The 288358-nt window shown below is 44.4% G+C and overlaps 1 protein-coding gene across 3 annotated transcripts; it reads left to right on the top strand.

Moving 5' to 3' along the window:
* The first annotated feature begins 118458 nt into the window (after positions 1 to 118458).
* Positions 118459 to 251106, top strand: LOC121541621 (splicing factor, suppressor of white-apricot homolog). Of its 3 annotated transcripts, none has more exons than XM_041850780.2 (18): positions 118459 to 118835; positions 120431 to 120594; positions 127656 to 127787; positions 131187 to 131260; positions 133096 to 133315; positions 133539 to 133642; positions 140760 to 140928; positions 170013 to 170349; positions 170514 to 170681; positions 170799 to 170892; positions 209260 to 209368; positions 209879 to 210112; positions 221534 to 221727; positions 238689 to 239029; positions 242374 to 242520; positions 243041 to 243187; positions 244537 to 244609; positions 250246 to 251106. In XM_041850780.2, the coding sequence occupies exons 1-18, from the start codon at positions 118636 to 118638 to the stop codon at positions 250309 to 250311; spliced, it is 2973 nt and encodes a 990-aa protein (XP_041706714.2). In that variant the 5' UTR covers positions 118459 to 118635; the 3' UTR covers positions 250312 to 251106. The 3 variants fall into 3 exon arrangements, with proteins under 3 accessions (XP_041706714.2, XP_041706713.2, XP_041706715.2); XM_041850779.2 differs by having other exon boundaries at positions 131184 to 131260; XM_041850781.2 differs by having other exon boundaries at positions 118744 to 119988; positions 131184 to 131260.
* The last annotated feature ends 37252 nt before the right edge of the window (positions 251107 to 288358 follow it).

Raw genomic sequence — 288358 nt, 5'->3', positions numbered from 1 at the left:
TTCTCTAGCCTTATAATTAGTTTTGTGTTCTTATCCAGACTGAATGTTATTACCCTCGAATATATGAAATGTTAATATTTAGTCGAACTTACTGATATTGAATATTATGTTTTTATCTTGAGGTGATTTGTACCGCTGTGTATTCAATTCAATCTTGTATACCTGCCCTCTACCGGAAGTTCCTCCCAACGGGGGGATACTTTGAAGAATCTGAAATATAAAATATATTTTGATTTGTTTATCACTTTTTTGGTTACTACATGATTCCATATGTGTTATTTCATAGTTTTGATGTCTTCACTATTATTCTACAATGTAGAAAATAGTAAAAATAAAGAAAAACCCTAGAATGAGTAGGTGTGTCCAAACCTTTGACTGGTACTAACTTGGATGTATGTATTGTTAGATATAGGCCTATTGTAAATGTTTATTATTATTGCGTCATCATCTTTATTGCAAAAATAAATAAAAGTACAAACATAACTTTAAGCTAAACATTACTTTGAAAGAGGTCAAATCAAATCAAACTTTATTGGTCACATACATGTGTTTAGCAGATGTTATTGCAGGTGTAGCGAAGTACTTGTGCTTCTAGCTCCGACAGTGCAGTAATATCTAACAAGTAATATCTAACAATTTCACAACATATACCCAACACAAATCTAAGTAAGGAATGAATAAAAAATATATACTGTATATACTAGGCGGTGTCAGAGGATGGCCCAAAAGATTGTCAAAGACTCCAGTCACCCAAGTCATAGACTGTTCTCTCTGCTACCGCACGGCAACAGGTACCGGAGCGCCAAGTCTAGGTCCAAAAGGCTCCTTAACAGCTTCTACCAACCAAGCTATAAGACTGCTGAACAATTAATAAAATGGCCACTCAGACTATTTACATTGACCCCCCCCTTTGTTTTTACACTGCTCCTACTCGCTGTTTATTATCGATGCATAGTCACTTCACCCCAACCTACATGTACAAACTAACTCAACTAACCTAACGCACATTGACTCGGTACCAGTACCCCCTGTATATAGCCTCGTTATTGTTATGTAATTTTATTGTGTTACTTTTAGTTATAATGTCTAATCTTGAGGCATGCAATGTGATTTCAGAGGTGATATACTGTAATTAAGATCATGTCGGCATAGAAATTATGTTTACTTAACACATTTGGTATTCTTCAGATAAATATCTTATCAAACAAAAATGCTATCAGACAAGGATTTCATACGCAGTAGCGGTTGGAATAGCCGAGCCACACTGGGACTGTGCTTTGTATTTCTCTCTTGTTGTAATTCAAACATGACACCCTATCTCTACAAACGTATAATATTTGTTTTGGTTCTCTTTGGAGTCCTTCAGAAAGCATTGGGGTAGCTCATTAGGACTAATTAACTTATGGAGGGATGATCACACAGCTACACAAAAGAGACTAAGCCCCTCTCCATAAAGCATTCAGTTCTCCCTTATATTATTTAGAGCCTATGAATACACACAACTGACTGGGCTTTGTATTTGTATTTATTAGGGATCCCCATTCTCTACTCTATACTCTTCCTGGGGTCCAAACACATTAAGGCACATCCATCACACATAAAACAAAAGATAAAACAGTACATCATATAACATTACTACACCACTACATATCTACAATACAAAATGTATAATACCACCATACAACAATATTACAATGTACGTGTGTAGACTGAGTGTGCTAGCATTTATATGCGTGTGTCTGTACCTGTATGTGTGTGTCTGTTCACAGTACCCGCTGTTCCATAAGGTATATTTTGATCTGTTTTTAAATCTGATTCTACTGCTTGGATCAGTCACCTGATGTGGAATAGAGTTCCATGTAGTAAAGGCTTTATGTAGTACTGTGCACCACCCATACTCTGTTCTGGACTTTGGGATTGTAAAGAGACCTCTGGTGGCATGTCTTGTGGGGTATGCATGGGTGTCCAAGCTGTGTGCTAGTAGTTAAACAGACAGCTCGGTGCATTCAGCTTGTCAACTCTTCTTACAAAAACAAGTAGTGATGAAGTCAATCTCTCCTCCACTTTGAGCCATGAGAGATTGACATGCATATTATTAATGCTAGATCTCTGTGTACATTTAAGGGCCTGCCGTGCTTCCCTGTTCTGTGTCAATTGTAATTGTACTAAGTCCCTCTTTGTGGTCCTGACCACACAACTGAACAGTAGTCCAGGTGCGACAAAACTAGGGCCTGTAGGACCTTCTTTGTTAATAGTGTTGTTAAGAAGGCAGAGTAGCGCTTTATTATGGACAGACTTCTCCCCATCTTAGCTACTGTTGTATCAACATGTTTTGACCATGACAGTTTACAATCCAGGGTAACTCCAAGCAGTTTAGTCACCTCAATTTGCTCAATTTCCACATTATTTATAAACAAGATTTAGTTGAGGTTTAGGGTTTAGTGAATGATTTGTCCCAAATACAATGCTTTTAGTTGTTCAAATATTTAGGACTAACTTATTCCTTGACACCCATTCTGAAACTAACTGCAGCTCTTTGTTAAGTGTTTCAATCATTTCAGTTGCTGTAGTAGCTGACGTGTATAGTGTTGAGTCATCCACATACATAGACACACTGGCTTTACTCAAAGCCAGTGCATGTCATTAGTAAAGATTGGAAAAAGTAAGGGGCATAGACAGCTGCCCTGGGGAATTCCTGATTCTACCTGGATTATGTTGGAGATGCTTCCATTAAAGAACACCCTCTGTGTTCTGTTAGACAGGTAACTCTTTATCCATAATATAGCTGGGGGTGTAAAGCCATAATACATACGTATTTTCAGCAGCAAACTATGATCGATAATGTCAAAAGCCGCACTGAAGTCTAACAAAACACCCTCACAATCTTTTTCTCAGCAATTTCTCTCAGCCAATTGTCAGTCATTTGTGTAAGTGCTGTGCTTGTTGAATGTTCTTCCCTATAAGCGTGCTCAAAGTATGTTGTCAATTTGTTTACTGTAAAATAGCATTGCATCTGGTCAAACGCCATTTTTTCCAAAGGTTTACTAAGGGTTAGTAACAGGATGATTGGTCAGCTATTTGAACCAGTTAAGGGGGCTTTACTATTATTGGGTAGCGGAATTACTTTTGCTTCCCTCCAGGCCTGAGGGCACACACTTTCTAGTTGGCTTAGATTGAAGATATGGCAAATAGGAGTGCCAATATCATCCGGTATTATCCACAGTAATTTTCCATCCAAGTTGTCAGACCCCGGTGACTTGTCATTGTTGATAGACAACAATACTTTATTCACCTCTTCCACACTCACTTTACGGAACTCTAACTTACAATGCTTGTCTTTCATAATTTGGTCAGTTATATGTGGATGTGTAGTGTTGTCACGGTTTCGGCCGAGGCTGCTCCTCCTCCTGGTTCGGGCAGGCTTCGGCGTTCGCCGTCCCCGGAGTACTAGCTGCCACCGCTCTATGTTTCTGTGTTCCATTGCTTTTGTCTGTCTGTCACACCTGTGTTTGTTTTAGAGTTGATTACGTGTCTTATAAGTTCCATGTTGTAATCTAGGGTATTTGTGTGTTGTTGTCCGTTGCCACGTTGTTATGATACGTGTTTATTTTTCCGTGTCATTTTTCCTTGTTGAAGTGTTTTACGCGTGTGCGTAATGTTCCTCGCCTCTTCGTGTTTTCGAGGTCGGGGCTTGTACACTTGCTTTGGACACTATTAAAAGTCTTGTTGGACTAACCTCTGCTTCCTGCGCTTGACTCCTCCACCACATCCACGACGGTTTATGACAAGTGTTGACATTTGTTGCTGGCATGTCATGCCTAAGTTTGCTACATTTGCCAATAAAAAAATGTGACTGACCACCTTGATTCGGTCTTATGTAGCAAAATTAGAATTTTTGTTTTTTACATTGGATGAAAGTAGCGACTCAGAGCTACAAAATAGTATTTCATACACTGCATTTGAGGAACAATGGGAAAGTAATTCTGCTTTGAAAGTTGATAAACTTGTAACCCCTTGAATGGCCTTTGAATGTTTTGGTACACCTACTGGATAGCTCTTTTGTCTACACCCATTCAGCATTATTCACACCCTCTGCAAATAGCTTTCTGGGATAATATTACTACTCAGATCATACAGTTAATGCTAATGTTAGCTAGCGAGCCAGCCACCTAACGTCAGCTAGCTAGCTAACAGTAAGCTTTAACTTGCAATGGAAACAACTTTCTGACAAAATTAGAAACGTATAATATCTGAAACTGTAGTTAGACTCGTACCCATATACATGGATGAACTCTTTATGGCAGACTGCAACCCCTTTCATTAAATAAGAAGTTATGTGTCGTTTCCGTTTTGTTTGAAGAGCTTGCTTGGCCCGTTGTGTCAATTAACTCTGGTTCACAGTGACCGTGTGCAATGCCATAAGAATCATCGGATGCCATTGTTGCCGTTAGTTTGAAGATGTAATCCGGGGACAGGTTGTCTTTCTGTGTTCTCTTTTCGACTCCCTCTGCATTTGCAATCAAACGCCAGAATTGTATTCATCTCCTTATCATACTCTGCTTCTACCAGACATTCCACTGATTTAAAAACTCGGTCAACTTCTTCCGTGACAACAGCACGCTTGATCTCCGTTTCTTCCCTATCACTGTCATCAGAAGACGCTACAATGTCTTCTTCAATTAAAATGTTTTAACCTAAATCAGGGATTTCCTCATCGTCTGATTCATTTTCAGAGTCAGAGAGAGTCAGCATGGTATGATCGTCCTCCTGAAAGTAGTCCATCACAACTTTTTCCAACTGACCTTTGTTGATAGTGCCTGATAAATTCAGGGCAGCAATGTTATTGAGAGCATTAGCAACATTTGCAGTTCTCCATGGCTAACTCTATATATTTCGAAAAAAAACTGCAATAGAAAGGATTGTCTATACATAACGAGCAGCTCATTTTACAGACAGAAGATGCTACGAATCCAAAACTGTCAGACAGGTGTGTGTGTGGATGAGTGTCGGAATCAAGCGCAGGCACCAGGATGACTTCAACCGTCTTTAGTAACGTAACCAAGCACGTACACAATATAATAACCAACCCAACCGGGTGGCGCAAAACAATTACGCACCAAACACAGTGCGCAAATAACAACGAAAAGCGCACGCAGTGCGAACTCTCGGGCACAAGCCAACAACGAGAGAAACTAGACACGATACAGAGGCAGTCTGACATAAACAATCACGCATAACACCTGCCCCAAACCAAGAAACTAAATAGGAGAACAATCAAGACACAAACAAGGGACAGGTGTTATGCACAGACAAAACCAAACGAAACAAGAAACATAGAACGGTGGCAGCTAGTACTCCGGAGACGACGACCGCCGAAGTCCGCCCGAACAAGGAAGAGGAGCAGCCTCGGCCGAAACCGTGACAGTACCCCCCCCTTGACGCGCGGCTCCAGCCGTGCGCCGACCCGGAGCTCGGGGACGACCCGGACGACGCGGAGCAGGGCGCGCAGGATGACCCCGATGGAACTCGGTCAGTAGGGACTGGTCCAATATGTCCCTCCTGGGCACCCAGCACCGCTCCTCCGGACCGTACCCTCCCACTCCACGAGATATTGAAGACCCCCATCCGGCGTCTAGAATCCAGGATGGACCTCACGGTGTACGCCGGAGCCCCTCGATGTCCAACGGGGGCGGAGGAGTCTCCTCAATCTCAAAGTCCTGGAGTGGACCAGCTACCACCGGCCTGAGGAGAGACACATGGAACGAGGGGTTAATATTCTTGTAGTCAATTGGTAATTCTAACCTATAACTCACCTCGTTCAATCTCCTCAGGACTTTAAAGGGCCCTACAAACCGCCGACCCAGCTTCCGGCAGGGCAGGCGGAGGGGCAGGTTTCTGGTTGAGAGCCAGACTCGATCTCCCGGTGCGTACACTGGCCCCTCACTGCGGTGTAGGTCGGCGCTCGTCTTCTGTCGACGTATGGCACGCTGCAGATGGACGTGTGCAGCGTCCCACGTCTCCTCCGAGCGCCGCACCCACTCATCCACAGCGGGGGCCTCGATCTGGCTCTCGTGCCATGGTGCCAGAACCGGCTGGTACCCTAACACACACTGAAAAGGGGTTAGTTGGGTGGAGGAGTGGCGAAGAGAGTTCTGTGCCATCTCGGCCCAGGGCACATATCTCGCCCACTCCTCCGGCCGGTCCTGACAGTATGACCTCAGAAACCTACCCACATCCTGGTTGACACGTTCAACCTGCCCATTACTCTCCGGGTGATAACCCGAGGTAAGGCTTACCGAAACCCCCAACCGTTCCATAAAAGCTCTCCACACTCTGGACGTGAACTGGGGGCCTCGGTCAGACACTATATCCTCGGGTACCCCGTAATGCCGGAAGACATGGGTGAACAGAGCCTCAGCGGTCTGTAGGGCAGTGGGTAGACCCGGCATGGGAAGGAGACGACAGGCCTTCGAGAACCTATCCACAACGACCAGGATGGCCGTATTCCCCTGTGAGGGTGGAAGGTCGGTAACAAAATCCACCGAGAGGTGGGACCAGGGTCGCTGTGGAATAGGCAGGGGTTGTAACTTACCCCTGGGCAAATGTCTGGGTGCCTTACACTGGGCACACACCGAACAGGAGGAGACATAAATCCTCACATCCCTAGCTAACGTTGGCCACCAGTACTTCGTGCTAAGGCAGTGCACTGTCCGGCCGATACCCGGATGGCCAGAGGAGGGGGACGTATGAGCCCAACAAATGAGGCGATCGCGTATCTCGAGCGGAACGTACGTCCGACCCACAGGACACTGAGGAGGACTCGGGTCGGTGCGTAACGCCCGCTCGATCTCACCATCAACCTCCCACACCACCGGAGCAACCAGACAAGACTCCGGTAGTATGGGCGTGGACTCAACTGACCTCTCCTCTGCGTCATACCGCCGGGACAGAGCATCTGCCTTCCCGTTCTGGGACCCAGGGATGTATGTGATCTTGAACACAAACCGGGCCAGGAACATAGTCCAACGAGCCTGGCGAGGATTCAGTCTCCTAGCTGCCCGGATGTACTCCAGGTTACGATGGTCAGTTTGAATGAGGAAAGGGTGTTGAGCCCCCTCGAGCCAATGCCGCCACACCTTTAGGGCCTGTACTACGGCTAACAGCTCCCTGTCTCCTACGTCATAATTCCGCTCCGCCGGACTGAGCTTCTTTGAGTAGAACGCACAGGGGCGGAGTTTAGGTGGAGTGCCAGAACGCTGGGAAAGAACGGCCCCTATCCCGGCCTCTGACGCGTCCACCTCTACTTGGAACGGTAAGGAGGGGATCCGGATGCGCCAACACCGGCGCCGAGGTAAACAGGTCCTTCAGTCTCCCAAATGCCCTGTCCGCCTCAGCTGACCACCGCAAGCGCACCGGACCCCCCTTTAACAGAGACGTGATGGGAGCTGCCACCTGTCCAAAACCCCGGATAAACCTCCGGTAGTAATTCGCAAAACCCAAGAACCGTTGCACCTCCTTCACAGTGGTTGGGGTCTGCCAATTACGCACAGCCGAGACCCGGTCTACCTCCATCCTCACCCCTGACGCAGACAACTGGTAACCCAGAAAGGAGACCGACTTCTGAAAAAACAGACATTTCTCTGCCTTGACATATAGGTCATGCTCCAACAGCCTCCTCAATACTCGGCGCACCAGGGCTACATGCTCAGCACGGGTAGGGCTATACACCAGAATGTCGTCGATGTACACAACCACTCCCTGTCCCTGCATGTCCCGGAAAATCTCATCAACGAAGGATTGGAAGACTGAGGGAGCATTCATCAACCCATATGGCATGACTAGATACTCGTAGTGCCCAGAAGTCGTGCTAAACGCTGTCTTCCATTCATCGCCCTTACGAATGCGCACCAAGTTGTATGCGCTCCTAAGATCCAATTTTGTAAAGAACTGCGCACCGTGCAGTGACTCCGTCATAGTCGCAATCAGAGGAAGTGGATAGCTGTACTTCACTGTGATCTGATTGAGACCGCGGTAATCAATACACGGCCGCAGACCTCCATCCTTCTTCTTCACAAAAAAGAAACTTGAGGAAACGGGTGAAACGGAGGACCGTATGTATCCCTGTCTAAGAGACTCAGAGATGTAAGTCTCCATAGATCTTTTCTCCTCTTGAGACAAGGGATACACATGGCTCCGCGGGAGAGCTGCGCCTGACTGGAGATCTATCGCACAATCCCCCCGTCTATGAGGCGGCAGCTGAGCAGCCCTAGTCTTACTGAACGCCAGTGCCAAATCCTCATACTCGGGGGGAATCTGCAATGCTGGCATTAGATTCGGACTCTCCACCGAGGTCGCCCCTATGGAAACACCCAGACATCGCCCCTCACATTGAGCAGACCACCCTTTAAGAGCTTTCTCTCGCCACCCAATAATAGGGTCATGAGTTATCAACCAGGGAAGACCCAACACCACCGGATACGCAGGAGAGTCAATCAAATAAAGCTGAATTCTCTCCTCATGACCCTCCTGCGCCATCATCTGAAGTGGTGCTGTGACTTCCCCTAATCAAACCAGACCCTAACGGACGGCTATCTAGGGCATGGACGGGGAAAGGCTTATCCACTGGGAGGAGGGGAATCCCTAACTCTAAACAGAACTGGCGATCTATAAAATTCCCAGCTGCGCCTGAATCTACCAGCGCCTTATGCTGGGAACGAGGTGCAACCTGTGGGAAACAAACAGGCAAGGTTAGGTGCACGACAGAAAGCTCTGGGTAAGCGGGGCGCCTACTCACCTGGGGTGACCCCCCAATGCCTGTCCTGCCATCTCCTCCTCTGGAGGACCCGCCCCAGCACCTAGCCGCAGTGTGCCCTCCACGACCACAGTTGGTGCAAGGGCCGGGTCCCCGTGGGCTCCTCCTCCTCCGTTCCCTAGCGCCAGCACCCCGAGCTCCATAGGACTCGGCTCGGAGGCGCTGGAGAGTGGAATGGGCGAACCCCCTCCTCCGGGACGCCCACGGGTGGCGAGCAGGGTATCCAGCCGGATGGCCATGTCGACCAGTTGGTCGAAAGTCAACGACGTGTCCCTGCACGCCAACTCTCGCTGGACGTCCTCTCGGAGGCTGCAGCGGAAATGGTCAGTCAGGGCCCGCTCATTCCACCCTGCATCAGCCGCTAGGGTCCGGAACTCTAATGCAAAGTCCTGGGCGCTCCTCATCCCCTGTCGGAGGTAGAACAGACGTTCCCCCGCCGCCTTCCCTTCTGGTGGATGGTCGAATACCGCACGGAAGCGGCGGGAGAACTCCGCGTAGTTCGTCGTTGCGGCGTCCATTCTCCTCCACTCGGCGTTGGCCCACTCCAACGCCTTGCCGGTGAGACAGGAGATGAGGGCTGAGACGTCTCGTGTCCCGAGGGCGCCGGGTGGACGGTGGCGAGGTAGAGCTCCACCTGCAGCAGGAACCCTTGACACCCGGCGGTGGAGCCGTCGTACGCCCTCGGGAGCGAGAGCCGAATTCCACTGGGTTCCGAAGAGGACACTGGAGGGCTGACCGCTGGATCTGGGTCGGTGTGTGGAGGTGTGGGAACCCCGCTGGTCTCCCAACGGTGCAGCGTGGTCATCACCCTATCCAGAGCGTGGCAGACCTGGTTCATCCGGTCCTCCTGACCTCGAAGACGTTCCGCCAAATCAGCTGGTGGCGCGGTCGCTCCTGCTGATTCCATCTTGATGCGTGATTCTGTCAGACAGGTGTGTGTGTGGATGAGTGTCGGAATCAAGCGCAGGCACCAGGATGACTTCAACCGTCTTTAGTAACGTAACCAAGCACGTACACAATATAATAACCAACCCAACCGGGTGGCGCAAAACAATTACGCACCAAACACAGTGCGCAAATAACAACGAAAAGCGCACGCAGTGCGAACTCTCGGGCACAAGCCAACAACGAGAGAAACTAGACACGATACAGAGGCAGTCTGACATAAACAATCACGCATAACACCTGCCCCAAACCAAGAAACTAAATAGGAGAACAATCAAGACACAAACAAGGGACAGGTGTTATGCACAGACAAAACCAAACGAAACAAGAAACATAGAACGGTGGCAGCTAGTACTCCGGAGACGACGACCGCCGAAGTCCGCCCGAACAAGGAAGAGGAGCAGCCTCGGCCGAAACCGTGACAAAAACTCATCTCTCGGAATGTCCAGCCCATTCATTATCTCAACCAATCATGGCTAGCGGGAAAGTTCCTGTCTTTTTCTGTGGCTAAACCAACTAGGCTCTTAATTTAACAACTTTATTTGTATTTACAGATGGCTTACAAGTTTGTTATTAAGGCACATGAAAGTTCAAATGTTAAAGAAGGCATTTCTGCCAAAAAAAGCATTTAGATTTTTTTTTTTTAAAGAAAAAAGCCTCTCCAGTGAAGTCGGGACTTGGGACATACACCTAGTTTCCTGAAACAAGTCACAAATCAAGTGTTTGGCAATATCAGTGGGTTTTGCGATGAATGAGCCATCTGATTCAATGAATGAGTTTGGCTTTTTGCCCAACATCTCATTTAAGGTGCTCCAAAGCTTCTTACTATCATTCTTTATTTCATTTATCGTTGTTTCTTAGTATAGTTTCTTCTTCTTTTTATTCAGTTTAGTCACATGATTTCTCAATTTACAGTACGTTTGCCAATCGGTTGTGCTGCCAGACTTATTTGCCATACCTTTTGCCTCATCCCTCTCAACCATACATTTTTTAAAATCCTCATCAATCCAAGGGGATTTAACCGTTTTTACAGTCATTTTCTTAATGGTACATGCTTATAAGTAACTGGAATAAGCAATTTCATAAATGTGTCAAGTGCAGTGTCTGGTTGCTCCTCATTACACACCACAGACCAGCAACTATTCTTTACATCATCAAAATAAGAATCACAACAAAACTTATTGTATGACCTCTTATACACTGTATTAGGCCCAGCCTTTGGAACTTAGGATTTCCTAGATCAAATCAAAATCACATTTTATTTGTCACATGCGGTGAATGCAAGAGATGTAGACCTTATTGTGAAATGCTTACTTACAAGCTCTTAAGCAACAATGCAGATCAAGAAAGAGTTAAGTAAATATTTACTAAATAAAATTAAGTTACAAATAATTTTTTTTTTTAAAGTAACAGTAAAATAACAATAACGAGGCTATATACAGGGAGTAACGGTACCGAGTCAATGTTAGTCGAGGTAATTTGTACATGTAGGTAGAGGTAAAGTGACTATACAGTGGGGAGAACAAGTATTTGATCCACTGGCGATTTTGCAGGTTTTCCTACCTACAAAGCATGTAGAGGTCTGTAATTTTTATCATAGGTACACTTCAACTGTGAGAGACGGAATCTAAAACAAAAATCCAGAAAATCACATTGTATGATTTTTAAGTAATTAATTTGCATAACTATTTGATCACCTACCAACCAGTAAGAATTCCGGCTCTCAAGGACCTGTTAGTTTTTCTTTAAGAAGCCCTCCTGTTCTCCACTCATTACCTGTATTAACTGCACCTGTTTGAACTCGATGGCCAAGACCAGAGAGCTGTGTAAGGACATCAGGGATAAATTGTAGACCTGCACAAGGCTGGGATAGGCTACAGGACAATAGGCAAGCAGCTTGGTGAGAAGGCAACAACTGTTGGCGCAATTATTAGAAAATGGAAGAAGTTCAAGATGACGGTCAATCACCCTCGGTCTGGGGCTCCATGCAAGATCTCACCTCGTGGGGCATTAATGATCATGAGGAAGGTAAGGGATCAGCCCAGAACTACACGGCAGGACCTGGTCAATGACCTGAAGAGAGCTGAGACCACAGTCTCAAAGAAAACCATTAGTAACACACTACGCCGTCATGGATTAAAATCCTGCAGCGCACGCAAGGCCCCCCTGCTCAAGCCAGCGCATGTCCAGGCCCATCTGAAGTTTGCCAATGACCATCTGGATGATCCAGAGGAGGGATGGGAGAAGGTCATGTGGTCTGATGAGACAAAAATAGAGCTTTTTGGTCTACACTCCACTCGCCGTGTTTGGAGGAAGAAGAAGGATGAGTACAACCCCAAGAACACCATCCCAACCGTGAAGCATGGAGGTGGAAACATCATTCTTTGGGGATGCTTTTCTGCAAAAGGGACAGAACGACTGCACCGTATTGAGGGGAGGATGGATGGGCCATGTATCGCGAGATCTTGGCCAACAACCTCCTTCCCTCAGTAAGAGCATTGAAGATGGGTCGTGGCTGGGTCTTCCAGCATGACAACGACCCGAAACACACAGCCAGGGCAACTAAGCAGTGGCTCCGTAAGAAGCATCTCAAGGTCCTGGAGTGGCCTAGCCAGTCTCCAGACCTGAATCCAATAGAAAATCTTTGAAGGGAGCTGAAAGTCCGTTTTGCCCAGCGACAGCCCCGAAACCTGAAGGATCTGGAGAAGGTCTGTATGGAGGAGTGGGCCAAAATCCCTGCTGCAGTGTGTAAAAACCTAGTCAAGTCCTACAGGAAATGTATGATCTCTGTAATTGCAAACAAAGGTTTCTGTACCAAATATTAAGTTCTGCTTTTCTGATGTATCAAATACTTATGTCATGCAATAAAATGCAAATTAATTACTTAAAAATCATACAATGTGATTTTCTGGATTTTTGTTTTAGATTCCGTCTCTCACAGTTGAAGTGTACCTATGATAAAAATTACAGACCTCTACATGCTTTGTAAGTAGGACAACCTGCAAAATCGGCAGTGTATCAAATACTTGTTCTCCCCACTGTATATTGATAATAAACAGCGACTAGCATCAGTGTAAATACATAGGGAGGGGGGAGGTATCAATGTAAATAGTCCGGGTGGCCATTTGATTAATTGTTCAGCAGTCTTATGGCTTTGGGGTAGAAGCTGTTAAGGAGCCTTTTGGCTCTAGACTTGGCGCTCCTTTACCGCTTGCCATGCGGTAGCAAAGAGAAGAGTCTATGACTTGGGTGACTTGAGTATATAGTTGAAGTAGGAAGTTTACATATACCTTAGCCAAATACATTTAAACTCAGTTTTTCACAATTCCTGACATTTAATCCTAGTAAAAAGTCCCTGTATTAGGTCAGTTGGGATAAAAAAATTATTTTAAGAAAGTAAAGAGAATGACATATTTCAAGATATTCCCAATGGGTCAGAAGTTTACATACACTAAATTAGTATTGGGTAGCATTGCGAATTGTTTAACTTGGGTCAAATGTTTCGGGTAGCCTTCCACAAGCTTCCCACAATAAGTTGGGTGAATTTTGGCCCATTCCTCCTGACAGAGCTGGTGTAACTGAGTCAAGATTGTAGGCCTCCTTGCTCGCACACGCTTTTTCAGTTCTGCCCACACATTTTCTATAGGATTGAGGTCAGGGCTTTGTGATGGCCACTTTTATACCTTGACTTTGTTGTCCTTAAGCCATTTTACCACAACATTGGAAGTATGCTTGGGTCATTGTCCATTTGGAAGACCCATTTGCGACCAAGCTTTAACTTCCTGACTGATGTCTTGAGATGTTGCTCCAATATATCCACATCATTGTCCTTCCTCATGATGGCATCTAATTTGTGAAGTGCCCCAGTCCCTCCTGCAGCAAAGCACCCCCACAGCATGATGCTGACACCCCCATGCTTCACGGTTGGGATGGTATTCTTCGGCTTGCAGGAACCCCCTTTTTCCTCCAAACATAACGATGGTCATTATGGCCAAACAGTTCTATTTCTGTTTCATCAGACCTGAGGACATTTCTCCAAAAAGTACGATCTTTGTCCCCATGTGCAATTGCAAACCTAGTCTGGCTTATTTATGGCGGTTTTGGAGCAGTGGCTTCTTCTTTGCTGAGCGGCCTATCAGGTTATGTCGATATAGGACTAATTTTACTGTAGATATAGATCCTTTTGTACCTGTTTCCTCCAGCATCTTCACAAGGTCCTTTGCTGTTGTTCTTGGATTGATTTGCACTTTTCACACCAAAGTACGTTCATATCTAGGAGACAGAACGCGTCTCCTTCCTGAGCGGTATGACGGCTGCGTGGTCCCATGGTGTTTATAGTTGCGCACTATTGTTTGTACAGATGAACGTGGTACCTTTAGGCGTTTGGAAATTGATCCCAAGGATGAACCAGACTTGTGGAGGTCTACAATTTTTTTTCTGAGGTCTTGGCTGATTTCTTTTGATTTTCCCATGATGTCAAGCAAATAGGCACTGAGTTTGAAGGTAGGCCTTGAAATACATCCACAGGTACACCTCCAATTGACTCAAATGATGTCAATTAGCCTATCAGAAGCTTCTAAAGCCATGACAGTATTTCCTGGAATTTTCCAAGCTGTTTAAAGGCACAGTCCACTTAGTGTATGTAAACTTCTGACCCACTGGAATTGTGATACAGTGAATTATAAGTGAAATAATCTGTCTGTAAACAATTGTTGGAAGAATTACTTGTGTCATGCACAAAGTAGATGTCCTAAACGACTTGCCAAAACTATAGTTTGTTAACAAGAAATTTGTGGAGTGGTTGAAAAACGAGTTTTAATGACTCCAACCTAAGGGAATGTACAGTCGTGGTCAAAAGTTATGAGAATGACACAAATACTAATTTTCACAAAGTCTGCTGCCTCAGATTTGATGATGGAAATGTGCATATACTCCAGAATATGCACCTTACCATAAGGCAAAAGTGATCACTAAGTGGCTCGAGGAACAAAACATCGAAATTTTGGGTCCATGGCCAGGAAACTCCCCAGACCTTAATCCCATTGAGAACTTGTGGTTGATCCTCAAGAGGCAGGTGGACAAGCAAAAACCCACAAATTCTGACAAACTCCAAGCATTGATTATGCAAGAATGGGCTGCCATCAGTCAGGATGTGGCCCAGAAGTTCATTGAGAGCATGCCAGGGCAGATTGCAGAGGTCTTGAAAAAGAAGGGTCAACAATGCAAATATTGACTCTTTGCATAAATTTAATGTAATTGTCATTAAAAGCCTTTGACACTTATGGAATGCTTGTAATTATACTTCAGTATACCATAGTAACATCTGACAAAAATATCTCATAACACTGAAGCAGCGAACTTTGTGAAGACCAAAACTTGTGTCATTCTCAAAACTTTTGACCACGACTGTAAACTTCCGACTTCAACTGTAGGTCCTGGATGGCAGGAAGCTTGGCCCCAGTGATGTATTGGGCCATACACACTACCCTCTGTAGCGCCGTACGGTCAGATGCCGAGCAGTTGCCATACCAGGCGGTGATGCAACCGATCAGGGGTCTCTCGATGGTGCAGCTGTAGAACTTTTTGAGGATCTGGGAACCCATGCCAAATCTTTACAGTCTCCTGAGGGGAAAAGGTGTTGGTTTGCCCTCTTCACGACTGTCTTGGTGTGTTTGGACCATGATAGTTTGTTGGTGATGTGGACACCAATGAATTTGAAACTCTCGACACGCTCCACTACAGCCCCGTCGATGTTAAATAGGGGCCTGTTCGGACCGCCTTTTCCTGTAGTCCACGATCAGATTCTTTGTCTGGCACACATTGAGGGAGAGGTTGTTGTCCTGGCACCCCACTGCCAGGTCTCTGACCTCCTCTCTATAGGTTGTCTCATCATTGGTCAGTGTTCAGGCCTACCACTGTTGTGTCGTCAGAAAGCTTAATGATGGTGTTGGAGTCGTGTTTGGCCACGCAGTCGTGGGTGAACAGGGAGTACAGGAGGGGACTAAGCACGCACCCCTGAGGGGCCCCAGTGTTGAGGATCAACGTAGCAGATGTGTTGTTGCCTACCCTTACCACCTGGGAGCAGCCCGTCAGGAAGTCCAGGATCCAGTTACAGAGGGAGGTGTTTAGTTCCAGGGTCCTTAGGTTAGTGATGAGCTTTGTGGGCACTATGGAGTTGAACACTGAGCTATAGTCAATGAACAGGATTCTCACGTGTTCCTTTTGTCCAGGTGGGAGAGGGCAGTGTGGAGTCCAGCATTTCAAAGCACTTCATGTGTGAAGGTGAACGGAAAGGCTGGAGCAACGAACAGCCCTTGCTGTCTCTGCCGGGCCGGTTCCCCTCTCCACTGGGGTTCTCTGGTGGGAGAGGGCAGTGTGGAGTGCAATTGAGATTACGTCATCTGTGGATCTGTTGGGGCGGTATGCGAATTGGAGTGAGTCTAGGGTTTCAGGGATGATGGTGTTGATGTGAGCCATGTCCAGCATTTCAAAGCACTTCATGTGTGAAGGTGAACGGAAAGGCTGGAGCAACGAACAGCCCTTGCTGTCTCTGCCGGGCCGGTTCCCCTCTCCACTGGGGTTCTCTGCCTCTAACCCTGTTGCAGGGGCTGAGTCACTGGCTTGCTGGTGCTCTTTCATGCCGTCCCTGGGAGGGGTGCGTCACTTGAGTGGGTTGAGTTACTGACGTGATCTTCCTGTCTGGGTTGGCGCCCCCCTTGGTTTGTGCTGTGGTGGAGACCTCTGTGGGCTATACTCGGCCTTGTCTCAGGATTGTAAGTTGGTGGTTGGGGATATCCCTCTAGTGGTGCGGGGCTGTGCTTTGGCGGAGTGGGTGGGGTTATATCCTTCCTGTTTGGCCCTGTCCGGGGTTTCTTCGGATGGGGCCACAGTGTCTCCGGACCGCTCCTGTCTCAGCCTCCAGTATTTATGCTGCAGTAGTTTATGTGTCGGGGGCTGGGGTTAGTTGGTTATACCTGGAGTACTTCTCCTGTCTTATCCAGTGTCCTGTGTGAATTTAAGTATGCTCTCTCTAATTCTCTCGTTCTCTCTTTCTCTCTGAGAACCTGAGCCCTAGGACCATACGTCAGGACTACCGGGCATGATGACACCTTGCTGTCCCCAGTCCGCCTGGCCTTGCTGCTATTCCAGTTTCAACTGTTCTGCCTGCGGCTACGAAACCCCTACCTGTCCCAGACCTGCTGTTTTCAACTCTTTAATGATCGGCTATGAAAAGCCAACTGAGAGACCTGAGCCCTAGGACCATACGTCGGGACTACCGGCCGTGGTGACTCCTTGCTGTCCCCAGTCCGCCTGGCCTTGCTGCTATTCCAGTTTCAACTGTTCTGCCTGCGGTTATGGAACCCCTACCTGTCCCAGACCTGCTGTTTTCAACTCTTAATGATCGGCTATGAAAAGCCAACTGAGATTTATTCCTGATTATTATTTGACCATGCTTGTCACTTATGAACATTTTTGAACATCTTGGCATGGTTCTGTTATAATCTCCACCCGGCACAGCCAGAAGAGGACTGGCCACCCCTCATAGCCTGGTTCCTCTCTAGGTTTCTTCCTAGGCTTTCGCCTTTCTAGGGAGTTTTTCCTAGCCACCGTGCTTCTACACCTGCATTACTAGCTGTTTGGGGTTTTAGGCTGGGTTTCTGTACAGCACTTCGAGATATTAGCTGATGTAAGAAGGGCTATATAAAATAAAATTGATTGATGATTGATTCATGGCTACCGACATGAGTGCTACGGGGCGGTAATCATTTAGGCAGGTTACCTTCGCTTCCTTGGGCACAGGAACTATGGTGGTCTGCTTGAAACATGAAGGTATTACAGACTCGGTCAGGGAGAGGTTAAAAATGCCTGTAATACATGGCTTCTGGTTGGGATATGTACGAACGGTCACTGTGGGGACGACGTCGTCAATGCACTTATTGATGAAGCCGGTGACTGAGGTGGTATACTCCTCAATGCCATTGGATGAATCACGGAACATATTCCAGTGTGTGCTAGCAAAACAGTCCTGTAGCGTAGCATCCGTGTTATCTGACCACTTCCATATTGAGTGGGTCACTGGTACCTACTTCTTTAGTTTTTGCTTGTAAGCAGGAATCATGGTCAGATTTGCCGAATGGAGGGTGAGGGAGAGCTTTGTATGCACATGTTATTAAGGCACATGAAAGTTCAAATGTTAAAGAAGGCATTTCTGCCCCCAAAATTATTTTGATCTTTTTTTTTAAGCCTCTCCTGTTAAGTCGGGACTTGCGACATACGCCTAGTTTCCTGAAACTAGTCACAAATCATTAAAGTGATTGGCAATATCAGTGGGTTTTGCAATGAATGAGCCATCTGATTCAATGAGTTTGCCTTTTTGCCTAAAATTTCATTTAAGGTGCTCCAAAGCGTTTTACTATCATTCTTTATATAATTTGTATTTGTTTCTTAGTATAGTTTCTTCTTCTTTTTATTCAGTTTAGTCACATGATTTCTCAATTTACAGTACGTTTGCCAATCGGTTGTGCTGCCAGACTTATTTGTCATACCTTTTGCCTCATCCCTCTCAACCATACATTTTTTTTTATCCTCATCAATCCAAGGGGATTTAACCGTTTTTTACAGTCATTTTCTTAATGGTGCATGCTTATAAGTAACTAGAATGAGCAATTTCATAAATGTGTCAAGTGCAGCGTCTGGTTGCTCCTCATTACACACCACAGACCAGCAACTATTCTTTACATCATCAAAATAAGAATCACTACAAAACTTATTGTATAACCTCTTATACACTATATTAGGCCCAGCCTTTGAAACTTTGGATTTCCTAGATCAAATCAAATAACTTTGTATGCGTCTCTGTGTGTGGAGTAAAGGTGGTCTGTAGTTTTTTTCCCCCTCTGGTTGCACATGCTGGTAGAAATGAGGTAAAACTGATTTAAGTTTACCTGCATTAAAGTCCCCGGCCACTAGGAGCGCCACTTCTGGATGAGCATTTTCTTGTTTGCTTATGGCCTTATATAGCAAGTTGAGTGCGGTCTTAGTGCCAGCATCAGTTTGTGGTGGTACATAGACAGCTACGAATAATATAGATGAGAACTATCTTGGTAGATAGTGTGGTCTACAGCTTATCATGAGAACCTCTACCTCAGGTGAGCAATACCTCGAGACTTCTTTAACATTAGACATTGCGCACCAGTTGTTATTGACAAATAGACTAACACCCCTGCCCCTCGTCATACCAGACGTAGCTTCTCTGTCCTGCCGATGCATGGAAAACCCAGCCAGCTCTATATTATCTGTGTCGTCGTTCAGACAGGACTATGTGAAACATAAGATATTACCGTTTTTAATGTCTTGTTGGTAGGATAGTCTTAATTGTAGATCATCCATTTTATTTTCCATTGATTGCAAGTTGGCCAATAGTACGGATGGTAGGGGAGGTTTACTCACTCGCCTACGAATTCTCAGAAGGCAGCCCGACCTCCACCCCCTTTTTCTCAGTCTTTTCTAAACGCAAATGACAGGGATTTGGGCCTGGTCTCGAGAAAGCAGTATATCCTTCGCGTCGGACTCGTTAAAGAAAAAATCTTTGTCCAGTTCGAAGTGAGTAATCGCTGTTCTGATGTCCAGAAGCTCTTTTCGGTCATAAGAGATGGTAGCAGAACATTATGTACAAAATAAGTTACAAAATAAGTTACAAACAACGCAAAAAACTAACAAAAAAGCACAGTTGGTTATGAGCCCATAAAACGGCAGCCATCCCCTCCGGCGCCATTATATCATAGATATCATATATATGACTACTATATTGTGATCACTACAACCGATGGATTTGGATACTACTTTAAAGAACATTTCGGCAGAATTAGTAAAGATATGATCAATACATGTTGATGATTTCATTCTTGTGCTGTTTGTAACTACCCTGGTAAGTTGACGGATAACCTGAACTAGGTTGCAGGCACTAGTTATAGTTTGAAGTTTTTTCTGGAGTGGGCAGCTTGATGAAAGCCAGTCCATTTTTAAATCACCCAGCAAATATACTTCTCTGTTAATATCATATACATTATCAAGCATTTCACACATACAGTGGGGGGAAAAAGTATTTAGTCAGCCACCAATTGTGCAAGTTCTCCCACTTAAAAAGATGAGAGAGGCCTGTAATTTTCATCATAGGTACACGTCAACTATGACAGACAAATTGAGGAAAAAAATCCAGAAAATCACATTGTAGGATATTTAATGAATTTAATTGCAAATTTTGGTGGAAAATAAGTATTTGGTCAATAACAAAGTAACAAAGCCTACCATCAGTAACACACTACGCCGCCAGGGACTCAAATCCTGCAGTGCGAGACGTGTCCCCCTGCTTAAGCCAGTACATGTCCAGGCCCGTCTGAAGTTTGCTAGAGTGCATTTGGATGATCCAGAAGAGGATTGGGAGAATGTCATATGGTCAGATGAAACCAAAATATAATTTTTTGGCATAAACTCAACTCGTCGTGTTTGGAGGACAAAGAATGCTGAGTTGCATCCAAAGAACACCATACCTACTGTGAAGCATGGGGGTGGAAACATCATGCTTTGGGGCTGTTTTTCTGCAAAGGAACCAGGACGACTGATCCGTGTAAAGGAAAGAATGAATGGGGCCATGTATCGTGAGATTTTGAGTGAAAACCTCCTTCCATCAGCAAGGGCATTGAAGATGAAACGTGGCTGGGTCTTTCAGCATGACAATGATCCCAAACACACCGCCCGGGCAACGAAGGAGTGGCTTCGTAAGAAGCATTTCAAGGTCCTGGAGTGACTTAGCCAGTCTCCAGATCTCAACCCCATAGAAAATCTTTGGAGGGAGTTGAAAGTCTGTGTTGCCCAGCGACAGCCCCAAAACATCACTGCTCTAGAGGAGATCTGCATGGAGGAATGGGCCAAAATACCAGCAACAGTGTGTGAAAACCTTGTGAAGACTTACAGAAAACGTTTGACCTGTGTCATTGCCAACAAAGGGTATATAACAAAGTATTGAGAAACTTTTGTTATTGACCAAATACTTATTTTCCACCATAGTTCGCTAATAAATTCATTAAAAATCCTACAATGTGATTTTCTGGATTTTTTTTCTAAATTTGTCTGTCATAGTTGACGTGTACCTATGATGAAAATTACAGGCCTCTCTCATCTTTTTAAGTGGGAGAACTTGCACAATTGGTGGCTGACTAAATACTTTTTTCCCCCACTGTATTATCCAAATACTGACTGTTAGCACTTGGTGGTCTATAGCAGTTTTCCACAAGAATGGGCTTTAGGTGAGGCAGATGAACCTGTACCCATATTACTTCAACAGTAATTAACATGAGATCCTCTCTAAGCTTTAGAGGAATGTGGTTCTAAATATAGACCGCAACACCGCCCCCATTGGCATTTCTGTATTTTCTGTAGATGTTATAACCATGTATTGCTACCACTGTATCATCAAAGGTATTATCTAAGTGAGTTTCAGAGATAGACAGAATATTAATGTAATCTGTTACTAGCAAGTTATTGATTTCATTACCTTGTTTCTTAGCATACATATGTTAATGTGTGCTATTTATAGCACTTTTCTGAGAAGCTTGATTGTTTTTATTCCTTTACTGGGAAGCTTATCGGAAGTAGACATGCTTATGTTATTTATATTTGAGCTGAAAGTGCAGGGTGAGCTGCACAGAGTGGACTTCCTACTAGGGCACATCACCTCAGTGCTAACAGTATAACTCTGGTTCATAGGCACATACATTAAATTACTTACAGTTGAAGTCGGAAGTTTACATACACTTAGGTTGGAGTCTAATTTACATAATTTGAGTCAATTGGAGGTGTACCTGTGGATGTATTTCAAGGCCTCCCTTCAAACTCAGTGCCTCTTTGCTTGACATCATGGGAAAATCAAAAGAAATCATCCAAAACCTCAGAAAAAACATTGTAGACCTCCACAAGTCTGGTTCATCCTTGGGAGCAATTTCCAAACGCCTGAAGGTACCACGTTCATCTGTACAAAAAATGGCATGCAACTATAAACACCATGGGACCACGCAGCCGTCATACCGCTCAGGAAGGAGACGCGTTCTGCCTCCTAGAGATGAACGTACTTCAGTGCAAAAAGTGCAAATCAATCCCAGAACAACAGCAAAGGACCTTGTGAAGATTCTGGAGGAAACAGGTACAAAAGTACATCCACAGTAAAATGAGTTCTATATCGACATAACCTGAAAGGCCGCTCAGCAAGGAAGAAGCCACTGCTCCAAAACCTCCATAAAAAAAGCAAGACTATGGTTTGCAACTGCACATGGTGACAAAGATTGTACTTTTTGGAGAAATGTCCTCTGGTCTGATGAAACAGAAATAGAACTGTTTGGCCATAATGACCATTGTTATGTTTGGAGAAAAAAGGGGGTTCTTGCAAGCCGAAGAATACCATCCCAACCGTGAAGCATGGGGGTGTCAGCATCATGCTGTGGGGGTGCTTTGCTGCAGGAGGGACTGGGGCACTTCACAAATTAGATGGCATCATGAGGAAGGACAATGATGTGGATATATTGGAGCAACATCTCAAGACATCAGTCAGGAAGTTAAAGCTTGGTCGCAAGTGGGTCTTCCAAATGGACAATGACCCAAGCATACTTCCAATGTTGTGGCAAAATGGCTTAAGGACAACAAAGTCAAGGTATTGGAGTGGCCATCACAAAGCCCTGACCTCAATCCTATAGAAAATGTGTGGGCAGAACTGAAAAAGCGTGTGCGAGCAAGGAGGCCTACAAACCTGACTCAGTTACACCAGCTCTGTCAGGAGGAATGGGCCAAAATTCACCCAATTTAAAGCCCATTCTTGTGGGAAGCTTGTGGGAGGCTACCCGAAACGTTTGACCCAAGTTAAACAATTTAAAGGCAATGCTACCAAATACTAATTGAGTGTAGGTAAACGTCTGACCCACTGGGAATGTGATGAAAGAAAGAAAAGCTGAAATAAATCATTCTCTACTATTATTCTGACATTTCACATTCTTAAAATAAAGTGGTGATCCTAACTGACCTAGGACAGGGATTTTTTTCTAGGATTAAATGTCAGGAATTGTGGAAAAACTGATTTTAAATGTATTTTGCTAAGGTGTATGTAAACTTCCGACTTCAACTGTACATTGTGTCTGCCAATGCCCCTGGGATAATGTACATTTTCTGCAGCATTATGACAACTCAGTGACACAATGGTAGGGATTAACTGAGCTGGTCTTAGGTCATTGAGAAGTCATTGTCTCAACGCAGCCTTGAAATGTGTAGACAGAGTCCAGGAGCAAAGATTATTTAGATGGACTCATTCCAGTAGAGCATCTTCTGTTTCCATAAGGTGTCGAAGGAAAGCAAGTTATGCATGCAGAATTTAAATCATGTGCAATTTCATGGCTGAAGCATGGGGGTGCTCCTTTGCATTGTTTACTCCAATGGGCAAACCATTAGCTAGATCACAGACTCTAAATATGATCTTGTTGCTTGTTTAATGTCCTAAAAAAATTCCCACTGGCACTAATAAAATAATGTGATTTCTACAGTGGTTATAAATACAGTGTAATTGTGTGAATTCTACAGTGACTATAGGCCTACCATTTATGCATTTGAATGGCCGACGCACTTCCCTGGGTTACTTTTTTTATTGTAATGCCAGACACTCAACATTGTAAAACACTGGCATTTGTGCAGAAATTGGAGTGGAGAAATACACTACCGGTCCAAAGTTTTAGAACACCTACTCATTGTAACGATCCCGGCAGTCTGAGTCGGGTCCTGTCTGGTGACTAGTGTTTTTGTTCGTAGTCTCCAGTTTCCCGAGGGTTCGGGAACGCTCCGGGGAGCTCTCTGGTTTTCCGCACCTGCATCCCATCAGCAATCTGCACACCTGGTCCTCATCATCACCCTTCTTAGGCTCTGGCCAAACATCCAGTTCCTGCCGGATCGTTAGCCATGAACATCACACGTCCGGAACCTTCACCCCACCTCTGCCTGATGGTCGGCGGCTGCCGAGCCATCACTGGACCTAGAACTGCACCCCCAACAACTCATCCACGCCGCCCGCTCTGTCCCTGGATTATTCTGCACCTTTTTGTATCTAAATAAACCCTCACCTTCGTTCAACTCTCCTTGTCCTGGTCTGCTTCTGGGTTCTGGCTGAGGGAACTGTGACAGAACGATCCGGCCAATAATGAACCCAGCGGACCTGGACTCTGTTCGCCATGCCATTACCCAGCAGGAGAAGATGTTGGGCCAGCATAGCATGGTACTACAGGAGATCGCGTTGTCAGTTCGGAACCTTTCTACCGGCCTGACGGAGGTCCAGAACCAACGCCAGTGTCCGGTGGAGGACCCACTACCGGTTTCACCCATCTCGCCTGCCGCTTCTGAAGTTGTGTCCCTCCGTGAGCCCAAGGTTCCGACGCCGGAGAAATATGAGGGGGAGCTGGGAAGATGCCGTTCCTTCCTTATGCAGTGTGGATTAGTGTTCGATCTACAGCCCTACTCTTATGCCACAGACAAGGCTAGGATAGCCTTTGTGATTGAGTTGCTGCGTGGTCGAGCGCTGGAGTGGGCTTCAGCCGTTTGGGAACGACAGGATCCCTGCATGGCTTCATACCAGGGGTTCACGGCCGAGATGAGGAAGCTCTTCGACCATTCCGTCCGAGGGAGGGACGCAGCTAGGCGCCTGTTTTCGCTTCGCCAAGGAACTCGCAGCGTGGCCGACTTCGTGATCGAGTTCAAGACGTTGGCTGTGGAGAGTGGGTGGAACGAGGAGTCTCTGCAAGCGGCCTTTTACCAGGGTCTGTCGGAGCAGCTCAAGGATGAGTTGATCTCCTATCCGGAGCCTAGTGACCTGGACAGCTTGGTAGCTTTGTCTATTCGGGTGGATAATCGAGTCCGAGAGCGAAGGAGGGAGAAGCAATGGGTTCCGTCCAACCGATCAGCTTCTCAGTTCCCAGTCGGGTCGGGTGGTGGACCAGAACACGTCGATCATTCTCCTCCACAATGGATTAGTGGAGAGGTCCTCTCTCCCGATTCTGAACCCATGCAAGTGGGGGCGGCACGGGTTAACCAAGGAGGAGCGTCAACATAGACGTCAGACCAACTGCTGCCTCTACTGTGGTAGCTCGGGACATTACATCTCCACCTGTTCCCGGCGGTCGTCAAACTGCCCGGCTCGCTAAAGTTGGGAGGACTTTTAGCGAGCCAGTTTCAACCTCTCAGTACCTCTGTCAGACCCCGTTTCCCGGCTACCCTTGTGAACAGGAATCAGAGCTTAGCGCTTAACGCTTTTATCGATTCAGGTGCCGATGGAAGCTTTCTTGATGCCGAGTTGGTGGAACAGCTGGGGCTTTCCAAGGAGCAATTGCCGGAAGCCATTGAAGCGACCACTCTGAACGGCAGTAGTCTGGCACGTATCACGATGAGGACTGAACCGGTTAAGATGCGGTTGTCGGGGAATCATTCTGAGATGATTTCATTCTTCATTCTGCCGTCTTCCCATGTTCCTCTGGTCCTTGGATACCCCTGGCTGAAGGAACACAATCCCACGTTCGATTGGGTGACGGGCAAGGTAACGAGTTGGAGCCTTGATTGTCATGCTAACTGTCTCAAGACTGCCTGCCCCCATTCGGTTCCCAGTCAGGTGATTGAGGCTAAACCCCCAGATTTGTCCCTGGTTCCCGAGACATATCACGATTTGGGGGAAGTTTTCAGTAAGCAGAAGGCTCTGTCACTTCCTCCCCACCGACCTTATGATTGTGCCATCAACCTGGTCCCTGGAGCTGTCTACCCCAAGGGAAGGTTATACAGTATCTCCCGACCTGAACGTGAGGCGTTGGAGACCTACATCAAGGAGTCCCTAGCTGCGGGTCTCGTTCGTCCCTCGTCATCACCCCCTGGGGGCAGGATTCTTCTTTGTGGGTAAGAAGGATGGCTCTCTTCGACCGTGTATTGATTATCGGGGGTTGAATGACATCACGGTCAAGAACAAGTATCCCCTGCCCTTGATGAGTTCTGCCTTCGACTCCTTACAGGGTGCTACGGTGTTCACCAAGCTAGACCTACGCAATGCGTATCACCTGGTCCGGATCAGAGAGGGGGACGAGTGGTTGACGGGTTTCAATACACCGATGGGTCACTTCGAGTATCAGGTGATGCCGTTTGGACTGACCAATGCTCCAGCGGTATTCCAGAGTATGGTGAACGACGTCCTGAGAGATATGATCGGTCTCTTCGTGTTTGTTTACCTGGATGACATTCTGATCTTCTCGAAGGAACCTTCCGACCACGTCCAGCATGTCCGGCAGGTTCTGCAGCGATTGTTGGAGAATCGCCTGTTTGTGAAGGCCGAGAAGTGCGAGTTTCACGCCCACACGACATCCTTTCTCGGGTACATCATCTCCAGGGGAGAGATTAGGATGGACCAGGAGAAGGTTAGAGCGGTTCTGGAATGGGCCCAGCCCGGTACGAGATTGCAGCTCCAGAGATTTTTGGGGTTTGCGAATTTCTACCGCAGATTCATCCGGGATTACAGCCGTGTGGCCGCTCCGTTAACTGCCTTGACTTCCAGCATCAGGACCTTCAAGTGGAATCCGGAGGCGGATCGAGCGTTTCTGGATTTGAAGAGGCGATTCACCAACGCACCGATTCTCTCTCAGCCGGACACGGCCCGTCAGTTCTGCCGTTGAAGTGGACGCGTCTGATGTGGGAGTTGGCGCCATCCTGTCGCAGCGATGCTCCACGGACAGTAAACTCCATCCCTGCGCCTACTACTCGTCGCCTTTCGCCTGCGGAGAGGAATTACGATGTGGGTAACCGGGAGCTTCTCGCGGTGAAACTTGCCTTGGAGGAGTGGCGCCACTGGTTGGAGGGGGCGGAGCAACCGTTTATGGTCTGGACGGACCACAAGAATCTTGCTTACGTGCAATCGGCTAAACGTCTCAACTCCCGTCAGGCCAGGTGGGCGTTGTTTTTCGGACGATTCAAGTTTGCCCTGACGTTCCGACCTGGATCTAAGAACGGCAAGGCGGACGCCTTGTCCCGGATGTTCTCCAAGACGGAGGAGAGTGGGTCCAAGACCGAGACAATCCTCCCCCGGAACTGCGTCGTGGGAGCAGTTATGTGGAAGATTGAGGAGGAGGTGCTGGCGGCCCTTCGGACTCAGCCCGGTCCCGGTAACGGTCCACCCGGTCGGTTGTTTGTGCCTGAGTCGGTTCGTCCTGCTGTCCTCAAATGGTCCCACGCCAGCAAGATGGCTTGTCACCCTGGCGTGGCTCGGACTATGGCGTTTCTTCGCAGACGTTTTTGGTGGCCTGCCATGGCCGAGGATACTCGGGGTTTTGTTGCTGCCTGTCCAGTGTGTGCGCAGAATAAGAGTACCAATCGGCCCAGCTCTGGACTACTTCACCCCCTTCCTATTCCCCGGCGACCATGGTCGCATCTGGCCCTGGACTTCGTCACGGGGTTGCCCGCTTCTGAGGGGAACACGGTCGTTCTGACTATCGTGGACAGATTCAGCAAGTTCGCCCACTTTGTGCCTATTGCCAAGCTTCCCTCTGCCTCGGAGACGTCCGAGATCCTGGTTAGGGGAGGTTTTCAGGGTCCACGGGTTGCCCAGTGATATCGTTTCCGACCGTGGCCCTCAGTTTACCTCTGCTGTCTGGAAGTCCTTCTGTTTGGCCATTGGAGCTACAGTCAGTCTCACATCTGGTTTTCACCCCCAATCCAATGGTCAGGCGGAGAGAGCCAACCAGAAGATGGAATCCACGCTACGCTGTCTGGTCTCTTCCAACCCCACCTCCTGGGCCTCTCAGTTGCCTTGGGTTGAGTATGCCCACAATACTCTCCCTACATCTGCCACTGGGATGTCTCCCTTCCAGTGCCTGTATGGCTACCAACCTCCCCTGTTCCCTTCTCAGGAGAAGGAGCTCTCAGTGCCTTCTGTTCAGGCCCATATTCGTCGTTGCCACCGGACCTGGCATCGGGCCAGAAAGGCACTCCTTAGAGGTTCGGACCGGTATCAGCTCCAGGCGAATCGTCGCCGGATCCCCGCTCCCACCTATACCATCGGAGATAGGGTTTGGTTGGCCACACGGGATCTTCCGTTACGGACTGAGTCTAGGAAGTTGTTACCGAAGTTCATTGGTCCGTTTGTGGTGGAGAAGGTGATCAATCCGGTGGCAGTTCGACTCAAACTACCGAGGACGCTCAGAGTCCATCCCACTTTTCATGTCTCCTGCCTCAAGCCTGTCTTCCTCAGTCCTCTGTTGCCTCCTCCGCCTCCTCCTCCTCCTCCTCGGATGATCGGAGGTGGTCCTGCCTACACGGTGCGTCGCATCATGGATTCCAGACGGCGGGGCCGGGGTTTCCAGTACCTCGTGGACTGGGAGGGGTATGGTCCTGAAGAGAGGAGTTGGATTCCGCGGCGACAGGTCCTAGATGCTGACCTCATCAGCGACTTCTACCGTCTCCATCCTGGCGCTCCGGGAGTCCGCCCGGTGGCGTTTGGCCGGAGGGGGGGGTACTGTAACGATCCCGGCAGTCTGAGTCGGGTCCTGTCTGGTGACTAGTGTTTTTGTTCGTAGTCTCCAGTTTCCCGAGGGTTCGGGAACGCTCCGGGGAGCTCTCTGGTTTTCCGCACCTGCATCCCATCAGCAATCTGCACACCTGGTCCTCATCATCACCCTTCTTAGGCTCTGGCCAAACATCCAGTTCCTGCCGGATCGTTAGCCATGAACATCACACGTCCGGAACCTTCACCCCACCTCTGCCTGATGGTCGGCGGCTGCCGAGCCATCACTGGACCTAGAACTGCACCCCCAACAACTCATCCACGCCGCCCGCTCTGTCCCTGGATTATTCTGCACCTTTTTGTATCTAAATAAACCCTCACCTTCGTTCAACTCTCCTTGTCCTGGTCTGCTTCTGGGTTCTGGCTGAGGGAACTGTGACACTCATTCAAGGGTTTTTCTTTATTTTTACTATTTTCTACGTGGTAGAATAATAGTGAAGACATCAAAACTATGAAATAACACATGTGGAATCATGTAGTAACCAAAAAAGTGTTAAACAAATCAAAATATATTTTATATTTGAGATTCTTCAAATAGCCACCCTTTGCCTTGATGACCTCTTGGCATTCTCTCAACCAGCTTCATGAGTTAGTCACCTGGAATGCATTTCAATTAACAGGTGTGCCTTATTAAAAGTCAATTTGTGGAATTTCTGTCCTTCTTAATGCGTTTGAGCCAATCAGTTGTGTTTTGACCAGGTAGGGGGGTATACAGAAGATAGCCCTATTTGGGAAAAGACCAAGTCCATATTATGGCAAGAACAGCTCAAATAAGCGAAGAGAAACGACAGTCCATCATTATTTTAAGACTTAAAAGTCAGTCAATACGGAACATTTCAAGAACATTTAAAGTTTCTTCAAGTGCAGTCACAAAAACCATCAAGCACTATGATGAAACTGGCTCTCATGAGGACCGCCACAGGAATGGAAGACCCAGAGTTACCTCTGCTGCAGAGGATAACTTCACTAGAGTTACCAGCCTCAGAAATTGCAGCCCAAATAAATTATTCACAGAGTTCAATTAACGGACACATCTCAACATCAACTGTTCAGAGGAGACTGTGTGAATCAGGCCTTCATGGTCGAATTGCTGCAAAGAAACCACTACTAAAAGACACCAATAAGAAGAAGAAATAGACTTGCTTGGGCCAAGAAACACAAGCAATGGACATTAGACTGGGGGAAATGTGTCCTTTGGTCTGGAGTACATATTTGAGATTTTTGGTTCCAACCGCAGTGTCTTTGTGAGACGCGGTGTGGGTGAACGGATGATCTCCGCATGTGTATTTCCCACCGTAAAGCGTGGAGGAGGATATGGTATGGTGTGTGGGTGCTTTGCTGGTGACACTGTCTGTGATTTATTTAGGCACACTTAACCAGCATGGCTACCACAGAATTTTGCAGCGATACGCCATCCCATCTGGTTTTGGCTTAGCTGGACTATCATTTGTTTTTCAACAGGACAATGACCCAACACACCTCCATGCTGTGTAAGGGCTATTTTACCAAGAAGGAGAGTGATGGAGTGCTGCATCAGATGACCTGGCCTCCACAATCCCCAGACCTCAACCAAATTGAGATGGTTTGCGATGAGTCGGACGGCAGAGTGAAGAAAAAGCAGCCAACAAGTGCTCAGCATATGTGGGAACTCCTTCAAGACTGTTGGAAAAGCATTCCAGGTGAAGCTGGATGAGAGAATGCCAAGAGTGTGCAAAGCTGTCATCAAAGCAAAGGTTGGCTACTTTGAAGAATCTCACTTTTTTGGTTACTACATGATTCCATAGGTGTTATTGCATAGTTATGATGACTTCACTATTATTCTACAATGTAGAATAAAGAATAAGAAAAATTAAGAAAACCCCTTGAAGGAGTAGGTGTTCTAAAACTTACTTAATAAATACCTTCTGGAGCATGTGAACTTTCATGTGCCTTAATAATAAACTTGTATGCCATCTGTATATACGAATAAAATTGTTAAATTACGACTTTAGTTGGTTTAGCCACGGAAAAAGACAGGAACCTTCCCGCTAGCCATGATAGACTGAGATAATGGATGGGCTGGACATGCCGAGAGATGTTCGGATTGGTCTGCCATGTAACATGCTTCTGTCTATAACGAGCTGCTCAGAATGTGTCGCAGCTTTTTTGAAAGATATAACGTTAGCCATGGAGAACTGCAAAAGTGTTGCTACTCCCCTCAACAACATTGCTGCCCTGAATTTAGCAGGCGCTATCGACAAAGATCAGTGGGAAAAGGTTGTGATGGACTACTTTCTGCACACAGTCTGTGTGAACCGGAGTGACTTGACATAACGGGCCAAACAAGCATTCATCCATGTATACAGGTATGAATCTAGCTACATTTTCAGATATTACACGTTTCTAATTTTGTCAGAAAGTCATTTTCATTGCAAGTTAAAGCATACTGTTCGCTAGCTAGCGAACATTAGCTTGCTGACTCGCTAGCTAATGTTACTTGTATGATCTGTGTAGTAATACTATTTGTATCTCAGAAATCTATTTTCATTTATGTTATAGCCTAATGTTAGCTAGCTAGCTAACATTTAACCTAATTGGTTAGCTTTAGCTACCTGCAGATTCACACTACAGCATTTCATGCATGGTGGCTAGCTATGACAATCTGTTTGTGCTGTATTTTTGGGGAATGTGGTTAATTATTTATCTAGCTAGCTACATGTCTAAACAAAAGACTCCACTTCGCCAGATGATTATATGACCAATCAAGTTAGCCAGGTGTGTCTGGGGGTGATTACGGCCATCTATTGTATTTCATGAACATGTGTACATGTCTAGACAATAGTGAACCATCCACTTAGCATTTATTTCACATGACCCATCAATTTAGACAAGTGTGTCTGTGTAAGCATCATCTAATAATTATAAAATATTATACAATATTTTTATCTGGACACTTTCTATTTTTGATATTGCTACCTTGGAAATATGCAAGTAACCATTTCACTGTACTGTTTACAACTTCTGTATCCTGTGCATGTGACAAATAAACATTGATTTTATTTGATATAGTGTGTGTTTACCAGAGATGGTAATGTGAATAACAACATGACCTGCACCAAAGTCAGATTAGGATATAGACCAAGGACTAGACCAAGTGTATTTTTACTACTACTTTTTCTAATACTTTCACCACTTTTAGTCTTGCAATCTTTGGTTGTTTACTACACTACCTTACTCACTCTGATTAGCACATGGCCTCACATGTGAATCCTTAAATAGATGGGTGGGGCTTAAGAGGGTGTAAATGATGCTGAATGGGTGTAGACAAAGAAGAGCTCTCCAGTAGGTGTACCAAAACATTCAAGGCTCATTTGCTCAAAAATGGGGTTACAAGTTTAACAACTTTCAAAGCAGAATTCCTTTCCCATTATTCCTCAACTCCAGCGTATGATATACCATTTTGTAGCTCTGAGTCTATAATTTTATCCAATGTAAAAAACACCATTTAAAATGTTGCTACATAAGACCGAATTGAGGTGGTGGGTCATATTTATCCAACAAGGGATTTGTGTAAATAATGTTCATGTCTTGACAAGCAAGCAGCTCCATAGTGTAGGACTATGTAAACCTTTCTTTGCTAATAATGACATCGCTATATCTGATATGATATGAAAAAAGACTGAAAAGCAGGTGGAGGACTTATGAATGCGTGTTCAACTCTGAATTGATGAGCTTCCCGCCTCTGCTGAGATGGGTCTGATGCGCGTATTCTTACCTCCGCTTGGAAACCGAATGCTGGTTGATAACAAGTGTGAAGTGTCAGACGTCGGGAAAATTGTGATGGATTAAATACAAATATTACTATGTTTTTTTTGTTTGGAGTTTGAAAATGTACTGGCCCATGCAGGCCATAGGAAAGCTTGATTAATTGGCCCGCTGAGCTCGGCAGATGTTGCTGGGCCAGCGGGCAGCCCTGAATGTGGAGCCCTGCAGTCTCTTTAGCTAATCCACTTCCTGTACTCCATGTCATGTGCCAAAGACAAAAAACGCCACCTGCTGGAGAAGACAGATTTCGGGCCCAGTTATCCCTCTCGCTTTGCCTCTTCCTCTCTGGTGTGACTCACACATTTCAGTTGACTCTGGTGTTGAATGCTGAGCTGTAGTCATTGAACAGCATTCTTACATAGGTATTCCATTTGTCCAGGTGGGTGAGGGCAGTGTGGAGTTCAATAGAGATTGCATCATCTGTAGATTTGTTGGTGCCATACTCAAATTGTAGTGGGTCCAACGTGTCTGGGATGATGGTGTTGATGTGAGCCATGACCAGCCTTTCAAAGCATTTCATGGCTAAAGATGTGAGCGCTACGGGGCGATAGTCATTTAGACAGGTTACCTTGGCGTGGGGACTGGGACTATGGTGGTCTGCTTGAAAGAAGTTGGTATTACAGACCGGTTTAGGGATAGGTTGAAAATGTCAGTGAATACATTTTCCAGCTGGTCAGAAGGAATTATACAGTAAAACCTGCAAAATGGGGAATGTAAACCACCGAAAAAATGCACTACCTTCCCCTCTGCCCAATAAAAAAATCACACAACCCTCCACAAGGCAAAAAGGTTACAGAACCCTCCCCTATGTTCAACCCTTACAATGATTATCAAGGCAAGTTACCAAAATGAAGCGACTCAGGTATACGGGTACATGTAAAATGTTTAAATATGTCTGAAAGTAATCTCATGCTCTAGTGGATCAGTGGTGTGAAGGAAAATGTGGCTTAACAACAACCTTGATACCATCACACACAGTATCATCCAGCAGAGCACTGCAGTGCTTTCTGAATGCAGGTCAATCCCAATAGCATCCCATAATCCCTCAGTGTCAATGAAGCCCACTTACCAGTGTTTGAACAGTAGTGTATTCCTATGGTAGACAAACTTCTGTATTTACGATAAAAGTCAGCAATCAACTCCAACCATAAGTGCTATTGATCAAACCGCAGTACTGGGGTGACATGAGAGAGACAGAGCATTTCCTGGGTGTTTGGTCTCAGTCAGTCACCTCCACAGCCTCTTCCCATGTCCCCTCTCATAGGCCGTGTAACAGTTCAATACGGCCCTCACTATGGGAGGACTCACACTGCTTCACAATCAGCCTCTGTTACATTTTACATTTTAGTCATTTAGCAGACGCTCTTATCCAGAGCAACTTACAGTTAGTGAGTGCATACATTTTCATACTGCCCCCCCGTGGGAAACGAACCCACAACCCTGGCGTTGCAAGCGCCATGCTCTACCAACTTTGACTCTGCAATGAGGCAGGAATCAAAGGCCTTTTAAAGGAATACATGAGAGGTTTTGTGGGCCCAAAATCCTCTGACTGGAGCCTAGAGCTGTGCATCCCCTCTGGTATGTGTCCCTTTCTTAATTTTTTAAATCTTTTTTTTATTTTTATTTTTTTATTATAATGTTGTTTTTTTTGTGTGTTTTTTTTTGGGGGGGGGGGATGGATCAGCTTAATATTGCAGATAGATTGTATCTTCTATCAATGTAATTGTCTGCATCACTTCCAATCCCCCATGTTTATTTTTATTTTTTATATATATATTCCCCTTTATTACTTTTCAACCCCACCATCCTTTCCCTACTTGGAGTAAATTAGTGAACAACAACGCCCAGGCCTCTACTTCCGGTCTATACTTACTATCTACACCTTATGGACAGAGTTAATTTTACAATAATTCTATATCTATATATATATATATATATATATATATATATATATTTATTTATTTATTTATTTTTTTGCTCCTGAACTTCTTCTACTCTCAACCTCTCCGATCATTTTCATGATGTCCATCCGGTTTGCTTCTAAATGCCATATCTTTCTAACTGTGCTCTTTCCCAAAAGCTCCCAACATACAACCTATATACTTATTATGGACACAGTATGCTTACATTATTAGCTATCTTTGTTATTATTTGTTGTTATTTGTTATTAGTCCCATCCTTCAACTCTATTCAATACCTCCCATCTATCTCTTAACACCATCCATATAGGATTTCTATTTGCCATATATATTTCAACCGTACTGTGATGTTTTACAAAAGTTCTGAACCTTTCTATTCTCATTGCTTCTACAGATTGTGAATTAAAAATAAACATTTTTGCTAAAAGTATTATTATATTATTGATTGATTGACTATGACTTTTCAGATCACCCAGTAATGCTATCTGCAAGGTTAGTTCCAGGTAAATATTGCAATCCTTTAGCCATTCCTGGACCTGTGTCCAAAAACAAGCTACAAATGGACAGAACCAAAACAAATGATCTAATGATTCTATCTCTTCACAGCAAAATCTGCAGAGCTGGGAAGATTGTATCCCCCATATAAATAACATTCTATTGGTAGCAAGAATTTTATATAATAATTTAAATTGAAAGATTCTAATTTTTGAATCCGGTGTCGTTTTGCGTGTCAGTTCATAAACACTATGCCATGGGATCGGTACGTCAAAGATCTCTTCCCAACTATTTTGCAATCTATATGGGACGGCTGTCAATCCTTTGGTCCTTAAGTGAAACTGATATACTTTTTTATTTATCACAGTTTTCCTTAACCAATTATGTTCTTTAATGCAAGGCCGACAGACAAGTTCCTTACTTTCTCCCCCTTCAACTTTCCTCTTCCACTTTTGCGGTAAGGCTGCAATTATTTGGTTGTAATTTTGGGTAGAGCAGACATTTCCATATGTTTTTGTTAGCTGCATGTGCGACATAACTCCACCAGTCCTACCGATGATATCATTTACGAAGATTATACATTTTTTAAACATTCTGTCAAAAATAAAGTTTTTTTGTCAATTAGTATATTTGAATTTAACCACAATATTTGTTGCATTATTTGTTCTGTCGTTTCTGGAGGATTAAATTGAAATTGCAACCAACTTTCTATGGCTTGTTTTAGAAATAGTGACATTTGGGAGATTATTTCCTTTTCAAATAACTGAAAGTGAGAGGTTGTAATCTGAATAAAGGGAAAAAGGCCTTTCTTGAACAGTGGGTGAGACAATCTTACTAATTTGCTTGAGAACCAGTTCGGATTTAAGTATAACTTTTGGATGACTGAAGATTTTAGTGATAGGTCTAATTCTTTAATATTTAATAATTTATGTCCTCCGAATTCATATTCATTATATAAATATGCTCTTTTAATTTTGTCTGGCTTGCCGTTCCAAATAAAATTGAATATTTTTTTCTCATATAATTTAAAAAACTGTTTGCTAGGCGTAGGCAAGACCATAAGCAAATGGGTAAACTGGGATAATACTAAAGAGTTAATCAGGGTGATTTTTCCACAAATTGACAGGTATTTTCCTTTCCATGGTAGTAAGATCTTATCTATTTTTGCTAACTTTCTATTAAAATTTATTGAAGTGAGATCATTTATTTCCTTTGGGATATGTATTCCGAGTATATCCACATCACCATCAGACCATTTTATTGGTAAACTACATGGTAATGTAAAAATTGTATTTTTTTGTGATCCAATACGTAATATAGTACATTTGTCATAATTTGGTTTTAATCCAGAGAGGTTAGAAAATGTATCTAGATCCTCTATGAGGCTGTGGAGGGATTCTAGTTGTGGATCTAAAAGAAAACATGAATCATCTGCGTACAATGACACCTTTGTTTTTAAGCCCTGTATTTCTAATCCTCTGATATTATTATTGGATCTGATTTTAATAGCTAACATCTCGATGGCCACAATAAATAGATATGCCGATAGTGGACAACCTTGTTTCACTCCTCTTGACAGTTTGAAACTTTCTGAGAAATAGCCATTATTTACTATTTTACACCTAGGGTTACTATACATGATTTTGACCCATTTTATAAGAGATTCTCCAAAATTTAAATGCTCCAGGCATTTATATATAAATTCCAGTCGAACTTTATCAAATGCTTTTTCGAAGTCTGCTATGAATAGCAGGCCTGGTTTCCCATATTTTCCATAGTGTTCTATTGTTTCCAATACTTGCCTTATATTATCTCCAATGTATCTTCCATGTAAAAAACCTGTCTGATTAGAATGAATAATATCCGACAATACCTTTTTAATTCTATGCGCTATACATTTTGCTAGGATTTTTGCATCACAACACTGAAGTGTAAGGGGCCTCCAATTTTGTAAATGGACTGGATCTTTATATTTTCCACTTGTATCCTGTTTCAGTAATAATGAGATCAGACCTTCTTCTTGAGTGTCAGATAATCTACCATTTACATAGGAGTGGTTAAAACATGCTAATAACGGTCCTCTTAGTATATCAAAAAAGGTTTGGTATACCTCGATTGATATGCCATCCAACCCTGGAGTTTTCCCGGACTTAAAGTCTTTAATTGCATCCAGAAGTTCCTCCTCTGTAATTTCACCTTCACATGAGTCTTTCTGTGTGGCTGTTAATTTGACATTATCAATAGAAAAAAATCTCTACAATTAGCTTCAGTTAGAGGAGATGGAGGCGACTGAAAAGAAAACATATGCTTAAAATACTTTGTTTCTTCCTTCAAAATATCATTAGGTGAATTATGGGTGACTCCGTCAATTGTAACCAGTTTCATTAAGTTCTTTTTGGTAGCATTCCTATGTTGAAGATTAAAAAGAATTTTGTGCATTTTTCCCCATATTCCATCCAGTTTGCTTTATTTTTATAATATATTACACTTGATCTTTCTTGAATAAGTTTTTCCATTTCTTTTTGTTTTTCCTCTAATTTATTCTGAGCCTCTATGTTACAGTTTTTATTGCCATCTATCTGTTCTGTTAGACTTTCTATTTCCTTTCTTAGTATAAACTCTTTTGACCTAAATTGCTTTTGTTTCGAGATGAGTACTGAATTGCATGGCCTCTAAAGGCACATTTAAAGGTGTCCCATACAATAAGGGGATTCGCTGTACCTATGTTATGTTGGAAAAAGTCGGGTTATAAATTCCTTTGTTCTAATTATAAATAAATTATCATCTAATAGGCTTTGATTAAATTTCCAATATCCTCGCCCACGTGGAAATTCAGTCAGAGTAATGTATATGCCTATTATATGATGGTCCGACCGCATTCTGTCCCCTATCAACACTTTTTTTTACTTTTGGTGCCAACGAGAATGAGATAAGAAAGAAGTCAAGACGACTAGCTTGATTCAGTCTCCGCCATGTATATCTCACTAGATCAGCATATTTAAGCCTCCATATATCTACTAGTTCTAATGTATCCATGACATTCACAATTTCCTTAAGAGCATGTGGGTGATTGTTTGTGGTGTGATTTCCTTTTCGGTCCATTGAGCTATTTAAAACAGTATTATAATCCCCCACCATAATAATATTGTCTTGAGTTGCTTGCAGGCTTGATAATTTATTATATATATTGTCAAAGAATTGTGGATCATCATTATTTGGTCCGTAAAGGTTAATGAGCCATATCTGTTTATTGTCCAATACCATATTTAAAATAATCCATCTACCTTGCGTATGTGTCCCTTTCTTTCTCTCACAATTATAAAGACAAAATGTGTTCAGCGTTCACTGTGGAGATAGTATGCCAGAGATAAACTTCTGCAACGGGTCAATTAGGTCCACCCCCATTTGGCACATGGGAATTCTTACCATTTAGATAGTCATGTTAGGCACATTTTATTGATGGGCTGCCTCCTCAAATATGTGTTAACTGTAAAATCATACATAGATATCTAAACAATTGTTACTACTGCCCATTTAGTTACATTTTCTACAGTAAATAAGAATAGTGTCTCTCTAATCAGGTAGTGGCATTATCTATTATAATATAGCATTTCCTGTTTAAAATTTAAGCGCTGGACCGTTGAGGGTACATGAGGGAACTGAACTTATTTTTCTGTCTTCTTTTTCACCTCATGGTGAATAGTTTTCTGAGAGGATTAGACTGTCTTTTTAGATATATTTGCCTCCAGATGGAATTATAGCAATCCTAGGAGTCCTAGATGTGCTATCTTTAACCTTTACTTGTATCCTGCTGATTTGACTTCTACACAGCAACTTGAGTGAAAATGCAAATCTCTACCATTTATCCTGTTTGTTTATGCTTGTCATGGATGGGACAACATGCTAGATTTCATTTCTTATAACACAGGAGAGTGATTGCCAGCGGTGGCTTTGTTGCAGTGCATTAATAAAAAAATAAAAAATGTTTGTCTTTAGGCGGATACGTAAGATGCATGTATTCGTCCTTTGAATATTTTACTTATGTACCACATCTATATTCATGCACCTAGACAGCTTGACTCAGGTCTATCTATTGTCACGAACCGGCTCAAGTTCGTAACAAAAGGGAGACACGTGGAGACAAGGAGTACTCAAAGTATATATTTATTAATTAAAGTAAACTAAATCAAATAACAATGGTGTGTGTAATCAGTAATCAGTAGTGTACGTGAGTGTTTGCATGCATAAATGTAATATGGAAAAGTGTTGAAAAGTGCCAAAGCAAACAACCCAAAAAGGCCTCAAAAATATCACAACCAAGATCAAAGTAACTGCCTGGAGAGAGTCTCCCCAATGAATGTGGAAGAGGCCCATTTATCCTGGGACACACCCGGCCCAGGTGTTTCCCATGTAACTGACGACCCCCCAACTCCGCCCACCGGCATCCTAATAAGGAAACAAGAGCAAAGAGAGAATACGGCAGACAGAGTGGGAGGGTCGTCACACCCCCCCATAAGACCGGGGACCAACAAGGACCCCCGCCCAACGTACTCAGCCCCTGCGTCCCAAACCGACAAGTTGTACATGTTCACCCCTCCACTTGCCCCACCCATCATCCTCCTCTCCAGACCTCAGCAACCTTTACCCAGGAAGCAACCTTTAAGAGGAAAGAAAAACACAAGACTAGGAGGGGACAAACAGGAAAGATAGAACATGACAAAATCAAACACTGGTCGGTCACATCAATATTCATGAACAGGGCGCACGAGAGAGCGCATCAGCAATCACGTTATCAGTCCCCCGGATGTGCCGCACATCTAGATGGAAAGATTGTAAAAATAAACACCATCTCATTATCCTCTGATTAGGACACCTCATGGACCTCAAAAATGTGAGAGGGTTATGGTCGGTGTAAACCACAATAGGTACTACACCCGACCCAACATACACTTCAAAGTGTTGTAGCGCCCATATAAGTGCTAATGCTTCTTTTTCAATGACAGAATAGTTCAACTGATAATGGTTAAACTTTTTGGAAAAGAAACTAACAGGCCTCTCAACCCCAGCCACATCTGCTTGCAGCAACACTGCACCCGCCCCCACATGACTAGCATCCACCTGCAAGGTAAATGACAAACCACACGAGGAGCAGCCAGTACCGGAGTTGAAGTAAGCAACCTCTTTGCATCTTCGAAAGCCTGTTGACAATGAGAAGACCATACGTACACAGCCTTAGCTTTCAGCAAATCTGTCAAGGGAGCGACCACAGTAGAGAAGTTCCTACAAAAACCACGATAATACCCAATCATTCCCAAGAAACGCATCAGTTCCTTTTTAGTAGTTGGTAGTGGAAAAGCATCAATAGCTACCACTTTAGCCCGAACAGGACGCACTTCACCCTGCCCAACCACCTTTCCAAGGTATGTCACAGTCGCCTGAGCAAACTCACATTTAGCCAAATTTATCGTGGAGACGACCCGCAGCCAGACGTTCGAACAAGGCTTGAATACGGGACAGATGTTCCTCCCAAGTATCTGCATATATCACTACATCGTCCAGATAAACAGCGCACCCGGCCAGACCAGAGACAACCCTGTTCATAAGTCGCTGAAAAGTTGCAGGCGCATTACGCAGCCCGAAACTCATAACCGAATACGAGTACAGACCAAAAGGTGTAATAAAGGCAGAGATTTCACGTGCCCTACTCGTCAGTGGCACCTGCCAATAGCCCTTTAACAGGTCAAATTTGCTCACAAACTTAGCTGCGCCCGACTTGATCAACGCAGTCCTCCATCCGAGGAAGAGGAAATGAATCCGGCTTAGTGACATCGTTTACCTTACGGTAGTCCGTACAAAATCTGTTTGTTCCATCCGATTTACTGACCAAGATACAGGGAGAAGCCCAACTGGAGAAAGAAGGCTCTGCTATTTTACTCTCCAGCATGTACCTGACCTCAGCATCCAGACAACGCAGTTTCTCTGAAGAAACTCTATAGAACCGTTGACGAATGGGGTCAGCATCTCCAATGTCAATATCATGTTCTATTAAGTTTGTACGTGTTGGTGTATCAGAAAACAACCCTGGAAATCTCCGAATCAGACCCACCATCTCTTTCCGCCCATCAACAGGTAGATGAGTAAGAAGACTATCTAAAATCTCCAGTGTCTCTGAATTCTTCAATCTACCCTGCAGTATGCAATCGTCGGGACCAGAAACATCTTCCTGCTCCTGCACAGACCTAGCATGACCAGAATCCAGGAAATAAACAGTATCAGCCAAAAGAACAGCCTTACCGTCCTCTGTAGACTCCCCTGTTCAGTCTCAGAGGAACGTGCATAATAGGGTTTTAACAAATTTATATGGCACAGTTGATGTGCTTTCCTCCGTTCTGGAGTGGCAACTAGATAATTTTGCTCAGTGTCCTGGCGCACCACTGTATATGGACCTTGAAACTTGGCTTGAAAAGGAGAACCAACAATTGGCAGCAGAGCCAGAACCTGATCACCTGGACTAAAGTGACGAGGCTCAGCTCGCCGATCATATATGCTCTTCATCCTGTCCTGTGAAGATGATAGCTTCTCTTTAGCCATTTCACCAGCGGCATACAAGCGTCGCCGAAAATCACACACATATGATAACAGGGACTGAGGAGGCTCGGGAGACTTCCAGTCATCCTGGAGAACAGATAAAAGCCCACGCACCTTATGTCCAAACACTAGGTCATTTGGGCTAAAACCTGTGCTCTCCTGTGAAACCTCCCTAGCAGCTAACAGTAACCAAGGCAACCCCTCCTCCCAATCCTTATCCATCTCAGTACAATAAGATCTCAACAAAGACTTAAGCGTTTGATGGAAACGTTCCAGTGCTCCTTGACTTTGGGCATGATAAGCGCTAGCCAAGTTGTTTTTAATATGGAGTTGTTGGAGAACCTGTCCAAAGAGATTAGAGGTGAAATTAGATCCTTGATCACTTTGAATGACCTTAGGGATTCCAAACAGTGAGAAAAACTGAGTCAAAGCTTTTAACACAGACTTAGTCGTGATAGACCTGAGAGGATAGGCAGCAGGAAACCTAGTGGTCTGACACATCACAGTCAACAAATAATTACTACCCTTTCTGGAACGAGGCAGAGGACCAACACAGTCAATAATCAGATACTCAAAAGGGTTACTGAGTACAGGAATAGGGAACAGTGGTACCGGCTTAATAGCTTGATTAGGTTTACCAGTTAATTGACAGGTGTGACAAGTTTTGATGAAATCAGAAACATCCCTCTTTAATCTTGGCCAAAAAATTTTTCGTAATATGCGATTGTAGGTTTTTCTCACACCCATATGCCCAGCAACGTCGTTGTGAGAAGTTGTCAACACTAACTCACGAAGCTTAACTGGTACCACAACCTGACTAATCGCCTCCCCCAGAAAACAACTACCATGAGACATCCACTTTCTCATCAGGACCTCCTCTTGGAGAAAATAGCCCTGTGCGACATCTCCCAACTGTTCCACAGACACAATTTGGTCCCGCAACTCTTCTAATGTAGGGTCAGTCCGTTGCGCCTCGATTAAATCGGAGCGGGATACAGATAACGGGATAACAGGAAAAACAGTAACAGACTTCTTTATGGTATTCTCGTTAGCCAGCTCCGTGACCAGATCGTCATGGATCATAGAACGCGTCACTGCACACGCAGAAAACACCTCTGGGAAATCCTGCGCACTCTCATCAGGAATCCCTACAATTGACGGCTTAGTGGAAACCACTAAAGATGGAGACACGATAGGCCACACACGCTCCCCAGCCAAGTTATTTCCAAGGATCACGTCAATACCCTCAATAGGCAATGAAGGACGCACCCCCACAACAACCTCACCTTTCACCAGTCCACAATCCAACATCAGTTTATGCAATGGAACTGACAGAGTGTTCAAACCTATTCCCCGAATCAGTCTCCGCAGAGAAGGGTAACACAGACTCCAACACAAATGATTCAGAGGCACCTGTGTCTCTTAGGATCTTTACTGGCACTAGGTTCTTACTTCCTACCATAGACACAAAACCCTCCGTAACGAAAGGTAAATAGTCGGGATCAATATAACCCTTCACCTGGCTCCGGGCAGGAGACAATGCGTCATGAGTGAACTGATGTGGAACAGGCGCGGCTAACGCTGCAGGCCTCGATTTACCATAAGCACCTGTACTGAATTTACCCCTAGATCTAAGAATCGGACATTCATTTTTCCAATGACCTAATTCTTGACAGTAGTGACACTCTTGACCAACGTCAGTTTTACCACGGGTATCAGGCTCAACCCTATTTGAATGAAACTCTGCCCGGGAACCGAAGTATCTCGGCGAGCGAGGCCCAAATCTCTGCGAACGCCCCCACTCACTCCGAATACGGGGTTCGGCAAAAACATTTTTGTGAGTCAACACATATTCATCTGCCAAAACCGCAGCTTCAGCAACAGTCTTTATTTTTCGTTCGTTAATGTACGTCGCTATACGATCAGGGATTGTGTCCTTAAATTGTTCTAACATAATCAGATCACACAGCCCTTGGAAAGTCATAACTGCAGAGGCAGAACACCAGCGATTGAACTGTGAAGATAATATTCGCGCAAACTCAACATGAGTCTGCTGATCATCCCTTTTTAAAGTTCTAAATCGTTGGCGGTAAGCCTCAGGGACCAATTCGTAACTCTGTAACACAGCCGTTTTAACCTTCTCATAACTAACACTGTCTGCTACGCTAAGAGCTGAATATGCTTCTTGCGCTTTACCAGTCAGCACACACTGCAACATCAAAGTGCGATCAGAATCAGGCCAACTCCTAGCGTCAGCAACACGCTCAAACAACGAAAAGAATGTCTCCGGGTCCTTTTCATTAAACTGGGGCACCAACCGTAAATTCCCTACAACATCAAATGTCTCTGGATTACGACCAAAAAAGGAACGACCCCTAGGTAACTCTGGGTCACCTTCCCAGAGCAAACTCTCCCCTGAGAGCTTTCCTTCCCTAACCAACTCTAGTCGCTCTTGTTGCAGCTTGATTTTAGCACGCTCCATATCCTGTTTAAATTCCAATTCCCTTTCATATTTTACACGATCATGCTCCATTTTAGCTTGTTCATGCTCCATTTTAGCTTGTTCATGCTCTAGCTGTAACAGAAGCAGTTCCTTCTGCTGTTCAAAAAGAAGACTACTATGACTAACCGATGGAGCGGTCATTGTAACATATCGGGGAGACAACGTGTCCTCAGCAGAGGCTGCCCCAGTGGTAACATCCAGAATACCCCTCTCCATCAAATTGGCCTTCAATATTAACCTAATAGAATTTTTTAGACGTTTATCACTAATTTCAACCTTGTAGTGTTCAGCAACCTTCAACAGCTGTTCTTTAGTACATAATTCTAACAGTTCTTCTGATGGAAAGCGAATGAACTCGTCTACATTAGACGCCATAATCAGGGAAAAAATTTTTTTTTAAATATATATATATCATAATAATCTTGCTCAACCCCTCTGCTGAGCACACCAGACACAAGAGAAAATACAATCACACCGAGCACCACAGAAAAGAGCTGGGATATGGAGCTTCCCCAAAACCTACAATAACTCAACCCTAGTCTTCGTGCAGATTTGCGGTGGGTAATTACGCACTGTAGCCCGCTGGCAAGGAATTAAACCCCCAGCACGCTGGTATATTTCCCCAAGCCACGGATGTGCCCCCGAGACAACTGCTCAGTCCACTGACACCACACAAAAAATAACAAACATTTAACCATGCCCAACGTATCCCAAAACAAAACACGTCACTAAGCCTATCAGGGGAAAAAAGCTATAGCTCCGGGTAGCAAATGTCACTACCCTACCCAATCTCCCACTGAGGTACACAGCCGATTGTACTCACCTCAGACCGATGTCCCAACAGCGAGTAGAGCAAGAGTTTCCAGGCTGGGCAGGGACTGGAAACTAACCAATGTACTCTCTCCAACGCAGTACAAAACCCAAAGGCAACCAATACTGGCCTATCAAACTCAAACAAACTAACAAAATTTACAAAGAAAAACCCTACAGAATTGGACATTAACTCCACGTTCTCCCAAACACAACCAGTTCAAAATCCCGGACGAGCCCCCACTTGTCACGAACCGGCTCAAGTTCGTAACAAAAGGGAGACACGTGGAGACAAGGAGTACTCAAAGTATATATTTATTAATTAAAGTAAACTAAATCAAATAACAATGGTGTGTGTAATCAGTAATCAGTAGTGTACGTGAGTGTTTGCATGCATAAATGTAATATGGAAAAGTGTTGAAAAGTGCCAAAGCAAACAACCCAAAAAGGCCTCAAAAATATCACAACCAAGATCAAAGTAACTGCCTGGAGAGAGTCTCCCCAATGAATGTGGAAGAGGCCCATTTATCCTGGGACACACCCGGCCCAGGTGTTTCCCATGTAACTGACGACCCCCCCAACTCCGCCCACCGGCATCCTAATAAGGAAACAAGAGCAAAGAGAGAATACGGCAGACAGAGTGGGAGGGTCGTCACACTATCTGGCTGTCAGATTCCTGCCATCCAACCTGCCATCCAACCTGCACCATTACACACACAAGTGCGGCGGGCTCCTCTCTCCCTTTCTGAGCCTGAGAAAAAACAGACATGGTCCATCCACTCCCAGTCACAGGAGCCTTGTCCACACATTAGATTATCTTGGATGAGTGACAGTTTGGGTAGGATAGGAGGGGAGGGGAAAAAGGACAAACGCTTTAGAGCTCCGGCTGTCATCGATGTTTGAAGATGAGACGTGTCGGTTTGAATGTGCCGGTGAGGCAAGTGGATTTACCCGAATTAGTCATCGGCTTAATGGGCTTCCTGGGCACATCTGGTGTTTGGGTTAAAGATAAAATGTGCCCTGCTTAGAGAAAGCAATTGTAAGCAAAGCCTCAGTAGAGTAAGGACTTTGGTCGTGCTCCATATGATGATGGTTTAAGAGATTCAAGATTGCTGAGGTGAAAACTATAGTTGAAGCTTTAGCTGGAGGAAACTCTGAACTATGGGACCCTGTTCATTTTATAAATGTCTCCACCCCGGTGTGACTCTGTAAATTTTTATGAACTATTTCAGCAAGTTACACTTCCCCTTAAAGATAACCCACTGTGGAGGTGACTGTAACATATTTTGGCTAATTCTATATGAGCTGGGGGTGAACGACTTTTGGTGAAACCCCATCCGATCAATTGTTCTGTTCATTTGTGACTAGTTTCAGGAAACTAGGCGTATGTCGCGTGTCACTACCTCACAGGAGAGGCATTTGAAAGTAAACATGTATTTTTTTATCAAAATGTGTTTTTTGGCTGAAATGCCTTCTGGAACATGTGATCTTTCATGTGCCTTAATAACAAACTTGTATGCCATCTGTAAATACGAATACAATTGTTAAATTACGAGCCTAGTTGGGTTAGCCACGGAAAAAGACAGGAACCTTCCCGCTAGCCATGATTGGCTGAGATAATGCATGGGCTGGACATGCCGAGAGATTAGTTCGGATAGGTCTGCCATATAGCACGCCTCTGTCTATAACATGAGCTGCTCAGTATGTGTAGGTAATCCTTTCTAACGTGGCTTTTTTGAAAGATATCACAAATAACTGCAAAAGTGTTGCTAATGCTCTCCACTTTCTGGAGGACCTAGTGTTGAAATCAGTAGAATGTCCGGTGGAAGCAGAGTATGGTGTTTGATTGCAAATATGAGGAGGGAGTCGAAAAGAGAACACACAGAAGGCTGTTGTATAAACACCTGTCTCTGGATTACATCTTCAAACTAAGGGCAACCATGGCATCCGTGACAGAGAGGGAGAAGCGTTCATCCATGAATACGGGTAAGAGAGTCTAGCTAGCTACATTTTCAGATATTTTACATTTCAAATTTTGTCAGAAAGTCGTTTTCATTGCAAGTTAAAGCGTACTGTTAGCTGGCTCTCTAGCTAATGTTACGTGTATGATCTGTGTAGTAATATTATTTGTATCGCAGAGCCATTTGCATTGCTAGTTATAGCCTAATGTTAGCTAGCTAGCTAACATTGAACCTAGTTGGTTAGCATTAGCTACCTGCAGATTCATGCAGGGTAGTAACGTTATGAGTTGAGATTATGGTCAATTGTTTAGCTAGCTACATGTCTAAACAAAATAATCTAAAACACTATGCAAGTAACCATTTCACTGTGCCATTTACACATTCTGTATCCTGTGCATGTGACAAATAAACGTTGATTTTATTTGATATAGTGTGTGTTTAACAGAGACGTTAATGTGAAGAACAACATGACCTGCACCAAAGTCAAATTAGGATATAACGTTAGGCCAATGAGACAGTTTCCAAGTTCTAAAATTCTCCGGTAGAATGCCCAAAACACTCAAGGTCCATTTTCTCAAAAGTTGGGTTACAAGTTTATCAACTTCCAAAGCAGAATTACTTTCCCATTGTTCCTCAACTGCAGTGTATGATATACCATGTTCTAGCTCTGAGTCTCTATTTTTATCCAATGTAAAAAACATAATTTCAAATTTTACTACATAAGACCGAATCGAACCAGTCGATCAATCACATTTGAACTGAACGGGAACAAAGGATGTTACGTTAAGCTCCATCCGATTAATTGTTCTGTTCATTTTATGAACTGAACAGGAGTGAAGGACCTTAAAGCAGGATAGGGAAAGTGTCTGAAAGTTTTGGCTAATTCTATATGAGCTGTGGGTGAAGGATTTGGTTAAGCCTCATCCGATGAATTGTTCTGCTCATTTATGATCTGAACGGGAGCAAAGAACCTTGGTAAAGCTCAGTCTGATGCACTTTTTTGTTTATTTCATATAAGCAGGATAGTGAAAGCAATGGTTGGAACCGGTTCAGGGAACAGAACCGAAAACCGGAAAATATTGAAATTATTTGAGGAGCAGAACCCAAACCGTTATTTTAAAAGCATGGGAACAGGTTAATAATGTTATTTTACGTTCCGGGCATTTTTTTCCAGTCCCTCAAAAATCCTAACAAAGCGCCTATGCAAAGCCTTCACTCTGTCATTCAGAAACGTATTCCAGCGTCTGCCTGCCAGCTGGAAATCTTTGCCAGTGGGTGTAGATGTGTGTGTAGGCTACCTGCCCCTCCCCTCTGAAGCACAGGTTACTGTAGCCTACTGACGACGTTACAAGCATGATTCAGAAATTAGGGAGAGATGTTTAAAAGAACGAACAAAGGGATAGATAGAAATGTACAGAGTGGGTACCTGGAGGAAAATGGGGGAGGGTCATGCTTTTTCAATTTCAGTCAAGGGGAGGGTTTAGTATTTTTTTTGGTCTAGTCCAGGGGAAGGTCATTTAATTAGTAATTTAGTTTTAGAATTAGTTGCTTATTAGGCTATATATTGATGTGTGCCCCTTATCTCTGATTCTCTGCTAGGCTCGCAATATCAAGTGCACCCATAGGCTATTTAGTGTGGTCTCAATCAAATGATCCATAGCCTATAATCGCTCAAACTCAACTCTGGACCTCTTCTTGTTTATTGTTCCACTCTAAATTAGACCTGCGACATCAGGTGGGGGCAATTCATTATCAGGTAGAACAGAAAACCAGCAGGCTCCAGACCTCGTAGGGTAAGAGTTGAATATCCCTGCTATAGGCTATAGGCTACAAAGTGCATGCTCAGAGAAGCGCAGAGCAAAGTTATATTTCTAAGATAGCTGCTGGGATGGTGTAAATAAAACTAGGCTGCATTACACACTGCAATGGATATTCCAACCCTGAGCCTCGGCCTGCTCTGCTCTTGCTGATCAAACAATTATTTTTGCTGCCTAACCAATGTCTGTGCTGTGTAGGCCTGCAGTGGCAGTTCAGGAGGAGAGTCAAAGGATTCTTCAGAAAATATTTTATTATTAGGCCTAGTCCAAAAAATGCAATATCTTGTGTGCGGACTAGCCTGTAGCCTATGTTCTGTTCAGTTTGAGAAGAAGAGTGTGAAGATGAGAAGGAGGACCGGAGGTCAATGATTTTAATAAAAACAATATGTTTCTTGCCCATAATGTATTATCAGAGTTCATGACCTCACAATAAGCCAGATTCGAGTAACTTACATTGTGGTGCTGAACTATGAGACTCTTCAAATAGCCACCCTTTGCCTTGATGACTGCTTTGCACACTCTTGGCATTCACTCAACCAGCTTCACCTGGAATGCTTTTCCAACAGTCTTGAAGGAGTTCCCACATATGCTGAGCACTTGTTGGCTGCTTTTCCTTCACTCTGCGGTCCGACTCATCCCAAACCATCTCAATTGGGTTGAGGTCGGGGGATTGTGGAGGCCAGGTCATCTGATGCAGCACTCTGTCACTCTCCTTCTTGGTAAAATAGCCCTTACACAGCATGGAGGTGTGTTGGGTCATTGTCCTGTTGAAAATCAAATGATAGTCCCACTAAGCCCAAACCAGATGGGTTGGCATATCGCTGCAGAATGCTGTGGTAGCCATGCTGGTTAAGTGTGCCTTGAATTCTAAATAAATCACAGACAGTGTCACCAGCAAAGCACCCCCACACCATGACACCTTCTCCTCCATGCTTTACGGTGGGAACTACACATGCGGGGATCATCTGTTCACCCACACCACGTCTCACAAAGACATGGCGGTTTGAACCAAAAATCTCCAATTTGGACTCATCAGACCAAAGGACACATTTCCACTGGTCTAATGTCCATTGCTCATGTTTCTTGGCCCAAGCAGGTCTCTTCTTCTTATTGGTGTCTTTTAGTAGTGGTTTCTTTGCAGCAATTCGACCATGAAGGCCTGATTCACACAGTCCCCTCTTAACAGTTGCTGTTGAGATGTGTCTGTGACTTTAACTCTGTGAAGCATTTATTTGGGCTGCAATTTCTGAGGCTGGTAACTCTAATGAACCTATCCTCTGCAGCAGAGGTAACTCTGGGTCATCCTTTCCTGTGGTGGTCCTCATGAGAGCCAGTTTCATCATAGCGCTTGATGGTTTTTGCGACTGCACTTGAAGAAACTTTCAATGTTCTTGAAATGTTCTGGATTGAATGACCTTCATGTCTTAAAGTAATGATGGACTGTCGTTTCTCTTTGCTTATTTGAGCTGTTCTTGCCATAATATGGACTTGGTCTTTTACCAAATAGGGCTATCTTCTGTATACCCCCCTACCTTGTCACAACACAACTGATTGGCTCAAACACATTAAGAAGGAAAGAAATTACACAAATTAACTTTTAATAAGGCACACCTGTTAATTGAAATGCATTCCTTGTGACTACCTCATGAAGCTGGTTGAGAGAATACCAAGAGTGCAAAAAGCTGTCTTCAAATATAACATATATTTTGATTTGTTTAACACTTGTTTGGTTACTACATGATTCTATGTGTGTTATTTCATAGTTTTGATGTCTTTGTAAAGCAGTTAGTGCCAATATAGCCTGACCAAGAGTTATCTCTGGGAGGAAATAAACTTCTAACAAATGCACGGACTGTGAGGAAACTACCTCCCTATGGGGGCCTTGCTAAAAGCTCTATATCCCAAATAATGTGTTTAGAATAGGTTTCAGGGCCCATTATGTGACAAAAACGTGTGAGTCTGGCTCCTATCAAACTTCAAAGTTGTCTCAGAGCCTCATCAATGGCTAATTATTCAGAACAAATTTGATATTATAGAGACGCCTTAGCCAGGTAGATCGGCTGAAGAAGGTAAATGATACAAGCAAACAGTTTCAGGAAAATGTACTCAAACCTCTTTTATTTTGGCACAGCTTTCACATCAATCTAAAAGGTGACAATTTTAATAATCAATACAAGTAAATTGACCTTTCCCTGTGGCTTTTTCCAGGAAGGGCAGAGCATTGTGAGAAGCCCAGCTCTTAGCAGGATTAAATTACTGCAGATGAAACCCTGTGTCATCCGGACCGCCTCCTCTCAATATGCAGGCCTTGCCATGGACCCAAGACATGACATTTCACTCTCTGAGTCGCGACTCCAATATATCTAATTACATGAGATTTGTGGCCACATCAGACGTATGTGGGGGAACCAACCTGGGCGCCTGCAGCTGATACACATCACAGATGGAGATGAAGCTACAGCACCAGAATATATTTAGGACTTTCTAAATAAAACATGACTCTTATATAATGAACAAAAATATAAACGCAACATGTAAAGTGTTCGTCCCATGTTTCATGAGCTGAAATAAAAGATTGCATACATTTTCCATTAACACAAAAAGCTTATTTCTCTCAAATGTTGTGCACAAATTTGTTTACATCCCTGCTAGTGAGCATTTTTTCCTTTGCTAAAATAGTCCATCCACCTGAAGCTGATTAAACAGCATGATCATTACACAGGTGCACCTTGTGCTAGGGACAATGAAAGGCCACTTTAAAATGGGCAGTTTTGTCACACAACACAAAGCCAAAGATGTCTCAAGTTTTGAGGGAGCTTGCAATTGGCATGTTAATGTTAATTTCTCTACCATAAGCCGCCTCCAACGTCGTTTTAGCGAATTTGGCAGTACGTTCAACAGGCCTCACAACCGCAGACCACGTGTAACCACACCAGTCCAGGACTTCCACATTTGGCTTCTTCACCTGCGGGATCATCTGAGACCAGCCACCCAGACAGCTGATGAAACTGTGGGTTTGCACAACCGAAATTCTGCATAAACTGTCAGAGACCATCTCAGGGAAGTTCATCTCCGTGCTCATCATCCTCGCCAGGGTCTTGACCTGACTGTAGTTCGACGTCATAACTGACTTCAGTGGGCAAATGCGCACCTTCTGGAGAAGTGTGCTCTTCACGGATGAATCACGTTTTCAACTGTAATGGGCAGATGGCAGACAGCGTGTTTGGCGTCGTGTGGGTGAGCGGTTTGAACAGAGTGCCCCATGGTGGCGGTTGGGTTATGGTATGGGCAGGCATAAGCTACGGACAACGAACACAATTGCATTTTATCGATGGCAATTTGAATGCACAGAGATACCATGACGAGATCCTGATGCCCATTGTCGTGCTATTCATCCTCCTGTTTCAGCAGGATAATGAATCGTGGCCACATGTCACAAATATCTGTACACAATTCCTGGAAGCTGAAAATTTCCCAGTTCTTCCATGGCCTGCATACTCAGACATGTCACCAATTGAGCACGTTTGGGATGCTCTGGGTCGACATGTACGACAGCGTGTTCAAGTTCGCACCAATATCCAGCAACTTGGCTCGTTGAAGAGGAGTGGGACAACATTCCACAGGCCACAGCCTGATCAACTCTATGCAAAGGAGATGTGTCACGCTGCATGAGGCAAATGGTGGTCACACCAGATACTGACTGGTTTTCTGATTCACGCCCCTACAATTTTTTAGGGTATCTGTGACCAACAGATGCATACAGTGCCTTGCAGAAGTATTCATCCCTCTTGGTGTTTTTCCTATTTTGTTGCATTACAACCTGTAATTTAAATTGATTTTTAGTTGGATTTCATGTAATGGACATACACAAATAGTCCAAATTGGTGAAGTGAAATGAAAACAATAACTTGTTTCAAATTTTTTTACAAATTAAATAATGGAATATTGTTGCGTGCATATGTATTCACCCCCTTTGCTATGAAGACCCTAAATAAGATCTGGTGCAACCAATTACCTTCAGAAGTCACATAATTAGTTAAATAAATTCCTCCTGTGTGCAATCTAAGTGCCACATGATCTCAGTATATATACATCTGTTCTGAAAGGCCCCAGAGTCTGCAACACCACTAAGCAAGGGGCACCACCAAGCAAGCGGCACCATGAAGACCAAGGAGCTCTCCGAACAGGTCAGGGACAAAGTTGTGGAGAAGTACAGATCAGGGTTGGGTTATAAAAAAATATCAGAAACGTTGAACATCCCACGGAGCACCATTAAAACCATTATAATAAAATGGAAAGAATATGGCACCACAACAAACCTGCCAAGAGAGGGCCGCCCACCAAAACCCACGGACCAGGCAAGGAGGGCATTAATCAGAGAGGCAACAAAGAGACCAAAGATAACCCTGAAGGAGCTGCAAAGCTCCACAGCAGAGATTGGAGTATCTGTCCATAGGACAACTTTAAGCCATACACTCCACAGAGTAGGGCTTTACGGAAGAGTGGCCAGACAAAAAGCCATTGCTTAAAGAAAAAAATAAGCAAACACGTTAAAATGGCATGTGGGAGACTCCCCAAACATATGGAAGAAGGTACTCTGGTCAGATAAGACTAAAATTGAGCTTTTTGGCCATCAAGGAAAACGCTATATCTGGAGCAAACCCAACACCTCTCATCACCCCGAGAACACCATCCAGTGAAGCATGGTAGTGGCACCATCATGCTGTGGGGATGTTTTTCATCGGCAGGGACTGGGAAACTGGTCAGAATTGAAGGAACGATGTATGGCACTGAATACATTTTTACATTTACATTTTAGTCATTTAGCAGACGCTCTTATCCAGAGTGACTTACAGTTAGTGAGTGCATCATTTCTTTTTTCATACAAATACAGGGAAATTCTTGAGGGAAACCTGTTTCAGTCTTCCAGAGATTTGAGACTGGGACGGAGGTTCACCTTCCAGCAGGACAATGACCCTAAGCATACTGCTAAAGCAACACTCAAGTTTTTTAAGGGGAAACATTTAAATGTCTTGGAATGGCCTAGTCAAAGCCCAGACCTCAATCCAATTGAGAATCTGTGGTATGACTTAAAGACTTAACGAGGGGGAGCCTCATTTAGGAGAGGGTTAAAAAAAACGTCCAATAATTCCAGTTATTGAGAGAGAGATCAAAAGAAAGAAGACGAACAAGAACAAGAACAAGAAACATCATGAGGCACTTTCCGGCTTCCTTACCTAAAATATGCTACTGGCTTTTTCAGGGGAAAGGCAGTGATTGCGGTTCTCTGTGCAGATGATAGATGGGGCAATTTGGTGCCGTTGGCTGGACCGCAGTCAGTGTGCAGCTAAAGGCTCATTCTTTATGCGGCTGCAGCAGAACGTTGATGAAAAGCTGGCCTAAAGCTCGCCGACAGAGAGAAAGCCTGACGGCACTGAGAGGAGCCCTGTGTAATGTGGAGGAGAGGATTAGAAGCTGCAGGACAAGGCCTTCACCTGTGAAGACCAGTGGATTAGTGGATCTAACAGATACATCACCTCACACAGACATTAAAACAATGATTAGGTGGCCTTTCATTTGTGTAATCGCCTTGTGTAATAGCTAACCCAGTGAAACAGATTTATATACAGTGAGGGAAAAAAGAATTTGATCCCCTACTGATTTTGTACATTTGCCCACTGACAAAGACATGATCAGTCTATAATTTTAATGGTCGGTTTATTTGAACAGTGAGAGACAGAATAACAACAAAAAAATCAAGAAAAATGCATGTCAAAAATGTTATAAATGTATTTGCATTTTAATGAGGGAAATAAGTATTTGACCCCTCTGCAAAACATGACTTATTACTTGATGCCAAAACCCTTGTTGGCAATCACAGAGGTCAGACGTTTCTTGTAGTTGGCCACCAGGTTTGCACACATCTCAGGAGGGATTTTGTTCCACTCCTCTTTGCAGAACTTCTCCAAGTCATTAAGGTTTCAAGGCTGACGTTTGGCAACTCGAACTTTCAGCTCCCTCCACAGATTTTCTATGGGATTAAGGTCTGGAGACTGGATAGGCCACTCCAGGACCTTAATGTGCTTCTTCTTGAGCCACTCCTTTGTTGCCTTGGCCGTGTGTTTTGGGTCATTGTCATGCTGGAATACCCATCACGACCCATTTTCAATGCCCTGGCTAAGGGAAGGAGGTTCTCACCCAAGATTTGACAGTACATGGCCCCGTCCATCTTCCCTTTGATGCGGTGAAGTTGTCCTGTCCCCTTAGCAGAAAAACACCCCCAAAGCATAATGTTTCCACCTCCATGTTTGACGGTGGGGATGGTGTTCTTGGGGTCATAGGCAGCATTCCTCCTCCTCCAAACAAGGCGAGTTGAGTTGATGCCAAAGAGCTCGATTTTGGTCTCATCTGACCACAACACTTTCACCCAGTTCTCCTCTGAATCATTCAGATGTTCATTGGCAAACTTCAGACGGGCCTGTATATGTGCTTTCTTGAGCAGGGGGACCTTGCGGGCGCTGCAGGATTTCAGTCCTTCATGCCGTAGTGTGTTACCAATTGTTTTCTTGGTGACTATGGTCCCAGCTGCCTTGAGATCATTGACAAGATCCTCCCGTGTAGTTCTGGGCTGATTCCTCACCGTTCTCATGATCATTGCAACTCCACGAGGTGAGATCTTGCATGGAGCCCCAGGCCGAGGGAGATTGACAGTACTTTTGTGTTTCTTCCATTTGCAAATAATCGCACCAACTGTTGTCACCTTCTCACCAAGCTGCTTGGCGATGGTCTTGTAGCCCATTCCAGCCTTGTTAGGTCTACAATCTTGTCCCTGACATCCTTGGAGAGCTCTTTGGTCTTGGCCATGGTCAAGAGTTTGGAATCTGATTGATTGATTGCTTCTGTGGACAGGTGTCTTTTATACAGGTAACAAGCTGAGATTAGGAGCACTCCCTTTAAGAGTGTGCTCCTAATCTCAGCTCATTACCTGTATAAAAGACACCTGGGAGCCAGAAATCTTTCTGATTGAGAGGGGGTCAAATACTTATTTCCCTCATTAAAATGCAAATCAATTTAGAACATTTTTTAAATGTGTTTTTCTGGATTTTTTTGTTGTCATTCTCTCTCACTGTTCAAATAAACCTACCATTAAAATTATAGACTGATAATTTATTTGTCAGTAGGCAAACGTACAAAATCAGCAGGGGATCAAATACTTTTTTCCCTCACTGTATAATGTGCCAGGAAGGTTTTTAACTGCTGTAAGTGCAAAAACATCTGTCACTACTTGACATCAACACCAATCCTCCCCACTCCACTGCTCAGCCCCCCAACAGAGAATGACATTATTCTCACTCCAGCCGGCCCTTACATTTGTTTCCATCAGAGTAAATGTGTACTTATTATATTTCAAAGTCAAAATTCAATCAGTTGGAATATGGAGTATGGCCCCTGAGAAAAGCTGGGCTCCACTAGAACAACAGAGGTGAGAGATTTCCAATCATACAGCAACCCAAGCATGAGACTTGTACCCCTCAGGGGATGAACGTAGCATATGCTTACTGTTCCCTTAAATACAAATCATTTGGAATTAATCTAATGACATTTTACAAAGATGAGGATCATTACTGATAGTGGTATTACTGGCACATGCACTTATTCACACCTAAATGTACTCACACATTCCTCATGCTGCATGTTGTCTGTCTTATCTTGCCCAAATTATACTATCCACTATCTACATAGCTTTTTAGGCGTCATTACATAAAAAACTATATAACTGTCAACCCCCTTCTCTCTCTCTCTACAGCTCTAACATGTGTTTCTAATGCTCTATGCATAAAGGAGTGTCACAGTAATAGGGTTGTGTCTGTATCAGTGTCTAGTGGGGAGGTCTGTACCTGTGCGACTAGAACCTGACAGGTTTTGGAATTGTTACGGTATGAACAATTAGTGTGCCTTACCTCTGCAAGCAAAAGCTTACAGAAAGGCGTTCCTGAGATCGCACAAATTGCCAGTGATGGAAAAAGTACCCAATTGTCATACTTGAGTAAAAGTATAGATACCTTAATAGAAAGTTACTCAAATAAAAGTGAAAGTCAGCCAGTAAAATTCTACTTGAGTAAAAGTCTATAAGTATTTGGTTTTAAATATACATAAGTATCAAAAGTAAATGTAATTGCTAAAATATACTTAAGTATCAAAAGTAAAAGTATAAATCATTTAAAATTCCTTATATTAATCCAATTAAATCAAATTGTATTTGTAACATGCGCCGAATAAAACAGGTGCAGACCTTACACTGAAATGCATACTTATAAACCCTTCACCAACAATGCAGTTTTAAGAAAAATAGAGTTAAGAAAATATTGACTAAATAAACTAAAGTAAAAAAAAAGTAACACAATAAAAGAACAATAACAAGGCTACAGTATATACATTGGGTACAGGTACCAAGTCAATGTGCTGGGGTACAGGTTAGTTGAGGTAATATTTACATGTAGGTAGGGGTAAAGGGGCAAAGCAGACGGCACCATTTTCTTGTTTTAAAAATGTGTGGATAGCCAGGGGCACACTCCAAACACTCAGACAATATTTACAAAAGATGCATTTGTGTTTAGTGAGTCCACCAGAGGCAGTAGGGATGACCACGTGTTCTCTTGATAAGTGCATGAATTTGACAATTTTCCTGTCCTGCTAAGAATTCAAAATGTAACGAGTACTTTTGGCTGTCAGGGAAAATGTATGGAGTAAAAAGTACAATATTTTCTTTAGGAATGTAGTGAAGTAAAAGTAGTCAAAAATATGAATAGTAAAGTAAAGTTCAGATACCCCAAAAAACTACTTAAGTAGTACTTTAAAGTATTTTTACTTAAGTACATTACACCACTGCAAATTACCTACCTTTTGAAAAGCGTTGACCTTTATTTAACCTTTATTTAAGCAGGGAATCATGCTGAGACCATGGTCTCTTTCGAAGATGAGCCCTGCATGTACACATCAATAAACAAAAATTACACTATGCATGAAAAGCAAACACAAAACACAAAAAGCAAAACACAATCATATGAAACATACAGAATCATCAATAAAAAGGTCCTCTACCATCTGTCTGTAGTGCCCTAGAGGCACAAACTCCACCAACTGTAAGGTCTTTTGGAGATCATTCCACATGAGAAGCGTAAAATCCGGGTCTGGTAACTTACACGTCTGAAGGTTAACAATAAGGTAAGGTATAGAGGAAGTTTATGCAAGAGGGCTTCATAGGCAAAATAGTGCAATGCATTTATCTATGGGACTCCAAGGAGGGTCAGCTTGCTTTCTGATACAACATGCAATGATGTGTACGGAACCTATCGCCGTTAATAAACTGCAATGCGCTATGATGAACTGCGTCCAATGGCTTCAATACAGTGGCAGATACATTCATATAGACGATATTGCCATAGTCAATAACCGGAGTTAATGTTGACTAATTAAATAGCAGAAAATAAATAATTCAAACACAGGACCTTGTTCCAAGAGAAGAAGACTATTTTAATTCTTAATTTCTTAACTAACTCATCAACCTCATGGAAAATGATTTATCTCTGAGCCATTTTCACACTATTGGTGTGGCTTGGATCGTTTATACAAAGCAGTCGGTGCAGTACAAGGCGACTCCAACATCTGCTACAGCTGAAAGGGATATTTAGCGTCAGAATTTGTTCATCTACCTCCCTTTGGCTCTATCTGACAGGCATAAACACTTGTTTCCCACCAGACTGTATATGAAAAAAACTCACAGCAGAGTTAAACTGCTATACGTTCTAAGTTTGATTGCATACAGTACCGTGTATTCATGGATGCCAACGGAAGCCAGGCTTCCCAAAAAAATGGACAAAGAATAACATTAAAAAAACATAAAATAAGGTATCTTTCGTCACTGTGTTTCATAATTTCCCTTAAATTCTCAAGAGGCTGAATGTTCTCACCAGAGACAGCATCCAAGCAAACGAAACAGCGCCCTGCTGTCTCTGTATGTGTAGCCCATCTATCTGATGTTGTAAGGGTTGGTGTGAGGTGTGACCCAGGTGCGGTGCAGGATAGACAGTAGGCAGTAGGCAGAGATGGTGAAACAAGGATCTTTACTGGTGGTCCCAAAACCAGAATACAAAATAACGGACTTGTCACAAAAAAATAAAGGAGGAGCAAATTGGTCTCCAAAAACAGGCAGACAGCAAACATACAAAATACTAACTATGACTGAAAACAACAATGAAACAGGGAGAACACTTCTCAAGTACCTGTACATACGTCTCGCGATCAGACACTGATTAGTACTGTTTGGCATCGAGAACTAGCAGAGAGAACAGAGCAAGGGAACACAGGGAAGTGAGGGCATAAATACACAGGTGAACAGGTAGACACACGTGATACCAATAAAATAATGATTAGTCCAGACTGTGAGTGAGGAGGTGCCTAAGGTTGTCGGAGGATGACCCCTAGTGGGTCGCTCCGGAACTGCGACCCCCTCCTGTAACATGATGCTGTCTGGTCAAAAAGAGTATGACATTGTTATCGAGCATTTGGCGTTGAGCTAAACTGTGTGAGCTCAACTGTGAATGGTCCTGGCTCACCAAAATAAAAGGTTCAAGGGAAGCCAGATTGGATTCGGCTTCACACCAATCACATCATATCAAAAGCAACGTCATTGACAGAAAAAAATTGAATTGCTGCTTCACGTTGTGTCATTGTCCTTCGGTGGCTACCTAGATAGCAAAAATTGGCCCTTTTCTAAATTAGCCATGGATGGAGATAGGGATTGGGACTTGTTGTTTTACTTAATTCTCTGTACTGGCAATGACTATAACAGCAATTCCAATCCAACCATAAATTCATACATTGTAACCCTGGCCTGAGAGGATGGAAGTTCAATATGTAGCTAGATGTAGGCTAATGTTAATTAGCTGGCTCATCATTGCCCATGAAAGGAAGTTAGGCTAGCGAGCAAGCATTTTAGCCAGGTAGCCTAGGACAACAAAAACGAAAAGTGTGTACTGTATGACAGTCATAGACCATTTAGGCAACATCAAAGAGAGGAGAATGGCATTGGCGTTTCTCTACAGGTAGGGTGAATCAACATGTTGTTTCTACTTGCACACACACACACACACACACACACAGAAATCAGTACCATGGACAGCCACATCATATTTAGCTTACGTTGATTGGACTAAATCGTTTATGGTATCTTTTAGTTTATCACTGTATTAGACTAAGCAGAGGTGATTTGAAGATTTTGAAATGTTGAAGTTGAAATGGTGCTGGAGTAGTGGAGGCAGCTCCTGTTTTCTTTGGGACTTGCGGTAACTCTCAGTGGTTCTAAATCAATAGTTGTTTTGTAGTACAAAAATATCGGAAACATGAACTTGCTTGACCATGCTTATGTCATGTAACTGTTTGTTACATGCAATATGCTTTGTGACTTCACTGGACAGATGTTGCTCTCCAGTTTTGTGATGAGACAAAGATGTGGTTGAATTTATTCAATTATTCTGGTTTGAAAGGTGAGCATTCAGCCACTGTGGCTGTTAAGATGGATTGACAAATGTCAACGAGTCAGAGACTTCCAATAGACCTTGAGCTGAGCATCTCTGGCAATAATGGTGAGTGGACACCCAACTCCTGCCCTCAGGGCAGATAACACTTGAGTCTAAACGATAACACTTGAGTATAAACAGAGGGAGAAAATTGCAGTAGTGTAAGGGTAAGGAAAAAACTTGTGACATTGTCTTGGTCCACATAAAGTTAGTGAGAAGCGAGAAGATTTTCCTCCCACTGATATCTCTTCTCTCTGTTCTCCTTCTGCTTAGCAGATTGTAGCCTGGCCTCTCTGGATAATTTGTTATTTGACAGAAGCTTCTTTCCACATTGCTTTGAGTTACCCAATCTGTTGAGCAAACACGCGTTGTCATACAAAATAATGTAGCCAACTGCTTTCTGTAATTTGTTTGTTTCTCCTCCCGTTTTTCGGAATGCATTATGCACATTAACTCCCCCTCGTCTCCTACTCCTGACAAGGACAGTTGTGAGATATATGCAAGGGTTTTGTTTTAACCCCCCTCCTTTCTGTTCACAAGGTTGGTAAGAATAATGACTTGTGTGAATTGTTGTGGCGTATGGAGGTCGAAGCAGCCAATAAAGAGCATACAGTATGTTGTGGGCCCCCAGGGCCACAGAAAGGAGAGCAGGAGATGATGGAGCGGATTGTGTGGAGCTCCACTCTCCCAGCCTCCCAAGGCCCTGTCTGGATCCACAGGCAGAAGGTGGAGCATCTGCCCTGAGCTGAGTGAGGGATAGAGAGAGAGAGAGAGAGAGAGAGAGAGAGAGAGAGAGAGAGAGAGAGAGAGAGAGAGAGAGAGAGAGAGAGAGAGAGAGAGAGAGAGAGAGAGAGAGAGAGAGAGAGAGAGAGAATTGGTGAAAGGGAGAAAGGGAGATAGATATAAAAGCAACATGCAACAATTTCTAAGATTTTACTGTTACAGTTCATATAAGGAAATCAGTCAATTGAATTAAATTAATTAGGCCTTAATTAGGCCTTAATCTGACTAATTTACCCTCTAAATACACCTCCGCTGTCTTCAACCAGGATCTCAGCGATCACTGCCTTATTGCCTACGTCCGAAACGGGTCCGCGGTCAAACGACCACCCCTCAACACTGTCAAACGCTCCCTAAAACACTTTAGCGAGCAGGCCTTCCTAATTGACCTGGCCCAGGTATCCTCGATGGATATAGATCTCATTCCGTCAGTAGAGGATGCCTGGTTGTTCTTTAAAATTAATTTCCTCTCAATCTTAAATAAACATGCCCCATTCAAAAAATACAGAATTAAGAACAGATATAGCCCCTGGTTCTCCTCAGACTTGACTGCCCTTGACCAGCACAAAAACATCCTGTGGCGTACTGCATTAGCATCAAATAGCCCCCGCGATATGCAACTTTTCAGGGAAGTTAGGAACCAATATACACAAGCAGTTAGGAAAGCAAAGGCTACATTTTTCAAACAGAAATTTGCATCCTGTAGCAATAACTCCAAAAAGTTTTGGGACACTGTAAAGTCCATGGAGAATAAGAGCACTTCCTCCCAGCTGCCCACTGCACTGAGGCTAGGAAACACTATCACCACCGATAAATCTACAATAATCGAGAATTTCAACAAGCATTTTGCTACGGCTGGCCATGCGTTCCACCTGGCTATCACTACCCCGGCCACCAGCTCTGCACCCTACGCTGCAACTTGCCCATGCCCCCCCACTTCTCCTTCACACAAATTCAGACAGCTTATGTTCTGAAACAGCTGCACAATCTGGACCCCTACAAATCAGCTGGGCTAGACAATCTGGACCCTTTCTTTCTAAAACTAGCCGCCGAAATTGTCGCAACCCCTATTACTAGCCTGTTCAACCTCTCTTTCGTAACGTCTGAGATCCCCAGAGATTGGAAAGCTGCCGCGGTCATCCCCCTCTTCAAAGGGGGTGACACTCTAGAACCAAACTGTTACAGACCTATATCCATCCTTCCCTGCCTTTCGGAAGTTTTTGAAAGCCAAGTTAACAAACAGATCACCGACCATTTCGAATCCCACCGTACCTTCTCCGCTATGCAATCCGGTTTCCGAGCTGGTCATGGGTGCACTTCAGCCACGCTCAAGGTCCTAAACGATATTATAACCGCGATCGATAATAGACAGTACTGTGCAGCCGTCTTCATCGACCTGGCCAAGGCTTTCTACTCTGTCAACCACCGCATTCTTATTGGCAGACAAAATAGCCTTGGTTTCTCAAATGACTGCCTTGCCTGGTTCACCAACTACTTCTCAGATAGAGTTCAATGTGTCAAATCGGAGGGCCTGTTGTCTGGACCTATGGCAGTCTCTATGGGGGTGCCACAGGGTTCAATTCTTGGGCCGACTCTTTTCTCTGTGTATATTAATGATGTCGCTCTTGCTGCTGGTGACTCTCAGATCCACCTCTATGCAGACGACACCATTTTGTATACACCTGGCCCTTCATTGGACACTGTGTTAACAAACCTACAAACGAGCTTCAATGCCATACAACACTCCTTCAGTAGCCTCCAACTGCTCTTAAACACTAGTAAAACTAAATGCATGCTCTTCAATCGAACGCTGCTGGCTCCCGCCCACCTGACTAGAATCACTACTCTCGACGGGTCTGACCTAGAGTATGTGGACAACTACAAATACCTAGGTGTCTGGTTAGACTGTAAACTCCCCTTCCAGACTCACATTAAGAATCTCCAATCCAAAGTTAAATCCAGAATCGGCTTCCTATTTCGAAACAAAGCCTCCTTCACTCATGCTGCCAAACATGCCCTCGTAAAACTGACTATCCTACCGATCCTTGACTTTGGCGATGTCATTTACAAAATAGCCTCCAACACTCTACTCAGCAAATTGGATGTAGTCTATCACAGTGCCATCCGTTTTGTCTCCAAAGCCCCATACACTACCCACCACTGTGACCTGTACGCTCTTGTTGGCTGGTCCTCATTACATGTTTGTCGTCAAACCCACTGGCTCCAGGTCATCTATAAATCACAGCTAGGCAAATCCCCGCCTTAACTTAGCTCATTGGTCACCATAGCAACACCCACCCATAGTATGCACTCCAGCAGGTATATCTCACTGGTCATCCCCAAAGCCAACACCTCCTTTGGCCGCCATTCCTTCCAGTTCTCTGCTGCCAATGACTGGAACGAATTGCAAAAATCTCTGAAGCTGGAGACTCTTATCTCCCTCACTAACTTTAAGCATCAGTTGTCAGAGCACCTTACCGATCACTGCACCTGTACACAGCCCATCTGAAATTAGCCCACCCAACTACCTCATCCCTATATTGTTATTTATTTTGCTCATTTGCACCCCAGTATCTCTATTTGCACATAATCTCTTGCACATCTATCATTCCAGTGTTAATACTAATTGTAATTATTTTGCACTATAGCCTATTTATTGCCTTACCTCCATAACTTGCTACATTTGCACACACTGTATATGTATTTTCTGTTGTATTTTTTGACTTTATGTTTTGTTTTACCCCATATGTAACTCTGTGTTGTTGTTTTATCGCACTGCTTTGCTTTATATTGGCCAGGTCGCAGTTGTAAATAAGAACTTGTTCTCAACTGGCTTACCTGGTTAAATAAAGGTGAAATAAAATAAAATAAAAACATCTATGGATTTCACATGACTGGGCAAGGATGCAGCCATAAGAGCCAGGCCCAGCTAATCAGAATGAGTTTTTCCCCACAAAAGGCCTTTATTAGACAGAAATACTCCTCAGTACCCCCCTCAAACAATCCCGCAGGTGAAGAAGCCTGATGTGGAGGTTCTGGGCTGGCGAGGTTACACGTGGTCTGCGGTTGTGAGGCCGGTTGGACGTACTGCCAAATTCTCTAAAATGACGTTGGAGGCAGCTTCTGGTAAATAAAATAACATTCAATTCTCTGGAAACAGCTCTGGTGCAGTCAGTATGCCAATTGCACGCTCCCTCAAAGCTTGAGACATCTGTGGCATTGTGTTGTGTGACAAAACGGCATATTTTAGAGTGGCCTTTTATTATCCCCAGCACAAGGTGCACCTGTTTAATGACCATGCTGTTTAATCAGCTTCTTGATATGCCACATCTGTCAGGTGGATGGATTATCTTGGCAAATGAGAAATGCTCACTAACAGGGATGTAAACACATTTGTGCACAGCATTTTAGAGAAATAATCTATTTGTGCGTATGGAAAATTTCTTGGATCTTATAATTCAGCTCATGAAACATCGGACCAACACTTTACATGTTGTCACGACTTCCGCCGAGGCTGCCTCCCCTCCTTGTTCGGGCAGGTTTCGGCGTTCGTCGTCACCGGCTTCCTAGCTGCTTCCGGTTTTCATCACTCCACTTGTCTTGTCTAATTAATCACACACACCTGGTCCTTATCCCCAATTAGTCATTGTATAAGTGTTCCCTCTGCTTCCTTGTCTGTGTGGGTGATAGTTTGTTGTGAGCTGTGTGTAACTCGGTTGAGCTACCCTTACCTTGTTGTTTGCCAGGGTAGATATTTCCCCTGTGCCTGAGTTTTGTTGTCGCATGCTTGCGCAACTGTTTATCGACTGAATAATCTTTTTGGATGCGTATTACTCTCCTGCGCGTGACTCCTTCTATCACACATGTTGCTTTTATATATTTGTTCAGTATAAATATATATGTATGTGAATGGTTTGTATAGACAGTAGGGACAGTATGTTAATAGAAAAGGTGTGTATAGCAGTAGTTATATAGGATGAGCCATGACTAGAATACAGTAAATACAGTGGCTTGCGAAAGTATTCACTCCCCTTGGCATTTTTCCTATTTTGTTGCCTTACAACCTGGAATTAAAATATATTTTTTGGGGATTTGTATCATTTGATTTACACAACATGCCTACCAATTTCAAGATGCAAAATATTTTTTGGTGTGAAACAAACAAGAAATAAGACAAAAAAACAGAATTTGAGCTTGCATAACTAGTCACCCACCCAAAGTCAATACCTTGTTATGCCACCTTTTGCAGCAATTACAGCTGCAAGTCTCTTGGGGTATGTCGCTAAAAGCTTGGCACATCTAGCCACTGGGATTTTTTCCCATTCTTCAAGGCAAAACTGCTCCAGCTCCTTCAAGTTGGATGGGTTCCGCTGGTGTACAGCAATCTTTAAGTCATACCACAAATTCTCAATTGGATTGAGGTCTGGGCTTTGACTAGGCCATTGCAAGACATTTAAATGTTTCCCCTTAAAACACTCGAGTGTTGCTTTAGCAGTATGCTTAGGGTCATTGTCCTGCTGAAGGTGAACCTCCGTCCCAGTCTCAAATCTCTGGACTGACTGAAACAGGTTTCCCTCAAGAATTTCCCTGTATTTAGCGCCATCCATCATTCCTTCAATTCTGACCAGTTTCCCTGTCCCTGCAGATGAAAACTATCCCCACAGCTTGATTCTGCCACCACTATGCTTCACTGTGGGGGCATAGGGTTTTCCTTGATGTCCAAAACGCTCAATTTTAGTCTCATCTGACCAGAGTACCTTCTTCCATATGTTTGGGGAGTCTCCCACATGCCTTTATGACAGATGCTCAAATCTCCGCTGTGGAGCTTTGCAGCTCCTTCAGGGTTATCTTCGGTCTCTTTGTTGCCTCTCTGATTAATGCCCTCCTTGCCTCGTCCGTGAGTTTTGGTGGGCGGCCCTCTCTTGGCAGGTTTGTTGTGGTGCCATATTCTTTCAATTTTTTATTAATGGATTTAATGGTGCTCCGTGGGATGTTCAAAGTTTCAGATATTTTTTAAAAACCCAACCCTGATCTGTACTTCTCCACAACTTTGTCCCTGACCTGTTTGGAGAGCTCCTTGGTCTTCATGGTGCCACTTACTTGGTGGTGCCCCTTGCCTAGTGGTGTTGCAGACTCTGGAGCCTTTCAGAACAGGTGTCTATTACATTTAACATTTTAGTCATTTAGCAGACGCTCTTATCCAGACCGACTTACAGTCAATGAGTGCATACATTTTCAAACTGGCCCCGCATGGGAATCGAACCCACAACCCTGGCGTTGCAAATGCCATGCTCTCCCAACTGAGCTACACTGGACTACATACAGTGAGGGAAAAAAGTATTTGATCCCCTGCTAATTTTGTACATTTGCCCACTGACAAAGAAATGATCAGTCTATACAGTGGGGAAAAAAGGATTGTCAGCCACCAATTGTGCAAGTTCTCCCACTTAAAAAGATGAGAGTGGCCTGTAATTTTCATCATAGGTACACGTCAACTATGACAGACAAATTGAGAGAAAAAAATCCAGAAAATCACATTGTAGGATTTTTAATGAATTTATTTGCAAATTATGGTGGAAAATAAGTATTTGGTCACCTACAAACAAGCAAGATTTCTGGCTCTCACAGACCTGTAACTTCTTTAAGAGGCTCCTCTTTCCTCCACTCGTTACCTGTTTTAATGGCACCTGTTTGAACTTGTTATCAGTATAAAAGACACCTGTCCACAACCTCAAACAGTCACACTACAAACTCCACTATGGCCAAGACCAAAGAGCTGTCAAAGGACACCAGAAACAAAATTGTAGACCTGCACCATGCTGGGAAGACTGAATCTGCAATAGGTAAGCAGCTTGGTTTGAAGAAATCAACTGTGGGAGCAATTATTAGGAAATGGAAGACATACAAGACCACTGATAATCTCCCTCGATCTGGGGCTCCACGCAAGATCTCACCCCGTGGGGTCAAAATGATCACAAGAACGGTGAGCAAAAATCCCAGAACCACACGGGGGGACCTAGTGAATGACCTGCAGAGAGCTGGGACCAAAGTAACAAAGCCTACCATCGGGGGGACCTAGTGAATGACCTGCAGAGAGCTGGGACCAAAGTAACAAAGAAGTTACACTACGCCGCCAGGGACTCAAATCCTGCAGTGCCAGACGTGTCCCCCTGCTTAAGCCAGTACATGTCCAGGCCCGTCTGAAGTTTGCTAGAGTGCATTTGGATGATCCAGAAGAGGATTGGGAGAATGTCATATGGTCAGATGAAACCAAAATATAACTTTTTGGTAAAAACTCAACTTGTCGTGTTTGGAGGACAAAGAATGCTGAGTTGCATCCAAAGAACACCATACCTACTCTGAAGCATGGGGGTGGAAACATCATGCTTTGTTTGGGGCTGTTTTTCTGCAAAGGGACCAGGACGACTGATCCGTGTAAAGGAAAGAATGAATGGGGCCATGTATCGTGAGATTTTGAGTGAAAACCTACTTCCATCAGCAAGGGCATTGAAGATGAAACGTGGCTGGGTCTTTCAGCATGACAATGATCCCAAACACACCGCCCGGGCAACGAAGGAGTGGCTTCGTAAGAAGCATTTCAAGGTCCTGGAGTGGCCTAGCCAGTCTCCAGATCTCAACCCCATAGAAAATCTTTGGAGGGAGTTGAAAGTCCGTGTTGCCCAGTGACAGCCCCAAAACATCACTGCTCTAGAGGAGATCTGCATGGAGGAATGGGCCAAAATACCAGCAACAGTGTGTGAAAACCTTGTGAAGACTTACAGAAAACGTTTGACCTGTGTCATTGCCAACAAAGGGTATATAACAAAGTATTGAGAAACTTTTGTTATTGACCAAATACTTATTTTCCACCATAATTAGCAAATAAACTCATTAAAAATCCTACAATGTGATTTTCTGGATTTGTTTTCCTCATTTTGTCTGCCATAGTTGACGTGTACCTATGATGAAAATTACAGGCCTCTCTCATCTTTTTAAGTGGGAGTGTCACGATCGTCGGGAACAGATGAGGAGCAAGGCGCAGCGTTGCAGACGAACATACTCTTTATTAGTGATACACGACCAAAACAACAAAAACGATAATGTGACAGTCAACGGTCTAACACAAACCAACTAGAACAAGATCCCACCACTATTGTGGGAAAACAGCCTGTTTAAATGTGGTTCCCAATCAGAGACAACCAGCCACAGCTGACACTCGTTGCCTCTGATTGAGAACCACACTGGCAACATAGAAAAGAAACAACTAGACCTACAACACAGAAATCTACACACCCTGGCTCAACATAAGTGTCCCCAGAGCCAGGGCGTGACAGTACCCCCCCCTAAAGGCGCGGACTCCGACCGCGCCAACCAAATACCACAGGGGAGGGACCGGGTGGGCACTCCGCCTAGGCGGCGGATCCGGCTCTGTTCCCCGCTCCCTCTCCAACCCCCCAAAGTACCCCTGGTCCGGTCTGGCCCCGCTGGCCGGAGCTGGACTGCACGACGCACACCACTGGCTTGGTGTGGGGAACAGGCACGGGCCGTGCCGGGCTGACGACGCACACCACTGGCTTGGTGTGGGGAACAGGCACGGGCCGTGCCGGGCTGACGACGCACACCACTGGCTTGGTGTGGGGAGCAGGAGCGGGCCGGACCGGGCTGGCGATGCGCACCACTGGCTTGGTGTGGGGAACAGGCACGGGCCGTGCCGGGCTGACGACGCACACCACTGGCTTGGTGTGGGGAACAGGCACGGGCCGTGCCGGGCTGTCGACGCACACCACTGGCTTGGTGTGGGGGGCAGGAGCGGGCCGGACCGGGCTGGCGATGCGCACCACTGGCTTGGTGTGGGGAACAGGCACGGGCCGTGCCGGGCTGACGACGCACACCACTGGCTTGGTGTGGGGAGCAGGAGCGGGCCGGACCCGGCTGGCGATGCGCACCACTGGCTTGGTGTGGGGAACAGGAGCGGGCCGGACCGGGCTGGAGACTCGCACCATTGGCCTGGTGCGGGGAGCAGGAACAGGCCGGACCGTACTGGGGACACACACCACTGGCCCTATGCAGGGATCTGGAACGGGCCGGACCGGACTGGTAACACACCCCAGTACCCTTCGCCGTGCCTCTACACCTTCCATCCCCTCTTCGACCAGTGGCCCCCGTAACCTGGCGGCCTCCTCTGCCAACCCGCTGGGCCGCTCTGTCGCGGTCTCCTGCTGGCCCGTCGTCCACGGCGTTAGCCCCCCCCTAAAAATGTTATGGGCTTCACTCCTACCCGTGGACCAGGTCTCCATACTTTTTGCCAGCCTTTCGCCCTTCTGCTTCCACGTCAAGCCCCTCTCTTCCTCACATGGCTTGACCCAGTCAAGGAGGCGAAGGAGATCCGCTAGAGATCTCCCAGGCGATGGCTCCTGGACTTGCTGCTTGGTCCAGTCTTCTGTCACGATCGTCGGGAACAGATGAGGACCAAGGCGCAGCGTTGCAGACGAACATACTCTTTATTAGTGATACACGACCAAAACAACAAAAACAATAACGTGACAGTCAACGGTCTAACACAAACCAACTAGAACAAGATCCCACCACTATTGTGGGAAAACAGCCTGTTTAAATGTGGTTCCCAATCAGAGACAACCAGCCACAGCTGACACTCGTTGCCTCTGATTGAGAACCACACTGGCAACATAGAAAAGAAACAACTAGACCTACAACACAGAAATCTACACACCCTGGCTCAACATAAGTGTCCCCAGAGCCAGGGCGTGACAGGGAGAACTTGCACAATTGGTGGCTGACCAAATACTTTTTTTCCCCACTGTAATTTTAATGGTAGGTTTATTTGAACAGTGAGAGACAGAAAAACAACAAAAGAATCCAGAAAAACGCATGTCAAAAATGTTATAAATTGATTTGCATTTTAATGAGGGAAGTAAGTATTTGACCCCCTCTCAATCAGAAAGATTTCTGGCTCCCAGGTGTCTTTTATACAGGTAACGAGCTGAGATTAGGAGCACACTCTTAAATGGAGTGCTCCTAATCTCAGCTTGTTACCTGTATAAAAGACACCTGTCCACAGAATCAATAATCAATCAGATTCCAAACTCTCCACCATGGCCAAGACCAAAGAGCTCTCCAAGGATGTCAGGGACAAGATTGTAGACCTACACAAGGCTGGAATGGGCTACAAGACCATCGCCAAGCAGCTTGGTGAGAAGGTGACAACAGTTGGTGCGATTATTCGCAAATGGAAGAAACACAAAAGAACTGTCAATCTCCCTCGGCCTGGGGCTCCATGCAAGATCTCACCTCGTGGAGTTGCAATGATCATGAGAACGGTGAGGAATCAGCCCAGAACTACATGGAAGGATCTTGTCAATGATCTCAAGGCAGTTGGGTCCATAGTCACCAAGAAAACAATTGGTAACACACTATGCCGTGAAGGACTGAAATCCTGCAGCGCCCGCAAGGTCCCCCTGCTCAAGAAAGCACATATACAGGCCCGTCTGAAGTTTGCCAATGAACATCTGAATGATTCAGAGGAGAACTGGGTGAAAGTGTTGTGGTCAGATGAGACCACAATGGAGCTCTTTGGCATCAACTCAACTCGCCGTGTTTGGAGAAGGAGGAATTCTGCCTATGACCCCAAGAACACCATCCCCACCGTCAAAGATGGAGGTGGAAATATTATGCTTTGGGGGTGTTTTTCTGCTAAGGGGACAGGACAACTTCACCGCATCAAAGGGACGATGGACGGGGCCATGTACCATCACATCTTGTGTGAGAACCTCCTTCCCTCAGCCAGGGCATTGAAAATGGGTCGTGGATGGGTATTCCAGCATGACAATGACCCAAAACACACAGCCAAGGCAACAAAGGAGTGGCTCAAGAAGAAGCACATTAAGGTCCTGGAGTGGCCTAGCCAGTCTCCAGACCTTAATCCCATAGAAAATCTGTGGAGGGAGCTGAAGGTTCGAGATGCCAAACATCAGCCTCGAAACCTTAATGACTTGGAGAAGATCTGCAAAGAGGAGTGGGACAAAATCCCTCCTGAGATGTGTGCAAACCTGGTGGCCAACTACAAGAAACGTCTGACCTCTGTGATTGCCAACAAGGGTTTTGCCACCATGTACTAAGTCATGTTTTGCAGAGGGGTCAAATACTTATTTCCCTCATTCAAATGTAAATCAATTTATAACATTTTTGACTTGCGTTTTTCTGGATTTTTTTGTTGTTATTCTGTCTCTCACTGTTCAAATAAACCTACCATTAAAATTATAGACTGATCATTTCTTTGTCAGTGGGCAAACGTACAAAATCAGCAGGGGATCAAATACTTTTTTCCCTCACTGTATGTACTGAGATCATGTGACAGACACTTAGATTGCACACAGGTGGACTTTATTTAACTAATTATGTGACTTCTTAAGGTAATTGGTGGCACCAGATCTTTTTTAGGGGCTTCATAGCAAAGGGGGTGAATACATATGCACGCACCACTTTTCCGTTATTTATCAAAATAAAAAATGAAATGAAACAAGTTATCGTTTTCATTTCACTTCACCAATTTGGAGCATTTTGTGTATGTCCATTACATGACATCCAAATAAAAATCCATTTAAATTACAGGTTGTAATGCAACAAAATAGGAAAAATCTTAAGGGGGATGAATACTTTTGCAAGTGGGTAAAACAGTATGTAAACATTATTAACCCTTTGACATGTAAAACACGGGTGTGATCATTCTACAGTGGTCCCTGCAGCGCACAACATTTGAGAGAAATAAGCTTTTCGTACATATGGAATATATCTGGTATCTTTTATTTCAGCTCATGAAACATGGGACCAACACTTTACATGTTGAGTTTATATTTTTGTTCAGTGTAGTTCGTCAGGAGCTTCATGAAATGGGTTTCCATGGCCGAGCAGTCTGGGGCTGTTTTCCATGGTTCGGGCTAGGCCCCTTAGTTCCAGTGAAGAGAAAGCTCAACGCTACAGCATACAATGACATTCTAGACGATTCTGCGCTTCCAACTTTGTGGCAACAGTTTGGGGAAGGCCCTTTCCTGTTTCAGCATGACAATGCCCCCGTGCACAAAGCGAGGTCCATACAGAAATGCTTTGTCGAGATCGGTGTGGAAGGACTTGACTGGCCTGCACAGAGCCCTGACCTCAACCCCATTGAACACCTTTGGGATGAATTGGAACGCCGACTGTGAGCCAGGCCTAATCGCCCAACATCAGTGCCCGCAGCAATGTTCCAACATCTAGTGGAAAGCCTTCCCAGAAGAGTGGAGGCTGTTATAGCAGCAAAGGGGGGACCAACTCCATATTAATGCCCATGATTTTGGAATGAGATGTTCAACAGCAGGTGTCCACATACTTTTGGTTGTGTAGATAGATAGATAGATAGATAGATAGATAGATAGATAGATAGATAGATAGATAGATAGATAGATAGATAGATAGATAGATAGATAGATAGATAGATAGATAGATAGATAGATAGATAGATAGATAGATAGAAAGAATGAAAGAGGTGTGCGTGTGGTATGGTTTTGTGTGAGAGAAAGGTAAAGAGAGAGCGATAAGAGTGATAGATAGGAAGTGTGTGAGAGAAGGTGAAAGAGAAGGAAGAAAGTGAATGGTGAGAATGACTGTCCAATATGTTCTCATGTCCAGTACCCTGTCCCAATAAGTGATTTTAAATCCCTGGACCCTATAAATGTCTGTAACAGATCTACAGTATATAGACAAAGAGAATTCCATGCACACCCATCTACATTTTTTGTAAATTAAACACCCATCTGACTTTCTACCTACACCATACATCTTCTTTGTCTGTGTAAAACCTGGCAGCGTGCACTTGTAATTCCATTCCATTCCTAGCCACCATAATGAACTGGACTGATATGGTATGCATCACATGATGGAGTGAACAAATAGAATAGCAGAAATACTTCAGATTGCTTCCGCCCACAATGAGTCAATCAGTCAGCATGTCCAGAATACAAATAAACAGCAGCAGCGGCTGAATTAATCACCTGGAGTAAACTAGAGGCTGCATTTCTGCCTCCATTGCTCAAGATGACGTCCAGGAAAACAGCCTGACTCTGATGATAAAGCACACTTGATTTGACACTTAATAAGTCTGTTGGATCGATGGCATGGTGAGAGGGTAGACTGGTCACAAAGAGAAACTACTGTTTTCAGTTCCTTTAATAACCGTTTCCTGCTGGCGGATTCCAACCCAATGAGCCCTCTCTCTGATCACAGGAAGCAGGAGAAAGGATGGCATGGCTGTATGAGGCTCGTCTCTTTCACAGTTCACAAAAGATTTGCAAACAAAGCTTTTTCGACTGCTTGTACTTGTCTGTGTTGTCTCTGCTATTGTCTAATTTCCGCTGTGTACATATGTAACTTATTATCTGGCCTCTCAGTAGATATGGCTGCCCCGTCGGGCCTTGATTTTTTGAATTAATTCAGCCCCTGTTATCGCTGACACATTCTTCAAAAGCTCACCTCTCATTATGTGGGGCTGGGAGACTGAATTTTAATTACATTTGATAGTGGATGGTGCAATTAAGTCACTGATTGGTTTGCAAATTGCAAAATGTTAATATGCACGAAGGAATGTGATACGAAGCCGAACTCGGACCAATTAGTGTCCATCGCTGTATAGCTAGCCTATCTCGCTTTCTCCTGGCCATGGAGCATTATTTTCAAACTTTTATTATAAAACTCTCTCTCTCTCTCTCTCTCTCGCACAAACACAAAACCTCTACTTAAATTAAATCTGAGCTGAAATATAGGAAGTTTAGCTAAAGGGCAGCAAATCGATTGAGACTGAGACACAAAACAGAGCATTCAAAATGTAATCAGACACCCACCCACTCACTTCTTTATTTATCTCTTAAGGTTCATGTCACAGTACTTAATGTAGCAACTGTGATCAAAATTGTTAAAAGGTTAAAAAAATAATTATATGCAACAGCTGGACAATGGATGAAGATACTCCAAACATTTAGTCGAAAGCGTTCCACAGGGATGCTGGCCCATGTTGACTCCAATGCTTCCCAAAGTTTTGTCAAGTTGGCTGGATGTCCTTTGGGTGGTGGACCATTCTTGATGTACACGGGAAATTGTTGAGCGTGAAAAACCCAGCAGCTGTCAGGATGTGGTAGGACGAAGTCATGCGCAGGACACAGAGCTAATCAAAAACGTACTTTACTCGTAGGTAACGTAAAATACATAACCTCCACGCAGTGAGGAAACAAACCCGCTCACCAGACGACAACCAAACATGAACAAACACGCACAACATACAGTGGGAGCCAGAGGGTTAAATAGGGAAGTAATCAATACCTAATGGGAACCAGGTTTGAACAATAAAGACAAGACAAGTAGAACACGGAAACATAGATCGGTAGCAGCTAGTACTCCGGTGACGACGAACGCCGAAACCTGCCCGAGCAAGGAGGAGGAGCAGCCTCGGCTGAATCCGTGACAGTACCCCCCCACTTGACGCGCGGCTCCAGCCGTGCGCCGACACCGGCCTCGGGGACGGCCAGGAGGACGCAGCGCAGGGCGAGTCGGATGACGACGGTGGAAATCCCTCAACATGGATGGACCCAGCACCGTTCCTCCGGATCCGTACCCCTCCCACTCCACGAGATACTGCAGGCCCCCCACCCGACGCCTCGAATCCAGGATGGAACGGACCGAGTACACCGGTGCCCCCTCGATGTCCAGCGGAGGAACCTCCCGTACCTCAGACTCCTGGAGTGGACCAGCTACCACCGGCCTGAGGAGAGACTCATGGAACGAGGGGTTAATATGGTAATTCAGAGGAAGCTGTAACCTATAACAAACCTCATTCAATCTCCTCAGGACTTTAAATGGCCCCACAAACCGCCGACCCAGCTTCCGGCAGGGTAGGCGAAGGGGCATGTTTCGGGTCGAGAGCCAGACCCGGTCCCCCGGTGCATACACCGGGGCCTCACTGCGGTGGCGGTCGGCGCTCGCCTTTTGTCGCCTGATGGCCCACTGCAGGCGTACATGGGCAGCGTTCCAGGTCTCTTCCGAGCACCAAAACCACTCATCCACCGCAGGAGCCTCGATCTGGCTCTGATGCCAAGGTGCCAGGACCAGCTGATAACCTAACACACACTGAAAGGGAGAAAGGTTAGTGGAGGAGTGGCGGAGTGAGTTTTGGGCCATCTCTGCCCAGGGGATAAAACCTGACCACTCCCCCGGCCGGTCCTGGCAATAGGACCGCAGACACCTACCCACATCCTGGTTAACTCTCTCCACCTGCCCATTACTCCCGGGGTGAAAACCTGAGGTCAGGCTGATCGAGACCCCCAGACATTCCATGAACGCCCTCCAGACCCTTGAGATGAACTGGGGACCCCGATCCGATACAATATCCTCAGGCACCCCGTAGTGCCGGAAGACGTGTGTAAATAGGGCCTCAGCAGTTTGTAGGGCTGTAGGGAGACCTGGCATAGGAATGAGACGGCAGGACTTAGAAAACCGATCCACAACGACCAGGATCGTAGTGTTCTCTTGTGAGGGGGGAAGGTCCGTAACAAAATCCACCGATAGATGGGACCACGGCCATTGTGGAACGGGTAGGGGTTATAATTTCCCTCTGGGCAGGTGTCTAGGTGCCTTACACTGGGTGCACACCGAGCAGGAGGAAACGTAAACCCTCACGTCCTTGGCTAAAGTGGGCCACCAGTACTTCCCACTAAGACAGTGCACTGTCCGACCGATGCCAGGATGACCAGAGGAGGGTGACGTGTGAGCCCAAGAGATCAATCGATCGCGAACCTCGAGTGGCACGTAAATACGACCCTCTGGACACTGGGGGGGAGTGGACTCGGTACGTAACGCCCGCTTGATGTCCGCGTCAACCTCCCACACCACCGGTGCCACCAGACACGACACCGGAAGTATGGGAGTGGGCTCAATGGACCTCTCCTCTGTGTCATACAGTCGGGACAGGGCGTCTGCCTTAGCGTTCTGGGAACCTGGCCTGTAAGTAAGAGTAAACACAAAACGAGTGAAGAACATGGCCCACCTTGCCTGGCAAGGGTTCAATATCCTCGCCGCCCGGATGTACTCCAGATTGCGATGGTCAGTCAAAATGAGGAAAAGGTGTTGAGCCCCCTCAAGCCAATGCCTCCACACTTTCAGAGCCTTAACCACAGCTAACAGCTCCCGGTCCCCCACATCATAGTTGCGCTCCGCCGGACTGAGCTTCTTAGAAAAGAAAGCACAGGGGCGGAGCTTTGGTGGCGTACCTGAGCGCTGAGACAGTACAGCTCCTATCCCAGCCTCAGATGCGTCCACCTCAACCTGGAATGCTAAGGAGGGATCCGGATGAGCCAGCACTGGAGCCGAGGTAAACAGGTCCTTCAGATGACCAAAAGCCCTGTCCGCCTCAGCTGACCACTGCAGTCGCACCGGTCCCCTCTTCAGCAAGGAGGTAATGGGAGCCGCTACCTGACCAAAGCCCCGGATAAACCTCCGGTAGTATTTGGCAAAACCCCAAAATCTCTGCACCTCCTTCACCGTGGTTTGAGTCGGCCAATTTCGCACGGCCGAAATGCGGTCAATCTCCATCTCCACCCCTGACGCGGACAGGCGGTGCCCTAGGAAGGAGATGGATTCTTGGATGAACAGGGTAGGGGTGGTCCTCTGTAGCTCAATTGGTAGAGCATGGCGCTTGTAACGCCAGGGTAGTGGGTTCGATCCCCGGGACCACCCATACGTAAAAATGTATGCACACATGACTGTAAGTTGCTTTGGATAAAAGCGTCTGCTAAATGGCATATTATTATTATTGACATTTCTCCGCCTTCACATACAGGTCATGCTCCAACAGTCGACCAAGCACTTGACGCACCAGGGACACATGCTCAGCCCGTGTAGCGGAGTATATGAGAATGTCAACAATATATACCACTACACCCTGTCCGTGCAGGTCCCTGAAAATCTCATCAACAAAGGATTGGAAGACTGATGGAGCATTCATCAACCCGTATGGCATGACGAGGTACTCATAGTGCCCAGAGGTGGTACTGAATGCTGTCTTCCGCTCATCTCCCTCCCGGATACGCACCAGGTTGTACGCGCTCCTGAGATCCAATTTTGTGAAGAAGCGCGCCCTGTGCATTGACTCCGTCATACTAGCAATGAGCGGTAGTGGATAACTGTACTTGATAGTGATCTGATTGAGCCCCCGTTAGTCAATGCACGGGCGTAAACCTCCATCCTTCTTCTTCACAAAAAAGAAACTTGAGGAGACAGGTGAAGTGGATGGCCGAATGTATCCCTGCCCCAGAGATTCGGAGACACATGTCTCCATAGCCACCGTCTCTTCCTGTGACAGGTGATACACGTGACTCCGGGGAAGTGCAGCGCCTACCTGGAGATTTATCGCACAATCCCCGTCGATGGGGTGGTAATTGAGTCGCTTCTTTTTACAGAAGGCGAGAGACAAATTGGAATATTCGGGGGGAATGTGCATGGTGGAGACCTGGTTTGGACTTACCGTAGTTGCCCCTATGGAAACACCTACACACCTTCCCGAGCACTGACTTGACCATCCCTTGAGAGCCCTCTGTTGCCATGAAATCGTGGGGTCATGAGAAGTTAACCAGGGAAGCCCCAACACCACTGGAAATGCAGGAGAATCAATCAGATAGAGACTAATTTTCTCCTCATGACCCCCCTGCGTTTTCATCCAGAGTGGAGCTGTGACCTCCCTAATCAGGCCTGACCCTAAAGGACGACTATCTAAGGTGTGTACAGGGAAGGGCACATCAATAGGAACAATAGGAATCCCTAACCTATGGGAAAACTGACGATCAATAAAGTTCCCAGCTGCGCCTGAATCTACGAGCGCTTTATGCTGGGATTGAGGGGAAAACTCTGGAAATACAATATCAATACACATATGCGCAACAGGGAGCTCTGGGTGAGTCGGGTGCCTACTCACCTGAGACGGTCCACCAGTGCTCTGCCTACCGCCTCGACTCCTGAAAGACCCTCCCCAGCACCGACCAGCAGTGTGTCCTCCGCGGCCACAGTTGGTGCAGGAGATGGCCCTCCTTCCGGTCTCCCTAAGTGCAGCACCTCCGAGCTCCATAGGAGTAGGGTCGGAGGTGCTGGGGATGGAATGGACGGCCCCTGAACCGGACGTCCGCGGGTTGCCAACAGGTTATCCAGCCTTATTGACATGTCCACCAGTTGGTCCAGGTTATAGACGCCGCTCTCCCCTCCGGTGGATTATCGAATACCGCCCGAAAGCGGCGGGGGAAATCCTCATAGCGTACTGACGCTGTGTCTATTCCTCCCCACTCGGCTTTGGCCCACTCTATGCGCTCTTCCAGACAGACAGCAGGTGAGGGCGGACACGCTCTCGTATCCCGAGAGAGCCGGGTGGATGGTGGCCAGGTAGAGCTCTACCTGGAGCAGAAAACCCTGGCACCCGGCAGCTGTTCCATCGTATGTCCTTGGGAGCGAGAGCCGAATCCCACTGGACCCAGGTGACGAAGGGGTGGACAGCGGTGTGGGTGGTTGTGTAGTTGGAGGAGGTGTAGGACCACCACCTCTCTCCCATCGCTCCATAGTGTTCAACACACGCTCCATTGCGGTGCCGAGAGTCTGGATCATGGTCGCCTGCTGTTGGACACGTTCCTCCATTGATCCAGACGAAATGAATGTACCTGCTGACTCCATATTTTGGTGCGTGTTTCTGTCAGGATGTCAGTGTGATGCGGTAGGACGAAGTCAGGCGCAGGACACAGAGCTAATCGAAAACGTACTTTACTCGTAGGTAACGTAAAATACATAACCTCCACGCAGGGAGGAAACAAACCCGCTCACCAGACGACAACCAAACATGAACAAACACGCACAACATACAGTGGGAGCCAGAGGGTTAAATAGGGAAGTAATCAATACCTAATGGGAACCAGGTGTGAACAATAAAGACAAGACAAGTAGAACACAGAAACATAGATCGGTAGCAGCTAGTACTCCGGTGACGACGAATGCCGAAGCCTGCCCGAGCAAGGAGGAGGAGCAGCCTCGGCTGAATCTGTGACAGCAGCGTTGCAGTTCTTGACACAAACCGGTGTGCCTGGCTAGGGAGGTTGCAGTGACGTTATTACCGCCACACTGGCGGTCATGGGTCACGAGTCATGAAGGAAGTCAAATTCCATGTGACCGTTTAGTCACGGTAATTAGGCTTCTCCAAGCTCTGATTCTGCTGATGGTCATTAGTAGCCTACCAAAATTGCTAACTGCCTGGTACTCAGCACTCTATTGTCCCTCTAAATCTAATCAAACCCTTCATGAGAACCCATGAGCTCATGTTGCGCAACATTTCTATAGGCTATATAATTGCGTGAGAAAACAGAGTGATGGCCTCTATTAAAAAGAGGAGGATCCCATCAGCTTTCTATAGGCTAGGCCTACTATATTTATTTCTCAACTTTCCAAATATTAAGCACATTGCTTATCTTTACAACAGGAGCATAGCCTACCTGACTGGCATGAAAATGAATCACGGGAAAAAGCATCCTCCATTCGCTATTTAAGTGCATAGATGACATGTATTTTTTTCCGCTGCATGATAATGGTCCATTCTAAATCAAAACAAATTTCACACAAATATTTTTTGATGGGTGACAATATTAGCCTATCACTTGTGAATTATATATTATCCAGGGGCGCAACTTTCATTGGGGAAGGGGAGAAATGTCCCCCCCACATTCAGAAATTGCGTTTTTGTCCTCCCCAGTTTTATCATTGGAATGTGATACAAAACGAGGCAACGGTGTGCTTTTGGACCAATGCGGGTGCCTCCGAGCTGTCGGGTAGGCTGTTTGGAGTGTTTATCCGACTGGATAAAAAAAATATATGTCCCCCCCACTTCTAAAACCAAAGTTGCGCCCAATATTATCACCTGTGAATGATGCCCAGCATAAGGCAAGAAACATTGCCTTTTTTTTGCAACTTTTTCTAATCATAGTCGCACACCTCATGTAGCCTAGCCCATAGGCCTATCTGGGGTTTTTTGGATTTTCTTGTGTACTTTTTCTCACCAATTTCGTGATATCCAATTGGTAGTTACAGTCTTGTCTCATCGCTGCAACTCCCGTGCGGACTCGGGAGAGGCGAAGGTTGAGAGCCATGCGTCCTCCGAAACACAACCCCGCCAAGCCACACTGCTTCTTGACACACTGCTCGCTTAACCCGGAAGCCAGTCGCACCAATGTGTCGGAGGAAACACCGTACAGCTGGCGACCGAAACCATAGTGCATGCGCCTGGCCGCCACAAGGAGTCGCTAGAGCGCGATAGGACAAGGACATCCCAGCTGGCCAAACCCTCCCCAAACTCGGACGACGCTGGGCCAATTGTGCGCCGCCTCATGGGTCTCCCAGTTGAGGCCTCTAGCACTGATCAGTGCCTTAGACTGCAGTGCCACTCGGGAGGCCCAGGCCTATATGTTTTGATAAGGTTTGTATCACAACTACAGTGGCCAAATAACTTCTTAAAAGTAAGCACATTCATCCGCTTTACAACTGGTATACATAAGCAGCTGGTGAGTTTCAAGTTTGGGGAACATAATTTTCCCCTTAAAAATGCACCTTTATAATAAAAGCATTACATGCATAATCGCATTTGCGGTCACTTTTGATAATGGTGTTTTCCCGCTAATGGAACATTCGTTCTCATAGCCTACCGCCATGTGCACATTGCTGCGCTTACAATGTGAAGAAATAGCCTAATAGTTTATCAACATTTAAAGCAAAACGTTCTGATCTGTTGCGTCAGCCACATTGCGTAAAAAAGGTTTTTGGATGCTAGTGGTTGCATTAATTTGGGATCTATCGCATCCCACAACTGTCCCAGACTATGTTTGGAATATTTATTTCTCACACAGAATAGAATAGGTCAACTTTTGTACTATGGGGGATAGTAGATTGACATAGGGTAGTGCTTTTGCTGTTCGTTAGGCCTTCTCATCTTGTTGGCTGATGAAAAGTAAATGTTCTTCCAATATCTTCAATATGCACCTCGGAATTGGACAAGGACGCACCCAGTTGCGTCCCCGATGTGTCTGTCTTCACGTGTAGCCTGTGAGAAAGACCCAATCACGTGATGGAGAGCCATGTGAGTGAGAGGTGCTTCAGAGCAAGCAGCACTCAGGGAGAAGGGCACAATGCAGCAATCCGGGCCAAGGGCACAACGGCCACTGGCCGCAAAAGTCATGGATTTTTTTAGGGTGCATTACGGCCACACAAAGGGGATGCTGCCGTGAAATGCGAGGCATTATCAAGTGCTTGTCAAATTGTGAATGAGAGACTGATAAAGTGTGTAAAGCCTGCGCAAAAAACAAAGCAGAGCTCATGCCTTTCAAGATACTTTTTTCAAATCATTATTAGAGTTGCATCATGCAGCCTTACAATGTATTAAAAATCAAAACATATAGCCCAACGTTTGTAGAACAACTAAAGTTACATTAATAACTCTAAATTAAGCATATTGGAGTACCTATTTATTTGTTAACTGCTCATCACAGAATAGCCGCATGTGCGCACTCCCTCAAATCCCTCAAAGAAAATATCCTTTCTATTTTATTCAGCTTTGTTCAATTGTATTCTTCATGCTATAAAATGCTATAAAATAATGCCACGAAATTCTAAGCAAATCTTGTCTGCTAAATTAACTAGTGTAGCCAACAGCCATTTGGCATAGCCAGATCAGGACATAACATAAGGACAACTCAGATTATGCTGTTCTGTTTTTCTGAAATAGACTACATTTTCTCCACATCATGCTTCTTTAGACCTGTCTAAAATAAATAATGGATTTATTGTGAAGGTGTATGCTATATTACATGGATTTATTAGACTTTTTTAAATGTAGATGTTCCAAAGGTCTGCATCATTGGCTTCTAGGCTATGTGTGGAAGCCAGGAGATACTAAATGTGTTTATGTTAATTCACGTCAATTACCGTGAGACTGACAGTTATTTGCTTGACAATCACCGGCTGATGAAATGTTGTGACCGCCACAGCCCTACGCCTGGCACCTACTACCATACCCAGTTCAAAGGCACGTAAATATTTTGTCTTGCCCATTAACCCTCTCAATGGCACACATACACAATCCATTTCTCAATTGTCTCAAGGCTTAAAAATCCTTCTTTAACCTGTCTCCTCCCCTTCATCTACACTGATTGAATTAGATTTAACAAGTGTTATCAATAAGGGAACATAGCTTTCACCTGGATTTACCTGGTCAGTCTATGTCATGGAAAGAGCAGGTGTTCTTAATGTTTTATATACTCAGTGTATACACTGGGTGTATTCGCATACTTGAATACATTTATATAAAGGGGTGGAACATGCTGCAACCACCAAAAACTTGCTCTGTCTAGGCCTACCTGTGCTCACCTGTGCTGTCTAGACTACTGCCTCATTAATTATTCATTACTGTTGTTATCATGTTCTCATGCATAATTCAACAAGTGTGTCTAGAGAAAGATACCCACGCGATTTAAAATCAAAATGCTTGGCTCTAGATTATACCTATCAGTAGACAGGTTAGCTGACAATGTCACATTTTACATTTACATTTTAGTCATTTAGCAGACGCTCTTATCCAGAGCGACTTACAGTTAGTGCATACATTATTTTCTATCGAACCCACAACCCTGGCGTCGCAAACGCCATGCTCTACCAACTGAGCTACATCCATGCTTTAATGGGGCAGAAGTCTTTGTGTTGTTGTGATTCTGGATGGCCAGATAGCTAGCAACAATGACAAGAAGCTGCCATGTGGGGAATCGTAGGTGACTCGTTTCAGCTAGTTCTATCTTGTTGTTGGTACCATGTCTTGTTTTGAGGTGTTTTGACTGATGTCACTACTATGCTAATATGGCAAAAATTCGCTAGCTAGCTACCAACAACTGTAATTATGTATTTGAGAGACCACAAGTGCACATTGTGCAAATGTATTTATGTATTCAAACATTGGAGGAAATATAGTTTACATGTTGTCAACAATCTACGCCAACTCTGTCTGTTTTGCCCCTTAGTTGGGCACTTGTCAGTTTTGTTGCTAAACAACCAACCCATCTATAAATACTTTATATTGTTTGCGAGATCATACATAATATCACTATTATTCGAGTGTCCCTTTTCGGAAGTTGCTTTAAGTTCAGTGCATATAATATTTTACAATTTCAACTGTATTAAAGGGTAGATAGCAAAAATGTAACCACATGTAACATGGATTTGCATTAGTATACGCATCAAAAGTCCCAATGCAAAGTTAAACCTCACTTTCCTATTTTTCCAGTTATTACATAAAAACCGATCAGATTCCCGAAGTTATGCCGGATTTTCTTTTAAGGGCAATGCGTCATAAAGAGGACCTGGCCAGCCAGACTATTCTCTACAAAGTGCACTGAGTATACCAAACATTAGGAACACCTTCCTAATATTGAGTTGCACCCTAGACATTTCCACTTCACAATAATAGCACCTACAGATGACCGGGGCAGCTCTAGCAGGACAGAAATTTGACGAACTGACTCTTTGAAAAGGTGACATCCTATGACGGTGCCACGTTGAAAGTCACTGAACTCTTCAGTAAGGCCATTCTACTGCCAATGTTTGTCTATGGATATTGCATGGCTGTGTGCTCGATTTTATACAACTGTCAGCAACGGGTGTGGCTGAAATAGCCGAATCCACTAATTTGAAGGGGTGTGTATAATGAAAGAAGAGAAGCTGCATGTATCTAATTATAGACAAGTTGACTAACAAATAGCCGTCTACAGCGCATTTTCTATATTAGCAGGTTATGGTCAGGTGCGGGCCTCAGATTTTCACTTTCACAAGTCAGGCGGTTGCTGATGGGTTATTAGCAATTGGGCAGATGTGGGTGAACAAACAGCTCACCGTGCACCACTAATAGGTAACCAGGTCATGACTAAGTCTTAGACAACACTGTGTTGTTACTTTGGTGAGTTGAAACTCCTGCTTCCTACCCTTTAAATCATTACTTTTTAAATTACATAAACAATCTACACCCACCAAAACAATGTTTTCTTTCTTGTGATCGAGACTACTAATGTGCAGTTCGCAAACAATTCTTTATTTTTGAACAACTCGTTTACTGACTCGAGAGTCATGATTACTTTTACAGAGTGACTCATTTATTTTAGTCGTTTGTTTGACCTGCTGGCCGCAATGAATACATCAGGATGAATATGCGCTCCTCTGGCTCAGCGGCTCCACAGACGTGCTCCGACCACCAACTGTCTATTATACTGTATGTACGCACAGGAAAATAGATAGTGCTCAAGCAGCATAGAAAAGAATAAGACATGTTTAGAACTGATAATTGTTTGCATGGTGCAAGAATTAATACAAATTATTATTGAATTATCAATGGACACAGCTTTGTAGAAACAAAACATACAGCCTGCCTCTGGTCAACAAGCTCGAACTCGAGAACGAATCGTTTGGGAGGCTGCTGCAGTTCACGAATGATATTGCATTCGGCCATGAGTCATTCACAATCTAGTCTGGTTGCTGCCGCAACTATCAAATCAAATCAAATGTTATTTGCCACATGCACCGAATACAACAGGTGTACACATTAACGTGAAAAGCTTACTTACAGCCCTTAACCAACAATGCATTTATTTTTTTATAAAAAAAGTAAAATAAATCAACAACAACAACAAAAAAGTGCTGAGAAAAAAAAGAGCAGAAGTAAAATAAAATAACAGTAGGGAGGCTATATACAGGGGGGTACCGGTGCAGAGTCAATGTGCGGGGGCACCTGCTAGTTGAGGTAGTTGAGGTAATATGTACATGTGGGTAGAGTTAAAGTGACTACGCATAAATAATTAACAGAGTAGCAGCAGCGTAAAAATATGGGGTGGGGGGGGGGGGGGGCAGTGCAAATAGTCCGGGTAGCCATGATTAGCTGTTCAGGAGTCTTATGGCTTGGGGGTAGAAGCTGTTGAGAAGCCTTTTGGACCTAGACTTGGCATTCCGGTACCGCTTTCCGTGCGGTAGCAGAGAGAACAGTCTATGACTAGGGTGGCTGGAGTCTTTGACAATTTTTAGGGCCTTCCTCTGACACCGCCTGGTATAGAGGTCCTGGATGGCAGGAAGCTTGGCCCCAGTGATGTACTGGGCTGTACACACTACCCTCTGTAGTGCCTTGCGGTCGGAGGCCGAGCAGTTGCCCTACCAGGCAGTGATGCAACCAGTCAGGATGCTCTCGATGGTGCAGCTGTAGAACTTTTTGAGGATCTGAGGACCCATGCCAAATCTTTTCAGTCTCCTGAGGGGGAATAGGCTTTGTCGTGCCCTCTTCACGACTGTCTTGGTGTGTTTGGACCATGATAGTTCGTTGGTGATGTGTACACCAAGGAACTTGAAGCTCTCAACCTGTTCCACCACAGCCCCGTCGATGAGAATGGGGGCGTGCTCAGTCCTCTTTTTTTTCCTGTAGTCCACAATCATCTCCTTTGTCTTGGTCACGTTGAGGGAGAGGTTGTTATCCTGGCATCACACGGCCAGGTCTCTGACTGTCACGAATTCAGCCAAGGCTGCCCCTCCTCCTTGCTCGGGCAGGTTTCGAAGTTCGTCGTCACCGGCTTACTAGCCACTAACGCTCCATTTATCATCACTCCATTTGTCTTGTCTTGTCTTGTCAATCACACACACCTGGTACTCATTCCCTCATTAGTCTGTGTATAAGTGTTCCCTCTGCCCCCTTGTCCTTTGTGAGTGATTGTTCATTGTGAGAGTGAGTAGCTCGGTCCTTAATATGTAGCCAAGGTGGATTTTTCATTTTGACGCTTGCTGCGCTTTATTCATGTACACAGAATAAACTCTGGATTTCGGTGTTTTACCTCCTGCGCCTGACTCCATCATTCACACCTCATCACAGAATCACTCACCTCTATGGAGTCAGCAGGAGAGGAGCGCATGCCTGGAATAGTGGCAAGGGTCCAGGAACATTCCACTATGCTGGCCAGCTTGGGGGAAGCGATGGATCGTGTTCTTCAGGTCGTCCAACGCCTGGAGAGAAGAGGAACCGATCCGTCGAGACCAGCTGGCCAACCGGATCCAGCCACCTACATCACAGCACCCAGAGGGATCCAGATATCTCGACCACGGGCGTTCGATGGGACGCCGGCTCTATGTCAGGGATTCCTTCTCCAACTGGAGCTGTACTTCTTCAGTGTCAGGCCGGCGCCATCAGATCGAGAGCAGGTGTCCGTCCTCATTTCCTGCCTCTCGGGGAAAGCCCTGGAGTGTGCCAACGCGGTTTGGAGAGAAGGAGGAGCCGCGTTGGAGGACTACAGGGAGTTTGCCCGCCTATTTCGAGTGGTTTTCGATCACCCGCCCAGCAGGATCCGGGTGGAACGAGCGGGCCCTGATCAACCAATTCCGGTGCCATCTACGGGAGGACGCCCGATGGGAGCTAGCCTGCCGTGACACCAGTTTCCATTCCACCACACGTTGTCGACAGCGCTCTTTTGGGTCAGGAGGCGGCCGGCAGGGCACTCTCGCATCACCCCAGGTATTGAGCACCCACACTTGTTCAGAGCCCTCTGCTGCGCACTGTACCATACCCATATACTTCCCTGATTACATGAGAGTTCCCAAGTGTAAGGCGCTAGTAGATTCAGGCGCAGCTGGGAACTTTATGGATAAAACTTTTGCACGCTGCCAGGGCATTTCATTAGTTCCCCTATCCATTCCACGCCCCATCAGAGTACTTGATAGTTGACCATTAGGGTCCGGGTTGATAAAGGAAGTCACGGTACCAGTCAGCATGATCACACAGGAGACGCATTGTGAGCAGGTCACTTTTTCCATCATTGAGTCTCCTGCTTTCCTTGTGGTGTTAGGTATTCCGTGGCTAGCACTCCACAACCCCACTTTCTCATGGCCGCAGAGGGTTCTCATGGGGTGGTCGCGAGAGTGTCAGGGTAGGTGTCTGGGTGTTTCCGTTGGTGCAACCACAGTGGAAAGTCCTGACGGTGCCTCCACCGTGCGCATTCCCCCCGAATACCATGATCTGGCACAAGTTTTCCCCAAGAATAAAGCAACTAAATTGCCACCTCATCGGGGGGGGATTGCGCAATAAACCTTTGGGTAGATGCTGTACCTCCCAGGAGTCATGTGTATCCCCTGTCGCAGGCGGAGACGGAGGCTATGGAGACATACGTCACCGAGTCCCTGCGCCAGGGGTACATACATCCCTCCACTACACCCGCCTCCTCTAGTTTCTTTTTTGTGAAGAAGAAAGACGGCGGTCTGCGCCCATGCATTGACTATCGACCACTGAACAAGGAGACGATTAGATTTAGTTATCCTCTCCCCCTCATTCCGTCAGTGGTTGAGTTATTGCATGGAGAGCGCTTCTTCACTAAATTAGATCTCAGGAGTGCGTACAACCTGGTGCGTGTCCGAGAGGGAGATGAGTGGAAGACAGCATTCAGCACAACCACGGGGCATGTGAATATTATGAATACCTGGTGATGCCCTATGGTTTGATGAATGCTCCCTCAGTCTTCCAGTCCTTTGTGAACGAGGTGTTTCGGGACATGCTTGGTCGCGGTGTAGTGGTCTACATTGATGACATCTTGGTGTATTCCGCTACGCGCGCCGAGCATGTGTCCCTGGTTTGCAAAGTACTGGCCCGACTATTGGAAAATTACCTTTATGCTAAGGCAGAAAAGTGTATGTTTTTCCAGCAGTCCGTCTCCTTCCTCGGATACCACATTTCTACCACAGGTGTGGAGATGGAGGGCGACCGCATTGCAGCCGTGCGTAATTGGCCGACTCCAACCACGGTAAAGGAGGTGCAGCGCTTCCTTGGCTTCGCCAACTATTATCGGAGGTTTATCCGGGGCTTTGGCAAGGTCGCAGCTCCCATTACATCTCTGTTGAAGGGTGGTCCATCCCGGCTCCGCTGGTCTGCTGAGGCTGACAGGGCCTTCAGTAACCTGAGGGAACTGTTCACCTCGGCCCCGGTACTGGCCCACCCCAATCCATCACTACCGTTCGTAGTGGAGGTGGATGCATCCAAGGTTGGGATGGGAGCAGTCCTGTCTCAATGCTCGGGCACGCCACCCAAGCTCTGCCCCTGTGCGTTCTTCTCAAAGCAGCTCAGCCCGGCGGAGCAGAACTACGGCATTGGTGATCGGGAGCTGTTGGCTGTTGTCCGAGCTCTGACCGTGTGGAGACATTGGCTCAAGTGGGCGAAACACCCATTCCTCGTCTGGATGGACCACCGTAACCTGGAGTACATCCGGGCAGCGAGGAGGTTGAACAGTGAGGCCCCCGTCTTTATACCGGGGGATCGGGTCTGGCTCTCGACCCGGAATCTGCCCCTCCGCCTGCCCTACCGGAAGCTGAGCCCGTGGTTTGTAGGGCCATTCAAAGTCCTGAGGAGAATCAACGTGGTCACATATAGGTTATTACTCCCCCCTGATTACCGTATTAACCCCTCATTTCATGTGTCTCTCCTCAGGCCGGTGGTGGCTGGTCCACTCCAGGAGTCTGAGGTGTGGGAGGTCCCTACACCTCCTTTGGACATCGAGGGGGCGCCGGCGTTCTCTGTACGTTCCATACTGGATTCGAGGCGTCGGGTGGGGGGCCTTCAGTACTTCGTGGAGTGGGAAGGGTACGGTCCGGAGGAACGGTGCTGGGTCCCGCTGAGGGATATCCTCGATCCGTCTCTGTTGAGGGACTTCCATCGTCGCCATCTGACTCGCCCTGCTCCGCGTCCTCCTGGCCATCCCTGAGGCCGGTGTCGGCGCGCTGCTGCAGCTGCGCGTTAAGGGGGGGGTACTGTCACAAATTCAGCCAAGGCTGCCCCTCCTCCTTGCTCGGGCAGGTTTCGGCGTTCGTCGTCACCGGCTTACTAGCCACTACCGCTCCATTTATCATCACTCCATTTGTCTTGTCAATCACACACACCTGGTACTCATTCCCTCATTAGTCTGTGTATAAGTGTTCCCTCTGCCCCTTGTCCTTTGTGAGTGATTGTTCATTGTGAGAGTGAGTAGCTCGGTACACTGAAAAAACTCTGGATTTTGGTGTTTTACCTCCTGCTCCTGACTCCGTGATCAGGCCTACCACTGTTGTGTCGTCGGCAAACTTAATGATGGTGTTGGAGTCGTGCCTGGCCATGCAGTCATGGGTGAACAGGGAGTAAAGGAGGGGACTGAGCACGCACCCCTGAGGGGACCCCGTGTTGAGGATCAGCGTGGCAGATGTGTTGTTACCTACCCTTACCACCTGGGGGCGGCCCGTCAGGAAGTCCAGGATCCAGTTGCAGAGGGAGGTGTTTAGTCCCAGGATCCTTAGCTTAGTGATGAGCTTTGAGGGCACTATGGTGTTGAACGCTGAGCTGTAGTCAGTGAATAGCATTCTCACGTAGGTGTTCCTCTTGTCCAGGTGGGAAAGGGCAGTGTGGAGTGCAATAGAGATTGCATCATCTGTGGATCTGTTGGGGCGGTATGCAAATTGGAGTGGGGGTCTAGGGTTTCTGGGATAATGGTGTTGATGTGAGCCATGACCAGCCTTTCAAAGCACTTCATGGCTACAGACGTCAGTGCTACGGGTCGGTAGTCTTTTAGGCGGGTTATCTTAGTGTCCTTGGGCACGGGGACTATGGTGGTCTGCTTGAAACATGTTGGTATTACAGACTCAGTCAGGGATATGTTGAAAATGTCAGTGAATACATTTGCCAGTTGGTCAGCACATGCTCGGAGTACACGTCCTGGTAATCCGTCTGGCCCTGCGGCCTTGTGAATGTTGACCTGCTTAAAAGTCTTACTCACATTGGCTACGGTGAGCGTGATCACATAGTCATCTGGGAACAGCTGGTGCTCTCATGCATGCTTCAGTGTTGCTTGCCTCGAAGCGAGCATAGAAGTGGTTTAGCTCGTCTGGTAGGCTTGTGTCACTGGGCAGCTCGCAGCTGTGCTTCCCTTTGTAGTCTGTATTAGTTTTCAAGCCCTGCCACATCCGACGAGCGTCAGAGCCGGTGTAGTACGATTAAATCTTAGTCCTTATTGATTCTTTGCCTGTTTGATGGTTCGTCGGAGGGCATAGCGGGATTTCTTATAAGCGTCCAGGTTAGAATCCCGCTCCTTGAAAGCGGCAGCTCTACCCTTTAGCTCAGTGCGGATGTTGCCTGTAATCCATGGCTTCTGGTTGGGGTATGTACGTACGGTCACTGTGGGGACGACGTCATCGATGCACTTATTGATGAAGCCAGTGACTGATGTGGTGTACTCCTCAATGCTATCTGAAGAATCCCGGAACATGTTCCAGTCTGTGCTAGCAAAACAGTCCTGTAGCTTAGCATCTGCGTCATCTGACCACTTTTTTATTAACTAAGTCACTGGTGCTTCCTGCTTTAATTTTTGTTTATAAGCAGGAATCAGGAGGATAGAGTTATGGTCAGATTTGCCAAATGGTGGGCGAGGGAGAGCTTTGTATGTGGAGTAAAGGTGGTCTAGAGTTTTTTTCCCTCTGGTTGCACATTTAACATGCTGGTAGAAATTAGGTAAAACGGATGTAAGTTTCCCTGCATTAAAGTCCCCGGCCACTAGGAGCGCTGCCTCTGGATGAGCGTTTTCCTGTTTACTTAAGGCCTTATACAGCTCATTGAGTGCAATCTTAATGCCAGCATTGGTTTGTGGTGGTAAATAGAAAGCTACGAAAAATATAGATGAAAACTCTCTTGGTAAATAGTGTGGTCTACAGCTTATCATTAGATACTCTACCTCAGGCGAGCAAAACCTCGAGACTTCCTTAGTATTTGATTTTGTGCACTAGCTGTTGTTTACAAATATACACAGACCGCCACCCCTTGTCTTACCGGAGTCAGCCGTTCTATCCTGCCGATGTAGCGTATATCCCGTCAGCTGTATGTTGTCCATGTCGTCGTTCAACCACGACTCGGTGAAACATAAGATATTACAGTTTTTAATGTCTTATGTTTCACAGCAAGGCTGTGGTGAAGGTAGGATAACCGTAATCTTAGGTCATCTAATTTATTTTAAAATGATTGATCATTGGTTAATAGGATTGATGGAAGTGGCAGTTTACTCGCTCGCCGTCGGATCCTTACAAGGCACCCCGACCTACGTCCACGATATCTCCGTCTCTTTCTCCTGCGAATGATGGGGATTTGGGCCTTGTCGGGTGTCTGTAGGATATCTTTCACGTCCGACTCGTTGAAGAAAAAATCTTTGTCCAATACGAGGTGAGTAATCACTGTGCTGATATCCAGAAGCTCTTTTTGGTTATAAGAGACGATGGCAGAAACATTATGTACAGAATAAATTAAAAATAACACGAAAAAACACACATAATAGTACAATTGGTTAGAGGGCTGTAAAACGGCAGCCATCCTCTCTGGTATCAAAGGTATCAATAAATAATGTTATTTGTATGCCTAGCCATCACAAATGTACATTGTTTGAAGGACACTTTTAGAAGTCTCAGTCACAAATGACAGCTCCAATAAGCCCCCTGTGGTGAACAAGATGGTTGTAGAATCATGATTCTTTCCAGTTTTTAGTTCATCGTTCGGCGGTAGGGTGTCCCTGCATGCTCTGGGCTTCACTGAATCAAATGAATGAAATGAGTCTAAAGATTAGTTATTTTGACTGAATGAGTTAAAAAGATCAGAGTCAGTAAAAAGAGCCAAACTTCCTATCACTAGTCGAGACCGTGCGTTAAATCACCGTCCAAGCGTTAGCGTTCTTATAGATGCAAACGGAAAGCCAATGTATAAAAAAATGAATGGTACAAGCAAGAATGGAAAAGAGTCACCAGCGTAAAATGAAAGCTATCAATCCAGCGAGATTTGAGTAACAAGTGAATTTTGCACCCATCAAACATTGGAAATCGATGACTGAAAAGGAGAGATGCTCAGGTGGGCAGGGTTTGCGCATTGCTAGCATAATGGAGTTTATTTAAGCACACCTGAATAACAAATGAATCTATAAAACATTATCTTGTTGTTTGTTTCATTCAGACTTTTATATGATTCAAAGTTACTGCGCTGAAATTGTCCTGCATGCATCTGTAGTGGTGTGTTGTTGAACATAAGTGTTTGAGGGCTGGATCCACATAGAAATTTTTGTCCCAAAACCAAACTGCTGCTTAGGTTTCTCTCAAGCTGGGTTCTCACTATGACAGAACTCTGGTCACATTAGCTAAGAGTGTAGGTATCCTTCCACACAACCAGTCCGAAGGCTCACACACACACACATGCAAACATACACATGCACACACACACAGCATGGCACTGCACGGCATGACACACACACACACACACACACACACACACACACACACACACACACACACGCAAAAATACACATGCACACACACACAGCACGGCACTGCACGGCATGACACACACACACACACACTCACAAACATACACACAGTCGTAATCACCAGCCTAGCCCATGCATACACCACCTGTGGCCCTTAGCTCTACAGACACAGCCCTGCCACAGACACACATATCCCAAATCCGATCCAGAAGAAGGCAATACAAACCAAAGAGCTCAAGGGGTGACAGATCCCCACTGCTCCTGTGGCGTGACGAGTCGTGAGCAGGCTGCTGCTTTCATGGAGAATCAGATTGGCCATCATCCTCTCTCCCTGCTGGCAGGAAGATGGCCGCCCTATCTCACTAGATCCACCCTCCAGAGGGTGTTATGGTGAGCTGTGTAATGTCCATTCCACACGCATGTGGCAGAGATGAGAGAGAGGCTAAAAAAATCTTCCTGCCCAATAAGCATGCTTCAGACAACACAACAACACATAATTCAAAAATTCTCAATCTTATCCTCATTCTCGTGTGTTTCTCCTGTGAGGGAGGAGGCTTTCTCTCCCATGCCCAGCCTATTTAGTCATGGGTGAATAAAAATGCATTGTTTAGTTTACAGTGCTCATGGGTGTTAGAAACAATTCACAATCCTTTGACTTTGAAATCCTCCCCATCTGAATGTGTGTGTCTCTTGACCTGTCAGTGTAAAATGATGCTACTGTAATGGTTTATTTCATGCTCACTGTTGAGGTTAGACAGGTGTGTGTGTGTGTGTGTGTGTGTGTGCGTGTGTGGAGGAAAAGAAAACAACATCATGCTTAAGGCAGAGCCATCTTCAAGAAGAACCAGCCCTTCTTTCTTCAGGGTTAGCATGCTGAGGGAGAGTGTTGCATCCCCGGTTAAAGGAAGCGGGTTCTTTTTAGTTATTGTAAAGAGAAACTCGACAGTATAAAGCATTAACGTCACGAAGATGGTTTATTTCCAACATGACAGCGGATACAACATAGCCGGTTCCAAGCTGAGTCCATCTGCACCCGCTCAAAGGTAGCACACTTCCAATCAGATACATATTTCCAAAATCACACACTGAACACGTGTATACCATTTTAACCAGTTGTGCATAATAACATGCTGCTTATCTCGCGAACACTACAGAGAGGGTTAGGGCTCAATGCACTTCTATGGCATTGTTCTGCAGGTATCGCTGATTGTGTCTTTACAGCCTATGTGTTCTTTTTTTTAAACATTTTAGTCATTTAGCAGACGCTCTTATCCAGAGCGACTTACAGTTAGTGAATGCATACATGTTTTTTTGTTAGTTTTTTGTTTTTTTTCATACTTTTTTACATCCCACATCCCTGCCGGCCAAACCCTCCCCTACCTTGGACGACGCTGGACCAATTGTGCACCGCCCATGGGTCTCCAGGTCGCGGCCAGCTGCGACAGAGCCTGGACTCGAACCAGGATCTCTAGTGGCACAGCTAGCACTGCGATGCAGTGCCTTAGACCACTGCGCCACTCGGGAGACCATGTTATGAGTCACCTCGCAAGTGCAGCTGAGAAGCTATATACAGATCAATTAACAGTAGAGAGGTCTGGGTGGTCTCTGATGAAAGGGTATTGGATGGAGGATGGTCCTCTAGGGGAAAGCCTTTCAGAGGAAATGGTTGTACATAACCGTAGGGTTGCTCACCCCCGGCATGACAGACTCCCTGTGCATGGAGAACATGTCTGGCAATATTGAGCAAGGCTGTGGTGAAAGTGATCCATCTCTAATTATGCATACACTGTAGGTTAGAGATGTGTCAGATTTTGAGTGGCTTAACTCTGAATCATGGTTCCACTGCTGTGTGTGTGTTTGTTTGTTGAATGGTAATCTGTTTCCATAGTAACAGAGCTGGTTTATGACATTTAATTACTGCCACTCTCTATGTTGTAGTTGCTTGGACTTGGTTTTATTTATGTAACACCAATATTCACATTGACATTCACTGACATTCCACTGCCTGATACAGCTAATTCTGATTAGCTTGCGGAAACGCATCTTGCCCTGCAAAAATTAAGCTAATATTGCCAGACTATGTGATTTTAGCAAATACTCTCATGGGAAGTTATCTTCGGTATTTCATTTCATGTATGAGCATGGAAGCAGCATATTTGCATTATAATCCTCAACCATAAAGATGCACTAAAGCAATGTGTCATTACACCATGGATGATATTAAAGCTGTTTATCAATGTTTTTCAGCTGTGAAAAACTAAAGTGTTCACAGGCTCTCTACGTGCCACCCTGAACCCCTGATGTGATGTGATTCTCTATGGGACTGAGCTGGTGCCAGACTAAGCGTGCATCCCAGGTACCAAAGGAGATCCCAGCCCTGCTCCTCTGAAGCTCCTTCGATTCCTCCATGCTCCCTCTTTACCAGGGAGCACAAAAACACAGGGAGCCAGCATGAGCAGATGCCTCAGTGTTATGGCTGCTGCTGGTGAAAAGTACAAAGTCCCTCCACTCTCCTCTGTGTGTGATCTCAGAGCTGTCTGAGAGCCCGGTGAGCTCATTAGCACTGCTGGATCTTCCCTATGTCAACCCCCACACAACCACCACTGACAAAAAGACTAGGGACCCCATTCCAGAGGTCCCAGAGGAGGGTAAGTCACAGTCATGCACAGACATGGGATAAAGCAAACACACACACAGGCCACAAAAAAACACGATGAAGAGATTCCATAGTGGCGGGCTCTTGACAGCAACTTTCCCCAAAGACTCCACTGTGTGTTCTGCCCTGTTTCTATAACATCTGGGGCTGTCCAGGTAAAACAGGTTCCTAGAATAAATTTATCTTCCACTCCCTGTAGGATCCATCACTGTGTTTCCTAATGCTCCTTATACATACAGCAGGAGAAAGTCAGCCTGCCCTTTCCTTGCCTTGACAGGGGGAACATCCCATTGCATTAATGTACAGGATTGTCAAAGCATGCTAATGACCGCTAACAAGTATAATAAGGCCATGACTTCGACTGATCAGAGGGTTTGATGTTCTATACAGCACCTGCTTTGCATAGCAATCTTCCAATTGTCCATTGTTGCACAGAAATGTGTCGTAACCAACTAGGTATTGAACCTGAGGTGTTGACATAACTCAAGACCATGTTAGCCTGCTGAGCTAAAGCCAAGATGCTTTCTCTGGGAGAAATCACACGACTTCAGGTGTCAGGCGAGGCCTGGTTTTCACTTGCTTTAATGTGTGATCAGATAGCAGGTGGTTAAAGGTCTATTCACTGGGGGGTTAATAGAATGAAAGATAGAGTGTAATGCAGTTTGGAGGTAAGACATGAATGGTTTAATGGTTTGTTCAGGGGCTTGGGTAGCCCTGTTACTGTTAAGTCTAATTTAAGAGCACAGGTCTAGTGCTCAATTTTGGAAGAAACACTAAAAGCCTTGCACCAAAGAAAGGAGTGATAGAAAATGGAACTTAAAGTGATGACACATAATACAGGGGATTCAGCTTTCATTTAGAAAGAAATTAAAGCTAGGCTCACAGTACATGGATTCAAAGAGTGAAAAGAAGAGGAGTCTGTCAAAAAGTTACCATTCACTCCATACAAGCAAAGTCTTTGGAGATATATAGCTCCTTCTTACATTATAGGTGAGCCAGCTTCTTCTCTCCTAAATTTAAACAGAATTTCTAAAGAACCTCTGACTTGTTCCGTCTCGGATTAAAAATCCCTGCAGATCAGGGTGCAGCTCCACCCACCGATGCCTCTCCAACTGGGTGCTCACAGACATGCCGATAAAATATTAATATCTCCGGCATCAAGATTCTACCACCACTCCCCTCTCATCCAACCCCCTAACCCCCTGCCAATTTACACCCGGCAGATTTGTTCAAGTGAAGGCAGCCCCCTACACAGACAAGGCAAGGGGGGATCTAGAGAACGGGTTGAGAGACACAGCTGGGGCACTGGACCTGAAAAGTTCGACATCCCAGAAAGCCCTGAAAACAAATGAAACAACCATTTAATATAAAATTATATTGGGACAAAGTCCACTCTGAGTCAAGCATGGTAACAACAGCCCCCAGTGAGAAAGCTCAGTGAGCCATAAGCCCACATCAGAATAGAGTAATTACAGTTAGGGCTTGAATAAAACAAAAGGATGAAGTAGCAGGAGCACATGTGTACAATGCCGCAAATGACACTTTATGTAGGAACTGTGCATAATTTGTTGCAACATAATTTTACTGGATAAACAATGCATTATGCCACGAGAGTTGTCATCACTCTTTTCTTCCCTTTTACTTTCCAGTAAACATGAGAGATGATGGACAAATAATGAACTGAGATGTCATTAAAGTAAGCCATGTCTTCAAGTGTCTTTTTATGTTGATGTCATGTGTATTATGTAATAATAACTGAAAAGGACATTATTCAGTTCAATGTGAACCCCCATCAAAATTCACTCTGTCTCAGCTAGAGTAATTGACAGATGTTCTTGAAAACAACCCTTAAAAAAATTCATGAATATGTAGAGTACCAGTCAAAAGTTTGGACACACCAACTCATTCAAGGGTTCTTCTTTAATTTTACTATTTTCTACATTGTAGAATAATAGTGAAGACATCAAAACTATGAAATAACACATATGGAATCATGTAGTAACCATAAAAGCCACCCTTTGCCTTGATGACAGCTTTGCACACTCTTGGCATTCGCTCAACCAGCTTCACCTGGAAGGCTTTTCCAACAGTCTTGAAGGAGTTCCCACATATGCTGAGCACTTGTTGGCTGCTTTTCCTTCACTCTGCCGTCCGAGTCATCCCAAACCATCTCAATTGGGTTGAGGTCGGGGGATTGTGGAGGCCAGGTCATCTGATGCAGCATTCCATCACTCTCCTTCTTGGTAAAATAGCCCTTACACAGCATGGAGGTGTGTTGGGTCATTGTCCTGTTGAAAAACAAATGATAGTCCCACTAAGCCCAAACCAGATGGGATGGTGTATCGCTGCAGAATGCTTTGGTGGCCATGCTGGTTAAGTGTGCCTTGAATTCTAAATAAATCACAGACAGCGTCACCAGCAAAGCACCAGCAAAGCACCCCCACACCATAACACCGCCTCCTCCATGCTTTACGGTGGGAACTACACATGTGGAGATCATCCGTTCACCCACCCATTTTTGGAACCAAAAATCTCCAATTTGGACTCCAGACCAAAGGACAAATTTCCACCGGTCTAATGTCCATTGCTCATGATTCTTGGCCCAAGCAGGTCTCTTCTTATTATTGGTGTCCTTTAAATCAAATCAAATCAAATTGTATTTGTCACATGTGCCGAATACAACAGGTGTAGACCTTACAGTGAATTGCTTACTAACAAGCCCTTAACCAACAACGCAGTTTTAAGAAAGACTACCAAAGAAAATCTATGCAAATAGTCTGGGTAGCCATTTGATTAGATGTTCAGGAGTCTTATGGCTTGGGGGTCGAAGCTGTTTCGAAGCCTCTTGGACCTAGACTTGGCGCTCCGGTACCGCTTGCCGTGAGGTAGCAGAGAGAACAGTCTAAGACTAGGGTGGCTGGAGTCTTTGACCATTTTTAGGGCCTTCCTCTGACACCGCCTTGTATAGAGGTCCTGGATGTCAGGAAGCTTGGCCCCAGTGATGTACTGGGCCGTACGCATTACCCTCTGTAGTGCCTTAGGGTCGGTGGCCGAGCAGTTGCCATGCCAGGCAGTGATGCAACCAGTCAGGATGCTCTCGATGGTGCAGCTGTAGAACCTTTTGAGGATCTGAGGACCAATGCCAAGTCTTTTCAGTCTCCTTAGGGGGAATAGATTTAGTCGTGCACTCTTCATGACTGTCTTGGTGTGCTTGGACCATGTTAGTTTGTTGGTGATGTGGACACCATGGAACTTGAAGCTTTCAACCTGCTCCAAAACAGCTGCGTCGAAGAGAATGGGGGCGTGCTTGGTCCACTTCTTTTTCCTGTAGTCCACAATTATCTCCTTTGTCTTGATCATGTTGAGGGAGAGGTTGTTATCCTGGCACCACACGGCCAGGTCTCTGACCTCCTCCCTATAGGCTGTCTCGTCATTGTATGTGATCAGGCCTACCACTGTTGTGTCATCGGCAATCTTAATGATCCAGGATCTAGTTGCAGAGGGAGGTGTTTAGTCCCAGGGTCCTTAGCTTAGTGATGAGCTTTGAGGGCACTATGGTGTTGAACGCTGAGCTGTAGTCAATGAATAGCATTCTCACATAGGTGTTCCTTTTGTCCAGGTGGGAAAGGGCAGTGTTGAGCGCAATAGAGATTGCATCATCTGTGGATCTGTTGGGGCAGTATGCAAATTGGAGTGGGTCTAGAGTTTCTGGGATAATGGTGTTGATGTGAGCCATGACCAGCCTTTCAAAGCACTTCATGGCTACAGACATGAGTGCTACGGGTCGGTAGTCGCTTAGGCAGGTTATCTTAGTGTTCTTGGGCACAGGGACTATGGTGGTCTAATTGAAACATGTTGGTATTACAGACTCAGACAGGGAGAGGTTGAAAATGTCAGTGAAGACACTTGCCAGTTGGTCAGCGCATGCTCGGAGTACACGTCCTGGTAATCCGTCTGGCCCTGTGGCCTTGTGAATGTTGACCTGTTTTAAGGTCTTACTCACATTGACTACGGAGAGCGTGATCACACAGTCGTCCGGAACAGCTGATGCTCTCATGCATGCTTCAGATTTGCTTGCCTCGAAGCGAGCATAGAAGTAATTTAGCTCGTCTGGTAGGCTCGTGTCACAAGGCAGCTTGGGCTGTGCTTCCCTTTGTAGTCTGTAATAGTTTTCAAGCCCTGCCACATCCGACGAGCGTCGGAGACGGTGTAGTACGATTCAATCTTAGTCCTGTATTGATGCTTTGCCTGTTTGATGGTTCGTCAGAGAGCATAGCAGGATTTCTTATAAGCTTCCGGGTTAGAGTCCCGCTCCTTGAAGCGGCGGCTCTACCCTTTAGCTCAGTGCGGATGTTGCCTGTAATCCATGGCTTCTGGTTGGGGTATGTACGTACAGTCACTGTGGGGACGACGTCATCTATGCACTTATTGATGAAGCCAGTGACTGATGTATGAAAAAAAATGTATGCACTCACTAAACTGTAAGTCACTCTGGATAAGAGCGTCTGCTAAATGACTACAATGTGTTCTCCTCAATGCCATCAGAAGAATCCCGGGAACATATTCCAGTCTGTGCTAGCAAAACAGCCCTGTAGATTAGCATCTGCTTCATCTGACCACTTTTTTTATTGACCAAGTCACAGGTGCTTCCTGCTTTAGTTTTTGCTTGTCAGCAGGAATCAGGAGGATAGAATTTTGGTCAGATTTGCCAAATGGAGGGTGAGGGAGAGCTTTGTACACGTCTCTGTGTGTGGAGAAAAGGTGGTCTAGAGTTTTTTCCCTCTGGTTGCACATTTAACATGCTGGTAGAAATTAGGTAAAACGGATTAAGTTTCCCTGCATTAAAGTCCCCGGCCACTAGGAGCGCTGCCTCTGGATGAGCGTTTTCCTGTTTGCTTATGGCCGTATACAGTTCATTGAGTGCGGTCTTAGTGCCAGCATCGGTTTGTGGTGGTAAATAGACATCTACGAAGAATATAGATGAAAACTCTCTTGGTAGATAGTGTGGTCTCTACCTCAGACCACCAAAACCTTTAGTAGTGGTTTCTTTGCAGCAATTCGACCACGAAGGCCTGATTCACTCAGTCCCCTCTGAACAGTTGATGTTGAGATGTGTCTGTTACTTTTATTTGGGCTGAAATCTCTGAGGCTGGTAACTCTAATGAACTTATCCTCTGCAGCAGAGGTGACTCTGGGTCTTCCATTCCTGTGGCGGTCCTCATAAGAGCCACTTTCATCATAGCGCTTGATGGTTTTTGCAACTGCACTTAAAGAAACTTTCAAAGTTCTTGAAATGTTCCGTATTGACTGACCTTCATGTCTTAATGTAATGGTGGACTGTCGTTTCTCTTTGCTTAATATAGACTTGGTCTTTTACCAAATAGGGCTATCTTCTGTATACCCCCCTTACCTTTTCACAACACAACTGATTGGCTGAAACGCATTAAGAAGGAAAGACATTCCACAAATTAACTTTTAAGAAGGCACATCTGTTAATTGAAATGCATTCCAGGTGACTACCTCATGAAGCTGGTTGAGAGAATGCCAAGAGTGTGCAAAGCTGTCATCAAGGCAAAGGGTGGCTATTTGAAGAATCTCAAAAATAAAATATATTTTGATTTGTTTAACACTTTTTTGGTTACTACATGATTCCATGTGTATTATTTCATAGTTTTGATGTCTTCACTATTATTCTACAATGTAAAAAATAGTAAAAATTAAGAAAAACCCTTGAATGAGTAGATGCGTCCAAACGTATGACTGGTAGTGTATATCCGTGAAGTCTCAAGGCTCAAACAAACCAGCCATTGCATTATTCTCAAGGGAAGAATAATTTTACGTTGTCAAGTTAGACATCCATCCTAATCCACATAGAGATTCAGGCACTGACAAATATAATAACCTTACAAAATGAGCAATGCCCTCCAAGATTCTAAACAAACAGCCAACTCAGAAACGTCTCACCTAGAGACGACAAGTAGGTCGCTGCATTGTTTACTTTTCAGAGTTTTCTCCAACACAAATAAAGAACACCTCCTTGGAAGCTATAACAACGTATTACAATGGCCATTATTCTCATTTCATAAAACTCTCCTAAATTGCACAATTACTGAGTGTACGCCTACTACGCCCCCGGTCCACCTGCTGTCAGTCAGAGAGGTGCATCTTGGGGCCTCTGAACTCCCACGGTATCGCAACGCTCACAACAACATCGACACGTCTTCCTCCCGGCTGTCACAGCTGCCAGGCGACAGCAAGGAGATGACCACAATGACGTCTGGAGGAGGGCCATCAAACAGATGATTGGCACAAGCTTTGACTCCTTAAAGTACAGAGGAACTGGAAGAAGCTGTGCACCAGGAGTTTTATAGACTCAATACACTACATGTAGGTGAAATAGGTGATAGGGGACATATGAGGGTTTTGAAAGCAGAAATGTGTTGATGGCACTGGTCAATATGTAATCATGCACCGACCAGAAGGATGCTTTGTCGTACTTTCACATTTTATTGCACTGCTAAATCGATACGGTTTATAGAAGTTATATACATAGATATAATTTAGAGACAGTTTAAAAGCATACCTCACATTGTGATGTACTGTGTAGTGTTTGTTCTTGTTGGAATATAGGATGTGTAGCTATGATTTCCTTACAGAAAAAAATGACTCTCATTGCCATCTGTCAGTGGTCAGTGAGTTGTTTGTGTGTTTGATCCAGACTATTGATCTACTCTCTCTCCCAGTGGGGGTGTAAGTGCCTTAGGATGAAAACTGCGACTGTATCAGCATTCAAACCCTGTCTGACTGCTATTTGTGGACTATTTCAAAGAAGACTCTTCTCCAAAGCATTGCGGGCCATTCTGCAAGGCATGAAAGTCAATAGTTCTTTAAGAACTAAACAAAAAATGTGATATTTAACATTTAACTTTCTAGTTTAAAAAATATCAACTTTATCAAAAATACATGGCAGGTATTTGGCTTAAATCATTGCTGTGAATCTTACTGCTTGAACTCATTCAACTCTCAAATGATTAAATAATTGCTGTGAATCTTACTGCTTGAACTCATTCAACTCTCAAATTATTCCTGTGGAAAGTTGAGAGTAACTAACACCTAGTAGGGAGTAACTAAAAACACCTAATTCCCTTCCTATGGTCATATTCTTGTAGCATTAACTGGGGAAGTCTTGGTCTGGCGCTGACTTGTCTGATAATGGGATGTTCATTTTCCTCTCTACTGCTTCCTCATTCTCCCCTGATACCGTAGCTCTCCTTATATGGTCATACAGACAGACCTTTGTTTCCAGGATAGACTCTTGGAATGCCAACAGCATCAACCACAACAACACCAGCAGCAGAAAAAACAACACATGGCCACAATAATCAGCAGGAATTTTTCTATCACACCTACTTACAGTATGTCATTATCTGTGCTATAATGTATTTATTTTCTGATAACCTGGAGAGTATAGGAATAAAATATTTATGTACAATCTATTATGGAAACTATATCAAAGGAGTCCATCAAACATGGTCAATAGCATGCCTACGTGTTATACAATAAAACATTTGCACAATACAGAAGATTGTCATGGTAACACAAGATGACATTCTTCAGCTTTTCTCTCTCTCCATCTCCATCTCTCTCTCTCTCTCTCTCTCTCTCTCTCTCTGGGATATTAACTAACATCATAGAGAAGAAGTGCTGGGGGCTAATTAACTGTAACTCATATGGTAGCTGAGTCTAACCTGTTGCATCAGTCCAGCGCCTCCACGGCCATGATTCATCTGTGGCTCACTACTGGATCTGGGTAAACATTGAGCAATGACATTAAAGCTAGAATCCTTGGTTGCTACATACATTTTAGATTTTAATGATTACAGTTTTTCTCGATTGCTGAGACACATTTCTTGAAAGCTGCTCTCCTTTTCTCTTAACTGTGAACACAAAACCCAATTTTCAAGCTACATTCACAAAACCGCAGACTCTTCTTGCAAAACCAAACTTTCACCTCAAAACAGTTCAATCTGTGCTCAAAACTGAACTATGTTGTCAAATCGTGCCCCGAGTCAATCAAAATAAAAAACATTACTGAACAGTCACTAAACACTACGTAGAAAAATAGAAAACACAATGCTCAGGACATGAAGCTGGAGAAATAAATGTTTATTGTTCACTGTAGGCTAAATGCATGTTGCAAAACAAAAAAAACCTGTGCATTTAGCACTTGTACAAAAAGACAAAACAGAAATCTTGTGCATTTACATGTAGCACTTGTAAAAACAAACAGAAATCTTATGCGTTTGCCACTTGTGTACAGTAAGCCCATGTAAAAATAAAGTACAAAAATATACAAATAAGTGCATTACTCAGCCACAGCATCATGTCTTCGTACTGGGTCAGGCCACAGGACTTCATCCACATCACAGGCCACATTTTGTCTGGCCAGGCAACGGGGAAAAAACCCCTGGCATGCCGTATCCAGGCTTGGCATGCCTCCACACCTATGTCACCACAGGCAAGTCCCATGGCTTGCAGGAGATTTACCCTGGTGTAAGGTTGGCGTTCATATACCTTCCACCGCCATGAGGAGAAGAATTCCTCAATGGGGTTTAGGAAAGGGGAGTACGGTGGAAGGCAAAGATTGATAAAACCTTGGTTCATATTGTACCACTCTCTAACCTGGAGGGCTCTGTGAAAACTCACATTGTCCCAAACAACAACATAGATGGGATGCTCATCCTGCTGCCCTAACAAAGCATCTCGCATGTGATTGAGGAAAATGAGGAGCTGGTGAGTGTTGTAGGGCCCCAGGTTGGCATGATGGTGGACAACCCCATGATTGCTGATGGCAGCACATAATGTGACATTGCCACCACGCTGCCCAGGAACACCAACAATGGCCCGATGGCCAATCACATTACGGCCTCTCCTTCTCCTTTTGGTGAGATTAAACCCAGCTTCATCCATGTAGATGTATTGATGGGGTCTTTCCATTGCATCCAGTTGAAAAACCCTCTGTAGAAATATATATGGTTTTGTGAGTGATACGGAAAAAGTGATTTAGGCCACTACAGTAAATCACTACTTAGAGTAATCAACATTGAATGTGTCTGGATATATGCCAACCTGTACATACTGGAATCTTTGCTCTTTGACTCTGTCTGAGTTGCGATCAAAGGGCACTCTGTATAGCTGTTTCATGCGCAGTCTGTTGCGCTTGAGGACACGATCAACAGTAGAGAGGCTGACACTGTTGATACCCTCAAAATGTAAATGGTCCACAATGATCTTCTGCTGAATTTCGCTCAGTTTAATGGCATTGTTCTCACGGACCATATCAACAATTAGGGTCTCTTGGTGTGGGGAGAACATACCTGTCCTCCCACCCCCATGTGGCAGTCTTTCAATTCTACAAAAAGAGAACATGGAGTTACAAAAAATATACATGGAATAATAGGCCTACAAACAGTTAGACCAACCCTCCATTACAATACTACAGTACATTGGTACAGTGATGTACTGAAACATATATTTACTTACAGTATACTGTGGTACAGTATATAGTATGTCATACAGTAATTGCTGTCAACATTTACATACTGTACTATAATGTCAAAAAAAGGTAATTACCTGTTCTCTTCTCTAAATCTTCAGATTATGGTGGACACAGTGAATCTACTGATGTTTGGTTGTACCCTTTGTCCAGCCTCCCTCATGCTCATACCATGGACAAGAACATGGTCAATCACAGTAGCTCTGATTTCATCAGATATTACTGTTCTTTGTCTTCGCTGACCACCTCGACCTCCTCTCACACGAACTCTTCCTCTCAGATTTCTATCCATTGTAGGGCCTCATAAACCAGTGCTCTCTGAACTGGCTAACTGTATATGTTCCCTCACATCATTAGCCACAAGTGTGATCAATTTTGAGTTGTTGTGTTCAAGTGGTGACACCTGTGCTCTAATTGTGTTTGACTTTTGTCACCTGTGCTCACCATTATGCAGCACGGGTGCAGCACGGGTGCATCACAATGAAAATGTGTTGGCAAGTTATGTCTAAACAGGTGAAAAGTGCTTATGGTTTTGCCAAAAGAGTGATTGATTCAATCAGTGGGTTCAGGCAACTGAGCATTTGGTTCAGACAATAGGGTTTAGTGTTTTAGCAATTGAGAAAAACTGTAATGATATATACCGATTGATTCTTGATGAATATAACATATAAATGCCTCTTGAGCTTAGTTCAACTGTTCTACCTCATCAGCACACAACATATAAGCTTGTTTTACTCCAATGTTTGTAAACAATGTCAAAGTTAACAAACACTGTACAGCCTCAAAACACTATAATTTTGATATCATGGATGGTCAGTCCTTTCATCCATAGCTCTGTCTATGAATTTGAGAGTAGTTACATTTCACTAGGCCCATCGCTCAGCTTTTTACTAAAACTGTGCCAGGCGACCGCTGTGTTATTGTTTAAATTAAGGATTCTAGCTTTAAGACGAGAGCATCCTCTACCTGCCTTCTCATGGGAACATGACGTCAAAGGGGATACAGGCACACAGCAGAGAACACATTGTACAGCCGCTCATGCAGCCGGCAGCCCCGGCGGGATCAGAATCCATCATCATCATCACATTGTATAAAAGTGCTTTGACATATTTTTTTAATTTCCTTTTCCACGGCACCATTTTGAATTGCAGGTAACATTTCAAAAGGCTATTCGAAAGGTTTACTTGGCAAGACTGCCAAATGAAAGTAAAGTGCAATTTCAGAGATTGTATGATTTCCCCCTCCCAGCTTTCTGATTGTTGCTCTCCACTCTGACGAGCCTTTGGAACAGGGTTTAGAAAGAGCCTCTTATGAAACATATTTTACGCCAACTGGGGCCCCTGCTCCTTTCTCGTCTTTGGTTTTTCTTTCTCAGTTTTTTCCCATTGCTCAATTTTTGGTGTCTGGTAAAAGCCTCTCTACTTTCTTTTATGTAATTCAACAAGAAGACTTCCTGAGCTTTGAAAGCTTGAAAGGCCACACAGTTTAGTTTCACTTCTGACTTGATCATGGACTGTGTTTTTTCACATAAAGGCCTTACGCTTCAAGCACTCCTTTAATAAACACTTGAAAAGAAAGACATTCTAATGAGCCAATGGAAGGGATGAAAGAGTGCAGAGTGAGGGATTGTTGAAGGGACTGGGAGGAAGAAGAGGAGAGGCATAGTCCAGAAGTGAGTACTTGGAGAAGTGGAGGAGAAGAGGAGTATCCGAGGCTATCTGTTTCCATGTGAGAATCAGAAGGCGGCACTTGAAGTCTTGAATTCTGCTCTGTCTCTGAATGTAAATGTCTTCTCATCAAAGGCACCATGCACAACCATGGCACTGTCTGTCTGTCTGTGGCATTATCCTGTCTTACATTAGAAGATACATATCTTTATGGAGGAGCCTGCATTCTGCATTCTTCACCTTTGAACTCTGTGATGGAAGAGAAAGGCTGAGTCACACATATGGAACACTGATTTCTAAAGAGAACGAGGGGGTGATTGGGTTTGTGTGTCTACTTGTGTGGGGAGAGGGGGAGTTAGTTTCCGGCATCCGTGTATTTATGCCGTAACGGTATTTTATGAGCTGTTCAGACAAAAACATCTTAATAATAACAGAAACCATTGTATTATTTGGTGACTTTACAACAAAAATGTAAATTAATGCCCAAATTCTGAGCAGTGATGGCAGTAGCAGGCATGGTGGCATAATCAGTTTCACTGTGCAGCCACAGGGGAAGGAGAGAGAGAGAGTGAGAGAAAGAAAGGGTGAGAAAGAGATAGAGGGTGGGTGTATGTGTCTGTGTGCATGTTTGTGTTTGTGTGTGAGTTAGTGAGGATGTGTAGAGTATGTGTGCGAGTATGCCTTTGCGTATTTATATGTTTTAGCCGAGGGATAGCGGGCCCTGCCTGCTTCTAGAACATCCCAGGCATTGGTTTCAGTGAGCGGTTCCAGAGAGCGGCTGAAGTGAGGGGTTATTTATCATCCCAGCACCCAGGCCTTATCGTTCGTCTCTCGAAATGAGATGCTATCTTGGACGGCTTAATCTGGTTTCCAGTCGCAGCGTTTAACGCCCTTGGGAGTAGAGAGCGTGTCGCCTGTCAGGACTCATTGTTCCAGCAACCAAGAGGAAGAGAGGCCAGACTCACAGAGGTGCAGAGGGGTGAGGGTAGGAGGGGAAGAGAGAGAGAGAGACAGGGAGAGAGAGAGAGAGAATAGGAGATAAATAGAAAGGAGTGTGCGTGCATGTGATATGGGTTTGTGTGAGAGGAAGGTAAAGAGAGAGAGTTGAGAGTGATAGATAGGAAGTGTGTGGGAGAACGTGAAAGAGAAGGAGGAAGAAAGTGAATGGTGAGAATGACTGTACAATATGTTGTCCTTGTGCGTGTGTATGTGTGTGTGTGTTTGTATGCATGCATAAACCTGTGTGTGTGCTTGTACTGTATGCATGCATATGTGGGTGTGCTTGTACAGTACCAGTCAAAAGTTTGGACACACCTACTTAACAAGGGTTCTTCTTTATTTTTACTATTTTTTACATGGTAGAATAATAGTGAAGACATCAAAACAATGAAATAACACATATGGAATCATGTAGTAACCAAAAAAAGTGTTAAACATATTATATTTGAAAGTCTACAATAGCCACCCTTTGCCTTGATGACAGCTTTGCACACTCTTGGCATTCACTCAACCAGCTTCACCTGGAATGCTTTTCCAACAGTCTTGAAGGAGTTCCCACATATGCTTAGCACTTGTTGGCCGCTTTCCCTTCACTCTGTCGTCCGAGTCATCCCAAACCATCTCAATTGGGTTGAGGTCGTGGGATTGTGGAGGCCAGGTCATCTGATGCAGCACTCTCCTTCTTGGTAAAATAGCCCTTACACAGCCTGGTGTCAGAGGAAGGCCCTCAAAATTGTCAAAAACTCCAGCCACCCTAGTCATAGACTGTTCTCTCTGCTACCGCACGGCAAGCGGTTCCGGAGCGCCAAGTCTAGGTCCAAAAGGCTTCTCAACAGCTTCTACCCCCAAGCCATAAGACTCCTGAACAGCTAATCATGGCTACCCGGATTCTACCCCCCCACCCCACCCCACCCCATATTTTTACGCTGCTGCTACTCTGTTAATTATTTATGCAAAGTCACTTTAACTCTACCCACATGTACATATTACCTCAACTACCTCAACTAGCCTGTGCCCCTGCACATTGACTCTGCACCAGTACCCCCCTGTATATCGCCTCCCTACTGTTACTTTATTTTACTTCTGCTCTTTTTTTCTCAACACTTTTTTGTTGTTGTTGTTTTATTTTACTTTTTTATTTAAAAAATAAATGCATTGTTGGTTAAGGGCTGTAAGTAAGCATTTCACGGTAATGTCTACAGCTGTTGTATTCGGCGCATGTGGCAAATAACATTTGGTTTGATTTGATTTGATTTGGAGGTGTGTTCGGTCATTGTCCGTTTGAAAAACAAATGATAGTCCCCCTAAGCCCAAACCAGATGGGATGGCGCATCGCTGCAGAATGCTGTGGTAGCCATGCTGGTTAAGTGTGCCTTGAATTCTAAATAAATCACAGACAGTGTCACCAGCAAAGCACCCCCACACCATAACACCTCCTCCTCTATGCTTTACGGTGGGAACTACACATGCGGAGATCATCCGTTCATCCACACCGCGTCTCACAAAGACACAGCGGTTGGAACCAAAAATCTCCAATTTGGACTCCAGACTAAAGAACACATTTCCACCGGTCTAATGTCCATTGCTCGTGTTTCTAGGCCCAAGCAGGGCTCTTATTATTATTGGTGTCCTTTAGTAGTGTTTTTTTTTGCAGCAAATCGAACATGAAGGCCTGATTCACTCAGTCCCCTCTGAACAGATGTGTCTGTGACTTAAACTCTGTGAAGCATTTATTTGGGCTGCAATTTCTGAGGCTGGTAACTCTAATTAACTTATCCTCTGCAGCAGAGTAACTCTGGGTCTTCCATTCCTGTGGCGGTCCTCATAAGAGCCACTTTCATCATAGCGCTTGATGGTTTTTGCGACTGCACTTGAAGAAACTTTCAAAGTTCTTGAAATGTTCCCTATTGACTGACCTTCATGTCTTAACGTAATGATGGACTGTAATTTCTCTTTGCTTATTTGAGCTGTTCTTGCCATAATAGGGACTTGGTCTTTTACCAAATAGGGCTATCTTCTGTATACCCCCCTTACCTTTTCACAACACAACTGATTGGCTCAAATGCATTAAGAAGGAAAGAAATTCCACAAATTAAGTTTTAAGAAGGCACACCTGTTAATTGAAATGCATTCCAGGTGAATACCTCATGAAGCTGGTTGAGAGAATGTCAAGAGTGTGCAAAGCTGTCATCAAGGCAAAGGGTGGCTATTTGAAGAATCTCAAATATAAAATATATTTTGATTTGTTTAATACTTTTTTGGTTACTACATGATTCATTTACATTACATTTACATTTCCACATGATTCCACATGTGTTATTTCATAGTTTTGATGTCATCACTATTATTCTACAATGTAAAAAATAGTAAAAATAAAGAAAAACCCTTGAATGAGTAGGTATGTCCAAGTTTCTGACTGGTAGTGTATGTGCATGTATGCTTTTATAAAATGGGTGTCTGTGTGTGTGTGTGTGCACTTGTATGCATGCATGCATACACGAGAGAGAGAGAGAGAGAGAGAGAGAGAGAGAGAGAGAGAGAGAGAGAGAGAGAGAGAGAGAGAGAGAGAGAGAGAGAGAGAGAGAGAGAGAGAGAGAGAGAGAGAGAGAGAGAGAGAGAGAGAGAGAGAGAGAGAGAGAGAGAGAGAGAGAGAGAGAGAGAGAGAGAGAGAGAGAGAGAGAGAGAGAGAGAGAGAGAGAGAGAGAGAGAGAGAGAGAGAGAGGACAATGAGAAAGACTAAGAAGAAAGGGGGAATGATGAAGATGAAGATATGATTGGGCAGGGATCAATTGAGATAGAACATCAATAGAAAAGGGGAATAACAACAAGACAAAAAGTAAGGGGGTGTTAATAGGTGTTGACAATGATGAGCTGAATGGGAAAGAAACGTGTACCCTGGAAATAAAGCTGGATCTGACAGGCCCCTGAGGGCTGATTGTAGGCTCACTGTGATCTGACGCCATTTCAAAAGCCCACAGCAGCCGCATGCTACACCCTAGCCAATGTGACGCTAACTTCCATCACTAACCTCTGATTGATTAGCATTTGCTGTATTTCTGCCATTAACCTGCATGTCCAGCTGACAACGTCGTTGTAAATCGGAGGAAATCAAGCCCTACAAGGTAGTAATGTTTCACTGGCTTTTGTCGGGTGAGGTTTATCATCTGCCCAACTCTCTCGGTTCCCTCAAGGGGATCATTATTGTATTTTCCTTGATGAACACCATTAGGTAAATTGGCCTGCCGGAGAGAAAGAGCGATCCCGGTGGCCCACTCTCTCTCTCCCTACTGTTGATTACTTTGTTCAAAATTCCAAATTGAGCCTCCTGCCCTTTAAGGACTTGGCAATGTTGGGTTAATTTGCAGAACATGCTGTAATCATTATTAAATATACTTCCTTCTCTTAGTGGGACATGAATGTGGCAGCCAGAGAGGCAGCCATAGTGTTTTGTTGCTGCTCGTGTCTTTTATGTTTTGTTTGTTTACTCATGGATTTGTGACAAAATGCGGATTTTATCAATTCTGTGTCTATATATCTTGTCTGTATATTCTGTGTCACGCCCTGGCTTATAGAACTCTAGCTAGTTTGGTCAGGGTGTGAATATATTCTAGGTTTGTATTTCTACGTTTGGCCCGGTGTGGTTCCCAATCAGAGGCAGCTGTCGCTCGTTGTCTCTGATTGGGGATCATACTTAGGCAGACAGTTTTCCTGCCTGCGTTGTGGGATTTTGTTATGTTCATGTTTAGGCTTGTGTGTTAGCGTTTGGACCGTCACGGTTAAGTTTGTTGTTTTGGTTACTGTTTCATGTGTTTATTAGTTAATAAACATGTTCGCCGTTCACGCTGCACCTTGGTCCGTCCCGTTCCTTAACGTACGTGACAGAAACTCCCACCAGACCTGGATCAAGCAGTGTGCCGAGGAGGAGCAGAGAGGATGGACTTGGCGGGAGATAAGAGAGGATCTGGCAAGAAAGATGGAGGCCCTGAAAGGGATCAGGGTGGAGAGACAGCCCCAATAAAAAAAATTTTGGGGGCTAAAAGGGTGGTCGGGGAGCGACAGAGAGGAGCCCCGACCACTGCACTCGTGGGGGCTCAAGGAGGAGTCCTCACTGGAGGAGGACGGGGCGCGGAGTGTAAAGGACGGAGACAGTCATAGACCTCCAGCGCCGGTTCCCAGTCCGGTACGCCCCGTACGGTACTGTCACGCCCTGGCCTATAGAACTCTAGCTAGTTTGGTCAGGGTGTGAATATATTCTAGGTTTGTATTTCTATGTTTGGCCGGGTGTGGTTCCCAATCAGAGGCAGCTGTCGCTCGTTGTCTCTGATTGGGGATCATACTTAGGCAGACAGTTTTCCTGCCTGCGTTGTGAGATTTTGTTATGTTCATGTTTAGGCTTGTGTGTTAGCCTTTGGACCGTCACGGTTAAGTTTGTTGTTTTGGTTACTGTTTCGTGTGTCTATTAGTTAATAAACATGATCGCCGTTCCCGCTGCACCTTGGTCCGTCCCGTTCCTTAACGTACGTGACATTCTGTTTATTGTCTGTCTGTATATTCTGTTTATTGTGGCAGTACCATTTCACCACGTCAAATTCCTGTACATGCAAATGTATTTGGCGAATAAAGGTGATTCTGATTTAACACAAAGTCAGAGCCAACACAGGGGGATAACTGTCATAAATGGTAATGTCATGTAGATCTGGAATTCTTACAGGTTACATGACTGATGTCACGCCTACTCCAGCTCTTTCTCTCCAGTGCTCGACGTCGCCGGTCTACTAACCACCGGCCCTGGCAACAATCATTACGCACACCTGCTCCCCATCATTACGCACACCTGCTCCACATCATTATCTCCTTGATTACTCCCCCTTTATTTAGCCCTCAGTAGACAGCAGTCACTAGGTAGTATTGTTTTCTCTCATGTTATGTACGCTTCTCATGTTATGTTCTTCTGCATTTATTCTTTATTCAACTCATTTATTCAACTTCTACACCTGCTTCCCAACTCCTGGCGTATTAAGTTATAGAATACTACGCAATATGGAAGCAGAAGAGGACAAAACCATCTTCCAGGCGGTCAACGAACAGGGTCATCTACTCCACCAACACCACGACCAGCTGGCGCAACTGGGTACGGCCATGGAGGTCCTCCGCGTTCTCCACCACAAGCGAGACTCTCCATACCCCTATCCGAGGGCCTCCTACCACGGGTCGTCACAGTGAGCCAGTTCCCCAGCCTACCCAGCCTGTCCACCCATGTCAGCTATGCCGATTGTCCCTTTCGGATAAATATGACAGTACTTCATCGAAATGCCGCGGCTTCCTACTCCAGTGCTCCTTCTATTATGCCCATCAGACGGGAACTCCTACCACCGAGAGGTCCAAGGTTGCCACGGTCATTTCCTTCCTGACCGGGCGGGCGGGCGTTGGAGTGGGCTATGGCTGTCTGGGAGAAAGGAGGAGCTGGGTTCCTATGAGATGTTCATGGCTCTGTTCAGCGATCCCGGTGGCCCACTCTCTCTCCCTACTGTTGCTTACTTTGTTCCATTTTGAGCCTCCTGCCCTTTAAGGACTTGGCAATGTCGGGTTAATTTGCACCTGCTATCAACCTGCTAGAAGGCTCTGCGCCGCCGTGTCTACCCTCTGTCGGTGGCTGAGACCGAGGCCATGGAGGAGTACATCCTGGAGGCTCTCCAGCAGGGTTTTGTCCAGGGTTTTGCCCTCTCCAGCATCGGCAGGCCTCTTCTTCGTGACCAAGAAAGATGGGGGTCTGCGTCACTGCAACGATTACAAAGGTCTCAATTCCATTACGTCTAAGTACCGTTACCCCCTTTCGTTGGTACCGGCTGCCATCGAACAGCTCCGCGGGGTCCGGTTTTTTACGAAGCTGGACCTGCGGAGTGCCTACAATCTTATCCGCATAAGAGAGGGGGATGAGTGGAAAACGGCATTCAACACCATGTGTGGGTACTACGAGTACTTGGTGATGCCTTATGGACTAGCCAATTCTCCGTCAGAGTTTCAGGCGTTCGTGATCGGGCGCCAAGTGGTCATGTATATTGACGACATCCTTGTCTACTCGGCCACATTGGAAGATCACATCGCTCACGTCCGAGTAGTCCTGAGACGCCTCCTGGAGAACTGCCTTTATGTTAAAGCGGAGAAGTGCCAGTTCCATCAGATCGAGATCTCCTTCTTGGGATACCGGATCAGCCAGCAGGGAGTGAGCATGGATGAAAGGAAGGTCAACGCAGTCATAAAGGGGCTCCAACGTTTCTGGGGTTTGCCAACTTCTACCGCCACTTCATTAAGAACTTGAGCTCCATCGCCTCTCCCCTCACCTCTCTCCTCAAGGGTGGTCCTCGTAAGTTGGTGTGGAGTCCTGCAGCGGATGAAGCTTTCCGCCTACTGAAGGGGCGTTTCACCTCCGCCCCGTTGCTGAGACACCCATATCCTACGCTACCCTTTGAGGTGGACGCATCGGAAGTGGGCGTGGTGCCATCCTGTCCCAATGCCAAAGTAACCCACAGAAATTGTCCATGTACATACTTAAAAAATTAAATAAAAATGTCCCCTACAGAGTGGAACTATGCCGTCGGCGACCGGGAGCTCCTGGCGGTGAAGTTGGCATTAGAGGAGTGGAGACATTGGCTGGAGGGTGACCATCGGAACCTGGAGTACATACGGACGGCGAGGTGACTGAACCCGCGCCAAGCAAGGTGGGCCTTTTTTCTTCACTAGATTCCACTTCACCCTTTCATATCGTCCAGGTTCTAAGAACATCAAAGCCAATGCCCTGTCCCGTCTCCACGATTTGAGAGAGGTTCCGATCCCTAGTGCGCCCATCATTCCACCCTCTCGAATCATTGCTCCCGTGCTCTGGGATGTATACGTGGACATCCGCCAGGCTCTGGAGAGGGAACCTGCGCCTACTACCTGCCCTCTGGAGCGCATCTACGTTCCCACTGGGGTATCACCCGCACTATCCACACCCTCTCCGTTAAGTACTGGTGGCCCACATTGGCGCAGGACGTCACCCGCTATATCAACTCCTGCTCCGTATGTGCCCAAACCAAATCTCCCCGGCACGCTCCAGCAGGGAAACTCCTTTCTCTTCTGGTGCCTCAGCAGCCTTGGTCACATCTGGCTATAGACTACGTAACTGATCTCCCTCTTTCTGATGGTTTTATCACTATTATGGTTGTTGTTGACAGATTCTCTAAATCCTGCTGTGTGATCCCTCTCTCTGGTCTACCTACCACTCTCCAGTTCGCTGAGGCACTATTCCAGCAGGTCTTCTAGCACGATGGCCTTCCAGAGGACATCGTTTCCGACCGTGGTCTCCAATTCACATAGCGGTTATGGAAAACCTTTATGGAAAAGTTGGGGGCCACGGTGAGCCTCACATCCGGGTACCGGCCTCAGTCCGATGGGCAGATGGAGAGGATCAACCAGGAGCTGGGGAGGTTCCTAAAGACTCACTGCCAGGACCGACAGGGGGAGTGGGCCCGGTTCCTTCCTTGGGCAGAGTACGCCCAGAACTCACTTCGGCACTCCTCCACTGGGCTGACTCCCTTCCAGTGCGTCCTGGGATACCAGCCGGCCCCGGCTCCATGGACTTCGAGCCAGATGGAGGCCCCTGTAGTGGACGAGTGGTTCAGGCGCACAGATGTGTGGAACGCCACCCACGTGAGGCTCCAGCGTGCCGTCCACCTTCAGAATGATCAGATGGACCACCACCGCAGTGAGGCTCCCGTGTTCCATCCTGGTGATCGCGTCTGGATCACCACCAGGAATCTCCCGCTCCGCCTGCCCTGCCGGAATCTGAGTCCCCGGTTTGTGGGGCCCTTCAAGGTCCCTGGAGGATCAATGAGGTAACATAATCTACAACTCCCATCCAACTACCGGATCTCACCATCCTTTCATGTCTACTTCCTCAGGCCGGTGGTTCCTGGTCCCCTGGCGGATGCTGTTCCCTGTGACACCTTTCCGCCTATCCTTCATGTTGAGGGGACCCCCGCCTATGCTGTATGGTCCCTCCTGGATTCCTGATGTCATGGGGGTCGGCTCCAGTACCTGGTGGACTGGTAGGGGTACGGTCCTGAGAAGCGCTTTTGGGTCCCGGTGGGGGTACTGTCACGTCTACTCCCGCTCCCTCTCTCCAGTACTCGACGTCGCCGGTCTACTAACCACCGGCCCTGGCAACAATCGTTACGCACACCTGGTCATCATTATCTCCTTGATTACTCCCCCTTTATTTAGCCCTCAGTAGACAGCAGTCACTAGGTAGTTTTGTTTTCGCTCACGTTACGTACGCTTCTCATGTTATGTTCTTCTGCATTTAGTCTTTATTGAACTCATCTTCTACACCTGCTTCCCGACTCCCGGCGTATTACGTTACAACTGATGTGTCCAAGAGCATCGACGTAAATTATTCATCCAATCAGGGCCCATAGTTTTTCATGGTTGGGTCAGGAAAAAACACTGGCCCTAATCATTATTTTATCGTAACCACTCATTCCAAGAGAAAAGTCATGAATGAGTTCAAGGATACAGTCAGGGGCGCAACTTTCACATTGCATTTTTGTCCCCTCCAGTTTTATCATTGGAATGTGAAACAAAACGAGGCAACAGTGTGCTTCAGAACCATGCGGACGCCTCCGAGCGGTTTATGCGACTGGATAAAAAAATCTAATGTCCCCCCCCTTCTAAAACCAAAGTTGCGCCCCTGGATACGGTTATTGGTTGACCTTTACAGGAAGCAACACATTACTGGTAGTCTTATCTATACTAAAATAGAGAACCCTGAAAGAAAAAGTACCTGCAGCTTTGACCTCCATGCAGGGTAGCTCTGACTGAGTGCAGCAAATGTATTTTTCCCTCTTGCTGAAATATAAATACACAAACATTTACTGAACCTCAAGAGAAAAATAATCATTGAATAACCCAACTCAAAATCACGCAAACAAATATTATCGCTGCTGAAACACTAGTGGTCACAAAGACGACACACAATTGCATATTTAGGCACACTCACTCAGATTTACATGGTGACACTAAAGAGGCCAATTGGGGCCCTTTACGCAGTCTTTCTTACTGTCATGTGCACCGGGTGTAAATGCTGATAAGTTATAAGTCATCGTGGTAGCATTTACAATATACCGCGGGAAGTGGATCTACACCTTTGCAAGTGTGACAGTTCTCCATGTCCCTTTAGAGGTGCAGTTTGTGTGTGTGTGCTTGGTGGCGACTTCATGTGAGATTACTCTCCTTCTATTACAATATCTTGTCTACCTCTGTTTTAGAATAACCAGACCTACAGCAGGTTGCTGAGTGAGTGGGAGAAAAACGACATTAAGTATAACACAGATGACAAGATGCTGAGCTTGCGTAATGAAATCAATTTGCCCAATGCTGGGGCAAGGAGGAGTGTGTACATTTCATTTCCTTTCTAAGCAAGAAACAAAATGCACTTGACATTTCCTATGGTATCCTCAGCAGTCTGTCATTTTGACCTTTCTGTCCGATTGTCACGTATGATTCTAATCCGACGAGTGGGACGACAGCAAAATTACTACGTCAGAAATACCAAGCGGTTGTATTTTTTTTGTTTAAGCTGGGCTGAAGTGCATTTGGGTGTACCATTTTAACAGTTGTATTAATAATTTTACATGCCGGCAGATTCCTATGAAAATGTACTATAGCAGAACCAAGCTAAGCGTGGACAGAATACCAACAGTTTCATGGGGGAACATCTCAAACTGACTAGCCAAAAATGGATGTAGCCCACAGGAGGTTGGTGGCACCTTAATTGGGGAGGACTGGCTTGTGGTATTGGCTGGAGCGGAATAGGTGGAAAGGTATGGATGTGTCTGATGCCATTCCATTTGCTCCGTTCCAGACATTATTATGAGCCGTCCTCACCTCAGCATCCTCCACTGACATAGCCTATGCGTAATGCACATCCCTTCCTGAAAACATTCACATTTAATTTAGTCAAATGAGGGTTGGTTATCCTCCCACAATGACAAGTTATGTATCATTAGATTTTATTCATTAGAAGATTAAGGGTATACTGGGTATCTTTCTTAAGGTCTGGATGCCTTATATGGAACACAGTACGACTAAAGGAGTCTGTATTGAAAACATGCCCACGTCAGGGGAGATACCTATTTAGGCCATCTCTAGCTGCTGGGCTGATCAGTCCTGTCCCTGGGGGTCTGCCGTCCTGTGGGTTGTCACTCTGGCCTTGGCCTAACACACCTGATACCAATAATGAATGTTTCACTAAGAAAGCAGCAATATCCTTGCCTGTGAAGCCCTTTTTGTGCAAAGCAATGATGATGGCATGTGTTTCCTTGCAGGTAACCATGGCTAACAGAGGAAGAACAATGATTTCAAGCACCACCCTCCTTTTTAAAGCTTCCAGTCTGTTAGTCTAACTCAATCAGCATGACAGAGTAATATCCAGCCTTGTCCTCGTCAACACTCCCACCTGTGTTAATGAGAGAATCACTGACATGATGGCAGCTGGTCCTTTTGTGGCAGGGCTGAAATGCAGTGGAAATGTTTTTGGGGGATTAAGTTCATTTTCATGTCAAAGAGGGACTTTGGAATTCATCGCAATTCATCTTCATGACATTCTGGAGTATATGCAAATTGCCATCATCAAAACTGAGGCAGCAGACTTTGTGAAAATTAGTATTTGTGTCATTCTCAAAACTTTTGACCACAACTGTACTTTTTTTTTTTATTATTTATTATTCAAATTCCATTGACAATACAAAAACATAGAATATCAATACAAATATATTTTTCAATCTGTAAACATTAAATAAAGAAAGAAAATAAAGAAAAAAGAAGAATCACTACACATGAATACATTAAGATGTCAGAAACATTTTACATTCCTTTTGCAGATAAAAATGTAAAAGGATCAGGGGTTACATTTGTTTAAAATTGTTATAATGTTGTAAGAATATATTGTTCTTCTTGTCATTGACTAATTCTAGAGATTTTAATAAAGATTGCATTTTAGGCACATATTTCAAATAGGCTATTTGTGTTTGTGTATGAAGTATTTACCAGATAGTATCAAGAGTTAACAATGAACTCAGTAGCTTTGTTTTCATTCGAATCTTTCACTGTAAATACATGGGCCTTATTAATGAAATAAAACTTGTAATTACTTAGCTTCTGGCTCTAAAATAACTTCACAAGATTAACAGTTGCGCAAATGCAGGCTAGATGAGTTTATGACGTAGCCATGTCTCTGTCGAAAGTTATTTCACAATCACATGGTAGCGCATTCAACATATAATAAGAGAGGGTAGTGTCTAATAAAATTACAGATTGTGTTATATATTATCAATATGAATAGATCATTATTACTATTATTTCTCATCAGAATATAGGGGAATGAAAAGTTTAATTTACGTGTGATGTTTTCCATCAGGAAGTTGAATTGACGAATCTACACATGTGAATCATAAATCATATTTACTAACTTTTCCAACATGGCTGCACATGTCAGAAATATGTTTTGTGAGTATGTTTATTGTGGCATTTCGCACCTCTTCTTTTAAACAAGAAAGAAATACTTTGTAGTACGACAATAATTGAACGATAGTGATATAACTTAACTAACGTTAGTTAGCGCACTAGATTTCTTTTACGTGTTTTCACGTGCGAATTTGGAATGTATCGGCGCGGCGGGGGCAAGAGGGACCACAACAACAAGCCGGTGAAGAAGGATGAGAGCGACAGCAAAAAATATGCCGAGCTTTTGGTGTTCGGCTATGCCTGCAAGCTGTTCCGGGACGACGAGAGGGCTCACTTCCACGAGCAGGGCAAACAGCTCATACCATGGATGGGGGACAAGAACATCCTGATTGATAGGTCGGTTGAACAAACCTAGACGGAATTGTTATCCTAACCAACTTTCCTAATCAGATCTGTCTTTCGAAGGGACCGATCGGATTATTGTTTTGCTGAAGGCGTAGTTTACCAAAATATAACTGTGTGCAAACCATTTATCTAGCTTCCTTAATAATGTAAGTTTTGTCCTCATGAATCCGAAGATGCATTAGCTATTAACAAAAGGTAGCAGAGCATCATGTCAAGATGCTATGTTCTCCACAAGTTGGGTCATATTTCAACAGTGAACAAGCTCTACATGAGACTGACAGTTGTCTAAAATGGCCCCTTAAAAAATTGTCATAAATCAATGTACTTGTTTACAGGGCTTTGGACTATAGATAGTCTACTAGTAATATTGTATTCAATGTAGTATTATGTAACTGCCCATTGCCCTTTTAAGGGAGGCCTATGCGTGTTGGTGTATTTGGATTTGCTCTGGTAGCTTCAACATGAGAATATTCAGTTAAGTATATATTCAGTTCAGTTTCTTTCCAACACGATTTGGATGTAAACAACCTAAGATCTCTAAATGCATTTCACTAAACTGCATTCAAATGAGAACTTCAAACCTTACCAGCAAGTCGCCTACTAATCTAATTTGTTGATAATACCACAGCAAATTCAACCCAAACTTCTGCTATACGTCAAATATGTGAAATAAGGTGGTTCACAGTAATTACTGTCAAAATGTAGGTTCTTATACTGTTGACTAATGCCTGCCAAGTATCCCAGCTCTGTTGTTTCCCTTTTGCTTTCAGTTGTTCTTTTCTAATGACATTTTCTTGCAGGCTGTAAAGCATGTTGGCAATGATGACCTGTAAAAGTAGTTGTTTATTTGGAAATAAACCCACTTGAACCATGAAGGGAGTGACATTATGTTGGACCTTCATGATCTCGTTGAGCCACCTTAATCTTTTTGGCCGTGTCTCTTGTTTCCAATGTATTTGTGTTTCTCTCTATCACATAACCAGCCCTTATTTCCCCAGCTAGTAGCCTAAGGCTAAGGGGTCCTGCCTGGCCCCCCAATGCCAACCCCAGTGCCCACTTCTCTCTTTCGACGAAGAAACTCTGGAGAAGTGGAAGAGAGGAGCGAACGCAGGAAAATTTCGTCCGTTTGGGTTCTTACGGATAGGTATTTATGTGCTCGGGTTTGTGTGGATGTACCTTTTTTACAGATATAGGAGGAGTGGTGAGTGTTATAGGGGGGAAACTTGAACCCTGTAAGGTAAGAGGCGAGTTGTTTTCTTTTGGTTTGTTTTTCTGTTCATGCAGGGCTGTTGCTCCGTAGCAATTTGTTGAGAGAGCAATGAGATTCATTGAGTAAGCTTGCCAGAAAACTGCACTAGAGAGCCTATGTCAGGAGTTGTTCAGGTTAGTCTGTCTTTATTGTGACGAGATTGCTCAGTTCCAGTACCATACACTCCCTCATGAAAGACTTGTGACTGAGGTAGCACGTTTTGTTGTTAAAAACTCGTTGTTTTAGGGTCCTACCTGTGTTGGTAAGTAGGTCCGTGTGTTGACCTTTCTCACAATTGGCTTGCTCTATTTCTCTAACCCCTCTCTTCACCCTACAGGTATGATGGGCGTGGTCACTTACATGACCTCTCGGAGTACGACGCGGGCTCGTGGAACAGAGACTACCAGCTGTCCGAGGAGGAGGCCAGGATCGAGACCCTGTGTGATGAGGAAAGGTACCTGGCCATGCACACAGACCTGCTGGAGGAAGAAGCCAGACAAGGTAGGCCTATCAGAGTCACAGCTGGGGGCATCATACTCTGTCTGTGGTGTCTGAACTGCTGCACAATGCCTCGGCTCATCTGGATAAGCTGTGGAAGACAGTGGTGAATTAATTATTTCAGGAAGTGCCCATGCGTTTCAATTACACATATATCAGTATGTGGGGACATCACTCAATTCAGTGTCTGCATTTGCCATCTGTTTCAGATGACAGGAAGTTCTACCTGAAAGGAGAACAAAAACACTATGCAACAATTAGGTTCTACATAAGGTGCCAAAGTGAATAATGGAATGAATCCCCTTGTGTTCACTGAGCGGAATGAGCTTTCAAAAGGCTGTTTCAATGATGTATTCTGCAACACCTCCATCATCAACAGAATGTGTTCAGGCACTGGAAGGTTGTTTTGATTGCAGTATGGTAATGTGCCCTTCTCTCTGTACTGGCAACAGAAAGGCCATGTTATCCTAGGTAATAACCTCGGTTCAATTTTCACATTCTGATCTACTGATCTGAATCCTATTTGGATGGGAAAGAGAAGTCTGGTAGTAAAGCTATGTCAAAGACGGTGAGAGAGTTTATGAGAGGGTAGATTCTCAGCAGCCTAAAGTACGGGGGTCATTTCAGTGCATGCAGACCCTCTAGTAAGTAGGTTTGCGAGGTCCATGATAAAATGTTCAGTATTTTCTCAGACAACCACTGTCTGGTTGAATGACTGATTATAGACTATTGTTGAGACTTAGGCTATGTTTACTGTTTAATTTGTCATTTCCAATGGGAATCAGCATCAGTTGTGCTGCCTTGGACAATGTTATAAACATGCCTTCATGTTCAATTTTTTTCATGTACTTTTAACCACTCTTTCTGTCCTTGTCTGATGTTCCATGCAAAAGTACAGTGCCTTGCAAAAGTATTCATCCCCCTTGGTGTTTTTCCTATTTTGTTGCATTTCAACCTGTAACTTAAATTGATTTTTATTTGGATTTCATATAATGGACATACACAAAATAGTCCAAATTGGTAAAGTGAAATGAAAAAATAACTTGTTTCAAAAAATTCTAAAAAAGAAATAACGGAAAAGTGGTGTGTGCATATTTATTCACCCCCTTTGCTATGAAGCCCCTAAATAAGATCTGGTGCAACCAATTACCTTCAGAAGTCGCATAATTAGTTCAATTGCACACAGGTGGAGTTTATTTAATTGTCACATGATCTCAGTGTATATATACACCTGTTCTGAAATGCCCCAGAGTCTGCAACACCACTAAGCAAGGGGCACCACCAAGCAAGCGGTACCATGAAGACCAAGGAGCTCTCCAAACAGGTCAGGGACAAAGTTGTGGAGAAGTACAGATCAGGGTTGAGTTATAAAAAAAAATATCAGAAACTTTTAACATCCCACGGAGCACCATTAAATCCATTGTTAAAAAAATTGAAAGAATATGGCACCACAACAAACCTGCCAAGAGGGGGCCGCCCACCAAAACTCACGAACCAGGCAAGGAGTGCATTAATCAGAGAGACAACAAAGATAACCCTGAAGGAGCTGCAAAGCTCTACAGCGTAGATTGGCGTATCTGTCCATAGGACCACTTTAAGCCGTACACTCCACAGAGCTGGGCTTTACGGAAGAGTGGCCAGAAAAAAGCCATTGCTTAAAGAAATAAATAAGCAAACACGTTTGGTGTTCGCCAAAAGGCATGTGGGAGACTCCCCAAACATATGGAAGAAGGTATTCTGGTCAGATTAGACTAAAATTGAGCTTTTTGGCCATCAAGGAAAACACTATGTCTGGCACAAACCCAACACCTCTCATCACCCCGAGAACACCATCCCCACAGTGAAGCATAGTGGTGGCAGAATCAAGCTGTGGGGATGTTTTTCATCGGCAGGGACTGGGAAACTGGTCTGAATTGAAGGAATGATGGATGGCGCTAAATACAGGAACATTCTTGAGGGAAACCTGTTTCAGTCAGTCCAGAGATTTGAGACTGGGACGGAGGTTCACCTTCCAGCAGGACAATGACCCTAAGCATACTGCTAAAGCAACACTTGAGTGGTTTAAGGGGAAATATTTAAATGTCTTGTAATGGCCTAGTCAAAGCCCAGACCTCAATCCAATTGAGAATCTGTGGTATGACTTAAAGATTGCTGTACACCAGCGGAACCCATCCAACTTGAAGGAGCTGGAGCAGTTTTGCCTTGAAGAATGGGCAAAAATCCCAGTGGCTATATGTGCCAAGCTTATAGAGACATACCCCAAGAGACGTGCAGCTGTAATTGCTGCAAAAGGTGGCTCTACAAAGTATTGACTTTGTGGGGGGTGAATAGTTATGCACGCTCAAGTTTTCTGTTTTTCTGTCTTATTTCTTGTTTGTTTCACCCCAAAAAAAATTTGCTACTTCAAAGTGGTAGGCATGCTGTGTAAATCAAATGATACAAACCCCCCCCAAAATCAATTTTAATTCCAGGTTGTAAGGCAACAAAATAGGAAAAATTCCAAGGGGGTGAATACTTTCGCAAGCCACTGTACCTCTCGTGTCCAAAGATGTATATTGTATTGCCTTGAGTGGTGAAATGCCCATCATTTTAAACACATTTGTATTCACTACAACCGCTGGGCATCGATGGACCCCCCCTTCAAGCTAATGAGCAGTTATTCTGACTGCAACATTCTAACAGTATAATTTATATATTTTATATATGCTATTTGAAAAATAATAATTTGGTTTTGTTTATGAAGCCTTGGGTAACATTAGAATACGATTTGTATTTTATTTCAAGTAACACTAGCATTTTCATGAGTTTATGTTACGGCTATATGTAAAAATTCAAATGTTCAATCAATTTTATTTGTTACAACTGTTAGGTTCTGACAAAAACAGAGTCAACTCACGGACAACTAAGAAATGCTCAAACCAAGTTTATTCACCCAATGGGTCAAACAGCTGAATGACAAAAAACATGTTCCCACCAGCACTAGTGTGTGTGTGTGTGTGTGTGTGTGTATATATATATATATATAAATATATATATATATATATATATATATATATATATATATATATACCCCACTTTAGGTGAAGTCTCCTTCTTTCTCTAAACATTAGATCTTTATTGCTACGCAGGAAGTTAAATGATGTGGGTAATAAACTGTTCCTTCCCCTTCATGTGACCTGACCTCGGCCCCCATTCCTCACTAATCCACAGCTATCCACCCTTATCTGACCCCACCATATACATTCCTACTACAGTGAGGGAAAAAAGTATTTGATCCCCTGCTGATTTTGTACGTTTGCCCACTAACAAAGAAATGATCAGTCTATAATTTTAATGGTAGGTTTATTTGAACAATGAGAGACAGAATAACAACAAAAAATATACAGAAAAATGCATGTCAAAAATGTTATAAATTGATTTGCATTTTAATGAGGGAAATAAGTATTTGACCCCCTCTCAATCAGAAAGATTTCTGCCTCCCAGGTGTCTTTTATACAGGTAACGAGCTGAGATTAGGAGCACACTCTTAAAGGGAGTGCTCCTAATCTCAGTTTGTTACCTGTATAAAAGACACCTGTCCTCAGAAGCAATCAATCAATCAGATTCCAAACTCTCCACCATGGCCAAGGCCAAAGAGCTCTCCAAGGATGTCAGGGACAAGATTGTAGACCTACACAAGGTTGGAATGGGCTACAAAACCATCGCCAAGCAGCTTGGTGAGAAGGTGAAAACAGTTGGTGCGATTATTCGCAAATGGAAGAAACACAAAAGTACTGTAAATCTCCCTCGGCCTGGGGCTCCATGCAAGATCTCACCTTGTGGAGTTGCAATGATCATGAGAATGGTGAGGAATCAGCGCAGAATTACACGGGAGGATCTTGTCAATGATCTCAAGGCAGCTGGGACCATAGTCACCAAGAAAACACACTACGCCGTGAAGGACTGAAATCCTGCAGCGCCCGCAAGGTCCCCCTGCTCAAGAAAGCACATATACAGGCCCGTCTGAAGTTTGCCAATGAACATCTGAATGATTCAGAGGAGAACTGGGTGAAAGTGTTGTGGTCAGATGAGACCAAAATCGAGCTCTTTGGCATTAACTCAACTCGCCGTGTTTGGAGAAGGAGGAATGCTGCCTATGACCCCAAGAACACCATCCCCACCGTCAAACATGGAGGTGGAAACATTATGCTTGGACGGGGCCATAGGCAGCATTCCTCCTCCTCCAAACACGGCCATGTACCGTCAAATCTTGGGTGAGAACCTCCTTCCCTCAGCCAGGGCATTGAAAATGGGTCGTGGATGGGTATTCCAGCATGACAATGACCCAAAACACACGGCCAAGGCAACAAAGGAGTGGCTCAAGAAGAAGCACATTAAGGTCCTGGAGTGGCCTAGCCAGTCTCCAGACCTTAATCCCATAGAAAATCTGTGGAGGGAGCTGAAAGTTCGAGTTGCCAAACGTCAGCCTTGAAACATTAATGACTTGGAGAAGTTCTGCAAAGAGGAGTGGAACAAAATCCCTCCTGAGATGTGTGCAAACCTGGTGGCCAACTACAAGAAACGTCTGACCTCTGTGATTGCCAACAAGGGTTTTGCCACCAAGTACTAAGTCATGTGGTTCTCTGTAGCTCAGCTGGTAGAGCACGGCGCTTGTAACACCAAGGTAGTGGGTTCGATCCCCGGGACCACCCATACACAAAAAAAAAATTATGCACGCATGACTGTAAGTCGCTTTGGATAAAAGCGTCTGCTAAATGGCATATTATATATTATTATATTATTATTATCATGTTGTGCAGAGGGGTCAAATACTTATTTCCCTCATTAAAATGCAAATCAATTTATAACATTTTTGACATGCGTTTTTCTGGATTTTTTTGTTGTTATTCTGTCTCTCACTGTTCAAATAAACCTACCATTAAAATTATAGACTGATCATGTCTTTGTCAGTGGGCAAACGTACAAAATCAGCAGGGGATCAAATAATTTTTTCCCTCATTGTACATATATCCATTAACTTCTTGTTTAGCAAGTATTTCAAATTACAACCCAACAACTGAAACTAGACTGTGGCCCTTCTCCTCTCCATAGGATATTTCACATTTCAAGTTTAGAACCCATCACAACTATAAAACAGAAAGCATATGTGTTGGGACATGGTAACAGATCATTTTTATTGAGACAAAATAAAAAATACCTCAACCACCAAGAAGCATGGTCAAAAGACGTGCATCAAATGATGAAAACATCAGTAGCCTAACCATCATAAGCTCCAAGTGGCCGTGATAAATGGTGAAACTCAGCACAAGAGCAATAATGGCATTATAATGATATGTGTCGATATGATAGCAGTCAAAAATAGTCAATTATTGTCAGCTCGTGCTTTTGTGCATCTTCACGCAATGTCATCAGTTGGATTTCATTTTGCTGTTATCCCTTGTCCTAACAGTTGACATAATTTTCTTAACTTTCACTTGCTTGACACACTTTGACTTATCTTTGTTTGGTTGTAGTGCGTAATTGTATCCGATTTTCTCTTGATTGTGTCCTGTTGTGTTGTGATTTTTCAGCACCGTTGTGGAGTACAACGGCTGTGCAGGTGCCTTATTTTGCGCAGAGGGAGGGAATTCCCATCTCACTTTGTTCATGGTGTTGGCCAGACTTGTTTTCTTTGCAAGCAACTTGTTCGCCAATGACAGTGAAGTAAAGAAATTGTCCATGATGACATTTCTCCCCTTGTCATCGTAAGGTTCCACAAGCATCATCACATTCTCCGACACTCGTGCCTGCTGCCCGATGTTGATTTTTTCCCAGAGATTGAAAGCAGTTCAGCATATACAGTTACACACGCGCTCGCTGCGTAGCCTACTCCAAGGAGGCCAGAGTAGACTGATAAGACCACTTGGATTTGGTGAACTGATATAGTGTACAAACCATTTAAAGATTAGGCCTATAATTAGACTGGATCAATACAATAGAATGGCCCGCCCTGTTCTTCATTCACAATTGGTGATTACATTATTATGCTCATTTCGCTTCCCCTCGCTCATCAACTCACCCATTCTCCCCATCATACTTAATTTATTTAATCTGTTATATGTGTGAAATAATTTTCGGTATAGTTTAGGTTCAGTTTTGAGGCAATTGTCCGGGGGATTATCAGCTGGGCACTGCACTTTCAACTGTCGTAAGAAGGAGCGGAGCAGGTCCTACTGTTGGGAGAAGGAATCGTTTTTGAAAACTATTCAAAAAAATGACATGCCCTCCTCAAACTGGTGATAACTCCAGTTTTGTTTGTGATTTTAAGATTCTAACAACGGCAGTGTTATATACTTATTTAGCTAAATTCAAGGACGGGGGCATGAGTAAATAATTGTCAGAGTAATAAAAGTAAATAAATCATGAGCAGTCAAAATGACTGCTTTAGCGGTTCTAGTGTTAAGGCTACAAACACAGACTAGCCTAAGGTTATTTTAGCAATGCTGCAAACTTTATAGCAAGGAGTTTGTTACTTATAATGAAATAGCACTAACGATTAGATAAAGAATCACCTTTACTAAATTGAATAGTTTCCAAGGGTTTAAGTGAAATATGGTGTTTAATTCCCAAACTGACAGGATTGCATGAGTCATCATGTAATTTGTGTTACTTTTGTCCCCTCATGCTGGTTTGCCCTTGGGTAGTGGGGCTTTAGCAATTATCCATCTGTCCATTGTGGGAACACAAGACACATAAAAAATATTGATCATGTTAGATGTGATTTTGTCCTTCATTCCTCACTGTCCTTAACTATGAGACACATTGCATTAGAAAAGTGGGGTTTTGTAAGGTAAGACAAAATTCCATCTGGTTTAGTTTCTATTATGTCAGCTCTCAGCTTACGACACTGTTCACATCCTTGAAACTAGCTAGGATGGATGGAATGATGATTTTGAATGAATCCACTGCTTTTGTCTCATGCTAGAGGCAATCCTTACAGTAGCCTTCTATGACTGTGCTTTCCATTAAATCTACCGTGCCATTCTCATGACTCTTTTTTTATTATGTATGTTTGACCCACACAGAGGAAGAATACAAGCGTCTGAGTGAAGCTCTGGCAGATGAAGGCACCTATAACTCAGTGGGCTTCCGCTACAGCGCAGACTACTACGACCCTTCTCAACCCACTGAGGAAGAGGAGGCCAAAAGGGAGACTGGTGAACAAACACACACACACACACACACACACACTTTAAACAATTTACAGTGGGGGAAAAAAAAGTATTTAGTCAGCCACCAATTGTGCAAGTTCTCCCACTTAAAAAGATGAGAGAGGCCTGTAATTTTCATCATAGGTACACGTCAACTATGACAGACAAAATGAGGATTTTTTTTCTCCAGAAAATCACATTGTAGGATTTTTAATGAATTTATTTGCAAATTATGGTGGAAAATAAGTATTTGGTCAATAACAAAAGTTTCTCAATACTTTGTTATATACCCTTTGTTGGCAATGACACAGGTCAAACGTTTTCTGTAAGTCTTCACAAGGTTTTCACACACTGTTGCTGGTATTTTGGCCCATTCCTCCATGCAGATCTCCTCTAGAGCAGTGATGTTTTGGGGCTGTCGCTGGGCAACACAGACTTTCAACTCCCTCCAAAGATTTTCTATGGGGTTGAGATCTGGAGACTGGCTAGGCCACTCCAGGACCTTGAAATGCTTCTTACGAAGCCACTCCTTCGTTGCCCAGGCGGTGTGTTTGGGATCATTGTCATGCTGAAAAACCCAGCCACGTTTCATCTTCAATGCCCTTGCTGATGGAAGGAGGTTTTCACTCAAAATCTCACGATACATGGCCCCATTCATTCTTTCCTTTACACGGATCAGTCGTCCTGGTCCCTTTGCAGAAAAACAGCCCCAAAGCATGATGTTTCCACCCCCATGCTTCACAGTAGGTATGATGTTCTTTGGATGCAACTCAGCATTCTTTGTCCTCCAAACACGACGAGTTGAGTTTTTACCAAAAAGTTCTATTTTGGTTTCATCTGACCATATGACATTCTCCCAATCCTCTTCTGGATCATCCAAATGCACTCTAGCAAACTTCAGACGGGCCTGGACATGTACTGGCTTAAGCAGGGGGACACGTCTGGCACTGCAGGATTTGAGTCCCTGGCGGCGTAGTGTGTTACTGATGGTAGGCTTTGTTACTTTGGTCCCAGCTCTCTGCAGGTCATTCACTAGGTCCCCCCGTGTGGTTCTGGGATTTTTGCTCACCGTTCTTGTGATAATTTTGACCCCACGGGGTGAGATCTTGCGTGGAGCCCCAGATCGAGGGAGATTATCAGTGGTCTTGTATGTCTTCCATTTCCTAATAATTGCTCCCACAGTTGATTTCTTCAAACCAAGCTGCTTACCTATTGCAGATTCAGTCTTCCCAGCCTGGTGCAGGTCTACAATTTTGTTTCTGTTGTCCTTTGACAGCTCTTTGGTCTTGGCCATAGTGGAGTTTGGAGTGTGACTGTTAGAGGTTGTGGACAGGTGTCTTTTATACTGATAACAAGTTCAAACAGGTGCCATTAATACAGGTAACGAGTGGAGGACAGAGGAGCCTCTTAAAGAAGAAGTTACAGGTCTGTGAGAGCCAGAATTATTGCTTGTTTGTAGGTGACCAAATACTTATTTTCCACCATAATTTGCAAATAAATTCATTAAAAATCCTACAATGTGATTTTCTGGAGAAAAAAAATCTCAGATTGTCTGTCATAGTTGACGTGTACCTATGATGAAAATTACAGGCCTCTCTCATCTTTTTAAGTGGGAGAACCTACACAGTTGGTGGCTGACTAAATCATTTTTTCCCCACTGTATTTTAATCCATAAATCACATTACAGTCCAAAAGGATTTAAACATTTCATAGTTTACTCACGCATACATATTTACAACTCCTGACCACTTTCAACCACTGAACATCTCTCCTCTGACCTGCCCTTAGAGGGTGAGAGAGGAGAAAGAGAGAAAGTGTCTGAACTTTTACACACACACACACACGCTAGACACATGAATGCGCTGGTGGAGAGGCTCGCACATCAGCTTCAATAAAAACCCTGTGATTCATTATTTATCATGGCAGGCTCCCCGGAGACACATAAACCACTACTTGAAGCCCTGGAGCTATAAAAAAGAACACTTTTCAAGATTCAGCTCTGAATGTGAAATAGCTTACTGGCTTGCTACTGTACTGACTGTTAATCACCTGTGAAGTCCAATACTGGGTTCCAGCCCCTCCACTATGCCCTGTTTTGGCCCACACTCTAACCACATGAATACTAAGGCCTGGATCCTGTTTGGTTTCACAGAGACAGCCTGCACCAGCCAGTCCAAGTATCCACACATATTGAGGGTAAACCGAGTCCAAATAAGTAATTGCCTTGCCGCTCATGCATATTCATAAGCACCTGGCCGCCTCCTCACCGGCAGGAGACATTGTCTCAAAGCCTGAGGCACTTAGCAAGAGAATCTGTTACCTCATTGGCACTAAAGTGTATTTGCTTTGGATGTGACAGTCAATGTCAGTCCGACATCTTGACTGGCAGCCTAACACTGGGGGAGGGAGTGTTGGAGTGTTAATGCTGAGTGTTAATGATGATAGTGGCTGTCAGGATGCTCTACTCCGCGCCAGGCCTGGCTCTCTCCTCTAATTGGACAGTCATTTATAAGACCGCAAACAGCATACTGTTCTGCAGCTTGATGTCTGTTGAAAAAATCCTAAGTACCAGGCCCATTTATCAGCCGGGTCACTGCTTCTATCAAGACCCAATGTCCCTATCAGCCCAACCATACTAGCCCACACATTGTCAACGTGGAAATTAACCTTGTAAAGCTGGCAACACTTATACCACCCCTCCCCGCGCCCGCCCACCTCTAGCCAATGCCCATGTGCCCCTCCCTCAGCAGATGGTACAGTACTACTGCTGTGTGTCTGAGTGCTGTCATCAGTACCATGTAACCTGGCCCAGCGCTGCCTGGGATTACTCAGCCGTACAACCCCCCTCAACTGTGTGTTAACAGAGACGAAAGGAGAAGAGAGGAGTCGATTTGTCAAGGATGGAGTTCTCAGCATGAACCAATCATTTGGCTCTGTTGTGGTGTCGGGCAGGGGCACACCTCGGGCAACCGGCTGAGCCCTTGATTAAATCAGCACAAACAGTGGTGTCCATTAACCGTAAAAAGGTGCAAGAGGAATCTAAGCTGGGCTCCTTGGCTGCCATGTGCTTACCCCCTACATCCATCTGCAACCTCCCAACCGTGAACCAACGCATACAATTCTAATCTAATTTCCAGCTGACTTGTCTGCCTATTATTTCACACTGGGGGGAGGCGGTTGGATGTTGTAAATAATTGTGACAGGGACCGCGGCCTCCCGGAAAGTTAAGAGTAAGTAAAGCTGAAACTTTGAGTGCCTCGGGCAACGTGGCCGGATGAGAGTGGGTAGAGGAAGGAGAGGAGGAAACGTTGAGTGGTTGTGTGTCACAGTGACTCTAGGGTGAATTCTAATCTATTTTCTTCTCCTCTTCTCTCTCTGACCTTGTGGGTTGTTCCCCATCAGAAGAAGCAGAGCCGCAGGAGAGCGAGGAACCCTACGTGGCACCCCCGGGCCTGGCGATCCCCCCTGATGTGGAGCTGGTGAGTGCCCTGCACAACGTCCCACTGCTTCATGCTTAAACCATTCTGCACCACAGGGGTGCAGAATCGGTTTTGGGCAGATCAGAGTCATAACTACATTTGAAAATGTTGGGTCAGGGGGTCAACGGTTCCTTTTCTATAACAATCCCTGTTATGGTGCCACTGAGAGAGAATAGGAAGGGAGCAGAGATACCAGCAGAACTTAGTCCTAGCTTGTGAGGGCTGTGTGCAGGGTAATATTGATGTTGTGAGGCCGATCAGACTGCTGACAGACATGTGGTGAGGCCGGAGGCAAACGATAAGGTGTCTGATCTGGATGAGGTTATTGACATCACTCACATCCTGGAGCCTGGGAGGAGACTGAGAAGAGGAGTCTGTGCTGCCTTGGTTTGCATCAGCCAGTATCAGGGGTCTGCATCTCAATCCACTAGGACAGACTGTCCACTCCACTTCTGCTGCTTCCCCCATTGACTGCCGCTCGCCTTTCATCTGCAGGCTCCTTCTTATACGAGACGGGGAGGCTTTCATCACAGCATGGCAGCATGGCCTCGATTCTCACACACACACACCCTATCTGACTTCAGACTGACGCAAACACACACACACTGACATACACACAGAGATACACACACACACACACACACACACACACACACACAAAGTGATTCAATAAAGATGCATGTGACAGAGTTCTCCCTCACTCTGGCTGTCAAAGCGTCCTCTGTGATGTCCAGAGTAGACACACACTGAGACAATGGGCCCACCCACGTCTCAGAATCCTTACCTGCTGATTTCTTTCCACGTGTCCTTATAATGAGATTTCGATTTGGGACCCAGCAAAGCCCTTCCAATTGCTCTGCCTCGAAACGGTCAATTAGTCAAAGCCGGCACCATTCTCAGAATATCTGATCTGAATTATTATTCTGGAAATGTGGCTGTATTTCCCCCACGTTATCACGAGTGTGAGTTCTCAGGCAGCACAGGCAGACGGTCTGACAACCTGGGGAGAAGGAATCAGCTCTCTCGCTCTGCTCTCTCTCTGTGTATCATGACTCCATAAGAAGTTAGTGGTTCCACATTTATTTTCATAATTGCAAGGTTATTTGCCGCTACGGAGCTTTCTGCTCTCGCAAGCGCTTGGAGGCTCTGAATGCATTAGGAGTGTATGTGTAGAGGGACGCTACTACTGAGTGCAGGCCTTAGCGTCTCCTCTCCAAAGGTCTTCATTTAATATTCATTATTTCAGATTTTCACAATTGTTGCTCTCTCTTTTTTGGGACTCTGATGGTAACTAACGAGAATGATTCATCATTGAAAGTACACAGACGCAGTGATATTGAATAATGTATCACATCAAATCCCAATGATTTCCATCTTGTATCTATTTTGTAAATGAGTGTTAAAGTGAAGAAGCCATTAAACCTCAGCTACAGTCTTTAGAAAATAGAATTTGGGGAACTTTGATTTGGCCCCACCAAGAACACTCAGACACTCAAAGTCCAGTTTCATGTCTCGTTGTATTTACTTTTTCATCTTTGCTTCTGAAGTGATTGCTCTTTCTCTTGTGCCTCAGTTATAAAATACAGTTCGCATGTATGAAGTGTCTCAGAGTAGGAGTGCTGATTTAGGATCACCGTTACTTATTAGACCACAATTAATCATATTAAATGGACAGGGGGACCTGATCCTAGATCAGCACTCCTTCCCTGAGATGCTTGATACATACTGCCACAGGTTGTCACCTATCCTTAACCCCACACTTCTTTTGCCCTGCCTCATTGATAACGGCCCTGTCTGCTGACTTAGTGTGTGTGCTCTTCCTCTCTCCTCTCCAGCCAGCGACCACCAAAACCCATGCCATCATCGAGAGGACCGCCAACTTTGTGTGCCAGCAGGGGGCCCAGTTTGAGATTGTTTTGAAAGCCAAGCAGTCTGGCAACTCCCAGTTTGACTTCCTGAACTTTGAACACTACCTGAACCCCTACTACAAACACATCCTGAAGGCCATGAAGGAGGGCCGCTACACCCCTGCCTCCGACAAGCAGGACTCACAGGGTAAGTCACAGGGGTCAAAGAGGTTAACAAAAAGAGTTCATATAGAAGGTGTTGTAAATAATGTATGGGATACATAGTTCCATACTACCTAATACGTAATACATGTGGAAGTCTTAGAGAGCAGGGCCACAGAATACATGTTAACAACACAATACATGAACCGAGTTCAGAATGCAAGGACTTGAGACATTAACTGTTTTCATACTTCAATGTCTTTCTATAGTCTCTGATGATTCTGATGATTCTGACGATGATGGGGATGGTAACTACCTCCACCCCAGCCTGTTTGCTCCTAAGAAGAGTTCTCGCCTTGAGGAGCTGATGAAGGTAAGGACTAGAGCTGTGACTGTCATGGAATAGCTGTGACTGTCATGGAATTTTGGATCACTGTTATTGGTCAGCCAAATGACTGCGGTCAGCGTAATAACCATTCAAAAATTAAAGAATACTTTTTTAAGACACATTTTCTCTCCACCGCTCCTCACTGCATGTGCTGCCATAGAAATAGAATGAAGAGAACGGGCTTCCCCATTCAAGTCAATGATGGCATAATGGGTGGACTGGTGCCCATTGCGAGTGTTCCCATAAGAGTAAAGCAGGAAGTAAAAGCAGGAAGTGTAACCATCAATATGTGCTGTGATTTGTTGATTCAACTCAACTGACATTACAAAAAAGACATTCCATTGCATGAGCCATATCAGTTAAACCCCCTAGTCGATGTCCGCTCCCCCTCAAAAATCGATTTAGCATAATACAAAAATCCCCATCAAAATCCATCTGTTTAAGCTAGAGATATGGGCTGCATCTCAATCCACCGCATCCAACAATGGCAGCCTTCTGCATCTGCGGTGGAATGTGGCCGATTTACAGGGATGTTTGTCAGACCATGAGACATCCCGAAAATAAGTCTTCTCACGAAAACGTCTGTAGCTAATATGACCCCACTATGGAAAGGTGAGACTCTCACGAACACGTACAGTGCATTCGGAAAGTATTCAGAACCCTTGACTTTTTCCACATTTTGTTACGTTACAGCCTTGTTCTAAAATGGATACAATTGTTTTTTCCCTCATCAATCTACACACAATACCCCATTATGACAAAGCAAAAACTGTTCTGTAGAAATTTTAGCAAATGTATTAAAAATCAAAAACTTATATCACATTTACATAAGTATTCAGACCCTTTACTCAGTACTTTGTTGAAGTACCTTTGGCAGCAATTACAGCCTTGTCTTCTTGGGTATGACGCTACAAGCTTTGCACACCTGTATTTGGGGAGTTTCTCCCATTCTTCTCTGCAGATCCTCTCAAGCTTTGTCAGGTTGGATGGGGAGCGTCGCTGCACAGCTATTTTCAGGTCTCTCCAGAGATGTTCAATCGGGTTCAAGTCCAGGCTCTGGCTGGGCCTCTCAAGGACATTCAGAGACTTGTCCTGAAGCCACTCCTGCATTGTCTTGGCTGTGCTTAGGGTCGTTGTCCTGTTGGAAGGTGACCCTTCGCCCCGGGCTGAGGTTCTGAGCGCTCTGGAGCAGGTTTTCATCAAGGATCTCTCTCTGTACTTTGCTCTGTTCATATTTCCCTCGATCCTGACTAGTCTCCCAGTCCTTGCCGCTGAAAAACATCCCCACAGCATGATGCTGCCACCAACATGCTTCACCGTAGGGATGGTGCCAGGTTTCCTCCAGACGTGACGCTTGGCATTCAGGCCAAAGAGTTAAATCTTGGTTTCATCAGACCAGAGAATCTTGTTTCTCATGGTCTGAGTGCGGGCTGTCATGTGCCTTTTTACTGTGGAGTGGCTTCCGTCTGGCCACTCTACCAAAAAGGCCTGATTGGTGGAGTGCTGCAGAAATGGAAGTTTCTCCCATCTCCACAGAGGAGCTCTGGAGCTCTGTCAGAGTGACCATCGGGTTCTTGGTCACCTCCCTGACCAAGGCCCTTCTCCCCCGATTGCTCAGTTTGGCCGGGTGGCCAGATCTAGGAAGAGTCTTGGTGTTTCCAAATATCATTTGAATAAACATTCTACATTACCATGGATATTTTTGCATCACAATACCAGGCAGCCATTGCGAGTGTAGCCATGAGTTTAACCCTGGCAATTTGACTGGTAGAGGTTCCAAACACGTCAATTCAACGGCTCAGACACGAGACGTATGTGGCAGGGTCTACAGACAATCACGGACTACAAAAGTAAAACCAGCCACGTCGCCGACACCGACGTCTTGCTTCCGGACAAGCTTAACACCTTCTTTGCCCGCTTTGGGGATAACACAGTGCCACCGACGCGGCCCACTACCAAGGACTGTGGGCTCTCCTTCTCCGTGGCTGACGTGAGTAAGACGTTTAAGCATGTTAAACCCCGCAAGGCTGCCGGCCCAGACGGAATCCCTAGCCGCGTCCTCATAGCATGCGCAGACCAGCTGGCTGGTGTGTTTACGGACATATTCAATCTCTCCCTATCCCAGTCTGCTGTCACCGTTTGCTTCAAGATGCCCACCATTTTTCCTGTAACCAAGAAAGCAAAGGTAACTGAACTAAATGACTATCGCCCCGTAGCACTCACTTCTGTCATCATGAAGTGCTTTGAGAGACTAGTCAAGGATCATATCACCTCTACCTTACCTGTCATCCTAGACCCACTTCAATTAGCTTACTGTGCCAATAGATCCACAGACGATGCAATCGCCATCACACTGCACACTGCCCTATCCCATCTGGAAAAGAGGAATACCTATGTAAGAATGCTGTTCATTGACTATAGCTCAGCATTCAACACCATAGTACCCTCCAAGCTCATCATTAAGCTCGAGGCCCTGGGTCTGCACCCCGCCCTGTGCAACTGGGTCCTGGACTTCCTGACGGGCCGCTCCCAGGTGGTGAAGGTAGGAAACAACACCTCAACTTCGTTGATCCTCAACACAGGGGCCCCACAAGGGTGCTTGCTCATCCCCCTCCTGTACTCCCTGTTCACCCATGACTGCGTGGCCAAGCACGCCTCCACCTCAATCATCAAGTTTGCAGACAACACAACAGTAGTAGGCTTGATTACCAACAATGACGAGACAGCCTACAGGGAGAAGGTGTGGGCTCTGGGTGTGTGGTGCCAGGAAAATAACCTCTCACTCAACGTCAACAAAACAAAGGAGATGATCGTGGACTTCAGGAAACAGCAGAGGGTGCACCCCCCTATCCACGTCGACGGGACCGCATTGGAGAAGGTGGAAAGCTTCAAGTTCCTTGGCGTACACATCACTGACAAACTGAAATGGTCCACCCACGCAGTCAGTGTGGTGAAGAAGGCACAACAGAGCCTCTTCAACCTCAGGAGGCTTGGCACCTAAAACCCTCAAACTTTTACAGATGCACAATTGAGAGCACCCTGTTGGGCTGTATCACCGCCTGGTACGGCAACTGCACCGCCCGCAACTGCAGTGCTCTCCAGAGGGTGGTGCGGTCTGCCGAACGCATTACAGGGGGAAAACTACCCACCCTCCAGGACACCTACAGCACCCGATGTCACAGGAAGGCCAAAAAGATCATCAAGGACATCAACCACCCGAGCCACTGCCTGTTCACCCCACTATCATCTAGAAGGCGAGGTCAGTACAGGTGCATCAAAGCTGGGAACGAGAGAATGAAAAACAGCTTCTATCTCAAGGCCATCAGACTGTTAAATAGCCATCACTAGCACATTAGAGGCTGCTGCTGCCTGTAGAAATCACTGGCCACTTTAAGAAATGGAACACTAGTTACTTTAATAATGTTTACATATCTTGCATTACTCATCTCATATGTATATACTGTATTCTATAATATTCTACTGTATCTTAGTCCATTCCACTCTGTCATTGCTCTTCCATATATGTATTGTTAATTCCATTCCTTACTTAGATTTGTGTGAATTGGGTATATGTTGTGAAATTGTTAGATATGACTTGTTAGATATTACTGCACTGTCGGGGCTAGAAGCACAAGCATTTCGCTACACCCGCAATAACATCTGCTAAACACGTGTATGTGACAAATAACATTTTTTTTGATCATCCTTGAGCTGTTTCTACAACTTGAATGGAGTTCACCTGTGGTAAATTCAATTGATTGGACTTGATTTGGAATGTCTATAGAAGGTCCCACAGTTGACACACCTGTCTATAGAAGGTCCAACAGTTGACAGTGCATATCAGAGCAAAAACCAAGCCATGAGGTCAAAGGAATTGTCCGTAGAGCTCCGAGACAGGATTGTGTCGAGGCACAGATCTGGGGAAGGGTACCAAAACATTTTTGCAGCATTGAAGGGCCCCCAAGAACAGTGGCCTCCATCATTCTTAAATGGAAGAAGGTTGGAACCACCAAGACTCTTCCTAGAGCTGGCCGCCTGGCCAAACTGAGCAATCAGGGGAGAAGGGCCTTGGTCAGGGAGGTGACCAAGAACCCGATGGTCACTCTGACAGAGCTCCAGAGTTCCTCTGTGGAGATGGGAGAACCTTCTAGAAGGATAATCGTCTCTGCAGCTCTCCACCAATCAGGTCTTTATGGTAGAGTGGCCAGACAGAAGCCACTCCTCAGTAAAAGGCACATGACAGCCCGCTTGGAGTTTGCCAAAAGGCACCTAAAGGACTCAGATGATGAGAAACCAGATTCTCCGGTCTGATGAAACCAAGATTGAACTCTTTGGCCTGAATTCCAAGCGTTACGTCTGGAGGAAACCTGGCACCATCCCTACGGTGAAGGATGTTTTTCAGCGGCAGGGACTGGGAAACTAGTCTGGATTGAGGGGAAAGATGAACGGAGCAAAGTACAGAGATCCTTGATGAAAACCTGCTCCAGAGCGCTCAGGACCTCAAACTGGGAAGAAGGTTCACCTTCCAACAGGACAACGACCCTAAGCACACAGCCAAGACAACGCAGGAGTGGCTTCGGGAAAAGTCTGAATGTCCTTGAGTGGCCCAGCTAGAGCCTGGACTTGAACCCGATCTAACATCTCTGGAGAGACCTTGAAAATAGCTGTGCAGCGACGCTCCCCATCCTACCTGACAGAGCTTGAGAGAATCTGCACAGAAGAATGGGAGAAACTCCCCAAATACAGGTGTGCCAAGCTTGTAGCATCATACCCAAGAAGACTCAATGCTGTAATCACTGCCAAAGGTGCTTCAACAAAGTACTGAGTAAAGGGTCTGAACTATGTGACATTTCCATTTTTTTTATTTTTTAAAATTTGCAAAAATCTCACAAAAACAGTTTTTGCTTTGTCATTATGAGGTATTGTGTGTAGATTGGTGAGGGGAAAAAAAACAATTGAATCCATTTTAGAATAAGACTAACGTAACAGAATGTGGAAAAAGTCAAGGGGTCCGAATATTTTCTGAATACACTGTATATTTGACACTCCTTAGCTATTTTGTCTAGCTATAAAAAATAAAAACGTAGGCTAAGAGTATGACTTTGGGCTAGGCTACGCTTTCATCATTTTATGCATGCATGGCTTTCTCCCAATCAAACAATGAATGAATCTAATGAGCTCCATCTCAAAAAGTTGTTTGAATATCCTTAAAACGTAAGGTAGCCAGGGGACTATAATAATGATAGAACAAACAATATCAATAGCCTATAGAAAAATCGAATGACAAGTTTAAGCTTATTAAGAAATAAATTATCCCTCCATGCGAGGTTGAAAACCAAATGTCCAAATTAAAGCTATGAACGTAGCCTATTTCCCAAATATTCTAATAGCCTAAGAAGGTGTTGTCCTAAAGTTGCCGCTTTCAAAACGAACAAGAATGAAAGTCGGGAGTCTATAGGCTTAGGCATAGACTGTTCTTAATCACAGCCTTATGAGCGATTGAACAAACAATATTAAGAGAGGACGATGAAGCAAATAAAGCAATTATTAGTTAGTTCTGAAAACTGTAGACTTTGCTTCTATCCAGCCCATGATTTATAACCTAACTCACTATCGAAAGACAGCCCGTTTCTCATCAGTTATCTGTCACTTTGCTCTGTCATGTGCGCGCCGCACAGACCCTCACAAATCTGTTCCATGCTGAAGCATGACCAAAAGGAATATTAGATCATGTTTGCCTGCACTTAGCATTTGCCCAGGCTTTCAACAACATAGTTCGTTATGATTCATCCAGTTGTAGCATGTGATTTTAATGTTATAGCCCAACGGTGGTTAAAAAATTAATATTTGTCTCACGTTTTATGAGTAAATAATCACGATAGCACGAAGGTTGACATCGCCCAACCCTAGCTGAGATAATTGGATATGAGAAAGAATTATTATGAAAAGTCTCCACCATATTGCTTTGTTCTGTCTTATTTAGACATAGTTATCTTGGCTGCGAAGGGAAGAAAGAAACCATAAAACGATGGAATTAGTTCATCTCAGGGCCTTTCTAGAGCAATTATCTCCCATCCATACTGGCTTTGCCCGTTCAAACCAACCCACAATTTGTCTATTAACGGCTTATACTGATTTAAAAAAAAAAAAGGGTTTAACCAATTGCTAATTATGCCCATGGTTAGGTTTTTAATGTTCAAAAGCCCATAGACTTTTGAATTAATCACACATTACTGTTAAGTTGTTATATTCAACAGCATAATTGGGCCTGATTTCAAAGCGTCTCACTTCAAAGTGCTTAGATTTTTCCCCCCCTATTTGTTGTGGTTGAGGATGAGCTACCATCAAGTATTTTTCTCCTCATCTCTTGATTTAATATTCTGTATGTTTAATCAGTGTCACTTGTTGTAATTCCGAGTGAATTTCACAAAGTAAATGAAGAGATAAAAGGCTCTTAAATAAACCAACATGTGATCAGATTTTCACTCCAAATTACAAAGGGCTCAATCCTTTAAACATAAATTGTATTTTTTTCCCATTTTACTTTTAGACCTGAATATCAAGAGTCCCATCTTTCATTTATATGTTTTGAAGTCTGTTCTTTAAAGGGTTTTCATAACTTGTATGCCAACTCTTGTTGATTACACCATATTGTACACCATAAGGCTGGAAACACCTGTATAAATCATCAGTGTACATGTTTATATATTATTCCATTAGTATATTAGTCCACACTTCATAATAAATTAGTTGTAATAAGTAGAAATGTATCAGCTAGTTACAGCCATTACTCTGCCCTGAATTGTCGTCCTCTCCATCAGCCAGAGATGTCTCACAGTTTCACCCCTATAGCTTCCCATTGTTGGGGCAGGTAGCCTAGTGGTTAAGAGCGTTGGGCCAGTAACCGAAAGGTCAATGGTTCAACTCCCCGAGCCGACTAGGTGAACAATCTGTCTGTGCCTTTTGAGCAAGGCACTTAACCCTAATTGCTCCTGTAAGTCGCTCTCGATAAGGACGTCTGCTAAATGACTAAAATGTAAATGTTGGGGGTTATGCTGACCAGTAGTTCTAAGCCTTTTAACCAAATCTATTTGTGTTGTAGCCCCTCCAAGTCATGGACCCAGACCATCCACTGGCAGCGCTGATCCGGAAAACCCGTCAGGAACAGAACGGAGCCGCCGCTGCTGCAGCCGCCATCATGGCAACCAAGCCAGAGGAAGTACCCGCAGAGCCAGCTGTGCCCGCCACACCCGCAGAGTACATCGCTGACTGTGAGTACACTGTGAAATCCAATACCTGAGGAGCATTCATATTAGCACCGAGGGAGCCTCTTCATTTCAATTTAGTCCTGGTCCACTTCATTTCTCTCCCCATTTATTTGATTTTTTTTTCTCTCAATGCAAGCTCAGTCTCTCAGACAGGCAGAGTGGCACTCAATTGTTTAGTAGTGAGCACCGAACCCCTGGAAGCAAAAAGAATGGTCAACTTGTTAAAATTCTCTTTATGTTTGAGAAACATTGGTGTTAATATCAGATTAGAATCTCTAGGAGGAAAGGTACATTGAATTAGCCTAGTGGAAAACATATATATCGGACACAGGCACATGTTCCCACTGTAGCCGTGGAGGTGACCCTGCGGCTCATAGTGGAAAAGCTCATTAACATGGTCTCCTGTAGGCCCGTGACACTGCTGAAACGTCCTCTACCAGGAGTTCAATACTAGAAAGCATTTACATTTAAGTCATTTAGCAGACATTCTTATCCAGAGCGACTTACAGGAGCAATTAGGGTTAAGTGCCTTGCTCAAGGGCACATCGACAGATTTTTCATCTAGTTTGCTCTGGGATTCGAACCACCGCTAGGCTACCTACCGCCCTTCACCTTCACACACCTTGAGGACTGATTAGCACAGACTGAATCCAGGAGCGATTTTCACCACTTGACCCTCAGGGATTGTGAGTACTTAAAGGTTCTTAACAGTTTTCAAAGTCTCCAAGAAGGTATTTTTTACTTGTTTCTTATCCTTGAAGTTGTGCCTAGTTCATTTTCAGATCTGCAGTGAGCTGCTGTTTTGGACGCACTGACAAACTGTTCTTCTTGCTCTTCATTGACGGCAGTGTTGCTGTTTGTTTTGCGCTGAACGCTGGTGGATAGAATCCAAATCGGCTTTTCTGGCAGCTCCACAGATGTTTGCTTCCTCTAAATGCAGACATCTTTCCCACTTCTTTTTCTGGCTGGCACACACACACACACACACCACCGGTCTAGGCAAGAGCAGCTGCATACAACGACCAGTTCTCTCTTGCTTGACCCAAACACTTGAAGACGTCTACTGTTATTCAGCTCATGCACAGTTTATCCTAAGCAACACACACAAGAATACTCTTTAACAACTTTAACTCACTGTATGACTGTACTATTCCTCTAGCAAATCTAGTGCAAAAATTGCAACATCACAGAATCACTAGTCTCTCGGGGCCATTCACATAGTTCTCGGGGCATCCGAGTCTACAGAATCACCATCTAATTTCATGGCTTCTTTAAACCTTAGCAATTTTCTCTCTACTGTCTGCATTAGTTGTAGGTGATGGATGGTGAAGGTGCTGGGTGTGATATGGGGTGCCAGGCTAACCCTAAACCTCCTTGAGAGATGTTCCTTACAATTTTGCTCCTCGTATTTCCCAGGGTTAACCCTGTCTTCCCTCTTTGTCTGCACATGTCCCGGTGTGTTTGGTGTGTTCAGAGCATGTTGCAGTGCTGAAAGAATATAACCTTCGTCGCCACTATGTGAGTCTTCATGCCGACAAATATGACAACTTTCAAGGACAGCGGAGATGAGAGAAGGTGAATGAACTGTTGGCGGGTCTGAAGAAACAGCAGTCTGTGTTTACTCACAGCCGAGACATCAGTGACGCTGCAGTGAAAGCTAGCTACCTCATTGCTAATGAAATCGCAGTGGCTTCAAAACCATTTAGTGAGGGTGAATTTGTAAAACTTGCATGATGAAGGCAGCGGAGATTGTGTGCCCTGAAAAGCGGCAGGCTTTTGCAAATATCAGCCTGACAAGAAACACAGTTGCAGACAGGATTTCTGATCTTTCAGTGGATTTGGACAGCCAGTTGAAGCAAAAAGTAAAGTCATTTATTGCGTTTTCGGTTGCAATTGATGAAAGCACGGACATTACAGATGTTGCACAACTGGCCATTTTCATCCGCTGGAGTTGATGACACATTGACCGTCACCGAGGAGTTCGTGGAGTTGGTGCCGATGACAGATACAACGACAGCAGCTGATATTTTTACCGCACTCGTCGGCGCGCTGGACAGGGTCGGAGTGGACTGGTCCCGCGCTGTCAGCCTGGCTACAGATGGTGCGCCCTCAATGATCGGGAAAAAAGCAGGCGTTGTGACAAAGTTCAGAGAGAAAGTGCAATCTGCAAATGGAGGATGTGATTTTTTGACTTTTCACTGTATTTTGCACCAGGAGGCTTTGTGTTGCAAGTCATTAAAGATGGATAACGTCATGAAGGTGGTCATCCAAACTGTTAATTTCATCCGATCCAGAAGCCTGAATCACCGTCAGTTTGACAGCCTTCTCAGAGAGAAAGACCACATCTATGGCCTGCCATACCACACTGAGGTAAGATGGTTAAGCCGAGGTGCTGTGCTGAGGCGTTTCTTTGATTTACGAGAAGAAATTGAACAGTTCATGGAAGAAAAGGGCAAACCAGTGTTAGAATTTCATTCCGCAGAATGGATGCAGGACCTTGCATTTATGGTGGATGTTACAGAGCACCTGAATAACTTGAACAAACAGCTGCAAGGGCGCAACAAAGTTGTCACGCAGTATTATGACAGCATACGTTCTTTCAAGTTGAAGCTGTCATTGTGGGAGACGCAACTTGCCGGTGGTGATGCAGCTCACTTCCCCTGTCTGAAAAATGTGTGCGCGACCCAACATGTGGCAAACATGAAGCGGTTCAAAGATAAAATAACGGGACTGTTACGGGAGTTTGAGCAACACTTTCAGATTTATGTTTATATGTTTTTATGTTGATGTGCTATTGTTTTTAATTGTTTTTATTTTCTTTGTATATTTAACCTATTCTTGACTCTGTGGTTCTTGCACTTGTTTGGGGAACAGGATTTCATTATTTTTATCTACATTTCTGCCTGAGAAATGACACCCTGATATAGTTCTGTGATCTGTGATATACTTCTGTGAATCACTGAGGCATTGTGTGTTTGTGTGTTCTTTGTCCTCAGAACTTTCAAATAACTTGAGGTGTTTTATGATTAATAGTGATGTTGTGCTTTTGAACACTGTCCTCAGGCTCCAGCTTTATGTTTATATGTTTTTATGTTGATGTGCTATTGTTTTTAATTGATTTTATTTTATTTGTATATTTAACTTATTCTTGACTCTGTGGTTCTTGCACTTGTTTGGGGAACAGGATTTCATTATTTGTATCTACATTTCTGCCTGAGAAATGACACCCGTATTAAAACAAAGAAAACAATCTGAAGTTGTTGTTTTTAAGTTATATATACCATGATTTTTCCGGTCCGGCCCACTTGGGAATAGATTTTCCTCCATGTGGCCCCTGAGCTAAAATGAGTTTGACACCCCTGCTATAGACAGTTATGGAGGGGGACCTTTGAACTGTGCTTGTGTAGCACAGGGAAGCTGGCTGCTACCAATGAAAGTTTTTCCTGCTGAGCAACCCTTCTGGCCATGGATTGTTATGCATTCATAAAGTGGGCTGTTTTATTAGCCAGCAGAAGCCCTCCCTTGTTCTCTGGCTGACCTTCTGTTTCGCTAACTTTTTGCTTCCCACATAGCACAGGGACGGAGTTAAAGTTATTCTATTCTTTCACCCCGTGTTTGGATTGCAATCCCAGGTTCAGTGTTGTAAGCGCCTCCCCAGACACTTAACTAGCCTGATGGGTATTGATTGGAGACTGTGGCTTCTTGAACCCCAGCTATCTTGAGGAGAGGTGTTTGTGCTCATGGGGCTGTGCCTATGAAAATGATTAGCATTTGGAGTGGCTGTAGAAGGAGCAGCACTTTAATGTCTGCTAAAGTTCCAACGGTAAAGAAAATACAATTTCTGTTGAATGATATTTTTAACTGACTGAGTCAGAAACACAAGGCTTGATAGAATGCTGTAAGGCTGTGGTGGTGGGAGGCTGAGGAGCTCTCTGTGGTGTTGAGATTAGTGGTTAGAGAGCGACCAGTGGATGAGGATGGATGTGATGTAACTGTGCTTTCAGAGCAGCAGCTCCCCTGCTTAATTCTGCTCTCAAAAAACACTATTGTCTATCAACAATGACAAGCCACCTGGGTCTGACAACTTGGATGGAAAATAACTGAGGATGATAGCGGACGGAATTGGCACTCCTATTTGCCATCTCTTCAATCTACGCCAACAGGAAAGTGTGTGCCATCAGGCCTAAAGGGAAGCAAAAGTCATTTCGCTACCCAAGAATAGCAAAGCACCCTTTACTGGCTCAAACAGCCAACCAATCAGCCTGTTACCAACCCTTAGTAAACTTTTGGAAAAAATTGTGTTTGACCAGATACAATGCTATTTCACAGTAAACAAATTAACAACAGATTTTCAGCACGCTTATAGGGAAGGGCATTCAACATGTACAGCACTTACACAAATGACTGATGGATTGGCTGAGAGAAATTTATAATACAAATATTGTGTGAGCTGTTTTGTTAGTCTTCCGTGCAGATTTTTACATTATCAATCATAATCTGCTGCTGGAAAAACGTATGTGTTATGACTTTACATCCCCTGCTATATTGTGGATCGAGAGTTACCTGTCTAACAGAACACAGAGGGTGTTCTTCATTGGAAGCCTATCCAACATAATCCAGGTAGTCAGGCATTCAGGGTAGCTGTCTAGGCCCTTAACTTTTTTCAATCTTTATTAACGACTTGCCACTGGCTCTGAGTAAAGCCTGTGTGTCTATGTATGCTGATGACTTAACACTATACACATCAGCTACCACCGGAAGTGAAATCACTGCAACACTTAACAAAGAGCTGCAGTCAGTTTCAGAATGGGTGGCAAGAAATAAGTTAGTCCTAAATATTTGAAAAACTAAAAGCATTGTGTTTGGGACAAATCATTCACTAAACCCTAAACCCTAAAACTAAATATTGTAAAGAATAGCGTGGAAATTGAGCAAGTTGAGAAGACTAAACTGGTTGGAGTAACCCTGGATTGTAAACTGTCATGGTCAAAACATATTGATACAACAGTAGCTAAGATGGGGAGAGGTCTGTCCATAATAAATCGCAGCTCTGATTTCTTAACATCGCTGTCAACAAAGCAGGTCCTGCAGGCCCTAGTTTTGTCGCACCTGGACAACTGTGGTGCCACAAAGAGGGACTTAGGAAAATTACAATTGGGCCAGAACAGCGCAGCGCAGCTAACTCACTCCTTTGTGTCCCCAAGTCCAGAACAGATTATGGGAGGCGCACAGTACTACATAAAGTCATAACTACATGGAATTCTATTCCACATCAAGTAACTCATGCAAGCAGTAAAATCAGATTTTTTAAAAACAGATAAAAATACACCTTATGGAACAGTGGGGACTGTAAAGAGACACACACAGGCACAGACATACACATACACACACACGATAGCATGCGCACTATACACACACGTGAACATGGATTTTGTTTTGTAGATACAGTGCCTTGCAAAGGTATTCACCCCCCTTGTCGTTTTTCCTGTTTTGTTGCATTAGAACCTGTAATTTAAATTTATTTTTATTTGGATTTCATGTAATGGACATACACAAAATAGTCCAAATTGGTGAAGTGAAATGAAAAAAATAACTTGTAAAAAAAAAAAATGGAAAAGTGGTGCGTGCATATGTATTCACCGCCTTTTGCTATGAAGCCCCTAAATAAGATCTGGTGCAACCAATTACCTTCAGAAGTCACATAATTAGTTAGATTGCACACAGGTGGAGTTTATTTAATTGTCACATGATCTCAGTGTATATATATATATATACACCTGTTCTGAAAGGCCCCAGAGTCTGCAACACCATTAAGCAAGGGGCACCACCAAGCAAGCGGCACCATGAAGACCAAGGAGCTCTCCAAACAGGTCAGGGACAAAGTTGTGGAGAAGTACAGATCAGAGTTGGGTTATAAAAAATATCCGAAATGTTGAACATCCCACGGAGCACCATTAAATCCATTATTTAAAAATTGAAAGAATATGGTACCACAACAAACCACCAAAACTCACGGACCAGGCAAGGAGGGCATTAATCAGAGAGACAACAAAGAGACCAAAGATAACCCTGAAGGAGCTGCAAAGCTCCACTGTGGAGATTGGAGTATCTGTCCGTAGGACCACTTTAAGCCATACACTCCACAGAGCTGGGCTTTACGGAAGAGTGGCCAGAAAAAAGCCATCGCTTAAAGATAAAAATAAGCCAAAAGGCATGTGGGAGACTTCCCAAACATATGGAAGAAGGTACTCTGCTCAGATGAGACTAAAACTAAGATTTTTGGCCATCAAGGAAAACGCTATGTCTGGCGCAAGCCCAACACCTCTCATCACCCCGAGAACACCATCCCCACAGTGAAGCATGGTGGTGGCAGCATCATGCTGTGGGGATGTTTTTCATTGGCAAGGACTGGGAAACTGGTCAGAATTGAATGATGGATGGCGCTAAATACAGGGAAATTCTTGAGGGAAACCTGTTTGTCTTCCAGAGATTTGAGACTGGGACGGAAGTTCACCTTCCAGCAGGACAAAGACCCTAAGCATACTGCTAAAGCAACACTTGAGTGGTTTAAGGGGAAACATTTAAATGTCTTGGAATGGCCTAGTCAAACCCCAATTTGTGGAATGTCTTAAACATTGCTGTACACCAGCGGAACCCATCCAACTTGAAGGAGCTGGAGCAGTTTTTCCTTGAGGGGGGTGAATAGTTATGCACGCTGAAGTTTTATGTTGTTTTGTCATATCTTCAAAGTGGTAGGCATGTTGTGTAAATCAAACCCCTAAAAAATCCATTTTAATTCCAGGTTGTAAGGCAACAAAATAGGAAAAATGGCAAGAGTGGTGAATACTTTCGCAAGCCACTGTATATGGTAGTAGAGCAGTGGCCTGATGGCACACACCAAATCTGTTGTGAAATGTAATGTAATGGTTTTTCCACATTTTGTTACTCTACAGCCTTATTCTAAAATGGATTAAGTAAAAAAAATAAAAAGTATTCAATCTACACAAAATAATCCGTAATGACAAAGCGAAAATAGGTTTTTAGAAATTTTTATATACAGTGGGGAAAAAAAGTATTTAGTCAGCCACCAATTGTGCAAGTTCTCCCACTTAAAAAGATGAGAGAGGCCTGTCATTTTCATCATAGGTACACGTCATCTATGACAGACAAATTGAGAAAAAAAAATCCAGAAAATCACATTGTAGGATTTTTAATGAATTTATTTGCAAATTATGGTGGAAAATAAGTATTTGGTCACCTACAAACAAGCAAGATTTCTGGCTCTCACAGACCTGTAACTTCTTCTTTAAGAGGCTCCTCTGTCCTCCACTCGTTACCTGTATTAATGGCACCTGTTTGAACTTGTTATCAGTATAAAAGACACCTGTCCACAACCTCAAACAGTCACACTCCAAACTCCACTATGGCCAAGACCAAAGAGCTGTCAAAGGACACCAGAAACAAAATTGTAGACCTGCACCAGGCTGGGAAGACTGAATCTGCAATAGGTAAGCAGCTTGGTTTGAAGAAATCAACTGTGGGAGCAATTATTAGGAAATGGAAGACATACAAGACCACTGATAATCTCCCTTGATCTGGGGCTCCACGCAAGATCTCACCCGTGGGGTCAAAATGATCACAAGAACGGTGAGCAAATATCCCAGAACCACACGGGGGGACCTAGTGAATGACCTGCAGAGAGCTGGGACCAAAGTAACAAAGCCTACCATCAGTAACACACTACGCCGCCAGGGACTCAAATCCTGCAGTGCAAGACGTGTCCCCCTGCTTAAGCCAGTACATGTCCAGGCCCGTCTGAAGTTTGCTAGAGTGCATTTGGATGATCCAGAAGAGGATTGGGAGAATGTCATATGGTCAGATGAAACCAAAATATAACTTTTTGGTAAAAACTCAACTCGTCGTGTTTGGAGGACAAAGAATGCTGAGTTGCATCCAAAGAACACCATACCTACTGTGAAGCATGGGGGTGGAAACATCATGCTTTGGGGCTGTTTTTCTGCAAAGGGACCAGGACAACTGATCCGGGTAAAGGAAAGAATGAATGGGGCCATGTATCGTGAGATTTTGAGTGAAAACCTCCTTCCATCAGCAAGGGCATTGAAGATGAAACGTGGCTGGGTCTTTCAGCATGACAATGATCCCAAACACACCGCCCGAGCAACGAAGGAGTGGCTTCGTAAGAAGCATTTCAAGGTCCTGGAGTGGCCTAGCCAGTCTCCAGATCTCAACCCCATAGAAAATCTTTGGAGGGAGTTGAAAGTCCGTGTTGCCCAGCGACAGCCCCAAAACATCACTGCTCTAGAGGAGATCTGCATGGAGGAATGGGCCAAAATACCAGCAACAGTGTGTGAAAACCTTGTGAAGACTTACAGAAAACGTTTAAACCTGTGTCATTGCCAACAAAGGGTATATAACAAAGTATTGAGAAACTTTTATTATTGACCAAATACTTATTTTCCACCATAATTTGCAAATAAATTCATTAGAAATCCTACAATGTGATTTTCTGGATTTTTTTTCCTCATTTTGTCTGTCATAGTTGACATGTACCTATGATGAAAATTACAGGCCTCTCTCATCTTTTTAAGTGGGAGAACTTGCACAATTGGTGACTGACTAAATACTTTTTTCCCCCACTGTATATATACAGTGAGGGAAAAAAGTATTTGAACCCCTGCTGATTTTGTACGTTTGCCCACTGACAAAGACATGATCAGTCTATAATTTTAATGGTAGGTTTATTTGAACAGTGAGAGACAGAATAACTACAAAAAATCCAGAAAAACGCATGTCAAAAATGTTATAAATTGATTTGCATTTTAATGAGGGAAATAAGTATTTGACCCCTCTGCAAAACATGACTTAGTACTTGGTGGCAAAACCCTTGTTGGCAGTCACAGAGGTCAGACATTTCTTGTAGTTGGCCACCAGGTTTGCACGCATCTCAGGAGGGATTTTGTTCCACTTCTCTTTGCAGAGCTTCTCCAAGTCATTAAGGTTTTGAGGCTGACGTTTGGCAACTCGAACCTTCAGCTCCCTCCACAGATTTTCTATGGGATTAAGGTCTGGAGACTGGCTAGGCCACTCCAGGACCTTAATGTCCTTCTTCTTGAGCCACTCCTTTGTTGCCTTGGCTGTGTTTTTTGGGTCATTGTCATGCTGGAATACCCATCCACGACCAATTTTCAAGGTCCTGGCTGAGGGAAGGAGGTTCTCACCCAAGATTTGACGGTACATTGCCCCGTCCATTGTCCCTTTGATGCAGTGAAGTTGTCCTGTCCCCTTAGCAGCTAAAAACACCCCCAAAGCATAATGTTTCCACCTCCATGTTTGACGGTGGGGATGGTGTTCTTGGGGTCATAGGCAGCATTCCTCCTCTTCTAAACACAGCGAGTTGAGTTGATGCCAAAGAGCTCGATTTTGGTCTCATCTGACCACAACACTTTCACCCAGTTCTCCTCTGAATCATTCAGATGTTCTTTGGAAAACTTCAGACGGCCCTGTATATGTGCTTTCTTGAGCAGGGGGACCTTGCGGTCGCTGCAGGATTTCAGTCCTTCACGGCGTAGTGTGTTACCAATTGTTTTCTTTGTGACTATGGTCCCAGCTGCCTTGAGATCATTGACGAGATCCTCCCGTGTAGTTCTGGGCTGATTCCTCACCATTCTCATGATCATTGCAACTCCACGAAGTGAGATCTTGCATGGAGCCCCAGGCCTAGGGAGATTGACAGTTATTTTGTGTTTCTTCCATTTGCGAATAATCACACCAACTATTGTCACCTTCTCACCAAGCTGCTTGGCGATGGTCTTGTAGCCCATTCCAGCCTTGTTAGGTCTACAATCTTGTCCCTGACATCCTTGGAGAGCTCTTTGGTCTTGGCCATGGTGGAGAGTTTGGAATCTGATTGATTGATTGCTTCTGTGGACAGGTGTCTTTTATACAGGTAACAAGCTGAGATTAGGAGCACTCCCTTTAAGAGTGTGCTCCTAATCTCAGCTCGTTACCTGTATAAAATACATTTGGGAGCCAGAAATGTTTCCGATTGAGAGGGGGTCAAATACTTATTTCCCTCATTAAAATGCAAATCAATTTATAACATTTTTGACATGCGTTTTTCTGGATTTTTTGGTTGTTATTGTCTCTCACTGTTCAAATAAACCTACCATTAAAATTATAGACTGATCATTTCTTTGTCAGTGGGCAAATGTACAAAATCAGCAGGGGATCAAATACTTTTTTCCTTCACTGTATACACTTCACTGTATACACTGCTCAAAGAAATACAGGGAACACTAAAATAACACATCCTAGATCTGAATGAATTAAATAATCTTATTAAATACTTTTTTCTTTACATAGTTGAATGTGCTGACAACAAAATCACACAAAAATTATCAATGGAAATCAAATGTATCAACCCATGGAGGTCTGGATTTGGAGTCACCCTCAAAATTAAAGTTGAAAACCACACTACAGGCCGATCCAACTTTGATGTAATGTCCTTAAAACAAGTCAAAATGAGGCTCAGTAGTGTGTGTGGCCTCCACGTGCCTGTATGACCTCCCTACAACGCCTGGGCATGCTCCTGATGAGGTGGCGGATGGTCTCCTGAGGGATCTCCTCCCAGACCTGGACTAAAGCATCCGCCAACTCCTGGACAGTCTGTGGTGCAACGTGGCGTTGGTGGATGGAGCGAGACATGATGTCCCAGATGTGCTCAATTGGATTCAGGTCTGGGGAACGGGCGGGCCAGTCCATAGCATCAATGCCTTCCTCTTGCAGGAACTGCTGACACACTCCAGCCACATGAGGTCTAGCATTGTCTTGCATTAGGAGGAACCCAGGGCCAACCGCACCAGCATATGGTCTCACAAGGGGGTCTGAGGATCTCATCTCGGTACCTAATGGCAGTCAGGCTACCTCTGGCGAGCACATGGAGGGCTGTGCGGCCCCCAAAGAAATGCCACCCCACACCATGACTGACCCACCGCCAAACCGGTCATGCTGGATGATGTTGCAGGCAGCAGAACGTTCTCCACGGCGTCTCCAGACTCTGTCACGTCTGTCACATGTGCTCAGTGTGAACCTGCTTTCATCTGTGAAGAGCACAGGGCGCCAGTGGCGAATTTGCCAATCTTGGTGTTCTCTGGCAAATGCCAAACGTCCTGCACGGTGTTTGGCTGTAAGCACAACCCCCACCTGTGGATGTCGGGCCCTCATACCACCCTCATGGAGTCTGTTTCTGACCGTTTGAGCAGACACATGCACATTTGTGGCCTGCTGGAGGTCATTTTGCAGGGCTCTGGCAGTTCTCCTCCTGCTCCTCCTTGCACAAAGGCGGAGGTAGCAGTCCTGCTGCTGGGTTGTTGCCCTCCTACGGCCTCCTTCACGTCTCCTGATGTACTGGCCTGTCTCCTGGTAGCGCCTCCATGCTCTGTACACTACGCTGACAGACACAGCTAACCTTCTTGCCACAGCTCGCATTGATGTGCCTTCCTGGATGAGCTGCACTACCTGAGCCACTTGTGTGGGTTGTAGATTCCGTCTCATGCTACCACTAGAGTGAAAACACCGCCAGCATTCAAAAGTGACCAAAACATCAGCCAGGAAGCATAGGAACTGAGAAGTGGTCTGTGGTCACCACCTGCAAAACCAGTCCTTTATTGGGGGTGTCTTGCTAATTGCCTATAATTACCACCTGTTGTCTATTCCATTTGCACAACAGCATGTGAAATTTATTGTCAATCAGTGTTGCTTCCTAAGTGGACAGTTTGATTTCACAGAAGTGTGATTGACTTGGAGTTACATTGTGTTGTTTAAGTGTTCCCTTTATTTTTTTTGAGCAGTGTGTGTGTATATATATATATATATATATATATATATATATATATTAAAAAACGTATTTACATAAGTATTCAGACCCTTTGCTATGAGACTTGAAATTGAGCTCCAGTGCATCCTGTTTCCATTGACCATCCATGAGATGTTTCTACAACTTGATTGGAGTCCACCTGTGGTAAATTTAATTGATTGGACATGATTTGGAAACCCCACAACCCCTTCCCTAATTGTAGTAAACTAGTGAACAACAATACTTAGGCCTCTACTTCCAGCTTATACATACTATATACATTTTATGGACACAATCAATTTTACAGTAATTCTATTTAGTTTGTTTTTACTCCTGAACTACGTCTACCCTCAACCTCTCTGATCATTTTCATGATGTCCATCCGGTTTGCTTCTATATGCCATATCTTTCAAACTCTGCTCTTTCACAAAAGCTCTCAACCTATAACCTATATACTTATTATGGACACAGTATGCTTACATTATTAGTTATCTTGTTGTTATTAGTTGTTGTTATTAGTTCCATCCTTCAACTCCATTCAACACCATCCATCTCTCTTAACACCATCCATATTGGATTTCTGTTTGCCATATATTTTTCAACTGTACTGTGATGTTTTACAAAAGTTCTAAACCTTTCTATTCTCATTGTTTCTACAGATTGTAAATTGAAAATAAACATTTTTGCTAAAAGTATTATTATATTATTGATCGATTGACTATGACTTTTCAGATCACCCAGTAATGCTATCTGCAGGGTTAGCTCCAGGGAAATATTGCAATCCTTTAGCCATTCCTGGACCTATGTCCAAAAACAAGCTACAAATGGACAGTACCAAAACAAATGATCTAATGATTCTGTCTCTTCGCAGCAAAATCTGCAGAGCTGGGAAGATTGTATCCCCCATATAAATAACATTCTATTGGTAGCAAGAATTTTATATAATAATTAAAATGGAAAAATTCTAAAGTTTGAATCCGGCGTCGTTTTGCGTTTCACTGGACCTTATGATCACTCAGCTGCACAGCTGATGCCTGCTGGACTGTTCCTTTACACGGTACCCTGTCCTGTTTATTCTGTTTAGTCTTAGCCCAAACGTTATCGCTATTTCCAGTTGTGTCTTAGCTCTCTCTAATAACACCTGTGACTGCTTTATGCCTCTCTCCCATGTCAATTATGCCTTGCCTATTGCTGTTTGGGTTAGTTCTTATTATACAATTTCACTGTAGAACCCCAAGTCCCTCTCAAACTGCCTCATATAGTTCCTTTGTTCCACCCCCCATACACGCCGAGACCGGCTCAATCGGTGCCTCCAATGACGCTATCTCTTTCATTGTTACCCAACGCTTAGGGTTACCTGAACTGTACTCATATCCTTCCATATCCTTTTCTGTACATAATGCCCTGAATCTTTTCTACAACGCCCGGAGAACTGCCCCCCTTTATTCTATGTACCCAACGCACTAGAAGACCAGTTCTTAAAGCCTTTAGTCGTATCCTTATTCTAGTCCTCCTCTGTTCCTCTGGTGATGTATAGGCTAACCCAGGCCCTGCAGCCCCCCAGTATCACTCCTACTCCCCAGGAGCTATCATTTGTTGACTTCTGTAACCGTAAAAGTCTTGGTTTTCTGCACATAAATATCAGAAGCCTCCTTCCTAAGTTTGAGTTATTCACTGCGTTAGCACACTCCGCCAACCCTGATGTTCTAGCAGTGTCTGAATCCTGGCTTAGGAAGGCCACCAGAAATTCTGAAATTTCCATCCCCAACTATAACATTTTCCGTCTAGATAGAACTGCCAAAGGGGGTGGAGTTGCAATCTACTGTAGAGATAGCCTGCAGAGCTCCATCATACTATCCAGGTCTGTGCCCAAACAGTTTGAGCTTCTACTTCTAAAAATCCACCTTTCCAGAAATAAATCTCTCACTGTTGCCGCTTGCTACAGACCCCCTCAGCCCCCAGCTGTGCCCTGGACACCATATGTGAATTGATTGCCCCCCATCTATCCTCAGAGTTCGTACTGCTTGGTGACCTAAATTGGGATATGCTTAACACCCCGGCCATCCTACAATCTAAACTAGATGCCCTCAATCTCACACAAATTATCAACGAACCTACCAGGTACAACCCTAAATCCGTAAACATGGGTACCCTCATAGATATCATCCTGACTAACTTACCCTCTAAATACACCTCCGCTGTCTTCAACCAGGATCTCAGCGATCACTGCCTTTATTGCCTGCGTCCGTAACGGGTCCGCGGTCAAACGACCACCCCTCATCACTGTCAAACGCTCCCAAAAACACTTCAGCGAGCAGGCCTTCCTAATTGACCTGGCCCAGGTATCCTGGATGGATATAGATCTCATTCCGTCAGTAGAGGATGCCTGGTTGTTCTTTAAAAGTAATTTCCTCTCAATCTTAAATAGACATGCCCCATTCAAAAAATACAGAACTAAGAACAGATATAGCCCCTGGTTCTCCTCAGACTTGACTGCCCTTGACCAGCACAAAAACATCCTGTGGCGTACTGCATTAGCATCAAATAGCCCCCGCGATATGCAACTTTTCAGGGAATTTCGGAACCAATATACACACGCAGTTAGGAAAGCAAAGGCTAACTTTTTCAAACAGAAATTTGCATCCTGTAGCACTAACTCCAAAAAGTTTTGGGACACTGTAAAGTCCATGGAAAATAAGAGCACTTCCTCCCAGCTGCCCACTGCACTGAGGCTAGGAAACACTATCACCACCGATAAATCTACAATAATCGAGAATTTCAACAAGCATTTTGCTACGGCTGGCCATGCTTTCCACCTGGCTACCACTACCCCGGCCACCAGCTCTGCACCCTCCGCTGCAACTTGCCCATGCCCCCCCCGCTTCTCCTTCACACAAATCCAGACAGCTGATGTTCTAAAAGAGCTGCAAAATCTGGACCCCTACAAATCAGCTGGCCTAGACAATCTGGACCCTTAATTTCTAAAACTAGCCGCCGAAATTGTCGCAACCCCTATTACTAGCCTGTTCAACCTCTCTTTCGTAACGTCTGAGATCCCCAGAGATTGGAAAGCTGCCGCGGTCATCCCCCTCTTCAAAGGGGGTGACACTCTAGATCCAAACTGTTACAGACCCATATCCATCCTGCCCTGCCTTTCAAAAGTTTTTGAAAGCCAAGTCAACAAACAGATCACCGACCATTTCGAATCCCACCGTACCTTCTCCGCTATGCAATCCGGTTTCCGAGCTGGTCATGGGTGCACTTCAGCCACGCTCAAGGTCCTAAACGATATTATAACCGTGATCGATAATAGACAGTACTGTGCAGCCGTTTTCATTGACCTGGCCAAGGCTTTCGACTCTGTCAACCACCGCATTCTTATTGGCAGACTAAATAGCCTTGGTTTCTCAAATGACTGCCTCGCCTGGTTCACCAACTACTTCTCAGATAGAGTTCAATGTGTCAAATCGGAGGGCCTGTTGTCTGGACCTATGGCAGTCTCTATGGGGGTGCCACAGGGTTCAATTCTTGGGCCGACTCTTTTCTCTGTGTATATCAATGACGTCGCTCTTGCTGCTGGTGACTCTCAGATCCACCTCTACGCAGACGACACCATTTTGTATACATCTGGCCCTTCATTGGACACTGTGTTAACAAACCTCCAAACGAGCTTCAATTCCATACAACACTCCTTCAGTAGCCTCCAACTGCTCTTAAACACTAGTAAAACTAAATGCATGCTCTTCAACCGAACGCTGCTTGCACCCGCCCACCCGACTAGAATCACTACTCTCGACGGGTCTGACCTAGAGTATGTGGACAACTACAAATATCTAGGTGTCTGGTTAGACTGTAAACTATCCTTCCAGACTCACATTAAGAATCTCCAATCCAAAGTTAAATCTAGAATCGGTTTCCTATTTCGCAACAAAGCCTCCTTCACTCATGCTGCCAAACATGCCCTCGTAAAACTGACTATCCTACCGATCCTTGACTTCGGCGATGTCATTTACAAAATAGCCTCCAACACTCTACTCAGCAAATTGGATGTAGTCTATCACAGTGCCATCCGTTTTGTCTCCAAAGCCCCATATAATACCCACCACAGTGACCTGTACGCTCTTGTTGGCTGGTCCTCACTACATATTCGTCGCCAAACCCACTGGCTCCAGGCCATCTATAAATCACTGCTAGGCAAATCCCCGCCTTATCTTAGCTCATTGGTCACCATAGCAACACCCACCCGTAGTCTGCGCTCCAGCGGGTATATCTCACTGGTCATCCCCAAAGCCAACACCTCCTTTGGCCGCAATTCCTTCCAGTTCTCTGCTGCCAATGACTGGAACAAATTGCAAAAATCTCTGAAGCTGGAGACACTTATCTCCCTCACTAACTTTAAGCATCAGTTGTCAGAGAACCTTACCGATCACTGCACCTGTACACAGCCCATCTGAAATTAGCCCGCCCAACTACCTCATCCCTATATTGTTATTTATTTTGCTCATTTGTACCCCAGTATCTCTATTTGCACATCATCTCTTGCACATCTAATATTCCAGTGTTAATACTAATTGTAATTATTTTGCACTATAGCCTATTTTATTGCCTTACCTCCATAACTTGCTAAATTTGCACACACTGTATATTATATGTATTTCTGTTGTATTTTTGACTTTGTTTTGTTTTACCCCATATGTAACTCTGTGTTGTTGTTTTTATCGCACTGCTTTGCTTTATCTTGGCCAGGTCGCAGTTGTAAATGAGAACTTGTTCTCAACTGGTTTACCTGGTTAAATAAAGGTGAAATAAAATAAAAAATTAATAAATCAGTTCATAAACACTATGCCATGGAATCGGTATGTCAAAAATCTCTTCCCAACTATTTTGCAATCTATATGGGACGGCTGTCAATCCTTAGGTCCTTAAATGAAACTGGTATACTTTTTTATTTATCACAATTTTCTTTAACCAATTATGTTCTTTAATGCAAGGCCGACAGACTTACTTTTTCCCCCTTCCACTTTCCTCTTCCATTTTTGCAGTAATGCTGCAATTTTGGGTAGAGCAGACATTTCCATATGTTTTTGTTAGCTTCATGTGCGACAACTCCACCAGTCCTACCGATGATATCATTTACGAAGAGTATACCTTTTTTAAACATTTTGTCAAAAAGAAAAGTTTGTTTTAATCAATTAGTATATTTTAGTTTAACCACAACATTTGTTGCATTATTTGTTCTGTAGTTTCTGGAGGATTCAATTGAAATTGCAACCAACTTTCTATGGCTTTTTTTTTTTTAGAAATAGTGATATTTGGGAGATGATTTCCTTTTCAAATAACTGAAAGTGAGAGGTTGTAATCTGAATAAAGGGAAAAAGGCCATTCTTGAACATTGGGTGAGACAATTTTACTAATTTGCTAGAACCAGTTCGGATTTAAGTATAACTTTTGTATGACTGAAAATTTTAGTGATAGTGATAATGCTTTAATATTTAATAATTTCTGTCCTCCGAATTCATATTCATTATATAAATAGGCCCGTTTTAATTTTGTCTGGCTTGCCGTTCCAAATCAAATTGAATATATTTTTCTCATATAATTTAAAAAACTGTTTGCTAGGCGTAGGCAAGACCATAAGCAAATAGGTAAACTGGGATAATACTAAAGAGTTAATCAGGGTGATTTATCCACAAATTGACAGGTATTTACCTTTCCATGGTAGCAAGATCTTATTTGTTTTTGCTAACTTTCTATTAAAATATATTGGAGTGAGATCATTTATTTCATTTTGGATATGTATTCAGAGTATATCCACATCACCATCAGACCATTTTATTGGTAAACTACATGGTAATGTAAAAATGTTTTAGTGATCCAATACATAATATAGTACATTTATCATAATTTGGTTTTAATCCAGAGAGGTTAGAAAATGTATCTAGATCCTCTATGAAGCAGTGGAGGGATTCAAGTTGTGGATTTAAAAGAAAACATGAATCATCAGCATACAATGACGCCTTTGTTTTTAAGCCCTGGATTTCTAATCCCTTGATATTATTGTTGGATCTGATTTTAATAGCTAACATATCTATGGCCATAATAAATAGATATGCTGATAGTGGACAACCTTGTTTCACTCCTCTTGACAGTTTAAAACTTTCGGAGAAATAGCCATTATTAACACCTAAGGTTACTATACATGATTTTAACCGAATTTATAAGAGATTCTCCTCAATTGAAATGCTCCAGGTATTTATATATAAACCCCAGTCATACTTTATCAAATGCCTTTTCGAAGTCTGCTATGAATAGCAGGCCTGGTTTCTCAGATTTCTCATAGTGTTCTATTGTTTCCAGTACTTGCCTTATATTATCTCCAATGTATCTTCCATGTAAAAAAACCTGTCTGATTAGAATGAATAATGTCCGACAATACCTTTTTAATTCTATGCACTATACATTTTGCTAGAATTTTTGCATCACAACACTGAAGTGTAAGGGGCCTCCAATTTTTTTAATGGACTGGATCTTTGTATTTTCCACTTGTATCCTGTTTCAGTAATAATGAAATCAGACCTTCTTCTTGAGTATCTGATAATCAATTATTTACATAGGAGTGGTTAAAACATGCTAATAATGGTCCTCTGAGTATATCAAAAAAGGTTTGGTATACCTCGACTGGTATGCCATCCAACCCTGTAGTTTTCCCGGACGTAAAGTCTTTAATTGCATCCAGAAGTTCCTCCTCTGTTATTTCACCTTCACATTAGTCTTTCTGTATGGCTGTTAATTTTACATTATCAATAGTAAAAAAATCTCTACAATTAGCTTCAGTTAGAGGAGATGGAGGCGACTGAAATGAAAACATATGCTTAAAGTACTTTGTTTGGTGAATCATGGGTGACTCCGTCATTTGCCCCGTGTAGCTCAGTTGGTAGAGCATGGCGCTTGCAACACCAGGGTTGTGGGTTCGATTCCCATGGGGGGCCAGTATGAAAATGTATGCACTCACTAACTGTAAGTCGCTCTGTATAAGAGCGTCTGCTAAATTACTAAAATGTAAAATGTAACCAGTTTCAGTAAATTATTTTTGGTAGCATTCCTATGTTGAAGATTAAAAAAGAATTTGGTGCATTTTTCCCCATATTCCATCCAGTTTGCTTTATTTTTATAATATATTACAGTTGATCTTTCTTGAATAAGTTTCTCCATTTCTTTTTGTTTTTCCTCTAATTTATTCTGAGCCTCTGTTACAGTTTTATTGCTATCTGTTCTGTTAGACCTTATATTTCCTTTGTTAGTATGGACTCTTTTGACCTGAGTACTGAATTGCCTCTAAAGGCACATTTTAAAGGTGTCCCATACAATAAGGGGATTTGCTGTACCTATTTTATGTCGGAAAAAATCAGTTATAAATTCCTCTGTCCTAGTTAAAAACAAGTTATCATCCAATGGGCTTTGATTACATTTCCAATATCCTCGCCCACGTGGAAATTCAGTAAGAGTAATGTATATGCCAATTATATGATGGTCCGACCGCATTCTGTCCCCTAGCAACACTTTTTAAACTTTTGGTGCCAACGAGAATGACATAAGAAAGAAGTCAAGACGACTAGCTTGATTGAGTCTCCGCCATGGATATCTCACTAGATCAGGATATGTAAGCCTCCATATATCTACTAGTTCTAATGTATCCATGACATTCACGATTTCCTTAAGAGCATGAGGGGGATTGTTTGTAGTGTGATTTCCTTTACGGTCCATTGAGCTATTTAAAACTGCATTATAATCTCCAACCATAATAATAGAGTCTTGAATTGCCTGTGTTACGCCCCTGAAAAAGGGGAGAAATAATCACGAGAGTGATGCGGTTATGTTTCCTTACTGAGAACTTTAGTGTAATCATTTTACAAAAGTATCACATTTTACAGAACAACAGATCTACAGGAAATAGATAGTTTTGTAGGGTACAAGGCTTATTCAAGTCACAACAGCATACACTGTAATTCACTAAAACATATACTAATTTTTCAATATAACTGTCAAGCACAAAGTAGCTTTAGCTCAGTAACCCATAATTAAATGTATCAACAATGTCAATAAAGTGTTCGAAACACATTATACAAATAACCGCAAAATATATTATTAACAGCGTACATGTTCATTCACAATTAACATAAAATGGCAGCTACTCTCAGTACGAAGCTATTCTTCGCTGCAACCAAGCGGGGCTCCACTCACACACGCACATATTACACTCTGCAAACTTAACTCTAACTTACTCAATATGTTACTAAAACACACCTTAAACACTCTTGACATGTTAGCAAGTTATTACATTTAAATTAACTCTGTTTTATATCAATAACGTACCTGAAAAAGGGGAGAAATAATCACGAGAGTGATGCGGTTATGTTTCCTCACTGAGAACTTTAGTGTAATGAGGAAAAGACCGCAATATCCCCGGGAACTTGGGTGGAGACCAGAGCAATCGATCTCAGGCTCATAGATTAAGAGCATTTAGTAGATCACAGATTAACACTTTTACCCTTAAATTAGGCACCCCAAAATAAAGTAGTCAATATAACGTTTACACATTCCTCTTACAATTTTTACCCTTTGTATGCTTGACAGATTTGAACCTTTTAACACAATTATGAATTTTATAAATCTCTATGAACTAGTACTGAATGCATTATCTTTTTAACCTTAGATATTTTAAGATCCTCACATACCATGAACTTACTAATACTTTTTAGTGTATAACAGGCTATGAATATTTCCTTTAACCTGTCACACCTGCAGGGTTTATAATGTATTATATATATTGTCAAAGAAGTGTGGATCATCATTATTTGGTCCGTAAAGGTTAATGAGCCATATCTGTTTATGGTCCAATAACATATTTAAAATAATCCATCTACCTTGCGTATCTTTTTGGACAATTTGCAGATTCGGATCACAATTACTGTTAATTAATATTATCACCCCTTTTGAGTTTCTTTGCCCATGGGAGAAGTATATTTCACCCCCCCCATTCCTTTTCCCACGCAACTTCATCTAGAATTGTTGAATGAGTTTCCTGTAAACAATAGATATATACCTTCTCTTTGAGAAATGTAAATATTCTTCTTCTTTTGTTATTATCTGCTAAGCCATTACAATTATAACTGGCTATACTTATTTCACCACATACCATAATGAGATACAAGTTTCAAATCTATTTATCATTATATATGTTTGTAAATTTACCAATAAAAAATACCAAAGTGATTGAGTGTCCATATACAGTGGGGAGAACAAGTATTTCATACACTGCCGATTTTGCAGGTTTTCCTACTTACAAAGCATGTAGAGGTCTGTAATTTTTATCATAGGTACACTTCAACTGTGAGAGACGGAATCTAAAAATCCAGAAAATCACATTGTATGATTTTTAAGTAATTAATTTGCATTTTATTGTATGACATAAGTATTTGATACATCAGAAAAGCAGAACTTAATATTTGGTACAGAGACCTTTGTTTGCAATTACAGAGATCATACGTTTCCTGTTGGTCTTGACCAGGTTTGCACACACTGCAGCAGGGATTTTGGCCCACTCCTCCATACAGACCTTCTCCAGATCCTTCAGGTTTCGGGGCTGTCGGTGGGCAATACGGACATTCAGCTCCCTCCAAAGATTTTCTATTGGGTTCAGGTCTGGAGACTGGCTAGGCCACTGCAAAACCTTGAGATGCTTCTTACGGAGCCACTCCTTAGTTGCCCTGGCTGTGTGTTTCGGGTCGTTGTCATGCTGGAAGACCCAGCCACGACCCATCTTCAATGCTCTTACTGAGGGAAGGAGGTTGTTGGCCAAGATCTCGCGATACATGGCCCCTTCCATCCTCCCCTCAATACGGTGCAGTCGTCCTGTCCCCTTTGCAGAAAAGCATCCCCAAAGAATGATGTTTCCACCTCCATGCTTCACAGTTGGGATGGTGTTCTTGGGGTTGTACTCATCCTTCTTCTTCCTCGAAACACGGCGAGTGGAGTTTAGACCGAGGTCTAAACTAGGTGAGGTTAGACCGAGATCTCACTAGGTGAGATCTTGCATGGAGCCCCAGACCGAGGGTGATTGACCGTCATCTTGAACTTCTTCTATTTTCTAATAATTGCGCCAACAGTTGTTGCCTTCGCACCAAGCTGCTTGCCTATTGTCCTGTAGCCCATCCCAGCCTTGTGCAGGTCTACAATTTTATCCCTGATGTCCTTACACAGCTCTCTGGTCTTGGCCATTGTGGAGAGGTTGGAGTCTGTTTGATTGAGTGTGTGGACAGGTGTCTTTTTATACAGGTAAAGAGTTCAAACAGGTGCAGTTAATACCGGTAATGAGTGGAGAATAGGAGGGCTTCTTAAAGAAAAACTAACAGGTCTGTGAGAGCCGGAATTCTTACTGGTTGGTAGGTGATCAAATACTTATGCAATAAAATGCAAATGAATTACTTAAAAATCATACAATGTGATTTTCTGGATTTTTGTTTTAGATTCCGTCTCTCACAGTTGAAGTGTACATATAATACAAATTACAGACCTCTACATGCTTTGTAAGTAGGAAAACCTGCAAAATCGGCAGTGTATCAAATACTTGTTCTCCCCACTGTAGCTGTACCAATATATTTTCATTGCTACTAAGTAACCCTCCAATTGTTCTCCTCTAATTCCCCCGCTAAAGCCCCTCCCCATCCCAAGTTGGGCCGTCATCTCAGTGATCGGCATACCACCCCCGTCCCCCCGGATCCTTAGGCCCCCGAGAGGCCAGGACCAATCCATTGAAAACAGCACTCAGTGCCACCCACAAAACAGAAGCAGGTCAACCGCCAAAAGCATTTCCAATGCTCTCACCTCAATAAATATATATATATATATATATATATATATATATATATATATATATATATATATAAATATATAAAAATATGGATCTATTCAAATATCTTGCATATCTTATTTACCATCATTACCAATTAATATGCGTAATAATGTTGGCAGTTCATGAATAGGATTTTAACCTATAACCTGGATTGCCATTGTATTAATTACATTACTATTTAATCTATGTCAAGTCCTAGGTGATGGAGATCAGATCCACCCTCTTCACCTGAGACACAAACACTCTGGTCCCCTGTTGTAACCATTTTTCCCAAGCATCTCCATGCAGTCAGACCTTTGATTATTTTGTGCCACCTCGGCCACAATAATAAGCCCCCTCTCTGATTGTCCGAGTGTGACCCCCTCCCCATGGGTTACTGAAGCCAGTGTTGCCAGCACTGCCACTACCTGGGTAGGTACAGGGTCGTCAAGGTTCTCATTAGCAGCTTTGAGAAGTTCCTTGTATATTGTGCTCTCCCATCAGGGGGCTCTGGCTTTGTAGGACCAACCCTGCCAGGCAGGCTCAGAATCTTGAGGGGTGGTGCTGCTCAAGTATGCCTCTGACCGCATTTATGTTTCTGTTTTGGCTGCATATAGGCAACTCACAGCAGGTCCATAAAACAGATGTGGACTTCTCTTTGGTGTATGGGTCTCTCAGGTGGGTGTCTAGCATATAGGGTTTGGGATCGTTCCATCATTATAGGACAATACAAAAATTGATTAGATGTATACTATATTTTAAAATGTATATCCCTGATCTGCACAAAATTGAAAGCTCTCTCTCACAACCCCTGCTCACAGACACACGTTGGTTCTGGGATATGCAACCATTTCCTTTCTCACTCACTTACAGTTGAAGTCGGAAGTTTATATACACCTTAGCCAAATACATTTAAACTCAGTTTGTCATAACTGACATTTAATCCTAATAAAAATTCCCTGTTTTAGGTCAGTTAGGATCACCACTTTATTTTAAGAATGTGAAATGTCAGAATAATAGTAGAGAGTGATTTATTTTCTGCTTTTATTTCTTTCATCACATTCAATTAGTATTTGCTAGCATTACCTTTAAATTGTTTAACTTGGGTCAAACGTTTCGGGTAGCCTTCCACAAGCTTCCCACAATAAGTTGGGTGAATTTTGGCCCATTCCTTCTGACAGAACTGGTGTAACTGAGTCAGGTTTGTAGGCCTCCTTGCTCGCACACACTTTTTCAGTTCTGCCCACACATTTTCTATAGGATGGAGGTCAGGGCTTTGTGATGGCCACTCCAATACCTTGACTTTGTTGTCCTTAAACCATTTTGCCACATCTTTGGAAGTATGCATGGGGTCATTGTCCATTTGGAAGAACCATTTGCGACCAAGCTTTAACTTCCTGACTGATGTCTTGAGATGTTGCTTCAATATATCCACATAATTTTCCTTCCTCATGATGCCATCTATTTTTTGAAGTGCACCAGACCCTCCTGCAGCAAAGCACCCCCACAGTATGTTGCTGCCACCCCCGTGCTTCACGGTTGGGATGGTGTTCTTCGGCTTGCAAGCAACCCCCTTTTTCCTCCAAACATAACGATGGTCATTATGGCCAAACAGTTATATTTTTGTTTCATCAGACCAGAGGACATCTCTCCGAAAAGTACGATCTTTGTCCCCATGTGCAGTTGCAAACCGTTGTCTGGCTTTTTTATGGCGGTTTTGGAGCAGTGGCTTCTTCCTTGCTGAGCGGCCTTTCAAGTTATGTCAGTATAGGACTTGTCTTACTGTTGATATAGATAGTTCTGTACCTGTTTCCTCCAGCATCTTCACAAGGTCCTTTGCTGTTGTTCTGGGATTGATTTGCACCAAAGTACGTTCATCTCTAGGAGACAGAACGCGTCTCCTTCCTGAGCGGTATGATGGCTGCGTGGTCCCATGGTGTTTATACTTGAATACTATTGTTTGTACAGATGAACGTGGTACCTTCAGGCATTTGGAAATTGCTCCCAAGGATGAACCAGACTTGTGGAGGTCTACAATTTTTTTTCTGAGGTCTTGGCTGATTTCTTTTGATTTTCCCATGATGTCAAGCAAAGAGGCACTGAGTTTGAAGGTAGGCCTTAAAATACATCCCCAGGTACACCTCCAATTGACTCAAATTATGTCAATTAGCATATCGGAAACTTTTTAAAGCCATGACATTATTTTCTGGAATTTTCCAAGCTGTTTAAAGGCACAATCAACTTAGTGTATTTAAACTTCTGACCCACTGGAATTGTGATACAGTGAATTATAAGTGAAATAATCTGTCTGTAAACAATTATTGGAAAAATTACTTGTGTCATGCACAAAGTAGATGTCCTAACCGACTTGCCAAAACTATAGTTTGTTATCAAGAAATGTGTGGAGTGGTTGAAAAACGAGTTTTAATGACTCCAACCTAAGTGTATGTAAAATTCTGACTTCAACTGTAACTCCACACTTTTACAAACACAAAATCGCACACCACACCTTCCATCACAATTCATCCACTCATACTGTGCCTTCTATGTCTTCTGTTTGCTATGTTTTTATCTCCACTATGTTGAGTGAGTACTTTTGTTCTAATTTAGTGGCATTTGGAGATTTATTATTTTGCTTGTTATCTTTTCTTGTAATACGGTCTTATCCCTTTATAAAATACTCAAACAAGTATCCGTGACTCGATCCATTGAGAAATGGTCATCAGAATCAGAGATTATATTACAGGACTGCTTTGCTAGTGCTGATTGGAATATGTTCCGAGAATTGGCTGACGATATCGATGAGCTAACCACCTCCGTCACCGGCTTCATATGGAAATGCATCGGCGACGTTGTCCTACAGTGAAGGTTTGCTGCTTCCCCAATCAAAAGTCCTGGATTAACACTGAGGTTGGCACTAAAATGAAGGACAGGGCTATTGCACACAACCCCACACCTCACTGCCCTCATCCACCTAGATAAGATGAGTACCTACGTGAGAATGCTGTTAATTGACTACAGCTCAGTGTTCAACACCATTGTCCCCTCCAAGTGCATCACCAAGCTTAGGACCCTGGGACTGAAAACGTCCCTCTGCAACTGGATCCTCGACTTCCTGACGGGCCGATCCCAGGTGGTGAGGGAAGGCAACATCACCTCCGCCACGCTGACCCTCAACACGGGTCACCCCTGAGTCAATACTTTGTAGAAGCACCTTTGGCAGCGATTATAGCTGTGAGTCTTTCTTTCTTGGTAAGTCTCTAAGAGGTTTCCACAGCTGGATTGTGCAAAATGTTCCCATTATTATTTTCAAAATTCTTCAAGCTCTGTCAAATTGGTTGTTGATCATTGCTAGAGAACCATTTTCAGGTCTTACAATATGTTTTCAAGTAGATATAAGTCAAAACAGGAACATTCACTTCTTGGTAAGCAACTCTAGTGTAGATTTGGGCTTGTGTTTTAGGTTATTGTCCTGCTGAAAGTGAATTCATCTCCCAGTGTCTGGTGGAAAGCAGACTGTACCAGGTTTACCTCTAGGATTTTGCCTGTGCTTAGCTCCATTCCGTTAATTTTTTATCCTGGAAAAACTCCCCAGTCCTTAACGATTACAAGCATAACATGATGCAGCCACCACTATGCTTGAAAATATGGAGAGTGGTACTCAGTAATGTGTTGTATTAGATTTGCCCAAAACATAACACTTTTGTATTCAGGACAAAAAGTCAATTGCTTTGCCAGTATTACTTTAGTGCCTTGTTGCAAACAGGATGAAAAAACAGGATGCATGTTTTGGAATAATTTTATTCTGTACAGGCTTCCTTCTTTTCACTATCATTTAGGTTAGTATTGTGGAGTAACAACAATGTTGTTGATCCATCCTCAGTTTTCTCCTATCATAGCCATTAAACTATGTAACTGTTTAAAAGTCACCATTGGCCTCATGGTGAAATCCCTGAGCGGTTTCCTTCCTCTCCGGCAACTGAGTTAGGAAGGACGCCTCTATCTTTGTAGTGACTGGGTGTATTGATACACCATCCAATGTGTAATTAATAACTTCACCATGCTCAAAGGGATAGTCAGTGTCAAATAGAAGCCTTCTTTGAGAGGCATTTGAAAACCTCCCTGGTCTTTGTGGTTGAATCTGTGTTTGAAATTCACTGCTCAACTGCGGGACCTTACAGAAAATTGTATGTGTGGGGTACAGAGATGAGGTAGACATTCACTTGTTAAGGACATTTTTACTCCTGAACATATTTATGCATGCCATAACAAAGGGGTTGAATACTTATTGACATTTCAGCCTTACATTTTTAATTCATTTGTAACATTTTAGAAAAACATAATTCCACTTTGACATTATGGGGATTGTGAGGAAGCCAGTGACAAAACATCTCAATTGAATCCATTTTAAATTCAGGCTGTAACACAACAAAATGTGGAAAAGATCTAGGGGTGTGAATAATTTCTGAAGGTGCTGTACCTCTATCACTCCAGTATCCCTGCACATTGTAAATATATTACTGACCCTGTACATAGCTTCTTACTTTCTCGTGTTCTTCTTATTTTTATTTATTGTGTTTTTTTGTTCTTGCTTATGTTATTTTTAGTGCTACATTGATATTGATTACTGCATTGTTGGGTTTGGAGCTTACAAGAAAGGCATTTCACTGTACTTGTGCATGTGACATTAAAACTTACCTGTCTCCCTCTGTTTCTCTCTGTCTTTCCCTCTGTCACTGTCTCGCTCTCCTTCCCTCATTCCTGGATACAACAATTGAAAAGATTAGCATCTGTCACTGAATCCTAATCCTTGGCTTGACATCAAAAGGGATAGAACAAATACATGTGAAGGCTGGCTCTCGTACAGGTTTCCAGCCTTGTGCATATTGGATGGGTCTTCGTAACAGTCGACCAGGGCGGTGACTAACGAGTTAATATCATCCAGTTTCCGATTTGACAAGATAAGCCTCTTATTCCCCCTCTCGCCATCGCTCTGATACCTTCTCCTTCCCTTTCTCTGTCTCTCTATTCTTTACACTCCATCAGGGATGGAAACCGCTGCCACAGTAGAAGACCCTGTAGAGTTAATAACGCACAGCTACATGCTGAACCGAACACTCTCATCCTCCCACTCCCAATCCTGCTCTTAAGTGGTTATTGATGTGATGGCTAGCCGTATCAAACGGAATGTGAAAACTCAACTTAATACAGTTACAGTTGATCTCGTTATGGCTTTGAGTCTGAGCTGCCATGTAATAAGTCTGTGAGGGGACAATTTAAGATGGTGACATTTTGAGCGACCTCAGACTGACCCCCACCACACCCACAAATTATGAGAAACACCTGCCCTCCCCTCTCCCCCCTCCTGCTGCTCTTGCCATTGGCAGTGAGCTGATAGAATCTGTTTATGCAGTCTGTTAACGGTGCAAATCTGCCAGCTCAGGGTGGTCAGAGCGAATCTGGCTGCTCAGGGTGGTCAGAGCGAATCTGGCTAGCACCTCACAGGAATCAATTATTATACTTAAAAATGTCAAATTGTCATCGCAAACAAAGTCAGTTTGACACTCACACACAGAATTTGCATTTCCCAATTTCCCATCCACAGTAACAGTATGAGACACATTTTCACAGGAACTCTGACTTGCACCATTGTATGGTGACATACCACACCTTTATGTAGCCTACTTGCCTGTTTCTTTCTTCCCCTTTGAACACTATGTGTGAATCCGTCAGTTGTTTTATTCATAACCTGACTGTGTTAACCCCGGTCGTTGTGCCAGTATTATTTCTTATTCCTGCTGTAAATGACTTTCCCTGACCTGCTGATGCACTTGGAGTCTGAAATGGGTAGTGTGATTGTAATGAGAGGCTTCGGAAAGGAACGGTTGCATATTGTTTTTGATATCCGGTTTTAAACGCATTACGATTTCCAACAAGCTGATCATAACTATTATTGTTGGGACATTCTCCTTTTTGTTCCCCTTTTTCTCCTCTGCTGACAAAGTACATTTTAATTAAGTAGACGGTGATCCAGACATAGGTTATTCACTCTGCCTCCTCTGTGAGCGAGGCTAAGATCCTATTAGCGATGAGGCCAGACTTATATGTATACGTTAGTCCGCTCCGCACCACAGCCCACCCACACGCTAACACTCAGTGAGCAGACATATCATATCCAATGCTGACTTACACTTCTGCTCGTTAACAGAGAAGGCATGCAAAACCACATTCAATTGAAGTATTCGCATTATTTCCTTTTTGAGCTGTGAGCTATTTTGATATGTATATTGATAATTTCCTCTCTCTCTGACCTCCTTACAGCTAATGTGGCAGCGATGTACTATGGGTACTGCATGCTTCCTGATGGGACCTACTGCCTGGCCCCGCCTCCCCCTGGGATCGATGCCAACGGCTACTACAGCTCCCTGCCCTCTGGACGGATGTTGGCTCCGCCCTCTTACTCTGGAGCCCCACCTCCTCCTGGGACCACGCCCCCTGCACCTCCTGAGCCATCTACACGGATCATCTACACAGCACCTCCGACTACATTTCCCATCATCCCAACACCAACTCCAGTTCCCAGCCAGGTCCCAGTCCGCCTCTCAACCCCTTCTCCTCCTGCTCCTGTTATTCCTGCTGCTGTCATACCAGAGACCAGGTGTGTGTGGACACATATTGAAGAGAAGTGGAGATATTTTCTCACTCTTCATACTACCTTGTTCCCCCACATAATGTGATGCATTCCTAAACGTCTTTATTTCTGTCTGTCTCTCTCATTCGCTCTCTCTCTCCGTCTCCACTCATCTTTCCCTCATCTATCAGTTCACGGCCCCAGGCTCCCGTTGCCGTGGTGGCTCCAGTTGCCGTGGCAGCACCAGCCATCATCCCCCCGCCCCCTGACATCCAACCGGTTATTGACAAGCTGGCTGAGTACGTGGCCAGGAACGGTGTCAAGTTTGAGACCAGCGTCCGCGCCAAGAATGACCCTCGGTAAGCAGCTAGAGAAAAGGCTATTCCTGCTCTTTGCTGAATAAAGGAAAACGTCTCACAAGTTTCTGTTCAATCTAGTGGCTTTACATCTTATATGTGTGTCTATCTCCAACACAGGTTTGACTTCTTGCAGTCCTGGAACCAGTACAACACCTATTATGAGTTCAAGAAGAATTACTTCATGCAGAAAGAGGGAATCAGCCTGACAGAGGTGTGTGTGTCATCTGTCCTCTGCTTCTTTTTTTTCCTCTCCCTGATCACAGTGTGTGTTTGATACCATTTTGTTTGAATGGATGATATACCCTCTGGGAATGTGATGCTTCTTTAGTCAATATTGCCTTTCATTCACCAGCGTGCTCTCCAGGTTGCTTTTTAAAATGCTCTGAGGCATTAGATGGCATGCCTCTCAGGCTTTCATGCTTGAGATCAGGGATCAGTCAGTCTTTGTGTGTAGGGCCTTTCATGCTATCCAGATATCAAAATGCCTGCCTGCCCTTGACTCATGTCTACGCTCCGGGGTTACTGGGGGAAAAGGAGGTGGTTTTAGCAGTCCGCTTATCATAAACCAAGCTGATTCTCCTTAAAGAGATTCTCCGGTACTTTTGTATACTTTCTAGCCAGTAGTTCTGAAAGTAGCACTCACGAGACCCGAAAATGGCATGCTACGTCACATATGTGCATACAGTATATGTGCATTACATCATTGCTCTCTCTCTCTCTGCTGTGTCCACTAAGCTGTTGGGGCCCGCCCTGCAACCTGATTGGAGAACGCTAGGCAGGCCTCTTGCTAGCTGTCACTCAAATGCGACGGGCTGAAGCTCTCACTCTCTGTGTCTCTCACTCTCTTTCTGCTTTTAATGAGAGGACCTTGGTTTTTAAGTATAACAAACCTAAGCCTGTGAATTAACCCAGGGCCAAGCAAAGCATTTCGCCATGTAGCCGTGCTTCATTTTCCTGATCGAGCCCACGGTTTTAACACACCGATCACACAATGGATGGATGTCAGGTACTTCTCCGTTATTCAACAAAGAGAAACAGTGCAGCGATAAGTGTATAAAGTGTTAAAAGCTACTTGAAACTCTTTTCATGTCTATTCTCTTGGACATTTAGTCACTTACGGGACATTTGAAAGCCATTATTAAAGGGATACTGTGACATTTTGGGATTTGGGTATTTGTTCTACTTGCCCAGTGTCAGAAGAACTCATGGATACCATTTTTATGTCTCTGTGTGGAGTTTGAAGATCATTTAAGTTAGTTTATCGTTAGCTTAGTGCAATTGCTGGAAGTCTCCGGGTACAGTAGCCAGCTACTCTCAAAAGCAGTGAAATAGACTTAACTACTTCAAAGCTGGGTGGTTGGTCATTTATAGTATTACAAAGCTATACGTAGTAATTAATGTTTTACCACTTTTGGCTCATGAGAGCTACTTTCAGAACTACTGGCTGAAAAGTATACAAAAATACCGGAGAATCTCTTTAACAGGCTTAAGGTGGGAGGGAGACATACATTGTAAAGATATTCTAAAACAAGGGTGAGCTGTAACAGACAATTTATAAATCAATTTGCTCGCCAACATTACAATAAACAAATGAACAAACTTGAAAGGCAGGCGAATGATTATAAAAAATATACTTTTCTCAGATCTGACTTCATGCTTTTTGAACTTTTATTTTAAAGCACCCATGCTTTTGGAATGATTGGTCTTGGCCACCTGGTTAAATTAATTTATTGATCCCGGCCATTTTGCCACCCAGGATTGATTTGACCTTTGAGTTAGGCTATTTAATGGGGAAACCCTGATCTCAATTAAAACAATAACAACGCCTGGATCAGAAACAAAACTGATACTGTGCTTGGTTGGATGTTAATTACTAAAGCATGTTTGGACAGGGAGTGTAGATTATGCATGTGGGTGTGCGTGTGTCTGCTTTGACTTGGACTAAATCTCACTAAGGCTGAGATTCAAACAAACCGATCAGCAACTTATGGACTGTAATTGCCTTTAAAATGGGATTTCTGCTTGAGTAGACATCTGAGCCATTTACAGCAGATAGAAACGTAGAGCATATTGCCTTTAAAGTGTGTCACTGCACAAATCGTTAATCTGTCAGATTAAATCCCGGCCTTTGTCTTTAACAAGGATGTTGAAGGTATTTGCTCCTTGGTTCTCTGTGTACTCTGGTATGAGTCTGATGGTATGGACTGGAGGTTGGGCTGGGTGAGGTGAGCTGAGCTGCCTTTCATCTCAGAGGTGACGAGGACAGGATTAAATTGGATCATTTGAAATTGAAACCCTCTTCCAGTGTTGGCAGTAATCGAATTTCTAACCCCCAAACGCCTCCCTGCGCTCTGCCTAAAGCTGGCGTCATTCCGAAGGCTTCTGCTTTCGGGAATCCCTCCACCCTCCTCCTCCCGGGGAAAACACCTTCTTATCAGCACCATGTCAGACGAACGGCTGACTTTCACCAGTGTCTCTTCTCTTTCCACCCTTCCCTATCACAGCTACCTACACAACCCTCAGGTACTGTTACCTACAATCGTACTGCAGCCAAAGTTCAGACATGGGAAAAATATAATCACAGGGTCGGAGACTTTGTACTCTCTCTAACTCATAATTATCTTCTCTGTACCCGCTGTGCTGCTGATATGGGACAAAGATCGTATGGAAAATAAAAGAACAACAGCGGATAGGGAGGGGAACAATGAAAAAAGACATGGCAGGAGTGTTACAAGGTGAAATTGGGAGAAATGCTATGTGAGCTCCCACAGAGTAATCCTGGCTCTATCAGCAGTGTCTGTTTTTATTTGGGGACCGCGGCTGGGATTTCTCTTTCAGGGGAGCGGGGGCTCTGTGGTCTCTGAGCTCAGGGGTGTTCTGCTCCCCTGGCTGACTCTCCCACCTGTCCTGTCCGTGGCTCTCTGCAGCCCAATCTGGACAGTTTGTTAAATTCATCCAGTGTCTCCATTCCTTAATATGGCATCCAGCTCAATTAGGAGCCGTGTCAACCGCGATTAAATGATTCAGTCTGGCTCTGGCTGGCCTGGTTGCTTGGTAAGGCCTGCTGCCCCTCTCTTTATATGCCTGCCCACGGTGGCCCGGTTATGTGCTATGTCTGCTTATTCTACCACTTTAAACACTGCAGTGCACTTGAGCTGTCTATGATGTATCAGAGCTAGGAATGTACCTCTGATATTCACACTCATCCTCAGTTTAGATTAAATAGACCATAAGGGTAGCAGGGCTTGGAATGAACTTTTTTAGCCACTTGTCCTTTGGACAAGTAGGACAGATAATGTGGTCCTCTGTAGCTCAGCTGGTAGAGCATGGCGCTTGTAACGCCAGGGTAGTGGGTTCGATCCCCGGGACCACCCATACACAAAAATGTATGCACGCATGACTGTAAGTCGCTTTGGATAAAAGCGTCTGCTAAATGGCATATTATTATTATTATTATTATTATGTTTTTACTTCTCTGAAAGCTCAAGTCACTTGTCCCCTCCAACAAAAGTTCTATAACACCATAGTCCAAAAAGGTGACTGAAAATTGTTGTGTAATGCAAGGAACCATAAAAAAAAATAACATTCATTATTATCAATGGTATTGACAATGGAAGGCTGCTGGTCTCTGATCCCATGTATTATATATTCTGCCGTTGTGGCCTTGAGCAAGGCACTTAACCTCTCACAAAGTAAAATACTGCACTGATAGGCTACTGTATAAAACATATATGGTCCGTCAACCCTCCATCTGCAGAGCTACTAGGTGTGCAGGCTTTTTATCCAACCCTGCTCAAACACACCAGAGTCAGCTTATCAAGGGCCTGTTTTTTTGTTGTACTTTTTACCCCTTTTTCTCCTCAATTTCGTGATATCCAATTGGTAGTTACAGTCTTGTCCCATAGCTGCAACTCCCGTGCGGACTCGGGAGAGGCGAATGTCGAGAGCCATGCGTCCTCCAAAACACAGCCCCGCCAAGCCGCACTGCTTCTTGACAGACTGCCGCACCAATGTGTCAGAGGAAACACCGTAAAGCTGGTGACCGAAGCCAGCGTGCATGCGCCCGGCCGCCACAAGGAGTCGCTAGAGCGCGATGGGACAAGGACATCCCAACCGGCCAAACCCTCCCCTAACCCGGACAACGCTGGGCCAATTGTGCGCCGCCTCATGGGTCTCCCAGTCGCGGCCGGCTGCGACACAGCCCGGGATCGAACCCGGATCTGTAGTGATGCCTCTAGCACTGATCAGTGCCTTAGACTGCTGCGCCACTCGGAAGGCCCAAGCAGCTGATTTTTTACAATATGGTGTGTTCGAGCAGGGCTGGAGCAAAAGCCTGCACACCCAGTAGCTCTGCTGGACTCCTGGAGGATGGTTGGCCACCCTGCAACATTACAATTACAACCAAATACTTTTTATATCTCTGTAAAATAATTATCTCATTCATTTCGAGTCCTGGTTTTAACTTAATAGCCCTTCACTGACACGGAAGTAGGCTTTTTAAAGAGTGCATGGTGGGTGGAGGAATTGACCGACAAATCTATGGACATAGCATCCTATAGACTAATTTCCTCTGTCAAACAGGTAGGCCTACCTCTTATTTCTTAAATAGAAAGAATTAGGCGCCAACACAAATCCCTCTTGTTAGTAAAGCAAAGAAATGAACTTTATGCCCTGAATGCAAAGCGTTATGTTTGGGGCAAATCCAACACATCACATCACTGAGTACCACTCTTCATATTTTCAATCATGGTGGTAGCTGCATCATGTTATGGGTATGCTTGTCATCGGCAAGGACAAAATAGTTTTTTAGGATACAAATAAATGGAATAGAGCTAAGCACAGACAAATCCTAGAGCAAAACCTGGTTGTCTGCTTTCCAACATACACTAGGAGAGAAATTCACCTTTCAGCAGGACAATAACCTAAAACACAAACCAAATATACACTGGACTTACTTACCAAGACAAAATGCAATGTTCCTGAGTGGCCTAGTTACAGTTTTGACTTAAATCGGCATGAAAATCTATGGCAAGACTTGAAAATGGCTGTCAAGCAATGATCAACCACGAACTTGATGTAATAATAATGTGCAAATATTGTACATTCCAGGTGTGCAAAATCCTTAGAGACTTACCCAGAAACTCACAGCTGTAATCGCTGCTAAAGGTGTTTCTAACATGTATTGACTCAGTGGGTTGAATATTTATCTCATCAAGATATATTAGTGTTTTATTTTTCATAAATTCTAACATTTGTTAAATGTTTCTTCCGCTTTGACATTACAGAGTGTTTTGTGTAGATCGTTGACAAAAAAAAAGATCATTAAATCTATTTTAATCCACCCTTTATAACACAACAAAATGTGGAAAAAGTCCAGGGGTGTGATTACTTTCTGAAGGCACTGTATATCGTCCAAAATAATTAGAGCCCGACCGATTTATCGATTGACCGATATATATTAGTATTTTTACGGATGTATTTGTATCGCCGTTTATATGGCTATAAGCCTATCTTGCCTTGGAGCGCTACAGCAAGATTGGATACTATCACCCAGAAGAAACTACACCAGTAGTAGAGGAGAGTGAACTATTGTGAACTAACTGTTACTGCTTCTACGGTGAGCCAGCTCAATAACTTGCCAAAAATGCGCACTGGCCATATACTGTTACGTGAAGTGTCATGTTTTTGAGGACGCATGGCTCTCGACTTTCGCCTCTCCCGAGTCCACACGGGAGTTGCAGTGATGGGACCAATTGGATATCACGAAATTGGGGAGATAAAGGGGTAAAAAGTACAACAAAAAAACAGGCCCTTGATAAACTGACTCTGGTGTATTTGAGCAGGGTTGGATAAAAAGCAAGTTCCGTGCTAAGACCGTTCAACTCTGTTAACAATACAGCCCTTTAGTGAAGCCTGTGAAATCTGGTGTGTAATATTTGCTCTTTGCGAAGGTTATTCCTTAAGCGCTGTCATTCAAATGTTTTCAGGGACACTAAAAAACATAGCAGGTTACAAAGTAGCACTTTGTAGCTATGTGTTGATTTGTGGGTTGTCACTTGTCAGGGATTGGCCAAATTCGTGTTTCGCCACCCTCATCTAGCCAGCTAACTAGCTGTGTGAGAGTACTTGACGCCGTTCACTGAGGATTAGTGCTATCCGGTATCCTTGGGACGTCACTACGCTAACTCTTAACCATAACCCTTACCTAACCCAAACCTTAAACCTTACCATAACCATTTTAAATGTAAACTTCAATGGGGTAGGGACTCCCAAGGATCCCGGATAGCAAGGACCGTTCACTGAGACAACGCTTGGGGCAAGAGGCTGTGCCAGCAGTGAATTTTGTGATTTATGATTTTCCTTTCAATTGACTACTACCAGAATTCAGTGGCTACAGTCCTACAATTGATGAAAACATAACTGAATACCAATACATTGAAAATGTGTCCTATGTCATTGTTTTCCAGCTGGCTAGCATGAGGCAGCTCAGGCTTCAGAGCCTATCCTCCTTTCACTCGAGTAACAGTTTTTCCATCTTTCTGGTGCTCCTAAATTTTATGTGGTGCTTACATTGTTATTTCCTCAAATGTAAGAACTCTTCTTTCTGAATATCTTTGTAGGGCTGTTTTAAGCACAAGTTTTATTTCATTCCAGCTTATAATAATACAAATATCGGCAGATATATTAGTTACCGGTGAATATTTCCACTCTAAAATTGGAATCGGTATCGAAATCAAAAATCCCATATCGGTCGGGCTCTAAAAACTAATATACTGATATGTAACTATCAATTTTTTTCCCCCCATCACTACAACATAAGTCATCTCTATGTTCATGGTGTTTCTCAGGGGGAGAATCACCCTTGCACCGGAGCACTGGAATTACAGTGTGTATCATGATATGAGGCATGAGCCCCCCATCTGTAACCACTTTGTAATGGATCTTATATGCCACGTGGAATTAAAGCGCCTATATGCTCCTCTCGTTCTGAACCAGACGTTGTATTTGCAACCAACCCCCGCGCCATTATGACAGATCTTTCTGATACTAAGCATGTTATGTGAATCACCCCAGGCTTCTAATGTGTTGTCTCTTTAAGCCGGATGTCGGAAAGTCAGTGTGAGTTCAGGGAGTGGATAGAGGAAGACGTAGATGGAGAGGAAACAGATCTGCTCTCATTCACTGTCAATGACTAAGTAACTCAGTCATCACGTCTCTAATGGCAACATGGCAGCATATTCACACTCAGGGAGTTGGTGTCCCATTGTCACTCAGCACTCAACTGCACTCTGCTACCCTTGAGTATGAAATTGATCTGAAATATGGATGAATGTTCTCATTGTGTTGATAATGCAGCATTAGTATGCTAGCAATTCTGTATTAGCCTATGTGCCTTATCCACAGTATAGTCCAGTAGCAGCACACTCGTCTCACGTTCACCTAACCTGGTATAACTTAACTGCTGGCCTGTTGGTGCAGTCTTGTGGTTCAGCAGATGTTGAATAGCTGAACACCTATGTCACATTCCTGTAAAGCTCTACAGGCAACATTACTGTGCAGCCTCTCTAGTTGTGCACAGAGAACTATTTTGCTCTGTTGTATGCCCCCCTCCTCTCTCGCTCGCATGTTTTTAAATGTTAATACACCATGGTTGCCAGTTCACTGAGCACAATGACTTATATTTGGGTTTGTTTTCCTCATCGGGTCTTGGCAGTGCTACCATCAGAATAATGATGAGCAAGATGGTTTGCTGCATTAAAAATCACATTGTCCTACGTGACTTTTATCTTTTCACACTTGAGTTCCAAATATCTATAACGGACACCCCAGCATGATTTTTTTATGTGCGTGATGTCAGAATGCACTCACTGTTCCAAAATGTGATTGTTACGCAACAGGACAGTTAACCCATGCTGCCCTCAGACCAAGGCACAATGCCTGCTAATTATCTATAGCAGGGTTGCCCAACCCTGTTCCTGGAGAGCTACCCTCCTGTAGGTTTTCGCTCCAACCCCAGGTGTTACTAACCTGATTCATCTTATCAACCTGCTAATTATTAGAATCAGGTGTGTTAGATTAGGGTTGGAGCAAAAACCTACAGGACGGTAACTCTCCAGGAACAGGGTTGGGCAGTCCTGATCTATAGGCTTCAACTTGTCAATTTCTAATTATTTTCTAACAAGTTTTATTTTCTAACAACAGTTTGAATTGAGGTGTGTTCCGCCTCCTCATTAATTCACATAGAAGTGGCCCATTTCACTGTTGACAACAATTTTTGTTTGAGACATTAATGAGCTGGACAAACTTCTCTCTTCGACGAGAGCCCAAGCACTTCCCCAGTGTTTCCCCAGATGAAGTATTCAGACATTTGCGTATCTCCAGTCAGAACAGCACTTCAGAACTTGCATGAACTTTTTCCCCCCCTGGCACATTTTCCGGCTGGCGCCCGCATTGCCTAGTTTACTGTTTTCCTTACTAATAATAACTTTGGACATGTGTGCGTTCCTATTGAAGTAAGTGCCTTATTACGTTATCATTATAGTTTCAGTATATCATGTTGTCGTTTCTACTGTAGCCCACCGTATGTATGTATGAAGCATAATGTATTTACTGTTTTATTCACGTTTTCAAGTACTGGTGACATCATGCATTCCGATTCTTGCATAAATTGTAATGGACACATATGATGTCTGTAACATACTTTTTTGAAGGTTGTACTGATTATGATGAGCTAATGCTAAGGTAATTGACAGCTATGTGGGGTGCCATGTTTGTTGACATCATACAATGCATTCTGGTTGTCATGTAAACGTCTGTCAGACCAAAGATGTTATAACAAAACGAGGTGAAGGGATGGTTCACATGTCTTTCGAGTAAACTTCCGGAAGTGAATGATGGTCAACGACACACCCCCTTCAACATGCATACTGCAAACAGACCCAACTCGTCTTGTAATCACAAGCTACCCTTCGTCGGATTACTTTAGATTTTTTGAAAGTGTTTTACTCAATTATTTTGACCACTGGTGAACTCACCCGTAATGTGATGAATTGGAAATTGTAATTGCTATTAGCTAATTCATATTTTGGTTTCTGTCAGCCGAGAGTTAGCTAAATACGTCCACTTGTGTTAGGTCACTCTTTCCTCAGTTAGCACTACGACTAATGTAGCCTACAGGTAAGCCAGTTGAGAACAAGTTCTCATTTACAACTGCGACCTGGCCAGGTTATGCTGGCCATACTTCTGTGAATGTCTGAACATTGCATCCAAAAAGAAATGCTCACATTGAGGACATAATGTTGTAAAGACTGTTTGTGCCAAATGTTGCTGTAAAAAAATAGTGTGGCCAGCTCAAACGCTGACTGTTGCGTCAATCGTAACTGGACGTTCTAAAGTGTTCTAATCACACCGGTTTGTGCGTACACCGCAGGGACCACTGTAGAATGATCACACCCGTGTGTTCGTATGTGTCAAAAGGTTAAAAATCTAAATAAAATATATTGTACGAGGCGTCATTTTACATGCACCGGTTTGGGAGTTGTAGAGGCTGCTGTGATTTTCCATTGTTGCGTTTCGTCGTCTGTCCTTTAGGTTTGAGAAAAGTAAAAGGTAATTTTGAGGTCAAGTAATTAGTGTGACCTGGTTTTAACAGGCCATAAAACCTCATATTTGATGTTACCAGAGTCTGCTGTGTATCAGAAGGCCTCACCTTGTCAAGCCAGCAGTGGAGATCAAACAGGCCGTATTTTGTTTTCCACTCACTTTGGGGAGCAATCTGTCATCTGTCAAATAAAATCCATTAACTTGTCTCAGTGCGGAGAGAACTCTGGAGTATGGAGTCTGTACTCCGTCATAAAGCAGGCTGCACCCACAGGCAAGCCAAGCAACAGACCTGCTTGCTTATCCATCAACTCAGGTCTGCTTGTGATTTGTGGAACAGCTAAATGGGATACATATACACTACCGTTCAAAAGTTTGGGGTCGTTGTTTTCAAAAGAAAAGCAATTTTTTTGTCCATTAAAATAACATCAAATTGATCCGAAATACAGTGTAGACATTAATGTTGTAAATGTCTATTGTAGCTGGAAATGGCTGGTTTTTTATGGAATATCTACATAGGCGTACAGAGGCCCATTATCAGCAACCATCAGTCCTGTGTTCCAATGGCACATTGTGTTTGCTAATCCAAGTTTATCATTTTAAAAGGCTAATTGATCATTAGAAAACCCTTTTGCAATTATGTTAACACAGCTGAAAACTGTTGTGCTGATTAAAGAAGCAATAAAACGGGCCTTCTTGAGACTAGTTGAGTATCTGGAGCATCAGCAATTGTGGGTTCGATTACAGGCTCAAAATGACCAGAAACAAATAACTTTCTTCTGAAACTCGTCAGTCTATTCTTGTTCTGAGAAATGAAGGCTATTCCATGCGATAAATTGCCAAGAAACTGAAGATCTGGTACAACGCTGTGTACTACTCCCTTCACAGACAGCGCAAACTGGCTCTAACCAGAATAGAAAGAGGAGTGGGAGGCCCCGGTGCACAACTGAGCAAGAGGACAAATACATTAGTGTCTAGTTTGAGAAACAGATGCCGCACATGTCCTCTTCATTAAATATTACCCGCAAAACACCAGTCTCAACATCAACAGTGAAGAGGCGACTCCGGGATGCTGACCTTCTAGGCAGAGTTGCAAAGAAAAAGCCATATCTCAGACTGGCCAATAAAAAGAAAATATTAAGATGGGCAAAAGAACAGACACTGGACAGAGGAAGATTGGAAAAAAGTGTTATGGACAAATGAATCTAAGTTTGAGGTGTTAGGATCACAAAGAAGAACATTTGTGAGACGCAGACCAAATGAAAAGATGCTGGTTGGAGTGCTTGATACCATCTGTCAAGCATGGTGGAGGCAATGTGATGGTCTGGGGGTACTTTGGTGGTGGTGAAGTGGGAGATTTTTACAGGGTAAAAGGGATCTTGAAGAAGGAAGGCTCACTCCATTTTGCAACGCCATGCCAAACCCTGTGGACGGCGCTTGATTGGAGCCAAATTCCTCCTACAACAGGACAATGACCCAAAGCACAGCTCCAAACTATGCAATAACTATTTAGGGAGTGGCCAGCACAGTCATCGGATCTCAACCCTATTGAGCTGTTGTGGGAGCAGCTTGACCGCATGGTACGTAAGAAGTGCCCATCAAGCCAATCCAACTTGTGGGAGGTGCTTCAGGAAGCATGGGGTGACATCTCTTCAGATTACCTCAACAAATTGGCAACTAGAATGCCAAAGGTATGCAAGGCTGTAATTGCTGCAAATGGAGGATTCTTTGACGAAAGCGAAGTTTGAAGGACACAATTATTATTTCAATTAAAAATCATTATTTCTAACCTTGTCAATGACTACATGTCCTATTCATTTTGCTATATTTCCTGTTCAAACTCATTTCATGTACAGTGGGGGAAAAAAGTATTTAGTCAGCCACCAATTGTGCAAGTTCTCCCACTTAAAAAGATGAGAGAGGCCTGTAAATTTCATCATAGGTACACGTCAACTATGACAGACAAAATGAGGAAAAAAAATCCAGAAAATCACATTGTAGGATTTTTGATGAATTTATTTGCAAATTATGGTGGAAAATAAGTATTTGGTCAATAACAAAAGTTTCTCAATACTTTGTTATATACCCTTTGTTGGCAATGACACAGGTCAAACGTTTTCTGTAAGTCTTCACAAGGTTTTCACACACTGTTGCTGGTATTTTGGCCCATTCCTCCATGCAGATCTCCTCTAGAGCAGTGATGTTTTGGGGCTGTCGCTGGGCAACACAGACTTTCAACTCCCTCCAAAGATTTTCTATGGGGTTGAGATCTGGAGACTGGCTAGGCCACTCCAGGACCTTGAAATGCTTCTTACGAAGCCACTCCTTCGTTGCCCGGGTGGTGTGTTTGGGATCATTGTCATGCTGAAAGACCCAGCCACGTTTAATCTTCAATGCCCTTGCTGATGGAAGGAGGTTTTCACTCAAAATCTCACGATACATGGCCCCATTCATTCTTTCCTTTACACGGATCAGTCGTCCTGGTCCCTTTGCAGAAAAACTGCCCCAAAGCATGATGTTTCCACCCCCATGCTTCACAGTAGGTATGGTGTTCTTTAGATGCAACTCAGCATTCTTTGTCCTCCAAACACGACGAGTTGAGTTTTTACCAAAAAGTTCTATTTTGGTTTCATCTGACCATATGACATTCTCCCAATCCTCTTCTGGATCATCCAAATGCACTCTAGCAAACTTCAGACGGGCCTGGACATGTACTGGCTTAAGCAGGGGGACACATCTGGCACTGCAGGATTTGAGTCCCTCGGCGTAGTGTGTTACTGATGGTAGGCTTTGTTACTTTGGTCCCAGCTCTCTGCAGGTCATTCACTAGGTCCCCCGTGTGGTTCTGGGATTTTTGCTCACCGTTCTTGTGATCATTTTGACCCCACGGGGGTGAGATCTTGCGTGGAGCCCCAGATCGAGGGAGATTATCAGTGGTCTTGTATGTCTTCCATTTCCTAATAATTGCTCCCACAGTTGATTTCTTCAAACCAAGCTGCTTACCTATTGCAGATTCAGTCTTCCCAGCCTGGTGCAGGTCTACAATTTTGTTTCTGGTGTCCTTTGACAGCTCTTTGGTCTTGGCCATAGTGGAGTTTGGAGTGTGACTGTTTGAGGTTGTGGACAGGTGTCTTTTATACTGATAACAAGTTCAAACAGGTGCCATTAATACAGGTAACGAGTGGAGGACAGAGGAGCCTCTTAAAGAAGAAGTTACAGGTATGTGAGAGCCAGAAATCTTGCTTGTTTGTAGGTGACCAAATACTTATTTTCCACCATAATTTGCAAATAAATTCATAAAAAATCCTACAATGTGATTTTCTGGAGAAAAAAAAATCTCCATTTGTATGTTTTCATTGAAAACAAGGACATTTCTAAGTGACCCCAAACTTTTGAATGGTAGTGTAGCTTTTTAAATTTTTATTATGATTCTGGCTTTTATAGTTATTGAAAAAACCCAGATAAGGGTCTGTAAAATCAATCAAGGATGGGACATTAACCAGACCTTGGGCCTGTTGTGGCCTTGCCTGTGTGATTTCTCAGATTGGTTTTGTGAGAGCCAGCCACCACTACTATATGAATAAACAAGCCATCAGGGAACGGGGCCACGGTGGCCATTTTTGTTTTGTGACCTCGTTTAGTAATGCATGTGGATTAGCTGGGATGATCTCCACCATCAGCGCAAGCCAGAGGAAGTTATTTCCTCCCCAGAAAGCTGGAGAGTGGCGCAGAGACACTTGGTTTTGTCAAGCGGTTTCTCCCATTGATTCATGGTTGTTTCTTCTTCTCGTTGTTGATCCTCGCTCCTTCCCTCCACGTCGGCCTTTCGCTATAAATAATCAATATAGTTTTTATGTGTGTCTCTGTGCCACTCTCCAGCTTTCTGGGGAGGAAATAACTTCCTCTGGCTTGCGCTGATGGTGGAGATAACTGCCAAACTTCTGCTGGGCTGAAGCAGCAGCTATCTCAGTATTTTATAAAAAATGATGGGCTTTTGACTGGAGCTTAATGAAAAGTGGAAAGTGTCTGTGGGCCTCCAGACCTCTTCAACCACATGAGGAGAGTCAGAAGCATTCAAACTGGTCATTATACACGGAAGGATGTGCCGCAAAAAGACTGATCTCCTCTATTATTTAGGAAAAAGGAGCAGATAATTGTATTACAACATGAGCCAGGTTTGAGTAACTCGTGAAATTAATATAATGTTATTATAGTTTAAATTAAAGCAAGGGGAACTACAATTTTTTTATTTTTTATTTTTTATTTTTTATTTAGCAGACGCTCTTATCCAGAGCGACTTACAGTTAGTGAGTGCATACATTTTTATACTGGCCCCCCGTGGGAAACGAACCCACAACCCTGGCGTTGCACGCGCCATGCTCTACCAACTGAGCTACAGGGGAATGCTCAAAAAGTGCCCTGTACTGCATTTGAGTGTCTGGATACTGCAAAATTACACACTTCACATTAGTCTGCTTTGTAAGGTGCATAAATAGGTTTTCTCCTCTCAGTACTAACTAAAAATATAGAATATGTTCATTCTAGCAGTCGGCTGCAGCAGCTTGTCTGAATAGAATGCTGAATACACAATCTTTTCTCCCCAGTTTGAGCAGCCTAGTGTTTGGCACGCGCTGCAAATCTTTCATGTGCTCTTCTAACTTTGTAAATGAAAGCTCCCATTTTAGAACTGTCTGGTTTTTTCGCCCTTAGGCGTGGTTGCTACGTTCTCATTCTGTCCCATCCCATCCAGTCCCATCCACCCTCCTGCAACCTCTCTCCCCACCTGGAAACCATCTTTCCCACCTCGCATAGCCCGGTGCTGCCTGCCAGCATTAATCTTCTTGAGATTCAATGGGCTATCATCATTAAGTAACATTAGAGATGCAAAGCATTATTTAAATTCATGCACTTCAAGATTAATTTTGTCACTATGCCCCAGAAGCATTAACCTGCAAGGCACTCCCACATCATATGAAGGAGTGTGCCTACCTGGTTTCGGGGAAACGGTGGAGTTGGGAGTTTGGGCCAATTTCATCGTAAAACGTTTCCTTGGTGTTAAATACTGTGAACAAACTTAAAATGTAAAAGTTGATTGTTCGGATTACAGGATGCAAAGGTCATATTTTTCTATATTCTGTTCCAGTTTAAGGGTTGTTCAGATTCAAATAGATCTGTGGGCCATAATTGTTTTTATTTATTCATTTTATTTTTACACCCCTTTTTCTCCCCAATTTCATGATATCAAATTGGTAGTTACAGTCTTGTCCCATCGCTGCAACTCCCATACGGACTCGGGAGAGACGAAGGTCGAGAGCCATGCGTCCTCCGAAACATGACCCTGCCAAGACGCACTGTTCTTGACACACTGCTCGCTTAACCTTGGAAGCTAGCCGCACCAATGTGTCGTAGGAAACACCGTAAGGACCATACTTTTTTAATCGGTAGCTCAGAAAATGAGCTTTCCAAAAGTTTATATATTATAGAGATCAGTCCTTTCGGGAGCCCAGATAATTTATTTATAAGTCCCATCATTGGATGGTTTGGTAGTTGTCCATAGGCCAGCATAGCTGACCTAAGTTGCCTGGTAATGTGTATGTATCTTTCTAATCTTGGAATGTTCTCAAACCATTACTGTCCATGATATCGGTAGGGGTATGGATTCCAAATTTGGACCATTGGGGGGATGCAAATGGCAGCCCTCTAGATCGCAAGGCATTATTGTGAAATATTGAAGTATGGGCATGCCATTTTGATTCCCAGTTACATAGGGTGAAATGCTAGAGCCTGGAAATACAATTTAAAGTTTGGTACAGATAGTCGTCCTACGTCTTTCCCTCTTTGTAAATGTGTTAATTTTATCCGGGATCGTTTACTTTGCCATATACATTTTGAAACTGTACTAGGAATTTTATCCCAATAGCCAGAAGGGGGAGCCATGGAACAATTGAACTACAGAAATGCAGCCGTTGCAATATATTCATTTTGACAATAGATATCCTGCTGGTTAAAGCAACTGGGATGGCAACTGAGTGGCGCAGTGGTCTAAGGCACTGCATCGCAGTGCTAACTGTGCCACTAGAGATCCTGGTTCGAATCCAGGCTCTGTCGCAGCCGGCCGCGACCGGGAGACTCATGGGCGGCGCACAATTGGCCCAGCGTCGTCCAGGGTAGGGGAGGGAATGGCCGGCAGGGGTGTAGCTCAGTTGATAGAGCATGGTGTTTGCAACGCCAGGGTTGTGGGTTCAATTCCCACGGGGGGCAAGTATAAAAAAAACATGTATTCACTAACTGTAAGTCGCTCTGGATAAGAGCGTCTGCTAAATGACTAAAATGTAAATGTAAATGTAAATATTATTCCATCTACTGAGGTCGAATTGATTTGAGCGTTCTGTTAAAGCTTCTGGCAATGGTTTTATCTATAGAAAGAAATATCTACTCTCAAATATTTCAAATGAGAAACAATTGGGATACCTTAAGTAGAGATGGAGTCCTCCATCAGGATCTTGAGGCAGTAGGGCTGATTTGGTTAGATTAATTGTTTAACTTGAGATTAAGCTTTGTTTGTGATCTTCAATGTGTTTGGGAGCAATTGAGATACATTGTCTAGATATAGTAAAATATTGCCTGCGTATAATGAGATGAAGTGATCAGTAGATTTTAGGGAAATTTGTGTTATTTCTGTCAATTGACGAATTGCCTGGGCCAGGGATTCCATGGATAATAAGAATAGCAAAGGTGAAATTGGATCGCCTTGCCTGCTGCTTCTAATGAATCTGAACGGAGCAGAGTAGATATTGCCTTTTATGACTATGGCTGAGGGATTGGCATATAGTATTCTAATCATATTAATAAAATTGGAGCCAATTCCCATATGTTCCAAGACAGACCAGAGATATGACCATTCTAGTCTATCAAAATATTTGTCTGGATCGAGACATAATACAGCCCAAGGAGCTGTTTTTGATGAAGCATCTAAGATGTGTAATAGTCAACGGAGGTTATCCGAGGGTAAACGCTTTTTAACAAAGTCGCTTTGGTCCGTGTGTACCAATTTGGGTATGTCTCGAGACGGGACATCAACATTTTGGAATACCGTTTAATATCTGTGACCGAACATTTCTTTTTGGTCTTAGGTTCCAGAATTTGAAATTGTGTTTCTTTATATTGGATAAACGTGCAGACTCCAAGCTTCAAAATGACATCTCATATGCTGTAGTTGGAAGAAACATGGGGAAGGAATGCTGCTTTAAACGTTTATAAAATTATAATCCCATTTAGGAGAAAAGGGCATTCAAACATTTTGCTGCAATTTTCACACTTGCTCTACATTAATCCTTGGGAAACCTATATTTAGAAAATAAATACTTTCACCAAATTGCTAAAATGGATTCTTTGAACATTACTTCACCATGTTCCCCCATTAGGCAAACCATTAACAGTATTAATATAACCTTTCACATTGAACAGCTGCAGTGCTGCTCTTTGTTTACGCCCATTTAGCATCATTCACACCCTCTAAAGCCTTAGACCCACCCATCTCAATGAATTCACATTGGAACACGTGCTAAATCAGTGAGGTAGTGCTTAAAAAATGAATGATTTCAACATATAAAAAACTTTTGACTTCCAGTGCTGAAGTTAGTAGCCTACAATTAGGAAAAACTTAAAACATAAGAACACACAAACACATTATAACACTATCTAGACCTAGTCCTAGCTTATAAGATCCTTTGAGTGACTTTGGTTCAGGTCATGTTATGATATGAAAAAAGGAATCTAGCCTGAGAGCATATTTCTGTCCTGTCCTTTGGAGCAGGACATGTAATGTCCATGGCCTTTTCATTGCAAAAGTCCTGATCTTTTCAAAAATATATATTTGCCAGGTTGTGTCCAGTCTGGGGGATGCTTTCACATATCTGGGAGGAAGGACGTCAACATTGGTTCCATCTGAGTGAAGCTCCTTGGCCACAACAACACCAGGCTCCAGACAATTGAAGCTGTAAAGGAGGAAGGCAGACAAAAATAGACTACATTATTAAAACCTTGCATACCAGAAATAACATTCATTGACCCCCAAGTTCAAGCAATAAGCTCGAAATACAAAATACCTGAAGTGTTGCTTGTTCACCCTTGAAAAGGGGCGATAGTGAGAACACTATCGCCCCCTTACCTTTCTTTAAGAAAAGTAAAATTAGTGCTGTGTTCACATCTCTCCCAAACGAACCTTTGTGAACGGCTGTATTAATTATTTAGAGCAATAGTGGACCTAATTGATTCCAACATTTTAAATAGACCTAAGGAGGAATTCCATCCCATCCAGGTGATTTTCCTTTATTCATGCTATCCAAAGCCCTTTTGAGTTTGAGAGAGTTTTAATTGTGATTTATTCAACCCAGATGCAAATGCAGTTGCATTATTTTTAATAAAACCTTTGGTGTCCCATAGAATCCGGGGCTCTTCGACATAATTTTTATTGATCATTATGAATTTCAATTTGATCGCAAAATGTAGGGTTTTGTATTAATGAAACGTTGAAACGCCATCTTGTGGCTCTTTTAGGAGATTCTGACATTTGAAGTTGTCAGTAGTAAGCGTGGTGGTCAGACAAGCTCATATGTCAAATTTCTATTTTCTTGGTTAAAGAAAATAGAGTTGTAGATAATAGTATGAAATCGATTTGTGAGGATGATTTATGCCTGTTTGAGTAGAAAGTGTACTCTTTTGCTTTAGGATTATGTGCTCGCTAGGCATCAATGAGGTTGTAATCAAAGAGTATATGCTGGAGAGCCTTGGTTGCCTGTGGATTGTAGATTTGTCCTGCATGTCCAAAATGACATTCATGTCTTTCCAAATAACCAGATGGAATTCAGTTAATTCTAACAGTATGCTGCTCAGAGAATCAAAAAACGTAGCATCATATAAATTTGGAGCGTACACATTAATAAAGGTAATTTTCTTTCCATTATGGATACATTTAAGGAAAATGATTCTGCCTTCTTGGTCTTCACCTTTATCCAGATGGTGATTTTGAGATTCTTATGTATCATTATGATTACATCTTTAGTTTTGTTTGGGGCTGATGAAAAAGCAGCCAGTTTCTACAAATGGTTCTCTATTCTATGCGAGTCCTTTTGGAGTAGGGTTGTTTCTTGGAGCATTGCTATATCAACATGGTTTCTTGCTAGGATATCAAGACAGCTGGAACATTTTATAGGAGAGTTTAGGCCTTTCAAATTCCAAGGAAGAATAGCAAGCATTACCGTTAAAAAAATTATAATAATACAAAACAAATATTATTTATTACGTAATTGTTATCTTTACTGTTAATAAGCCCATGGATGTAAAACAAAAAGAAGGACCCACAGGGAAACCCAACCAAAGGTCGTTCCCCACCCAGAAAAACCAGCTTAATTCATTATCCTCATTATTATTATTATTATTATTATTATTATTATTAGCAATATGGTCTAAATGACATTAAACATAATGTACGCCCAAGTGGCGCAGTGGTCTAAAGCTGTGCCACTAGACATCCTGGTTAGAGTCCTGGCTCTGTCGCAGCCGGCCGCAACCGGGAGACCCATGGGGCCGCGCACAATTGGCCCAGCGTCGTCCAGGGTAGGGGAGGGTTTGGCCGGCAGGGATGTTGTCCCATCGCGCACTAGCAACTCCTTTGGCGGGCCGGGCGCAGTGCACGCTGACTCGGTCACATTGGTGCGGCTGGCTTCCGGGTTAAGCAGGCACTGTGTCAAGAAGCAGTGCGGCTCGGTTGGGTTGTGTTTCGGAGGACGCACGACTCTCAACCTTCGCCTCTCCCGTGTCCATACGGGAGTTGCAGCGATGGGACAAGACTGTAACTACTAATTGGATACCACAAAATTGGGGAGAAAAAGGGGGTAAAATACAACAACAACAAAAAATATACATTATGTACGCTACATTTTAAATAAGCATGTATGTGCTCTATACTATGTGAAAATAAATACAAAAAGAGGTTATGTGCAAGAAATGCATTCTATAATATTCACAGTAATTAATCACAATAATGAATCATGAGCTGTAGGCCAAGTCCTCCCTGGGAGGTAAATTCAGCAGTAGTGTAAACAGAAGGAGACAGCCATCAACAGGAAGACAAAAAATAATTGTGTGGTAGCCCATATGGGACTGGTCGTCTATCCTAAACAGTTTAGCCCATATGGATTCAATGCGCTGTAGCTCAACAAAGAAGCAACCCCAGTCTGTATGACACTTCAATATATTGTTCATTAGTTGGCGTGGAGTCATCATTGTCTAAATTAGTGGTCACCAACCGGTGGATCGAGATGGCATTTTGAATCTGAAGGTAGAACTCCACCTACCCGGCAGGCCCAGAGAGCAAATCAAGTGTACCTATAGGCCTACTGCTGGCCATTCAGATAGCTCAGGTCACTGTGTCTGCACAGTTTCCTCCAGCCATAGAAAAAAAGAAACCTTGAAAGCACAGCAAAGTTGATACTGTGATATTTCTAAACTTTTAAAACCATGACTATAGAGAGACAACGAATACAGCAAAGAAGCTGCTGTTTTTATGAGTATGTTAATGTTTGTTGTTATTCAGCACTGTCAACACTTTGTTCAACACTTTGTTCAACACTTTTTTATAAGCCATAAAATACACGTTCTCCCTACTTCCCCTCACGATAAGCTTGCGTTATTATTTGCAGCTTGTGTCTTTTTTATATATCAAGGAATATTTCACTTTCTCTGGTCATAGGAGTAACAACATGCATTGGTGCGTGAGTCTGAAATAATGCAGTGCAACTTGAGTTGTCATCATCAGCTGGAAGACTGTGTCCCCTTTTCTCAGCGGAGGGAGGGAGAGTGGAGGGACTGTGAGAGGCAGCCTCACGGCTGCTTCCTCCCTCCCCTCAGACTGACCATCAGATGCAGGCCCATCAGTCCAGTAAAAAAAAACTAATTATTATGCTGACTCAGTCGTGCGTCACAAGTAAAACAACAAATGATCTATTACCAGTGTGATCATATACAGTTGAAGTCGGAAGTTTACATACACTTAGGTTGGAGTCATTAAAACTTGTTTTTCAACCACTCCACACATTTCTTGTTAACAAACTATAGTTTTGGCAAGTTGGTTAGGACATCTACTTTGTGCATGACACAAGTAATTTTTCCAACAATTGTTTACAGACAGATTATTTCACTTATAGTTCACTGTATCACAATTCCAGTGGATCAGAAGTTTACATACACTAAGTTGACTGTGCCTTTAAACAGCTTAGAAAATTCCAGAAAATGATGTCATGGCTTTAGAAGCTTCTGATAGGCTAATTGACATCATTTGAGTCAATTGGAGGTGTACCTCAAATCAAATCAAAATCAAATCAAATTTTATTGGTCACATGCGCCGAATACAACAGGTGCAGACATTACAGTGAAATGCTTACTTACAGCCCTTAACTAACAGTGCATTTATTTTAAACAAAAAAGTAAGAATAAAACAACAACAAAAAAAGTGTTGAGAAAAAAAGAGCAGAAGTAAAATAAAGTGACAGTAGGGAGGCTATATATACAGTAAAATAAAGTGACAGTAGGGAGGCTATATATACAGGGGGTACCGTTGCATAGTCAATGTGCGGAGGCACCGGCTAGTTGAGGTAGTTGAGGTAATATGTACATGTGGGTAGAGTTAAAGTGACTATGCATAAATACTTAACAGAGTAGCAGCAGCGTAAAAAGGATGGGGTGGGGGGGCAGTGCAAATAGTCCGGGTAGCCATGATTAGCTGTTCAGAGTCTTATGGCTTGGGGTAGAAGCTGTTGAGAAGTCTTTTGGACCTAGACTTGGCACTCCGGTACCGCTTGCCGTGCGGTAGCAGAGAGAACAGTCTATGACTAGGGTGGCTGGAGTCTTTGACAATTTTGAGGGCCTTCCTCTGACACCGCCTGGTATAGAGGTCCTGGATGGCAGGGAGCTTTGCCCCAGTGATGTACTGGGCCGTACGCACTACCCTCTGTAGTGCCTTGCGGTCAGAGGCCAAGCAGTTGCCATACCAGGCGGTGATGCAACCAGTCAGGATGCTCTCGATGGTGCAGCTGTAGAATTTTTTGAGGATCTGAGGACCCATGCCAAATCTTTTTAGTCTCCTGAGGGGGAATAGGCTTTGTCGTGCCCTCTTCACGACTGTCTTGGTGTGTTTGGACCATGATAGTTCGTTGGTGATGTGGACACCAAGGAACTTGAAGCTCTCAACCTGTTCCACTACAGCCCCGTCGATGAGAATGGGGGCGTGCTCAGTCCTCTTTTTTTTCCTGTAGTCCACAATCATCTCCTTTGTCTTGGTCACGTTGAGGGAGAGGTTGTTGTCCTGGCACCACACGGCCAGATCTCTGACCTCCTCCCTATAGGCTGTCTCATCGTTGTCGGTGATCAGGCCTACCACTGTTGTGTCGTCGGCAAACTTAATGATGGTGTTGGAGTCGTGCCTGGCCATGCAGTCATGGGTGAACAGAGAGTACAGGAGGGGACTGAGCACGCACCCCTGAGGGGCCCCCGTGTTGAGGATCACCTGTTACCTGTGGATGTATTTCAAGGCCTACCTTCAACCTCAGTGCTGAAGGTACCGCGTTCATCTGTACAAACAATAGTACGCAAGTATAAACACCATGGGACCACGCAGCCGTCATACAGCTCAGGAAGGAGACCCATTCTGTCTCCTAGAGATGAATGTACTTTGGTGCGAAAAGTGCAAATCAATCCCAGAACAACAGCAAAGGACCTTGTGAAGATGCTGGAGGAAACAGGTACAAAAGTATCTATATCCACAGTAAAACGAGTCCTATATCGACATAACCTGAAAGGCCGCTCAGCAAGGAAGAAGCTACTGCTCCAAAACCACCATAAAAAAGCCAGACTACGGTTTGCAACTGCACATGGGGACAAAGATCGTACTTTTTGAAGAAATGTCCGCTGGTCTGATGAAACAAAAATAGAACTGTTTGGCCATAATGACCATCGTTATGTTTTGAGGAAAAAAGGGGGCTTGCAAGCCGAAGAACACCATCCCAACCGTGAAGCACGGGGGTGGCAGCATCATGGTGTGGGGTGCTTTGCTGCAGGAGGGACTGGTGCACTTCACAAAATAGATGGCATCATGAGGAAGGAAAATTATGTGGATATATTGAAGCAAACATCTCAAGACATCAGTCAGGAAGTTAAAGCTTGGTTGCAAATGGGTCTTCCAAATGGACAATGACCCCAAGCATACTTCCAAATTTGTGGCAAAATGGCTTAAGGACAACAAAGTCAAGGTATAAAAGTGGCCATCACAAAGCCCTGACTTCAATCCTATAGAAAATCTGTGGTCAGAACTGAAAAAGTGTGTGCGAGCAAGGAGGCCTACAAACCTGACTCAGTTACACCAGCTCTGTCAGGAGGAATGGGCCAAAATTCACCCAACTTATTGTGGGAAGCTTGTGGAAGGCTACCCGATAAGTTTGACCCAAGTTAAACAATTTAAAGACCATGCTACCGAATACTAATTGAGTGTATGTAAACTTCTGACCCATTGGGAATGTGATGAAAGAAATAAAAGCTGAAATAAATCATTCTCTCTACTATTATTCTGACATTTCACATTCTTAAAATAAAGTGATGATCCTAACTGACCAGAGACAGGGAATTTTTACTAGGATTAAATGTCAGGAATTGTGAAAAACTGAGTTTAAATGTATTTGGCTAAGGTGTATGTGAACTTCCGACTTCAACTGTATACAAACCATATACACACTCACTTGCACACTACATTGACACTCCCACACAAAACCCACACACATTCACATACACTACATACTCACACACACACAGACACGTAGACCGCTGCTGCTGCTCTGTTCTTTATTTTACTCTTATCTATCCTGATGCCTAGTCACTTTACCCTGCCTTCATGTGCATATCTACCTCAAATACCTTGTGCCTCTACACATTGATCTGGTACTTGTACTCCCTTTATATAGCTCCATTCTTGTGTATGTTATTTTATTCCTCTTGTGTTACTATTTTATTTTTAAACTTTACATTGTTGCAAGGGCTCGTTAGCAAGCATTTCACGGTAAAGTCTACACCAGTTGTATTCGGCGCATGTGACAAATAAGATTTTATTTAATAATAACTAAGCCCAATTTTCAGCAATAATAATAGTGTTAATTTTACCCAATTGAGAGGGTTTCCTCATCATTGTCTTATGCTGAGGGCAGCATCACAGCCATAGGCTAGGCTGTATGATTGTGCATGGATAGCATACCATAATGTTGAGCCAGTCAAATTGGGGTTCAGCCTAGATCTGTCGGCTCGTCCCCTGTGTGTTGTGCTTGATGTGCTTCTCGAGGAAGTCTTGAGTCTCCTTGGCAGTGGAAAACGTGTGTTCACCCCAACCCGAGCACTCCGTTCTGCCACCTCTGGTCTCTTGGTACTCCCACCCCTGCAGGAGGGCAGCTCCCGCTCAGCCCAGTCCACGGTCTTCTCTGTCCTGGCACCCCAACAGCAGAGTCTTTGCCCATCTTCTGAAAACATCTGAAACCCTACCTCTTCAAAGAGTATCTTAAATAATCCCACAGCACCCCTGCTTCACCACTTTTTTTTAGGAAAAATTATCTTATGATACACTATGTGGTTGTCCCACCTAGCTATCTGAAGATGAATGCACTAACTGTAAGTCGCTCTATATAATAGCGTCTGCTAAATGACTCAAATGTAAATGTTGTATTCTGGAAGGTCAAGATGATTTTTGTCGGGTGGATGAAGCCGCATCTCAGGTTTAGCTTGCGTAGCTGGGATCTCACCTCATTGCACAGAACTGGGTAGATGCTGATCCTCTTCTCTGCATAGGTCAGAACCCCCGATTCCGCTGCGAGACTAACAATTTGCCGTTTGACTTTAAAACTGTGGATTCGTAGAATCATATAACGAGATCCATTATGGAGAGGACCCTTGGGGTGCGCAATGTTTATCAATACCATGGGACCCAGCTTCTCCTGCCCAAACAGTTCATAGAAAAGATTGCTCATGAAGGAAGTTTGGTTGCCTGATTCCAAGCCAGTTTCAAGTCCTGTGACCCGCACATTGAATTTATGGGAATAATTTTCGAGTGATTCTGTTTTATTTTTGAGGAGATTGATTTCCCCTTCTAGCTTAGTACGTGCTGTTTCCAAGTCATGGAGTCGCCTCTCTGTCACATTGGCCGCTGTCTCCAAACGTTCCACTTTAGTTGAGTAGGTATCCACTTTAGAAGTGAGCAGTGCAAGAGATTCATTTATCAGTTTTAATTGGAAGTTGAGGGTAGAGGTAGTTTCCTCATGAACATCCAGATTGTCATACTTTCATACCGACCTTGTGCCTTTCGGGAATATGTGGTAAAATTGGCACTGAACACAAGGGGCGCTATTTTCAAACCCCACTGAGCCTCTGTGGTCTAAAGGTTAGCAATGCTAACAAGTACATGTAAAATCCCATAATGGATGCTAGCTAAATGCTAACAAGCGCATTGCAAACATTTTATACAGTCTCTGACATAAACTATTTGCAGGACAGACATCCCAGCTTATAAAGTTATACAAGTAACTCAAAAATGCTACACAGTTTGCTCCATGGACAAAGCAAATATTAGACCACAAGGCTCTTTTTCAAAAAGAAAAATAATGTGACAGATGAAATGAGAAACGCAATCTGCTTTATCTCCTAAAGTATTGTGCCCATAGGGCGGCGCACAATTGGCCCAGCGTCGTCCGGGTTTGGCCTGTGTAGGCCATCATTGTAAATAAGAATTTGTTCTTAACTGACTTGCCTAGTTAAATAAAGGTTTAAATTCAAAAAGTAGCTACAAATATTCAAATGTATTAAAAAACTTAAATTAAATTGTTTCAACGGTATTGAAAAACCACCTGTGGCTATGCCCAAACCTCACACACACACACACACACACACACACACACACACACACACACACACACACACACACACACACACACACACACACACACACACACACACACGTACGTACTGCAAATTAAAGCAATATCCATAGTTATATGACTAAGGTGCATAAAGATGGAGGAATTCAGATATGACGCCATTGTTTGAGATCTACCCACAGGGATTTTAAACTACCGTGGTTCAATGTGCCAATCTACTGTTTCATTTTTTCAAATTGCCGCCGTCTTAGAGCTAGAATTGGGATCAAGTTGACCAAAAATAGTAATGGAGAGCACTGTTTAATACGGCGTACATAGCAAATGAAGCATTTGTGTTAAGGACATGGGGAATGCCATCTTTATGCATGTCCGCCATTGGTTCAGAGTTCCCAATGATTACTGGAATATCAAGCATTTTGAGGCAATTAAAGCTACAATATGTAACTTTTTGGGCAACCCGACCAAATTCACATAGAAATATGAGTTATAGATATTTCATTCCTGTTGAAAGCAAGTCTAAGAAGCGGTAGATCTGTTCTATGTGTGCTATTTCTATGCTCCCTGTTCTGAAGTTTTGTTTTTGCATATTTCACTTTCGGTTTTGTAAACCAATTTCAAACAGCTGAATATACAATGTTTTTTGTTATGGAAAATATATTTCACAGCGGTTTAGATGGTACAATGATTATCTACACAGTAATGTACTCCTGAGTGGCGCAGTGGTCTAAGGCACTGCATCGCTGTGCTAACTGTGCCACTAGAGATCCTGGTTCGAATCCAGGTTCTGTCGCAGCGGCCGCGACCGGGAGACTCATGGGCGGCGACTGGTGGCCCAGCGTCGTCCAGGGTAGGGGGAGGGAATGGCCGGCAGGATTGTAGCTCAGTTGATAGAGCATGGCGTTTGCAACGCCAGGGTTGTGGGTTCAATTCCCATGGGGGGCCAGTATAAAAAAAAAAATGTATTCACTAACTGTAAGTCGCTCTGGATAAGAGCGTCTGCTAAATGACTAAAATGTAAATGTAAATGTAATGTAAATGTACACAATGACTGCTTGTTTTGTCACAAACTGAAATTAGGCGAACTATTAGAATTTTAGCAACCGGGAAATGGTGGAGGGAGCTGCAGGGAGCTGTTTTTGGACTAGCTACAGTCAGCATTGCGAGCCACCTTGATCTTGCGTGTTTACATGAATGGTTCGCTGCAGGGATGCTGATATCTATGCAGCGAACCAAACATGCAAGCTTACGAGATCATGGTGTCTTGCGAGGCTAAGCAACAGTATGCTCCATGTGTCAAGGCTGCAGAGAGAGCATTAGCAGAGAGAGAAACACATTTTAGATGGGAGCATTTTAAACAAACTTTCAGCCACTTTTATTGCACTTTTTTTTGTGGTTGTACTTCGCTCCTGAATTGATAAGCAGATAGTAGGAGAGTTGATCATGTATTCTGTGTGTGTGTGAGCGAGCTTCACTTTTGTATTTTGTATTTATTATGGATTCCCATCTCCCCATCTTATTTTATTTTTATTTTATATATTTTTTACCTTTATTTAACCAGGTAAGCCAGTTGAGAACAAGTTCTCATTTACAACTGCGACCTGGCCAAGATAAAGCAAAGCAGTGCGATAAAAACAACAACAACACAGAGTTACATATGGGGTAAACAAAACATACAGTCAATAACACAATATAAAATCTATATACAGTGTGTGCAAATGTAGTAAGTAATGGAGGTAAGGCAATAAATAGGCCATAGTGCAAAATAATTACAATTTAGTATTAACACTGGAGTGATAGATGTGCAAAAGATGATGTGCAAATAGAGATACTGTGGTGCAAAATAAATAACAATATGGGGATGAGATAGTTGGGTGGGCTAATTTCAGATGGGCTGTGTACAGGTGCAGTGATCGATAAGGTGCTCTGACAACTGATGCTTAAAGTTAGTGAGGGAGATAAGAGTCCCCAGCTTCAGAGATTTTTGCAATTCCTTCCAGTCATTGGCAGCAGAGAACTGGAAGGAATGGCGGCCAAATGAGGTGTTGGCTTTTATTTTTAATTTTTTAATTTTTTCATACTGGCCCCCCGTGGGAAACGAACCCACATCCCTGCCGGCCAAACCCTCCCCTACCTTGGACATCGCTGGACCAATTGTGCACCGCTCATGGGTCTCCATGTAATCGCCGGCTGCGACAGAGCCTGGACTCGAACCAGGATCTCTAGTGGTACAGCTAGCACTGCGCCACTCGGGAGTCCTATAGATGACCTGGAGCCAGTGGGTTTGGCAACGAATATGTAGTGAGGGCCAGCCAACTAGAGCGTACAGGTCACAATGGTGGGTAGTATATGGGGCTTTGCTGACAAAACGGATGGCACTGTGATAGACTACATCCAATTTGCTGAGTAGAGTGTTGGAGGCTATTTTGTAAATGACATCGCCGAAGTCAAGGATCGGTACGATAGTCAGTTTTACGAGGGCATGTTTGGCAGCATGAGTGAAGGAGGCTTTATTGCGAAATCTTAGCTACTGTTGTATCAATATGTTTTGACCATGACAGTTTACAATCCAGGGTTACTCCAAGCAGTTTAGTCACCTCAACTTGCTCAATCTCCACATTATTTATTACAAGATTTAATTGAGGTTTCAAATCAAATCAAATCAAATTGTATTGGCCACATGCGCCGAATACAACAGGTGCAGACATTACAGTGAAATGCTTACTTACAGCCCTTAACAAACAGTGCATTTATTTTTAACCAAAAAGTAAAAATAAAACAACAACAAAAAAAGTGTTGAGGAAAAAAAAGAGCAGAAGTAAAATAAAATAACAGTAGGGAGGCTATATATACAGGGGGGTACCAGTGCAGTGTCAATGTGCGGGGGCACCGGCTAGTTGAGGTAGTTGAAGTAATATGTACATGTGGGTAGAGTTAAAGTGACTATGCATAAATAATTAACAGAGTAGCAGCAGCGTAAAAGGATGGGGTGGGGGGGCAGTGCAAATAGTCTGGGTAACCATGATTAGCTGTTCAGGAGTCTTAAGGCTTGGGGGTAGAAGCTGTTGAGAAGTCTTTTGGACCTAGACTTGGCACTCCGGTACCGCTTGCCGTGCGGTAGCAGAGAGAACAGTCTATGACTAGGGTGGCTGGAGTCTTTGACAATTTTGAGGGCCTTCCTCTGACACCGCCTGGTATATAGGTCCTGGATGGCAGGAAGCTTGGCCCCAGTGATGTACTGGGCCGTACGCACTACCCTCTGTAGTGCCTTGCGGTCAGAGGCCAAGCAGTTGCCATACCAGGCGGTGATGCAACCAGTCAGGATGCTCTCGATGGTGCAGCTGTAGACTTTTTTGAGGATCTGAGGACCCATGCCAAATCTTTTCAGTCTCCTGAGGGGGAATAGGCTTTGTCGTGCACTCTTCACGACTGTCTTGGTGTGTTTGGACCATGATAGTTCGTTGGTGATTTGGACACCAAGGAACTTGAAGCTCTCAACCTGTTCCACTACAGCCCCGTCGATGAGAATGGGGGCGGCAAACTTAATGATGGTGTTGGAGTCGTGCCTGGCCATGCAGTCATGGGTGAACAGGGAGTACAGGAGGGGACTGAGAACGCACCCCTGAGGGGCCCTTGTGTTGAGGATCAGTGTGGCAGATGTGTTGTTACCTACCCTTACCACCTGGGGGCGGCCCGTCAGGAAGTCCAGGATCCAGTTGCAGAGGGAGGTGTTTAGTCCCAGGATCCTTAGCTTAGTGATGAGCTTTGAGGGCACTATGGTGTTGAATGCTGAGCTGTAGTCAATGAATAGCATTCTCACATAGTTGTTCCTCTTGTCCAGGTGGGAAAGGGCAGTGTGGAGTGCCATAGAGATTGCATCTGTGGATCTGTTGGGGCGGTATGCAAATTGGAGTGGGTCTAGGGTTTCTGGGATAATGCTGTTGATGTGAGCCATGACCACCCTTTCAAAGCACTTCATGGCTACAGACGTCAGTGCTACGGGTCGGTAGTCATTTAGGCAGGTTATCTTAGAGTCCTTGGGCACGGGGACTATGGTGGTCTGCTTGAAACATGTTGGTATTACAGACTCAGTCAGGGACATGTTGAAAATGTCAGTGAAGACACTTGCCAGTTGGTCAGCACATGCTCGGAGTACACGTCCTGGTAATCCGTCTGGCCCTGCGGCCTTGTGAATGTTGACCTGCTTAAAAAGTCTTACTCACATTGGCTACGGAGAGCGTGATCACATAGTCATCCGGAACAGCTGGTGCTCTCATGCATGCTTCAGTGTTGCTTGCCTCGCGGCGAGCATAGAAGTGGTTTAGCCTGCGTCTGGTAGGCTTGTGTCACTGGGCAGCTCGCGGCTGTGCTTCCCTTTGTAGTCTGTAATAGTTTTCAAGCCCTGCCACATCAGAGAGCGTCAGAGTCAGTGTAGATACGATTCAATCTTAGTCCTGTATTGACTCTTTGCCTGTTTGATGGTTCGTCGGAGGGCATAGCGGGATTTCTTATAGCGTCGGGTTAGAGTCCCGCTCCTTGAAAGCGGCAGCTCTACCCTTTAGCTCAGTGCGGATGTTTCCTGTAATCCATGGCTTCTGGTTGGGGTATGTACGTACGGTCACTGTGGGGACGACATCCTCGATGCACTTATTGATGAAGCCAGTGACTGATGTGGTGTACTCCTCAATGCTATCTGAAGAATCCCGGAACATGTTCCAGTCTGTGCTAGCAAAACAGTCCTGTAGCTTAGCATCTGCGTCATCTGACCACATTTTTATTAACCGAGTCACTGGTGCTTCCTGCTTTAGTTTTTGCTTATAAGCAGGAATCAGGAGGATAGAGTTATGGTCAGATTTGCCAAATGGAGGGCGAGGGAGAGCTTTGTATGCGTCTCTGTGTGTGGAGTAAAGGTGGTATAGAGTTTTTCTTCCTCTGGTTGCACATTTAACATGCTGGTAGAAATTAGGTAGAACAGAATTAAGTTTCCCTGCATTAAAGTCCCCGGCCACTAGGAGCGCTGCATCTGGATGAGCGTTTTCCTGTTGATTTATGGCCTTATACAGCTCATTCAGTGCAATCTAAATGCCAGCATTGGTTTGTGGTGGTAAATAGACAGCTATGAAAAATATAGATGAAAACTCTCTTGGTAAATAGTGTGGTCTACAGCTTATCATAAGATACTCTACCTCAGGCGAGCAAAACCTCGAGACTTCCTTAGTATTTGATTTTGTGCACCAGCTGTTGTTTACAAATATACACAGACCGCCACCCCTTGTCTTACCGGAGTCAGACGTTCTATCCTGCCGATGTAGCGTATAGCCTGCTAGCTGTATGTTATCCATGTCGTCGTTCAGCCACGACTCGGTGAAACATAAGATATTACAGTTTTTTATGTCCCGTTGGTAGGATAACCGTAATCTTAGGTCATCCAATTTGTTCTCCAATGATTGAAGATTGGCTAATAGGTTTGATGGGAGCGGCAGTTTACTCGCTCGCCGTCGGATCCTTACAAGGCACCCAGACCGCCTCGTTGAAGAAAAAATCTTCGTCCAATACGAGGTGAGTAATCGCTGTCCTGATATCCAGAAGCTATTTTTGGTTATAAGAGACGATGGCAGAAACATTATGTACAAAATAAATTACAAATAACGCGGAAAAACACACATAATAGTACAATTGGTTAGAGGGCTGTACTACGATGCAGCCATCTTCTCCGGCGCTGTTAATCAATAGTTAATAGTTAATGATTTGATGGAGACTTTAAAGCTATGGCGAACCTAAAGCATTTCAAAACACTCCTCTGGTGGGCAGATACAGTGGGGAGAACAAGTATTTGATACACTGCCTATTTTGCAGGTGTTCCTCCTTACAAAGCATGTAGAGGTCTATAATTTTTATCATAGGTACACTTCAACTGTGAGAGACGGAATCTAAAACAAAAATCCAGAAAATCACATTGTATGATTTTTAAGTAATTCATTTGCATTTTATTGCATGACATAAGTATTTGATACATCAGAAAAGCAGAACTTAAAATTTGGTACAGAAACCTTTGTTTGCAATTACAGAGATCATACGTTTCCTGTAGGTCTTGACCAGGTTTGCACACACTGCAGCAGGGATTTTGGCCCACTCCTCCATACAGACCTTCTCCAGATCCTTCAGGTTTCGGGGCTGTCGCTGGGCAATACGGACTTTCAGCTCCCCTCCAAAGATTTTCTATTGGGTTCAGGTCTGGAGACTGGCTAGGCCACTCCAGGACCTTGAGATGCTTCTTCGGAGCCACTCCTTAGTTGCCCTGGCTGTGTGTTTCGGGTCGTTGTCATGCTGGAAGACCCAGCCACGACCCATCTTCAATGCTCTTACTGAGGGAAGGAGGTTGTTGGCCAAGATCTTGCGATACATGGCCCCATCCATCCTCCCCTCAATACGGTGCAGTCGTCCTGTCCCCTTTGCAGAAAAGCATCCCCAAAGAATGATGTTTCCCACCTCCATGCTTCACGGTTGGGATGGTGTTCTTGGGGTTGTACTCATCCTTCTTCTTCCTCCAAACACGGCGTGTGGAGTTTAGACCAAAAAGCTCTATTTTTGTCTCATCAGACCACATGACCTTATCCCATTCCTCCTCTGGATCATCCAGATGGTCATTGGCAAACTTCAGACGGGCCTGGACATGCGCTGGCTTGAGCAGGGGGACCTTGCGTGCGCTGCAGGATTTTAATCCATGACGGCGTAGTTTGTTACTAATGGTTTTCTTTGAGACTGTGGTCCCAGCTCTCTTCAGGTCATTGACCAGGTCCTGCCGTGTAGTTCTGAGCTGATCTCTCACCTTCCTCATGATCATTGATGCCCCACGAGGTGAGATCTTGCATGGAGCCCCAGACCGAGGGTGATTGACCGTCATCTTGAACTTCTTCAATTTTCTAATAATTGCGCCAACAGTTGTTGCCTTCTCACCAAGCTGCTTGCCTATTGTCCTGTAGCCCATCCCAGCCTTGTGCAGGTCTACAATTTTATCCCTGATGTCCTTACACAGCTCTCTGGTCTTGGCCATTGTGGAGCGGTTGGAGTCTGTTTGATTGAGTGTGTGGACAGGTGTCTTTTATACAGGTAACGAGTTCAAACAGGTGCAGTTAATACAGGTAATGAGTGGAGAACAGGAGGGCTTCTTAAAGAAAAACTAACAGGTCTGTGAGAGCCGGAATTCTTACTGGTTGGTAGGTGATCAAATAATTATGTCATGCAATAAAATGCAAATTAATTACTTAAAAATCATACAATGTGATTTTCTGGATTTTTGTTTTAGATTCCGTCTCTCACAGTTGAAGTGTACATATGATACAAATTACAGACCCCTACATGCTTTGTAAGTAGGAAAACCTGCAAAATTGGCAGTGTATCAAATACTTGTTCTCCCCACTGTATATGCTGATTCTGTAGCAACGGGACACACACACACACATACCTACCATACATCACACTCCAACACACACCCTCCTTCACACACACACCTTTTTTCATGATGCACCATGAATGATGTGTGCAGTTTGGGGCATTTTCAGGCTACTCATGCTGTGTCAACCCTGAGTCTTGGCTTTTGGTTGTAGCAGTCCCTCCCCTCTCCACCAGCTGCTGGGGCTGCAGGCCTGACTTTGGTGCCTCCTTTCTGGGTTGCTGGATGTCCACTCACTGTCTCTGGCAGTGGTGCCCCACCCCAGGGCCAACCACATTGCATGGCTGCCTCTGTCCCTGCCTGTCCCTCCACACTCTCCACCAGCTCCATCAAAAGGCCCACAGTGACAGACTGGTGGGGAGTGCAGCAGCGGGTAGCTGACTCCATCAATATTCAATTTTTTGCTTTTCAAATTCTAAGGCATTTTTAGACAGTTCCAGTAGAAAGAATACAGACTCTATCCTGCTCTTTCCTCTCTCCACTGTACTCCACTCCTGTCCTCTTCTGCATCCTTTCATACTGTAAAGTCTAAGATCCACAGCAGTGAGAACCATGCCAACTCCTTCTTTCCCTCCCTACTCTTCCCCTTCCCTCCCTCTCTCTCCACCAGTGACGGAGGTCGATTCATCACCTTCCTTAAGCCGTCCGCCCGCCCACCTGACTTTAAAGCTCAGTTAGCTGCCTGGCAGAAGCCATTGTTCTTGATTTCTGCCTTTGTCTATATGACTCCACTCTGCCGGTACCTGAGAGAGCCTTTGAAGGGCCGAGACGAGGGAAATCACCTCTGCGTCCTTGAACAGAAGTGGTTTGGTTAATTTTCCCTCGCTTCCTCTCTTTTGTTGAGTGTCCCAGTCCCTAAGATGAGGTAGCAGCAGCTCTGATGACATGATTAGGGTAAATAATCACACTGTAACAGGTGGCCTGCATCAGCTCATTTGGCATTATTAGTTTAAGAGCATGGGAGGAATAACAAATTAACTTTTTTTCCCCCCGTTTTGAATTTTCATCTATTTCAACACTACCAATAGTGTTTTGGGTTTTGTCTCTTTGAGCGGGAATCCCACTCCTGATGTCTTGTGTTTGGAATATGGTGGTGAGATTTTTGTGATGAAATATGGTCAACAGCCTTAGCCTGACATATTTGTATGGAAGTTGCCCTCCCTTAAACGTTTCACTCCTTCTCCTAACATATTTATGCAGCCTTTTAGAAGGCGTGTTTCCGAACTCGCTTCCATTGCCCCCGGCTTGTTTTTAGTGGCTTTCCACTCAGGACGTTGTAAAGTGCTTTGCGTCACTTGTTAAAAGCACTGATCGATTACAACTAAATGTATCGACAATTTCCTCTAAAACCATCTGAAATGCTTCCTATGAGGTTTTTCTCAGCCTCTCCGGCAGCTTGCTGCACTACTTTATCCTGCTCTATCAGCAGCATGTTGGGATGAGGGTCAAAGAGCACTTTCAGTAGCTGAATTGCTAGAGTTATTTTTTCAGTTATCTATCCATGACAGGTTGCTTTTCACCGCTAAGCAATGGACTGATATGGGCAATGGAGATCTTCAACTGATATGAATTGATAAACGGCTACCTTTTGCCGGCTGTGCTGTTCACTAGCAGACAAGGCAATCTGCACACTGGGAAAGATATAACGTAACGTCACATACCGAAATATAATAAAGTAGCCTAGCAAGAGATAAAGGCTGCATACCATGGTTAATCTCCGCAGCGCTCTAACCCACTGACGACCGTGTGTACCTAGGGTCTGGGTAGAGTGTGAGTGTTAGAGGCCCGTGAGTCTCTGTATGTGTGTTTGCACTGTGGCCTACATGTGCGTGTGAGCCCAGAGCTGGAGGTTAAGCTTCATACACCACCACTGACACTTATCATGCAACTCTTTCCATGTGTTAGTAAACCCTGAAGGTACTTTTGACTTGGTGGAATACAGCTATGACTGGAAGTTACTTCTTCTTAGCAGGTTAGGAGAACTTACGCAGCAGGTTAGGAGAATTAGGTTAAGGTTAGGAAAAGGGTTATGGTTAGCTAAAATGCTCTCCTTACCCGCTACGAAAAGCTACTTCCGGTCTTAGCTGAACTCTATCTAGTCACAATCCCCTGAAGGCACCCACTCTAGTCCATCATCTCTTTTCTCGCCTTCCACCCATCCATACAGTGCAGTACACACAAACATGCCATGTCATGCGTGTTATGCCCTCATGCATAAGCCATTTGATGGTAAATTATCCCATGTTTTCCGTTTCTATATTGATGAGCCTCATCAGCATGTCGTTGTGCGTTTGCATGTACTTGAGAGATGGAGAAGGCAGTATAAAGAGGAAAACGATGATGCCATGGCAGTATCATTAACAGGATGTTACACACAGATAGAGAGAATATATAACGTATGAAATCATACCTCAGAGGAAGTTTACATACACCTTAGCCAAATACATTTAAACTCAGTTTTTCATAATTGCTGACATTTAATCCTAGTAAAAATTCCCTGTCTCTGGTCAGTTAGGATCATCACTTTATTTTAAGAATGTGAAATGTCAGAATAATAGTAGAGAGAATGATTTATTTCAGCTTTTATTTCTTTCATCACATTCCCAGCGGGTCAGAGGTTTACATACACTCAATTAGTATTTGGCAGCATTGCCTTTAAATTGTTTAACTTGGGTCAAATGTTTCGGGTCGCCTTCCACAAGCTTCCCACAATAAGTTGGGTGAATTTTGGCCCATTCCTCCTGACAGAGCTGGTGTAACTGAGTCAGGTTTGTAGGCCTCCTTGCTCGCACACGCTTTTTCAGTTCTGCCCACACATTTTCTATAGGATTGAGGTCAGGGCTTTGTGATGGCCACTCCAATACCTTGACTTTGTTGTCCTTAAGCCATTTCGCCACAACTTTGGAAGTATGCTTGCGGTCATTGTCCATTTGGAAGACCCATTTGCGACCAAGCTTTAACTTCCTGACTGATGTCTTGAGATGTTGCTCCAATATATCCACATAATTTTCCTTCCTCATGATGCAATCTATTTTGTGAAGTGCACCTGTCCCTCCTGCAGCAAAGCACCCCCACAGCATGATGCTGTCACCCCCGTGCTTCACGGTTGGGATGGTGTTCTTCGGCTTACAAGCGTTTCCCTTTTTCCTCCAAACATAACGATGGTCATTATGGCCAAACAGTTCAATTTTTGTTTCATCAAACCAGAGGACATTTCTCCAAAAAGTACGATCTTTGTCCCCATGTGCAGTTGCAAACCGTAGTCTGGCTTTTTTATGGCGGTTTTGGAGCAGTGGCTTCTTCCTTGCTGAGCGGCCTTTCAGGTTATGTCGATATAGGACTCGTTTTACTGTGGAATTGTTACTTTGTACCTCTTTCCTCCAGCATCTTCACAAGGTCCTTTGCTGTTGTTCTGGGATTGATTTGCACTTTTCGCATCAAAGTACGTTCATATCTAGGAGACAGAACGCGTCTCCTTCCTGAGCGGTATGACGGCTGCGTGGTCCCATGGTGTTTATACTTGCGTACTATTGTTTGTACAGATGAACGTGGTACCTTCAGGCGTTTGGAAATTGCTCCCAAGGATGAACCAGACTTGTGGAGGTCTACAACTTTTTTCTGAGGTCTTGGCTGATTTCTTTTAATTTCCCCATGATGTCAAGCAAAGAGGCACTGAGTTTGAAGGTAGGCCTTGAAATACATCCACAGGTACACCTCCAATTGACTCAAATGATGTCAATTAGCCTATCAGAAGCTTCTAAAGCCATGACATCATTTTCTGTAATTTTCTAAGCTGTTTAAAGGCACAGTTAACTTTGCGTATGTGAACTTCTGACCCACTGGAATTTTGATACAGTGAATTATAAGTGAAATAATCTGTCTGTAAACAATTACTTGTGTCATGCAAAAAGTAGATGTCCTAACCGACTTGCCAAAACTATACTTTGTTAAAAAGACATTTGTGGAGTGGTTGAAAAACTAGTTTTAATGACTCCAACCTAAGTATATGTAAACTTCTGACTTCAACTGTATAGCAGAAGGCTTATTCGAAATGACGGCATCCATGCGTGTAGAGATGATAGTCATGTGTTTACCAACAAAGTCAGATGAGAAATTAAACGTATTGATGCTTAAAACGAAATTGTACTGTATTAAATATAAACATCTCTGTTTCGGTTCATACGCATAAGGGAAAACATTTATTGAAAGTGAGGCACAGTTTCTTTGAATCCACACACTGTTGGTAGAAGTAGAGCATATATTAAAACATCCTTATTGTAAGAAAAATAATATCTTATATTTCTATTTCTGCCCAGGACCCACATTTCATCCTCTTTCTCCCCTATCAAAGAGGCTCATCTTCAGGGAGGCAGTTTCCTTAGCCAGGCTAATGGTCCCCTGAGCTCTCATTCCACAGAGGGCCACGGCTGAATAGCTCTCTGCCACACTTCCTTAATAGAACTGTAAAATATTGAAAAATGTCCATTAGTGACAACTTTTGCTCTCCTCTACCTATCTACCTTATTTATCTCTCTCCCTCCTCCCTCTCTCTCTCTCTCCCTTCACCCACTCACACTCACACTCACACACACATACACACACTTCTATCACTCTCTTCCCTTGTTCTCTCCTCAGTCTGCCTTTCTCTCTCTCCCTGAGAAACCTAGGTAGTAGAGGCGTAAACAGTCAGCTGCATAGGCAGCCTTGTCAGACCTGTTGCCCACCAATCATGACATCATACATAAAATATGAAGTGGGATTATGAGTTTATCCTCATGTAGGGAGAAGCGAGAGGAAACGGCCCACATATTGTTTTCTTGTTTTTCTCTCTAACGGCTAGCCTGATGTCCAGACTCTTCCTATCATATACCTACTAGCGAGCTAGTGATGACTATTCGCTAACATACAACATGGTCTCTGATCTGGTGCTCAGGCTAGTCCCTTTCCTCCTCTGTCTCTACTGAGCTGGTATGGTCCAGACTTAGGGACTGTATTCAGAAAAGGAGACATGAGGCATGTGTTCTCCCCACACTTAATGGGCCTTGTGGAAGTGGCTGTCCCCTGGTCCCTCCACCACTGCTATGATTAAAACCCTCCATCAGTGTCCTATGGTGAACGGTGCACAGAGCGGACAGAGCATTCCAATGAGGGCCATGACGACAGAAGGAGAGAGGCTGAGGAGTGGTCGGCCCTCTGTTGTGTGAAATGGCTTTCCCTTACCATTCAGCCTGCAACCAACCCTCACTTGGATCTATTTTTGATGGTTAACTTTTAAACCCAATCCCAAACAAAGCTTTGAAAATAGCATGGTGACATCACTTAGCCTAAGCACAAAATACTTTTCTATTAAATAAAAAAAGTACGGCCTTTCTAAGTTCCAAATCATTTTCACTTCACTAATTGATGAGCTTTAAATAGCCTAGGTATTGTGTCTGGTGCGTTCTAATTTCTCTTTCTCAGAACAACCCCAAGCACTTTGTTCTTAAAATAACTGTATTCTCTCCTCTCTGTCTGTCTCTCTGTCTGTCTCTCTGTCTGTCTCTCTGTCTCTGTGTGTGTGTAGCGTGACTCTTCTTCAGATGGCCAGGGCTCAGCGGCGGGGGAGGCAGATGGTGTCGGCGTAGGTAACTGTCCCTCTGACAAACAGCTGAAGGAGGGCAAGCCAATTAAAGGTAAGGCCTGATGAAGACACAGCATTTAGAGGCGACCTTGACACAGTCCTAGGGGTCACCGCCTGCCCACTTTGATAATTAAACTGTCTGAGGATGCTCCTCCTGTTGTTTCTTTAGTTGTTTCTTCCTGCTTAATTGTTTGTTTGGTGAGTGGGAATGCTGAGGCCCTTCTTGATGAGTAGACAGTGGAGGTGGTTGGGGTGGTACGCTTATGTTTTGCGGAGTGCATATGTGTATGTGTGGTTTCATTTGGAACTGTCAGCCAGAAAATGGACTTCATGATTAGGTGGCTGCAAGCTGCTCAAAAGCGGGCTGACTGAGGCTCATGTCTTTGGCCCATGGTAATGACGGTTAACCCCCAGGTCAATGATACTCTGTCTGCCTGCCTGGGGAAGGTTAATGGTTTATCGTAAAATGAGTGACTGCCACTGGCACATTGTCATCTTAAACGATCTCAAGCTTTAACCAAACACCCCTTCCTCTCTCTCCCACCTCCACCTTTCTTCCCAGCGCCCTTTGCGCCGATCTGCTTCGCCATCAAGGCCAAAGAGAACGACATGCTGCCGCTGGAGAAAAACCGTGTACGGCTGGACGACGACTCAGATGATGACCCGGACAAGTTGCTGGGGGAGGAGTGTCTGGAGGCCCTGCTGGAGGGGGCGGAGATTGTGGTCAGAGAGGTCCCTGTGACCCCCGAGGAGAAGAGACCCACTCTCACCCTGGAGGAGCTGGAGGCTAAACAAGGTAGCTAGCTACTGCTGCTCTCACTGGCTGCACTTCATATATTAAAGAACGTCGTATTTTACTTTACCTTAAAGCGTTTTTGGAATGCCCCTAAATGGCCATGTGGCTCAGTTGGAATGCCACTTGCAACGTCAGGGTCTTGGTTTCAATTCCCACTGGGTCCACCATACCAGAAAATGTATAAAACCACTACTGGAAATCACTTTGTATACAAATGTCTGTTAATTATATAATTGAAAAGTTCATTGACACTCCCAAAATATATAGGCCCTTGTCAATTCTTGGTAAATATCTCCTCAGTCAGTGTGAATGACCTGTACTAGTCTGTCTGTCTGCTGTGTTGCCATCTCTCAGTAGGAAATAAATCCAGTAATTTTTTAAGGACAGTGGAAGTTACTAAAAATGCTTCTTTCTTGTTAAAACGAACACGTTTCAGCCCGAAGGCTACTGCATTTTTATCATCTCTCACTGTCCTCCGAGAGTTGCAGAATTTCCTCTTCACTTCAGCTTGCTCCTCTATTCATGCGCCTGACAGACAGCATCTTAAATGACATAGAGATGGCCCTGTCCAGGTCAGACTGGAGGTCTGCCTTTGCAGGAAGTCAGACTAGCTGCAATGGCGGGAGAATGGAATGGGGAGGAGGAGGCACAGCAGTAAATATGTTGAACATAACTGGTAGAGAGTGAGAAGGAGAGAGAGAGGAAATGATGGCTTTTTAAAGGAGTGCTTCCAGGAAGGGAGTCAGGAGAGACTGGATGCAGTAAACCACAGTTGTATTTCTCTCTTAACTCCCCCATAATGGAGATATATGTGCACACAATCCCAGTGTGTGTTGGTGCAATCATAAAGGCAGGTCTGACTCACGGGACCCATTCATAATGTTTAGCGTGCATTCAGCCTGGTCTCTCCACACACACACACACACACACACACACTGGCACCAAATGTTCTGGTATTTAGGCCTAGTTTTAGGGGCTGGTTCAGCCTGACAATGCGCGCACACACACACACACACACACACACACACACGGCCCCAGCGGAGGGAAAGCGGAACATCTGTGTGATTATCTCAAAGGAGACGCAGGGTAAAGAACGGGCCTGGCAAGTGAAATGAATTGCTGTGTGGCAGGGAGGCTGTCACTCAAAGTGCCTAACTCCATAAGGGTATTGATCATAGACAGAGAAACCTAATCTGTATTGATGGACTGTAAAGGATCACACAGGCTGCCTGTGATTACCGATGCTGGGATTCAGCAGACAACAGACGCTCCCTGTGTGCGTGTGCTTGTCTTTGTCTGTCTATGCTTTTGTGTCCAAATGAACCTTAACACTAGAACAGCTGTGCCTTGAGGGACCCCCCCTTCAAGCTAATGAGCGGCCATTCTGACAGCAACATTAGAACAGTGTAATTAATACATTTCATGTACAGTGAGGGAAAAAAGTGTTTGATCCACTGCTGAGTTTGTACATTTGCCCACTGACAAAAAATTATAAGTCTATAATTTTAATGGTAGGTTTATTTGAACAGTGAGAGACAGAATAACAACAAAAAAATAAATGTTATAAATTGATTTGCATTTTAATGAGGGAAATAAGTATTTGACCCCCTCTCAATCAGAAAGATTTCTGGCTCCCAGGTGTATTTTATACAGGTAACGAGCTGAGATTAGGAGCACACTCTTAAAGGGAGTGCTCCTAATCTCAGCTTGTTACCTGTATAAAAGACACCTGTTCTCAAAAGCAATCAATCAATCAGATTCCAAACTCTCCACCATGGCCAAGACCAAAGAGCTCTCCAAGGATGTCAGGGACAAGATTGTAGACCTACACAAGGCTGGAATGGGCTACAAGACCATCGCCAAGCAGCTTGGTGAGTAGGTGACAACAGTCGGTGCGATTATTCGCAAATTGAAGAAACACAGAAGACCTGTCAATCTCCCTCGGCCTGGGGCTCCATGCAAGATCTCACCTTGTGGAGTTGCAATGATCATGAGAACGGTGAAGAATCAGCCCAGAACTACACGGGAGGATCTTGTCAATGATCTCAAGGCAGCTGGGACCATAGTCACCAAGAAAACAATTGGTAACACACTACACCGTGAAGGACTGAAATCCCGAAAAAGCCTGCAAGGTCCCCCTGCTCAAGAAAGCACATATACATGCCCGTCTGAAGTTTGCCAATGAACATCTGAATGATTCAGAGGAGAACTGGGTGAAAGTGTTGTGGTCAGATGAGACCAAAATAGAGCTCTTTGGCATCAACTCAACTCGCTGTGTTTGGAGGAGGAGGAATGCTGCCTATGACCCCAAGAACAACATCCACACCGTCAAACATGGAGGTGGAAACATTATGCTTTGGGGTTGTTTTTCTGCTAAGGGGACAGGACAACTTCACCGCATCAAAGGGACGATGGACGGGGCCATGTACCGTCAAATCTTGGGTGAAAACCTCCTTCCCTCAGCCAGGGCATTGAAAATGGGTCGTATATGTGTATTCCAGCATGACAATGACCCAAAACACACGGCCAAGGCAACAAAGGAGTGGCTCAAGAAGTAGCACATTAAGGTCCTGGAGTGGCCTAGCCAGTTTCCAGATCTTAATCCCATAGAAAATCTGTGGAGGGAGCTGAAGGTTCGAGTTGCCAAACGTCAGCCTCGAAACCTTAATGACTTGGAGAAGATCTGCAAAGAGGAGTGGGACAAAATCCCTCCTGAGATGTGTGCAAACCTGGTGGCCAACTACAAGAAACGTCTAACCTCTGTGATTGCCAACAAGGGTTTTGCCACCAAGTACTAAGTCATGTTTTGCAGAGGGGTCAAATACTTATTTCCCTCATTAAAATGCCAATCAATTTATAACATTTTTGAATTTTTTTTGTTGTTATTCTGTCTCTCACTGTTCAAATAAACCTACCATTAAAATTATAGACTGATAATTTCTTTGTCAGTGGGCAAACGTACAAAATCAGCAGGGGTTCAAATACTTTTTTCCCTCACTGTATGCTATCGCAAAAATAATAATTTGGTTGTGTTTATAAAGGTCTAAGGCAACATTAGAATACCATTTTATTTTATTTCAAATAACACATTAGCATTTTCATTAGTTTATGTTACTGTAGACTATATGTAAAAACACAAAAACTATTTTGTTTGTGGGGTGCCTTTGTTACAACTTTGAAACAGAAAACATATGTGTTGGAACACGGTAACAGTTTCTTTTTATAACGACAAAATAAAACAAACGTCCCAACCACCAAAACACACAGCCAGCAAGATGCACGGTCAAATGGTGAAAACATCAGTAGCCTTAACATCATTCTAAGCGCCAAGTGTGCTTGATAAATAGTGACAATCTGCACAAAAGCAATAATGGCATTAAAAGTTCAGGAGAAAGAACAAACAAAATGTAATTACTGTAAAATTGACTGTGTCCATAAAATGTAGATAGTGGGTATGGGCTGGAAGTAGAGGCCTAGGCGTTGTTGTTCACTAGTTTACTCCAAGTGGGGAAAGGGTGGCGGGGTTGGAAAGTAATAAAGGGAATAAAAAATAAATAATGGCATTAAAATCAATGTGTCGATATGACAGCAGTCAAAAATAGTACATTATTGTCAGCTCGCGCTTACATGGTGTGCGTCTTCACGCAATGGTATCAGTTCGAACATGTCCATGTCACATAAACAACGAAAGCTAGTGAGTGCGTCGCTGTTTTTTGTTTGAGATGTAGGGTCTGCTCTCTGTGATGACACTTTGTGCTGTTAATCGGCCCGTAGCTTTGTCACCGGCTTGTTCTATCCAAACGGTGCCGTCCCTTCCTATATCCTGTCTCACTGGATCGTTTGGTGGTGGCGCGGGCACCAAATCAATATGCTCCGTTCTGGATTTTTTGCGCTTAGGCCTCGTAGGTGTAGGTTCAGGCTGAAGCTCAGAATCAGAAGAATAATCATCAGAGATGTCAAGATTAATTTCTTCCCCACCATCTGAGTCGTTTTCATTCAGATTTTGTAGCAACGCTAGCGCAGAATTTGCATTGTGAATCCATTCATCTTGGTCTTCTTGCCATTGAAACTTACGTACGCTCTCACTGTGTACTCCAAGTAGGCCAGAGTAGGGCTGTTACGGTGACCGTATTACCGCCACACCGGCAGTCACGAGTCATGAAGTCAGTCAAATTCCACGTGACTGTTTAGTTACTGTAATTAGGCTTCTCCAAGCTCTGATGCTGCTGATGGTCATAAGTAGCCTACCAAACTTGCTAACTGCCTGGTACTCAGCACTCTATTGTCCCTCTAACATCAATGCAAATGTAATTGAAAATCTAATCTAATTATTATTATTGTTATTAATCTAACACTTCTTGAGAGCCCATGAGCTCGTGTTGCGCAACATTTCTATAGGCTACACAATTGCGTGAGAAAACAGAGTGATGGCCGCTATTAAAAAGAGGATCCCATCAGCTTTCTATAGGCTAGGCCTACTATATTTATTTCTCAACTTTCCTAATATTAAGCACAATGCTTCTCTTTACAACAGGAGTATAGCCTACCTGGCTGGCATGAAAATGAACCACGGGAAAAGCATCCTCCATTCGCTATTTAAGTGCAGAGATGACATGTATTTCTTCCCTGCCCCTCTTTCGAGACAGGTGCATGATAATGGTCCATTATTACATTTACATTTTAGTCATTTAGCAGACGCTCTTATCCAGAACGACTTACAGTTAGTGAGTGCATACATTTTCATACTGGCCCCCCGTGGGAAACGAACCCACAACCCTGGCGTTGCAAGCGCCATGCTCTACCAACTGAGCTACAGGGGACTACTTGGATTCGGTGGACTGATATGGGCTACATACCATTTGGAGATTATAATTAGAATAGATCAATACAATAGAATGGCTTCCCATAATTACTGTAACTTCTTCGTTGTAATATCCCAAACGGACGTAGCAGTTTCACCAATTAAGGATTCTAGCTTTAATGTTGTTGTGAAATAATGCTTGTCTGCCATGCCCTGTATAATTGAGTGTGTATGATCTTCCAGACCACTAGGTCCATTTAGCAGAAAGTGTAGGGTGTATCAGCACTCTCTCTATATATTATGACCAATGAGGGACCACCTCAATCACTCTTTACTGCCTTAAAGCCCCAAGCTGTGCTGTTATTGAGTGAGACCAGTGGCAGCTGTCATTAGTAAAGTGTGTCTGTGTGCGCACGTGGTTGTTCATGTGAGTGTGTATGCGTCCCTGTGCTGTCTTAAGTCCTTTTGTCTCTTACGCCTTTCTAAAACATATTTTGACTTTCAATTGCTGTGACAATCTGCTTATACATTTACAACAAAAAATAACAATTTGTTCTATCATCTTCTATCTGCCCCCTCCCCTAGTGCTGTTGTAAAGAACAATAGCATGATTCGTTTTACTGATGGCAGGCCCAAAATGTCCTAGTTTTGAAGCAGAGCAAATGGTTTGATTGCTAAAGCACTTGAGTGGCCAAGAACCCTACTTATTGGGGGGCCTCTCTCTAAAACAGTCTGAACAGGTCTGCCTGCCTGCCTGTCTGCTTGTCTGTCTGCCTGTCTGCCTGCCTGCCTGTCTGTCTGTCTGTCTGTCTGTCTGTCTGTCTTTCTCGCTCCTTTATTTGTCACTGTCCTTCTTCTCCACCTTTCACTCACTCCTTTTCACTTGTTCTTTCTCCTCCTCTATCTTTCAATCTACTCTCTTTCTAAGTGACTCTTTCTCCTTCTCTCTCTCTCTTCTCACGCTTACTCTCTCTCTATCTCTCTCTCTTTTTTCTCTCTCACTCACTCCATTAAGTGAGTGGGTCTACCTTAGGGTGGTAGTCCTGTTCTGTCCCTGGTGTGTTTACACCTTGGTAGCCATATAATGACTTATTTTTGAGCTCTCCCTGTGTGATCCAATGAACAGACTTGAGAAGATTGCAGATGATGATCACTTCCCACACACACAGTACATTTTGCTATTGTATCGTCAGGCTGGGCAATTTCAATGCCCAGGGTCCACGTTAAATGCCCAGAGTCCACGTTAATATAGTCCTCGTGATCACTGTCGTCCTCTCCTCCCCCATCATTTGTTCCTGTCTCTCATCATCTTTCTTTCCCCATTCTATCGTTTTCTCTGTCCTAGACACGTTCCGTAAGACCTGATCGGATTCAGACCCAGTCCGATCCGAGTGAGGGAAGCAGCAGAAAAGTCCATTTTTAAGCTACTTTATTAACCAGAGCTGATAAAGTGCGAGGGAGAAGAGGTAGAGAGGTGTGTGTGTAGGCTACTGTGAGTGTGAGCGAGTGACACGGGAACAGGGAGAAGGGAATGAGAGACAAGAGACTGCAACCAACCAAGCCGACTCGTGCTATAGTAGACTTATAGCTGCCATAGTTAGGTTATTTATCATCCAATATGATTACGTAATATCCGTCTTACCTAGGCTAATTGAGGCTGCATGCGCTTTTTTGTCCTGAACAGTTACAAACAATAACAACTCTGTTCAGAATATAAAGTAGCAGCCTACCTGTTGGTTGTTGAAGCCTATTTTAATTCCATAATTTATGACTGTAGTCTATTGCCACTGTGATTAATTATTATTAGCCAACAACGACAACAAGCTACACGCGCCATACTTGTGAAAAGCAAAGAGCAGCAGCTTAAATGATACAATGTATCTCTCTCTCTACTGCAGCAGTCACGTTCGGATCTATGTGGGTCCTTCTGGACAGGTCAGTTAAAATTACACATTTACATTTACATCATTTAGCAGGCGCTCTTATCCAGAGCGACTTACAAATTGGTGCATTCAACTTATGATAGCCAGTGGGACAACCACCTTTTTTAATTTTTTTTATGGGGGGTGGGGGAAGAAGGATTACTTTATACTATTCCAGGTATTCCTTAAAGAGGTAGGGTTTCAAGTGTCTCCGGAAGGTGGTCAGTGACTCCGCTGTCCTGGCGTCGTGGGGGAGCTTGTTCCACCATTGGGGTGCCAGAGCAGCGAATAGCTTTAACTGGGCTGAGCGGGAACTGTGCTTCCGTAGAGGTAGGGAAGCTAGCAGGCCAGAGGTGGATGAACGTAGTGCCATCGTTTGGGTGTAGGGTCTGATCAGAGCCTGAAGATAAGGAGGTGCCGTTCCCCTCACAGCTCCGTAGGCAAGCTTGGTCTTGGAGTAGATGCGAGCCTCAACTGGAAGCCAGTGGAGTGTGCGGAGGAGCGGGGTGACATGAGAGAACTTGGGAAGGTTGAATACCAGACGGGCTGCATCGTTCTGGATAAGTTGTAGGGGTTTAATGGCACAGGCAGGGAGCCCAGCCAACAGCTAGTTGCAGTAATCCAGACGGGAGATGACAAGTGCCTGGATTAGGACCTGTGCCGCTTTCTGTGTAAGGTAGGGTCGTACTCTGCAAATGTTGTAGAGCATGAACCTGCAGGTTCGGGTCACCGCTTTGATGTTAGCCGGAGAACGACAGGGTGTTGTCCAGGGTCACGCCAAGGTTCTTTGCACTCTGGGAGGAGGACACAATGGAGTGGTCAACCGTGATGGCGAGATCATGGAGCTGGCAGTCCTTCCCCGGAAGGAAGAGCAGCTCCGTCTTGCCGAGGTTCAGCTTGAGGTGGTGATCCGACATCCACACTGATATGTCTGCCAGACATGCAGAGATGCGATTCGCCACCTGGTTATCAGAAGCGGGAAAGGAGAAAATTAATTGTGTGTCGTCTGCGTAGCAATGATAGGAGAGACCATGTGAGGAATGACAGAGCCAAGTGATTTGGTGTATAGAGAGAATAGGAGAGGGCCTAGAACTGAGCCATGGGGGACACCAGTGGTGAGAGCACGTGGTGCGGAGACAGGTTCTCGCCACGCCACCTGGTAGGAGCGACCTGTCAGGTAGGACACAATCCAAGAGTGAGCAGCGCCGGAGATGCCCAACTCGGAGAGGGTGGAGAGGAGGATCTGATGGTTCACAGTATCAAAGGCAGCGGATAGGTCTAGAAGGATAAGAGCAGAGGAGAGAGAGTTAGCTTTAGCAGTGCGGAGAGCCTCCGTGACACAGAGAAGAGCAGTCTCAGTTGAATGACCAGTCTTGAAACCTGACTGGTTTGGATCAAGAAGGTCATTCTGAGAGAGATAGCAGGAGAGTTGGCTAGAGACGGCACGCTCAAGAGTTTTGTAGAGAAAAGAAAGAAGGGATACTGGTCTGTAGTTGTTGACATCGGAGGGATCGAGTGTAAGTTTTTTGAAGAGGGGTGCAACTCTCGCTCTCTTGAAGACGGAAGGGACATGGCCAGCGGTCAAGGATGAGTTGATGAGCAAGGTGAGGTAAGGGAGAAGGTCTCCGGAAGTGGTCTGGAGAAGAGAGGAGGGGATAGGGTCAAGCGGGCAGGTTGTTGGGCGGCCGGACTTCACAAGTCACAAGATTTCATCTGGAGAGAGAGCGGAGAAAGAAGTCAAAGCATAGGGTAGGGCAGTGTGAGCAGGACCAGCGGTGTCATTTGACTTAATAAATGAGGATCGGATGTCGTCAACCTTCCAAAATGGTTGACGAAGTCATCCACAGAGAGGGAGGAGGGAGGAGGATTCAGTAGGGAGGAGAAGGTGGCAAAGAGCTTCCTAGGGTTATTGGCAGAGGCTTGGAATTTAGAGTGGTAGAAAGTGGCTTTAGCAGCGGAAACAGAGGAAGAGAATGTAGAGAGGAGGGAGTGAAAAGATGACAGGTCCGCAGGGAGTCTAGTTTTCCTCCATTTCCGCTCGGCTGCCCGGAGCCCTCTTCTGTGAGCTCGCAATGAGTCGTCAAGCCACGGAGCAGGAGGGGAGGACCGAGCCGGCTGGGAGGATAGGGGACATAGAGAGTCAAAAGATGCAGAAAGGGAGGAGAGGAGGGTTGAGGAGGCAGAATCAGGAGATTGGAGGGAGAAGGATTTAGCAGAGGGAAGAGATGATAGGATGGTAGAGGAGAAAGTAGCGGGAGAGAGAGAGAGCGGGCGAAGGTTGCGACGGCACATTACCATCTGAGTAGGGGCAGAGTGAGTAGTGTTGGAGGAGAGCGAGAGAGAAAATGATACAAAGTAGTGGTCGGAGACATGGAGGGGAGTTGCAGTGAGATTAGTAGAAGAACAGCATCTAGTTAAGATGAGGTCAAGCGTATTGCCTACCTTGTGAGTAGGGGGGGATGGTGAGAGGGTGAGGTCAAAAGAGGAAAGGAGTGGAAAGAAGGAGGCAGAGATAAATGAGTCAAAGGCAGACGTAGGGAGGTTAAAGTCACCCAGAACTGTGAGGGGTGAGCCATCCTCAGGAAAGGAACTTATCAAGTTAATTGATGAACTATCCAAGGGAACCTGGAGGGCGATAAATGACAAGGATGTTAAGCTTGAATGGGCTAGTGACTGTGACAGCATGGAATTCAAATGAGGAGATTGACAGATGGGTCAGGGGAAAAAGAGAGAATGTCCACTTGGGAGAGATGAGGATTCCTGTGCCACCGTCGCGCTGACCAGATGCTCTCGGGGTATGCGAGAACACATGGTCAGACGAGGAAAGAGCAGTAGGAGTAGCAGTGTTTTCTGTGGTATTTGGTAATCCATGTTTCCGTCAGCGCCAAGAAGTCGAGGGACTGGAGGGTAGCATAGGCTGAGATGAACTCTGCCTTGTTGGCCGCAGAACGGCAGTTCCAGAGGCTGCCGGAGACCTGGAACTCCACGTGGGTCGTGCGCACAGGGACCACCAGATTAGAGTGGCAGCAGCCACGCGGTGTGAAGCGTTTGTATGGCGTGTGTAGAGAGGAGAGAACAGGGATAGACAGACACATAGTTGACAGGCTACAGAAAAATGCTACAATAATGCAAAGGAGATCGGAATGAAATGAACTAAACATCTGGGAAACCGAGAGAGTGGGGCCTCCCTCACTTACATTTCACTGAAACACTCAAATATAACTCTCCCAACTTCCACTTTAGAAATTATAATTGTTGTAAACTACAGCGGTTCAATGTTTTCTAGGAATAGACTCTAACTTCGTTTATTCAGCTAGCTAACTTGGTACAGTATTCTTCCGTGAAAACCGTCCAGGGCACCGAATCCTATGACGCCATAGCTAACTAACATGCCAGCCTCCAATAACACGGTTTAGCACCAATACTCGGTTACAACAAACCACCAGTGTGTTAACACGCCAAACAGATCATTCGTGTCCGTGTCTAACGTTGTGTAAAGTTTTGGGTTAGTTTTGACAGTTTGAGTGAGTACGTTGTCAACTTATTCAGCCAGTTAGTTAGCTAGAATAGTTAGCATACTAGCTAGCCATTGCTCTCTGCCAACGAACCAACCCCTCCTCCCACGGCACGAAACACACAGAGAGAGCCAAGCTAACGTTAAACTAGTCATCCATGTCCCGAATTCCCTTGAATGACTCTGGTTACCAGTATGTAAAAACAAAACCCATACCCGAGACCCGTGACAATCATATCAGATCTGACCCAGACCTGTGAAATTATTTGGAATTCTGGTTCCGGACCCACACGAGTCCCGGATCGGGTCTTGGGTATTCGGGTACAGGTGGATCCGTGAAGACCTCGATTTTAAACTACATCCACACTGCACTGTAGCCAAACTTTACCTATGAGGTGTTGAATATCTGGGAATGGTAAGCTGAAATGTGGTCATACGCTTCAATACACTCTACTACTCTTTCTCATACAGTGTCATACCCCATCTCATCCTATGCCCCCCATCTTCAATACAGTGTTAATGTCTACAAAATGTACCTAAAACACTGTCTCAGCCCCCTCTCCCTGCCTGCCTCTTCCTTCAATCACTCTTCCCTCTGCCTCCTCCCTCGCTCATCTGCCGCGCTCCCAGCCCTGCTTCCTTGTCTGCCCTCCTTCTCTGTCCCCCGCTCCATTTGATTCTCCACTGCCCCTCGCTCTCCCCCGCTCTCTTCCTCCCACCGTATTCTTTCTCTCCTCCTCTGCTCTCCCCAGCTGTGCCTCACAGTACAGTAGCTTTTCTCTCTCACACCTAGACACACAGGGGAATCACTCAGCACATCTTTGACCTCTTCTTCTCTCTCTCTCCCCCCCAAGTGGAAGCTCTGACTACTCTATACCTCTATAACTCTAGACCTTTTCCTCTCTCCTATAACAACCACTCTTCCCTTTCTCCCTCTAGTCAAGCAGAAGCTATGATGTCAATATATACTTTACCTGACCTCTTACCTCACCTCTCTTACTCTCTCTTTCCCCCCTCTCTCTCGCTCTCCCCCCTCTCTTGGTCTCTCTCTCTCCCCTATCTCTCCTGCTTTCTCTCTTCCCCTCTCTCTCGCTCTCTCTCCCCCCCCTCTCTCTCTCTCCTGTAGCCATGCAGAAACGATTCTGTCTGTATGCTGTACCTGACCTCTGTCCATCTCCATCTAGCCAAGCAGAAGCTGGAGGACCGTCTGGCTGCAGCCGCCAGGGAGAAGCTGGCCCAGGCCTCCAAGGAGTCCAAGGAGAAGCAGCTGCAGGCGGAGAGGAAGAGGAAGGCAGCGCTGTTCCTCCAGACCCTCCGGAACCCCCTTACTGGAGAGCCTGAGATCAGACGGCCTGACGAGACCCCCGCCATGCCTGAGGTATGGAGGCATACACGCACACACACTGTGGTGGTGAAAGTCCCAGTAGGGATGAGCCAGGCATAGATGTCCTGTTCCTAATGGAGTCTCTTAATCAACCTGTGGGAGGAGCAGAGTGTAATTGGCACAGCTGACAGTAATGGAGACTCTGCTGTGTGTGTGTGTGTGTGTGTGTGTGTGTGTGTGTGTGTGTGTGTGCGCGTGCACGTGTACAGTACCCACTTTACTGTAGGTTCTCTGTCACTCACACACTTTCTAAGACACCACATCGATCGTGTCCGGAGCAATCAAGCAGGGAAACGAACATGCACAGATACCATCATCAGTAATATATACACACAGCCTGAAAACACACACACTGTGGTAAGTTTGAGAGATTAAGGCCAGACTTGGGGTCGGTCGTTTTGCTCTGCCACGTCTGAGTAAGTTGTTGTGGATCGATGAGGGGTGCTGTGTTGGGACTACTCTGCCGTTGTTACTGCTGCTGCTTGTCTGCAGTCTGGGCTTTAATGATGGATACTGGCGGAGTGGTTATCAGATTTATCCTGCTGTTCCTCTGAGTTTGAAAACACCTACACCCAGTCGGTGTCCGTGAGAACCGTGTGTGTGTGTGGGCATCTGACTGTGTGATTGTGAGTACATAGAGTAATGGCGAATACATGGAAAATGTAAATGAGTCGTCGCAATCACAGTGTTTGTATCACACACCCCACTCCTTGTCTCAACGGGTGGATACCTGCGCTCCGTCCATATTAGCATGAGCATTGGGTTGAAATCTTGGGAATTAGACGTTGTTTTCCCAGCCGTTGAACGCGTGTGTGTAGGCCTGGAGGAAATGCCTATTCTCCCCACCTAACAGAAGAGAAGTTCCTCAGTTATGTTTCAATCGTCTGTGTGAACTCCTCTGCCTGTCGGTTAACTTTCCTCCATGGTTCCTCCCACAGGCTTAAGAAATTAGATTTACACAGGCGTTTGGGAAATATGTACTTTTAGATCCCTCATTTTCATAAGTGGATATCTCTGTCCGCATCCGCGAGCTATAGTGCATTTTCAATATGAATCTGGCTTTAGATCCCTGGCTCTCCCTTTAGGCATTCCACTCCATTGCTGCCTGGTTCCCCCTTCCTCTCTATGTCTAAAGCAGCTCCAGTATTAAGAAACGCTTACCATCTTTATATCTATCTTTAGTTTCAGTCCTCTCTCTCTCTGATGAGATGGGCTGTGTCTGTCTCTTCTCTCTCTCCTCCTCTCCGCCCACCCTGGAGGTAAGTGGCATGGCCCACCCTCCCGTCCCGTCGTAAGCAGCTAACGTCGTAAGCAGCTAACGGCAGCAGTGAAAGATGCCCAGACCGGTGGGGAGTTTACGACCCACCACCACATTTCACGACTCCCCCATTTGTCAGAGGGATTCACCGCCATTGATTTACAGCGCCTGTCTCCAAGGTTATTGCCACAGCAACAAAACCGGGAGCCGACGGTGCTGTTGGCATCTTGTCGTTGTTGCGCTGCGAAAAATAAAACCCTCATTTATTTTTCCCATCAATGTGGCCTATCAGGACTGACTGGCAGAGAGGCTGTGATTAATGCAGACTGGGATGTGTTCATACCTGTGTACCTGTATACTTTTACTGGCTGCTTTTACAATGGAGATGTAGCTTTTAAAACTCTTCTCAGGAGGAGTGTTCTCAAGCAGCCAATCCCCTGCTGGGATTTTAACCTGCTACTACTTTTGTGACTAGCGCACCTCCTCTGACTGCTGCCGAACACTTTGACACATCTGTGAGTCGTAACTCCAATGGCACAATAGGGAGGTTAAAGATGTTTCTATCATTTTAGCCTGTGTTTTTGACAAAGCGTCAAACTTTCTAAGTTTTTCCAACTTATTCTCAGGGCTCCGCTTGCCTCTATCCTCACCCTTTCTGTGTTTATTTTGCAGAGATCTCTGTGTGTTTACAGTGTGGAGGGAGAGATGAGCATGTGCTGTTCACACAGACTCCGCTGTGCGCTGCGGGCACTTTGTTCACAGTGAGTTTACAGCAATTCATGGCTTGTTTGTGAGTCCATCTAAGCGTGCAGCGAGAGTGACCGTGAGACGGAGAAGCTCAAAGGATTCTCACAAAAAAGGGTGAATAATTAGAATAAAAAAACTATTCCTCAATAGAGCTACAGTGCCGTGAAAAAGTATTTGCCTCCTTTCTGATTTTCTCTATTTTTGCATATTTTTGATACCGAATGTTATCATATCTTCAACCAAAACCTAATATTAGATAAAAGGGAATCTGAGTGAACAAATAACACAACAATTGCATACTTATTTCATAAACAAAGTTATGCAAAACCCAATGCCCATGTGTGAAAAAGTAATTGCCCCCTTACACTCAATAACTGGCTGTGCCACCTTTAGCTGCAATGACTCCAACCAAACTCTTCCTGTAGTTGTTGATCAGTCTCACACAACGGAGGAATTTTGGCCCGCTCTTCTATGCAGAACTGCTTTAACTCAGCAACATTTGTGGGTTTTTAAGAATGAACTGCTTGTTTCAAGTCCTGCCACAACATCTCAATTGGGATAAGGTCTGGACTTTGACTAGGCTATTCCAAAACTTCAAATTAGTTGCTTTTTAGCCATTTTGATGTAGACTTGATTGTGTGTTTTGGATCATTGTCTTGAGGCAGCAAAGCATCCCCCTACCATCACCATGCTTGACCATTGGTATAAGGTTCTTACTCTGGAATGCAGTGTTTGGTTCTCGTCAGGCATGAAGGGACCCATGTCGTTCAAAAATACTTTTGACTCTATAGAACATTCTTCCAATAGTATTGGTGATCATCCAGGTGCTTCCAGGTGCTTTTTGGTAAACTTGAGTCAACTTTTTGGACAAGATAGGTCCCATTTTTTTGTTATTTGTAAACTCATGTTCCATTAATACAGTGCATACGGAAAGGTTTCAGACCCCTTTACTTTTTCCACATTTTGTTACGTTACAGCCTTATTCTAAAATTGATTACATTGTTTTTTTCTCTTATCATTCTACACACAATACTCCATAATGACAAAGTAAAAACAGGTTTTTTGACATTTTTGCAAAATCATTAAAAAAACTGAAATATCAGATTTACATAAGTATTCAGACCCTTTACTCAGTACTTTGTTGAGGCACCTTTGGCAGCGATTACAGCCTCAAGTCTTCTTGGGTATGATGCTACAAGCTTGGCACACCTGTGTTTGGGGAGTTTCTCCCATTCTTCTCTGCAGATCCCCTCAAGCTCTGTCAGGTTGGATGGGGAGCGTCGCTGCACAGCTATTTTCAGGTCTCTCCAGAGATGTTCGTTCGGGTTCAAGTTCGGGCTCTGGCTGGGCCACTCGAGGACATTCAGAAACTTGTCCCGAAGCCACTCCTGCGTTGTCTTGGTTGTGTGCTTAGGGTCATTGTCCTGTTGGAAGGTGAACCTTCTTCCCAGTCTGAGGTCCTGAGAGCTCTGGAGCAGGTTTTCATCAAGGATCTCTCTGTACTTTGCTCCATTCATCTTTCACTCGATCCTGACTAGTCTTCCAGTCCCTGCTGCTGAAAAACATCCCCACAGCATGATGCTGCCACCACCATGCTTCACCGTAGGAATGGTGCCAGCTTTCCTCCAGACGTGACGCTTGGCATTCAGGCCAAAGAGTTCAATCTTGGTTTCATCAGACCAGAGAATCTTGTTGTCTCATGGTCTGAGAGTCCTTTGGGTGCCTTTTGGCAAACTCCAAGTGGGCTGTCATGTGCTTTTTACTGAGGAGTGGCTTCTGTCTGGCCACTCTACCATAAAGGCCTGATTGGTGGAGTGCTGCAGAGATGGTTGTCCTTCTGGAAGGTTCTTCCATCTCCACAGAGGAACTCTGGAGTTCTGTCAGAGTGACCATCGGGTTCTTGATCACCTCCCTGACCAAGGCCCTTCTCTCCCGATTGTTCAGTTTGGCCGGGCGGACAGTTCTAGGAAGAGTATTGGTGGTTCCAAACTTCTTCCATTTAAGAATGATGGAGGCCACTGTGTTCTTGGGGACCTTCAATGCTGCAGAAATATTTTGGTACACTTTGCCTCGACACAATCCTGTCTCGGAGCTCTACGACAATTCCTTCGACCTCATGGCTTGGTTTTTGCTCTGACATGCACTGTCAGCTGTGGAACCTTGTATAGACAGGTGTGTGCCTTTCCAAATCATGTCCAATCAATTGAATTTACCACAGGTGGACTCCAATCAAGTTGTAGAAACATCTCAAGGATGATCAATGGAAACAGGATGCACCTGAGCTCAATTTCAAGTCTCATAGCAAAGGGGCTGAATACTTGTGTAAATAAGGTATTTCTGTTTTTTATTGTTAATAAATTAGCAACAAATTCTACTAACCTTTTTTTTGCTTTGTCATTATGGGGTATTATGTGTTGATTGTTGAGGACATTTTTTTATTTAATCAATTTTAGAATAAGGCTGTAACGTAACAAAATGTTGAAAAGGGGAAGGGGTCTGAATACTTTCCGAATGCACTGTATAATATTAGGTTTTGGTTGAAAATCTGATAACATTCAGTATCAAAAAATATGCGAAAGTAGAGAAAATCAGAAAGGGGGCAAATACTTTTTTACGGCGCTGTATGTCCCAAAACATAACACCACCGTTGTTCCTTTTCTCCGCAGGGTAACGCCGTGACAAGTGACACTAGGCCACTTCAAAGTGTAAATAAGATTCAAAGAAAGTGTTTGATGTTGGGAGTGTCCTTCCACAGTGGAAATGCTGTTTGTCAGCTCCCTCTTATGTGAGCCCAATGGGTGACGTCCTTGCTTGGGGACACGGACAGTCACCTGTTCAGCCAGGTGGCGCTGGGAGGAGTCCTGTCATGGCCGTGCCCTCTCTGTCACTCTGGCCAGCTGTGCTGTGACGAGATGGGGGTGTTGATGGACCTGGACAGGACATCAGGGCTAGGTAATATTGATGAGGATAAGTTGTGTTCAGGCTACAGGAGTTTGTTGAACTGCTGTTGTGCTTAGTCAGGTGTCCCTGTAATAGTTAGTTAGAGACCACTGGATGCTTTGTCTGTGTGAGGTAGTGATCTGAGCTTAATGTACTCTATTGTGACTCCACTACAAGTATATGTATTGTTTTCCTTTGCCTTAACGACGTCATAGACTTTGCATCGGTGGCTCAGTGAATGATGAACACCACATCTCTTAGAATAACTGTTCGAGAACACTGTAATGGCACTAATAACCCTTTCTCCTAGCCAGTGGAACAAATGGTGATTGTTGTTGTTTCACAGAGATATCCTTACTGCCAGTCGCTCTTTTGTGACGTGTTGCTGTGTTGTCGCCGAGTCTAGTTAAGTGTATGTATGTATTTTGTCTAGTGTGTATTGTGTCTAGTGAATGTTGTGAGTTGTCATGAGGAGCGGTGGCGGTTAAGCTAGTTCAGTGTTCCATTATGAAGACGCGGCACCGTGCGTGCTCCCCACCGAAAGAGTCAACTGTCGATAGGGCTCAGCAGACGGAGCACTATCGAAACACAGAAAGAGATTGCATTTCATCTGGCGTTAGGGCTGACAGGAACCCATCAGGAACACAGAGAAATTCTGACTGGCTTTAGCAAGGGGCTGCCAGGGAAAAATAGAGGAGGAGAAATAAAGAGAGCGAGAAGGAGAGGAGGTGAAAGAGAAACGTATGAGTCATTTTTAGGAAGAGGAAGAGGTAAGGATGGGTTTTCTAAATAATTTCACTATTCAAATAGTATCATTCATTTTTGTCGGATAGCCGGATATTCTAAATACATGTGTTATTATTTTTTACAGTTTTAACCTAAGCAATGCTGCGTGGGAGTTAGAGGCTGGCGCTCTATTGCTGCAGCTACGGATGGGGCAGTTTGTAATGTATGAGATTGGAGCGAGCAGACGGAGGAAGAGCGTCACGCCAAGGCAACTCTGCTACAGCCTAGACTAGCTAACTCGTAGCAGCCACGTTATTTATAAACCCATATATCAGTGCCTGTCTTAACTGGAGTAGCCTAGAGAAGCTAACTAGCTAAGCTAGCTAGGCTCATTGAGGCCACATGCTGCACTTTCTCCCGAATTAGTTGTTGTTTAATCTGTTTTTAAAGGTAATTTTACTGCACAGCACTCTCCAATGTCTTCTGTTCATCCTTGACCCACATACACTACATGACCAAAAGTATGTGGACCCTGCTTGTCGAACATCTCATTCCAAAAACATGGGCATTAATATAGAGTTGGTCACTCCTTTGATGCTATAACATGTCATTGTATGCTGTAGCGTTAAGATTTCCCTTCACTAGCCTGAACCATGAAAAACAGCCCCAGACCGTTATTCCTCCTCCACCAAACTTTACAGTTGGCACTATGCATTGGGGCAGGTAGCGTTCTCCTGGCATCCGCCAAACCCAGATTTGTCCGTTGGACTGCCAGATAGTGAAGCGTGATTCATCACTCCAGATCCTGATCTTAGACTTGTGTGCGGCTGCTCGGCCATGGAAACCCATTTAATGAAGCTTCCGACGAACAGTTCTTGTGCTGACGTTGCTTCCAGAGGCAGTTTGGAACTCGAGGACAGACGATTATTACGCACTACGCGCTTCAGCACTCACCGGTCCGTTCTGTGAGCATGTGTGGCCTGCGACTTTGCGGCTGAGCCGTTGTTGCTCTTAGACGTTTCCACTTCACAATAACAGCACTTACAGTTGACCGGGGCAGCTCTAGCAAGGCAGACATTTGTTGAACTGACTTGTTGGAAACTTATGACGGTGCCACGTTGAAAGTCACCGAGCTCTTCAGTAAGGCCATTCTACTGCCAATGTTTGTCTATGGAGATTGCATGGCGGTGTGCTCAATTTTATTTTATGTCAGCAACGGGTGTGGCTGAAATAGCCGAATCCACTAATTTGAAGGGGTGTCCACATACTTTTGTATATATAGTGTATGTGTCAGCCAATCAGAGCGTGGTCTCCCCATGGTCTCCGCTGCCAACTGGGCTTTCTGTGCTCCCTACCATACTCTCTTCAATGACCCCGCCCAATCACATCTGTCATTTATTATTCCTCATCTGTTCTTTTTTAAAGTTTTAAAGTTCACTCAGAAGCACCGCTCTGGTTCCAAGAAGTCGTCCTTTCTGCGCTGTAGCCCATTGGCATGATGGTAGTTTACCATCATATTAAGATATGTTAAAAGCAGAGTTCAGTTCTTACTTTCTAGTATTTTATGTTATTGAATGAATGATTATCTGTCAAATGAGACAAGTGATCTTATGGCCCATTAAAACATTGGCAAAGCTACAGTGAACCATGTGATTAATAACAATTTGATGGATAATTGTCAATGCCATAACCTATTGAAGAGGAGAATATTCATTGTGCATACTGTGTATTCAATGGTACATGTTTATCAATGGGGAAATAGGTTCAGCATTTTAGTTCCTAGAACCAAACGTCATGGCGAGTCATGTCAACTTCTGCTCCCTGTTGGGTGGCGTAAGTGAGATGCCAGGTTGTCTCTCCTGCCCCCGTCCCAGAGAACAGGCTCTGTTCTTGGATAACCCAGCTTATGTCCCCCCCTCTCCTCCTCCTCCTCTGTGGATGGATATCCCTGTCCGTAACGTAATACCCTGTTAAAGACCAGATCCTGCTGCAAGCTTAGCACGGATTGAAAAGGCTTGAACAGATTACAATTATAAAAGCAGACCTTCAGACAACACCAGTACCTAAACCCTCTATTCTCCATCCAGCCGCCTACCATCCTGCCAGCACCTCAGCCAAACGAGAAACACCAGATCCAGATCTCTAAGACTCTTTCTAGTTTCTAATCAAGAAACTAAGAAGTCCCTAGACCGCATTAGCCAGAGACGCCTGACAGAACACTTAGGGCTCTCGTTCTCTTCATCAGAGTGTTTTATTGTACTCTGCTGTGAGGATTTAATTTTATGATTGGATAGAGCACGAATGAAAGCGTGCAGAAAGAAACCAGGAGGCAGCAGATGGAGAAAATTGACACAGGCCTATTTTCTTTTTTTTCTTTTTTTTTCTCTCTCTTTTGTTCTCTCCTCTGCGTAACTAAATGGCGGGAAAGTTGCAAATAACTGAGGGATCGATAGTGCCACAGGAAATGAGGCTATCGGAGGCTGTTTGGAGCATTCAATCATGGGCCAGCCTCTGCTCACTTTAATTAGTTTATAAATAAATTCAATTTTGGAGATTTAAGAGCGCTCTCTGCTCGTACCCTGACCTAAATGGAATAAATTGGACAGGGATTAGTTCTCTTAGCAGAACACTGAGTGTGACCTCGGCAAAACAGTTATCTTGCACAGGGACAATTTGCCATGAGAAAGAAAGAGGGAGGGAGAGAGAGAAGGCCCAGATGTTGGGCCCCTCCCCAAAAAGCCACCAAAATAGCAGATTTTACTGCATATGCTGAAATGTGGCTATCACTGACTCTACTCTCATCCATGTTGTGTTGTTATTAGTGTTTGAGGCAGGGGGGAAGCACCTTGCAAGCCTTGTTAGCTATTTACTCAGATGTCCTGGTGCTGAAGCTGCCTGACACACGGAGGGCATCTCCCCCGAATGCTCTGGCATTTACAGATTTTTTTTGTTTAGGCTACATTTGAATCCCAAATTGTGACAGATCAGGCTTTTAGTCAGTCTGTTTACTCAAATGAATTCAGATTTTGCAAACAGACCATGTGTGATGATCAAAGTCGTATTTTCTGGTCCTACTTTTCACCTTGAATGTACTCCATTTAATTAAGGAGTGTGTGCATGTGCGTCCTAGCCAGCTGGCCACAGTGCACTCTGTGCTCGCTGATGAATTGAGTCATAAATCGTTCAGTGGACGGCCACATCTCCCACTCCCCTACCCTTTGCTTGTATTGATTTATTTATAGAATCAATCCCAAGCAACAGGTTCATGAATATTGATGCCTTTCAATCTAATCTCGTAATTGATTGTGTTTGATACATTCTAACTCGAACACACACACACTTTCGGTAAATACTGTGTGTCTACTTACGTGACGATGTTTCGGTAGAAGTGTGTGTACGTGGGTGTGTATCTGCCTGTCTTTGTAAGTGTGTGTGTGTGTGTCTCTAGCTCTCTCTCTCTCCCTTTCTCTCTGCCTCTCTCCCTCCATGCCCAGCAGCCCTACTCACTTCCGTCAAGAGCTGCTGTGATGTGAGCTGCTGTGAGTGGTAGCTTTCTAATTGATTGGGCTCTTTGTCTCTGTGCTGACATCCTCTGTTCAAAGGAAGGGCCTCTCTCCTGGGAGCCCTGTCGCTCTCCAGCAGGTAGCTCAGCTTCTTTAAAGGGTCTGCCGGAGCCCAGCCAGAGCCCAGCAGGGCTAATTGACGTGATTAGAGACAAAACTGGGGTGGAGAGGTGAACCGCAGACACCGCTATGCTACTGCCACTTTATTCCTCTCACTTGCTCTCCTTCTGTCTCTTTCCTTCTCTCTCTCTCTTTCTCTTTCTCTCTCTCTCTCTTTCTCTCTCTCTCTCGCTCTCTCTCTCTCTCTCTCTCTCTCTCGCTCTCTCTCCTGGCTACAGCGGCTCTCTGTTGGCCTGTGTGTATCTGTGTGTAGTTGGGCTCTGTGTGGAGCGGTATGAAAGGGATCATTTGATGTTTTATGTTGATATTTGAATATTTACCTGGCCTGGCCCATAGTCCCCCACTTTCCAGGCACTCCAGGGATAAAGGGTGCTTTTCTAAGGGAGCCTGTCAGGCGGACAAAAGCACCCAATCTGCCGACTTTGTTCTGCAAAATCGCTCTCATTTGCCCAAGTAAAACGGTTAATGATTTCCCCGCTTGGCCATATAATTTACACATAATTGCGCATTAAAGTTTTTTGGGAAATTGTGAAAGCTTACCAGCACGCCCGCTTCTCTTTCTAATTGGCTTTCAAGCTAAATTTTGATTATGGCTTCTGTGATTGCCCCAGCAGTTAAATAATCAATGCTTGTGACATTTGAGCTCCGTGACCCATTAAGACAGGCCTGTATGGAGACAGAGAGGGAGGGGACGTGAGATTGAGACTGCTTTTAGCTAACGCATAACTGGAGATGGGCTTGCTTTTTTTTTGTCTATCTATTGTCATACAGTAGATACTATAAAGTCCTATAGTCATCACCCTGCTGTCCATATGGAATAGAATGACTGACTGTCAGATTATAGTTCAGGGATTACATTACATATGTGTATTTCTCTCTACTGCCAGCAGGGAGTGGTCTCTCTCTCTTCCCCCCCTCTCTATCTCCCTCTTTCTCTCTCTCTGTCTCTGTCTCACTCTGTCCACCCACTCATTCCCTCTCTCTCTCATATGGTCACTCTTTCTCTCTCGCTCTCGCTGATAGCCAGGGTTGGCTATTACCCGACCATAAGCATGCAGCGGAGTTTAAAAACGCAGGCAGGCTTAAAGGAGCTGGCAAATCCCCTCATCATCTGGCGACCCCAATCAACTTGCCATGTGGTGACGGGATGCTGAGAGAGAAGAGAGGGGAATTGACCTAAAGCTGCCTAGTCAGATTACAGCTCCAGCAGGCCCAGACCAGACACAAACACTGCACAGTCACAGGCCTCTTCTCTTGATTCAAGCCCCTCTGTCTCAGCTCCACTCACTTAGACAGGGGTGATGTCTCGTGCCCAATTCCCATAAAGTATGCTCAACAGCAGGGTTTTTGTTTTCTGTGGCAGTACAAGCTAGCCTGTATCCTGAAGAATCAGAACTCAGTAGTTAAAGTGAACACTGGTCACTTTAATAATGTTAACATACTGTTTCACCCACTTTATATGTATATACTGTGTTCTGTCAGCAACGGGTGTGGCTGAAATAGCCGAATCCACTCATTTAAAGGGGTGTCCAAATACTTTTGTGTATATATAGTGTATTTATATTCCGGTCTCTGACATTGCTCGTTCTGACATTTCTTTAACAAAATATATATATACATACACTACCGTTCAAAAGTTTGGGGTCACTTAGAAATGTATCTGGAGCATCAGCAATTGTGGGTTCCATTACAGGCTCAAAATGGCCAGAAACAAAGAGTTCTGTTTGGGATTGTTAGGATACAGTGCTGTGCGTGTGTGTGTGTGGACGGCAGTTTGATTGCCTTGTTTTCCCTGGCTGTCACAGTTTGTGTTTATAGAGTTCTGTATCCACCCTATCCTCCTCTCACATTCCACAGGGACGCTCCCAAACACACACACACCTCTAAACTCTGAAACACCAGGAGAACCGCAGGGTCTAGCCCATTATTGCTTCAGCCAATTTCTTGCTGGTGTAACAGAAGCCGTCACAGAGTTGGCCACAAGTGTGAATTATTGATTGATTATAGAGCCAGAGCACAATCTTCAGATGTAGTTCTGTTTACTTGTAAACATATTGAGTCTGTCAAAGCCAGCTAATTAAAGAGTATTAAGAGTGGATGGCAGAGCTTGAGCCGTCACTGGGTGGGATGTGTTGCAAAGTGCAGGCAAAGTTTTGGGTGCTTCAGAGTTAGTGGAGTGGCCCAAAATTAAAGTATGGCAACAGGCAAGGTGACCTGGAGCAGTTTGTTTGCACACAGAGAGTTGTGGATTCTGGCTACACTCTCTCTCTCATCGCCCTCTCTCTCATCGCCCTCTCTCTCTCATCGCTCTCTCTCTCATCGCCCTCTCTCTCTCTCATCGACCTCTCTCTTTCTCATCGCCCTCTCTCTCTTTCTTATCGCCCTCTCTCTTTCTCATCGCCCTCTCTCTCTTTCTCATCGCCCTCTCGCTCTCTCATCGCCCTCTCTCTCTCATCGCCCTCTCTCTCTCTCTCATCGCCCTCTCTCTCTCTCATCGCCCTCTCATCGCCCTCTCTCTCTCTCATCACACTCTCTCATCGCCCTCTCTCTCTCATCACACTCTCTCTCATCACCCTCTCTCATCGCTCTCTCTCTCTCTCATGGCCCTCTCTCTCTCTCTCTCTCATCGCCCTCTCTCTCATCGCCCTCTCTCTCTCTCTCTCTCTCATCGCCCTCTCTCTCTCATCGCCCTCTCTCTCTCATCGCCCTCTCTCTCTCATCGCTCTCTCTCTCATCGCTCTCTCTCTCATCGCCCTCTCTCTCTTTCTCATCGCCCTCTCTCTCATCGCCCTCTCTCTCTCTCTCATCACCCTCTCTCTCTCTCTCATCGCCCTCTCTCTCATCACTCTCTCTCTCTCATCGCTCTCTCATCGCTCTCTCTCATCGCTCTCTCATCGCTCTCTCTCATCGCCCTCTCTCTCTCGCTCATCGCCCTCTCTCTCTCTCTCTCCAGGCAAGGTGACCTGGAGCAGTTTGTTTGCACACAGAGAGTTGTGGATTCTGGCTACACTCTCTCTCTCCTCTCTCTTTCTCATTGCCCTCTCTCTCTTTCTCATCGCCCTCTCTCTCTCTCATCGCCCTCTCTCATCGCCCTCTCTCTCTCTCATCGCTCTCTCTCTCTCTCATCACTTCCTCTCTCTCTCATCGCTCTCTCATCGCTCTCTCTCATCGCCCTCTCTCGCATATCGCTCTCTCATCGCCCTCTCTCTTTCATCGCCCTCTCTCTCATCGCCCTCTCTCTCTCTCTCATCGCCCTCTCTCTCTCTCTCTCATCGCCCTCTCTCTCTCTCTCTCATCGCACTCTCTCTCTCTCTCTCTCATCGCACTCTCTCTCTCTCTCTCATCGCTCTCTCTCTCTCTCATCGCTCTCTCTCTCTCATCGCTCTCGCACATCGCCCTCTCTTTCTCTCTCATCGCCCTCTCTCTCATCGCCCTCTCTCTCTCTCATCGCCCTCTCTCTCTCTCATCGCCCTCTCTCTCTCTCATCGCCCTCTCTCTCTCTCATCGCCCTCTCTCTCTCTCTCATTGCCCTCTCTCTCTCTCATCACTCTCTCTCTCTCATAGCTCTCTCATCGCTCTCGCACATCGCCCTCTCTCTCTCTCTCATCGCCCTCTCTCTCTCTCATCACTCTCTCTCTCATCGTTCTCTCATCGCTCTCTCTCATGGCCCTCTCTCTCTCTCATCGCCCTCTCTTTCATCGCTCTCTCGCTCTCATTGCTCTCTCTCATCGCCCTCTCTCTCTCATCGCCCTCTCTCTCTCATCGCTCTCTCTCTCATCGCCCTCTCTCTTTCTCATCGCCCTATCTCTCTCATATCGCTCTCTCTTTCTCATCGCCCTCTCTCTCTCTCATTGCCCTCTCTCTCTCTCATCGCCCTCTCTCTCATCGCCCTCTCTCTCTCTCATCGCCCTCTCTCTCTCTCATCACCCTCTCTCTCTCTCTCATCACTCTCTCTCTCTCATCGCTCTCTCTCTCATCGCCCTCTCTCTTTCTCATCGCCCTATCTCTCTCATATCGCCCTCTCTCTCTTTCTCATCGCCCTCTCTCTCTTTCTCATCGCCCTCTCTCTCTCTCTCTCATCACTCTCTCATCACCCTCTCTCTCTCTCATTGCCCTCTCTCTCTCTCATCGCCCTCTCTCTCTCTCATCGCCCTCTCTCTCTCTCATTGCCCTCTCTCTCTCTCATCACTCTCTCTCTCTCATAGCTCTCTCATCGCTCTCGCACATCGCCCTCTCTCTCTCTCTCATCGCCCTCTCTCTCTCTTATCACTCTCTCTCTCTCATCGCTCTCTCATCGCTCTCTCTCATGGCCCTCTCTCTCTCTCATCGCCCTCTCTTTCATCGCTCTCTCGCTCTCATCGCTCTCTTTCATCGCTCTCTCGCTCTCATCGCTCTCTCTCATCGCCCTCTCTCTCTCATCGCCCTCTCGCTCTCATCGCTCTCTCTCTCATCGCCCTCTCTCTTTCTCATCGCCCTATGTCTCTCATATCGCCCTCTCTCTCTTTCTCATCGCCCTCTCTCTCTCTCATCACTCTCTCATCACCCTCTCTCTCTCTCATTGCCCTCTCTCTCTCTCATCGCCCTCTCTCTCTCTCATCGCCCTCTCTCTCTCTCATCGCCCTCTCTCTCTCATCGCCCTCTCTCTCTCATCGCTCTCTCTCTCATCGCCCTCTCTCTTTCTCATCGCCCTATCTCTCTCATATCGCCCTCTCTCTCTTTCTCATCGCCCTCTCTCTCTCTCTCTCATCACTCTCTCATCGCCCTCTCTCTCTCTCATTGCCCTCTCTCTCTCTCATCGCCCTCTCTCTCTCTCATCGCCCTCTCTCTCTCATCACTCTCTCTCTCTCATCGCTCTCTCGTCGCTCTCTCTCATCGCCCTCTCGCTCATCGCCCTCTCTCTCTCTCTCTCCAGGCAAGGTGACCTGGAGCAGTTTGTTTGCACACAGAGAGTTGTGGATTCTGGCTACACTCTCTCTCTCCTCTCTCTTTCTCATCGCCCTCTCTCTCTCATCGCCCTCTCTCATCGCCCTCTCTCTCTCTCATCACTTCCCCTCTCTCTCATCGCTCTCTCTCATCGCCCTCTCTCGCATATCGCTCTCTCATCGCCCTCTCTCGCATATCGCTCTCTCATCGCCCTCTCTCTCTCTCATCGCCCTCTCTCTCTCTCATCGCACTCTCTCTCTCTCTCTCATCGCTCTCTCTCTCTCTCATCGCTCTCTCTCTCTCATCGCTCTCGCACATCACCCTCTCTCTCTCTCTCTCATCGCCCTCTCTCTCTCTCTCATCGCCCTCTCTCTCTCATCGCCCTCTCTCATCGCCCTCTCTCTCTCTCTCATCACACTCTCTCTCATCGCCCTCTCTCTCTCATCACACTCTCTCTCATCGCCCTCTCTCTCTCATCTCCCTCGCTCTCATCGCCCTCTCTCTCTCTCTTTCTCATCGCCCTCTCTATCTTTCTCATTGCCCTCTCTCTCTCTCATCACACTCTCTCTCATCGCCCTCTCTCTCTCATCACACTCTCTCTCATCGCCCTCTCTCTCTCATCTCCCTCTCTCTCGCTCTCATCGCCCTCTCTCTCTCTTTCTCATCGCCCTCTCTATCTTTCTCATTGCCCTCTCTCTCTCTCATCGCCCTCTCTTTCTCTTTCTCTCATCGCCCTCGCTCTCTCAGCGCCCTCGCTCTCTCAGCGCCCTCTCTCTCTCTCTCTCATCGCCCTCTCTCTCTCTCTCATCGCCCTCTCTCTCTCATCGCCCTCTCTCTCTCTCATCGCCCTCTCTCTCTCTCATCGCCCTCTCGCTCTCTCTCTCATCGCCATCTCTCTCTCTCATCGCCCTTCTCATTCGCCCTCTGTCCATTTCGCTCTCCCCTGTCTGCCCTCGCTCAAATGTTTTGCTCAATATCTGTCCCTCTGACACCCTATCTTGCTCTTGATTGACTGTGTTCCTCTTTCTCTCCATCCATCTCCCTCTTCTACTATCCCTCTCTCAAACACACACTATCCATCTCCCGCCTCCTCTCTTTCTGTGTCCCCTTCTCCCACACACTACATGTCTCTCCAGTGTGGAGGTGTGCTTCACAGAGGGCAGCCTACACACTTTCTCCTCTCCCCCTCTCCCCATGGCCCTGGGGGATAAGCCTGCCCAAATGTCATGCTATTTTTAACCCAAAAGCTCCTTGAAAAATCCCCCCAGACATCCTCCTCATTATCTGCCCTGAGCCACCGCAGCGTACCGCATCACACCGAAAATACTGATACCGAAAACTTTATCAAAGCCAATAACACACATCTCTCTCATCTTCTCCTCCTCCCCTTTTCCTTTCCTCTCCTCCAATGCTGTGAGCTCTCTAGAGCAGGATGGGAGGGGGGATGTCTCTCTCTCTCTCCACGTGAGGGAAGCAAGGAAGAAGGAAGGAGAGGGAAAATAAGTAGTCCTGTTTCACTATTAATTGGGACAGGGTAGGTTATAAATATGCTGTTAAGAGAAGACATTGTGTCCTGGTTAAGTCGAGGCTGCTGAGAGCTCATTTGACCCACTGTCGCCGGAGCTGAGTCTCTGCAGATACTGCGGCAAATTCTGACACTCACACTCTTTCTTTTTCTTTCTCTCTCTCTCTCACTCACTCACTCACTCACTCACACACACACACACACACACACACACACACACACACACACACACACACACACACACACACTTTCTTGTTCCACATATGAACACTTCCGTACCCAAAGTCACCACTATTGCACACACAAACCCAATGTCTCTCTCCTCACGATGGCGAAGTGGACGTTTGTGACGCTACATTGATTGATTGCCGCCCAGTTGTGATGTTGGATCCCGTGGCGGGAAGAAGACCTAATTTAACCAGACAGACACATACTGAAGTAATTAGAGGCACTTTGGTGCTGACAATGTAGAAGGGCCAATTATGTTTTGTAAGCCAGGGAGGCAGGGCAGGGCGCTAGCCTTCAGGCTGCATTGTGTTGTGTAACCAGCCAGTATCTTTTAATTAGCAACGGAGTAAGGGAGGGAAGAACCAACCAGAACCAACTCACGGCGAGCAGTAATTATGACCCGAGGACAGAGCTAGGAGCGCACGGCCCCAGGGCTTTGCCTTAGCCTTCTTACCTGGGTCGGTCAAGTGCACACACACACACACAAACACAAAATCATACAGGCACACACACACACTCAACATTGATTGGAGACGCAGGCTGAATTTAGATAGCGTCTCCCAGATCACCTTAAGCCAGTGGCTGCTCCTATTGATCTGTCGGCAGATGCACAAATACAGGACGCGGCAATTGTGAATCCCCTCGCCTCTCGCTCTCTCTCTTTCTCTCCCTCGCTCTTTCTCTCCCTCCCTCGCTCTCTCTCTCCTTCCCTCCTTCTCTCTCTCCTCAGCCCTCTCTTTTTCAGAGGGAAAAGTTCTGATTGGGTTGCATCAATCAATACGTTTGGTTTTTCTTGGACTGGTAAACTAGAAAATGCCCGAAGGTGCATATGTCTGTTTGTCATTAACATGCCCTCTTTTCCCCCCTCCTCTTTCTCTCTCCTTCTCTCTATCTCTCTCTTTCTCTCTCCTTCTCTCTATACTAGCCACAGCTGCTAAAGGTCCCAGTGGCCCCCGTTGTCTCAGCCCCCCCTCCTCTGGCTTCTAGAGCACATGTGTACCCAGCTGATCAAAGAGCACCTGACGCCAGTGCCTTCAAAAGCAAAGAGCCCCCCTCCTCTTCTTCCTCCCTTCTGCTACCCTCCTCATCATCCTCCTCCACCTCCAGACGACCGGAGAAGAACCGGGACAGAGAGAAGGGCGACAGAGAAAAGAAGAAGAAGAAACACAAGAAGAGGTCACGGTCGAGATCGCGCTCTCGCTCCCAGTCACGGTCTAAAACCAAGCACGCCCTGCCCAGCGCTTACAGAATGGCCCGCAGGTCTAGGTGAGTGGTCCAACCCCTATCCACACAACAACCTGGTCCTATGGCTCTCTCATCACACCCATGGCCTTTACAGTTGAATAGGTGTTGTCATTACACATTGGGCAATAGAAGATGGCCTAAGATGGCCTAAAGCTCAGACTTTTGAACATAATTCATCAAAGATAAAGCTGCTCTGTTTATGAACCTGCAGTAGCTGGTGCCTACTGCCTAATGAGGCAAGTAGCTTTCTGGCTGGCTGGCGGTATCAACTAGATTACTTTCTTGTGAAACTGAGAGTTTCATCCGGCTTCACTGCAACCTGTTGGCTTCCTCTCTGTAGTTTCCTGACGCCTCCACACGCTCTCCAAGTTTTTCATCTTGAATTTTTTTATCTCCCCCTCCTCTGACTCTCTTTTTGGAAATCACGGCCAATTTGCATTATTAGCGGCTGGAGTTGCTGTAATTACGACAGCCTCATTGTGTCATCCTCACAAGCGTAAATGTAATTTCACTGAGATTTAATCGTTTCTGCCCGACATTTTAAATCACTTACAGTATGTGAATTAAAGGGCTTGGATTGAGAAGGGGGCATCCACTGAGCCTTGTGTCAGAGATTGCAATCCTCTAATGTGCAAGCATGCCAAATTTCCTCCATTTATTCTTTCATTTTTTTGCAGAGCAAGTCAAATGAACCTTTTTTTTTCAGGCTGCGGCGAAATCTGAATGGAAGAGTGAAATGGATCCCTGATAATGAGCAGTCACAGAATCAGTCAGTGGATTTTAGTGTTGAGAGGCTGGAAGAGGCAGTGAGCTCCTACTCTTTTACAGCGTTGATCCAGACTGCATCCCAAATGGATCCTATTCCCTACATAGTGCACTACTTTTGACCAGAGACCTATGGGTGCACTACATAGGGAATAGGGTGCCATTTGGGACATAACTGCCGTTTTTTAGGACGAGGAGCATCTGAAATGTCTCATCTGGTTCTACAGTGGGGAACCTCGGAGGGTTGTGCAGACATCAGCCCTGCCAATCACTCCCCATTTCAATCCCCAGCGTTTTAAAGGTCTCCCTTACTAACCTTGAGAAAGAGGGAATGGATCCTTCCTGCAGGTGGCTGGCTGACTGGCTGCATGTCTGTATTAGTGCATCCCAAATCGCTTCCTATTTCCTATGGCCGCTGGTCAAAGGTAGTGCACTATATAGGGAATAGGGTGCCATTTGAGACGCATCCTCAATCTGTCTGGGTCTGGTGGCTGACGACTGAATTAAACTGGCAGCTCACTCTGCTCGTGTCCCGTCTACTCTTCCTGCCCCTCCTCCTCTCCAGTCTCTAGCAGCCCAATGGGCTCCCTTTTCTCTCTCTTCCTCATTCTCTCCCTCTCTTTCTCTCTCTCTGTCGGTCTGTCTGTCTCTCTCTGTCTCTGTGTCTGTCTCTGTCTCGCTCTCTCTCTCTCTCTCTGTCTCTGTGTCTCTCTCTCTCTTTCTGTCTCTCTTTCTCGCTCTCTCTCTCTCTCTGTGTCTCTGTCTCTGTGTCTGTCTCTCTCTCTCTGTGTCTCTGTCTCTGTGTCTCTCTCTCTGTCGGTCTCTCTCTCTCTGTCTCTGTGTCTCTCTCTCTCTCTCTGTCTCTCTCACTCTCTCTCTCTCTCTCTCTCACTCTCTCTCTCTCTGTGTGTGTCGGGGTGCCCCCTTGTTAACACATCAGCAGGACTGCTGCTGTCCATTAACTGACCTACTACTTTCCCACCATTTCTCTGTCTTTTTCTGTCTCTTGTTTTCTCTCTCTCACACACTCTCTCTCATCCCCTCCTCTCTCCCTTCTCTCTGTCCATCATTTGCATCCTGTCCCACAGTATCAGGGTCACCTCTGTTGTGTCAGCCCTCTGACGTTATCTGTAGTCATTGACAGGCCTGTCATGCCCCAATCCTTAGCCCCTGCACCCCTGGGTGTTTGAGGCCCTTGGCCCCAGGGGCCAGTGTGAGATCATTACCTGCAGAGTTTAGAGGCCCCCGTGGACTCATGAAGGGTCAGCTACGTCCATACAGGACAGATAATGAGGGGGGATGCAGGGAATGTCTACCCCGAATGTACAGTTGCCCTCAAGTTGAGCCCTTCCTCTGACAACCTCCTTTTTGCTCACTTTGTCATTTCTTCAGCCCCCGATATCCAAGGATGACCTGTCTGTTTGTTTATCCTTGGGCAAATTTGGCTTTCGTCCAATGGTCCACTGTGTCCCCAGCTGCAAAGTATTCAATTTTCATCTGTGTGTGGCCAGTTTGTGCGTGTGCATGAAATATGTGTCTCTGTGACTGTGTGAGAGTGTATCCAGACGTGCACGTACGCTAGTGTTCTCGAATAAACACTAATTTGTAGCTGGTGGGTGGGGGGGGTGACATTTTAAATCAGGAGAAATTTAATTTAATTTTTGTCACTTATTATTGCGAGAGTCATTTGGTGTCGTTATTGCCCTTGACAGTGGGATGTGAAACGACTGAATCACCATGGTAATGGCTGTCCTGTATTATAAAGAGCTATGGCCCGGGGGGGGACAGACAGACAGGGGGATGAAGAGAGAGAGGGGGGGGATGGGCCTGGCCTGGCCTGTACATCGTTACGTCTCGTTCATCTATCAGGGGTAATGTGGCGAGTATTGACCAGACCGGGGCAATGACTGCCACCTCTGTGAGTTAAACCACTCTGTAGACACTGACATTTACATAGTGGCCTTTACTACACAGATTATGACCCAGGCTCTTCTCCTCCTTACTTGTAGGATAAAAGAAAAGCAGTGAGCTTAGCTGGCGCAACGGAGGGTAACATTAAACCTCTTTGAAGTGAACAGTGGTCAACTCTACTTTATAAGTGGATAACTCTATGTTGCATGTATTTCCTATTTGCCCTCTATCTCACTACATTAACTAAGAGCAGCCCCAGGAATAGTACTCTGATTGATAATGAAACTGAGAGGTGGGTACAGAGCAGTAGAGGTCAGAGTACAGGGCTGGGGTTCACTGAGGTGGCCAGGGAGCAGTTAGGGCAAGCTGGGGTGTAGGAGGACAGGTCAGCCCCAGAGACCAGCTGCTGGTTAAAAAGTTGGCAATTTCCCCTCTGCTTGAGTATTTCACACCCTCACTGGTTATTAGTTTCTCCTCAGTGCTCACCGCTAGAGAAAAGCGGTTAGGCCCCAGGCACTGCGGAATATACTGCATATTTAATGTCCTTGTGTTGTTTAGAGTTTTCCTCTCTTCCCACCTCTCTCCTTCCATCTCTCGGTGTCCCCTCTTCTCACCACTCTCTCTTTCTCTATCTCTCTCTCCCATCTCCGTGTTCATATCCATCTCTCATGCCCTGTGTCTGTCTGCAGGTCTCGCTCCAAGTCCCCTGGGAGGAGGGACAGAAGGGCTCACTCGTCCGAAAGGAGACGTGAGGAGAGGGAGAGGGAGCGCTACGGCACTGCCGCCTATCGCGTTGGCAAGAGCCCCGCTCTGCCCAGGAGGCACTCCAGATCCAGGTAGGGCTGCTGGGAACCGTGGAAACACTGGTAATGGTGAAACCATGGAAACAGTGGATCAATGCTGTGAGAAAATGACATTTCTGTATTCACTGTAGCAGATTCAGCTACAGCAGTCCTGTGAGTGCATTATAGGCCTCCTCTCACTCACTGTTTGTCTTTGTTGTATCACTCAATCCATTACTTCCTGAAATGGTTAGGGCAATTTCACCATGTACAGTGGGCCCCAAATGTATTGGGACAGTGACACATTTTTTGTTGTTTTGGCTCTGTACTGATATTTGGCTCTGTACTGAACCTTCTCACTCATCATTATACGAAAAGTGCTGTAATTTCTAAACGGTTCACCCGATATGGATGAAAATACCCTCAAAGGGAAGCTGACAGTCTGCGCTTTAACCGCATAGTCATTGTATCATTTCAAATCCAAAGTGCTGGAGTACAGATCCAAAACAACAAAACAGTTGTCACTGTCCCAATACTCACTATAACTCTCTATCCATCCCTCCCTCCTTCCCAGGTCCCCTCATGAGAAGAGGAAGAGTAAGAGTTCTAAGAGCCAGCTCCAGACCAAGGGCTCTTCCTGTTCCCCCTCCTCATCCCCCAGCAGAGCCAAGAAGTCCCCCAGCGCCTCCCCTCCCACCAGCCCCACTTCCAGCCTCTCCAGGTAAAGCACAACACCTCACCAGGCTGTTTATACACTACATCTAGAAAAGAAGGAAGGATGGAAGGAAGGGACATTACATTTACATTTTAGTCATTTAGCAGACGCTCTTATCCAGAACTTACAGTTAGTGCATACATTTATTTTTTCATACTGGCCCCCCATGGGAATCGAACCCACAACTCTGGCGTTGCAAACGCCATGCTCTACCAACTGAGCTACACGGGACTACACTGAAGTGCTTTGGTTGAACATGTATTACAAGACATTAGCACCTGACCATGAATCATTAATATAATTCAGTGCAGGCCATGTCCAATTAATGTAGGCTACCTATAAATGTATGTAAATTGTAAAGTATTTTGTCTGTGATGTCTTTTTCGTTGTGTCGGACCCCAGTAAGACTAGCTGTCACCATTGGCGAATCAAATCAAATACCTGACTGAACATATAATGCTATGAATCAATGACCCTCTTGAGTTGGCCAGATGGCACACACACTCACCTGTACCCCAGAATGAGAAATAATCTGTTAAATATTATATTTTCTACAGACAAACAAGGCTATCAAACTGTCCCATAAGAAATAATAGGATTTATCAAAGCTGATGAACCAATTTTTTCCTTTTGAGTTTTCACAAGTGTTTTGCAGTCGTGTTCATTGCATTAGACAGGGGTTGCGTCGCAAATGGCACCCTATTCCCTGTTTAGTTCACTTCTTTTGACCTGGGCCCATAAAGCTCTGGTCAAAAGTAGTGCACAATGTAGGGAATAGGGTGCCATTTGGGACATAACCAGGGTGTTCTGATGCTGTTGTCTCTGAAGCTGAAGTAGTGCCTGGTTTGGCCAAGATAACTGAACTGTTGAATGGAACATGAAAGCTGTGGAAGCACAGAATCACGTCTGCTCAGATGGGGGGGAAATATAGTTTCTATCCTTTTGTATCCTAAATTATTTTCATTTGAATATGAATAAAACTTCTGTGAGGGGATATTGGAAAACACAGCTCTCGCTGCTTTTGTGATTGATTTATTAGTTTTTCGGCTGATGTTCTTGTCGTGTGTGTTCCGACGAGTGAAACTTTGATGAGCATCTATTTCTTGAGAAGGGGCCGATCTCTCCCTCCCTCTCTCTCTCTCCGTCCCTCCTCTCTCTCTTTATCTTTCTGTTCGTCTGTCCAGTTTTACAGCGCTCACCATGAATATTGTAGAAAGACCTTTCATATACAGATCCTATTGACATCCCTCTCTTTTTCATCTCTCTCTTTTATCCCTCTCTCCATCTCTCCCTCCCCCTCACATTATCTTTCTCTCTCCCTCTTGCTCTTCCTCTCGCTCTCTCTCTATCTTCAGGGACGGCTCGCGGGAGAAAGAGAAACAAGTGCCCACAGCCATCGTCTCCTCCATGCAGTCCAAAATCACTCAGGTAGCTACCTCTTCTTCACTGTCTCTGTATGTACATCAACATGGGACCATATTCACAAAGCTTTTCAGAGTATGAGCGCTGATCTAGGATGAGGACCCCTCTGTCCATATAATCAGTTCAGAATCCGCTCATTATTAGCAGAGACACAAATAGGGACTGTGGTTCCAAGGACATTCCAGCCCTCGTGGCAGCCGCATTATACAGAACACACTGCTCTGATATTTCAATACACTGATCCCAGCAGCGATTACATGTTTCCATCTTCCATCTCTGTGGGCTCAGAGCAGCTGATCTCTGCCCTCGGGTAACATTTAGCATCCCTCCTCTGTGGTCGTTGAAGTGCATGTGGGTGTTTTATTTGTTGTGTTTAGCTTCCTGTCCTGGTGTTTCTGGCTCTCTCGCTCTCATTTCTCTCCTGTCTTGGTGCTGCAGCAGCAGCTGACCGCTAAGGCGAGTTAGTTTACATTACAGAGGCTTTAATGACATATGCTTTTATTGCACAGTCGCCCCCTCCACTGGTCACTCCTCTGGCAGGCTGTTTGGTTGGAGCGAGAGAGGATCTCGTCTCTGTCTCTGGGTAGGATCACACTTCCTGTTCAGCAACAGGGCTATGAGTCAGGAACAGGGAGTTTATCATATTGGTAGTCTGGGGGAAGCCATACTGTAAAGGAGACCATTAGAGAGATCTATTGAAGTTTTATCAACAGGTTTACATTTACATTTTAGTCATTTAGCAGAGGCTCTTATCCAGAGCGACTTACAGTTAGTGAAGAGAGTAGGACTTTATCCAGACATAGTCCTTCTCTCTCTACTGATGCCGGAGCACGCCTCTAGGTTGACTCTAGGCTGTCACCAACCCCTCATAAAGCCAGCCAGTTGGCCTAGGAGGAGCACCTCCATAGGGAGTCAGAGAGAGGAGAGCCTTACCTGGAGAGCAGCCCTCGGTAGAGTCAGAGTGGCCTGTGTATTGTGGACACCCAGACCACCAACAAAGATCAAGACAGATGGAGGAAGAAGTAGAGAGAGAGAGCAGGATGGGTCATAGGAAGAGAGGAGGGGGGAAGAGAGAATGAGAGGCAGTGGCATAGGTCAAATGAGTGGATTAGGGGAGGAGGGAGAAAAACAGAGCATGGGAGAGAGTGGTTGAAACCTCTCCCTGGCCCTGCTCTGTTCAGGGCATGAGGAAGTTTTCTGGAGGAGGATCCGAGGCATACAGTGAAGGTAAAGCTGACAGCACCCAGCCATCTCTAAATGAAAATACCATTACCCGCTACGCAGAGTAGCAGCACTGCTGTTTGGAATGTCCCACATTTGTTCTGCACTCAGACATACTGTACATGCATCGTCCCTGGCCACTTAATTAACTTTAATGCCAGCCCCATCAGCGTGATGACTTTAGTTCATGATGAATTCACTCAAAAAATGTAATGTTTTTTAAAATTAGAAGTAGCATTTTGGGGCGAGTTTTGAACTCTGTTTTTCCTTCATTGCGGAAGCTGGCTGAATGCGCTGTGTGACAGATGACGGATGGCTGGGGGTGGGCTGTGATTTTAAGAGAGAGAGCAGAGAGTGTTCCCTGTTCCTTCCCTCGCAGGGTATTAGCCTGGTCTGCGGTCAGGAGAGGACCAGACAGACTGAATGGTGACTGACTGAATGGTGGCGGCAGACACAGTCGTTGAGATCGAGAAACATATTGATAGAGACGGACAGACAGAGTTAGAGGAGACTAACATACAGACTTGTAAAGATTAAAATAATGGAATGGTAGAGAGAATGGGACATGGACTGAGGATAGATAACGACCCTAGACATGTAAAATTCAATGGAATGACATTGGCAAAGAATAAAGACCACTGAAGCTGTAGAAAACATCACAGTACCTTATACAAGAATGGACACTGAATAAGGATCAACTGGATGGTGTGAGGACCCAGATTGGATCTGGAATGGAGTAAATGTGTTGTAGAATGCAGTCCAAAGAGAATGACTACAGTGTAGGATCAGCTCCAAATATCCTGACAGTAGTGAATGATGGATTCTGATAGTGTAAATGGAGTGAGTGGGTTTGGCTGCAGAGGCAGAGAGGGCCTGCCTGCAGGTATAGCCCATCTCTGTGTAAAGCCTACAGTTGCCAGTAAGTGAGCTGGTATTTGGAGCGGAGCCACTCTGCTGTCTGGCCACGGGCCACGAAATGTGTGAGAGGAGCTGTTCCTCGTGCCGCACACACACACAATTTTACCCCTGGCTCACAATCTGTGATCCCTCTATCACAAACAATATCCCTCACTGCTCACAGACTCACTCCCCTTACACTTCACACTGATTAAAGTGTCAGCATCCCTTCCTCTCTCTTTCTTTGGCCCTGAAACCCTGTCCACTCATCCCCCTCTCGGCCTTGATACTGTAATCTGAGCTCTTGTGCTCTGCCTCCCCTCCTCTTCTTTTCATTCTCCTCCGAGAGCTTGCCTACTCTGCCTTCTCTCTCTGCCTCTCACCCAGCCCTCTCTCACTCACTCATCACCAGTTTCATGATGAACCTTTGTCCCCTCTCTCTGCTCATGGACCTCATTCATTCTCCCAGCGCTGCTGGAGGAGAGAGGTGGTTGGTGTGAGGCTGAGCTCTCCTTCTGTTTACTGTGCTGGTTGGTGAGACGGTCCTCTACAGAGAATGGTCTCATTAGGCTCCTTTTAGACCATGTCTGCAACCGAAATGGCTGTCTCAGTGCCAGGCTCAGCTAGGAGTGTGCATGGGGACCGTGTGTGTGCTGGCGTATGCATGTGTTTTTCTGCATGTATTTTGTCTTCCTGTGTGTTTACTTTGCATGTTTGAGTCGGCATTCACTAATCACTCCATCCCCAAAACACCTCTGTTAATTCTGATGTAATCTTGTGTGTGCGTGCGTGCGTGCGTGCGTGCGAAGAGTGATGTTGTGTGTGCCTGTGTCTTTGTGTGTGCGTGTATGATGTGATGTGTGTGTGTGTGTGTGTGTGTGTGTGTGTGTGTGTGTGAGCTGAGTGACATGTTGTGACAGCAGCTTGTCAGCGGTGTGATTAGTACTGTTTATTACAGTAAGCTTACAGAAGAGCTGATGGCTGGCCAGGACCAGGACAGGGTATGGTAGTATAGGGCAGAGTAGGACAGGCCTTTATCCAGGCATAGCCCTCCTCTCTCTTCTGATGCCAAAGATCAAGGTGCTCAGAGTCAGAACATGCCTGGATGACTCTATATACTCCTGCCAACCACTGGCTTTTCTGTTCGCCTAATGAAGCTGAGAGAGCTGCTTTTAAAGGGAATAGGGAGTATGACAACACCTCGGATGGGAGTATGACGACACTTCGGATGGGAGTATGACGACACTTCGGATGGGAGTATGACGACACCTCACCTGGGGGTATGACGACACCTCGGATGGGAGTATGACGACACCTCGGATGGGAGTATGACGACACCTCACCTGGGAGTATGACGACACCTCAGAGGGGAGTATGACGACACCTCAGAGGGGAGTATGACGACACCTCACCTGGGAGTATGACGACACCTCACCTGGGAGTATGACGACACCTCACCTGGGAGTATGACGACACCTCACCTGGGAGTATGACGACACCTCGGATGGGAGTATGACAACACCTCAGATCGGAGTATGACGACACCTCAGAGGGGAGTATGACAACACCTCACCTGGGAGTATGACGACACCTCGGTTGAAGGTATGACGACACCTCAGATGGGAGTATGACGACACCTCAGATGGGAGTATGACGACACCTCGGATGGGAGTATGACGACACCTCGGATGGGAGTATGACGACACCTCGGATGGGAGTATGACTACACCTCGGAGGGGAGTATGACGACACCTCGGATGGGAGTATGACGACACCTCGGATGGGAGTATGACGACACCTCGGATGGGAGTATGACGACACCTCACCTGGGAGTATGACGACTACTCGGATGGGAGTATGACGACACCTCAGATGGGAGTATGACGACACCTCGGATGGGAGTATGACGACACCTCGGAGGGGAGTATGACGACACCTCGGATGGGAGTATGACGACACCTCGGATGGGAGTATGACGACACCTCGGATGGGAGTATGACGACACCTCGGATGGGAGTATGACGACACCTCGGATGGGAGTATGACGACACCTCGGATGGGAGTATGACGACACCTCGGATGGGAATATGACGACACCTCGGAGGGGAGTATGACGACACCTCGGATGGGAGTATGACGACACCTCGGATGGGAATATGACGACACCTCGGAGGGGAGTATGACAACACCTCACCTGGGAGTATGACGACACCTCGGATGGGAGTATGACGACACCTCGGATGGGAGTATGACGACACCTCGGATGGGAGTATGACGACACCTCGGATGGGAGTATGACGACACCTCGGATGGGAGTATGACGACACCTCGGATGGGAGTATGACGACACCTCACCTGGGAATATGACGACACCTCGGATGGGAGTATGACGACACCTCACCTGGGAGTATGACGACACCTCGGATGGAAGTATGACGACACCTCACCTGGGTGTATGACGACACCTCACCTGGGTGTATGACGACACCTCACCTGGGAGTATGACGACACCTCACCTGGGAGTATAACGACACCTCGGATGGGAGTATGATGACACCTCACCTGAGAGTATGACGAAACCTTGGATGGGAGTATGACTACACCTCACCTGGGAGTATGACGACACCTTGGATGGGAGTATGACGACACCTCACCTGGGAGTATGACGACACCTCGGATGGAGTTGTTTGGACGATATAAGCATTCTCTGTCACGTTCACCCAAGTACATGCCAGCCTCACTCTTTCCTGCAGTCTTTTACACACACTTTACACGTTCTCTCACACTCTCTGACTCGTACACGTCACTGTCTTTGACACTTTCCCGCATTCTCTTACACTCATACCTACTTAAAACACACCTTCCTATCTCTCTCATCAGTACCCAGAGTCAGGTGCTAGACGTCCCTGAGAGAGAGAAACGTGTTTCTCACCTGAATGAAGCAGCAACTGTGGAGGCTTCAGGAACAGCCCTGTTTTAAAGCCCACTCTCACATCATTCACTCTGACACTAACTCCATTATTCATACCGCCTTTTGTTTGTCACTCTGTCTCAAATTGCTGAGGTCGTCCTGCACCTCCTTCCCACTGTTTTAACGGTCACTGGCCAGGTTGTACTCTTCTCAACGACCCAGACCACCACCACTGCGTTCACTTTGAGAAGCTGTCCCATAGCCCACTGTCATAAATAGTCAGGAATACATTAAGCTGTCCAAGTTGAAAGATGTGGCAGGGAGGAAGATTTGTGTTTGTGTTGAATTGTGATGGTGGGGAAGGCTCTCTGAGAGAGTAGACATTTGCGGGCATCAGTAATGGACCCAGATTATAGGACTATAGGCTTCTTAATCAAGACGTTTCCTCATTATTGGTATTTTATATGGCAGACTCACTCACTGTTTCCCTCCCTCTCTCTCCCTCTCCTTCTGTGTGTCTGTTTCTATCTTTCCTCTCATCTCTCTCTCTCCCCCTCTATCTCTCCCTCTCTCTGCCCCTCTCTCCCATTCTCTCTCCCTTTCTCCTTCTCAGGATCTGATGGCCAAAGTACGTGCCATGCTGGCTGCCTCTAAGACCCCCCAGCCCAACACTTCCTGAAGAGGCGTGGCTTTCTAGCAGCTGATTGAAAAAGGGGTGGACCTTTACCACGTCTGCCTCTCCATGACGACAGCCTCCAGCTAAAGGCCCTTGGCCAATCAGCAGGCAGCGCATTTTGTCGGAACCGCGTTTTGCCTTGAACACTTCAGCTTTTATCTTCCTCTATTTTTTTTTAAATCTTACTTTGTTACTTAATTGGTTGAGTGTATCTACAGTATATTCCGAATGGCAGTAGATGTAAAGGATTTTCTGCAACTGAGAGCAGAGTAGGTTTTCTCCTAAAGCAACTACATGGGACTGTTCTAGCTGTCGAGAGAAAGCCTGCATCACAGCAATGGTCACGCAGCCTGCCAAAGTTTGGACGCCTCTGTTCCCGACATCTGTTTTTGGCATGAATAACGACAACAGAGCATCAAAGCGCGGAAATAATTAATGAAGTACCTTGCCTCTTTCGACAACAAAAAAATATATAATTTTCTCCAAAGTGATGATGGAGATCTTTGCGGCATAATTGCGCAGCTGACAGAGGGCCTAAATGATATCCTTCTGTGAAGGATTGTTACGTTTCTTTCTTTCTCATACTTTCTCTCTATTCATCCCCTTCTGTTTTCCTCTCTCTTTCTCTCTCACTTTGCCAGGTCAGTTTGAAGCCTGGGGTCTTTGGTTCCATTGTCTGTCACCTGTCACTCAGTTCTAGTGTGTGGTCTTCAATTTGTGTTTCTAAGTTTGTACAGGGCTGATTTGTAAATCTGCTTTCTAACACAAACTATCAATAAAGTTTGAATGATGATTTAGCACAGTGTTATGTTCTCAGTGGGTGGAGACTGGGTACAGAAAGGCCAGGGGTCACCTTCCCACTCATTTTAAGTCCATTAAACTGATTTTATGGTCAGAAATTAATGAACATATATTGCCATAGCATAAATAGATTAAATAAAAATACATTCATATACAGTGCCTTTGGAAAGTATTCAGACCCCTTGACTTTTCCCACATTTTGTTAGGTTACAGCCTTATTCTAAAACTGATTGAATTGTTTTTTCCCTCATCAATCTACACACAATACCCCATAACAACAAAGCAAAAACAGGTTTTTATACATTTTTGCTAATTTATTATAAAAATAAAAAAAGGAATGTCACATTTACACGTATTCAGACCCTTTACTCAGTACTTTGTTGAAGCACCTTTGGCAGCAATTACAGCCTAGAGTCTTCTTGGGTATGACGCTACAAGCTTGGCACACCTGTATTTGGGGAGTTTCTCCCATTCTTCTCTGCAGATCCTCTCCAGCTCTGTCAGGTTGGATGGGGAGCGTTGCTGCACAGCTATTTTCAAGTCTCTCCAGAGATGTTCGATCGGGTTCAAGTCCGGGACCTGGCTGGGCCACTCAAGGACATTCAGAGACTTGTCCCGAAGCCACTCCTGCTTTGTCTTGGCTGTGTGCTTAGGGTCGTTGTCCTGTTGGAAGGTGAACCTTCTTCCCAGTCTGAGGTCCTGAGCGCTCTGGAGCAGGTTTTCATCAAGGATCTCTCTGTACTTTGCTCCGTTAATCTTTGCCTCGATCCTGACTAGTCTCCCTGTCCCTGAAAAACACCCCCACAGCATTATGCTGCCACCACCATGCTTCACCGTAGGGATGGTGCCAGGTTTCCTCCAGACGTGACGCTTGGCATTCAGGCCAAAGAGTTCAATCTTGGTTTCATCAGACCAGAGAATCTTGTTTCTCATGGTCTGAGAGTCTTTAGGTGCCTTTTGGCAAACTCCAAACGGGCTGTCATGTGCCTTTTACTGAGGAGTGGCTTCCGTCTGGCCACTCTACCATAAAGGCCTGATTGGTGGAGTGCTGCAGGGATTGTTGTCCTTCTGGAAGGTTCTCCCGTCTCCGCAGAGGAACTCTAGAGCTCTGTCAGAGTGACCATCGGGTTCTTGGTCACCTCCTTGACCAAGGCCCTTCTCCCCCGAATGCTCAGTTTGGCCAGGCAGCCAGCTCTAGGAAGAGTCTTGGTCGTTCCAAACTTCTTCCATTTGAGAATGATGGAGGCCACTGTATTCTTGGGGACCTTCAATTCCTTCAGCTTGGTTTTTGCTCTGACATGCGCTGTCAACTGTGGGACACACAGGTGTGTGCCTTTCCAAATAATGTCCAATCAATTGAATTTACCACAGGTGGACTCCAATGACGTTGTTGAAACATCTCAAGGATGATCAATGGAAACAGGATGCACCTGAGCTCAATTTTTAGTCTCATAGCAAAGTGTCTGAATACTTATGTAAATAAGGTATTTCTGTTTTTCTATTTTTAATACATTTGCAAAAAACCTGTTTTAGCTAAATCCATTTTAGTATAAGGCTGTAACGTAACAAAAGGTGGAAAAAGTCAAGGGGTCTGAATACTTTCCGAAGGCACTGTATGCTCCCACTTTTAAGGACAAAGCAGACCGTGCAGACGAACAGTTAAAAGCAGAGCCAGCGGGGAGCCAGCGGGGAGCCGTCCTATCGCCGCTGACCACAGAACTTCAGACGTTATTTAATTTTTTATTTCCTGACGATTACATGTTGAATTGCCCACGGCCGATTTTCAGTATGATGTGTCATTTCCTTTAGTACCTTAAAGCTAAAGCCCACAGGTTGGACTGTCTGTGGCTGAAGATCTGTTCAATTGTCCAGTTATTCGGGAAGACAGTGGTTACCAGGGCTTAAATAATGAGGTCACAGGGACACTCCTTTATCTCGCTCTCTCACACACACACACAGGCATCTGAGCAGGTTTATAGTGCCAGCCCTGGGATGAGGGAGCAGATATGCGTGTCCCAGCAGGGGACAGGGAGCTGGGAGCCGTGTCTGTCACGCTCGACTGTATCGTCCCACTGAGGCCCTGGTCCAGCCTCTCACACACAGCAGCCACAGTCTATACATACACTATATTTATCCACTGTCATTGTAACTATACACACATTCCATCCATTGCCATTCTAACTACACACACTGTATTCATCCACTGTCATTCTAACTATACACACTGTATTCATCCACTGTCATTCTAACACTGTATTCATCCACTGTCATTCTAACTACACACACTGTATTCATCCACTGTCATTCTAACACTGTATTCATCCACTGTCATTCTAACACTGTATTCATCCACTGTCATTCTAACTAATCACACTTTTCATCCACTATCATTCTAAATATAAACACTTTTCATCCACTGTCATTCTAACTATAAACACTTTTCATCCACGGTCATTCTAACTATACACACTGTATTCATCCACTGTCATTCTAACACTGTCATTCTAACTACACACACTGTATTCATCCATTGTCATTCTAATTATACACACTGTATTCATCCATTGTCATTCTAATTATACACACTGTATTCATCCATTGTCATTCTAATTATACACACTGTATTCATCCACTGGCATTCTAACTATACACACTGTGTTCATCCACTGTCATTCTAACTATACACACTGTATTCATCCACTGGCATTCTAACTATACACACTGTATTCATCCACTGGCATTCTAACTATACACACTGTGTTCATCCACTGTCATTCTAACTATACACACTGTATTCATCCACTGGCATTCTAACTATACACACTGTATTCATCCACTGGCATTCTAACTATACACACTGTATTCATCCACTGGCATTCTAACTATACACACTGTATTCATCCACTGGCATTCTAACTATACACACTGTATTCATCCACTGGCATTCTAACTATACACACTGTATTCATCCACTGGCATTCTAACTATACACACTGTATTCATCCACTGGCATTCTAACTATACACACTGTATTCATCCACTGGCATTCTAACTATACACACTGTATTCATCCACTCTGTCTTTTGTTCTCTCACTCCTTGAAATTGCATGTCCCCTTGGTTTTCCTTGGCATCATTGTTTGAATTGAGGGGGAATTACTGCAGACCTTTTGCAAAAAGCTTAAGCTGTGTAATACTGTTGGAAACTAACAATGTTTTGTAGCCGGTCTGTTTTACTCCCAGTACAATGGTGCTTTGTGGCGTATGGCGCATACTGAAAGGTTTTTATCGATCATTTGCCTTTTCAGCACAGCTAATCAATCTATTTTCTGTACTCTTACCAACTAATGCACAGTGGTCAATTTACAACAGTTAAGATGTCTCCGAAGGCGGTTATAAAATAACAGGGTATCTGCCTATGATTGCATCAATCACTGAAATAAAGGTGCATTATACAGAATGTATGAGCTGACAAAACAGGATTTTGGGTGCTCATATGCATCTGCTTGTGGTTTGCTCTTATTGTCTGACACAGGAGCTTGGGAATGCTGTAGCTTGCATTGCCAAGTCTGTGTGTTGAAAATATACTTTATTTGATTATTATTCCTTTTTGTCCATATGGACAGCTGCACTGTCATCTTATCACCTTTCACTGGATAATTGTCCAAGAACGACTGCTGAGAAATAGATAAGAATGCTTTGCGCTAATAGAATGGATGCTTTTCTAGAATGCTTTTCTGAAGGATGAGTCCACTAGCTTCCTTCCCAATGGGGTCATTATTTTGTGCACTCCAAGCACGTCTGAAGTTTGTCTAAGACCCCGCTCTGGCCAATCCCTGATGTCAGAGAGAGCAGCCAAGTCAGGCCAGTGAAGCTGTGTTCGCTCTTCTAGCTTCCTCCATTACTGTCTTCATTACCCTGATCCTTTCCTCGTCTGACAGGTTAAACATTATTTTTGTCAATGACTGATTGCATATTGTAGGAATTTGTACTTACACCCAGCCCTTGAGAAATAATGGCTCGCTGAAAGTGTGGCTGATGAAAATGCATAAGGCTAAATCCACATAGAGTTAATGGACTAATGGTGTCAAAGAAGCCTAAATGATTATGGATGAATGAATGGAAATGCCCACATAGTCTTAGGAGTGTGATTTTGTCATTAGCCCCCTTGGCTCAGGTGAGGATTGGAGGGGATGGGGTGGTGACTGCCTGGTGGATGGGTTTCAGGTGCACTCTGGGTGATGATGATCCCGTATGTTGGGAGTAAACATCTCTTTAGAATAAACCATTACTTCTTGCCTGCTCATAACTCCACCAATGGCCCCTGCAATATCCACGACTCCCCAGCGATGCATTAAATCAGGCCTTTATATGTAATCAAATGGGCCCTCATAACATCTGTACTGATTCCGGTCCAAATGGATGCCCGGCATACTAAATTTCATTACCTCATCATGCTTGCTGGGAGTGTGTGTGTGTGTGTGAAGGCGTGGTGGAGGGTGTGTGTAGAGCTCAGGAAAGTAATAAGTCAGGAGCAGGGGGAACATGGGAGTAATTTGTTTATTTTATAGGGTCTGAAAGCTCCGCACCTCCTCATCTAGGGCGCTGTTGGAGATGCCAACAGGAATTAATTAAAGGGGACGATTGCAGTGAAAACCTGACTGCATTAAAGTACTACTGCTGCAATGGGGGCTGGGACTGCTTGCGTGCACCTGGTAGGCATAGGTAGAGTATGGTGATGGTAGCTGTTGTGATGTAGGATATTACATACACTTATACTGAACAAAAATATAGTTAATATAAGGGAATCAGTCAATTGAAATACATTCATTATGCCCTAATCTATGGATTTCACTTGACTGGGAATACAGATCTGCATCTGTTGGTCACAGATACATTACCGTTCAAAAGTTTAGAGTCACTTAGAAATGTCCTTGTTTTCGAAAGAAAAGCAATTTTTTTGTCCATTAAAATAACATCAAATTGATCAGAAATACAGTGTAGACATTGTTAATGTTGTAAAGGGCAATTGTAGCTGGAAACGGCAGATTTTTTTAATGGAATATCTACATAGGCGTACAGAGGCCCATTATCAGCAACCATCAGTCCTGTGTTCCAATGGCATGTTGTGTTTCCTAATCCAAGTTTATCATTTTAAAAGGTTAATTGATCATTAGAAAACCCTTTTGCAATTATGTTAGCACAGCTGAAAACTGTTGTGCTGATTTAAAGAAGCAATAAAACTGGCCTTCTTGAGACTAGTTGAGTATCTGGAGCATCAGCAATTGTGGGTTCGATTACAGGCTCAAAATGGCCAGAAACAAATAACTTTCTTCTGAAACTCGTCAGTCTATTCTTGTTCTGAGAAATGAAGGCTATTCCATGCGAGAAATTGCCAAGAAACTGAAGATCTCGTACAACGCTGTGTACTACTCCCTTCACAGAACAGCGCGCAAACTGGCTCTAACCAGAATAGAAAGGGGATGGGATGTAGCTCAGTTGGTAGAGCATGGCGTTTGCAACGCCAGAGTTGTGGGTTCGATTCCCACGGAGGGCTAGTATGAAAAAATAAAAAATAAATGTATGCACTCACTAACTGTAAGTCGCTCTGGATAAGAGCGTCTGCTAAATGACGTAAATGTATGTAAGAATGCTGTTCATTGACTATAGCTCAGCATTCAACACCATAGTACCCTCCAAGCTCATCATTAAGCTTGAGGCCCTGGGTCTGACAGGTCACTCCCAGGTGGTGATCCTCAACACTGGGGCCCCACAAGGGTGCGTGCTCAGCCCCCTCCTGTACTCCCTGTTCACCCATGACTGCATGGCCAAGCACGCCTCCAACTCAATCATCAAGTTTGCAGACGACACAACAGTAGTAGGCTTGATTACCAACAATGACGAGACCGCCTACAGGGAGGAGGTGAGGGCTCTGGGAGTGTGGTGCCAGGAAAATAACCTCCCACTCAACATCAACAAAACAAAGGAGATGATCGTGGACTTCAGGAAACAGCAGAGGGTTCACCCCCCTATCCACATCGACGGGACCGCAGTGAAGAAGGTGGAAAGCTTCAAGTTCCTTGGCGTACACATCACCGACAAACTGAAATGGTCCACCCACGCAGACAGTGTGGTGAAGAAGGCGCAACAGAGCCTCTTCAACCTCAGGAGGATGAAGAAATTTGGCTTATCACCTAAAACCCTCACAAACTTTTACAGATGCACAATTGAGACCATCCTGTCGGGCTGTATCACCGCCTGGTACGGCAACTGCACCGCCCACAACCGCAGAGCTCTCCAGAGGGTGGTGCGGTCTGCCGAACGCATTACCGGGGGCAAACTACCCACCCTCCAAGACACATACAGCACCCGATGTCACAGGAAGGCCAAAAAGATCATCAAGGACATCAACCACCCGAGCCACTGCTTGTTCACTCCGCTATCATCCAGAAGGCGAGGTCAGTACAGGTGCATCAAAGCTGGGACCGAGAGAATGAAAAACAGCTTATATCTCAAGGCCATCAGACTGTTAAATAGCCATCACTAGCACATTAGAGATTGCTGCTGCCTATTGAAATCACTGGCCACTTTAAGAAATGGAACACTAGTCACTTTAATAATGTTTACATATCTTGCATTACTCATCTCATAAGTATACAGTGAGGGAAAAAAGTATTTGATCCCCTGCTGATTTTGTACGTTTGCCCACTGACAAAGACATGATCAGTCTATAATTTTAATGGTAGGTTTAATTGAACAGTGAGAGACAGAATAACAACAAAAAATCCAGAAAAACGCATGTCAAAAATTGTATAAATTGATTTGCATTTTAATGAGGGAAATAAGTATTTGACCCCTCTGCAAAACATGACTTAGTACTTGGTGGCAAAACCCTTGTTGGCAATCAGAGGTCAGACGTTTCTTGTAGTTGGCCACCAGCTTTGCACAGATCTCAGGAGGGATTTTGTCCCATTCCTCTTTGCAGATCTTCTACAAGTCATTAAGGTTTCGAGGCTGACGTTTGGCAACTCGAACGTTCAGCTCCCTCCACAGATTTTCTATGGGATTAAGGTCTGGAGACTGGCTAGGCCACTCCAGGACCTTAATGTGCTTCTTCTTGAGCCACTCCTTTGTTGCCTTGGCCGTGTGTTTTGGGTCATTGTCATGCTGGAATACCCATCCACGACCCATTTTCAATGCACTGGCTGAGGGAAGGAGGTTCTCACCCAAGATTTGACGGTACATGGCCCCATCCATCGTCCCTTTGATGCGGTGAAATTGTCCTGTCCCCTTAGCAGAAAAACACCCCCAAAGCATAATGTTTCCACCTCCATGTTTGACGGTGGGGATGGTGTTCTTGGGGTCATAGGCAGCATTCCTCCTCCTCCAAACACGGCGAGTTGAGTTGATGCCAAAGAGCTTGATTTTGGTCTCATCTGACCACAACATTTTCACCCAGTTCTCCTCTGAATCATTCAGATGTTCATTGGCAAACTTCAGACGGGCCTGTATATGTGCTTTCTTGAGCAGAGGGACCTTGCGGGCGCTGCAGGATTTCAGTCCTTCATGGCGTAGTGTGTTACCAATTGTTTTCTTGGTGACTATGGTCCCAGCTGCCTTGAGATCATTGACAAGATCCTCCCGTGTAGTTCTGGGCTGATTCCTCACCGTTCTCATGATCATTGCAACTCCACAAGGTTTTATTCATTTAATTTTTATTTCACCTTTATTTAACCAGGTAAGCCAGTTGAGAACAAGTTCTCATTTACAACTGTGACCTGGCCAAGATAAAGCAAAGAGAGGTGAGATCTTGCATGGAGCCCCAGGCCGAGGGAGATTGACAGTTATTTTATGTTTCTTCCATTTGCGAATAATCACACCAACTGTTGTCACCTTCTCACCAAGCTGCTTGGCGATGGTCTTGTAGCCCATTCCAGCCTTGTGTAGGTCTACAATCTTGTCCCTGACATCCTTGGAGAGCTCTTTGGTCTTGGCCATGGTGGAGAGTTTGGAATCTGATTGATTGATTGCTTCTGTGGACAGGTGTCTTTTATACAGGTAACGAGCTGAGATTAGGAGCACTCCCTTTAAGAGTCAGCAGCAGGGGATCAAATACTTTTTTCCCTCACTGTATACTGCATTCTATTCTATAATATTATTCTGTATCTTAGTCCATGCCGCTCTGTCATTGCTTGTCCATATATGTATATATTCTTAAATCCCATTCCTTACTTTCTTGTGTGTATTGGGTAGATGTTGTGAAATTGTTAGATATTACTGCACTGTCGGAGCTAGAAGCACAAGCATTTCGCTACACCCGCTATAACATCTGCTAAACACGTGTATGTGACAAATACATTTTGATTTGTTGTGTGTCCTTTTATTGTCCCAGCACAAGATGCACCTGTGTAATGATCATGCTATTTAATCAGCTTCTTGATATGCCACACCTGTCAGGTGGATGGGTTATCTTGTCAAATGAGAAATGCTCACAACATAAAATGTGTACATAATCTGAGAGAAATAAGCTTTTTGTGTGTATGGAACATTTCTGGGATCTTTTATTTCAGCTCATGAAACATGGGACTAACACTTTACATGTTGCGTTTATATATTTCTTCAGTGTAGATGGATTATAGCTTGGTCCCAGATTTTTGATTGATGTCAAACATTTGGCATGACAATGAGTGACAAGGAGTTGGCATGACAATGAGTGACAAGGAGTTGGCATGACAATAGGCGACAAGTAGTTGGCATCACAATAGGTGACAAGGAGTTGGCATGATGGCACAAACAGACTGGCACTGACCCTAGGCTGGGTTGTAGTACTGCTCTTCACAAAACAAGGATTTGGTGTGCTTTCTGTGTCCTCTTTCATCCACTCCGGTCAGTCATTTGCAGCAACTGGACACACATTCTAGCTTTAGACGTATTACAGTAAACTCTAGTGGGAAGCCACTAAAGGATTTGAACATAAGCTCCCTCCTCCTGGGATCTAAATCTCATTTAAAGTTGTGGAAATGTTTCACTTACAGATCCCACTATTCCCCAAAATATATTTTTTACGCATATAGTGCATTTGGAAAGTATTCAGACCCCTTGGCTTTTTCCATATTTTGTTACGTTACAGCCTTATTCTAAAATGAATTAAATTGTTTTTTTCCCCTCTTCAATCTACACATAGTACCCCATAATGACAAAGCAAAAACAGGTTGTTAGAAATTGAAATATCACATTTACATAAGTATTCAGACCCTTTACTCAGTACTTTCTTGAAGCACCTTTGGCAGCGATTACAGCCTTGAGTCTTCTTGGGTATGACACTATAAGCTTGGCACACCTGTATTTGGGGAGTTTCTCCCATTCTTCTCTGCAGATCCTCTCAAGCGCTGTCAGGTTGGATGGGGAGCGTCGCTGTACAGCTATTTTCAGGTCTCTCCAGAGATGTTCAATCGGGTTCAAGTCCGGTCCACTCAAGGACATTCAGAGACTTGTCCCGAAGCCACTCCTGCGTTGTCTTTGCTGTGTGCTTAGGGTCGTTGTCCTGTTGGAAGATGAACCTTCGCCCTAGTCTGAGGTCCTGAGCACTCAGGAACAGGTTATCATCAAGGATCTCTCTGTACTTTGCTCCGTTCATCTTTTCCTCGATCCTGACTAGTCTCCCAGTCCCTCCCGCTGAAAAACATCCCTCAACATGATGCTGTCACCACCATGCTTCACCGTAGGGATGGTGCGAGGTTTCCTCCAGACGTGACGCTTGGCATTGAGGCCAAAGAGTTCACTCTTGGTTTCATCAGACCTGAGAATCTGGTTTCTTATGGTCTGAGAGTCTTTAGGTGCCTTTTGACAAACTTCAAGCGGGCTGTCATGTGCCTTTTTACTGAGGATTGGCTTCCGTCTGGCCACTCTACAATAAAGGCCTGATTGGTGGAGTGCTGCAGAGATGGTTGTCCTTCTGGAAGGTTCTCCCATCTCCACAGAGGAACTCATAGGGTTCTTGGTCACCTCCCTGACCAAGGCCGTTCTCCCCCGATTGCTCTAGGACAAGTCTTGGTGGTTCCAAACTATTTTATACATTTTCAAAAAACTGTTTTTGCTTTATCATTATAGGTTATTTTGTGTAGATTGATGAGGAAAATTTTTTATTTAATCAATTTTAGAATAAGGCTGTAACGTAACAAAATGTGGAAAAAGTCAAGGGGTCTGAAAACTTTCAGAGTGGGGAAAAAAAGTATTTAGTCAGCCACCAATTGTGCAAGTTCTCCCACTTAAAAAGATGAGAGAGGCCTGTAATTTTCATCATAGGTACACATCAAACTATGACAGACAAAATGAGAATTTTTTTCTCCAGAAAATCACATTGTAGGATTTTTAATGAATTTATTTGCAAATTATGGTGGAAAATAAGTATTTGGTCAATAACAAAAGTTTCTCAATACTTTGTTATATACCCTTTGTTGTCAATGACACAGGTCAAACATTTTCTGTAAGTCTTTACAAGGTTTTCACACACTGTTGCTGGTATTTTGGCCCATTCCTCCATGCAGATCTCCTCTAGAGCAGTGATGTTTTGGGGCTGTCGCTGGGCAACACGGACTTTCAACTCCCTCCAAATATTTTCTATTGGGTTGAGATCTGGAAACTGGCTTGGCCACTCCAGGACCTTGAAATGCTTCTTACGAAGCCACTCCTTCGTTGCCCGGGCGGTGTGTTTGGGATCATTGTCATGCTGAAAGACCCAGCCACGTTTCATCTTCAATGCCCTTGCTGATGGAAGGAGGTTTTCACTCAAAATCTCACGATACATGGCCCCATTCATTCTTTCCTTTACACGGATCAGTCGTCCTGGTCCCTTTGCAGAAAAACAGCCCCAAAACATGATGTTCCACCCCCATGCTTCACAGTAGGTATGGTGTTCTTGGGATGCAACTCAGCATTCTTTGTCCTCCAAACACGACGAGTTGAGTTTTTACCAAAAAGTTATATTTTGGTTTCATCTGACCATATGACATTCTCCCAATCCTCTTCTGGATCATCCAAATGCACTCTAGCAAACTTCAGACAGGCCTGGACATGTACTGGCTTAAGCAGGGGGACACGTCTGGCACTGCAGGATTTGAGTCCCTGGCGGCATAGTGTGTTACTGATGGTAGGCTTTGTTACTTTGGTCCCAGCTCTCTGCAGGTCATTCACTAGGTCCCCCCGTGTGGTTCTGGGATTTTTGCTCACCGTTCTTGTGATCATTTTGACCCCACGGGGTGAGATCTTGCGTGGAGCCCCAGATCGAGGGAGATTATCAGTGGTCTTGTATGTCTTTCATTTCCTAATAATTGCTCCCACAGTTGATTTCTTCAAACCAAGCTGCTTACCTATTGCAGATTCAGTCTTCCCAGCCTGGTGCAGGTCTACAATTTTGTTTCTGGTGTCCTTTGACAGCTCTTTGGTCTTGGCCATAGTGGAGTTTGGAGTGTGACTGTTTGAGGTTGTGGACAGGTGTCTTTTATACTGATAACAAGTTCAAACAGGTGCCATTAATACAGGTAACGAGTGGAGGACAGAGGAGCCTCTTAAAGAAGTTACAGGTCTGTGAGAGCCAGAAATCTTGCTTGTTTGTAGGTGACCAAATACTTATTTTCCACCATAATTTGCAAATAAATTCATTAAAAATCCTACAATGTGATTTTCTGGATTTTTTTTCTCAATTTGTCTGTCATAGTTGACGTGTACCTATGATGAAAATTACAGGCCTCTCTCATCTTTTTAAGTGGGAGAACTTGCACAATTGGTGGCTGACTAAATACTTTCTTTCCCCACTGTATGCATTCATGCTTCGGCTCCCATCCTACCTATATAATCTATGGCAGGTGCTTTTGCAAGTGGGTGGTTGGGTGCGTGAACTTGTGTGTATGCGAGCATGTGCATGTTTGTTTCTGAGAGACAAAGTATTAATGGCCTGAGCCTGGTGGTAGAGTAACTGAGTCAGATCGATGACCATCAGTACACACTATCTGTCCTGTGTGCCTCTCAGGAGGCAGGGAGCAGAACTCCTCACTAACTCCCTGCTCTGGTCTTAATTAGCTCACTTTGTTAGTGTCCATGCTCAAGGTGCCCTGAGTTTGGAGATCATGCATCTAGCCTGGTTAGTGATCAGGACATGTCCCTCAGTCCAGTTCAAAGCCCTCCTAGACTGCCTAGAAGATGTGGGCTCTTTCCTTCCAGCAGGAAGCCGAAGCTTGATGTGATTATTCTACTGATCTGTTTGTTGATTGATACCTCAGGGGTGTTAGAGATGCCTGTGATATCCTTTAATGCTAGGTCAACTTAATCTAATTTGTATATGTATGTGTTTCATGGCAACGTGGTAGCAGCAAACAGCTAGGGTGATTACTGGGGTTCTTGATTTTCACTTGAATGAAATAAGTTACTTTTCAGAACTTCTTAATCTTTTATTCTCCAAAGATCTAAGTAAACAAGTTTGAACAACTTAAAATTTACTCTGATGTTCCTTTCTTTCATTTGGCATCTCTCCAGGGTTGCATTGAATTAGGTTGTAGTCTCTTAATGTTTGTCAAAGTTGTATTTTCTTTTGCTGAACCTTTGTGGGACCGTGTCAAGGCCCCTTCTCTGCTCTGACTGACTCATTGGCTCATATGAGTACAGCTGTGGTTGAGTGGAGGGAAAAATATAAATAATATTTTATCAAAGCCGCCGAAGATGAATTCTTCAGTGATCATTTGTAAGTGAAAAGAGAGAGAGAGAGGTGTCATGCCCTTAGGGGGCACAGGGTAACGTGCCCCTTCAGATTAGTCCTGTTTTTTTTATTGTTAGTTTTTTCTCTGTAATACTACTAGCCACTTAGCAATTGTATGACGTTGGCTTTAGCTAGCCTACATAGATAGGTTCCCAATCTCCCAACCTCATAACTAACTACCAAGAAGCCATTTCAGGCTATCAATCAAGTTAGAGTAGCTTGTACTGAATATATTTTACTTAGATTTTAGCAGAGAAGCATTTTTAAAACCTCCAGTCAGGAGGATACAGACAACTCATGAGTTATGCTTAGATATGCAGAAAAATATATAATTAAGCATAATGATTATGGCTCTAGATTGCAGGAAAAATCTTTCAGGTGTTTGAAAAATGCAAAATTATCTAGTTTATGGACGGGGGGGCCTATGCCTCCCATCCGGAACACCCCCCAGCCATCCTCACGTACTTTGTGCCCCATCTGATTTTTGGGGTGCATTACACCCCTGAATGTGCTACCTACAGGTATAATGGTCCATGATCAGGTCTCCTAGCTGTGTGTCCAGCGCTGTTTGTTCAGATTAGTCTGGGTCTAGTCAGACAGACACTGAGTGATTGGAGTGGGGGTCGAGGGGGTGAGCGTTTGTGGACTATCCCAAGGAACCCAGCTCCAGTGTCACGAAATCCTCAAACTTACCAGACGACCAGGACCCATCAATGTCACATCTCTCATAGTGGACGAGCCTCAAGCATTCCACCCCTCTGAATATCAATCTACCCCCCAAACCCTCATGCTCGAATCCTATTTATTTGCATATCCGATTCGAATCTGTAATCTTTCCTGCAGCTGAACAGCCAAAAAGCACATGGAAACTGATATTTCAAGCCACATTTCGAACCACCTACGAAAAAAGCACATGGAATCTGATATTTCAATTCACATTTCGAAGGTGGTTTGAAATGTGGCTTGAAATCTCAGATTCCATGTGCCTTCTGGCTGTTCAGACTGCAGGAAAAATAACAGATTCGAATCAGATATGCAAATATAGGATTTGAGTCACTTCAAACTGCTAATGTGAACATGGCTTTAGTGTAGCGGGCTGAGAGAATTTATGAGCTGAGAGGGATGTGAGTGTGTGTATGGTGGGGTCACTGCACCGGGTCTGTCAGACAGAGGGGGGCCGTCATCGCTTTTTTATTCAGTCCTCAGACACACACAGACACAGAGGTTGACTGCTTGCGGGCGCCATGAAACTTCATCAAACGTCTGATTTCTGGCCATGTGACTTGTCTGAACGGTCAAATATGATTTATTTGCCCTCAAGTGGTTATTTGGCATATCTTGTTGCTTGCTAGCTACTCTGTTGACCATTTGACAAGAACATGTGGTAGCTAACTAGCTTGTTATTTGTTTACAAAAAAAATATGTGAATGTGCTAGAAAGCTAAACAGCTACCAACTAGCTAGTTGACTGTTGTGGCTATCCAAAAATGATTTTTTTTTAAAGTTGGATCATCTTATCCTTTGAGGCTTTAAAAGTCTTCTTACACTATGACAACGTCCATGGCAGGCATTGTTGTCACCTTAGCTTGCTACATAACTTCTGAGTGATGGGAAGCACGAGCACCACCACCAATCAGCCTACACCACTGCGCACACACCCATCGTTACTATGACTAGCGTAGCCATGTCACCAAATGACTGCTGTCTGAACACACACATCTTATTTGGACACTTGGACAATCAGTAGTCCAAAACGGATTTGAAAGACAAAACTGATTTGAGCATTAAGGCCTGCAGTGTGAACAAGGCTTAATACCGTCTCATGCACCTGTACACAGCCCATCTGAAATTAGCCCACCCAACTACCTCATCCCTATATTGTTATTTATTTTGCTCTTTTGCACCCCAGTATCTCTATTTGCACATAATCTCTTGCACATCTAGCATTCCAGTGTTAATACTATTGTAATTATTCTGCACTATAGCCTATTTATTGCCTTACCTCCATAACTTGCTACATTTGCACACACTGTATATATATTTTCTGTTGTATTTCTGACTTTATGTTATTTTTTTACCCCATATGTAACTCTGTGTTGTTTTTATTGCACTACTTTGCTTTATCTTGGCCAGGTCGCAGTTGTAAATGAGAACCTGTTCTCAACTGGCTTACCTGGTTAAATAAAGGTGAAATAAATAAAAAAATAAAAAAATAAATGTTCCCTCAGGGAGCATAACTAAAAAGAGAAAAGGAGAGATTGGGGAGTTAAGCACCTGTGTTGCAACCCTTTCAGCCCTCTCCTAAAACGTATCTTCACATACACTCTCCACTTTTCCCTTCCACTACTCCCTGTATCAGGGTGGACTCTGTTTTCTCAAACTTGTATTTATGCATGTATATTCATGTTTATGTAAATGTACAAACATTTCTGTTGCCTAGGGGAGTTTTTTTAAATGGAGAAATTCTGATACAGAACATGTTTTTTCTTTATACTTCCTGCAGTAACCTTGAGTTAGGGTGAAGAGGACTAATGTAATGGATGTGCGTGTGTGGTTGATATTGTGCATCATTATGGCACAGTATTGTGTACCAAGAATAATAAGTCCATATTATATTCATTAAGTTGCATTCAATAGTCGGTATGACGTCTTTCACCTAAAGTAATCCATATGATTATTTGACATTGATCCTAACATTGCAGTAAAAAGCAATGGTAAGTCTGAGTCTAAATCAGAGATTACAGAATGCATCCCATTTAGGATATAATAATAATAATAATAATAATAATATGCCATTTAGCAGACGCTTTTATCCAAAGCGACTTACAGTCATGATATAGTGACGGAACATCATGTTGTTCACTCCTTTGTAAGCTAAATGCACTTGTGAACTTCTAAGCGTCATTTATTTGTCTATGATTCACAGTGGGCTTGTTTGTGAGTGTCCATATTGTATTGTGTGTCACTGTGTCTCTGTGGCCTCTTTTCTCTGATGGACGATGACACACTAGCACTTGGGGACATGTGACTCAGAGGGTTCAGTGGACTGGACAGTCACTGTGGCCGGAGACAGCCATCCCTATTAGTGGGTTCGGCTGGGGTCCTTGGTAGGGGAGATTTATGGACACCAGCTAAAGAGGGTTTCCCCATAGAAATAGTTATGTGGGTTTCCCCTCGTTTTCTACTTTACCATGGAGGGTTGTTGCTGAGGAAAAGTGGATTCATGGTTTTCTTGGACTGGAAATTAAAAATACATTACCTCGACAGGTTCTAGAGTCATGCAACATTTACAGAACATGGAAAGGCGTGATTACTTTACATTTATTTACATTTGTTCCCAACAAAAAATCTGCAAAAATTGAGACAGCATGGAAGGTTTTTCCAGGACACTGACAGTGTATTTCTAGGGAAATATAGGCATGAAAGAAATGCAACACATTTTTCATGGGTTCACCCTAGGTGAACTCATGACCTATCGATCACCCTCGGTGTGTGTTGCTGATTAAGATATATGAGAGGAGGAGGAGCTGAGGTGAGGGGGGTTACAGACAATTGGGCTCCATCTTCTTTTGTTTCCTCATAAGCTGGTCCCTGACTGATGATGTCAGGCTAGACAGACTGAATAGACACATGCCTCCACACAGCCAGGTCCTCACAGATCTGGCTCTCATCACCAAACACTTTTCTGTCCAAAGCGTTTTATGATGTGTCAAAAGCGCTCGGCTTCATTGTGTGACATGAACTGGCCCGCCACATCAACGTCACCAGCAGAGCCCCTGCTAGGTGAACAGAGAAACTCCCTTCAGCATAGTAAGCTATCAGGCTTCATCTTCACACCAATCTCAGGTGCAATTTCAGACTGTGGTGATTGCGGTCTGATTGCCATGTAGAGTGGGGCCTAATTTACCTGGTATTGTGTTTCTCCTGTGGTACTCACCTTCTCCTTTCTCTGAGAGAGAGCAAGGGGAGAGAGAGAGAGAGAGACAGGCGCTTCATCAGTTCCAGACTTTCTTTCTCTCTTGTCTGATGAGCTCCAATGGAGGCCTGTCTGTCTGCTTTTATGTCAGAGAGAACTGTGCTGGTCGGAGCCTAAAGATTCAGCATATTCCTGCCCATGCTCACAATAATAATAGGTCATGGGACTTATATAGCGTTTTTCCAGGACCGAAAGTCGCATTACAATTGTAGAAATGAAACAAAAAACAGTAGTCAAAACAAAACGACGCCAAACCAAACAAAAACATGAAACAAAGCAAAGAGTGGGCTCAAGGAAGGGAAAGCGTGTGATGTGTCAATGTATGTAAGTGGGAGAGTGTGTGGTGTGGAAGAGAGTGTATGTCTGTGGAGGGCTTAAGGGTAGGCCATGTCGAAGAGGTGGTGCTTTAAGAGGGACTGAAAGATGGTGATGGACTCAGTCACGGATGGCTGGAGGGAGTAGTGAGTTGCAGTAGTCAAGACGGAAGGAGATGAATGCATGTATGAGGGTTTCAACGGCGGGACAGGATATGGAAGACCTGACTTTAGCAATGTTCCCGAGGTGGAAGTCTGTCTTATGAGGAGGTCAAAGGAGAGGGTGGAGTCCAGGATGATGCCAAGGTTACGTGCATGGGGGAGGGAGAGACAGTGGTGAGGGTGGATTTGGTGCATATGAGGAGGAGTTCCATTTGATCAACATTGAGCTTGAGGAAGTTTTGTTGCATCCATGATTTTATTCCAGAGAGGCAGGATTCAATGTGGGTCAGAGGTGGGTTGAGGACTGATTTGGTGCGGAGGTAAATCTGGGTGTCATTGGTATAGCAGTGGAAGTTAAGGTTTAAGTGACAGAGGATCTGACCAAGGGGGAGGATGTAGATGAATAGTAAGGGACTCAGCAGGTAGCAGGTTGTAGTTTTGAGATATAGGGAGGGTCAATGGGGGCGAATTCGGAGAGCTGGATTTCAGGGGTGATGGTTTGGAGGTTGACAGGGGGAGGGGCGGCTGAGGGAGATTGATCAGTCAGTGATGAGTTTATTTTGGTGAACTTGTCCTTGAAAAACTGAAGGACTGAGTTGCAGAGTTCAGTGGAGGGAGTAGAGAAGGTGTCGTCACGGGGCTGAAGTACATTGCTGACAGTGGAGAGCAGAGTCCGGGAGTTCTTATTGGAGCTGTTGATGATTTTGAAGAAGTAGGCAGACCTGGCAGCACTGAGTGCAAATCTGTAGGTGAAGAGGTGGAGTTTTTGTAGGCTTCAGCTTGGGATATGGTCATTGGAGGGAGAGAATTGTGTATGATTGTATAATACAGTTACAGTGCCTTCAGAAAGTATTTACACCCCTTTACTTTTTCCACATTTTGTTCTGTAATAGCCTGAATTTAAAATGTGTTACATTGAGATTTTGTGTCACTGATCTACACACAATACCCCATAATGTAAAAGTTGAATTTTGTTAGTAGTATATTCTTTTTTTGTATTCTTTTTTTATTGCTGAAATGTCTTGAGTAAATAATTATTCAACCCCTTTGTTATGGCAAGCCTAAATAAGTTCAGGAGTAAAAATATTATTCACAAATTGCATAATAAGTTGCATGGACTCATTCTGTGTTCAATTATAGTGGTTAACGTGATTTTTGAATAACTACCCCCATCTCTGTACACCACACATACAATTATCTGTAAGGTCCCTCAATCGACTAGTGAATTTCAAGCACAGATTCAACCAAAGTCCAGGGAGATTTTTCAATGCCTCGCGAAGAAGGGCACTGATTGGTAGATGTGTAAAAAATACAACTAAACAACAGACATTGAATATCCCTTTGAGCATGGTGAAGTTATTAATTTGGCTTTAGAGGGTGGTGTATCAATACACCCATTCACTTCAAAGGTACAGGTTGTCCTTCCTAACTCAGTTGCCGGAGAGGAAGGAAACTCCTCAGGGATTTCACCATAAGGCCAATGGTGATTTTAAAACAGTTTAATGGTTCTGATATGAGAAAAACTGAGGGTGGATCAACAACATTGTAGTTACTCCGAAATACTCACCTAAATGATAGAGTGAAAAGAAGGAAGCCTGTACAGAATACAAATATTCAAAAACTTGCATCCTGTTTGCAACAAGGCACTTAAGTAATAATGCAAAGAAATGTGGCAAAATAATGAACTTTTTGTCCTGAATAGAAACCGTTATGTTTGGGGCAAATCCAACACATCACTGAGTACCACTCTTCATATTTTCAAGCATGGTGGTGGATGCATCATGTTATGGGTATGCTTGTCATCGGGCAAGGATGAGGGAGTTCTTTAGGATAAAAAGAAAAGGAATACAGCTATAAGCACAGCAAAATCCTAGAGGAAAACCTGGTTCAGTCTGCTTTCCAACAGACACTGGGAGACGAATTCACCTTTTAGCAGGACAATAACCTCAAACACAACGCCAAATCTACACCAGTTGCTTACCAAGATGACATTGAATGTTCCTCAGTGGCCTAGTTACATTTTTGACTTAAATCAGCATGAAAATCTATGGCAAGACTTGAAAATGGCTGTCTAGCGATGATCAATAATCAACATGAAAGAGCTTGAAGAATTTTAAAAGAATAATGGGCAAAGCTCTTAGAGACTTACCCAAAAAGACTCACTGCTGTAATTGCCGCCAAAGGTGCTTTTACAAAGTATTGACTCAGGGGTGTGAATATGTCTATTTCATTCTCAATAAATTTACAAAAATGTCTAAAGACATGTTTTCACTTCGTCATTATGGCGTGTTGTGTGTAGCAAGGTGAGAAAAATAATATATTTAATTTATTTTGAATTCAGGCTGTAATACAACATGTGGAATAAGTCAAGAGGGTATGAATACTTTCTGAAGGCACCTCAGTCTGGCTCCATCCCACTCACTCTCTCACTCAATATCTTGTTCTCTCTTTCTTTAATCAGTCACATTTTACTCAATCAAATGTATTTATAAAGCCCCTTTTACATCAGCAGATGTCACAAAGTGCTATACGGAAACCCAGCCTAAAACTCCAAACAGCAAGCAATGCAGATGTAGCATAGTGGCTAGGACAAACTCCCTAGACATATGTGTAATGCTATTTAATGTAAAATACTGTGTAATGCTACCAGGACACTATCTTCTTGCTTCTTGAGTGTGTGCAGATCGCAAGTGTTTCATCTCATAGTAGCGCCTAACTTTGATTCACCAAGCCAACCAACCTTTTAACCACTTACTTGCACACATATTTACATTTTACATTTTAGTAGACGCTCTTATCCAGAGCGACTTACAGTTAGTGAATACATATATTATTAATTTTTTTATACTGGCCCCCCGTGGGAATCGAACCCACAACCCTGGCATTGCAAACGCCATGCTCTATCAACTGAGCTACAACCCTGCCGGCCATTCCCTCCCCTACCCTGGACGACGCTGGTCCAATTGTGCGCCTCCCATGAGTCTCCCGGTCGCGGCCGGCTGCGACAGAGCCTGGATTCGAACCAGGATCTCTAGTGGCACAGTTAGCACTGCGATGCAGTGCCTTAGACCACTGCGCCACTCAGGAGACTATAGAAGCAAGTGCACAGACATATGTAATTTCCTTAGTCATTACGTCCACATTTACATTACCGGTCCAAAGTTTGGACACACCTACTCATTCAACTGTTTATTTTTACTATTTTCTACATTGTAGAATAATAGTGAAGATATCAAAACTATGAAATAACACATATGGAGTCATGTAGTAACCAAAAAGGTGTTAAACAAATCAAAATATATTTTATATTTGCGATTCTTCAAATAGAGCCACCCTTTGCCTTGATGACAGCTTTGCACACTCTTGGCATTCTCTGAACCAGCTTCATGAGGTAGTCACATGGAATGCATTTCAATTAACAGGTGTGCCTTCTTAAAAGTTAATTTGTGGAATTTCTTTCCTTCTTAATGCGTTTGAGCCAATTAGTTGTGTTGTGACAAGGTAGGGGAGGTATACAGAAGATAGCCCTATTTGGTAAAAGACCAAGTCCATATTATGGCAAAAACAGCTCAAATAAGTAAAGACAAACAACAGTCCATCATTACTTTAAGACATGAAGGTCAGTCAATCCAGAACATTTCAAGAACTTTGAAAGTTTCTTCAAGTGCAGTCGCAAAAACCATCAAACGCTATGATGAAACTGGCTCTCATGAGGACCACCACAGGAATGGAAGACCCAGAGTTACCTCTGCTGCAGAGGATAACTTCATTCGAGTTACCAGCCTCAAATTGCAGCCTAAATAAATGTGTTCAAATAACAGACACATCTCAACATCAATTGTTCAGAGGAGACTGTGTGAATCAGGCCTTCATGGTCGAATTGCTGCAAAGAAACCACTACTAAAGGACACCAATAAGAAGAAGGGACCTGCTTGGGCCAAGAAACACGAGCAATGGACATTAGAACGGTGGAAATTTGTCCTTTGGTCTGGAGTCCAAATTTGAGATTTTTGGTTCCAACCGCTGTGTCTTTGTGTGGGTGAACGGATGATCTCCGCATGTATATTTCCCACCGTAAAGTATAGAGGAGGATGTGTTATGGTGTGGCGATGCATTGCTGGTGACACTGTCTGTGATTTATTTAGAATTCAAGGCACACTTAACCAGCATGGCTACCACAGCATTCTGCAGCGATACGCCATCCCATCTGGTTTGGGCTTAGTGGGGCTATCATTTGTTTTTCAACAGGACAATGACCCAACACACCTCCCAGGCTGTGTAAGGGCTATTTTACCAAGATGGAGTGCTGCATCAGATGACCTGGCCTCCACAATCCCCCGACCTCAACCAAATTGAGATGGTTTGGCATGAGTCGGACCGCAGAGTGAAGGAAAAGCAGCCAACAAGTGCTCAGCATATGTGGGAACTCCTTCAAGACTGTTGGAAAAGCATTCCAGGTGAAGCTGGTTGAGAGAATGCCAAGAGAGTGCAACGCTGTCATAAAGGCAAAGGGTGGCTGTTTAACACTTTTTTGGTTACTACATTTAGAAAATTGTAAAATTAAAGAAAACCCTTGAATGAGTAGGTGTTCTAAAACTTTTGACCGGTAGTGTATATGTGGAGGGTTATTATAGTAAACTGAAACTAAAACAAAATAGTCAAATTAACTGAAATAAAATAATTAAGAAACCTGTTTGAAAAAATCGTACTATACTGAAACTATTATCTTTGACTCCAAAACGAACTAAACATCAGTAAGACCAAGGAGCTGTTTGCGGACCACAGGAAAGGGGGAGGGGGGGGGCATTCCTCCATTTACATCGACGGGGATACAGTGGAGCAGGTCGAGAGCGTCAAGTTCCTTGGTGTCCAAATCACTAAGAACTTAAAATTGTCCTGGCACACGTGGAGGTTGAAAAGGTTTGGCATGGGCCCTCAAATCCTCAAAAAGGTCTACAGTCATGGTCAAAAGTTTTGAGAATGACACAAATACTAATTTTCACAAAATCTGCTGCCTCAGTTTTGATGATGGCAATTTGCATATACTCCAGAATGTCATGAAGAGTGATCAGATGAAATGCAATTAATTGCAAAGTCCCTCTTTGCCATGAAAATGAACCCAAAAAACATTTCCACTGCATTTCAGCCCTGCCACAAAAGGACCAGCTGACATCATGTCAGTGATTCTCTCATTAACACAGGTGAGAGTGTTGACGAGGACAAGGCTGGAGATCACTCTGTCATGCTGATTGAGTTAGAATAACAGACTGGAAGCTTTCAAAGGAGGGTGGTGCTTGAAATCATTGTTCTTCCTCTGTTAACCATGGTTACCTGCAAGGAAACACATCCGTCATCATTGCTTTGCACAAAAAGGGCTTCACAGGCAAGGATATTGCTGCTAGTAAGATTGCACCTAAATCAACCATTTATCAGATCATCAAGAACTTCAAGGAGAGAGGTTCAATTGTTGTGAAGAAGGCGTCAGGGCGTCCAAGAAAGTCCAGCAAGCACCAGGACTGTCTCCTAAAGTTGATTCAGCTGCGGGATCGGGGCTCCACCAGTGCAGAGCTTGCTCAGGAATGGCAGCAGGCAGGTGTGAGTGCATCTGCACGCACAGTGAGGCGAAGACTTTTGGAGGATGGCCTGGTGTCAAGAAGGGCAGCAAAGAAGCCACTTCTCTCCAGGAAAAACATCAGGGACAGACTGATATTCTACAAAAGGTACAGGGATTGGACTGCTGAGGACTGGGGTAAAGTCATTTTCTCTGATGAATCCCCTTTCCGATTGTTTGGGGCATCCGGAAAACACCTTGTCCGGAGAAGACAAGGTGAGCGCTACCATCAGTCCTGTGTCATGCCAACAGTAAAGCATCCTGAGACCATTCATGTGTGGGGTTGCTTCTCAGCCAAGGGAGTGGGCTCACTCACAATTTTGCCTAAGAACATAGCCATGAATAAAGAATGGTACCAACACATCCTCCGAGAGCAACTTCTCCCAACCATCCAAGAACAGTTTCGTGACGACCAATGCATTTTCCAGCATGATGGAGCACCTTGCCATAAGGCAAAAGTGATAATTAAGTGGCTCTGGGAACAAAACATCGACATTTTGGGTCCATGGCCAGGAAACTCCCCAGACCTTAATCCCATTGAGAGCTTGTGGTCGATCCTCAAGAGGTGGGTGGACAAACAAAAACCCACAAATTCTGACAAACTCCAAGCATTGATTATGCAAGAATGGGCTGCCATCAGTCAGGATGTGGCCCAGAAGTTAATTGACAGCATGCCAGGGCGGATTGCAGAGGTGAACACTGCAAATATTGACTCTTTGCATAAACTTAATGTAATTGTCAATAAAAGCCTTTGACACTTATGGAATGCTTGTAATTATACTTCAGTATACCATAGTAACATCTGACAAAAATATCTCATAACACTGAAGCAGCGAACTTTGTGAAGACCAATACTTGTCATTCTCAAAACTTTTGACCACGACTGTACAGCTGTTCCATTGAAAGCATCTTGACTGGCTGCATCAATGCTTGGTATTGACAGCCCAGTACATCACTGGGGCCGAGCTCCTTGCCATCCAGGACCTCAATATCAGGCGGTGTGAAAGGAAGGCCCATAAAATTGTTAAAGACTCCAACCACCCAAGCCATAGACCAGGGTTCTTCAATTCCGGTCCTGGAGGGCCGAAACACTTCTGTTTTTTTATTTCTACCTGGTAGTTAATTGCACTCACTTGGTGTCCCAGGTCTGAATTAGCCCCTGATTAGAAGGAGAGGATGAAAAACAGAGGTGTTTCGGCCCTCCAGGACCGGAATTGAAGAACCCTGCCATAGACTGTTCTCTTTGCTTCCGCACAGTAAATGGTACCGGTGCATCAAGTCTGACACAAACAGGCTCCTGAACAGCTTCTATCCCCATGCCATAGATAACAAAATGGCTACACGGACTATCTGAGTTGACATCTTTGTATTTTATTCGTATTTTTGCACTGTCTCTTTGCACACTCAGGGCCCTACACACTACGCACGCTGATACTCCAACACACATACAAACACAATTTGCACATAATATGCACATAAATCTATACTGATTCTACACACACACACACACACACTCACATGCAATCATCATATACTCTGCTGCTGTTTATCATATCCTGATGCCTAGTCAAACCTATACATATCTACCTCTATCAATCCAGTATCCCTGCACATTGTAAATATGGTACTGCATCTGAACCTGTATATAGTATGCTTATTTACTTTATCGTGTTCTTCTTATGTTTATATCCCGGTAGAATTGCTAGCCATCGCTAGCATTCACTGGTTGAAGTTGAAGTGACTTTTGAGTGTAATGGAGATGACTGGTGACTATGACATGAATACTGTATCATTTACAACATTTGGACGGTAGCTATAATCCAGTATATATATTTTTTTAATGTAACTACAGGTATGTGTGTCATTATTGCTTGAAATCAGGCTTGGCTGCACTTCTTTCAATGGGTAAAGATTGCTTCTGTACCCCGCTCGTCCCTGCTTGCATGAATTTAGTTGCAAACGTCACTTTGCCTTGTGGACCTATGGGGTTTGTGAATCTGGCAGGTAAATGCTGCTAGGAGATGACAATGTTTTAAATAGGCCTAGCTTGTGCATCATTATCACTAGCTATCTAGTCTCTCTAGACCAGGAATGGGCAACTGTCGCTAAACATTTTTAGATTGTTAAGTCAGTCTAGTGGCCAGCTATCTAAACTTGTAGTAATCATGGTCAAATTACCGACCGGGGGCACCCCATTCATTTTGTTAATCACTCTCACTCAGATATCATATTAAAAACTACAACAACAAATAAATCCACCCTATAGCATTGTATGCTCTAGCATTAAGAATTCCCTTCACTGGAACTAAGGGGCCTAGCCCGAACCATGAAAAACAGCCCCGGACCATTATTCCTTCTCCACCAAGCTTTACAGTTGGCACGATGCATTCGGCAGGTAGCGTTCTCCTGGCGTCCGCCAAACCCAGATTTGTCCGTCGCACTCCAGAGAACACGTTTCCACTGCTCCAGAGTCCATTGGCGGCGAGCTTTACACCACTCCAGCCGACGCTTGGCATTGCACATGGTGATCTTAGGCTTGTGTGCGGCTGCTCGGCCATGGAAACCCATTTCATGAAGCTCCCGACGAACAGTTATTGTGCTGACGTTGCTTCCAGGGGCAGTTTGGAACTCGGTAATGAGTGTTGCAACCAATGACAGACGATTTTTACGCGCTTCAGCACTCAGCGGAACGTTCTGTGAGCTTGTGTGGCCTACCACTTCGTGGCTGAGCCGTTGTTGCTAGACATTTCCACTTCACAATAACAGCACTTACAGTTTACTGGGGCAGCTCTAGCAGGGCAGAAATTTGACAAACTGACTTGTTGGAAAGGTGGCACGTTGAAAGTCACTGAGCTCTTCAGTAAGGCAATTCTACTGCCAATGTTTGTCTATGGAGATTGCATGTCTGTGTCCTCGATTTTATACAACTGTCAGCAACAGGTGTGGCTGAAATAGCCGAATCCACTAATTTGAAGGTGTGTCCACATGCTTTTGTATATATAGTGTACATGGGCTACACATACTGAGACGGGCGCTGTTTCCCTCACTCTGATGATTTCTCCAGTGAGATTCAGCCACTTGCGAATAGATGGACAATTATGAAAACACAGAGAGACGAAAGATACATTGTTTTATCGTTTACATTTTTTTATTTGTCAAATATTTCGGGAAGCCTGGCTTCCCTTGGCATCCATGAATTCACACCACTGTATCCTCCCCAGACCTAGTGCTATTGCTCTAGGCCTGATTTTTTCAAGACTGCTAGCTGTCACTAGCTAAGAGGGGAAAACTATACTGAACAAAATATAAACGCAACATGTTTCATGAGCTGAAATAAAATATCCCAGAAATGTTCCACAATCACAAAAATCTTATTTCGCTCAAATGATGTGCATAAATGTGTTTACATCCCTGTTAGTGAGTATTTATCCTTTGCCAAGATAATCCATCCACCTGACAGGTGTGGCATATCAAGAAGCTGATTAAATAGCATGATCAATACACAGATGCACCTTGTGGTCCTCTGTAGCTCAGCTGGTAGAGCACGGTGCTTGTAACGCCAAGGTAGTGGGTTCGATCCCCGGGACCACCCATACACAAAAATGTATGCACGCATGACTGTAAGTCGCTTTGGATAAAAGCGTCTGCTAAATGGCATATTAATTAATTATTAATTGTGCTGGGGACAATAAAATGCCACTCTAAAATGTACGGTTTTGTCACACAACACAATGCCACAGATGTCTCAAGTTTTGAGGGAGCATGCAATTGGCATGCTAACTGCAGGAATGTCCACCAGAGCTGTTGCCAGATAATTGAATGTTTATTTCTTTACCATAAGCTGCCTCCAACATCGTTTTAGAGAATTTGGCAGTACGTCCAACCGGCCTCACAACCGCAGACCACGTGTAACCATGCCAGCCCAGGATCTCCACATCCGGCTTCTTCACCTGCGGGATCTTCTGATGATGGGGGGGTGGGCCTTTGCCCTCCGAGGTTCACCCAAGGCTGGGTCTGGGTCCACCCATGGCTGCGCCCCTGCCCAGTCATGTGAAATCCATAGATTAGGGTGTAATTTATTTATTTAATTTGTCTGATTTCCTATTATGAACTGTAACTCAGTAAAATCCTTGAAATTGTTGCATGTTGCGTTTATATTTTTGTTCAGTATACTTACATCACATAAATGGCTCCTATCCTCCCATGCATAGGCTACTTTCTGTCCTTAACACTAAAACTAAATAATATAAAAATGACACAAATGTATTTATCAAACTAAAACTGAATTAAAACCAGTAAATAATGTCGGAAAACTAACTGAAACTAAACTGAATTTCATATAAATAAGAATGAAGATAAAATAACCTTGGCTGTCACACACAGTTAGATCCTACAGTATATTACACATTGTCCTCATAATGAATGCATGTAGTCTCTCTCTCGTTCTGTTTCTGTGTTCTTCATTTCCGCTGTTCTTCTCAAACATTATGAGTGTGTCCCTTGAGGACAGCGATGTCCATACGGCAGAGAGAGAGAGAGTGGTCAGGGAGAGTAATCCTCTCATCCTAATTGGCCATTGTGAGCCATTTGCAGCGCTGGAGTGTTTGTTGGAGAGAGCAAATTCCCCCAAGGTCTCAGCTGGATGTGGCTGCCTTTGTGTTTCCCTTTTGTTTTGGGACTGAATTTGTTCATTCTCTTCTCTCCCTCGTTGAAAAGCAAATGCTGGAATGCTGAAGGAGAGAGGGAGAGAGCGGGGCACCGTTGGGGTTTGCCTGGCTGAGCGGGCCGGGCAGCGGAGGGGCTCATTTCCCACACGCCTCGCGTCTGCAGCTGTCTGCTCCAAGTCTGGGCTGTTCACATGCAGAGACAGAACCACCTTTCTATGGATTCCTCTCCCCCAAAGGAGCAGTGCAGAACAGCCTTTATCCGCCCAAAACACAACCCTTTCCATTTTCTGTGGTTCCAGACCCTGAAAAAGACCCTCTCATCCAGACAATGGCCCTGAGTAGCTGTGTCATAATGCAGCCAGACCGTTTCATAAGAAAAGAGCAGTAATGAATGAAGCTAAGTTTGTTGGCATGGTGGGCCATAATGTCTGGAGCGAGATGGTGTGTGTCTTTGAGGAAGCCTTGGGAGTGTTTTGTCACAAACTCATGTGGAATGTTTGTTATTGTCTCTGAGTGTCAATCGAAGGTCAAAGTAATATTGACTCAACCAAGTGCGTTTTGTTTATGTGTACATGCACACGCTAGCTCTCCATGCAATACGTTTTTAATTTCTATGGACTCCCAAGGCCAGTCTGACAATCTCTTATCGGTCTTTACAAAGGCACACATCTCTTTATACTGTATGTATCACCAACAATCTCCAGTCTTTTTCTGGTTAGTGTGGCACGTTTCAATGCTTTTGTGTCTATTCAGCCCACTCTCCTGTCTCCCCTCTCTCCCCTAACCCTGAGTTGTGTCGGTGTTGAGGGGGTGCAGCTCTCACTTCCTGTCCAGCTAAAGTGAATATTTCCTGACGGGCTCAAGGGAGATTAAGGGTTTATTGGTTTATTAGGATCCACATTAGCTCTTGCCGAAGCAGCAGCTATTCTTCGTGGGGTCCACACAAAAACCTAAAACACGACAAATAATAAAACACTGACAGACAAGAACAGTCACACAAAAAGGATTTGGTTTTAAGAGAGGAACCTGCCCTCCCACTAAACAGAGATGCTAGCCGCACTAAAATGGATTGCAGCGCCTTACAGCAGGTTAATCTAATTTAAGAGATGGGAAGGGAAGGGGTGAGGAGGTGGGATAGTGTTCACCATCTGCGGTGAGTGCAATTTAGCTCATTCACTGGAGTGGTGGTTGTGGTAAGCCTCTGGATCTGGGTAGTTATTGCTCCTGGGGGTGGCAGGTAGCTTAGCAGTTAAAAGGGTTGGGCCAGTCACCGAAAGGTCGCTGGTTCGAATCCCTGGGCCAACTAGGTGAAAAATGTGTCTGTGCCCTTGAGCAAGGCACTTAACCCTAATTACTCCTGTAAGTCCCTCTGGATAAGAGCGTCTGCTAAATGACAAAAATGTACAAATGTAATGCCAAGGGACTGACGTTGGATAGAACAGGGTTTCCTGTTGACCTTTGACCTCAGATCATATGACCCTCATGCCACTGCCTCTGGGCTCCCAGTGGTCCAACGCCGTGAGAGACGCTTCCACCTCTCCCAGAGGCAGCCCCTCATAATATACCTTCATCCTCTAAAACCTCCCACTCATGTATCCCTCAGAGGTCCTCCAGTGCTCTCCTCCTCACTCTAATGTTCTACTCCAGCACACACCCAACTTTAAATAAATAAACAGTGGGGGTCTCGACCTGTCTGGGCTTGATTCTGATTGGCAGCTGTAATCAGCCCTGCTGGTTACCTCCGGCAATGGGATACATTTGAACCGGCCCTCCCAAAATTGTTGGCTTTAACGCCGCAACCTCTACCACTGAGGCAGATACCAGCGACAAACGATAACAGCTCTGCCACTGACCTTCAGTGCGTTCGGCCAGGATATTGTCTTTTGGAGTGTTACTGACACACAGAGCGGATCGCTCTTGCTGCGTGCACCATTTAGTGGTATTATTGTATAAACATGCCCTACTGGCTGCAGTTAAAACACAGTCTAGTGGGATCTTCTGGTCAACTCATGATCGGTAGTGGAAGGACACAGAGCTAAAATACATTTTCCACAAAAAAAAAAGGACCAATAGAAAGTGTGGTCCAATGCAGACGTGGCTGCTCAGAGTTTAACGGCCGTGGCTATGTTTAATTATTAGAGAGCCCGGACCAGGGAAATGGCTCATGTTTCTGGTTAAACACGCTAGCTCACTCCGCCCGCTACATGTACCATGTGTTGTGGGTTACAGGTCAGGCTGGGCTGGGGTTTCCTGTGTGGGTGAAGTGATCTCTTTTAGTGGCATGTGTAGCTAGTGTGTTTGGGTCTGGGGTGAGGACACATGTATGTGTGAACAGAGCACATTCAGGGAGGATCAAAAGGACATCGATTGTCTGTGGCTGGCCACATGCACCTGTCTCACCTCCCGGGAGAGGTCAAAGTTCACACCTGACAGGATCAGAGACAGTCTCATGCCAGACATCGCAAATCTCATGTTTTGGCTATCCTCAGCCAATGTTTTGAAAACTATCTGAGTAGTGTATCAGTACAGGTTTTTCTTTCAATAGTGAGTAATTAATGGAAAACCCTCATCTAAGGAGGGCTCTCAGTTTAACAGTGTAGTGGTTTATTGGGACTGGGGAATTGTCTGACAAATCAGATCCATGTATTTATGAAGTGTTGTTTGCTCTACTTTGTTTTGTTACTATTCACTCTCCCTGATTTTCCACTGTGATTACTCCCAAATAACTGCCTTTTTCAGAGCCAACTTTCAGAGAAATTGGTCATCATTGTCTTATTGTTCATTCAGACACCTGGCCTAGAACTTTAGAGCTACCTTTTTCTGATATGTGAGGAATTTAGAGTGGGTGGACCTGAGGGTGAATTATACAATTGTTATTTATACTTTATATTACCAATGACCTATGTTGATCTCCATATCTAATCAAACTAGGAGTTACGGAAAGTACAAACAGTACTGTTCTTCAGCGTCCAGCTACAATGAGCTCCCAAAGTATTGGGACTCTACTCCAGCAGTGCCTTGCAAAACTATTCATCCCCCTTGGCATTTTTCCTATTTTGTTGTATTACAACCTGTAATTTAAATAGATTTTTATTTGGATTTCATGTAATGGACATACACAAAATAGTCCAAATTGGTGAAGTGAAATGAAAAAAATAACTTGTTTCACAAAATTATACAAAATAAATAACGGAAAAGTGGATGCGTGTATATGTATTCACCCCCTTTGCTATGAAGCCCCTAAATAATATCTGGTGCAACCAATTACCTTCAGAAGTCACATAATTAGACTGCACACAGGTGGACTTTATTTAAGTGTCACATGATCTGTCACATGATCTCAGTATATATACACCTGTTCTGAAAGGCCCCAGAGTCTGAAACACCACTAAGCAAGGGGCACCACCGAGCAAGCAGCACCATGAAGACCAAGGAGCTCTCCAAACAGGTCAGGGACAAAGTTGTGGAGAAGTACAGATCAGGGTTGGGTTATAAAAAAAATATATCCAACGCTTTGAACATCCTAAGGAGAATCTTTGAATCCATTATTAAAAAATGGCATCAAAACTATGAAATAACACATATGGAATCATGTAGTAACCAAAAAAGTGTTAAACAAATCTAAATATATTTGAGATTCTTCAAAGTAGCCACCCTTTGCCTTGATTACAGCTTTGCACTCTCTTGGCATTCTCTCAACCAGCTTCATCTGGAATGCTTTTCCAAGGAGTTCCCACATATGCTGAGCACTTGTTGGCTGCTTTTCCTTCACTCTGCAGACCAACTCATCCCAAACCATCTCAATTGGGTTGAGGTCAGGTGATTGTGGAGGCCAGGTCATCTGATGCAGCACTCCATCACTCTCCTTCTTGGTCAAATAGCCCTTACACAGCCTGGAGGTGTGTTTTGAGTCATTGTCCTGTTGAAAAACAAATGATAGTCCCACTAAACGCAAACCAGATGGGATGGCGTATCGCTGCAGAATGCTGTGGTAGCCATGCTGGTTAAGTGTGTCTTGAATTCAAAATAAATCACTGACAGTGTCACCAGCAAAGCACCATCACACCTCCTCCTCCATGCTTCACTGTGGAAACCACACGTGGAGATAATCTGTTCACCTACACTGCGTCTCACAAAGACAAGGCGGTTGGAACCAAAAATCTCACAGATTTCCACCGGTCTAATGTCCATTGCTCGTGTTTCTTGGCCCAAGCAAGTCTCTTCTTATTATTAGTGTCCTTTAGTAGTGGTTTCTTTGCAGCAATTCGACCATGAAGGCCTGATTCACGCAGTCTCCTCTGAACAGTTGATGTTGAGGTGTGTCTTACTTGAACTCTATGAAGCATTTATTTGGGCTGCAATCTGAGGTGCAGTTAACTCTAATGAACTTATCCTCTGCACAGAGGTAACTCTGGGTCTTCCTTTCCTGTGGCGGTCCTCATGAGAGCCAGTTTCATCATAGCGCTTGATGGTTTTTGCGACTGCACTTGAAGAAACTTTAAACGTTCTTGAAATGTTCTGGATTGAATGACCTTCATGTCTTAAAGTAATAATGGACTGTCGTTTCTCTTTGCTTATTTGAGCTGTTCTTGCCATAATATGGACTTGGTCTTTTACCAAATAGGGCTATCTTCTGTATACCACCCCTTGTCACAACACAACTGATTGTCTCAAAGCATTAAGAAGGAAAGAAATTCCACAAATTAACTTTTAACAAGGCACACCTGTTATTTGAAATGCATTCCACGTGACTACCTCATGAAGCTGGTTGAGAGAATGCCAAGAGTGTGCAAAGCTGTCATCAAGGCAAAGGGTGGCTACTTTGAAGAATCTCAAATATAACATATTTTGATTTGTTTAACACTTTTTTGGTTACTACATGATTCCATATATGTTATTTCATAGTTTTGATGTCTTTACTATTACTCTACAATGTAGAAAATAGTAAAAATAAAGAAAAACCCTGGAATGAGTAGGTGTGTCCAAACTTCTGACTGGTACTGTAGGTGTTGAGAAACATATTATATTCTTATTTACAATAAAAGTGACTCCAAAATGAAACAATACATTATTTACCATTAATTTCAATTGGGCACAAAATAATCTGAAACACAACCAAAACAAACAGCAAATGCATCCAACAAATTTGAAGAGTCACAAGCTTAATGTAGTTAGTGTGCGCTATGAATACTTTTGGAGCTTTATCAAGGATTCCTGTTTTCTAAAAGGGAAACAAGTTTATATTAATTGAAGCGGCTGCATTCTCCATGCAAGAGGTTGTTGTTGAGGGCAAGAGTAATTTTACAGCTTGGCCCTTCCCAGCTCTTTTGTTGGTGTTTAATACGTTTGGCACGTACTGGCACTGGGGTCTGCATTAGACAGAGAAATTGATTTGTTTTTCCTCCCTCGTAAAGTGAGCGCTGGGGAGGCGTCCTGGGTTTCACTGCCTATTGTAGAGCTACATTTAGGCAAGCACTCTGTGAGAGGCTTCGAGGGTCGACTGGCCAGGCATTCCGGAGGGGAAGCACTCCCATCGCCCCTCAATGTCTCTCCTAGGCCAATTGTGCGCCGCCCCATGTGTCTCTCGGTCGCAGCCGGCTGCGACAGAGCCTGGACTCGAACCAGGATCTCTAGTGGCACAGCTAGCACTGTGATGCAGTGCCTTAGACCACTGCGCCACTCGGGAGGCCCCGGACTTGGTTATTCTGCCAAGTGGATGGAGCGGGTTTAGTCAGTCGTGACCCCCAGACATGCAGCTCAACAGGATTCGATTGCCCCAAATAGACTGAAACAGGGATATATTTTTATCTGATTATTTTTTTTCAGTCCAGATTGTAACTTGGTTGTATAATAAGGTGACCAGATGTCCCTTATTTCCGGGGACAGTCCCTGATTTTGGTGGCCTGTCCCCGGCTAGAGCTGTCCCTGATTAGCCCTCAGAAAGACAAAAGCAATTCTGAAGTTAAATTGAGGCTGATATTTCAATAATGAAATGCTATATCCAATCAGATTTGCATGTAAAATGTAAGTCTATCGCTGTACCCAACTCGTTTGCTCCCCAATTTTAATTTCCAAAATCTGGTCACCTTATTGCATAATCAATTTTTAATGGGTAGGAAAAAGGCTTTGAAAAGTTGTCCGATTGTGCACTTATGATCAAAAAGCACAGTCTGTTTCTCAAAGGTTACTTTATGGAGTTTCAATAAGAAACTAGCCCTTTTTTCTCATACTTATGAAATATAGTTCCCTTAAATACATTTGGCTTGTTTTTATTCCCTTTCCATTCCGTACTACAAAGGGGCTTTGCCCACTTCTTTTATCCCATCGCATTAAAACTGTTATTGGTTGGAGTGGCTAATTAGTGGAGAGGAAAAGAGATTCACAGTTTGTGTGCTCTCTTTGAAAGCCTTCCAACCCTTATTTATGTGGAGCCGGTGTGATGGGGGCATGGGCCCCGTGTTGAACTGGATTAAATCACTGTGTGAATGTTTGAATACCAACATAAGCCAAATGTGGAACTCTGTGTGAATATTTGGATATAAATGTGTAGAGTTATCCATATGTGAATGTTTGAATCTCAACGCAAGTTAGGATTATCAGAGCACAGCAGCTGTGGATGGAGGAGAGATGTTCCTGTTGTCATATGACCTTGTCCCCTTGGTGACTTCAAGCACAATGGCATCAGTAATGTCTTATCATAATGAGTCTCATGTTATTCATGAGCACCATCTCAGTGGCATCAGCAAAGCATGCCCTTTCATTGGCCATTTAAAACCATGTTATGATATACCATTCTTTCCATGTTCTATTTTTTAAATGAGTTAGGCATCACGTGACCTTCTCTTACACACCTGCTGTGACCAAGTTGACACCTGCCCCCTTTAAAGTCCCCTCACCTCCACTGCTATTGTACCTACAGGTAGCTACCAAAATAAAGGAAACACCAACATAAAGTGTCTTAAGCCTTAACCCCACTCGACAGAATTGGCCTATATGGATAGCGCTGAATAGAAATGTTTCTTACAGAATAAATATGAAATGCATAAGCATGGTAGCAATTGAAAGGGAACAGTTTGATTATCATTATGGGGAAAGTATTAGACCAAAGTTGAGGACACAACAGTTCACCTGGCACAAGACTGAATACAAACATTACACTTGATTTTATGTGCATTTTATATTTACTGTACTTTTCACTGCATTTGTTAATAACAAAATCTGCAAATAGTCTGGACACATTCAGTAATATTAAAATAATATTCCTGGAAAATGTGGGGTAGCTGCAACATAATAATTTATTTTTTTACAAGGGTTTGAGTACGAGGACTAACTGGTGTCTCCAAGTGGCCACACACCCCTCACGTGTGCACAGTTTTGAAGGAATGTAAATTAACTTTTATGACTCGAAGAGTGTTTACTCCTGAGGTACTGACCTGTTGCACCCTCTACAACCACTGTGATTATTATTTGACCCTGCTGGTCATCTATGAACGTTTGAACATCTTGAAGAACAATCTGGCCTTAATGCCATGTACTCTTATAATCTCCACCCAGCACAGCCAGAAGAGGACTGGCCACCCCTCAGAGCCTGGTTCCTCTCTAGGTTTCTTCTTAGGTTCCTGCCTTTCTAGAGAGTTTTTCCTAGCCACCATGCTTCTACATCTGTATTGCTTGCTGTTTGGAGTTTTAGGCTGGGTTTCTGTATAGCACTTTGTGACATCTGCTGATGTAAAAAGGCCTTTATAAATACATTTGATTGATTGATTGATTGTTCAACTATAAGGTGCTTTTTTTTTTAGCTCTCCTAGCTGTGCCGTTGAGGATCTAGAGCAAGCACACTTGTAGTTGTTTTGTTTGGAACACAGCCCTGCATCCCTGCCATCACATAATTACCAAAAAACGGCCCATTATAAATCACAATTTGGGTCAGGTAGGCATAATTTGAAAGCTTGCTCTATTGCCAACATGACTAGCTAAGTTATAAGATAGAATCTTACAGTGTTAGGCTTTCACAGGGCAATTTAGAGAAACTGATCGTAATTTTGGTGCTCATTGAAAGGAGTTGTGCATTCAGGTGCGTGTTCCGCTTCAAATTTTCTTCACAGTAGACAAACAGGCTCATTCTGTTCAGAACAACCCAGGAAATGACGCCATGTCATCTTGTAACTGTACATCAAACATAGTGATCATAAACGTTGACACTGTATGTGACATGAGTTTTATGATATGAAAATGTTAAGTACACATTTGGCTTTCTTTTATGACATCAAAGCGGTATGTATTATAATCCTAAACGTCTCATCTTTCCAAATACATCAAGTCCTCTAGAATGTACAGCATTTCCCTCACTCAGAGAACAAACAATTTGCAAAAATTACCCAATTAGCGGGAAGGATGAGGGCAACTTCTTGTTGTGTGCAGTGCTCAAGTTCAGAACAGCTGTCAGTCAAAACCCATACAGCGCTGTGAAGCGCAGAGCCTGAGCGCTGACGTCATTTATAGCATGCTACTGTACAGCTACTGCGGTCCAATTTTAGGCGCTTATCAGTGCCCAAATCTGCCATTTTCAACCCATTTATGGGTATGAGTGTAAAGGGTTAATAGGGTGTTGGGCCACAATGAGCCAGAACAGCTTCAACGCATCTTGGCATAGATTCTGTAAATGTCTCGAACCCATCATTTGGTATTTTGTTGATGGTGGTGTTAAACGCTGCGTAAGGTGCCTCTCCATAATCTCCCATAGGGGACGGATCTAAATGTACAGAATGGTTACCTGAAGGAAAATGGGGGAGGGTCATGCTCTTTCAATTTCAGTCAAGGGGAGGGTTTAGTGTTTTTTTAAACTAGTCCAGGGGAAGGTAATGTCATTTGTAATTGATGAAATGTCAATATTTCTCAGTGTTTTAGAATTAGTTTCTTATTAGGCTATATATCGATGTGTGCCCGATGCCGCCCTTCATCTCTGATTCTCTGCTGGGTGCGCAATATCAATTGTGTCTATAGCCTATTTGGTGTGGTCTCAATCAAATGATCCTTAGCCTATAGGCTACGAAGTGCACGCTCTGAGAAGCACAGAGCAAAGTTACAGTGCCTTCGGAAAGTATTCAGAGCCCTCAACCTTTTCCAAATGTTACGTTACAACCTTATTCTAAAATTGATTAAATTGTTTTTTTCCCTCATCAATCTACGCACAATAACCCATAATGACAAAGCAAAAAACGTTTTTGTAGAAATGTTTACTAATTTATAAATAAACAAAAACTGAAATCACATTTACATAAGTATTCAGACCCTTTACTCAGTACTTTGTTGAAGCACCTTTGGCAGCGATTACAGCCTGGATTCTTCTTGTGTATGACTCTACAAGCTTGGCACACCTGTATTTGGGGAGTTTCTCCCATTCTTCTCTGCAGATCCTCTCAAGCTCTGTCAGGTTGGATGGGGGGGAGTGTTGCGGCACAGCTATTTTCAGGTCTCTCCAGAGATGTTCGATCGGATTCAATTCCGGGCTCTGGCTGGGCCACTGCGTTGTCCATGCTGTGTGTTTAGGGTCGTTGTCCTGTTGGAAGGTGAACCTTCACCCCAGTCTGAGGTCCTGAGTGCTCTGGAGCAGGTTTTCATCAAGGATCTCTCTGTACTTTGCTCTGTTCATCTTTCCCTCGATCCTGACTAGTCTCCCAGTCCCTGCCGCTGAAAAACATCCCTCAGCATGATGCTGCCACCACCATGCTTCACCGTAGTGATGGTGACAGGTTTCCTCCAGATGTGAT

This window comes from Coregonus clupeaformis, chromosome 27, assembly GCF_020615455.1.
Source record: "Coregonus clupeaformis isolate EN_2021a chromosome 27, ASM2061545v1, whole genome shotgun sequence".
Lineage (NCBI taxonomy): Eukaryota > Metazoa > Chordata > Actinopteri > Salmoniformes > Salmonidae > Coregonus > Coregonus clupeaformis.
Note: the sequence above shows the minus strand (reverse complement) of the source record. Positions and strands in the feature narration are given on the sequence as shown.

What these genes read in the sequence shown, in the direction of transcription:
- LOC121541621 (XM_041850779.2), top strand. Translation starts at nt 118,636, where the DNA reads ATGTATCGGCGCGGCGGGGGCAAGAGGGACCACAACAACAAGCCGGTG. An exon ending in AGGGAATCAGCCTGACAGAG is followed by an intron (nt 170,893 to 209,259) that starts GTGTGTGTGTCA and finishes GTGTGTGTGTAG; the next exon opens with CGTGACTCTTCTTCAGATGG. An exon ending in CCCACTTCCAGCCTCTCCAG is followed by an intron (nt 243,188 to 244,536) that starts GTAAAGCACAAC and finishes CTCTATCTTCAG; the next exon opens with GGACGGCTCGCGGGAGAAAG.